We start from the raw sequence: 288,358 nt of genomic DNA on the forward strand, positions 1-288,358 counted from the left end.
TATGCCCAGGTTTCTGAGTAGTCAGAGCACGAACTAATATCCCTGGACTGCTGGCAGACGAATTTTTTTTTTCAGTTAACTGCTAAAACGAGGCATGATACAAGAAAGCTTCCGGTTTATTCACATTCTTTGTTACGGCTCGCCGAGACTAACAACGGATCACTTCGCAAGAGGCCAATAGTGAGCATTGGTCTTGGCAGATAGACAGCAGTCCACCTATTTACACGTCCATGGTCAGAGGCTCTCTGGTTCGGTTCGACATCTGCTAGTGCGTTCGTCGCTGATTTATAGTCGGCTCTGATCAGTAGTTTCCGTAAAATGTAGGGGTATGCTATTTTAAAATACTAAGGTTAAGATGTGACCGGTTGTTAAACATAAAGGTTACCAACGTTCAGTGGGACAGTATAGTCACAATTACCGCTTTATAATAATAATAAACATTGTTTCCGAACATTCCACTATAGTCGTTTATTTTACAAATTTCGCTTCGTTTCGGCCCACCATTGTAACGTACGGTACCCACAGTTAAATATCTCCACTCGATGGTCCCTTAAAAACAAACAAACCTAACCACTCTAAGGTAATGTGAGCCTACACTGTTTTGAGTGGGAGCCAACATGTTCGGTAACTCTTGGCAGAAAACGGAGTTATGGTTCCTAATGGCCGATGGTACTTAGACAAGCTAGACTTTATTTTTCACACAGTCCACATAGGAAGTGACGAGAGCAATGTATCTTTACAAATGGCGTCTGCGAGTGCCTATGTGTGTGGAGGTACAACGAACGACGAGAACACTGCGGGGAAACGAAAACGATCAGGATTCGAATGTGCTGTCAATGATTGTTCTCTTCGTCACTCGGATGGGGTAAAAATGCATGGTTTCCCCAAAGACAGTATCTACAAGAGCCAGTGGGTAAATTTTGTTAGAACATGCAGGGAGAACTTCGTTCCAACCACATATTCAAAAATATGTTCCATGCATTTCACGCCAGACTGCTATCCAGCCACATACGCAATGCAGGAGAGTCTTGGCTTTAAAATAAAATTTAAACAGCTTAAACCTACAGCAGTCCCGACGATTCAGAAGCATGCACTATCAAAACCTGGGAAAAAGTGGAAAAAAGACATGACAAAAGGAACTTCGGACTCTGTAACATTTTCTACACCAGTGCAACTTGCATCTTTTGTCACGACACCTGTTACAGCAACAGCGAAGACATCGTCGACCCAGTTGTGCACTTCAGCTTTGAAAACAACGGACAGCTTAAAAACACCACTAATGTGTGTAATGGAAGCAACCAGGTTAGGTTTGGGCGACCACAATTTAAGAGGACCACGGGCAAAAAGAGAACGTATGAGAGTAAGTAAAATAATATCCTAGCAAAGAAGTCACAATTATAATTCAGCAATCCATGTTTATTACTCGTGTAATAGCTTAACTAACTTTTTTATAGTAGCACATTGGTTCAAAATAATTTTGAAAATCAAAAAAGCACCTGGATTTTTCCATAAAGATAACAGAATATGATAAGAGCAATGGTTTTTACTAATAGTATTGCCTATAAGCACCAGTAGGGAAATTAACAAAATAATATCCATTGACTAAAATAATATGAAATTGCAGTTGAAGCATAAGGTATTTAGAGACAGGCATGTACAATCCCGTCACCAAGAGACAGCCATCAAAAAGGCATCCTTCCCTTAAAAAAACAAGTACTCTAGAAAAGAAATGTTTAGGGTTACCAGTAGAGATTTTCTTAGATTTATTCTCATTTAGTCTAGCTCATATTTCTTGCACAACCAGCCACAGATTAAGAAGAACTTTAATTTCTTCATATATTTTAATCAAAGTTAACTTATTTTAAGGCTTATGCTTAGTGGAGGATAAGAAATTAAAACAAATTCATTTGATATTAACTACAAATGCAGTTCTCTTCAATGTAATTGTCTATACACTATATACTTGCTATATCTAAAGACTATAACATTTTGTAAAGAGCTTATAAAAAAGTTTTTAATTAAAATGTCGTGGCATGTATTATGTTCAAACAAATGCACTGGAAGACTTTACAAAAAAAATAAAAAATAATTTGTATAAGTAACTTTAGAGGGCACTAACATGGTTTGTTTATGTTTAGTACCTATGCATGGAATTGTAAACATATTTGTGGCATAGTGTGTACTGTATTGATATTAATATGTTAGTGTCTCACATAACAATGCCGTAACACATAATCACACATATAAAAAAAGACAGTTTACCTAATTAAAGTTTCATATGAAGTTCACAATTGAAGTTGTAGTCTCTTCATGAGCTGACTGAGTAAATGTTCATAGCATACACATCTTAGTACTGTTTTAATGACTCTATTTTAAGAGATGAATCTTTTCACTATATGCCCAGGTTTTTTAATTTTAATTTCAATAAAAGATGTTAGCAAAGCTAGATATACATTTTAAGCATGCAGAATTTTCTGATAGATATTCCACTTAGTAACCTTTAGGATTTAATATTGTTACACTTAAGTCTTCTCAATATTTTTCAAAACATAATAAATATTATCACATTCCCAATGTATCAAAAAGAAAATTACTTCTGTGCATCAGTACACATCAGATCTATATTTATATGTATTTATGGATTGATTAAAATATTGTAAATCATGTATTGTGTATGTGTATATATCTGTGCATTGTGGCAAGGTGTCATTTCTTTGTGACACTAGCGGTTAATGCCTTGTTTTCATTTAGTTTCCAGGCATTCGTGGGAAGTAAATTCAGACTGCTAAATGCAAGTAGCTTTCACTAATCCTTTAAAAACTGAAATAAAAAAAATAATAAAAAGTTCGATAAAGTATTTAAAAAAACTAGCTGGCATAAACACTCAGCTAGAATAATTTTACATAGACTGTTTCATTCAAAATCTGCTAGCAGAAGGCAGCAAGATTTTAATTGTTATTTAAAATTTTGTTACGAAGTACAAGCACTTCTCTGTTCATTAAACAAGAACCCTAGTCTACTAAAATCCTTAATTAGTATTTTCCAGTTTACTTGATAGCTGATAGGTCTAGGGTCGTTGGGACGATCGTTAATGTATCCAAAAAAAAAAAAGGTGTAAAATTAGATTATTGGCGAAATAATGAAACTCACAAAAGTGCATGGATTTTTTTTTTTTCGGAAACGGTGTCATAGGAAGTGACGAAAGCTTCGATCGTTGTAAATGGCGTCTGCTAGTGCTGACGATTGCGAACGGACAACAAATTATGAAAAAAGTGCGGTCGAGAAGAAACGAAAGCGATCCGGATTCGAATGTGCTGTAGGCGAGTGTTCTCTACGATACGCGGATGGGGTTTCTATGCATAGTTTCCCCAGAGACATCACCTATAATCACCAATGGGTTAATTTTGTCAGAACGTGCAGGGAGAACTTTGTTCCAACAAAATTTTCAAAAATATGTTCCGTACATTTCACTTCTGACTGTTATCCATCCTCGTACGCAGTCCGAGAGAGTCTTGGATTTGAAGTAAAATTTAAACAGCTTCTGCCTACAGCAGTGCCAACAATACAAAAGTATAGACAGTCGAAGTCAACCATTGTTGGCAAGAAGTTAAAAGAAAACAGCATCGATAAGGGAATATCCGACTTATTAATATTCCCCACATCGGTGCAATCCACACCATTTGCCGTGACATCTGTTACTACAACAACGACATCATCGATTCAGTCATGCACCACTGCATCGAAAACAACGGACAGTTTAAAAGCACCACTAATGTGTGTAATGGAAACAGCCAGGGCAGATTTGGGGGGGTCGCATTGTAAGAGACGCATATTCAAAGAGAGAAAATCTGAGAGTAAATAAATTATGAACGTTTCATGGGTGCATAACTATGAATAAACAGTCTATACATCTTTAATTAATTGACAAAAACTTTATTAATTATTTTTGGTTGTCAGTTTTGTGTAATAGTATTTGGAGATCTTGCTTTACTTCCAAGTACTTGTATAAAATATTTGGAAAAATACTGAACTCTGAGTTGTCTTTTTTGTTAGTTCCTCAGTGCAGATTTCAGTGTTAACGCCTTTACTATTATTTGCATCAATGAATTATTGCCTGAAAACAGGGAAGCTATAATAATTCTTCAGGTGTTGCTGCAATCAGCTGCTGAACCATCTGATGCTTACCTAAACCAATAAACATTTAAAGTGGTAGGAAGCTTAACCAGGACTATAATGTGTTTTCTACTAAAGGCTAAAAAGTACAAATTGATGAAAAATTTACAGGTTTTCTTTTTGATTATTACAAGACTGTTTTCAGGTTAAGGATATCAGTTCAGTGTACATGTTGTATGTTTACATAGACATCAGAAATGCATAAGCTTGTAAATAGTACACACTCCACTAAGTGCTACAGGAGGAAAATGAGAAAAGCCTGTGATCAGATCTGCCTAAAAAAAAAAAAAGAAATGTATGTTGCATGATTAAATAAACATTAATTCCATTGTCACATCAGTGCTGTACAAACACCAAAGATTGGGACAGTGAGATGTAACCATTTTTTCCTCAGCTTAGTGTTAGAAAGTTTCCATTTATTTGTTCATTTATCCCATGATTGGTACCAATTGATGACCAGCTATGCTGGTCCATCAGTACTGGTTGTCAAGGAAGGGGTGGTGGGTGACTGGATACATGTAGCGTCAATGTTCACCACTTAGGCCTTTCTTGAGTGGTGGTAAACTGCTTCTGCATTGCATGGCCTTTCCACTCTTTTATGTTAGCCAGCTTAAGTTGTCAAAGACTATAAATTTTTAGTTACTGTGTTTCAAAACAGTGGAACTCTCTTCCCTTCCATATCTGCCATTTACATACCATTGAATCCTTTAAATGTGCACTAAAAATGCCTCTATTCCACAAGCATTACACCAATCAACATAGTTGTGATTATGGTCACCAGTCTTCCTATTCCTCTTCCTCTGCAGATTTATTACATTCTTTTTTTGTTTTCTGATTCCTGATTCTTCTATGTTTGTCTTTTATTACTTGTCTTTATTGTTGTTTCTCCTTCTGTCCTTCATATTCTGTCCATCTCTTAGTTGTCTGCGTTGAGAGCATGCTTCTTCATGAGCATGATTAGGTACTGTATAAATCACACTATTATTATTCCCTGCCATCGTCTCTGGAGTCATGGGTATTCTCACAAACTATTATCGATGAGTCATTCACATACACCCACAAAATAAGAAAGAATATGAAACAAATACATTTTGTGATTATTATGAAAATTTTCAAGTTGGTGCATCCTAAGTATTTTCACTTGGGGATTCTGGATGAAGCATGGTGACTGTTTTCTTCTTTTTACCCGTGGAAGACAATATGAACAGTACTATCCTAAGCCCTTTGAAGATTTTCCATTAGGCAATTTGGGAGAAAAAAAAATATAGAGTTTTAATAATCTAGCCAGAACATTTGGTGCCAAAAACTGGCAGGAAGGGTCCATTGTGACTGATTCTAGGGAGCTCAAGGAAGATGGACTAAATACTACATTAATGTGAGACACAAAAGATAATGATCTTTCTACAGTAAAACACAAAGTTTCTGGATAGTTTGAGAGGTTAACCCCAGAAAAGTAAAGACAGTAGAAGATGGTATGCATTTCAGTTTATTGGAGAGGCTTACATTATTTCCACAAGGTTTTATTCACTCATTCACTAACCATTTGTTCAATGCACTTTAGCAATATAATGAGTAATTTGTTTTAATTCATTTTTCAGATAACTGGAGTTGTGCCTGACCATCTGATCAATGGTCCTTTTTCTATTGATCATGTTCCAAGTTTGAATGTGGATTTTCAAACATCATTCCTGAGAAGTGTAAACAAAATACAATCAGTATGCAGCAATTACTCAGATTCAGAGATACTTGGTTCAACGGAATCCGCACATATAAAAAATGTGCAGGATACAAGTAGTGAAATGACAGTGTGTAAAGTGTTAGGTAAGTACATTGATTAGTTTAAATGTATCGAAAAATAATGCAGTTTTTAAAAGTTGTTGCATAATTTTTGTCAGGATGTGGGAATGCATACGTACATCGGTAAGTATAAAGTGTTACGAGCAATTATTTTTACCACACACAGTTATAAATGATTCTTATATACATGTATACCTATTTTTGTTTTCACTTGAATGAATGCAATCATAGGGATATTGGCTGGCAGAATTTGTAGTTATATAAAAGATAAAGTTACTGCTGATAGCATGTTAAAAATATTTTATATTTTTATAATAGCGTAATTTTATCATAGCTAAGATTGCATGTAGCTACAGTGGAACCTCGGCTAGCGAACGCCTTGAATAGCGAACATTTCGGATGACAACCAAACATTTCGTTAAAAATTTGCACCGGATAGCGAACAAAACATCGGCTACCGAAAAGCCACGTGACCCACACGTGACCGACCAGCATGTCAGACCAAGGAGCATTCGCACTCGAGACACAGTTACGATCGGTCGTTCGATACTTATCTTTGTCTGTGCGCATCCTTCTTAGTGATTTTTGTGCTTTATTTTAATAATTCAGCCCTAAATCATGGGTCCAAAGAAGATTAAGAGCAATAGTAACAAGGTAATGATAAGGAAGCTGCCAACAATAGCGTTTTCTCGAGTTGCTAAAAATAGATTATGACATCACGCAGCTTAGCATCATGGAATTGCTTTGCAGACAAACACTGCACATTGTTCTGTTTACTCTACGCTACGGCGACTGAAAAAAAAAAAAAAAAAACCGACATTTTTTGTTATTAATCTCTGAAACAATGCTGAAAACAGGAGGAAGCAAGCACTGCTGTTGGGGTTTATGCAAATCGGACTCCAGATATTCAGAGCGATTACCGGAGGGGACGTTTTTTATTCCATTTCCAAAGCCTGGTAAGATCAATGACAAAATGACCCAGTGGGAAAGACAACAGGCCAAGTTAAAGACTGAGAAAGCAAAGCGCTGGCAGTTTTTATGTGGCGATCTGATTTCCAAAATGTGGAGAAAATAACCAGGAACACATATATCTGCTCTCTGCATTTTCTTGGTGGAAAAGGCCCAACATCTGAGAACGACGAACCAATATTAGCGACGCGTACAGACGAGGAAACACAAAAGCGACAGGGACGTAAAAGGAAGGCTCCAGCGCAACGTGGCGACCAAACTGCACATTATCAACGTGAACGTGGGAGAAAAAGGCTTCGCAAAGAAAACTCATCATTTCCAGAATCCACAGAACAAAGTGACAACATAACATTTGAAGACGCAGGCGAAGCCGTGGCTGAGAGTGCGTCAGCTGAATGTAAGTTAGACATCTGAATCGTTAGCAAAATTTTTATCACATAGATTCAGTTTATGTTCCTACACTTCAACTCTAATAATGTCCCTATGTTCCCAACAAAAGATATAGTTTAAACATCTTTGCCAAGAGTGTTTAGACAGTGTAAAAATGTCAGATGCTCTGTAGACTGCACAGAATTCTTTTGTCAGACACCCAGGGATTATGGGCAGCAAGTCAATGTGTATTCCTCTTACAAGCACCACACCACAATGAAAGGACTGATTGCAGTCACCCCTAAAGGTGCTGCATGTTTTGTCTCAGATCTGTATGAGGAAAGTGTTAGTGATGTTGATATATTTGAGAAATTTGGAATTCTACAACTTTCGAATAATAGCGAGTCAACAGGGGCTGGGAACCAATTAAATCTATTTCTTTATTTCTTATAGGGAAAATAGTTTTGGATACCGAAACATTTCGGGTACCGACCAACTTTCCAGAATGGATTGTGGTCATTAGCTGAGGTTCTACTGTATTTTTGCAGTTTCAGATAAATTGGCTATTAGTGTTTACCTTTTTTGCAGTTGCAGTTGATTTACCATCAGCTTCAGGGAAAACTGCAAAATATCCACAGATGACCATGCCTTCTGTCATCCTCCAACAAGAGTAATAAAATTTTTTTATGGCACCAACCTTTCTAAAAAGTAAAGTAGGTGCATGTCTGTGTGCAAATTAGCATCTTCTTCGATAGAATAAAGGCATCTGCATTACATTTTCTTTTATCAAGCATGTTTCTTTTTATTTTACTACAAGTATAAATCATAATATTGTCAAAGGTAGAACTCTGTTCTCTTTGGGTGAAATGTTTCCTGTGCATGGAGTATCAGCTGAGAAGTTTGCAAAATAAGATTCTACTTTGAAATTTCTTGATTTTCCCCCAATTTTGTTTGGCTGTATTTCAAAAATACCTTGTTCCACTAGCAAACTATTCTTTTCACTTCTATTTATCCTTCCTATGTTTTTTACCCATTGTGTGTCGTTGCATAAGCTTTCAGTTTTATGTTTCGGTAGTAGTCCTATAAGCAGTAAGGATTGAATTTGCCTCCACATAGGGATATTGGTTTTCTTCATCATCATCACAGGTCATGTTTGTACACAAGTACCTACCTCTAACATATAGTCACACCTTAGTCTTTAGCTGAAACCTATCTGTGTAAAATCCATGTTGACCTCTTTCATTGAGCTTGACCTAATCATTAGATGGAAGAAAAAATGTGCTTCTTAGTTTACTATTGCTCAGTAAGAATATCAAGCAGATGATCCAGGGACATAACCATCATACTTTGCCCTCTGTTAGTGTGCATATTTGAAAAATGTGACAAACATCAAAGTTTAGAAAATTGAAGGAGCACATACATGGGATATTCATTGTTAATATGCAACACTCACCCTTCACAAAGGCTTATTAACATCAATTGATGATAAGCTGACAGTTCATGTTTTTATGCTATGTGCTTACTTCGAGTATATGTTTCCTGTGTGCAAAATATCTCAGCACTTTACCTTTACTAATAATTTAAAACTCTTCATTTTTCTCTTCTGGTTCAAATTATGCCCAGGCCTTTTCTTATTTCATTTTCAGTTAAAGAGAGTAACAGGTTTTAGATGTAATGTGCTTCTGGTGTATTTAGCAATGATTCAAAACTTGATTATCACTAACAACTACAATAGAAAACAAAATTTGCAACTTTTGACTAATTCCATACCACTGTTGTTTTTGAGACTGATACTAATTTTTTAAAGGTGTTTGTGTTTTTTTTCTGTCAGCTCTTAGAAACTAAAGGAAATCATGACAAAAACTTGAAGCCAGCGCGTGAACATAAGAAAAACATGCACCAGTTCCCCCTGAAAGTGAAAGGACCGGTTAAAAGGTCAGAAGTGCTGCTTTCATCCATTGTTTTCTTTAGGTGTGGTTGCAAAGTAGTTAGCCTAAAATATTTTTCGTGGTACATTTCTGGCTGTTAGTGCAGGAAGATGTAGGGGTAGGGGAATCAAATTTGTAACTCTGCACCTCATTCTCCTGCATATACTACTGAACTATTTTTCAGTTCATAAAAATCTGTAGGAACATCAGCCTACATTTTAATGACTAAGTGTGGACTACTTAAATGTTCTTATTTTCTTTTCCATTCAAAAGAGCAATGACTATTTTTAAATGTACAGGCATTTCTAATGAAAACAAAAGAAAATTTAAAAATTGATTAGCAAAGTAAAACAGTAGATAACTTATGATGCTAAACGTTAGGAATGTTTTCTGCTTAATTAAAAATATTTGAACTTCACACTTAAAGTTTTTCAAATAAATGTGTGTGATCTAGCAGGTCATGATCATAATATTTTCTAGGTATTGTGATCATTTTTGTGCATTCATAAATATTTTTTTTTTGAAACAGGGTTCCCATCACTGATGCTGGATCTTCTAAAATTGTCCCAAAACCAATTAAAATGAAAGGCAATTCAGAGACTGGTAAGCAGTAATAAGTATTTGTCACAAAATCATGAAGTCTTTAAGAGTGATTATGTGAAAACTGGGTTGCCAGTCATGGTGGCTGTTATTCACTGGATCTTTTCATGTAGTATCACTTTCAATGAAACGGAAGAAAAATGTGTCTGTACAGTTTCTCTTATCCAAGTTTACAGGGCTGGATGCTTTTCCATCACATAGCCATAATTACTGACAGCGTTGAAAACCAACTCTTTCACACCCCTTCCCCCATCCGCCATAGACAATGCACTATAAGAATCTCTAAAGTTGTCTAAGTAGTGAATACGTTGTCTTTCCCCTTACCATAAAGGTACTAGTCTAACCTCAAAATTGTATGAAGACATTCCACTTGTATAAATCAACTGCATATACCCATGCAAGCTTATTCGGGTCATGACCATTACAAGGTAAAATAATTTGTGATAAAATGATTTTTAGAGAACATTTTCCTTTTTGTTCCATTATTGATGTTTATGAAATCCAATCATGTCAACCTAATTAAACGTAAAAGTTTTCTTAGTCCAGGTGGGTTTTTTTTTGATGAATTATTGATGCCATGCTTAAATATTTTAAGGAAAAAAGCTATTTGTTTATTACAGCAGTTAGTGTACTACCATTTTCAGCTTCATACCATGTCTTTTGGTCTTCTAATTTGAAAACTCTGATCACACTCAATCTAATCAGACACTTTTTTCCTTGCTTTAAATGCAGTAATGTACTTACATTACACTACAGTTTTTAAGAAGCCTGAAGCATAGTGTCCAAGTAAAGATAATTTGTAAACAGCAAAAGTTTTGATATTTGAACATTTTTGTAGTTTAAATATAGTAACTTTTGAAGATATGTAAGATATTGAGTTTTACACATTTCTGATGTGCATTTAAATTATTTTGCAGGTATGACATCTGTGCCCTGCGAGCAATCTTTGATTGCTCCACAGCTATACAGGGTAGTTGTGTTGGATGAGTTGCTAAAATCTTACACATTAATACCTCCTGCTGTTCCCAGCACAAGTTGCTCAGGACCGCTAAGATTGCATGAAAAGGGAAATCATTCAAGTGTTAAAAGACAGCACCAGACCTGGACTGCCACAAGTGACCAGCATGCAGCAGAATTTCTCTGTGATGTTGAGGTGAAGCAGGAGGTTAGCAGTGATCAGGAAGGAAGCCCTGTGCTCAGTTTACCGCTGGAGGATTTGTGCTGTGAAGAAACATGCAGTGGTAGAACAACCATCGCATTGTACTTCACATCAAGGGGAGTGACTATAAACGAAGCATGCAGCCATGAGATAGCATTACTGCAACCAAAGTGTCAACTGCAGAGCACTACGACTCTGAAAAAAGTGTTATCATCATATTTAAGTCGTCGGAACAGTGAAAATCAAGACAAGCATCACATAAGCATGATAAATCCTGCCTTCATTAAAAAGGAGCCCGAAGGATTTTGAGACATTGTGGAATGCTGGAACATTGATGGGTACTCATAATTCTGAAAGTAAAACAGGGACGGAGATTAACATGGCTGTAAGTGAAGAATCACCTAGTGCTTACAAGTTAGATTCTGCTTTTATAAAGAAAGAATCTGAAGATTTTGATTCCTCGTGGAATACTCCAAGTGCGGCACAGACAAACAGCAGTAGCTATGAAAATAAAATGGGGACCGAGATTTATCCAACAGGAGTATACCGCAATGTACACTTTTGCTCACCTCATGACCGGTGATCACCAGTGATGCTACAAAAGACTTTCTCCTGTTGGTAGCTGTCCCAGACCAGGTTGCTGACTCCATTTCTAAATGCAGCTATTGTGAGTGCATGGTGAAGGGTGTCAGACCTTCTGGCCTTATGACATTGTGCCATTAAGTACATAATAAATTGAAAGAGAGTTGTCTCCTGAAAGAAAAAATGGGTTCTTTAAAATAATGCTTATTAGTAGCAAGTGTGAGATTGTCACCTACGTCTGTTACACGTGCATTTTCGTGGAATCGATGTTGCTCATTAAGGAACAATTACTTGTATTCCTATCTGTGCCTATAAAGTTTATTTATAATAAATATTTATTAAAGTGGACTGGTATTGCTAAAGGAATCGGTTTATATATCTGAAAGTAGTTTATTCAACATTTGCTGTTTAACCAGACAAGTTCAAATTGTACTTAAGACAGCTCATGTACACTATCAAGGTGTGGCTGATTATATACCCTGTCACCAGAACAACCACATATTGTCATCGGATTTTTAGTTGCTTTTCTGCAAAACGGTGGAACTGTCTTCTCATTCATATCCGCCCTTTACCAACCATCAAATTCTTTAAATGTACACTAAAAACAAGATCCATGAGGACAACTCTTTTTACCTATTAGCATAGCTGTCAATTGTAATTATAGTCTATTGCCTGCAGACCTTCCTCTTCAGATTTATCACTCTCTCCATTTTTACTGTTTGTTACTTGATTTCTCTTTGTGTCTTCTGTTTGTCTTTTATTTTTTATGTGCATAGTTGTTTCTCCTTCCATCTTGTATTCTCTCCGTGTTTCCTACTCATCTTAAGCGTTGAGAGCATGCATCTTAGTGTGATTGTGTGTGCTGTATAAATCACATTGTTGTTGTCATTATTATTAATAATAATGTCGCTGCTATGTTGAGATGAAACGCGAGCTCTAATGTGATTAGGAAGAACACCCTGAAGTCAGTCCACATCTGCCTTGTGTGGGGAAGAGGCAGGACAAAACATCTGTCACTTCATTGTATTCCACGTTACAAGACAGTGAATAGGATCAAAACATGCCATGAAGTTGCATTATTCCAACCGAAAGGTGAACTGCAAAGGATAAACACACAAGTCCTTTTGTGTCACAATCTTGCTTATGGTAATGTTCAAGTTTTTAGAGTTAGTGGTTGCAATTACCACCTGTGTTTCGCTTAAAGTGGTGTGTGTGTGTTTTGACTAGTGGTAGAGGGTAGTGAGGAATAGGTGGTTGGTTGAATAGGTGTATGTTATGAATTCACACTATTTGTCCATTTCTAACCAAATTTTGTCGAAGCAATCCATTTTTACCAGAAAGTAGTAGCCTTATGCTGAGTTCATTTATATTTGTTCCTGAGTATACTTTATTTATATTTGCTGAGGGCTATAGAGCCGCGGGCTGCAATTAGATCACCCGCATTACAATCAGCGTTACAAACAGTGACATACCTCTAGTTAAAAATAAATTTCAGTTACATTTTTTTATTTAGTAAAGGTTCTTTGTTGGTAGGAATATCAAAATGAGTTAATATATACTTCCTTTGACCTCTGCAGACAGAAGGAAGGAAGTGTCGAAAAAAGTGGGGAACGCTATGAATGAAAAGAACACTACTGCTCAGTCGTTCCAGCTGGCAGCCTTAAGCAGGTTTGTCCAGCTATCATTCGTTTACTGAAACTTTAGTAACGACCAAATTCATCCAGCCATACATCCCACCAGAACCGATCGAAGTCATCTAGTCGCGCAAATGATGGCGAAGATACATTGTATGCATAATCCGGAACCCTCGAGATTTTATGTTTTACACATGACAAATGCTAGGCAAGAAGCAACATCATCAACACTTGCAATGCTGATTGTCGCCATCACCATTAGCAATCATCATCGTCATCGTTGTCTGCTATACACAGAGCCTAGGAAGTCTGGGGACTGTCATTGACAAAAAACAGTTTATCTAGGGGCTGTCCCTGACAAAGTAAGGCGAGAGGTCCACCAGCGTGTGCACCATCTTCAGGCGCCCGAAGGCCGACTGCCAGGCAACTCCGCTGCTGCTCGCCCCCACCTCTTGTAGTCGCTCGTGCAGCAGGCTTCTGATGCTGTCTCGTCTGGACCGGCCCAAGGTCGCCGGCAGGGGGGACAGTTTCTGCAGGGCCGGTTCTCCCAAAGAGTCGTACAGCGGACCGGGGTCATGTCCGGTGCCTCCTCTGCCCACCGCGGACGTCGTGGACTTGGAGCGCGCGGAGATGCGGCGCGATAGCGGCGGCGACTCGAGGTTATGTCTGTCCACGGAGCGACTTTTTATCGCTGTCACGTGCTGAGATAAGGCTAGCATGCTCATTGACTGCCTCCCCCTGCTGTTCTGCACGTGCTCGCTGTTGGTTCCACTGCTGGAAAGCAAGGAATTAATGTCACCGGAAGTGGCGACGTTGTGGGACTCTGTCTTAGAGACCAGCGCCGAAGAAGCTTCGCGTTTCTGTCCGACTTTGCGCCCGCCGCCGTCCACGCTCCAGGTCTTGAGGTTCTCCTCGGGACTCCTCGGGTTCTCGTCCAGCGCGAGAGACCCACGCTCAGTCACTAATGCGGATGACTCTGCACGTTCTACGGGCTCTTCCTCGTCGCGCTGCGAGTAGCCGTACTTGATGAAGTACAAGATGGCTGCCTGCTTCACCATCCCGTCAGACATCAGCGACTGGGCTTGCTCCTGGCCTCGCTGTTTGATCTTTGCGTTGGACCGCGGGTCCATGGAGGAGTACCTCTTCCTCCTGGAGGACGAATCAGTAGTAGGCGGGTCGACGATGCCGTGCTTGGAGGCCAGGCGGTCCACCAGGCTGAACAGCTTTTTGGTGCTGGACGAGTGCGTGTGCTGCAGCTTGATCAGGTCCCCGTACGACACACCTGTCCGACGGGTGGGCTTACCTGGAGACCTCGAAACTGCCATAGCAGGTGAAACGCTCGTATCTTGAGTCAGGTGACTCTTGTGCTCTGCGGTGTCTGATGTGCTGCTGGAATCGTTGTTGCCGGCAGAAGCAAAACTGGATTTTCTTTGGATATTTTTGGTATCGAGTGAGGGAAGTATCACATGATTGTCCGCTGACCTGAGTTTCGTGTCCGTGTTTGGTCTTGTGGAGCTTCCGATGCTTTCCAAGCCTGTAGGATTGCTGATACTACTCGGTTCCATCAGGATTTCGCAAGCCCTGAAGGAAGCGGAAAGACCTACTTCATCACCAGGAGTATTACGGCCATTTTGCTCCTCTTCCTCGGCAATGGACGGCAGGACAGAGTCCTCACCGTTTTCGTCCTTGTCATCACCATCGTCGTTTCCCTCAGTCCGTTCTTCATTATCGCTTGTTTTCTTTCTCTTTGCTGACCTCTCTTTCTTTAACCCTTTATGTGACCTGAAATAAGCATTGGCTTTGTTCCTGGTCAGAATAGGTTTAGACCCATTATTAAACCCTTTCTCACCAAAGCCGTCTCGGTCAGCTTGCGACTGACTCACACTTTCAGTGAGAGCATCAGCACTGTCGTTACTGTCTGGGTGGTCAGTAGAAGTGTGATTAGAATGTGGCTGTTCCTCTTGTTGGGTTTCTTCACTCCCTTTGTCGTGCACAGTACCTTTGTCCGCGTTCCCGTCGTCATCATCAAGGGTCAGAATCTGCGGGAGGAGCAGCCGCCCTTCTTCCGCTAGTCGTCGGGAGCGTTGCTGTTGGGCCTGCAGCTGCAGTTGCCGCTGTTTTCGGTCCTTCCTGCCTTGCCGCAGCTTGTGGTGGTAGCGCCGCATGGAGCGCCGTAGCTGCCTCTGCTCGCGCTGGATCTGGTTGACGTTGTAGCGGAGGTCCTTCTGGTAGGTGTCGATGGTGCGCTGGAACTGCACCTCACTTCCGGCCACGCGGGTCACCGTGACCTTGTTGATCTCGCTCTGCAGGCCAGCCGCCCGCGCGTAGGACCCTGGGATCAGCGCCATTTTGGAACTTCCGAAAAGCTTGATCCTGAATAGTCATAAAAAACGAGATAAGAGTTTCTGATGTCAACATTCACTTCTGCAAAGTCGATCTATGCAAGTGCAAACAGAAGAGCAACAGATAAATATTATGAACACTCTATTCAGACTACCTACAATATGTTTATAGAAACATAACGTAAGCAGTTGCAGAAAGTATTAGGCTTGAACATAGCGGTACAATTAGCGGAGAAGCCACATTGGCCCACATTAGCAATGATGTTGATGTCAGTTCACCTTTAATTATTTAATTACAAATTGTAATAATTAACGTTAATTTTAAAAAGGTATGTCGGTCGATTTCAAACTCTCTTTAATCAAGACCGCACACAATTTGCCGGCAGTTTGACGGGCATAATAAATGTCGCGGCCTTAGCTTTTCTTAACATCTAGACACCAGGTATTACTGATTTTGGAAGCGTGATATATATTTTTTAAAAACCATCATGCATGTAAATAGCAAATTTCATGAAAAAGATCAGTTAAACACGGTACACTTACTGCCATCTACCATAAGAAAAAGAACGTAGTTTTGATACATAATGAAGGAGAGCATCCAAGACACTCCCCACTCCAATAAACCCCTCTGTGTGTGTGGTTTAAGGACTTCCCGCTCTCGTTAATAGGAAGTGGGAGGTTAAGGGTCAAAGTTTCTGTTTTGGTCACCATGAACGACGACGGGCGCGGCGCCGAGACAGATTACGGCATGCTGCGTTCTTGCACGTGCGACGTGGCGGTGACAGTGAGGGATCGTGACAGATAGTGAGCGCACATTTTTCTGTCGGCGGGAAGCAAAGAATCCCCACAGTGAACTAACCTGTTTGAACCCCATGCAGGTCACTCGGGGGCGTGTACACACCGTGAACCCAATGAACGATATGCGCGAGGAGACACCGAGAGGCCGGGGAGAAGTGAAGAGGATCTCTCACCCGAGGAAAGTTTCATAGAGGCTTTTTGATTTTGTCTCGTGGGCTTCTACATTAACAAGTTGCGGAAGATTAATGTAAGGCTGGCGAGACTGGTTATGGCAAGCACTACCATGTGTATTTAGTTGTCAGATCTTTGATCTTGGTATATTTATAATAAATGCACGTTCGTATGTGTGTGTGTGCCTATCTGACAGGGAGATACATAGACTAAGTGTGAGTGCTCAGCCTTGTTTTCGTTTTATTTGCTGCTCTGATCGTCGAACGATAAATCATGACACTAAAAGCTGAGAGCGCACGAAGTTGTCCTCTTTTAACCTTTCGTGTCTATTGATGTTTGGCAGAAGACCAATAAATATTTATCTAGAAGACAAAGATTCAAAAAGAAGAAGAAAAAGAAGAAGAGAGTTTTAAAAAAGGACCAAAAACGCAGAACTATTATATTTTGAGCGCATTCCTTTTCAACAATAATAATAATGGACATTTATACAGCGATTTTCTAATGATTTGCTCAAAGCACTTTAGAGAAATGATATACAGAAGTAACTTAATCACCAACAACCATATTCACATTTCACAGACACACTTCTACATCAGAAGTGAGCAGACTAAACACTTTAGACATGTTCATGGTCAGGACAGGGTCGCAGTAAAGTCTCTGTCTTGAAAAGATAGACTTTAAGGTGGTAAGAGGATCAACCTGTATACAATGATGCTAAAAAATAAGCACACCATTCAATGCAGGTGGACAATATAGGTCTATATATTGGTTAATCAAATCGAAGTTTTTATACAAAGGTTGCCAGAAACGTTTGAGCTTTGCGCTACAACGGCTTCTTTCACGTGACGAGGGCGAAAATATTTCTCATGGCGATTGCGACCTAACACGAGTCTGGTTCTTTGCCTTTGACCCAGTTGCTTTGTGGACAAATTCAAAGCACCTTTACATAGTATTTGCGGGTCTTGTGTAGGAAATGTCGTTATACTGAGCAGAGGTGTCGCTGAATATAGTTTTTGAGTTTTATTACCTCGTATCATTTAAGAATTAATCTTTTTTTAAGGCTCTGCAAACCTCAGCTCTTTAAAAGAACTGTCGTGAGTCTTTTGTTAATCTGGACAATAAAGAAGTACAGAGGAGATATATCCGTTATCCGTAGAAAGCGATTTTGTAAAATCTTTAGACAGGGTTTGACTTAACTGGGAAACCGTATGCCTATTGCACGATTTTTCGAGAAAAGCTTATTCAACAACTTTTCAAAAAAAAAAAAAATTCTCTTAAGTCGTTTAGATGCCTGCACAAGTAGTTCAGCAACTTTAAGTCTTTTCTTATAAATTTAAAACAAGTCGGAAGTGTTTTAAATTCAAGAGGCTCAAGTCTGCAAATCTATTCGCCACTTAAAAATTTTGACGAATAAACTTTTTTAAAAATTTAGTAGTTCTCTGTGTATGAAAAGTTTTTCCTTCGGTGCCTTGATTCATGGGAGCTACAATTTTAATATAATCAACTGAAAACAGAAAAGCCAAAAAGCTGTCAAGTTCAGGCACCTGGCAGGCACCTGGCAGCATCAAAAATATTGTCCCATACATGATCTAGCTTTGTGCCAGACGCCGAAGAAGCCATGCCAGTTTATAAAATAACCTGTTTTGTGTCATTTTATGCTCTCATCTGTGACCAAGCAAGCAATTAAATATCGGAGGTGCCAACTCCTCACGGGGCATTTTTTTTTTTTTTTTTGAAACGTCTTTTCGGTGTCTACTGAAGAAATACTTAGGAAGCAGCTGTCGTCTGGAACATAAGAAAGCATATCCAAGGGATTCGGTTTCAGCTGCATGCTTCATGGCACTCATTATGCCATTTCCCCTCCCCTCCCCCAACCCTGAAGGTTAATGTGGAGAACGAAACTGCCAAGCCCAAAGCTGAAGAAAGAACATGTCCTGTCTTGTTTTATGTGTTTGTATCCCGTTTCGTTCTCTTTTTTTTTAATACTTTACAATATGCATTAGAATAAGCTTCCAATAAAAAACGATGATATACTAAGATTAATTTTGGTTGCTTTGTATAGGTACACTGAGTCGGTCTACTGCCAATAGTTGAAACGATATTGAGAAAAATTATGCTTTGTTGAGAGGACTGACACTCTTGCCGAGAATTGGAAAAAGTCACTTGTAATCGAGAATATTCGGAAAAAGTCACCATCCTCATAGGCTTATTAATTCTGCGAGTGTAACAATTACCTTTCGGTAAAATAAAGTGCTCAAGAAAAATTAAAATAAAAGTAAACGTTACCATAAAATTACCCAATGATAAAGGAGAAGCATAACTTACTTTTTGTTTTTGTTCATTCTCAAAGCAGTTCAAATTATCATTATTATGGTCGCCGAAGACACTGAAAAGATTCAGTAGGTAGAAGAGCTTGGATGTAGCTCAGAACAAGCTTTGAGCAGGAACCTATGCACGTCCGTGCTTTGAGCGATCTTGTGTACTGGCATTTCTTGTGATGCGTCATGGCGGCGACTATCCGCTTTCCACACGGAGCTGTGATTTATGAATTCCTTTCAGTTCAATTATTGGTTTAAGAGTTCTGTCTGAAAAGTCTGGCCTACACCAGGATGTTATAAGGTATGCACGATAATTGAAGTTAGGCCCTTAAGTGATCAAAACTTTGTAAACAGCTTTTCATCGCCCTCGGATGGCGCGTCAAAGATTTCTAATAATAAGATAGGACAAGAAGTTTGAAATCCGAAGCTGACATGTGACAGGCAGTATGTCATATAGCAGTTCTTCTCTTTTCTATTTTCCCCTTCGGAGGATGTGTAAACACCAGGCAAATTAGGGGAAAGTGTTGACAAAGCTGTGAGAGGGTCGGGGACAAGACTGAGCTGATAAGTAATGGACTTAATTCTCGCCAATGGCGGGGCGAACCCTAAGTGGTGTTTCTTAATATCACAGATATTACATCTGCGACTTGATTTAATTTTGTATTTTAAAAATTGAAATTGGTACGAGCCACACAGTTCTTGTATGTTTAAGCTTGTACTATATCTTTATGTGTGTGTGGGGGAGATAAATGTGGCTACGCCAGAATAGATAGATGGACGGATGGTTCGCCAAACCATCTGATTTCTTCGTTCGACAAACTACTGTTACCTACATGCCAGTCACACTGTCAGAAACTTAAGGATGTCATATTTCAAGGAATGACTGAAGGGAGAAGCGGTTTGATGATGTTAGCTGGCGGCACATAAAGACTGCGGCTGTCAAGTCATAGACTTCAGCGGCGTCAGACGGCACTCTTTGATGTGCCCAGCACACACAGGCGTCAGTTCTGCCGCTCTCACATCGCTCTGGTCGTCCATTTACTGCTGCATGCTTATCAGTCTGTCTACGCTGACATGAGGATTAAATGGTTAGTGGCTTCGCAATGGCCAGAAAAATTATCTCTGTGTGTGTTTGAATGGCAAAGCAAGATAGGATTGGTGCGTGCTCGTGTGCTTATGAGAGAGGTTTAAAATTCAGTATTTTAAAAATTTAAAAGTCTGTAACACATTTTCGAGGGTCGAGTATGCGGATAATATGACTATAAAATAAGACAGTGTGACATATGACAATATGATAATGAAGCTTAGGAGTGTGACAGATTAACAGAATAACAATTTGATGGAATATATGATGCAACAGTAGAGTTAATAATAATAATAATTTCTCTAATGCATTTGCCTCATTAGGCTTTCACATAATCGTTAACAAGATCTTTGTCCCACACACGCACAGCCACATCTCTGTTCTCCACATACACCCTCAGGAGTGGAAAAGTTTCAAAAAGTCACCAGGTACTAAAGTATTTCCGGTTATGAAACACTCTTGATTTAAAATTACAATGTTATGAAAACATGTCTTTTATGAACTTAATACTGATTCCGGAAGGTTTCACATACAAATACATATGAAACCGTACAACGAAAGAAACCATACTGGTCTTTGACTCACTTCAGGTAACTCTCAACGAATAGTATATAATCTCTGTATAAATAATTGCGGGTACTCACCCTGAAGCTGTTGCAGTGTCGGGTAGTTACTAAATGTGAAGCGAGTGTCAGGTCATCATTTAGCAGTGTCACGACTCATGCCACAGATCACACCCACACAGGGCTTGCTACATCTGGGAGTGCTACCACCCGCTTCGTTCAAAAGTGATTGTGCCCTGGAGTATCATTGGCGTCTCTGACTTCCATCCAGTCAAGCATGGCCACCGTGGCTTCGCTTTACGATTTATTGCGCAAAGGTTATTTAACTGTTTGCCTATCCTGTGTTTGCCTAGACTACATGTTCTGACGAGCAGACGAAGGCACAAAGGATTTGGTGGCGGAATAAAGAAATGTTTCTTGACCGTGTTAAGAATCTGTGGTGCCCGCCAGGTGGCTGTAACATTATCCTCTCGTTGTATACTGTGATTGTATTCTTCTTTGTCTGGCCGTTCACATGACTGCATGTAAACATTGCACGTGCGTGTGTGTGAGAGAAAGATTCCAGTAGACGTGTGTGTGTGTTTGAGCAAGAAGGTCCATTACATTTTTGCGTTCTTGTATGTGGATGTGTGTGGGTGTGGGAGAGAGAGAGAGTGGCAGGGGAAGTGAGCGTGATTTCGTATAATTTCACTAACAATACTCTCTCCTGACCTTCCAATGTGATTACTGAACCATACAAAGGGTGTCCTCCGAGGAATGGCAAGGTTCCTTTACCAATTTCAAGTCAAGCGTCAGCGGGACTCAAACAGCTTTATCATGTTTTCCTGACACCATGGTTACCTTACAAGAGCAGAGGCTTACGCGGGGACGTCTGGCAGGCTGTGCGGGTCCCAACTCTTCACGAACAGTTTTAATTAAAATATATCATTTGCATCATTAGATCTCTTTCCACCTTGACCTAATGCCCTTGTTTACAGTTGACAGTTCAGCCACAGTTTCTCAAGATTAGACCAGATGTGTTGATCTCCGTTGTTGTGGAAGCATCAAGACAACAGAAGAGTGGTAGTTAACTGGATGCGAGTTTCGCGAACATGCAAGATTCGACTTTCGCAATCCGCATTTGAACACACACACAAAGAGCCCGGATGGTGTGATAAAAGGGCAGAGGTAGTTTGAACATGTAATTGTCACGTGCTGTTTGGAGAAACAATATATCCAAGGTTGATTCAAAAACAGTGCAATTATAAATAAACATGTTTTGCGCCAATATACTCATATACTGTTCTTTATTTTTCAAGAATGCATTCTCCTTTTGGTTTTATTTTTTACAGTTTTGTTCCTTTCTTGGAGCACATAGCAAACAATGCGTTGTGTGTTTATAGTTTGCACCCAGAACAGTCACAACTAACGGCCATAAAAGGGGGAAAGAAATTCTGATTAGATCCTAGAGTAAAGGGATACGATATCACATCCTGATTTGCACTGAGTGGGCCATTGTCTTGTGAAACACTTCTCTTCTTTCATTTGGTACAATAACCATAAAGGGGCTGAATGGTGAACTCAACCAAGAGTATGAGTAATGTATCTATACTCTCTGACTCAACTACGTGGTGGTTACGGATAGGTTAACCCTACTGCGGGTAATCTGTTGTTTTTTTTTTGTTTTTTTTTATATTAGAAAGTCTTCCTTATTTACTTGTAAAAGTCAATTCAAGACACAGCTGCTGCACGTTTGTTCTTAATCCTGCTGAACTCCATTTCTTCTCCTTTTATAAAACCTGAAACAGGTTTGGCGTGTTTGGCTTGTCGAATGTAAAAATTTCTTTTGCTTTATTTTTCATCCACATAAAAATATTGAAACCAAAATATAATGTATTTAAAAGGTCATAGAATACCATCAATAAATTTGTAATGTTATCTTTAAATGGATATTTGTACAATACCGTTTTGTCTCCAGGTAAAGATTGCAGGATTTGGACATCGATCCACTTCAAAGCTTTTTAGTCAGTGATGAGGTGAAGGGTATGTCTATGACTATGACTATGACGAAAGGCAGAGACAAGAATAAATCGGGGTGATATGTGAGGGAGGCGTAGGTGGAGGGGGCAACCATTGCGGGGTATCTGTTCTTTCATACTCTCTGTTGAGTCACCACTTGCTGTTGATACAGTTCATTGACAACATTCATTATACGAAGTGTCCGAATAAGTATTTTCACTGCGTCAACGTTTAATCAACCCTTATCTTCTGAAAGTCTTCTGTCTGTAAATTTCAGTTTTTCGCAGGAAGTGTGAACAAGAGAAGGAAGCTTAAAACTGGGGTTAATGGAAGATTACTAGCTCAACGGGCATGATTGCGTCACCACTCTACCTATGTAACTTCCCCTACACAAAGATTTATCTCTCCTGGACAAACCAAACAGCTCAAACATTTTGCGACATCACGCGCGCAAACACGACCAGACGGGTTTCTCAAAGTGTTTTTAATTCTTAACACCCGCGGCTTTTGTTTGTAATGAGATGAAACATTTCTAGTCGGGTATTCAGGTTAAGTCCAGTGTCATTTATTTTGAATGTTACGCTGGTACAGCAATCAAAGTTTCATTTATTCAGTAACGGAGCTGATTGAACTTAACGTACTGACCGAAATGTAGCACGTGGAACTGTTGAAGTATTACATAACATTAGATGGGCTGCGTGTTTATCTTGTACTAAGGTTTATTATTATTATTTTTTATTATTTTTGGTTATGTACAAAGATCTTCAGATGATGACAAAATATATCTACTCTGTAAATTAAGTAAATTGCAGCCATTTAAGTGGAGCTATTTTACAAAAAATAATTATTCGCTTTCAAAGTACACGTTTTCACCTGTAAGCAACGTGAGGGGCTAATGATGCTGCCACACTGTGACGAAAAACAGTTTTGCAAACCTGTTTGTCAACCACCAGTTTCTCGAAAGCAAGGAAAACAGTTCAGGATCTGTTTCGGAAAGTTTCCCTACTTGCGATGCCACCCGGACAAATTCGTTTCCGAAAAGTAAAAAAAAAAAAAAAAAAACCCCAAAGACTCGCTTTCAACTGTCTGTTGCGATATGTTCTCAGAGGGTCCCACAATTCCTGGTGGCTTTGAAATAGTTAAAGTAAATAGCAGTATTTTCCTCCTTTAAATTTCCAAGCGGGACTGTGGATTTGGCGGCCAGTTTGAAAACCACTTTCCAAAATAGAGCAAGTTCTAAAACCGCAAACACTAGGAAAAATAGTTTCCCATACGGTTTGCCAAACGGTATGCGGAGTATGCCAGACGGCAAACGGGGAAAACGAGGTTGTTTCAGAAACTGTTTCAAGAAAACAGTGTTTGCCAAACCCCGTGTGGCAGCACCTTCAATTCTACTCGAGCACGGGAAGGCGGGGCCACGCCACTCTAATGTCGTCCGCTGTGGTTGTTGTTTGCTAGGCGCCCGATAAGAGTCTGACAATTCCACTTTTCATCCAGCAGAATGAAGTAATGGTTGCAGTGACAAAATAGTCTTTTTAAGAGACTTGAAGCCATTAAACTACAGGCACCAAATATTACTTATACCCACACATATCCACCCACTTACCTCAACTTACAGGAGAGAGAGAGAGAGAGAAACGCAAAGGGGATAAATTGTATTAGTCTCCCCAGCAGATCACAGGGTCAGCACAAGTAGGTTACGTCAGTGCGTTCGTTTGAAGTATGGACTGACCAGTTATAGAAATGGGGGAATAAAATGGGCCAGCTAGAATGTGGCAACCACTTGGATCCCAAAGTCTCGAGTTTGGCTCAGAAACCTTATATAGCGTCTTTCTTACTTCTCCAAAGTCTCCGATGCATTGTGTCGATTGTTTGTGACTGACTTCGGGGTGGTATAGGTACTACAATTACTGTGACACAAAATATACGCATTAGCTGGAGAATAATTAAAGCTGAGGTGGCCTGCTTTCAGTAACTGCCGAACAAATGTTCCATATGCTAGTGCTTTTGCCAGCTAGAGGTTTTCTTAGCTTCGTATGCTAAGCCATGCGTAAAGCGGAGGCGGCTGGTTTGCACACCAATCTGACGTCAGTCCCTATACTTATGGGACCACCTTTGCCTTTAATCTTGTTTCCTCTTTTTTATCTTCATTTTATATATATATATATTCTTCTTCTTCGTCGTCTTCTGTATTTTCCTTTATTATAGGTTTTGCATTCTTATAGATGCTACCATTTATTTAACGTTCTATCGTTTCTCGCTCCACTTATAAAAAGTGTCTTGCTTTTCCCAAATTGTCATACTGTATTTATTTCTCCTGTTGTTCTTCAAGCGTCAAAATGCGCTTTTTTCATTGTATTGTTTTATTACTGAGTAGGCAATGTGACAGAATCCACCTTCGACTCTTTTGCCAAAGTTTGCTAAAAGCATGCAAAAGTACAGAAGGCAATATTTTACAGGGAATCTTATTTTCTTTCTGGTTGTGCGCCGACTGGTACTGGTCTACGGCCAGCACCCCGGACACCCTGCAAGCTCGCCGTGACCGAAGCCTGTACAGAGCGATCTGACCCTCTGACCACCGTGACCCCACCTTCTCGTCGACCCTTTACATCATCGATTGCACCTCTAAGCGCAGCTCGGAAACTGCACTTCGCTTAGTTGCTTAGAGTATGCTCATACATAAATAATACAGTTTGCGGTTGCATCCGGTACAAAGCTTTCAACTTTTTTATATGGTAACTGAAGCGCTACTTTTATTTCGGAGCCAGCGTTTGTTTTTCTGGGACAGCAAGGAGTGGCAGAGCAACAGGGTTTGTGCAGATAAGAAGCTATTTTTTTCTCGTCGTTCAAAAAGATATTAAAATAAGCTGTATTCTAGCTTTACACTGATCATCCATAATGAAGCTCAGACAAGCAGAAGATCTGTAACGTGTTCTGACTCCTAATAATTAAGCTTAGGAGAGTCAACAGGGTGACAGAGTGGAAAAAGATAAAAAATGCCCCTCCCTGCTCTCTCTCTTTCTATACATATATATGTTCTGAGAATTCGGTTTCGTGACTACATATTTCAGTAAGTTAACAAAACGTTTTAAAGAGTAAACTAGGTTATATAAAGAGACAAACGTGTATAAACGAAGACAGATAAATGTTTAATAACAAATATATAAAAAACATTTAATACCAGACATGATGAATAATAATGTAAAACTAAACGTAGATACGTTTATATCATCAGCGTGTATAAATATATAATAATATAAAGGCTGAACTTTTCATGTATTTGCTGCACATGTTGAAAAACGTGTCAACGAACTTTTATGACGTCGTCAGACTAAAGACATCACAACGAACATAACGGATCGAATGTATTTCTGGCATGCAATGATGTACCTGGAGTCCTGAGAGTAGCCAATAGCAGCCATTTAGTCTTGTTTGTCTGTGCGCTTGAGGTAATAAGAATTAATGATAATGCGAAGTGGAGAGATGGAGCAGATGCTGCATGAAAACTTTATACCTCCAGCCTTCCAGCTGTAATGCTTTTGGGCAAACAATTCATCTGTTAGCATCCTGGCTTCTCGGTATCCAGGCAACGCATTTTAGTGCTGTTGACAAGAAAGTGTTGACCCTTTGAACTCGCAGCCAGAGGTCGGGCAGTTGCATGGCCTTACCAAGCTTTCGGTATTGAGTTTACTGCTTATTGGCAGTCAGATCGGAGATATAACCGGCGTGCCTCCCCCCGGACTCCACCTCAACTCTTTCCAAGAAATAATGTCAGCAACAAACATTCTGCATGCAAAAGCGCCTTTAACTATTCATCTGAATGTTAAACACTTTTATGATCCAGCGTCAATGTGCCACCAAAATCTCTGGGAAGACGGTCAAAGTACAGAGTTCTAGCAGAATTTGATTAAAGTGCTTTAAAGCTTTTCACAACGCAAGCGACAAAAGCAGGAATAAAATATCAAACTGTGATGACATTCTTATAGCATCCTGAACAGCTTGGTGTATTTTCCTAACAGCTGGTGCACGCAGGGCCGTTGTTTGAGGCATAGGGTGCGGAAAGAGGGGTAGAGGACAATACACATCGTTGTGCAGCATAGAAAAAATTACTTGCTTTTAATTTCATGTTTCAAAAAATTTTGGTATTCTTTGTTAATATTTCATCTTATAAGCAGTTTAATAAAATATCGTTTAATCCATAAAATCAACATCGTGTGCTTGTTTTGCGTAAAATACTCAATATAAATATATTTTAACTTTTTCGAAAAGAGCTTTTCTTGCTGACTTATTAGAAATTTACTTCAGTGTTCCATATTTAGTTTTTAGTAGCCTTTAGTAATTAGCAGCATTCTTGTAACAAGTACAGAAAAAGACAATTGGAAGAGTTCGTTCACTTGAGCCACCGATCTATCAGTTCATCGGTTGCGTGCTTCATCAGATGACTGAATAAATTTTACAAACCTAATGGCTCAATAAGTTTGTTTTTCCATTGGGACAATGTTAAAAATGGATGAATAAAACTTGTACAAAAACTCAACAGCTTTTATTTAAAAAATGGCGAAAAAGTAAAAACGCAAGAGAATTAGACGAGAGACAGAAAGAGAGAAAGAGAGAGAGAGAGGAGAAACACTTACTTTGTTCGCAGTCGTTCTAGCTCGGATTGGTTAAATACTTCAGATTCCATGGCGAACTCAATAAATTAACAGTAAAGAAATAATTGTTCAGTGAAATAGTCTCCTGTCACTTCCCTGATTTCCAATCACAGACTGATCTCAGACCTCACCAGCTGCATAGGGAGGATAAAAGTTTGTCTTCCGAAGAAATCTCAAAATGGTGATAAGACCGATAAGTTGATATGTCTTACGGCTGAACAGTCTGCAAGTACATCAGCATAGATGTCCATGTTACACAGCCAGCTCATTTAGCATACACGCCAACATTACTCAACTAAACACTTAATCCCCTCGGTATGAAACGTGGCAGTCTGTTGGCATCGTGTGAGAGGTGCAGCATGGCATGGAGGCCAGCTGGAGGTTTCTGGTAAAGCAGGCATTGAGATAAGGGAACAATTAAGAGCTCTTGCATCAGTGCGCGGCTGATAACAAAATATCGATCTCACAGACACTATGTGAGAAGTCCATAAAACTTGCTCAATGCCACCCGATAAAAAGATTCTTTGAACTTGCGCCTTTGAGAATGATCAAAATCTCTTCGATAATGATTTCTTTTGCCAAAAAAAAAAAAAAAAAAAAAAAGGAATAAAAAAAGCTGCAGAAAGACTACCGCTATTAAACTGAAAAAAGAAAAATTCGATTGAGTATTGTTTGAATTGAATTAAACATAGGGATACTCAAGGCAAAATAAAACTGTTTTGAATCTCGTAAAGAGCATGAATATTTTTAATCTCATCTCATTCATTTTTGTACCTAATCTTATAAAAAGAAATCAAGGTTATGCATGGTGTTGTGTTTAAAAGAGAAATTATACCGAACTCTTTCGTTCGCTGTAACGAAATCTCGTTCTGCGTCACGTGGCCTTATGACGTCTGCGGGTGACTTTTCAAAGAGAACTGAGAACGATCCCTAGAAAATGTGCCGCACCCGATTGCTAAGGAAAAGGAGGAAAAGATTCAAAATATTCTTTTCACACATTTCCAAGTGACAGCTTTACGAAAAGAGTGGGCCATACAAATAAAGAGGCTCGATCGCAAACAATAAAAAACAAAACAATAAAAATCGTGTAAGAGACATTATCGAGTTTATCAACAAAGACCTTAACAAATCACATTGAAATTTGTGTTTAGTACAATACAGTGGTTAGAATTTAAATTAACAATTATTACTTACGACGATCAACATGCTACTGACATCTGAAAGTAGTGGAGAGAAGGTCAGCCAGCAGGACGATAAAAGCAGATCATCAGAAGACTGTAACTTGTGGGACATTTTAAAACAAGAACACCAAAGAGTAAGATATTTTGCAAAGTTGCATTTAAGATCCTTATATCACTTTTATATATCAATCTGTTTTATTAGCACAATAACAAACCTGAAGGAACCATTATAAAGTCATTAGGTATTCAGAACATTTCTCTCAAAAGTCTGTAAGCATTTACATATGGTTGGCATCAAAGTGACTAAAGCACCAGTCACTATGACTGTAATTAAGCAATGGGTGTCGTGGATTCAGATCTCCTCCAACATCCTCTTTTTGGATGTCTTTCGCAGGACTAACCACTGATGGCTTACTTCAGGTACTGTTTCTTCTACCTTGTGTGTGCATTCATCTGTGTGTTGTGAAAAAAAAAACCCATGTGCATCGGTCTGAATGATTGTAAGGCATCTGCTTGAAGTGAATGCTGGTATACCTACATATAGGTATGGGTGTTTTGAGCCTACCTTCAGTAGTGGGAAAAGGTAATAATTTGCATGCTTGTAATTACATGATATTTCAGTGGGGAAAAATAGCATCCCCAAAGTAACCAACACAAAAATTAAATAAGGGAAAAAAATCAAATAAGAGTTTTTTACCTGATTTCAACCATGCGACTGTAATGCCTATTTCTGAATAGAAATGGCAACATTTCTTTTCTTCTTTTTGTTGTGGCCACTCCTCACAAATGCACCATGTCTGTAACTCTGATAAACGAACCCATGTACCCACACATTTAAACTGCAAACATAAATTTTAAAAGCACATGCATATAATGGCATAAGCAAACCTCACTGCTGAATTTTCTGCATCGTTGTTATGCACGTCCGATACACACAGTAAGCATTATTCAAACTCTACCGAAAAAAGTAATTTGAAAAAAGCACGATTAAATTATGATCGTATATATATATAGAATATTACGGTCTGGTGTGTAAGGAAATGACTAGCTTGCCAAGTGTAATTTCATACTTTAAACACACTACAATGTAAATTCGTGAACAACGCCCATTGCAAGGAGTTTAGATGTTAGCAGACGAAGTATCCATGCACAAGCGTCAAAACGCAAGTTCGTCTGCTAACATCTCGCTAAGATATCGCGGTGACTCTGCGGATGGTGACAACAGGTTGATTACATTGAAATGTTTCAATTTTCATAAACATCGGCAAATGAGGTAGTACTAATAAGTGCTAATAAAGTGAGAAAAAGAATAATTAATTCCTCATGTATTGCTTTCGTACGTTGAAATCGTAAAAGAATATATTGTTTTCATTGAAAACTTTTTAAATGTTTTGGACCGTCGCCACAGCCTTATCACAAGCCTCGAATGTATCTTTTAAGTCAAAATAAAACCGTGTAGAATATCATAAAGAGTATAATCGCTTTGAATCTCTTTTTACTTTTGTGTGTCTGCTCATATGCCAAGTAATCAAGGTTATGCATGGTTTGTGTCTAATAAGATAAATTATACCGGACTCTTTCGTTTGCGCAACGAAAATCTCGTTCTCCGTCACATGGCCTTATGACGTCTGCGAGTGACTTTTTCAAAGCGAAACAGAACGATGCCAAAAGAATGTGCTGCACCGGATTGCCAAGAAAAAGGAGGAAAAGATTCAAAGTATTCTTTTCACAAATTTCCGAAAGACAGAGCCTTACGAAAAGAGTGGGCCATTCGAATAAAAAGGTTCGATCCCAAAACGAAAAAGCTTTGGGAGCCCAAAGACTCGGACACATTATGCTCAAAACATTTTGTTTACGATTGCTTTACCAGCAGGACCCGAATGAGCAGACAGTTAGGTTTGCCCTTCGCGGCCCGCCTTCTGCCAGATGCAGTTCCAACAATTTTTCAACACAATGAAATTGCTCGAAAAAGAAAGAAGGATCTCTCTGACAGACGATCAGTTTCAGTCGCCAGACTACGGCATAAACAGGTCGATCAGTGTCAGTGCTACTGTTTACAAAATGCACTATTCATTATTGTTAGATAACATTACAATATACATATTTAAAAGACTGTATATACATAACAATAAACGTGTTATGTGGTACTTGTAATAAATTAAAGTGTTTGAATAGGTAAAAATATTTTCAAATGAAATATTTACATATCTCATTGTATTAGCACCCATACAGCTGTCAGCACTGATAAACTGGTAATTTAATTTTGCTTCATTCACTGTGCTGTTAACACATTATGTGCAATAGATATTTTGCTTTGGACTGTATGCTACTGTAAGCTTAAATGACAGATACATTTTTATGACTATGCATATAACTTTCATATTGGTATGTGATGTATGCTATATGCAAAGACTATGTGCAAAAAAATTGTATTTGACTTGACACAATTTCTCTCAGTTTGAAAGAAGTATTTATTATTTAATTTGATATTTTCCTTTTTCCAGAATTCAAGTGAAAGCACTAGTAAATGCATGGAAGCAAACACATGGGTAAATGAGTTTCAAATAATTGCGTTTGCAGCGCACGCCAGTTAAAAACTGTTAAAACTTATTTTATTTCTTGTTCAAACTTAGTAATGCAAGTAACGTTTAATTCATTCTCATGAGAGAATTAAATTTAGACATGATAAAGTCATATTAATCAGAGACTATAATGGAATCAAGACAGCTATGTGCGGGTAGCATTGTGCTGAGTGGTCTCCCTTTATCTGTGAGAAGTTTTAAGCTGGGCCTTAAGCAATTTCTGCTTTCTGTTTATACTATATACTATAAAATTCTATAAAAAAAAATTACTATGACCCCAGGACTCTCGCTACTAACTTTTTTTGTGGACTGTACACAAGTTGTGAAATTCTTCGATTACTATATGCTAGTGACATCGCAGTTAGGTGGATGGAACTATGGAGGCTGGCAATGTTTGGAAGGGTGGAAATAGAGAACAGAAAAACCGGCCGCCCGCCATGTCTGAGTTAAACTATATTAGTCCGCCCTTTGCGGCCCTTGGGAAAATTAATTGCCCACCCCTGCTTTGGATTGCCACTCTCGCTACTATACCATTTTGTGGTAGTAGGGAGATTGACATACTATTCATACTCATGTTGGAAAGTGTTTTGAAAGTGTTTTCTCATATTTAATATATTTTATTGTTATGGAGATGCTTATGTTAGTAAGCTAATCGTCAGGTTTAAGTGTGTTTACATCAATTTGTAGTCATTTCTCTATTTCATCTGCTGAATTTAGTTCAGAGCAAGACAGCTAGAAATACATCCAGATTTTATCCATTCCATAATATGCATTGAATTTATGATGACATTTCAGTGACAAAAAAAAGGGCCAGCAATAAAGACATTTTAATGTAATTTATATGTCGTTGAGGATTTTTTTGTGCTTGCCATTCTAAAAAACTGAAGGAAAAACATAAATTTTCAGCTATCCAAGGAATATACACCAAACAAGCAACCATGCCCTGTGAAGACTAAAAGATCAGCTAAAAGGTTGAAGAAACAAATGCTGCTTTCATCCATGTAAGTCTAATGTTATCTGTAGCTGTGGCTTTAAATTAGTTTGCTTGGATTCTTTTCATGGTACATTTCAGGCTGTTGGCTATGTGTTGGAGAAAACTGTTTTATTAACATGTTAAAGCATATCCCTTTATGTTAAAAGTCTTGCAACTTTGTATGTTATATTACTGAAAAGGATAACACGCAAATGATCAGGTGTGGACTGCTTCAGTATTCATATTTCACCAAATTAAAAAAAAAAGTATAGTCACTGCCCATTTAACTGTGATGCAGCAGAGGAGTGAAACTCCCTTCTCTTTTATCTTTGCCACTTACCTGCCATTGAGTCTTTTATATCAACATTAAACCAGATCTTTTCCATGAGCACTAATCATACTCCCATCTACTTCCTGTGGTCGCTGTTAAATGTCTTGATTATTCTCTCTGGTCGATATACTTTTGTTGATTGCTTTTATTCTTTATCTAAGTCTTTGTTGCAGCTGTTACCTCTGTATCGTCAACATCTTTTGTACTTCATCCTCATCGTTGTCCATTTTTCTGTTTCCTTTATGTACTATACATTGATCTAGATTTTGTGTCAAGTGGTGAGTGAATGATCCAATATGAGCATGACTCTGAACTATATAATTTGCACATTATCGTCATCACCCATCGTCGTTATCTCTTCTTTGTACAAAAGGAGTGACTTGTTAAATACAGGCATATCTAATATCTAAAAAAGAAAAAACAAATTGAAAATTGGTTATCAAAAGGTAACTTTGATGTTTAAACAAGTCTAATATTTACAGCTTAATGTAAACATATCAGCTGCAGATTAAATTCTGAACTTGCATGTTTTCAAATAAACTGATAGATCTAACCGGTCTAGTTCAAAAGATTTTTGGAGTACTGGTATCGTTCTATTTCTCCCATCAGCATAAATTTTAATTTTTTTTTAAAATAGGGCTTCAGGCACTGATACTGGATCAACTAAAATTTTCTTGAAAACAATTAAAATGGAGGACAATCCAGATATTGATGACATTGGTAAGTAGTTTGTGTATGTACATGTAGGAAAATAATGATGCCTGCAATTGTTCCTGGGTTACCTAAGGGTAGTTCGTTGTGCAGTGAGTAAAGTGCCATTCTCAACAGTAGGAGTCAGGTACCGTGGGTTTGAATCTTGGCTCTGACATACCTCTCTCCTCTCTGTAGATGTGACACAGTTTAGAGGGTTGATCATGTGTGTCTTTCTCTGGATACTTTGTTTTCTTTCATTCTGTGTAGAAGAGTGTGTGTGGTATGAATTCATATTTGTGCATTAGGGTACATTTGATGCCCACCATCTTACCCTTAAATTGGTGCATTCATGCATCTTTTTAGATTTTGTATGCATGTGAAGCACTGTGGTTCTTGATTAGTCAGGGTAGGTGCTGTATAAATGTTTCTGTATTATTAGTCTTATTGTTTATAATTATTATAATTTTATTATATTATTATTATTAGTCTTAGTGGTTGTTCATTACTGGTCTTTTCTCTTACAATTCTGATATAGAAATTACAGCGGCTGGAAGTGAGAAATCATCTACTATGAACAAGTTAACTCCTTTTATAAAGAAAGAACTTGAAGACTTAAATTCATCGTGGAGTGCGGTGCGAGCAGATAATGATGGTTTTGAAAATAAAACAGAGATTTTCATGGCTGGAAGTGAAGAATCATCTAGTGTGAACAAGTTAACTTCTTTTATGAAGAAAGAACCAGAAGATTTCAATTCACCATGGGGTATGGTGCAGGCAGATAATGATGGTTTAACTACTTTTATAAAGAAGGAACCTGAAGACTTCAATTCATCATTGAGTATGGTGCTAACTGATAATGATGGTTTTGAAAATAAAATGGAGACCAAGGTTTATCCAACAGGAATATATTGTAACCTACACTTTGCTCATCGACTGGAGAATCGCCTGTGATGCAACAAAAGATATTTCTCACATAGCTACTGGATGCAAATACAAGAAATTTTCATAAGCTTCTTATTGCCATGAGTTTTGTTTTTAAAACAAAAAGTTTTGTGAGAAATGTTCATTGGTATTGATGGTCATTCAGTCACATTTCGACAGTGTAAGTAGCCTTAGTAAGCATTTTTATGTGTGCGAATTCAAGTTGGAACACTCAACTAAGTGCATAAAAATATATTACTAATATTAATTCTAACAATAAATAATATCATAAATAATAAAATTAATATGAATTACAGTAAATAGTGCACGAGTTTACTCTGAAACGAGAATCAACATCGCTTGTCTGAGACGCTACGCTGTAAAGGTACAATACATGCGCAGAACAGTGTGGGTATGGTTTATGAAGAGTAAAAGTATGGGGAGGGTTTATAAAGCCTTAATATAGTGTATAAATACATAAATAAATATACCGTTTCTGTTTCGCGGATTTTCAGTTATCGCAGGTGGTTCTGAGACGCATCTCCCGCGATAATCGAGGGATCACTGTATTCGTATTTTTGTGCATCTCAGAGTTTTTTGGATGTTGACTTTTTCTTTTATTTCTTTAACAGACATGATTAGTAATGTGTTCTCTTTGTCAATTTGCAAGTGTGGAAGATTTTTCAAGATAAAAAGATTAAGGAAATATCAGTTCCCAGTGGATGTAGAGAAACAGTGTCGCGAATTTTATCAAGAACATGATATTTCTCTCGGAAAGCCAACCCTCAATGTCATGGGTCCGAACCACCATATAATCTACCCTGCCTCACATTTAACTGACATTTATATTAACTACTCTCCCGGAGGAGAGTGGGCCGATCCTGGAGGTACTGCAATACCAGGCCGACCCGTGACAGAGGTGGAGCAAGCCCCTAACACTCCGTCATGTTTCAAAAATCAGTTTAATATCGAAGTCCCCTAATAGAGGACGTATCAGATATTAAGCTGATAAGAACAGATACTACACTTTGATCTTAGCCAAAAGGCCGAGAAGCGATACCTAATAGTGGAGACATACATGACAGTATCAACTGGATTTCCGTCACATTCGGGTTTGGCAACAAAGCATGCCATTTAAGTTGCTTTCAATGTAGAAACTCGCCATACTTTTAAGGGTTTGCTTGCTATTCTGACTGCAAATGTTATCTTCAACGTTTTACTGTATTTCTACAGCTACGTTGTTACCAAGAAACAGCGGGGAAAAAAAAATTCAGTGGTTGAAACGGATCCTAGCTTCTCAGAGCGTTCGCAAGGGAAACAACCCGAGTCCCTTAGTAGTTTTCGAACAACTAGATGCAAATGAGGACTCTTGAAATGCGTTTGATGCTCCTGCCGTTGCTTTACCCTCCATTCTTTCGTTTTTACCGAGTTTTTCTCTCTAGCTATAGAATACATTCTATAAGTGTAGAATGAAATGTAGCTATCGAATGCATTCGATATAGGTGTAGAATGAAATGTATAGCTACAGAATGCATTCTGTACTTATGGAATTGTATAAACATAGAATGCATTTTATACGTTTATGCATTGTATTTTCTGTGAGAGAAAATTCCCCTCTTGGAGCCCCAGCCGCTCACTGCAGCCGACAAGTTGCGCGGGTTGATGTCTCCATTGAACTTACGTAATCGTGTAAACATTAAAGAAAGAAGGAAGACATTTTTTTTTTAAATGGTTTGCCTACAACACCCGAAAAATGCTTGGAAATGAAGATGGGGGGCAAGATGTATAAGTTCACGACACTTCACAAGAAAACTATGAAATAAATGAAAGAAAAGCAAAATATTCGACTACAGTCCCACGCAGTCACCCATCAAAGTACTAACCGGGCCCGACGTTGCTTAGCTTTGGTGATCGGACGTAAACCGTTATGTCCAACGTGGTATGGCCGTAAACGAGGATCATTTTATTAGAAAACTTTATAAAAGAACCGCATACTCGCTGACTGAGACTATTAGTGAAGGATCAGACTTCACGTGCGCCAACTACACGAGACAACCCACACGTACAGCTAAGACACTGATCAGGGTTAAGACACCTATACCTACTTTCGCGTTGATAAGGATGGAAAGAAGGATGAATTATCACAGTTGCGCAAACCCGTAGTGGTGCAATTAAAGCACGGACGTGTAAAGTTAAAACAAAAAACAAAAACAAAAAAAAAAAAATTCACAAAGTTCATCATTCCTGATCTAAGAGACACAACTCGCATGCGATGTGGCGAACTAGTGCCAATGTTAGCTCCCTTGCATAAGTTCCCGTAAAAAGCTAACCCAAGCACGGAGAGTCTCACAAAAGTATTACAAAAGCATATCTCCGTAACATTTTAAGACAAAAAGGTGCGGAAATGTTTTTTAAATTACTAAAAAAATCCACTAAAACTTAAATGGAAAATGAGTACTTAATGTACTTTTTTTCCAAGATGGCATCATGTGCAAGTGCTGATTTCGAAGAACCAAATCATTTTGTGTGTGTAAAAGAAAACAGACAGGGACTCAATGTGCTGTTGTTAGATATTCAATTCGACAGTCAAAAGAAGTTAGTCTATACTCATTTCCTAAAAATACTGGTCTTAGACGCCAGTGGATTAACTTCGAGCGTGCCGAGCAAACTTCGTCCCAACGTCGAACCCCAAAATTTGCTCAAAACATTTTACAGCGACTGTCATCCCATCGCTTATAGAGTGCAGGCAAATCTTGGTTTTGCAAAAACAAAAACAAAAACAAAAACCGAAAAAATCTTTTGTCTACAGTAGTGCTAATCATACAAAAACATATAAACTGTCAGCTAAAAGGCTGAAAGAAAGAATTAGGTATGCAATGTCGGTGTAGTCCATCGAATGACAGTCGCCATTCTACATGACATTTGTGGATTTTGAGAGGGCTTTTGACTTCGTAGACATGGAAACCATCTGGAAGTTGATGCAGCACTATGGATTTCCATCAAAGTTCATTACCATCATCCAGCAGCTGTAGGACTCGACATGCCATGCAGGTGATCCACAATGGAAAGCTGACTAACCCCTTCGCAATGAGGACTGGAGTGATGCAAGGTTGTGTGCTTTCGTCAGCAATCTTCCTGATCGCCATAGACTGGATCACGAAAAAGAACAACCTTTAACACCAACACGGGCGTTGATCAGTGGATTCGCCAGGCAACTTGAGAATCTCGACTTTGCGGATGACATCAGTCTGAATTGTCCCACAAGCGACAACATGCACAGACAAAGCTCACTAGGCTCTCAGAAAAAGCAGCGATCTTGACTGGCCTTACCATAAAATCAAGAAGATGGAGGTAAATCGGGTCACTAACAAGCAAGAAGTCCCACGTACTCCAACTGCATGGGGAATGTATTACACGAGTCTGACCGTTTCGATCACCTACCTTGGCAACACAGCAAAGATGGAGGTGTAGAACTGTAGATGAAGATGTAAGAAGTCGAAAAAATAAAGCCAGGCTTGCATTCCACACCCTGCGACCTATCTGGAACTCCCCACACACTGTGTTTAAAAACAACGTAAGCAAGAAAAAAGGGCTTACAAAGCAAAAGGCAATGATTTAATCTTCTACACTACCTCAGGTAAACATTTTTCGGATTTCATCAACAGACGCATTCGTAAATTAACAAACCGAATGCTGGAACATATCGCACTCTAATGACTTCTTTCGTGTTAATAATAATAATTAACTCCTCGAGCACGAAGTCACAAACAGATAAACGGTTTTCGATATATTTAATAACTGCAATCACTCACACGCGGTAGCCGAAATACCGGATGTGACGAAGTGTTGGTACAAGGCCAATCGTCTATTACATGCACCAAACATGGCGGAGCAAACTCAGCAAAGAGTATTTGACTTGTGCCATGCAGAAAATGTCTCACCTGCTAAGCGCAAACGCACAGGAAAGGCCTGCGCTGTTGCCGAATGCATGGGAAAAAATTCTGACGGCATAAGCATTCATAGTTTCCCAACAGACCCGTCCCTGAGAAGACAATGGGTGCAGTTTGTTCGTGTGTGTAGGGCAGACTTCACTTCTCCTACAAGACACTCAGTAGTGTGCGAACGACACTTTGCACCGGAATGTTACCCAGTGACGTATAACCTCATGAGGCAAGAAGGTTTCGAAGTGAAACATAAATATCTTATCCAGGGTTCGGTGCCCACCATACAAAAGCACGCATTTTCTACACCTCAGTTTCAACTGAGAACGCTGACTTCCAGCCTCAGTACTGCTCTTTCCCAATCTGCCACCACAGTCACCTGCACATCCACTACGCTAACAACCACCACTGCTAGTATTCAGAGCCCACTAGCCAGTTTGTACCAGCTACCAGCTGGTGTTATTAAAGCGAGAGGAGCATACGTAAAACGAGAACACCAATTAAGAGTAAGTAAACCATGCACTTACAAATTCAAATGTTAAAATATTCGGGTTGGTTAGATCTAATTTGCTACTAGCACAATGCCAAGAGTCTAAATTGGGGTTTTTTCCCCTGACATTTTATAATCATATTTCTACATGTATTAATGAACTTAAAAGATTTTAAAAAATTTCTTATTAATTTAAGGTGGGCTCCATTATTCACTAGCAAGTGAGGAGAAATCCCCACCTGTTTAAAAGTAGAATCCTCATTTTGATAGCTTTGAATGTCTTGGAGATGTGTGGGGCCACAGCTGCGTAGGACAAAAAGAAAACTCCTCTTTAAAAGTTAATTACAGCCAAAGTAATATGTATAGCAACAAGCCAATGCATGTAATTGTAGGTTTTTTATTTGAGTATTACTACAAAATTTAATTACTGCAGATTTGACCTATCCTGATTTTTTGTTTTCATTGAACACACCATGGTTAAAAAAATTCCACTGGAGAAAACGAAGTTTTTCTAATTTAAGTGTAAATTTGGTGAGGGTAGATGTGAAAAATTTATTCAACAACAAAACATTCTTTCAACAAAAATCCATCTGAATCATATGTGATATATGTCAAAGTATCAAAATCTGTCGTTATTTTAAACTCTACCAGGGCATCCCCCAAATGTAATTTTCTGGTGTCCTCTCATCCCCACTTTGACCACATTTACCTCCAAGACTTTAACAGGATTTGTATTGCGCTTTTCCTCACTGTTAAAGGTGGGCTCAAAACACTAGGCATGACTGCCCACAGTTCATGGCAATGTATGAAGTTACAGAAATGTGGGAGAATAGTCTAGTTGTAACTGCCTGATTAATACAACTTCTTTCTGTATATAAGAATGATTTTTCTGAAAAAATTGATCATGACTTTTCTTACATTCAGAAAGAAAAAGGAACTGTTTGTGACAAGGAATAAACACAAAGTAATTGTCACATTTTTTAAACAAAATTGATTACAATCAAAATATTCATTGTAACCACTTAAAGGCATATTTTGTTAGTTATTTTATATTTGATTATTCTGTGACAAAATGTCATAAAAAAGTCTTAAAAACAAATTATTTTTCCAGAGTATACTTTCACTTTAAATCTGTATAGGATGCTACTCAAGCATAATATGTGGAAAAATTAAATTGAAAAGCATAAACCTACATGACATTCAGTTAAGTGACAGTTTATTAGCATTTTTGTTTTTTGAGGAGAGTTCAAAGTCAGTGAAATATGAAACCTAAAGATTAAGTTACACTAATAACGCAGTCTGAAAAATATACAAAGTGGCTATTGTTTAAAAAAAAATATGAAGTGTTATACAAGCAAGAATGAAAAATAAATACTGTGCACTGTGTATGAGACACACAACTAAATATAAGCATGTTAACAGAATTCCAGTGATTTGTCTTGTTAATTTGCATCCAGCATGCAGTGCCAACACTAGTGTGCACTTCTCTAATGTTTTTTAAAAGAAACACTTAAAAAAGCAATACACCGTCAGTGAGGTAAGGAAAACTGCTCAGAATAATTTATTGCCAGGACCAGCCTTTAGCCATAATTAAGGCCCTCTGTGATGCATTTGATGGTAATCTGGAAATGTCAACACACATTTGCATGTGAAAATCAATCAATCATTTTGATTAAATGTATATTTTAAGTAGCCCATATTCTTAAAACCACTTACCATTATTTTAGTGTATTTTAAATTATTTAGCTTTAGCCGTGTAAATCCCTCAGTGATTTATAGTGGTACAACTTTTTCATCTGTTAACATACTATTACATCATAATATCAAATTTGCATCATACGTAGTGTCCAAAACTTAGACATATAATTTTGTTTGATCATTTTTCAAAAATTTCAAATGTACTAATTGTATATGTGTTATAGTGCTCCACACTGATCGATAGACGACAAGTATGTTTGAAGAATTAGTGTTAACAATTTCACATACAAAATATTCAATAATATCATAATACATATCAGTAGCGCGTATTTACACATGAAAAGACTTGCTGGAATCTTTTTGTCTGTCGGTTAGTGCAACCGACTGCACAGCAGGAACTCACCATTTTCACAAATGATATATATATAAAAAAATAATAATAATGTAGGGCTACTGCTTATATATAAACGCAGTACACTCCGCGCGCGTATTCACAGCTCCCCTAGAGTTGCGGCCGAACTGGGGGAAATCTTCAGTCTAGAAATCATAGAAGTATGTGTGAGAATCCAATTTAATACCAGAAAGAGGCTGGTTGGTTTAAAGCTTCCGCTTTATTCACGGACGTATATTTATTCGTGGATTATCCTACTGTTTAGCGAACGATCTCAATGACTATGTCAACAAAGTCTGCGAGAGTAACAACAATAAAGAAACACCCTAAAGGTGGTTCGTACTGCTGCATGATAGGATGCCACTGTGCTAGTATCAAATCTTTTGGTGTAAGCTTTTCTGTCCTTCCGCGGGCAGGTGTATCGAAAGAGCAAGACGAGTGGCTAGCTGCTCTCATTCATGCTATAGGCCGTTCGGATAAAAGTTTCAATCCATTGAGAGCCAAGATTTGTTCAAGGCACTTTGAAGAAGAGTGCATAAAAAAAGGTACTGATCTTATTGTTTGTTCGCTTATTCGCGTCTTACTCTCCTCTTTCCTGTACATGCTTTTAGTTCGCGACTATAAGGCTTAGAAAATTGTCACATAGCCGAAGATATGCCCAAACAAAAACAAATTTAGTTTTTTACAATCACGTCATTCATTATACATTACTTGGCAAGTGTTCTGATTATTATATTCTTCTTATTGTTTAAAAACTCAACCTATATGAATAGGCCATTATCAACAACAGTGTTTTCAGCTCACACCCTCTTCGCCAACACATAGCTGATTTAAGATGTTTCTTATGCTGTAAACCAGAGTTGTTAATCAAGAATAGAAAATATATAAATTATTGTATCCATGTCCCATTTCTTCTTTGATTTTTTTAAAGTTAATATCAGCTCATACATTTATATATTTGGTTTCACTTTGGCATTCATTTTTAACAGGCCCTACTGGAAGATTCTTAGGACTTGTTCCTGGAGCATACCAACTAGATGGATGCCTGAAAAATCATTTGAAACTCCCAAAACAGTTATACCCAAGCCTGTAAGTGTAATTTTAATTTTAAAAAGTCTTATACTTTAAGAAGATGAGGAGCCCAGGACATAAAAGGACTTTATACATATGGATTAAACTATGAATATCCGTGTCAAGAACTGCTGAAGAACTTTGTAAAGTGAATCCAAGTTTTTCTACTGCACCTGAAGAGTCAAACATTATCTGAAATATTGTCTTTGTGAACAATTTTCATAAATGTGCAGTCTTGGAAAACAAGTAGGAAGGGGAAACCCAATGATTAAGAAAAGTGTAATACTATGAAGATAAATCCAGATTTATTTTATAATAATTAAATGTAATTTAAAGCATGTGGTTGTGTTTATGGATTAGATAAACAGTAGCATATGTTAAAAATTGTCACATATCTCTCAACGGGAGCCCTCAGTCATGCCAGTTAGTGTCGTCTACACCAGCTTCATGGACATGAAAAATGATTTGACTCCAGAGTGAATTATCATGAAAAATTCTGTGCTTGGCTTGTTAAATAAAGCAGAATAAGTATATGTGAAGGTGAGCTTGTCTGCAACCACTGGGTTACAGGCAAATGTGAGTGTGTTTCAAATGCCTGAACATGATTTGCAAAAGACATTGAAATAGGCTTAAAATATTTTTTAAAGAATTGGGTGAAAAGACTCTCTGCACTGCTGTTACTGAAACTGATTTGCAACCATTAACTGAAATTAAAATCACTGATAAAGAAGTATTTCTGACACATTACATATATCTATGAGAAGGGTAAGCTCTGTTCCTATTCATGTGTAAGGCCAACTTCCTGTTCACTGTTGGTGAGTACTGCAGAGGCAACATGCAAAGAGTGTTTATAGGTCAAGAAGACACTCCATGAAAGAAAAAGCAGACAAAGCACATCGCCAAGAAGCAATAAGACCAAAATTTCCCTCTCCAAGGTATCCTTTGTGACAAACCAAAGGACGCAATGATAAGAGTAGGCTGGAAAAGGATGTTGCTCAGTTTCAAGAACATTTAAAACAGGAATACATGGACATAGACCCTGACATTTCTGATAGTCTGAAAGAAATTAATTGCCTGGACTTTAAAGAACCTGCAGCAACTGTTCTGGGAAGAACAGAAGAAAGCATTTGTTGCAGGGGTCATGGTCTCATAAAGCGGTGGTTTGCAATCCTTTTGCACAACAAGCAAATATGCTTATGAAACTCTTAAAAAAACTGGAGTTACCAGGGTCATCAACCTTTAAAGAATATATTCATGTACATAAAGCTTCTACTGGATTTGGTTGCTAAAGAATTGAAAAAGGCTGCAGTAAAACTTGAGCTAAATCAATGCTTTGTTACTCTGCTTCATGATGAAATGTCAATCAAAGTAGATCTTATCTTTTGATAAGAGAACAGAAAGTTGGTTGGGTTTGTAAATAAAAATAAGTGGTAGTTTGACTTCAGCTATATGCCACACGAACTTGCAACTCAGGCATTAGGTTTTTGTCATAGGAATAAATTCTCATTTAAAAAAACAGCATAGGATATTTGGGGACTTGGTCTGCAACTGCTGATGAATATTATCCTCTTTTCTGGCTGTCTGTGGGTGTCGTAGAAGGCTGTGGCCTGAAAGCTATTGTTTCTACTTGTGACAAGGCACCTGCCAAATAGCGTTTTCAACATCTTCACTGTAATTCTGATGAAATATGTTATAAGATGCTAAATGTTTATGCCACTGATCATTACATTTATTTTTTTTGTCTGATCCCCCACACCTTGTGAAGATTGTAAGAAATAATCTGGCAAGCAGTGGTAGCAAGAGGTTCATGCTCATCACTTCCTTTGGAAGCATGTGGCAGAGCTATATTTTGAAGAAGTTAAAAATGGGCTTAGAAGAACAAAATTAACATATGATCAAATAAATTTAAAACCAGATTCAGTGATGAATGTTCGCCTTGCTGCACAGTCCTGAGTTATCAGGTGGGTTTCTGTCATGAGGCAGTATGGATCGCCTGATGTCTTGGAAACTTGGAACGTTTATACTGTTGATGGACAGATTTTTTTGATTGTTTGAATGACCACAACTTACACGAGGCAGAAAGAAAGAAGAAGGCAGATCTTTTGCCACACACATCACATGATGATCCTCGATTCAAATTTTTGGAAGAGTTTGCTGAATACTTTTATAACTGGGAAAGATAGCTCTGGTAAATTTACTTCTTGTGAACGTCAAAAAATTTTTCTGTCACTACAGACCTACAGATGTCTTGTGATGACAATAAAATCTTTTATTGAATCATCCATTATTTGTTGGCTAATGGGGTAGATTTTAGAAATAAGTTATGCCAGAACCCACTGGAAGAGTACATGTACTTCGGAAATCATCGAAGCATAAGATGTACAGGCGATAATCCCACCCGTTTGGTCACCAGGAGATTAACATTTGGCTTCAGAGGACCTTGACACTGACAATTCAGCCATGCTCCAACCAACAAATTAAAAATGTACGTCCGACAATCACAATAAGCCCTTAAAAAAAAAGAGAGAAGGAATTGAGCAGATGTCAAAATATTTTTTATTATTTCACAAGTCATGTCTCTTAACAATTTTTAAAATTTAGTTGTGGATGCCATATTGTGCAAGAAATATGAAATCATAAATTTAAAAAGTCACATTTTTTCCAGCTTTGAAGGTATTTAGCAAACTCTTAAAAATTCCTGCCACCTTGGCTTCTAAATTTCTCCCTATCATCATTATTATATTTATTAGTACTGTATTTGTAAAGTGCTGTGAGCTTGCTTAGAAGGCAAATACTCTATAAACACACTTCATTATTATCAAATTGCCAGATGAAAAATGACTAATATTATCAATTCCAATGGGCTGTTATTTGCAGTGGGCTCAGTTATGGGGGAAAAAAAAAAGAAAAACCCAAACAAGTGCTACCTACAAGCTAAGGATAAGGCAAGAGATACATTGTAGCAAAACAAAAAACCCAACCAACTTTCCACTTGTCTTATTAAAGATGAGATCTTACATCTATAATTGTTCTTATGGCACTACTAGAGCATCACACACCCATGCAAAAAGTCAGGGCAAAGGGTACAAACTTTTTCAAGCGTCTATTCTGCATATAGCATAACATGTGCCTGAGCTCCGTTAAACATTCTTCTCCTAAACCATGTTTAGTTGTGGTTGTACTGTATTGAACACAGAACTAAAATCAGCAAGAAACAGTCCTGCATATGTCTTAGACTTTCCAGATGTTTATACAAAATATTCAGCTTGAGGTGTTTTAATCTGTGACTTGCATATATATAGTTATTTTATTGTTACTTTTATAAATAGATCTTACTTTCTGTCTAAGCAGCTTTTATGAAATTTGAACCTACTTGTTGATATAAATCTATGACTTTTCTATTCTTCCCAATAGTGTTGTACTGCAAAAGTTCTCCGATGTCAGAGCAATTAATTATCTTACGCATACCCACATTTGTGTTTCACCTTAATTTGCTGATCATCATGTGAATAGACTGAATATGTCGTAAACTCTGGGGCAGGAGTCCGTAGATTTGGTAGGAGGTATGATTTCTGTCACCGGTTTAACACACCGTCGATACCCCCACCAACATTTACCGCGTGCTATCACACTAAATTGCCTATATATTAATTAACACTTCTAATTAGCTCGAGCCCCCAAGCACGCATAACCCCAATGGAAAAAAAAAAATCCTCGAGCAATTTAGTATATTAAAAGAACGTTATTAATTATCAAGATCACACAAATTACTGAAAATGAAACAGTTTCAAAGTATGAACATATGGTCGTTATCTAGGTGTCCCGTTACTCTAATTATTCTCCTTACTACTAGTCCAGATATCTAATGAGTCACTGTTCAACTAACTTTAATCTAACTGCACACACAATACACTACTTCGCACAACACACGCTCGCCACTTATCTCGTTACACCAAAAGTCACGTGCACGTGGAGGCCCTCCACTGTTCGAAGTCCCAGAATCTGTTTGGGTCACTCTGTCGATTGCAGCGGCTTCTCGGTCTCCAGCGCAGATACTCTGTCACTGTCTTGTCTACCACAGACTCACTCGTGGCGTTCTTGCTCTGGTCTTGCCGTGTGTCACACCGGCTCCTTTCGTTCCTCTAGGTCGAAGCGTCGACTCCACTGCAGCACTTCTCAGAGACCGACGCTCATTCACCAGATTCAGCTTCGATCTACTGGTTTCATCAAACAGCTGCCTGTACTGGTGCAATATACGCAGCTCTGAAGTCAATTGCTGAAGTCGACACACTTCTCAGGCAGGGTTGCAGTGAAGAACTTGGACAGCTTTGAGCCGACCTCAGACAACTTTACTTGACAAGAGCCACATGCGAAAGACTTGAGATGCTGAAGTCACTCCCCAGAAGTTTTGTAGCGGAAAAAACGCTGTTTGCCGTCAAGATCTTTCTGTCGCAACCCTCCCGTTCCTTTGGCCAGTCACGCCACATGACACACCATAACCAATCATGCCTCACAGACACCACACGCCTAAGCTCCCATCCGCACCCGCTTAAATGACGTCATTTCTAGAGAGAAGTTACGTCATTTCTAGATCAAAAAACAGATGTGCAAACCCATACCAAAGCCCTAACCCCACTCGATCTTTCCTGACAACTGATGCTCCTTCTTTAACATACCCTAGTAATGTGTCCCTGTAAATGCTATCATCCTATATAGAGTGAAGTGACTAATGATGTTATGAATGTGTGTATAAGTTTATATATATATCAGAATCCATATTTGCTACTCGCAGTAAACTCCATTAAAGAATTAAAGCTCTGTCCTCTGGTGTCACGCACTTGTCCTTTGCCGAGGACTGGCAAACATCACCGATGATTTGTAAATTTGTCTGGAATGAGATAAACAGGTTGAATATATTAGGAATTTGTTCAAGAATTACTTTCTGATCGGTCAAATGAACACCTTTATTGAATGGATCGAGCTTGTGACTTATAAAGAAGTCACAACTAAATTATCTTTTACTCGATTTATTTCTTGAGTTGAAGATCTCTATATAATTTTACTATTCAATAATTATATTTCAGCATGCTTAAACTCAGATACTCACATTTGCAATTTGTGATCATTGATGTTCAAAATATACATACATAAATTTGTCATCTAAAATTATTTGTTAAAGATGACTGCAGAACTGGAGTACAATGTCTATGTGCTTAATAATTAAGTTAATCCAGGGCAGTGTCCAATGATAAAATATTGCACGCATTATTAACTCAAAAATATAATTTCAAAAAAAAAAAAATCACCTCAGTCTGCCAGCGTGGTATTGTCCGAAAAGATAACGAGAGGGTCCACTCGTGACCGCAGGGGAAACTCGTCGGTTAGAGTTATCGTTCGTAACGTGATGTTAAGAAACGACATGGCGCTAGCAAGCAAAGGTGATCGTGTGAGGCAAGGTGGACAGTTTTGTTCTGCAATTAACTGTCAGAACGGCAGGTTTAAATTAACCTCAAAAGGAAAACGTTTTCACAATTTCCCAAAGGACGAAGAGAGGTAAGCTACAAATTTATTCTCAAATTACGATTCATAAGTGTGCTGTAGTTGAGAGCAGTCTACTACAACGCGTTTGCTCGATTTCTATGATTATTAAAACGACTTTACTGGTTATACTGTGAAACTGTGTGATGAATTCTCACTTATCTGATTACTAACCTATTTAAATTTGTTATAATATTTTTATTTAAGGCATTCGTCACTGGGGTGAGGTGTTATAAAAAGATTTGTTATTAATATATTGAAAAAATCATTACAACAGGTGCAAAATATGGATGGACTTTACGAGAAGGAAAGATTTTGACCATCTTACACCATCTGATGTGTATGGAAAAGGCTACTGTCTATGTTCTGATCATTTCGAGGAAAGTCAGTACAACTGTCCAACCCAAAAAAAAAGTCTTGTCTGGAATGCTGTACCCACGGTTTTCTCCATTCCAAATCCACCATGCAAGGTTGATAACTTATGATTATTAGATAATAATATAGTCCACTATATATTACTAAGCCGTATTTTACCATCATGGGCCTTTGTTTCTGTGATATTTTATTTTTTTAGTTAACATTTATCATGAGAGATCAGTCTTATTGACACATAAGGCTAATGATGATCATAGCTTGCACTGCAAAAGGTCTGTTTGAATGTGTGTGTGTTTGTACAGATTCTACATATAGATTTATTGGATATTTTGGCTACTGTTAACTACTTTTCATTATGCTAATAGGTGCAAAATCTGTAAATCACATTTCTGTGTACCTGTATTTGTAGGTAACGTCTTCAAGAAAACGACCAATGGACAGAATGTCCAAACCTACCTCTGCAAAGCAGCCCAGGATTTTACAGAAAGCTGTAGTCTTGCATGGTAATTGTTTTTAAATCATATGTCTTCTTGCTATTTTTCATTCATTAAGAAAATATTTATAAGATGAGGGGTGATATTGTCCAGTACATTATAAGCATCTTTTTTATACATCTGTTTGCAGAAGAACAAGCAGATATTGCAGTTGAGCCTGCATGCTCTAGAACTGTGCCAGATTCTCCTACAAAAGCAGAATTAAAGATGGAGATCACAAATCTTAAAGAAAAACTGAGCAGCCTGATGGAAGAACTCAACAAGAAGGAAACAAAAAAGCATAGCAGAAACAGGGGGAGCCAAAAAAAAGCAGAAAAAGCTTCCATTTTAAAACAACTGTCTACCATTCTTCCATCTGAGAGCATGACATTTTTTACATCACAGTTAAGAGAAAATAATAAGAGCAAGAATGGATATAGATGGACAGAGAATGACAAGGTAACAGCTCTTTCTTTGCTTCATACAAGTCTGAAGGCCTATCGTTTGTTGAAGAATATTTTTTTGCTCCCATCTGTATCAACATTAAAGAGGACAATGCAAAAAATCAAGATTTTACCCAGGATTTAGTGAAAAAATATTAGAAGCACTCAAGGTGAATATAGCTGCATCCAAACTCAAATTTGTGTGCTTTACTGATAGATGAAATGACTATTAAAGAAAAAGTTAAATATAATGAAGAAAAAGATGAAGTAGAAGGCTTTGAAGACTTCAGGAGTGACTCAAGAACACACTTCATAGCCAATCATGCTACAGTGTTTATGTTGAGAGGATTGTTTTCTTTAAATTGTCCACCAATGTTCTTACAATAAGGGATATGAATGTATATAAATATATACATTATTATTAATAGTAGTATCATGATTTGTTATTAATTATGATTATTATGATTTGTGTGAGAATTTATTGCTGCATGCTTGTATGTAAACAGAAATCTATGTGTCTCAGTATGTGAGCAAGTCTTCTGAATGTGGCTTGTTTATATTCATGTGTAAGTCTGTTTTTAACGGCTTTTCTCATATTCATAAATTCTCATAAATTAGATTTTTATGGATTTTAAATAAATGCAAATTTGTGCTCATGGATGTGCGGTTTGAATTTATAAAAGTTATCCTTTTTAAATATAGTCAGCTGTCATACGTGTATTAAAACTCTCCCAAACTACCCTCATCTAAGCAATTCCCATGAATAAAAGACACAAAAATCTGTTCTTAGATAAAAGTCATTTCATATCGCAAACACCTAGACATTTACTCCAAAGATAAACACTGCTAGCGACGACTTTGTTTAGTAGTGGTTGATAGTAGCAACTGCGGCGTAGCATCACATTTCGAAGGGATGCAACTCCGTCACTACTTTTCTTAACAAGTAAGGATAAAGAAGGAGTGCACCCTCTCTATATCTAAGCTCTCTGATCCAGTAACATATTCACTGAAGAAGCAAGAGGGTTTTGAGGTGCCTCAAAAGCGTCTTATCCCAGGGTCGGTGCCTACTTTACAAAAGCATGCTTTCTCTCGTTCAGAAAAAGGGCAGTTTGACCCCAAAACTTCCAGTGCATGTAGTACTGTGCTCTTACAGTCTGTTACAATGACAAGTACAATTTCCACAATCACTACCACCACTGGCAGTCTGTACAGACCAGTTGTGAGATTAAATCAGCTGCCAGGCATGGCAAAGCCTCGTGGGACGTATGTAAAACGGGAACACTAAAGAGTAAGACATTTTGCAGGAATGCATTTGAGATCCCTTCCAGTGTGGTCAGAAAACTCTGGATGTTTTCACAAACCCTTACAACATTTTGCACTTTTTCTTGACACCAAAGACATTTTATTTGCTGTTACCATAAGATATCAATATTTAAACTTTTTGTCACTAATATGCATGACAATAATTTCATTCAATCGTTTCTCTCCCTGAAATTGGTTGACATTCACTTTGTTTTATATTTTCAAATAGGCCCTGGATGAAATTTTTTCATCTCATCCTGTCAGCACTAATACATCTGTCAGCACTGATACCCTGGTAATTTAATTTTGCTTCATTCACTATGCTATTAACACATTATGTGCAATAAATATTTTGCTTCGGACTGGATGCTACTTGATTTTGAAATGACTGGTTTAGATATTTATCCCTGTGCATATAACTTTCTTAGTAGTCTGTGATGTATGCTGCATTCAAGGACTATGTGTAAGAAATTATATTTAACTTGACACCGTTTGTCACATGTTTGAAAGAAGTATTTGATTGAAAGTTTGAAAGAAGTATTTGATTTTGATATTTGCTCTTTTCCAGAACTCAAGTGAAAGCATTAGTAAATGCATGGAAGCAAACACATGGGTAAATGAGTTTAAAGTAATTGCTTTTGCAGTGCACGCCAGTTAAAAACTGTTAGATTTAAAACTAATTTCATTTCTTGTTTACTTTGTTGTAGTGCCTGTAATGTTTAATTCGTTGAAGATGTCTTCCATTTCTAAATGTGTATTGAATTTGTGATGACATTTTGAAGAAACCAGTTATATACCAAAAAGGAAAGGGCACAATAAGGATATTTTAATGTAATTTTTACTCCTTTAGCATTGATAAAATCCTTATTACATATATTTATGCTCTTCATTGTTTGATTATTCTTTAAATTTTTCAATACATCTTTAGCATTTATGTCTAATTGTTTGCTTAGTCCTTTTAATGTCCCCTGTTATTTGTCTTCCACAAAATAAGCAAGTATTTCAGTTGGTGATGACTAGTAGTATATCGTGGCCTTTGGGCCAAAAATGGGTAATGAAAATCATGAAAATTATAGCGAAACAGCTGTTTGAAGTCTGTGAAATATGTTTCTAACTAAAAATTTTCTAGAGGAGACAGAATATATACTAACATAGCATCTCTTGTGATATTCTCCTGGAATGCTCTCTGACCAACTTTTGCCCAGTCTCTGAGGTCAGTGTAAGGGGATTCGTTTGAAAGCCAAGCCAACAGTTTGCCAGTTAGTCCCAGTGCCCACAAACCTTCTTATTGAGTGCTTAGATATTTTACTTCCTGCCATCACAACTATTGTAAATATCAGCTTGTCATCAGGTGTTTTCTCATCTTTGTTTAAAAATTCTCTGGTGAGTCACTTCTTCATTTGACGTTAATGTGTTGAACAACTGCTACCCAGTTTCCAGCTTGTCTTTTGTCTTTAAAATCATAGAGAAAGTAGTTTTGTCACAGCTCTGGGCCTACTTACAAGAGCACCATCTTATTCCCCAAGCTCAGTCAGCATATAGACCAGGGGTGGGCAATTAATTCTCCCAAGGGGCTGCATGAGAAATTGGGATGGTTTTAGAGGGCCGGACTAATATAGTTAACTCAGTTTTACCCAATACTGTATATATAGTATAAATACTATCCCTTCGCCAGCGGGCGGGCTGGTCAGAGACAGGAGGCAGGCCGGATTCGGCCCGCGGGCCGTCCCTTGCCCAGGTCTGATATAGACCTTTTCACAGTACCAAAACTACTCTAAAGTGACCACAGACATTATCTGCCTTTGACAGTGGTGATGTTTCTGCCTTAACTCTACTGAATCTGTCTGCTGCATTTGAACACTCTGCTCCTTCATATACTCCGCAGGCTCTTTGGAATTTCTGGACCGGCACCTTCGTGGTTCAATTCCTATCTTACTGAAAGGATGCATGCTGTTTGTTGATGGTAAAAAATCGCACCGTGTTCCATTTTCCAGTGGGGTCACTCAGAGCTCAGTACTTGCCCCTGTTCCATTCATTTTGTACACAAACCACTTAATCATGCATCCAATCTGACCAGTTTTCTCATCAAGCATATGCTGACAACATGCAACTGTACTGCTCCACTCCACCTGTTTAGTCTTATTGTGCTTCTAGTACCACAGAAGCCTATGTAAGTGACATGAATGATTCGATGGTAACAAACTTAAACTCGATGAGGATGAAATGGAAGCCCTCCTATGCTCAAAAAGAAGAAATCAACCCTCGCTCGCTTGTCCACCAAATCACATCAAGGTGGGGGAAACCATGACCCTTGGGTCAACCATCAGGAATCTGGAATTCATTGTCACTGCAGATATGACTCTTGACAAACAAGTTACAGCAGTCAGTCTGCCTATTATGAGCTACAGAAAATCCGTGCCATCCGTCACATTCTACAAACACTAACAACAGTCTGTGCGTTTGTTCTTTCTTGGCTTGATTACTGCAACTCCTTGCTTGTAGGATGCTTTGCATACCTTCTTCATAAACTCCAGAAAGTACAGAAGTCCGCTGCACGTCTGGTGCTTAGAGCTAGGAAGTGGGACCATGTCACTCCTCACCTTTGTTTTGTGTATTGGCTACCCATCTGCTTTCGCATCCAGCACAAACTGTCCGTGCTATGTTTTAATTTCTTTGCTGGCTCCTGGCCAGACTGTTTCTATGAACTTCTCTTCCCTTAGGTTCCAGCTAGACATCTATGCTCTTCATCTGATGACATCATTCCTGTCAAATGGTCACAGCAAAAACAAATGGTCACAGCAAAAACAAATGGTCACAGGATTTTTAGTTACTGTGCAGCAAAACAATGGAACTCTCTCCCTTTCCACATCCGCCACCTACCCACAATTGACTCCTTTAAATGTGCACTGAAAACATGCTTAAACATTACTCCTAACAACTTATCACACCCTTCCCCAACTTCTCTGCTTATCGCTACTTTTCCTTTCCAAAATCATGATACTCTCAGTCCTTGTTACTTAGTTCCTCTTTGCGTTTTCTGTATTTGTCATTATTCCTGTTGTTTATCCTTCCGCCATTCGTATGTTATTTTTTCTTCTTTTCCTCATATGTTGTCCATGTCTCTATGGGCATGAACGCTGTGTGTATCAACAGCCAACATAAAACGGGAAGTGGTCTACTCTTGGTTTGAAGTTAAGGCCACATGCATGCACATTTCTCCAAAATCATCTATATAGGTTATAGTCAGCCGATGAGAATAATATGTCTGTCTCGTCATGTACTCGAATGTCCTGTCTGCCCTGTAATGAACGTTTGTTGCTTATCACTCAAATTTACATTATGATTATTCACTTAATATCAATTTAAGTTGCTATGCAAAAAAGCTCATAGATTTACTGAAATCTGCTATTGGCTGGATTAAATGATGCAGGCCGTATGTTCCCCATCCCGGATTTAGATACTTGGTATGTGAACATGAAACAGTTATTGATAACTTTTGCAGACAGTTGTCAATCACTACTGACAGCTACAACAGAAAGGCAAAATTACAGTTAACTCTAAAAACTTAGTTATTTTAAGACTGATAACCATTTCTTAAAGGTAGTTCTTTATTTGCTTTTCTTTTATACTTGCAGCTCACAAAAACTGAAGGAAATGATGACATAAACTTGCAGCCATTAAGTAAACCTACAGAAAACAAGCACCCATGCCCTGTGAAGAATAAAAGACCAGTTAAAAGGTTAAGGGAACAAATTGTGCTTTCATCTGCTTAAGTCTTATCTCTAGGTGTGGCTTCAAAGAAGCATGGAATTTTTTTAATAGTACATTTCAGGCTGTTGATGATGTGAGAAAAACTGTTTTCTTAACATATTAACAGTATATCACTGTATATTAACATTTTGTACGTTATTCTCCTGCATATGTTACCAAAGCATTTTAAAATATATATTATAAAAAACTATGAACATCAGCCTACATGCAAATATGTTGATATTTTGGCATTTTAGCTATGACGTAGCAGAGGAGTAAAACTCCCTTCCCTTTTATATTTGCCACCTGTCTTTGTGTCTTTTAAATGTGCATTAAAAGTATATCTTTTCCATGAGCACTAATCTGGTAAATATAACAGGTTCAAGTAAAAAAAAAATTCTGAGTACTGGGATCATTTTATTCCTGCCATCAGCTCACATTGTCAATTTTTTTTTTTAAAAACAGGACTTCAAAGACTGGTACTGGGTGTCCTAAAATTGTCTTGAAAACGATTAAAATGGAAGACAATCCAGATATTGGTAACATTGGTAAGTAGTTCTTGTATGTACATGTAGGAAAATAATGAAGCCTACATCAGTGATTATGCTGATTTACCACAACAGGGAGAATCAAATACCATGGGTTCGAATCTTGGTTCTGATATACCTCTCTTTTTGGGTATGACACCAGTTTATAGAGCCGACCATGAGTTTTTCTCTGGGTACTCTGGTTTCCTTCACACTGTGTAGGAGAATGTGCATGCTATGTGCATGCATATTGTGTAAAAGATTACATTTGATGCCTACACTTCTGCCCTAAAATGGTATGTGTTCATGCATCTTTTTGTATTTGTAAATGTAAAGCACTGTGACCCTTGATGGTGCTAGTGCTTTATAAATATGCTGTATTATTATTTTAGTCTTGGTTGCTGTTCCTCACTGGTCTTTTCCCTTACAATAGAGGAACTGGTTTAAGATGAAAGTAGCATGAAAATGATCTGTTTAAGTAATAGTTGTACAGATGTGCTTGCAAGCCTTTTTTTTTTTTAGGTTGTAACATTACAAGGTTATGTATGGAGAGTTTCACTGCAATTCTGCTTTTATTTTGTTTTTATAATTTTCATAAGAAATACTTTTTTTAATAGTTTAAGTTAGTTTTAGAGAACAATTTTTAATATATACTTCTTTTTGTTCCATAGTTAAGAAAATCCAGATATAGCATCATACATGGGCATAGCTTCTTTTGCTGGTGATGAACACCCAGCCTCTCTCTGTCTGGGTGACAAAGCTGGCCCACCCCTCTCTCTTATACTATTTTCTATCATTTACAGGGGGCTCAAAGTAGTCCAGGAAGTAAAATCTTTAAAAACTAATTTTTTTCTAGAGTATTCTGTTGTCTTAAAGAGCGCACTTGAATAATTTTGTATTTTTGGACAAAGATATATGTATTGATTACTCCTAAAAGTTTCAAAATATGCTTGTGGTATTAGTGCGTGGACTGGGTGAATGAAGTTTATTCTGGAAAAAGTCTGTATTTTGTTTTTCTTATAGTTTGGACCATGCTGCTAGGTGTTGGAAATTTTACTGTTGTACATGTTTTAACTACTTGTCCTGGTCTCCAGAGTATCCACCAGCAATTTTTTGCAGCTGGCTTCTTGTTTTTCTTGTTTAGGTCCATCCCATCATCAGCTAGTTTTCATTTTTGAAGATGATAGGGTTTTATCATCAGATTTAACATTTTTATATTGTTAGATTCTGGTTAAAGGTTCTTGTTTGTTGGTGGCATTTTAAGCCACAATACCCCTTTTTGTATATCTTACTATCCTTTTATATTGTATTCTTTATGTTGGCTTTTAGTGTTAAGGATGTCATCATATCACTTGGGGTTTTGTGTTTTCTCAACCTTTTAATGTAACATTATCTACTCATCATGATATAGCCTTAATCACTGGCACATTGTAAAACACAACCAACAGTTGTGGTTTGTGGAATAAAAGCTGATTGATTGATCTCCCTATTAAGACCCCTCATGGTCTAGATCGGAAGTTTCAGATTCTCTAAGTCTAACCCATATTATTTAGCACTGCTATTGTCTAATTTGAAAAACCTGGTTATGCCACATACCTTATTATTAGACAGGGTTTCTTGCTTTATGTTCAGTAATATACCTTAAAACAATTATTGAGAAATGAAGCCTGGGGCATAGTGCTAAAGTATGATTTGTACTCAGCAAGATTTAGAATACTTTTTTCAGATTTATTTTGGGCATCGTAATGGTTAAGGATCGGTCACTTTTGAAAGCAAGTAGGACACCAAGTTATAAAAATTTCTAATATGCAGTAAAATATTTTGCAGGCATGACATCTTCCACTCCCCGTGAACAGTATATGGATGCTTCATGTCTATACAATGTCGGTGCACTGGATCAGTTGCCTTATACCATTGCATGCCCTGTTGACTCAAGTGCCAGCAGTGAGGAAGAATGCCCTGCACTCAGTACACAGCTGGGGGTTTGTGATGTGACGGAAGAGGCAGTGACAGAACGTCTGTCCCCGTCATATTCCACATCAAGGGACAGTAATAACAAAAAAAATATGCAGCCATGAGATAACATTACTGACACCTAAGAGTGAACCACAAAGAACAAGAACTCTTAAAAATGTGAAGTCTTCATATTCACGTTGCCTGAACACTGAAAGTCAGAATGAGGATATAAACCTGATAGATCCTGACTTTATTAAAAAAGAGCCAAAGGATTTTGAGACATGGAATGGTGAAACTATGACACAGATAGGTAGTCACAGTTGTGAGAACACAACGGGGACAGAGATTACAATGCCTGGAAGTGAGGAATCATCTTGTGTGAACAAGTTAACTCATTTTATAAAGAAAGAACCTGAAGACTTCGATTCATCATGGAGTATGGCGCAGACAGATGGTTTTGAAAATAAAATGGAGACCAATGTTTATCCAACAGGAATGTATTGTAATGTACACTTTGCTCATCTGAAGAAAGGGGATCTTCAGTGATGCAGCAAAAGATATTTCTCACATTGCTACTGCGTGCAGATAAAGAGAATTTTCTAAGCTTCTTTTTGCCATGAGTTTTTTCTTTAAAAAGATAAGTGAAAAGTGTTCATTGGTATTGGTTATTCAGTCACATGTTAACAGTGTAAGTAGTCTCTGTGAACATTCTTTTTATTGGGCTCCTGGCCATGCTGGTATCTCAGGCTGCCCAGGCTGCATGTTAGTCTCCTGGCAAATTACACTTGCTGGTAACATCAAACTGTAAATCTATTTTCTCCGCATTTGTTCAGTCCCTATGGCAATGCTATTTTACATTATTGTTTACTGCTTGCGTTGGTTTTTAAAAATATAATGGTTATATTACTTGGGGGGTTTTATCCCTAAACTTTTTAAGGTAAAATTACTTTTTGTCACCATGATATAGCCTTAGTTGCTGGCACAGCGTTAAATACAAACCTCGGTAAATATTTTTAACATGCAGGAGAACTCGAAGCTGGAATACCAATTCAGTAAGTGAAGTATTTTTGTCATCAGATCATGGTATAAATGTTGCAGGGGGACCTGGTAGTGTAGTGGTTAAAACACTCCTGCTGTCATCACTGCAGTAAGAAGCCTGGGTTAAAACACTAGTTTTGTGACAGTGATGCCTGTTTACAGAGCTGGCTCTCGGGGTTTTCTTTGGGCACTCAGTTTCCTCTTCCTTTCACTTCCTAGTGTGAAATCACCTCTGGTGGAAACATGTTTCACCAATCAACCAACCATATAAACCATATTGCATAAATATTTTAGTGAGTATAGCAAGAAGAGATTGATTGCTCTTGTTAAACATTTCTATTGCAGAAAATATTGCCCATAAAATTTTGTAAATTTTGAGTGAGTAATTTTTGCATCTTTATTCAGATTAACTTTTTTATGTCGCTTTCAGTTTTGCATAAGATGGTTGATCTTATCCAGTTTTGAAGAACGTGGAAAAATTCAGTTGACTCATGACTTTTTTTCCTTTATGCGCCTGTTGATTCACTATTCTGTAAGCAGGACATATAACATTTGTTTTGATGAGATATCCTTTCCAATCATCTTTTAGTCAATTAAGCGGTTTACCTCTTTGTGTGATATTTTGACACAGGTACAGCATACACTTTAAAACTTGTGATCTAAAATTCTAGGACTTGTCAGTGAGAGGGGAAAGGCAGATGTACTAGCAGTTACCAACAGACACCTTTCTAGAATACAGCTAGGGCTGAGGTATCTCCAGCAAGTGCTTGCAGTTAAAATGCTGGCAAGGATAGTACGACCCCCTACTATTCGTAGGCATTGAGAAGAAACTGACTCATGGTAGTCAACAAAAGCTCAAGTGCAAAGTTTATCATTTTTTTATTGTTTGAAGTTAAGTTAAATTTTTTATATTTTTCTTTTTGCTACAAATGTGTGTTGTTTGAAGACACAAATCATGAGTGGACTGTAAGATATGTGCATTAGGTGTAACAAGAGATAATAAAAACTACTAATACCTGAGGTCTGATTCAGACCAATAAAACTACAAAAACACCGCCATCGCCCACATACTTTAGTAGTTATCCTGATATTCACATTTATGTCAGCAGAAAATATACAAAACTGTATTTGCTATTCTTTTTCACGATGATTTAAAGATGGTATATAGCCATAATGTGTACATTGTTGTAGATAAAGTTTGTCTTAAGAAAAGTGTTGTTCTTAGTCTTGTGGCTCTATGGATGATTCTTGTGGTTTCTAGAGCTGTGTTCATGAAGCAAATGTAAGTCGTCCTGGACAAATTGAGGGTAAGGATCTTCATCTAAATAGTTACAAAGTGATGTCTAGACCACGAGGACTAGTTTTAAATCGGTGGCAAAGATACCCCGAGGTAAAGAAAAAAAAAAAGGTAGGTCTGGACAGTGGGTCGCAACTACGGAAACGACGTTTTTCCTTGATTTCTCCAATTTGCCCACAGGTAACGACTTACCTTCACTTTATAAATTCGGCTTCGAGTGGTCTTTAACCGATCACCACAGCCATACCAAGTCACCTTGTATTGAATCATGGATCGTGTCTGAAGAAGACAACGGTCCTGTTCTTCGAACTCCAAATGAAAGGTTCACTGTCTTTTAGAGATCGAATGGATGACAGGGAAGTATGATGCTTGTAATCAGCCTTAATACATATTTTGCCTATCTTGATGCCTCCTTTAAAAAAAACTTATATCTGATGATACAACCCTATCCTTTAAAAAAAAAGCTGACAACGGGATGGACCTAAACAAGAAACGTGGGAGAAGAGAAGAGGGCCCGAATTTTGTTTCATCCTCGCATTTGCCATCCATTCTCGCAACAAAGAATTTCTAGTCGCAGCCGCACTCACCTTACATGACCTATAGAGTTCTTCAGTTTGTTTCGTTTCTGATTATGAAGACCCATGAGTATACTGTAGCCAAGACATTGTAAGACGCCATCTTGGTAGCTAACGTTAAGCAGATAGTCTTTCTGTAATGAACTCACCGTCCTAGTATTCATTAGTTTGATTGCTAATGACAAGTAAGCAGGGATTTGGCATTGGCATAAAAAACAACCGTAAACACACTGGACCGGATCTTGTGGAGAGCTGGACTACCAAGATAGAGTCTGAAGTCCTCGCGACATTTGTTTGACAAGTCACGTGGACTCGTGCACTGAGTACCACAGTCTCTGCTAGGGCTCGCCATGTCTCACCAGATGCACAACACGCGAGACTAGAGGCAAGACCCTGCTACCTGGTCGTCAAATGCTGAGTCTTCTTGTGGATTCCGTGAGGGAATGTTCTGAAACAATACAAGGGATGGAAGGCTTGCATAGTTTGTCGTCTGGTTAGTACAGCTGTCAACTTATTAGCCAAACAAACAAACCATCGACCAAGCAATCCAGTCGCTCTAGAAACAAAGCAATGAGTCATCCAATCAGCCAAGAGACTAGACTAATGAGCTCTTGCTTCAGAATTATAGCATCCATAACACGTTGGTCACTCAGTCATCCAGCTTTCATCGCAAATCTCCATGACTACAAGGCAACAAGCGCACCACGGACATCATCGCACACATCGCCACCCCACATAATCATTGCACATTGTCATTATTCCCACGTAAAGGTGTCCTGTCGATAACACACCCACACACAATTTTAAGTGCAAGCTTACGATTGAAAAGACTTTGCAAACCTCGATAGAGGGCGCCTGTCCTGTTGGCAGCCACTTCCACTTTCCCATCTACTGTGACTGTCACTGAGTTGGTTGTCGCGATGATCTCCTCTTTTGATGCTGGCCAATGAAGCTGCATCATCATCATCATCATCATCATCAATCATCAATCATCAATCATAATCATCAATCAATCAATAATCAATCAATCATCATCATCAATCAATCATCGTCGTAGTCGTCGTCGTCGCTTAGTTTCTCGGAAGTCAACGTAAAACTCAGTGACCCCGCTATGTGGGCCATACCAAATAGGCAACTGGATGCTTAACGGAAGTGTGAAGGCTGGTGATGAAGATGATGATGATGTACTGACCTGCACAAAAAAACTGTAGACGAGCCAGGACACGAAACTGCCAACCATGGGTCCCACGATCGGGACCCAGAACCAGTTATAGTTCCGGAAACTGGACAGAGATAAAAACAGTTCATAGTATTGAAACTTTGAAATATTGATACTTTGTGCTAACTGGAGGGCCGGAACTATTGACAGTTTGTGGTAAATAGATTGAAACCGTTAGTATGAAAGGGACGAGACAGGATTGATCAAAATAACGTTTCTATTAAGAATCACCACCCACATCAACAAATGGTGAATGTTTCTTGTTATTTCTTCTTAGGCGATTGATTCACAAAATTTAGTTGATATGTAATGAGAAAAGTCATTAGTCGGTTAATACAGATGTTAGCAGCTACTAGAGGTATCGGTTCATGCCTGGGTGGGAGGTTCTGTTGATAGGAAGACATCTGTAAGCACATTCTTTCTGAAAGGGTTTCAATCCCCAGCCTGGCATTACCACTTGAAAAGTTACAATCCCCAGGCAGATATTCCCACCTGAAGGGCTCCACTCCCCAGCCTGCAATGGCGGTGAAGATGCGAGGCCCGAGGTCTCTCGCGGGGTTGAGGGCGTAGCCGCAGTTGTAGGCCCAGCAGGTCCCAATACCAAAGACAATCGCACCAACCGCCAAAGGCAAGAGGCCTTTGTGGGGCATCATGTTCCTTTTGTCAGTCATTGCTAGGATACAGCCACAGAGGATGAAGGTGCCAAACACCTGCCAAAAATATGAATATTTTTGTATAACTCAAAATACTAAGAAACTACATTTAAAAAATATCATTCTTGTGTGAGTTCATGTTTGTCAGTTTTGGTTGTTTAAAAACGCCATCGTCACGAATTAAGAATATTTTTAACAAAACATTGAAGATAATAAAATAGAAAATAAACTTTTGGTTTTGAATTGGGAACGGCTTGGTAGTTGAAGATCTTGAAACATTTATCCAGAACGACCCTCACATATTGTATTGAAATTCAGGAAAATAAGAAACGTTCTTTTAAGACAGTTGTTGTCTAAAAGAAATGTGTGTTATTTAAGAAAATTGCTTTATTTAAATTCAGACACTGGCTTGTAAAATTAATTAATGAAATTTATCCAATGGCTGTGTAAAATTACTTGGTCAAAAAAGCAATTCAGGGTGGATATTTTGCTGTTGGGGAAGGTAGAGAAAATTGATGCCGTTGCTTTCTCGCCATAAGTTCTTCTTTGTCCCCCGTCGTATGAATTCAGAGCGTCTGAAATAGTGAACAGCGCTCACAGTTCTTTCCGACAAACTACAGTAAACTAGAACTTGCAAGCGAATGAGCATAATTTACCTGCCAGTAGTCCAACGAATCATCTATCTACGATAGATAACGAGGGCAACAGATTTAGGGAGTATACATCACACAAGAGTTACATGAATATATATCACACAAGAGTTACAGGAGAAATTAGAGCAAAGTCTATGTTATCTGCGAAAACTGTAGCAATGAACAGTTCTTCTGAACAGGAGAGTTTGACATCAAAATTTCCTGTATGAGTGTTCACGTGAGTGTGAGAGTGTGTGTATGCGCGCGCGCGTGCTTGCTCGTTGTTAGTAATGGAAAAATCTTTCTTAAGTAGTGTTTCGAAACGAGACGAATGAGTGAAACTATTAAAAGTGACTGTCGGTCCATCATACTACAATGAGACAAATTATCAATTGTGATTCTGCCTGTTCACCATACCATAATGAAACAAATTATAAGATGTGATTCTGTGTGTCCATCATACCATAATAAACACCATACTGCACGGCTGCTGCAGCAAAGGCGCCCGCTAGGTTAGCGAGGGTGTAGAAGGGGAACAGCGGCCACTGCACGGCGCCTTGTAAACACATCACCAGGGTCACTGCAGGGTTCAGAGAACCACCTAAACCACAAAGATCGAATGGTGGGATGGGAACAGACAGACGCAAATATCTTCTGTACACAACACAAACTAATTTAATAATTTATTAAATATTACAGCTACTGAAGTATTATTATTTAATGATTTCAGTGTTATATTTCTGACGAGTATTGGGGATGGGTAGATGTGCTTGAAATGAGGCTAAGTAATGAAGAGGTGTATTGGTGGGTGGGTGCATGAATTTTAATACAGAATCGATAATATTGTACAAACGGTATTTGCATACATCGATCGATAGCGTAGATATACTGCAAGAAATTTGAAAAAAAAAAAACAAAAAAAAAAAAAAAAAAAAAAAAAAGAAGAAAAGCAAACTACAGTTCAAGTTCAGTTTGCCGAAGATAACGCACCTGACACTCCTCCCGCCCAGTATATGCCGAATGTCAGACCCAGGCCACCCGCAAAGTTGACTGTCAGAAACTACTCAGTTCACCTTCACTGAATATGTACTGCATGCCAGAGCCAACGGCGAATGTCTGCAAAGGAAACAAGCAGCCATGGTGTGCAACCGTCATATCAACGTCTGTAGTTGAGATACACAGGTGACAGAAAGAGGCAATAATGTGCAAAGATCAAGAAATCGCCTATACCCTCTACTCCCGGCCCAATGCTTGAGATGTAATTCTTCACAAAGTACAAAAAAGGTGGAGGAACACAGAGAGAAAATAACAAATCTTTATTTACGAGGGTGACAGAACAACCAAAAGTTTTTTTTCTTTTACTTTTAGCCCTTTATCGAAAGAAAGGGGAAAAAATACTACTTTACTACAAAACAAAGGCATTAATCAAAGAAGACAGATCGAGCTGGTTTTATTTAATTATTTTTTTTTGGCCCATTGACTTGCAAACCTTGAATGTGATTAGTATAATTCTAAAGTTTATCTTATTTTGAAAACTACATACTTTCTTGTGATTGTGATAAACGAGTGTGTCATTTTTCAATGAGTTTTGTTTCTTGTTAAAGTGTTGCTTTGTCGTTTAACACTGAAAGCAGAAAATGTTGTGATTCTATTACCGCGTTCGCTCACCTGTCTGCGTGGCTTCACCTACACACCCCTCACCCACAACCTCCCAAGAAAGGCGAACATCTTACAAGTTTAAAGTGAGCCGAATAAATGGAACGAATTCTTGTTGGCTTGGCATTTAGGGCGCTTGCTCAAACCCTCGAAATGAAATTCACTCGGCGACGACAGCTGACGACAGATCAGCAAGAGCAGCGACAACGAGGTCAATGGGCCAAGGCGGTTAGTCGCAAGGCGGCCAGCTAATCTCAAGGACAAGGCAAGTGGCCACACGAGCCTGTTGGCTACACTTTCATGCTCGCTTGATCTTCTTCAGTTTACCAGTACAATTCCTCTGTTGTCAGTTGCCTAACCTAAATGGCTTTCAGCTTCAGGTCAGAAAGGAATGTGGACATGGCGCTGCGGCCATCTTGTGAAACAGGGCAGCACTGTTGGTGCGGTGGTAAACAAAAAAGAGAATAAACAAACATTAAAAATGGCAGCAGGTCACAGAAATATGAAATCACCGATGCAATCTTCTGCTATGTTTTTATTTTTGTGGCTAAACATTTAGTTTGTGCCCGCACCGCATGTTCTCTGCGTAAAGAGCGCTTTTATGGGGAGATAACTTCGTGCGCGGTGATCAACACATCAATCTTTTACATGTTTTCAGCTTTTTCGCCTATGTTACAAGGTGAAGGGAAAAATCTGCCAGCATTTTGCTGAGTCTGTATATTGAAAAGTGTCAAATACATCGAAGAAAAGAAATTTATAAAAATAATCCTGCTAATCAGATTTTAAAACTGACAATCACTTGGTCATTATCCCACGCAGTTGTTGTTTAAAAAAATTCAGTTTATTTATAAGCCACTAGTAATAGGAAATAAGTTTATCTATTTCAAAATTTATTTTGAAAATAATCTATTAAAAGTAGCGTGTTCAAAATTTCATCAAATTTTAGGGGAAAATATGATCGTTGCCTTTTCCAGGACTTTGTTATTCAAGGTATTTAGCCGCTAGTCAGTGACGATCAAGATTAGTTATCAGTATTTCTCTCACCCACCATTCACCTTACACAAATAATGTTGGATGATTAACTTTCGCTGCATGAAACGACACGCAGTTAACTAACGCAGGACCACGACTGTGAGGTTGGTATGGGTAGGGGTAGGGGTAGGCTCCCCCCGGGGGAAGCTAATGTGCTTTGATCGTGATTATGAGAAAAGTGCTTGGTACCATGATTCAGTGACCTTCTGCCAGACAATAATATCCATGGATGCTCTAACTTTGCAGCAGGATATCTTGGCCTGAAGGGGAGTCGGTAAGGTGTAAAAACAAGTCTACTACGATGCAAGCTTTTTTTTTTTTTCTAGTGACGAGGCTAACTCTGTATAAGAGACTATTTCCCTTATTTCACAAGGAGTTGAGAGGGAGTTAGTCACTCAGATCTTAGGAAATTACTATCTTGTCTAGAGCTCAACCAAGTCATTTAAAAATAAACAAAAGTTTACAGTGCAGCAGCCCATTATGCAGGTGTTGTGTTCAAACTTACTGATGCTGTCCCATGAATGAGTTCTAGTTCTAGACTTTGCCTCCACGAAATTAAGTAAGAAATTCAACACCCACCCACCTAACTACCACAGAGGTACACAAACACTATTTTGAGTATTTCGAGCTTGGCGTTAATTGGCGTTAAATAATGCACATCTTCGGGGTATAAACTGACCGGTGAAAAACAGGTGATAAACAAGACAATGTAGGGAAGTATTTTATATTCTCATCACGGATACAATTCTCATGAGGGATAAAATGTAGCGGAGACATCAGAAACACGCAATGTCGATGTTAACGATACATAATCTGTTGGATATTATTTGTTGTGATTCTTGTGCTGCTGACTGGGGTTGACCCAGAGTCATTTACATAAGAGTGATATTCTTCTCGCCATAAATCCAGACATAAACCCTCAATGACGACTAATTACTGCGCCATTTACAGCATCACAAAATTCATAGAACAACTCCAACTTTCGATAGGTAATTTTGTAAAAATAAAAATAAAAAAATAAGTGGCTGTTGACTTAAACCTAAAGAGGAAGCATGTAGGACCTGACGATCTCAGTCCAGCAATTATTCATCTCCGAGAAAATGAAATATAGAGGAAAATAAACACCCTGAACAAGCAAGGTAAATGATTATATTTTCAGATACTTCACATGTCGAAGTGTCTCTCCGTTCAAGAACAAGATTTAGTACAGGCTGGTGGAGAAAGCAAGAGCTCATTCTTTGCTGCAATACTGAAAACAAACAGAATATTTACTTGTCCTGCAATAGGCCCCGCCCATGTTTATGGCATTGTTTGCACGTTCTGTAAACAGGCGAAGTGAAAGCTATCCGATTATCTTTAGTGCGGATTTACAGCAGTTGGGAAGATCACAAATGAAATGTTGACATCAACAATCTGATAAGTACACTCGTGAATTACAGCCTAGATTGTCTACAAGTCCATGGTGGCAGACAAAAGCGTGTCGGTGTTTGGACCGAGGGCTACCATCAAGTACAATAAACTCGACTTTTTCTTCTTGTACTGTGTGCTTTTTTCCTTCTTGACCAGTTTTTAAATTTCTAGTGGTCGAACAATGTGAGTGCAAAGGTCAACTTCTCCGTCCCCTCTCCCCTTTCAGCCCCCACACGTCTTTTGTCATACGGTTCTCAGAGTTTGCTGACTATCAAAAGATAAGTTACCAAAATAATGTATATTTATATATATTTAATTAATATTAATTAATATTTATATTAATAATGTTACCTTACATTTAGGGAAGTCATTACTCTACACACCCGACTTCCACTAATCTTATAAGAAGCGTGGAGTGTCAAGTTTGTTTTCAACATCCGTTTTCAACAATCTCACAGGTGTTTATGCTGCTAAACCTAGTTAATCTTGAGACAAAAATAACGATAGGAATGCCTATAATGATCGACACGTTGCAGATGAGAACAACAGATATTATACAAGGGGATAATAAATGAAAACTTTTTTTATTGGATTGTTGACGCATTTTAAAGTTTCAGTTGACTCTGCTGTAATCTCTGCAAAAATAATTACCACTCCCACACAACAATAGCACAAAGAATCCAATATTCGGCCTGAATGTACAGCAGTCTTCTACAATACTCTGAAATGTCATGTCATGCAGCACCTGTGAAAGATTAAATTATTTACTCTCTAGAGGAATTAAAACGTCCGAGGAACATTCCTAAGAAAAGTAATTTGATTGGACTGCTGGGGATAATCGTACCGAAATACCAGTCAAAGACCCTAAGCAGGATTGTTGACCAACGCTACAGCAGGTGACCAACGGCTACCCTCGTCTGACCAACGCTCGCCACGTCTGACCACCTGACTTACGAGCGACTTACAAGCAGCTTACCACCATGATGAAAGGTACCGATGAACTCCGCGAGGATGGCCCGACCCAGTCGACTGTTCACCTGCAGGTATTTCCGCAGTTTGCCCATCCTGAGGCTTCCGGAGAAACGGATGTGGACTCGATAGGCTGAAGTGGAATAAAACTAATGGAAAAAGACAAATAAAACCAAGTTCAGAAAGGCCATCCTGATCGAGAAGCATAAATAAAACTAAATGATGACGACGACGACGACGATGATGATGATGATATGGCGGGTAATAAAAGTGCAAATAAAAGCAATAAAGAAATTGCAATATATATCAAGAATGTCGACGGTTACGATGACAAACAGCTGTACGCAGTTCTCATGGCGATGACATTTAGATAGCGAGCAAAACTGTAGACAGTATTTTTTATGAGGATGAACATAGGTTGTGGGTTGTGGACATTTTGATGAAGGAGCCCTCTACACGGTGCTGAAGACCAACCTGAATGGTTTGTGTTTTTTGCAGATATCGGTAGATGAAGGCGATCTAAACCTAACCTGTAAATTTCAGCTTCCAAAACCCATCCGTTAATCAATTATCATTTGCAGAAAAATTAGCTTCAAAGTTCATTTTTCGCCGGTATTTATATATAAAACCGAACAGGTGATATGAAAATAAAAAAGGAAAAAAATAAAACACCATCGACTCCGTATTGTCACACAATGTATATGACGAAGTAGAGTATTTTAGAAACGAAATCTTTCTTTTATTTTATTTTACTGAATGCTTTATATTTTTAACGAGCGATGATACAATTGCAAATCCAAAGCGAGAAACATTAAAAAACATTACTTACCTAAACAAAATAAAAAACCTTTCCTGAACAGCAGTGTTTCGGGGTAGATAATAGCAAATTACTTTCTTTTTATGAGCCTAAGATAGACGCTGTAGACAACTTCAGACAAAGAAGATGAGGCCCAGACAAAGGTGTGTCTTTAAACACTAACTGGATGGTGAATGCGATGCAGGAGGGTGAACTGGACAACTTAGCTGACTGCCTCCGGTGTTAGCCCCCAGCTAGCCCTAGTACTGTGCCCCCGGCCCCACACGGCCGTTAGCAGGAGGATGAGCCGCCGTCGATCAAGTGGGGCGTTGGGTTTCCTATTGTATTATTTTTTTGTTACGACTTTCATGTGGCTTTCATTCCTTTATGAATCTTATTTTCAACTAGCTGTCCTATGAGCCTGTCTGAGGCTGCTCAGTTTTGGAAGTCGATTTTAGCTTTTCATTTTGACGTTGATTGATGCCTACTTTCTATGTTAGTCAAAAGTTTCCATATAAAGTATGATTAGCACTCTTGCTTTTATGTGATTCTATGCCATCTAAAACGTTATTGACGACGACGACGATGACAATGATGATAGCTGAATGTTCTTGTACTTATTTTGGGGGTGGGTAGGCAATCTATCGTGCACACGAGGTCTCCAATTTAAACTTCACTCAAGTAGGCTTCTAGAAAATTCTCTATGAAAATTCACCCGATGTTGGGTCCCTAGAGACAGTGAGCCTCTCAGTTCGCACCTGCTGCGACTTCTAATTTACGGGTTCCCAAGGACCTTAGAAGTTTTAAAAAGTTGCTAATGCCCCGGTCTCACTGACAGGAACAACAACAACAACAACAACAACAACAACAACAACAACAACAACAACACGACGACGACGACGACAACGCATATCTTAAAGCTTCATTTAGAAGAGTTGATAAATCCTTAATGTCATTTTGTTATAATAATGATGAGGAAAAGGTAATGTTGGCCGTGACCCCTGGCTCTGTGGAGTCTACATGCGTTTGATTTCTTCAAAAAAAAGATATTTTCAAGAAAGGGTTTTCTTGTTAGTTTGAAAGACGTATTTCTTCTTTTTAAAAGTAGTCTTCGTTAAGTGTGGGAATACTGAAAGGTGTTTAGTATATAATGATATCTATTTGCAATTGTAAAATCCTATAATTTCTTTTTCAATTTTAAAGTCATGTAGCGTCCATGTCTTTTAAAAGAATTATTTGATTTTATGAACTCTTGAATTCACTCTAAAATACTGTCACGACAACAAAAGGTTATATGACCTGGACAATTTTATCTGTGACCAACATTAACGGGATCAGGGTGGGATGTCTCCACAGACCTGAAGAACACTTTGGACGGCGTTTGATATGAAGATAAATGGGTTTACAATCAGGTGAGACAACAAACAGTGCAATCCAGCAGATTTGTCATAAAATATCGCCAAGAATTTTAACAGATTCCGTTCCAGCTCTCACCGACATTTCAAGCGTACGAGGGTCACCAGGGTTAATTGAGTTGAAAAAAGATATTCGAGGTAAGTCTTGACATAAGGTAATAATATATCGTCAACTGATTTTTCACCAAGGACATTGACGGTTTGTCAAAGAAGTCATCAGTCTTGTAACAACATGCTGACAAATCAGTAACAACAGACACCGTTACACCGAGCACCGAAAAACACCAACGTGACGAACAGCACCAGATGGACCAAAATGACGAACAGAAGCAGATAAACCGGAATGATAAACAGCAGCAGATGGACCAGCCTGATAAACAGCAGCCTCGCAAACAGCTGAAAACATTAAGTACAGTGACTCTGCACTCAACACCATAATTATTTTTCTTGCATGTATTTACTTTTATTCATTGACAACAGAGCTCTAATAAAAAGTCTGCTTAATATGAAATTCATTTGCCTGTTAATTTCGATACGAGGCGTTGATGTAAGAAAAGCAAATAAAGCAATTAGTATAAACAGACTTACACTCGGTTAGTTCATCTTCTCACAAAGGATGTTTGTGTGAACAGCTGTGTACAGATACAGTGAAACTCCTCACCTAAGCGCACAGAGCAGACATTTTTTAACCTACCTCGGAGGTGCTGCCACGGGTAACTGCACTGTCTGTGATAAGAGCTGTAACCCGATAGAATCTGTGTGTAACTTAGAAAGTCTGATAAAGTCCCGCTACTCAGTTCACCCACACACAGCCGTTACTGGGATGACGCTGTGCACGACCGTTTGTTGACGTCACTCAGGTCACCACACGCAGCGATGTCTCTGCTGTGGAGGGATGGCACTCGAAAACAATTGGAGTTCTCTCGCCATTTCCCCACTTTTTTTTTGTTTTGTTTTGTTTTTGCTTAGCGTGGTGAGGGAGGTGGTGGAGGTGGTGGATGAGTTGAATGCTCGCTCTCTCGCGGACTTACATCGGCCACACGTACGTGTTCGTACTCACGAGCGCTTAAAGCAAGCATGCACGTGCCCACACACACGCACGCGCGCACTTTTATTTTAATTAATACTGTATATTGCTTATATTGATAACAATATCTATAACCGTGTAGAGACTTATAGCAAACTTCTACTTCATTTCAATTACATTTCTTATGTAAGAAGAGTTTATTATTTCTCAGAGTGAAGAAAGGCCTTTGGTTATACTGTGCACACATAACAGCAAACCCAGATTTATATCTCTATAAATGAAGAACTCGAGTGAAATATTACAAAGTCCATTGATGTTTAAGTCAGTGCTTGATTCTAATAAGAATGAGTTTAATGTAATTATTTCTGTGTTTGAAAAGTATGTGTAGTAATTTTACAACTTCAGGCCAGAACCTCTGGTCAATAGAGTAGAGGATGTCCTCAGGTTTTTTCTCTCTCTTTTACACAGACCTGACATATGGTTAATTAACAGGGTGGAAGAAAGTTTAAGGGAAAGTATTAGTTATTATTATCTTATTAGATATTATGAGATATTATCAGCATCTTCGAACCAGAAAATACTGCATGGAAATTGTTCTAATACATCTTTAGGTTTATTTACTGTGGGATAGTTTTTTTTTTAAAAATTCTGTTTAGTAGACACCACCTATGTCACTACAAAGTCTTGTCTATTTGTAATAACAATATCTTCAATATAAGCAACACTTGTATTTCTAGCTGTCTCTGCATCATTATTACACATGTATTCACACACGTGGTTTCCAGAGATGATTTTTGATAATGATGTTTATATTTACACAATTAAATGATAAATAAAGAAATTATAATCTTTGGAGCTTAGGTACTAAATTTTCTGTAAATGCGATAACGACTGACTGCAAGCTGTCCGGAACAAAGTTGACTTTTGTAGACACATGCGCAGTTTGTTAGAGAAATTGTTTCACTCGTCCCACTGAGCCCCAACTCACGCAAGATCTCTTGTATTCGTCCTAGTTAATGTCCTCCCCCACCACCACATCTTGATCATCCCTTACTCCAGGGGCTGCACTCGGTACCACAAGCAAATGTTCCTTTGCGCGGCTGTTCGCCCACTTATCGCTCACATCTACCTTCATTGTCGTCGCCGCTTATCTCATCGCACAGACCATTGTCGGGTTTCAAAACCATTCGCTGATAGCTTATCTGTTGGCAATGCTGACCTGATCACCCTCCTGTCTTGTGATGCAACCTGATGACCTGCATTACGAGTGGGACACCCCTCATACCCCACTTCCTACGACTGTCGTATTTCCCCAGTTAAAAACTAATTCTAATTTGTTTTTTATATAAACATCTCCGAGCTAAGTTCTCCCGGTTGATTTATTCCACTAACTCTTACAGTTGTGATTTATTGCCAGCTTTTCATCTATCTCTTCATTCCAGCCAAGCCAGAGAGGATAGACAGAAAGATTGCTCTCTCATTATGAAAACAGATAACTTACGACGCGCATGCGCTGTAAGCAATGTACTCGTTTTTTTCCGGTTTTCCTTTACACAGTGCGTTTAACTGCTGCAGTTGTTGTTTTGTTGCTTTGTCAATAGAAAAAAAACCTAGCTGTTCTGCGCACAAAGGTCGACACAGATACAAATTATTTTCGTGCAAATTAGGGTAGCTTTGGGATAATTTCTATTATTTGCAATGTATTTCTTTCCATAAAATTTCTTAGGAGATCATTGCTTATAAAATAATCTGTACAATATGAAGCGGTAAAATATAAAGACTATCCATAAGCAATTTTATTTGCTTATGTGTTTCTCTACGTACGATAGCAGAAGCGCAGAACAGCATCACACAATAGAAAAAGATCAAAAAGAGGTTTATCATCCCTTCTCTCTTCTCTCTTTATCTCCTCCAGATGTGAGTGGGGGTTGGGGGGAAGAAGAGAAAGATAGTGTGTTCCAGCAGCGAACTATTTTCGGTGCCAATATATACCACTCCTCACCACCAGTAAACATACCTGCACAGTTTTTAAAAACAAATTACAGATGCCAAAAATTCAATATAAAGGCTCAGAAATTATTAAAAATATAAAAAATAATCTAATACTGAAGAGAAAAATATGTTTAATAAGCATTTAACTAACACCAGCAAAATTACATTAAAAATCCTAATGGGGCTACCACAGAAATTTATCTCCGTGGGAAATTATGCAGTAAGTACTAAGACAAAGTTTCCAGTAAAGGGAGATAGCAATTGCTCTGGGCCAACCTCCTCGTAAATCTCTCTCTCTCCTTCTTTGTGTCTCATCGCTGTTTCAAATAAAGATGTTATCAGCGTTTGTTCCGAGTAGTTCAGTTACTTCACAATTCCTTCTGCCTTTAGGAACAACTGGTAACATCTACACAAATAGAAATTTCTAGAGCAACGCACACCTGCTCAACTCAGCTCACAATCGAGTCACAATCAAAAGTAATATCCCTGCCAAATGTGGTTGAAATCGAGCAAACGATGTGGACTTACATAGGTTTCCAGCACTGTCGCTCACTAATCACCATACTCTGCTTTATTTATAAGGTGTCATGTTAAAATACCTTTTCAGTTTAAAACCATTTCTCATCATAATATCATCCTCCGTGTAATACCCGTTCTTTCGTGTGTGTGTGTTTAGTTGCTAGCCTTCCCCCGCACGAGCTTTCTAAAAGTTCCCCTGTACTCATAACTGCCCCAGCCCCACCCAACCCTCCCCAAAGCTAAAGTGTAAGAAGTCTTGTCGTAATCCGTGTGTAGGGCGTGGTAGTAACATCCTCCCTCACCTGTACACATACAATGTCTCCGTCATTCAGCAGGAGAGAAGTAGGTTATAAGGCTAGATGATAATTATACTGTATTTTTGTTGTATTACTTTACACTGGGGGAATTATATGGAAGGGGGTGCCTTAGGCTGTAGTCTCCCTCCACCTTTTAACTTAGCCTGTGGAACCTGCTCAGACATTCAGTTCATTAATAGAAAAATACAGTAGTTGTTGAGGTACAAAATTGTGTGACCGAACGAAATATGAACAATCAAATTTTCCTTTTCTTTTAAATTTTACCTTCCATAAAGGAAGAAGAGCCGAACTAAAGGGAAGTAAGCACTATTAGTTTGAAAAAGAAGCGATAAGGAGTAGCGTCCCATGAATGGACTCGAAGCGCATTTGTTTTTTGAACGGAATCAGAGGCAACGCCAACAACAAAAGTGCAACTTGAATTCCAGCTTTATGGGCAAAATGTTTGGTCTGTGAGTTATTTCTTTGAACACTGACAGGGAAAGGCCCTGCATCAAATGCCGTTAAATCCACACAATGGGAATGGAAGTGACTTGTAGAGCCCGAGAACCAAAAGCTAATTCCAGATAAGAGCGATGGCTTTCCCGAACAACACAGCTCCTTCCAGATTGACCTGAAACTAAGCACACCAACAAAAACACTACAAGAGTTTGTGCTGCACCAGTTATCTACCACTGAAATTTATCACTGTGCGAAATAATGCAGTAAGTGCTTAATGTTTAAGAAAGAAGTGATCAGTCGTGATCAGTGTGCCAGCCCTGATGTCTGTTCACATCATCTCCTCCCTCTCTGCAGTTCCTGTCGACAGGTCCGTTGCAAACTCGTCAGCTTTATCGCTGTACGATGATCTCGTGACGACCTCCGCTGCAAGGGTCGAGCGCTCGTCGCCGTCAGTGACGATCAGGTGACCTGGACTTGGATGTCGTCTCGGCCACACCGGGCTCTCCTTGCACATTTAAAATTCTTGCTGCGGTGGCCATGATAAAGCTTTAGGTGTTGCTTGTAACCGATTTTGCTCAGTTTTGATGCGAGTAGCCAGCAGCGGAAGACACACTCGGCCTCAACCGTAAGTAGTAGTAGTGGGCGAGGTTCTGTAACAGTGAAGACCTTCACATTGTACATCCCATAATCTTGGCTGTCGAGTGGCGGGGTTTTATTACTTCGGTTTATTTTTGTTGCGGAAAATACAAAGTTTTCTGCTGTTGTTGAAGATGAAGCTGTTGTAGTACACTGCAAGGGGGAAAAAAAAAGCGAATTCGTTGAGCGGTATATTACCTCCTGAAGGATTTATTTTGGTTAAAAGTGCGACGAGAGCATTTATTCTTGCCGTTATTGAACATTCTCAGGCATTGTTCGAGTTCGTTCTTTATAAGATTTATGGGTACAGAGATGACATTTCAGAAATGTTGTGTTATAGAAATTTGGTGCTTGAATAGAGGTATCGGGTACAAGCCCATTGAACTGAAGGGACTGACGATGAACAGTCGGGAGTGGGATGTGGAGCTGTGTGTCGTTAATGAACTGCCTTTAACGAACCAGATGGTTATGATATTTTATATGTATATTTTTGCATAAATTAAAATTAGGCCCAGTCCATTTACACTCACCTTAGTAAATTTCATGCTCCGCTCAGTCTTGGTGAGACACATTGGTGGAATGGAGTGTTGATTATTGGCCCACCCTCTTCTTCCAAACCAGATTTGTTCCACTAATTTACTCCTCCACATCGAGGAGAGCGTATAACTGCCAGAAGAAGCAGCGCACATGACACAGAGAGAGTACGCAACATGGCGACCTGAACAGTTATCAGTATGACGACAGCGCACAATATGATGACGTGTCCTGCGGTAGTGTTGTGACGTATTCTACAACTGAGCTGCGCCAAGAGTTGTGGAGGTAAGGACGGTTAGACCACGAACTTGTATTACTGGACTACTGACAGATGATTTTTTCTAGTTAACTACTAAAACGAGGCATGCTAATACAAAGCTTCCGGTTTAGTCACATTCTTTGTTTAGGCTCACCGAGACTAACAGCAGAGAACTTCGCAAGATGTTAAGCGTTGGTCTTGGCAGACAGCAATTCACCTAAACACATCCATGGATAGACTAAACTGTCAGAAGCCGTTAGACAGCACATCATAACTTTGTTCTACAGAAATAATCCAGGAGGCTTAGACACTGGTAATGCGGTGTGCGCCAGTAGCTTACTGTAACTTGGTTTGTTGTATCTCGGTGGCTAGGAGGATGACATGAAATGTTTGCACGTGTAACAAAGATTTGTTGCTATTACCAACCATTTTTCTTTCAAGGTCTTCACAATTTATTGTAATCAGGATGCCTTCAGCTTGTTTGACTGTAGTTTACTGTTGTAAAAAATTCTTCTGTCATCGGCTGTCGCCACAGTTGAAGGATGTAAGACATTTTTGTGATTAACTGTCTTTGACTGCAGTTTACAGTTGTAAAGAATATTAAATCAGTATGTTCGATCGCCACCACAACTGCTGTCAACATCATCACCTACTTCTACACCACCGCCACTACTTCTACCAACACCGCCACAACAACTATTTCTACACCACTGCCACCACATCAACCCCCAAATTCGACACCACCACGGCAACCACTACTTCTACCATCACCTCCACAATGAAACTACTTCTACACCACCACCACCACAATTACCGCTGCCGCCGCGACGACGACGACCACCACCACCGTGGCCGACCCTGACGATGTAGACCATTACAAGACTGAATGACACGGATGCTTGGTGGAGGCAAACACATCCATTATTCTCCGCTGTAGCCCGCAGGCCGGCCTTTTCCTGTCCGGCACCGCTGCACGGCCGGAGGGCCGGACTAAAGGAATAACGGAGATTTAACGCAGACCCAGGCCGCTACGTAGTTAAGTGGAAGGGCGTCGCAAGTTTGTCTTTCCCCGGGGAGTGTCGCCTTTCCGAAACACAATATAGACAGCTATAGAGGCGCCGCGCTCGATCAATGCTAAAGGAACTTGTCGACAAGAATTAAATTTACGCCTCCGATTCTAGCCATTCACTGCCGCAGAAAACAAACAAGAAGCAGGCTGGGGCCGGGGCGCAACGACGGCATATGGGTAGGCAGAGATTAGCGATGAGAAACGGGTCCCTGGAAAGCAAACACCAGCGCCACCCTGTGGGATATTCCGCTCGCGCGAGACTCGGCGAGAAAACAAGACTTGGCGTCCTCCTCCCCCCATTGCAGTTCAGTCCGCAAACGACTGTAATCCACCTCGGCCCTTGTTAGACTGTCCCAGGCCCACGAGGACCGCGTAATCTCGCAAACGCTCGTTTAGTCTCGATGCTCTTCATCCCTCCCCTTCTCCACCAAGCTTACACTTAGCCCTGCTCTCACGTCTGCAATCCACCCATCTGTCCCTCCGGAGTGTCCGAAGAGAAATCCAACACCCGTCAGGAAAGCTATAGGTGATTAAACCTTGACAAATGAGGTGATCATAAAGCAGTCAGGTCTTTAGCTTTCAACGGTGTAGTCTTTTTTTTTATAACTGTACGTCACAAGTTATGTGCAGATGAAAAAATGTTTTGAATACAGAGATAAGATAGTAATATAATTATATAAAATACAAAATCTTACGTTTATTTAGTATGCCACTCCCGAATGGACGAGAGATGGGGCGGGGGACGGTTGGCTGGTTGAGTTTGAGAGCTGTGTGTGTGTGTGTGTGGGGGGGGGGGGGGTGACGTATACACGTACATATCATCACCAGATACATGAACAGCACATGCACACCATCTACCAAGAGTGAGCAAGAGGGACAACACCTGATTGTTACTCTTGGGAATGGCATCCTGCTGTATCTCCCTCGAGGCTTGTCGTGGAAAACACCGCCATGCCGGACCCGAGATTACAGACCCCGGGAGGAATGTTTGCACAAGCTGGCGCCAGCACCCTGGCAGTGACTTCACACATCACACGACGGCTCTGTAGCCTTTCTCCGTCACTAACCGTCTCCATGTTAGCGGCCACAACTAGTGGCGGGGGACGCTAGCTGGCAGCACGTGCTGCGTGACCTTTGCCTCGGTGCTCGTGCAGCACGTGACTACAGCGCCACGCGCACGCCGGCAGCAAGACGTTCTCACAGAACCTTTACGAAAGGGAGAGTTGAGTCTGGGTTACAGAGTGTGAAGCAAAGATGCTGGATTTTCTATGTAATCATAAATTCCCACTGGGCCGCGCTACCGTCTGTGAATAATAGCATGCGCAAGCGCTACTTCCGGTGGGATTCATCCTACAAATGCCTGCACAGCGCTGCAGCTGAGGTCAGAAACTCTTGTAGGAAGCTGTCCAATGGTTTCCTGCCATCACGAGTCGTAACCTTGCATTGTTTAAAAGGTTAAAGGTAAATGGTACTAATGGGTATCAAGGCCGTTGAGAAATAAATTTTGGTAATTTTGTGGTTTCTCTGTCTCTCTCTCTCTCACACACACATGAATACCTAACTGAAGCCAGGCAGTCAATCACTCTTTCTTAATAATCCAAATATTTCTTTTCCGAAACGACTTTATTGACAAGAGTAGTTAAATACATCACTGAATTGTGTTCTACATAAAACAAGAAATAAAAAAGTAAAGCTGATAGCATTCAAGATAACGAATTTCTAAAAAAACCAACTGGTATAAGAAGGTATGATTCTCTAAACAGTCGCAGGTCATCCACATCACTATGTACCTGTCGGAAACATCATACAAACGGTAACAACTGCTTGAAAACTTTCTGAACTCAATGTAAGCTTCTGTGGAAATATTTTCTTTACATCCGGAGGTACTTCTTTATACCCGGTCATAATTGTGTTGTATCAAGGATGCTTGATATGTATCCAGGTAAGAACATCGTTAAATGACTGTAGATAATATCCCAAAATGTTTCAACATCACAAATTCTTTGCTGTCTCCGTTTTTCTTCAAATATACATTGTCATGCATGGAGGATGGAAAAAGAGAAAGAAAGAGAGAAAATCTTGATGTTTCCTAAATATTTTCCGTGGAATCCTGGCTACCCACTGGATGTCTTGGTATCAAGCTAAACGAATGCACACTGTGATAATTTACTGAAGCGGTAAAAATGTAGCACAGCCAAAATATCACATACGAAGCGGGGGGAAATGAATCATTAACAAACAAACAAACAAACAAACAAACAAACAAACAAACAAACAAACGCACAGACATACAGACATGCAACCTCCCACACATTTTGTAATTCAAGTCACAGCGAGAAACGAACCCAGGGCACAGCCACTTACACACTTTTCTAACAGGGACAAGATCAGTGAACTGACTGCCCGGACTGTCACCAGGTGTCATTCACCTCTGTCATCTGGGGTCATTCTAAAAGTAAAACAAAACATTAACTGGCGGTTGGCATCTTCACAACGACCTTTCAACTTACGCTTGAAGACGGAGAACAGGTCAGGTGGTCGTAATGCAAAATAAACAAATAAATAAATACGAAGAAGAAATCATACAGAAAGCCCACCATCGGGGATAAATACGAAAGGTGACAATTATTATTATTTTCAAAAGGTTAAAAAAGACTTGTGTAAACCCTTTTTTAATAATCTAGAAATTCTTGCATAAGAACTAACAATGGTTGTCAGACAAATAAATATCTCCGAGGACTGGTGCCGACACACTCCCTTCTCTAGGTCTTTAGGGAGGAGGAGGAAGGAGGGCTTATCACCTCAGGTGGGATAGATGTTGACAACATTCTTGCTTCTATTATGGTCGCCGGTACTGAAAACTGGAGACCATTAATATTTTTGTCTGGAACTGCTACCCGGCACTGCTGTCATGTCAGGGCAACACTGGAGGATTTGGTTGAAAACCTCGCACGTGTGACCGAAGTGACCTGGACGATCTGTTTCAAGGTGTGGACATGATGACCTGCCATAGAATTTAAATATCTTCATGGTTTCAATGAACAAAATATTTCCCACACCATCTTGGCTTTGACTACAAGATGCTGAAATGGTTACCTTGGAAACCGGTGATGGCTCATAAAGCTGTTTTGGGTGCATTCAATGTTAATGAGAGTTTTTCTCTGTTGTGATAAAACATCACAATGTCGGAGGAGACGCACAAACTTTCGCCATGAAAAGTCAGTTAAACGAGATCAGCTTCAGGCAAATAAAAATAAACTCATTATCTATGATGAATTGTTTTAACACAGAGGCAATACTTAACAATAATAGCAACAGGATTTGGAATCGCTTTTCTTTCTGAGAAGACAACTAAAAATTAAAACCCGGATGTAGTTAATAAAACAATTTACCCGAGTCGACCCATTGTAAGTACACATTTATTTTAGTGATGCTGAAAAATATTTAAAATCTGCTTGATATAAACTTTGGAAAACAGCCACTAAACTGTAAAAGTTGTGAAATGGACAAACAGCTTTCTTAGACAATCTCATGCAAAGTGTTTAACGAACGAGTCTTCGTCTGAACATGACATCCCAAAGCCACAACAAAGTGAAATGTAATGAGGTCTGCATCAGTAGCATCTGTATCGCTCACAACAAACCAAACAACAATATCATTTCTAAGTGTTTATCATTAATAATGAGTCGCAAACACCTCAACAACTTGCAGAATGAATGAGCCACAGCGTGGACACAGTGAAGACTACAATCACTAGATACAGACAGAGAGAGATGCAGGAACCAAGAGACTGAATGTAACAAACTGAAACAATATAAAGATGTAATTCATGAATTATTATTATTAGCAATAAATACTGTAATGTGAAAAAACATTTCATGTTTTATTGTCAAAGCGCTATGGAAGTGATAGTCATAGGAAAAAACTTAATAAAACTGTTTTCTTTACTCGAAATGCAGGTGATTGTACATAAAAATAGAAGACATTTGCCACACGTTGAGATGTTTGATTTACTTACAGTGTGTCAAAGGTCAACAATGAACTGTCAACCATGTTTTCACCATTCGCTTCCTACCAACATGTATCGCAGCAAATTAAAATGCACTCGTTCAAGAAATGTTTACATGAAATGAGAACATTATCAGTAAATTTGTGAAGCACCACCAGATTCGTGAAGATGAATATTGTCCCCCTTGTGTGGAATTTCTGGAGCAAAGACCAATCACTGCACGACGACTAGAGAGACAGAACAACCGATCAGAGGTTGAAAGAAAAATCTAGTCGGTGGAACTGTGTTTTAGTTTCTATGTCTAACGAACAGGGCTGAATTCAAAATGCTGGTCTCAAGATACTGATGGAGAACCCGAATGAAAGAGAGATTAATGTCCTCGAGTCAAAAAACGATTCCGCAGTTGTCCCCTCCCCTCTCCTCCATGTCCCCCTACCTACTATGGAGATGTAGGGTATCTGGGGTCCCACAACCCAGCAAGACGACTGATTTGTTTATGTTTACCATCCCAGTACACACCACAGTGATTTTATCCCGGTTTTATGTTCAATGCCCATATTGCAACTTTTTACAGGTGTTTGGAAGTGTTTTGAGTCTCCACACCTACTCAGAAGATTTCTCTCAAGTGTTTTGATTCCACTCCTAGAACAGAGACCTTCCACAACTACTTGATGTCCCATCGAGAAGATGTTGGTTTGCACACAATGCTTCATGTTGCGCCCGGTGACTAATTATCAAACAAGCACATGGCGATGATTTTACAGTTCTGTAGTCATGGCAGCGCAACATCACCCTCCACTGACGGGAAGATGTATTACAGAGGAATAAAGACGAATCACATCTCTCAAACTCGTCACTAGGTGACTGTACGAGCCTGAAACGAGTGAAAGTTCGAGGGCACAGAGTTCGCCCACGTTCTGCAGGGTGACCTCTGACCCCCACGCATCTTTCTGCGTTGGTGGAACGATTCAAAGTACTGCTCCTCAGTGTTGTGGTGTTCAACAGGTTGGAACATGGCATTTGGTAGAAGCTTGGGTACGAGTGTCTAATGCTGATAATAACGAGAACCATTTGGAAGTCGGTTATAGTGACGCGGTGTCAAAAGATGCCGTCTGACAGCGTGACCTTTGCCCTTGGATGCTGGTAGGTCCAACACATTTCAAGAAGATTGATAGAAGATTAAAGCTCATATCACATCATCACACATCACACAGCACTATGAACCCTGACATCTGAGGTTGCAGTTATACCGACACTTGAATATTACACGGTTTTCAGACGGTTTCAGCGGTGTCATGCGCAGTGACACTTGTATCAGCGGTGTCATGCGCAGTGACACCTGTGTCAGCGGTGTCACAAAAACTAACGACTGAGTCTCTCGACTGGAATCTTCTCCGTCCGTACAGTCACAGCAAGACTGTAACCAAGCAACGGACGATATTTGCGACAAAGGTCGCGACTTTCCTCGCCAAGTAACGCGTTGCATGCTGGTCAGCGAAACTTTCCCCCACTTCCGGAACACGTGACTTGAGAATCAGCTGTTCATTGTCTTGTCTCCTCGGACAGTGCAGGACACAGATTCTCACAAGAACACACAGGACAGGATTCTCCGTGAGGTTTCTCCTCTGGAAGTCACAAGTCTCGCCTGACGAGCTCCTAGGTCATGAGAATCACGTGACCAGCTCTTCACGTGGACGTAACACTCAAGCAATCCAACCACTCGCAACTTCCGGTCGCCCAGTCAGAAGCAAAGTGTACTGTTTATCACAAGTTACAAAATAACATCAGATTACCAAGACATCGAGATGCATGATAACAAATGAAAGCTGCTGGTCTACTCGCTACCTCCTTCTCTCATTCACGAAACTCTGATTACATCGCCACAGCTCGGTCACACCCAACATGCAACAAAAACAAAACATACACACATTCATTAACCTTTCCTTAAAATTATCAAATGATTAAATTGTGAGATTTCAAGATGAACAAGAATTCACTAACTGCCAAGTTTCAAACATCAACGAAAAGCCGAATCTCTATTTTTCTCTTATCTTCTTTGACAATTCACAGTTGCACGGGCACGTGGCCTGGAGAATATCATCTAGCAACAATTTTAGAGGCTTACTATTTATATTTTATTAAATACATCGCACGAGCCCTAATATTACAGATGCTATGTAAACGATTGAAGTCTTATGAGCATTATTGTCTTCAACAGTCTGACCACACCGACGACTACCTGACAATGAACGATGAAATAATTTGTTCCTGTCTTCATCCAGAATCAGTTTACAAACACAACAAAAGCAGAAGACCTGTTCTGTACTAATTTTCAACAATGGTTTGACACGAACAACAAGTCTGGAATATTGCCTTCATGACTGAGCCCTGCTCACGTTCGCTGAGAACGATTCTGTTGTGACCTCTGACCCTCGCCTGTTCACTCCGAGCGTCCACCCTCGTCACCATCACACACTTCCAACAGTATTTCACAGGTGAGTTGATGCTGATGTCAGACTCCTGCCACAAGTAGTATTGTCATCAGTGATGTCAAAGCGAGGAAGGGAATATTCAGGAGCTGGGTCTCGCCGGGTGCACCGCTGACGGGGTACTTTGTACCCGGTCTCTGATTCAACCACTCACTGCCTTCGCCTGTGGAGACGAAAATTATCCGTTAATCAACGTTAATCAACCAAAACCGTTCTGACAAGCACAAATATTTTTTTTTTCAAAAAAAAGGACAAGTACACTGAAGACTAAACAGCCACGAGCTCGACACGTGGACCAACAGAATCGCACGTTAGTCATCCCACTCTCTTTCTATCTCTTCATCCTCTTCTCTCTCTCCCTCCCGAACTTTGCACTGACCGTTCTTTCTGGATGTCTGCGAGCTCTCGACCGGTGAGGTCAGCGCCTTCTCCTTGGGGCCCGTCTCTTCATCGTCATCCTCTCGGGTGGGCTGGGTGTCGGGCCTACCCGGATGACGCCACGAGCCCTCGCTTTTGTTTGTGGCTACCCTGTACCACGGGTTGGTGTAGGCTGTCGTGGTTGTTGGCGTGGTGGTCGTTGTAGTTGTCGTGGTCGTTGTTGTGAAGACCTCTACAGCACAAAGTGAGATCATGCGACCTTAGTGTACCGCAGGTGAGAATCTGGGTTTGAATCACTGATTTGGAGAGTTGTAAGTAATTGTAAGTACTTCGGTTGCTAGGGAAACAGTATCGAAAGGTGCATTGGAAGTGCACCATAGTAAATGCTGTGGGCTGGAGGTAAGGGGACGAAATTAGACACACGCATGCGTGCTTTGGCGCACCTCCACCTAGCCCAGAGATGGATGGGAGAGAACGAGAGTCCATTTAATTCTAAATAATTAAATTCTTTTCCTCTCGATTTCAAGATAAAAGCCATGTCTGCACGCTAACACTCTCGAGCGGCTGCCAGAGGCCGGGTACAAACAAGATGGCTAGTGCTAGCAACATGGCCAACAGTCAGGCTAAATGTTGGTAGTCCATGAGCAGGTGGAATCAACACACCTTTAGCTGTATATAGGAATATTGCGTAATATAAACAATCTATCAAAAGAATAATAAACAAATCAACACACCTGTAGCTGTATATAGGAATATTGCGTAATATAAACAATCTATCAAAAGAATAATAAACAAATCAACACACCTGTAGCTGTATATTATTCACATAAACAATCTATCAAAAGAATAATAAACATATCAACACACCTGTAGCTGTATATTATTCACACAAACAATCTATCACAAGAATAATAAACATATCAACATACCAGTCTACAAACAGGATTCCCTCAATGAAGCACACTTACCATACAATGTCATCTCCTCCTGGTCCTCGCCCAGAAAGTTGCTGCCGACACACTGGTACTTGCCGAAGTCTGTCTTCTCCAGGTTCTTGATGCGGAGGCTGAGGGTGACGGAGTTCTCCCACTCGTTGCGATACACTTCGATGTCGTACTTGGAGTCGGACTTGGTCAGCGCTCGGCCATTGCGCCGCCACTCGGTCACCGCCTGCGGGTGAGCATAGATGTTGCAGTCCAGGATCGTCTCCCGGTTCAGAAACTGTCCGATCCGCTTGCTGGGCAACGTCACTTCCGGTGCATCTAAACAAACACAAAGAATCTCAACTACAGACAAATATTAAATGTTTTTTGGTAAAAGACACATTCACTGAAAATGACTAAAATATAAACAAAAAGTGAACTCTGTGAAATAGAAATAGAGAGCCAGGTACTCACAGTTGACGATGACACGGATGGCTTTGCTGACAGCCGGGGGAACACCGTTGTCCACGAAACACTCGTAAACATCGTCGCACATCCGGGACACGTTGTGGATGACCAGGACCTCGCCTTCTGTTCCGATTCCTAAACATGGACAGGAGACATACAAATTGCAAGTAAGCGTTCTTGAGGCAGTTAACAAACAAACAAACAAACAAACAAACAAACAAACAAACAAACAAAACAAACAAACAAACAAACAAACAAACAAAGAGGTGGAAAGAGCTCAGAAGTTCGCAGGGGAGGATGAAAATAAGACATGAAGGGTTTGGAGGCAATGAGGGGACATGGGACATGAACTCACTCTCTTTCTTGCCGTTGGCTTTACGGTTGTTGCGCTTGTACCACGTGACGTTCGGCACGGGGATGCCGGTGACGTTGCAGATGAGGGTGGCCGTCTCGCCCTCCTCCAGCGATACCCGGTCAGACGACGCCTCCGATATTATCATCGGCGGAACTGTTGCCAGGACACGGAGAGGAAATGATAAATAAGCTCGTCGTTTGATAAACGAATGACGATGATGTTGATAATAAATTCGATAATTAATAAATTGTTGCCAGCGTGACACCTACACACGGTTTTGTGGAGAATGAGAGTTTTAAATTTCAAGCGCTGGGAATTTGAAATTATTGTGCTCAGCCCCAAAATAAGACTGAAATGACTCCTAGGATGGTTAATCTGAGTAATGTTAGTTGTCAGTTGATGAGCCCGTTAAACACTCAATGTGTCTTTTAAATTTGCAAGATGGCCGTCCGTCGTGTCGAGTGTAAAGTCACGTGACATTGTATTAAACATTTGCTATGTACAGGATGTGACATTCTTTGTCACTAAAACTAAAAACTGTCAGCTGCCGCTGCTTCAAGCTATGCCTCGGTTAACACGAGCACAACAAAGCCACTGAAATGTATTTTGTAGCTGGGAGGATTTATTGGAGAGGAGACAGGAGGAGCTCTGAGAGTCCTTGCACTGCTTTCGCCCGCGTGAAGTGAGGGACGAACCACTCACTCGGACGCCATTGCGCTCAAGAAAGAGTTCCCAGTCAGCTCGAGGCTGCAACTATTCAAGTACAGTCCTGCACTCACAACTGTACACTACTGTAGTCCAGGCGGCCATGGGTCCGTCCACAAAACAAACTGCATTCGATCCCCAGCGTCCAGCCAGGTAAAACTGTAACGACTACTGGACTTCCCACAGACTCACGCATGCGCATGGCACAGAATGTTTCTACTGACCTTGTACCGTCAACATGACCTTCTTGACCTGCTTGGGTTGCGTGTTGACCCGACATTCATACGTGCCGCTGTCGTTGTAGCGCACCTGGCGGATGAGCAGATTCCAGTCTTTGGTGTAGAAGCGCTCCACGCTGATGCGGTGGTCGTCTATCGTCCGGCGATCCTCCAGACTGATGAGGATTTTTCGAGGGTTGACCCAAATCACCTTTGGACCGACAGAGAAGTGGAGGTAACCACCATTACACACGCCAACCACAAACGCGAAACGTGTATTGGACGTAGAATGCACGTATTTTCACGTAGTTTGATCGTGCAGCGAATACTGATGTTCTTCCTTCTTTAAAATTATGTGTCTTGGAATAATGAGTTTAATAAATATTCTTTGAGCTTACAAGATAAGGAAACGCTCAAAAATCAAACAAAAAGAATTCTGTCAAATATAATTATACTTTCGTATGAAAGCATTGTCATTCCAGAGAGTACTCAAACTTTTCCGAAGCTTCTGGAAATAGCAAAAAATGCAAAACTATGAACAAATGCTTGACCAACTTTAACAAAGTATTTAGATGACAATTTTATATATGAAAAGCTTTGCCAAACTTGATGGAAGGTTTGTCCATATTTGTCCGGCTAAGGAAGGCTTAATTAAAGCGTCCTCTACCCACCTACAGACAGTAAATGACAAACCATTGAGTGCTCCTGTTACTACAAAAAAAAAAAAATAATTAAAAAAAAAAATAAATAAAAAACCCAGTCAGTTTAAAGAAAGAGTTCTGTCCAAATACAGATTTTTATCGAAAATAGAGTGATAGAAATTCATTTCAATTAGAAAGAAAAACAAGATGCCCACAGACCACAAAAAAGAAACTTCTAATGAGCGTCTTAAAACGAACATGACATTCTGCTGAGAAGTTAACTGCACAACAATCAATAGAAAAAAGCCAAGAGGGTGTTTGTGGCCTCATCTGCATCTTCTTACAGCATCCGATGGCATTCAGTCGATTACAGACGATAGGGACTGGGAGGGACCGGGAGGGACCGGGAGACTCAGGTGGGTGGTGGTGCCATGGATTTGTGAAATCGCTGAAGGCCTAAAAGAAAATTTATCAGGCTATGTGCTACATAACGAGCTCCTAAGAAGTCAGAGAAAGTTTCCAGTAATTTACAAGTTGCTTAAGGCTTCTGAAATGCCAATGATCTCAGTTGTTCTCATTGAGAAAGATGCCACCACCAGAGGGCGTGGACTTCACGTGGTCTCAATATTCTAGCAGTTCTATTATTCGCCTGTATACTCACAAACAAAGGCAGGGAGATATTACATGATATCTACTCACCAGCAGGGCTGACTTAAATGTTGGTTTACTTGAGAGGATTTTATTTCAGAAGCTGTGGTTTACAAGAGAAGGGAATGACCTCATGGACAAGTGATTCTAGTGACCGGATAACCAGAAACAACAGAACTAAAACAATAATGAAGATATTGATGACAAAGTGGGATTGGTGGTTGTTTAGGTGTTGATGATGGACGTATCTACGAATTATGAGATTTATGTTCATAAATCCTTCCTGTTGAATAAATAGCAGTTCATGAACAATCATCTTTCGCATTAGACATTAGATAATAAGACGCTGTTCCTCAGGGAATTTTTTTGTACATTTATTTCTTTCTTTCCTTGGATACAAGCCTCTAACACCCAGCCCGCCCCCCTACAAGGTGAGTGATTATGCAACTGCTTCAACAAACATCTGTTTATCTACAGATAAACCACCCTCTTGAGAAAAATCTCAATTCCATCGTCATAACCAAATCGGCCTTTTGGGATTTGAAACATTTTCTTTCAGCAAAAAGTTGCAGACACGCTGACAACCCTAAGGTCCTATCACTCAGTGATCACCAGAAATAATAAATAGGAGGATCATGCAAATGGTCTCACTCGTGAGACAGGAGTCAGCGAACCTTGAGACAGATGTTGTTGCAGGCATGAATTATCTAAATGCTAATTAATGCTAATTAAGCAGACAAAGATTCACACGGTCTCCAGGGAGGAAGGGACAGAGCGACACTTCAAACGGGTTGGATTAAAAGATGACAATGTTGTGGGAGTCAAGAACATCCCTTAGAGACAGGACAGTCTGTATTTAATGGTATTTTTATTCAAGTTATTCATCAATCTCACATTAAGAGGAAGGTGTTTGTCTATAACGGAAATAACATACTGAAGTATTTTGAACATGAACATGTCTTGTGTCTAGTGAAGCTGTTCACACAGTGTGATCCTTTGTAGGTGATAAACAATAATCACTGAAAGTCGGAATCGAGTTTTTAGGATTACAGATAAAGTTTTTCTTTTGCTCCTGTGATGCTTTTTGATTTTCCAGACTTTGATGTTTCTATAAAAACCTTCGCAGTTTCCAAATTGTTTCAAGTCTCCTGTAACATCTTGTAATTTCCCACACTCACTCACGTGCCATGAATACCTTGTACTACATAATCATGCTATTGATATCAATTTTAATTTACCAGACTCGTGCGTGTTCCTGTCATACCTTCTGGTTGCCCAGGTTCTCCACGGAGCATGGCAAGACAGCACGTGTGCCCTCAATCACGGTCACGTGCTCTGCTGTGGTGTTGAACTGCAGCGGCAACTCCGCCGTCGACGTCACTGCGACAAACAAGTAAACATGAATTTAACTACAGCAACAAGTATTGGTGTGTTTACATTTACTGCAGCAAAGAAGTGTACGAGCAGTTACTGCAAATGTGACGAATGTTAGGTAAACCTGTTCATTTCTTTATCCATGTTTTCACCACCACCACCACCAACACCACCACCACCACAACAACAACAGTTGTATGAATCGGAACAACAGTAGAAAAAACAAGAAAATCAACAAGAACAACAAAATAATGAACAGTCACAAGAACAGAACAACAAAGAAAGAAAGAAAGAAAGAAAGAAACAAACAAACAAACAAACAAACAAACAAACAAACAAACAAACAAACAAACAAAAAAAAAGAAAGTAGTCAGTTGTAATATCCTCGGATCATATTTTTAAAAAGACTTTGAAACAAAGTTGCATAAACATCTATATCGCCAACTGATTTCAATACAGTGTACATGTTTAAATTGTTTATTCCCATCGCACTAATAACGGAAAAGGAGACGCCCCAAAGGGAGATAACCGTCTCTCGCTTCCATCACGTGGCGCAAGGGGAGAGAATCAGTGTAGGATGGCGACGGCTCAGGAAGGTCCATATATGTTTGTGCTATCGACCTCAGCTCTTAGTGGGCGCTAGGAGGGATAATAATATCAAATTTAACTAAAATGTTTCCAGTCAACATTCCAGCCCAGTGCCGGCGTATCCGGGTTGTTTCCCTTCTCTACAGCTCGCGTCTGTTGAACAAACGTCGCCTGTGCCGCGAGTAGCGGAGGAAGTTGGGGGCAAGGAAGGCAGACACAAACATAAAACCAATAGAAGGTCTTTGCCAAAAGCTTGCCTACCGCCCCAGGAAGTCTTCACCCTCAAATCACTCCGCGGCCCGCAGGACAATGAAGACAAAGTCCGCGAGGAGAGCCGACAAGGGGGAGGTAACGCGGGCCAAACATGGCATTCAAAGTGACTGCACGGGAAACTCAAAATTACGATTTCGAAAAGCTAACCTGCTGTTCTGGAAAGGTCGATTATAGTGACACGCGGCAGTTTGAGAAAAGAAAGATCCTCCACACATCAGTGAAGACCTCGGAGTCTCGGTCACAGTCGGGTTCGTCTCCCTCTCCTCGCTTATTTTTTTTTGCGGTGTGAAAATAGAGAGCTCAGAAACTACCATTGCACAGGCTACACACACGCACATAAAGTCTGAACTTGTAATAGTTTTTGCGAATCATGTCTGTGCATTTGTGTGCGCGCGTGCGTGAACATATGAATGAGTGTATGTGTCCGTCATGTGTGTTTGTGTGCGTGTGAAATACCAGGGTTGTGTATGTTCACGGCTTTCGGATGAACCTTTTTATGTGGGGGGACAGATGACCTATAAGTGGCAGAATCATTTTGACAATTTTCCATTTTTCTGTTCAGTTATGATTGCGCCACGATTATCCTGAGGAAAATTGTATGAGAACGAAAACACACGAGCATGAACGAGTGATAAAAACACACAAACAACACACGTGAACTCTCACACACACAAACACATGAACATGCAGGAACACACACACACAGATGCTCTTGCTCGCACACTGAGCTCAGCTCACTCAGGGTACAGATGCGGGGGCCGGGGCCCGTTCCGGAGGCGGACGGAGTGAGAAGACGGAGGACAGGACGAAGAGCGGGCAAGATGGCTGGCGCTGTCCGCTCAATACAAAATAATAAAGTGCATCTCAAAGAGCAGGAAATTGCTCGACGTTAGCAGACGCCCCAAACCATCCACAAACTGTACTTACAAACCGGAGAGTTCAGAAATCCCATCCCCTGTCTGCTCACCGCACTTGGGAAGTATTTATATGATAAAGTTCGTCAGACTTTTCTCATTCTATAAACGAAACTCCTCTTCATCCATCATCCCCTTTATCAACAGTTGTCTCCAGACTGCCATATGCTTTTATTTCTATCGCATTCTTTTCTCTTCATGCCTCTGAAGAGAGTAGTTTCATCAGGGAGATGGGGAGAGCAAAAAAAAATAAAATAAATAAAAAATAAAAAATAAAAAAGAAAGAAAATCTCTGTGAAAGCTGGTGAAGGTTTATGATCATGGTAAACATGGTAAACAGATTTTTTCAAAGTCTCTTCTGGTCTCAAGTAAACTGCGGTTGGCGAGACCCCAAGGGTAGGTTCTGTGTTTGTAGCATACACACGAACAATAGCGAATCTACCCGATGTACTATTAGGAAACTATTCGTTTGAAACGAAAGTTCATCGAAAACAATATTAGTTCAAAGATTGTTTACTTCGCATGCGCAGACCCGTTGTGTGCGTCAGCAGTCCGTTACAAATGTAACTGTGGCTACAATAATTACTGTAGCGACAACGGATTGAAAATATCCATCATTTGTCAGGCGTTACACAGCATCCCTCCGAGAAGAAAAAGTCCAGGTCTCACACGGCGCAAGGAGAAGCGATAATCCTTTATCGCCAGATTACTTCCCCCTGTTCCTGCATTCGCTCCCTTGTGTCAGGGGAGCTAATCAAGCGTCCGCAGCAACGGACTGGCGCGGGTAATCATGGGAATGGCCGGCGTTCAGCTCTGGTCGTCTGATACCCTCGTTCAGCCACCCGGGGAAGCGTTTGCAGCGTGCACGTGCACTGAGCTCTGCTACCCGCAGTCTCCCCACACTCGGGTATCCACAGGTAATACCCGACATTGCTTCGTTTGATATTTTTTTGTTGTTAGGTGTGACCTGTTTATCAGTTTTATAAGTGTTCTGGAAAGTCTCAAACACATGTTGAGCATAGCGACTGAAGATAATGAAATCAACTGCTTGATGATAACGAGCTCGATGAAAGACGATGAAATCACTCGACGCAACGGAAGGGTTAGGGTTAGTGAAGAAAAAAAAAATACAATGATGGAAGCGGGAATCTATATAGGGTATAAAGAAAAAAAGTGAGTCTTTAGTTAGAACCACTAATTAACAATTAGAGAAAATTCTTGAAATGTTATGTTGAATGAAACCGTGAATGTTCCACGTGACACGACAAATAAATAACTGATAATTGCTTTTGTTTTTATTTGTTACTCCGTAGTCTTATCCCAGCTATCTCTCGCCTCTGTATCCCCATGGTCAGCATCCAGAGGCTGTTGGCTAAGTGGTGCCAGTTGTCGATGGCGGTGGGAATTCTCACAAACATCTTGACGGCAAGCCTGCTGGGCGGACGGCGCCATGTCTGGTCGTCTGCTGAGCGGCCTCGTCTGATTGGACGGGAGGCGCCGTGCAATTAAAGTTCTCGCACACTTGATTGACTTCTTTCGAACCACGTATGGTCGAGAAGTAACAAGATACACGGCCTTCACCTTCCCCATCCTGCCCGCCTCGGTCTGATGTCAGCGGCCAGAGGTCTTGGGGCTGCAGGAGGCTCACAAATATTTCAACAACTCGCGGCAATGTGTGTCTATGATTGCTTTTATTCTACCCAGAGTCGGCTGGGCCCTCACACACCCAGGGAAGCAGGATGGGGATGGTGGGGTGGAGAAGATAAGACACAGATTCATCTGGATGTTGACACCAGTACATGGACATACACATGTACACTTCTTGTTGTAGTTTGTCACAACAACAAATATGGACAAAATGGAGGGACAGGATACGATAACACCAAACGAGACAGAATTACTAACTTCGTCGTTTAGTAGATTCTGTGAAATAAATAAATATGACATTTCTGTTTTAAAAACTGAATTTGCTTCGGTGCTTGTACGGTTTTGATATAAGGACCATAATAAATTTTGAAATTATTCCATCAGTTTGAAGTAAACAGTCCGCTGAATGCATGCGCCATTTTGTAATGTCATCGCCAGATAACATCAATGATTATAATTTATAGAGTGCAGATAGGAACCATAACACCTGAAATCTTGAAATGTGAAAAAAATAACATAAGATTGAGAACAAAAAGATGAATCCTCGGAATGATGGCCGCTAAAGCGAAGTGTCGAAATGGTGGAGCCTGATGTTGTGAGATTCATTGAACTCATTCTGATACTCTCCTAGTAACACGATTTTTCTGAGATTTTCACCGAATGTATGCTCAACCACACAACTGAAAGTCCACCTGATGTTTCATTAACTCTTATTCATGATGATGATGATGATGTGTGAAGACGACAGAGATGAGGAATATGACCTTTTTTTAAAGCAGGTGCACTTTTTTCGGTAGAAGTGCAAAGGCTATGGATTTTGCGGATGAAGTCCTCAAGCAAAGAAAAAGAAAGTAAAGCCATCGCAGACACCACCACGACCGCCAGCAGCAGCAACATCTCACAGCATCGACCGCTAAAATTAACACACAACAAAGGTCCTGTACAGTTTCTCGCTTTCAAAACACTGACATCAGTCGTACAAATATTGCCCATGAGCTCACTTTCCCGTCCCCAGGCCCCCAGACGCTGCCCTTGCCACAACTCTTCACGTCGCGGTGTTAGCTCCCTTGCACGCGGCCTGGCGTCTACAGACATCGACGCCAGAGCCTCGAGATGACGAGTGACCGAAAACTAATCGGAAGGGGGGTAGCAAGGAAGTGTGTTAGGGGGTGGGGGGATGGAAGGTTGGGAACGGGGTAGGCGGTGGGGTGGGGCGGATCCGGGATGGGGAAGCTAATGAATCTAGGTAAGAGCATGCGAGATCTCGCGTTGCCCTCCCACACGATTTTTCTAGAAGCTTGCACGGTGCGCAGGACAGACCGGATATCGCCAGGCCAGGCCGCGCCTTTCTTCCATCATGACATTCGAGGGACAGAAACGCTTTGAAGATGTGACGCCGACTCTGTGTTTTAATTAGCTCCATCTTCGCGCATGGGCAAGTCCCGTTTGGGCTGGTTTGAGAGCCAAGGAGAGACAGAGACTGAGACAGAGAGAGAGAAGTGGGGGCAGAGAAGAGAGGAATGATTTTTGCGTTTGAGAACGTGATTGGAGGCAAACCCTCTCACGACTACAGTGCATACAGCACAGCTGGACAAAGAAATGTTGAACATGCTTACGCAGCTTTTTAGTTTTGGATGACCTTTGGCCCTACACCAAGCACCCCGGGGTCGATGAGTGAGGAGTGTTCAGGCAGGACTTAGTCCCCGTGAGCTTGTCTCCCTTACAGAAACAAAGATGAGGTGCGCTTTGCAGGACAGGCTGGGGAGTACAAGTCCACCCGACCATCCAAAAATTACGATGAGGTCAGCTGTGGATACCTACCCGCAAACACCCCAATAGATTTGAGTCAGTAAACATAAGGGGCGATGACTCCAAAGAAAAATATTTATCTGTTTAAATTACCTCCAACAACCTTCGAATAAAGTCTTGCAGTCTGTATTTTCTGGACTAAAATAACTCGCATTGTCCAGTTATCGTTAGGTCAAAGTGAGGAAAAAATTACGAGATGAAAATCCATGGCCTTTCATTTATTGAGCTGTTCCATTACTTCAAATCGAATTCCAGAACACTTTGACTGTGTGATGCAAAGAAATAAAAAAAAGACACGGCTCCAGTTCTATTTCTCCAGGCATTTGACTCTTAAGAAATCAGAGACCCACTTCCATGGTGCCAGGAGAACGGGACATGGCAATATCCGGAGTCTTGGTGTCATCCCGCAGGCGCGAGTTCTGTCTTTGGCTTTTTCTTTGCCGCCAGGGGGCAATGCAAGTTTAACTTCCTGTTCGTTTGAGCTTTGCCTCTTTCTATGGGATGCAAGGATAAAGCTGTCAAAATGGGGAAAGTCCAATATGGCAGTGATCAAACGAGAAAAAAATTGCCGTCTGACTTCCAGTAACTTGTTTTTTTTCAGTTTCGATAAAAGCAGGTAAAAAAAATTAGTAAAAATCATCGTGTATCACAGTATTATGGAATAATAAATGTAGGTATATTATTGGTAAAAAAAACCCCAATATGTTTAGTGAACGTTTACCAGCTGTGATCAAGTCAGTCTTTACTCGTTACAGGAGTTCAAGATGGCGGACACTTCGTTGTAGAGATCTTACATGGTTGGTACCTTTGTATTCTCCCGATGAAAAAAATTCTTATTTTTTTAAAGGATTTTTTGCAACGTGCTAAATGACCGAGAGTGAGAAATGTTTAAATAATAATCGTGTGTTTTATATCGTGCATGATCACGCTCACGAAAGAGATGTTCTTGAGACCAGGAGACATGGACAGAAGACGAAGGACAGAAGGAGAACCAATCGTGCAGACAGTAAGTACAAGACGGTCATCAGACGAAGAGTTGTGTTGTCCAGCTGGGTTGTAGGGGAAAAGTTTTTATAGGGTCATCCCCTAATCCCTTAATCAAACCCAAACAAAAATGTATTGACAGTTAACGAATTTTTCCTTAGGTTCTCGCTCCATTCCGAGGAGTTAAACAGAGAGAATGGGTGAGCTCTACTCACTCTTTATTGCTACCTACTTATCTCGGTTTCCGCTGGGAAAGGTCTGCCTACATATCTTATTGTATTTCACAAAATCCAAATGACTTTACTTCTGTAAACTCTGGAATAAAATTAACTTTTGATGGAGAGGTACATTTGCGAAAACTACACCGGGTATCTTGGTGCAGGAAGCTGCGGAAACTACCCGGCTATGAAAAAAACATTGATGTCGCTGTTGTGTCGCAGAAAAGGAATGACTGGTTCTACTCTGACTTCTCGTGAGATACAAGACCCGATATTGAGATCCTTGTAATCGATGGAAAGGGACACGGAAAGGACATAGAAATTAGAGAACAAGAAGAATAGAGGAGAAAATTCAAGTTCCCAGTACATCTTGTCCCTTTATCTCTCTCTCTCTCTCAGACACCCACCAACCCCGACACACATACATTCGTTTGTTTCTATCTTCGTCCATTTTACTCAATTCCTCTCTCTATATCTTATTTCTCCCGTAATCCTATATCTTCTTCTTCTCAATTTCTTCATCCTTTTGTTTTCTTTCTCTGTTTTCTATCTCCCTCTCCATCCTTCTTCGCCTGAGTTCACCGATTGATGGAATGACACGGCCATGGCGACTTCACCCACAAAGTCTGACTGGAAGTGAAGACTGTGTCTGTTTGGTCTTGGGATCCACTTTACCAATCTACTTCTAGACAGTTCTCTAGGATTCTTTCTTTCTCTCTCTCGTAAGTATATTTATTCAATTTATTTATTTCTCTACCAAATACTTTAACATTTCTAGTACGTTTTTCTTTCTTGATGTTATCGTTCAATTTCAAAGACGTTGGACAGAAATTTTTCTCAACAAAATTAATCCGCTTAGAGAAATATTAATCTCAAAACTGATGTAAATACCATGTTATTTACCTTTATTTTATTTATGTACTGACTTTCAAAGAGGAAGTAACCCTATTAAATAAATTTCTCTCCCTCTCTCCTCACTCTGTCTCTACCTTCTCGTTCTCCTTCTTTCCCGAGACTACCGCTGGATGACGCAAAGGGAGTCTCTTAAACAAACCTCGTCCTGGCACTTTCTGTCTATCCACTGGATAAAACACATTACTGAAGGGCGACCTCTAGTGGTGCTTATTGACCAAAGGCTTGATTCTAAGCGACAAGGCCCCGACTGTCATCCCCCATCGTCCGCATCCTCCACAGGACCGCGCGTTCACTTGTGATGGCGATGTCAGAACTTGTCTAAGCTATTAATCTACACTTATCCTTCGAGAACGACTGAAGGAGGGCACGATTCCCCGCATTGCATAAGTGTGCGAGTATAAAGGAGCATGTGCAACAGCGCACGCGCCAATACCCACGTGAGCTTATGTAGGATGCGCGCGCATCACGTGGGCCGCACTTGCTGCAGGTGATGGCGATGCTCGTGTCTCTGTTGCTGGAGATTTTCTGATGATAAAACACAAAGCCGAGGAAATGAGAGCCACGCCGCCGCTGGAATGTCATCAAAGTTTGGACAAAGCCGAGGGCTTGCCAGCTCTTGACAAAAGTGTGTGGCCCTACTTCAATATCTGGCCAGCTGAGGCAGTGAAAACTTCATTTTCTCAAGTGTTTGCCTGTCTACTCTGTTTGCACCTAGTCCAAAAATCGCATCTCCTTTTCAATTCCTTCCCTAAGTAAATTCCCTCTTTCCATTTCTTTGTTGGCAGTCAAAATTTATTGTCTTTAATAATAAAATTTCGTCAACTACTTCTGGATATATTTGGAACCTATCTGTAAACCGAGTACAATACACGAATAAGCTGCAAATACACTAACCAAAAAAATGTTAGAGCTACATAGAAAAAGTATTTTAAAGATTGAAAATAACAAAGGAAAAAATCGTTTCTATAAGTCTCAAAATAGTTTTATTCGTTTGCAAAATTAATGACAATCTACTAGACACAGAAAATCTGACTCCTTAAATATTTTTTACATTTCAATTGGTCAAGATTATGATAATATAAATAAAGTTTTCAGAGTTTTCACGGGGTGAGCTTTTACAGTCGCGATGGTGCAGATGGTGTATAAAATACATTTCTGCTGCGCATTTTCCGAGCATCCACAAGTCCATTTCAAGATGTGTTCATTTTTATTTCGTCTCTCCTCGTCCCCCAAACCTTACCCCAGTCCCCCTCCATCACTCTCACCTACTGAGGGCAAGGGGACAGCACCTGACAGGATCTCTAAGCCAGAAGTCGGCGGTGAAGAGCCGAGGATCCACAAAGCCAGACGACATCGAGTGAAGAGGTTGGTGGCGGAGGGCCCGGAGCAAGAAGTGGGGGACACTAGAGGTGGAGCACATCTCCAGATGAGACTGTGACTGACATCACCTTGACAATTTTTCAGGGTACTCGAAGCAGAAGCGAGGCCAGATCGACCTCTGATTAGAAAGCATATTGACAAACCGTAGCAGGCTGGGGGCAGTGGCAAGCGGCATCGACCCCTGTAGCTGGCGGCTTATTGACAGACGAGAGAGTTATCTGGGCGCCCACCCAGGCCCTTTCCTGATGGCTGGTCACTGATGTTGACGAGTCCCGGCTGCTGTTGACTATTAATTTTGACCAGCAGCGAAACTCTTGATCGGGAAGGTATTACAGGAGGAGCGGCCCTACCTCAAATTGACATTTTTTTTTAAAAAAGAAAATGTCTTCAGATGTCAGTCTGTCTGCCTGACTGTCTTCTTAACATCTCATCCATCTGACAGTTCTCAATTTTTTTGGGGCATCATTCATTGCTTCAGAAGAAATCATTGACAACGATTAAAAAAATGATAACGAACAATGAAGAAATTTTGGGATTAGTTTTGGAAAAAAGGTTGGTGGAGAGCTGGGAGAGACTGTTGCTGTTAGTCGTGAAGTCCTCCGAGCTCTCCAGAATTCACAGGCGACACTAAGAACAAAGATGGCAGCTCTTGCTTCTTGGGGTCTAATGATGGAGGTGGCTGACAGACAGTCGTCTTCTCCTGTTTCTTGGCGACTTTCGCCTGTCCCATTAGTCTAATTCGTTAGTTGGGTTTTAGATTGAAATGTTTCTCTAATTTGTACCATGTCGACAGCAAGCCTTCATCTAAAAAGAGTGCTGCTGATGCTCTTCTGAAATAAAATGTAAAACAAAGCCGAACCAGAAACAATTTATTGGACGTTTCGAAATCCACAATATCCGTCCATCATGTTTCGCTGTCAAAACAATTAACAACTTCTCACCCAACACTCGCACTTTTCTTCTCTCAAAGCAGAAAATTGGTGAGAAATGACTGGCCTCGCGAGGTCCACTTACATGTCCTACACGATTATTCCATATCTGCGTCCCAGTCCTTCTTTCATTTAATTCCTCACTTGCTTTAAATTATTGCCATCGATCCTTTTTTTTTTTTTTTTGCTGGACTGCCTCTTCGTTAGGTGGATGTTCTTTGAACCCTTGTATATTCCAAACATTTTCCGCCGGCTCAACGCAATGTTAGTCCTTTGAGACTCCTGCTACTTGAAGGTGTGTTCACAGAGGTTGCCATGTCAACGTGGTCAGACGTTTGAGTGTTCAGGGTGGAGACAAAAGCACCCTGCTACGACTTGGACGCGAGGACCTCTTTCCATCACCTTTACAACAATTATTTTCTATGAATTCAGGCAAACATTTATGGCAGTCAGCAATCTTTAATGTTATTGTAGTCTACATTTTCTACAGGCATGTAGATATTGTCTGTTGGATAATTTACTTACTTTAGAGAGCGGCTTGTTAGCTTTCTTTCATTGAATTCTTGCTTAGTTGTTAAGATGGTAAGTATCAAACTTGTAGAGAAATTTTTATTTGTTAGACATAGTATTTGAATTGAAAGTTCCAGAGACTAATGTCTGTTTTGAGGCTGTGGTCTGTAGTTGGTCCCCACATGTGGCTAGTGTCAGGCTCAGCCCTTCCTGGATTAATCAGGAATCCATCCTTGCTAAAAGGACAGTCTGTAAGTGTACAGCCCTGTACAGCCAGCTTAAACCAGCAAAGTCCACTGAAAACAACTGAACAGAGTGATGTCCACTCACCTAACTGGCTGGAGGGGGAAGAGCTTGGTGGTATTTTTGTCTTCTCTGATGTCTCTCTCGTGTGTGACTTGTGATTGTGAATGTTTTTGATGGGACTAGCATCCTATGTGTGGAGTGTCTCTCCCGTGTCCTTCTCGACATGCAGACTTCACTAACGGCACAGGTCTGTGGGCTTCATGTCCTCTTGACCTTTGTTATTGTTTGAACAAGTATCTTGTAATACAACAACTGTTTTGCAATCAATCTTTTGGTTTTCGCTTCAAAATAAAGGCGAGACCTTGGACCCAGTCGGACCTTTTGCTTGAGCCACCAAATACTTTACCTTGACGATGTTTCCTAAAGTTCAAGTCTTCTTGCTGCAATGTGCCCAGCGGGGCAATCACTCCTTATTGTCTGCCCAGTATGAGTTATTGTTATGAAGGATGATTCTGCGAACACTTTAGTGCTGTTCTCCCCTTAAATATGAATATGGTCCTTTGACTATGCCAGCGAGGGCTTAGCAATGTCCAAGGACTTCTTGCCCCCCTGGAAGTGAAAGAAGGGTTAGAACCAGGGGCTGGGTTTGTACCTAAAATGACCTTATTGAGATGGCCACAAGCTAGCAGAACCTTTAATTGAAATATTTTCATCACAGCTGAGCACGAGAGAAAAGTAGACGGTAAGACGCCAAGATATACATGTAGTCACTTTTAGCTAGTAAATATCTATTCTCCGATGGTAAATATCGACCCAGAAACTTTGTCATGTAGTCCACCATCGTAGCTGTGTGTCAGTCAGCTTGGGTCGACCTGTAGCTGCCCCAGCTCGCCCACCCTCTCCCCATCACCTCCACCAACCTCCCGCGCGCTGAGAAAACGCAACTCGTTCACACAGAACGCCCCTCCCATCACCATCATTAACAGGGCTGAATAGGTTGACTCCCTTGACTAACGAGCGAGGGCAGAGTTACTGCCCCCTTGCCCGCCTTGCCCGTTCCTTGGCGACTGTTTCGTCAGAGAAGTGCGGGGCCATACGTCTTGAGGCGGCCGCATATTACTCATCTCTCTAACACGATTTCCGTGTTGACTCCTCCGCCTGATCAATGTAACACCGCGCAGCCCCTCACCTCACCACTCACAATCACGTGACCAGGATCCCCCCCCCCCTCACAACATCCCTTCCACCAGCTGGTCATCGTCTGCCTCGCAAGAAAATGGTAGTTCCACCCGCCTTCTCCTCTTCTCCTACCCTCGCGAGACAGCAATGGAAAGAGAAACAGTTTCGAATGTTTAAAGACTAACTTTTCCTTCAAATGATGTCAGGTACATTGGGGTCATTACAACATTTTAATTCTGACACCTTAGCGAGGGTTCCTATCTAGTCGCTTGGCGATAAAAGACTCGCCAGGTGAGGTCACAATGCTTCACTTGGAGCTTCTTTTCTTCAGTGATGTCCAACTATTTTTCTTTTCACTCCCACCCCGCATCGCCCACCCAGAAGAAAGTAACCACAATCCATTTTTGTGACAAACTAATGACAGCGATGTTCTATTAACCTGTCAGCAATTTGCATGCCTGACTAGCATTAACCTTTGAGAAGCTCAATTGAAGTTCTGCACTTCTGAAGGTGGGGTTGTTATAATTGGATAAAAAAATAAATTTGCCGGAAAATAAACAAACAAGCGACGAGATTAAAGGTAATCCCCACATTACGCAAAAGGTGAACACAAGTCAAATAAAAATTAAGCTGAAATGATCCAAACAAATTAACCGAAAAAACTTGTCTCTAAAAATTTTACAAACATGTGTTGTTTTAATAATTAAGATTTAATAGCAGTATCGGTGGATCGATCTGAATTCCAGCTAATGAGGTCAGCCAGTGCAGATGACTCAGTGTCCTATGGGCAGGCCAACGTGTGGGACATCGCTCGACAAGGTTCTGTCTCAAAAAAAAAAAACAACAAAACAAACAAACAAACAAAAGCCGGCAGGAAGTACGAGGCTAAAAAACTCGCATCTTGTAAACAGAAAGCAGTTTTTGTACTTTGTATCTATAAATGAACTAATCGCTTTCATTTTTAAATTAGTTTTTCACACTGGTTTACAGCAGCAGAAGAAAAGCAAAAGACAACCGCCAAAACAGCTAAAAATGAAAACAAAAAAACCTTGGAGAGAGAAAACAATATTTTATGTGTCCGAAAATATAAAATATATATTCCAGTAAAAGAAAATGTCATGTTTACTATTTGGAAATTCCAAAAGAGACCTTGCTGTTGTTATCAACGATAAATAAACGTAGATAAGCCAGTGTAAACGAGTGTTCCCAGTGTAAACCAAAGTTTACAACAGTCGAGTCAGTTACTCAAACCACAAATGGCGGAGAACCAAGAGATTGAAAAAAAACAAAACAAACAAAAAAACAACAAAAAAACAACAAAAAACAACAACCAACCAACAAAAAAAAAAACAAACCAAAAAACCCAAAGCAAAAAACCAAAACAAAACTGGAAAGAAAGTAAAATCCGTTACTGTCCGTGAGCATTCAGAAGCAAGAAAAATTTCTTCCACCGTCTGTAGGTCTATAAAACTCCTGCTGTTTGCGAAAGTGTAAATGGGGCGCGAATGAGTGCACACCCTGATTAAAAGCACAAAAGAAACAACCTGAAGGAAGGAGGAAGGTAGATAAGGAGGACGGGGTGAAGGTACAAAGGTGTCGAGGATTCCAAGCGGAAAGACTCGGTAAGAAATGGCTTCGGAAGCCAAGGAGGAGCTTCTACGAGCGATCACAGTGATAGATAAACAACAACTCATCTTCACCTCCAGGATTTTCTTTTTTGGCATCCAGCGCCACCTTCAGGTCCTTCACCCTCCTGACAGTCTCAACCACCATCTTGCTTGCATGCACGTGCATAAATATATGTGGTGCGCATGTGTGTGAGTGTACAAGTGAACACGAGAAAGAAAAAAGATGACGATTACTAAAAGAAAAAGAAAATTGTTAAAAAAATGGACATTCAATTTTAGGAAGGAAAACTTCAGTCGGACTATCATTTTTATAGCGAACAAATTAAGTAGCATTCAGATGTTTCTTTCCTTCGCTTTCCGTCCATCATACATGTTAAAGACAGGAGTGGAGCACCCCTGAAGGACCCAGAAGCGATGAAGAACTCTTCAAACACACGAGGCATTGCATGTGTTTAATGGGCCGCACGAGCATGGCTACCCAAAGCCGATTTTCTTTCTTCAAAAAACTGTGGCTGTTATTTCTTTCTTTTGTTCCATCAGAAGGTTTTTCCTGTTAAAAATAGCATAAATGAGCTTAATGATAAAGTTCTGTTTTCTTATTCATCTCTTCCTCCCTGAAATTTTATTTTTATGTATCAGGCTTCAATCTGATTGAATTTATATTTTTTATCTGCTTGCGGCAACAGCAGGCAGACAAACAGTTGCACGCAGTGCTGCCATCGGCGGAAACTTGGGTTGTTGAGGAAAAGCAGACGAGGCAGCAACAACATCTGCATCCCACAGCCGAGGGCTGAGACCCGGTAGTAGCTATCACCACCACAGTACATCCCTTTCTACTCTCCCCAAATCTCACCTTCACAGGAAAACAAAGATGGGCAAAGACATTAAATCCAGTTCCACACCTGGCCAGGTAGATGTCTCAACGTCTGTCTTCTGGCAACTGCTGATCATAATTGATTCACTCATCCGAAAATCTGAAGCTCGATCAGAAAATTAAGAGGACTAAAACAGAAGGGAGAAGCAGAAGTGACTTGAAGATGGCGATAGACTGTAGGTTTTCAAGGATGAAAAACAAAACCGTCATCCATGACCAGGTAGAAACACTGCGAACGTTGGCAAGGTGTGAGTGGCAAGTGAGGAGGACAAGGCTGATGACAAGATCGTTGGCAAGGTGTGTGACAAGAGATGATGACAAGGCCGATGACGAGAACGCATGGCAAGACCAACGGCAAGAAAGCGTGGCGAGGTTAATGGCAAGGCTGTGGCAAGGTTGTGGCAAGGCCCACGGCAAAGATAATGTGAAGGAAGCTGGGGTCGGGGTGTCGAGGACGGGGTGCGCGTTCACGTGGCGGGGTGTTGACGCGCAGCTAATAAGACATGAGAAATCTCTTTCTCCAAACGCGGCGGTCGTGCGCGCGAATATCACACACCCGGGGTGAGCGAGGGATGGAGGAGGCCAGGAACTCCACGCTCGCTTTTGTTGGAGGTGAGGGTAGGGGTAGGGTGGGGTGGAATGTTGGCGATTGCGAGAAGTGTATGTGATTTGTGAGTCACTGGTCTCCATGCTGCGGACTCGGACTGCACGCGCAAACCTTGGCCGCGTGGGCTCTGCGTGCTGCGGCATTCGCTGCACCAGTCGATGGCCTGCCATTCGAGATGCAGGAAGCGTGGATGCACAGGGAATGTTACACCAAACACAAATCCCCTCTCGGTCCATTCCCCCTCCCACTACTTTCCAACAGTTGCCATTACACAGAATTCCTGATGAAAGGATGCTTCAAAAACAAACATCAACAACATCAACAACCATTGTACACAACCATAATTGCAACTCAACAACAGACCAGAACCATCTACCTTAAAATGGTCAAAAGATAATATTTTAAAAACTTTCTTATAAAGAAAATCAAATAGTATAAAAGTTAAAAAAAAACAAAAAGAATTAAAAAAATTAACTTCAAAGACATTATGGCTCAACGTGTCAAATGCACCTGATTACATTTGCTTCCTCGTCTGATGGGTTCACATAGTCTTCAGGGGTCACGGGAAAGCTGATGTCACCGCACGAGACTCACATTACTACAAGTCGAACCTCGACCAGTGGACATGAAGACTGTCGGAAGATGGCAACGAGTCGCCATGACAACAACTGTTATAAAGACAAGAACAGCTTGAACAAAATTTACAAATCCAAAAACCAGAAATCGTGCTACGCCAATGTAAGCACGAAGCGCTTCCGAAGGGAACCGAAGAAACAAACAGTAGCGCCCTCTGGTGTCAGTGTAAACAAACAACATTCATCACGGGGCGCCACTCCACTGCAATCAGCAGCAGAAGCGGAAATCAAGTCCGGCGGCCGGTGTCTCCATGGAGGGGCACAGACTGCACGTAAAGGGCTATTTAGGCGATTGATTGCCCGAAAAATTGTTGTTGTACTGCAGCCGATGGCGACTTCAGATCCAGGCAGAAACGAACCGATCAGCCCGGCTTTCTCCTGATTAAGATGGCGCGCAGCGTCCACAAGTGGGCTTCCTCCGGACACGGCCATTGTTGCCACAAGAGCTGTGCAACATAAAATCTGTCTTGGCCGCAGCAAGGAGTTATGCCTCTTTGCTAAACCAAATGTGAAAAAAGAAGGAAATGAAAGGAAAAAAATTGATGGACAGAGAGACGAAAAAAGGAAAATTAAAACAGAAAGAAATAATGATAAAAAGAGACAAAAGAAACAAAGACCATAAGAAGGTCTGACAACTTTCCACACACAAACCTACTCGTAGTACAAGGGATATTGTTTACTCGCAATACAGATGAGTGTTGCTGTACTTACAGAGCTGTGCCAGTCACTTGCAATAAAACAGAATAGTATACAAACTGCTCCAAGTTGTCTACACATGTGACTTGCCATGTAGACTTGTCTACATTGATTACACAGGTAGCTATGTTGATAGCTCATGTTACAGAAAACCTTCCCAAGAGTCTAGAACACACAAAAAAGAACAAAAAACCAAAAAAAACTGACGAGTATGGACAATAGCGAGATCGCTTCTTCATCAAAGAGATGGACAGTGTTGACACGATAGACGCAAGTCCCTAAGGCCAAGACAACCCGAATCATTTGTTGTTGTTGTTGTTGTTGTGTTGTTGTTGTTTTTTCTTGTTGTTCTTGGATGTCGCTTTAATTTACACACGCACACGCACGATGAGTTTCTCACAACACATGCTCCAAGGGCTTTATTGGAGCTGGAGAGACACTGACAGGTGGATTCTTTGAGAAAGACAAGAGGCTGAACTTGTGAACTCATAACAACAACTTCCAGCAAGAGTTTGGTACCTGGCGCACCTTTACACCTGTCACGTGATCTCTGTTCACTCGCGCATCCTCCACTATCAGGACTCCAAGTGGGATGAAGATAGCAGATGATGATAGATAAATGCTGCTTACATTAATCTGTCATCGAGATAGGTCCTCGATAAACTTTTGGACATTTTAATGATGTTTGCTGCGAGGGTGGAAACTATAAACAGTTTGACAAGTGAGTTTCTAAAACTAAGCAACAATTACAGCAGAGTAGAGTCAAGACTAAACAGTTATTAGTAATGTAGACATGTGTTTAGAAAAGTCGGCAGTTTGTCGGGAAAAAAAACTATTAAGCGCGCGCACACACAAACACATACAACAGATCAAATAACAGATGTGGTACGTGCATCCAAACAGCCTGGTGAGAGAAAATGTTTTAACAACTAGGCTTTTTTCATGATGCGGCTAGTCTGGTGTTTTTCTTTCTTCCTACGTAATGGAGGTGTGGGCAATCACACGCGGAAAAAAAAAACCAGTCCAAGACGAGATCTGAACCTCGGACAACAAATCCTGACTATTTTGGTGACCGTTGCGCCACCAGACCCCCCGGCAGAGTGAGAAAAGGCGAATGACACAAAGATGTGAAAGACTCACATATATTAATAATCCTCATCATTCTCATCCTCATCATCATCATCATCATCATGATGAAAAGAAGAAGTCGCTTGTGAAGAACATTTTCTTCCCACTACGAGGGCGTTCAGTGCACTCTAACATGTCCCAGGTTCACAAAGACTCCTCGGTTTAAAGTATTGAATACACTAACAGATAAACATAAACATAAACATAAACATAAAAACACAAGCATGCAGCTTCCAGAGATACCCGATATCTCCAACAAAAATCAGTGGACCGTGGTGCTGCAGGTGGTGAAGATGAATCAGCGCGTGTTATTTAGTAACTGCTCTTGATTGAGGTCTGTCTTGTCATCACACAGCAAGAGTAAGACAAAAATCATCAAGCACTCAAGCACGTGTGAGAGAGAGAGAGAGTGAGAGAAATAAAGTATACACACGTGATGTCTATGGAGTTCAACACACAAAGAATCATTGCAGGAAGCCAAGCAACAACACAAACAAACAAACAAACAAAACATGTTTGACTTCTCTGGCGATCACTCACAACTCCGCGATGGTAAGTAAACCCAACAACCGCAAGAAAAGCTAGTCCTTCACACCGCGCAGTGATTTAGTTGACGAACAGACATCATAACTTCCTCAGCAGTGATCTCCCCTTGTTGTCTCACCGCCAAGTATTTTCTCTCTCGCCTTTTTCTTCTTTGCGCGCAGCTCCAGAAATGACAGGAGGGTGGCAGAAAACAATAAAGAAATTAAACGGAGGCAATACAACAGCCGCGAAAGTTAACAACTTCTCCGCAAGTATCGCCCCTTGAGTCTAGACCACAGTCGTAACTCTGCACACCACGGGAGACAACCCGCATGATGGCGGCGTAGAGAAACCCAGGCTGCCAGGGTGTCCTCACCACATACGCTAAAAACGACCGAATTTACGTGGATGATGGAAGACAACTCCAGATAAGTGATAATTTCAGGAGGAAAGATAATAATGAGGGGTCAGGGAGGGAGGCGAGGGCTAGAATTTTGAGTCTGAGAGCTTTCGCTTGGAACACGCACTGTCTTTTTTTTTTTTGAGAAGCTAGGACACGTGACACGAACAACTTCGCTCTTTTGTTCTGGGAGGTAGAAAAATAACCGAGCAAAACTACTCGTGTTTTTGTTTTTCTTTCAGTCGTAAGTAACCCAGCTTTGGTGCAGGAACCTTCTTGAATCATTCTACCACTTCCTGTGGCCCCTTCAGCAAGTCTGGTGTTGGCGTTTGGAGAGATGGATGTTACAAGCTGTACTCGCACGCCATTCTTTCTAAAGAATTATCCATTGTTCTTGTGTCTGACTGTCGCTGTAAATCTTGTTTGTTGTTTTTCTAGAGAAATGTACACAAAGTTATTACACAAAGGCCTGCCTCACACGCACATTGTTGTTGTTTAATTCGCCGATTGCTTTCGTGTCTCCAGTTCTGAAAGTCTGTCCCCAAAAGAACTTTTCTCCGCAGAAGGGATTAAGCATATTGAGGTTGCCCACCCATCAACATTTCTCATTTTTTTAAAAAACATTTCGTTGACAACTGGCTGACTGGCTGGCTGCCAGGTACCCGCCACGTGCAGGACCATCCCAAGCGATGTTCCTTCTCCCAGACCTCGTGAACTCTTGCCCTGCTTCTGTCACTCTGTAAACCCGCGCGAGAAAGTGTTTGAGGCATCTGGCCTACAGATGTAGATAATACAAATGTTTTAATTTAATCACACGAAACACCTTCAGGCTAAACAATTTTATTACAAAAAAAGCAATAGTTTGAGTTAAGAAATTAGTCATAAAGTTATGAACAGCTTTCATCGCCAGCAAAGTTGTAAAAGGGACAATTTACTTGTGGACAATTTTTGAGAATAATTCTTTTGTTTTTATGTCTTTTTATGTTTGTTGTATTTTTTTTATTGTGTCCACACCGTTGTAGTTCTTGTTACTTTCCATCAGAAGTTTAGTTGTTGCTGTCACTGAGCTATCGACTTCTGTCCATGACTACAGACTTTCACAAAGTGACAACCCTGCTCCTCCTCCATCCATCATACTTTGTCATCTTCAGGACAGATTCGCTTCCTCAGCAAGATAATGTGTTGACTTCTACAGGCCACCGTGGGTCTGACTTTGACCGCCAGGGTCAGGTGATCTTCGGCCACCTACATCTGCCCCAGTCTCTCTCCTCTTCCTTCCTTTATTTGAATTTTTTTAACTCTCTCTCTCACATAGACCAAGATATGGCAGCTCTAGGCGAAGTTATGAATTTTTTTCCAGAAGGTGTTCTGTCTAGCTGGTGATTCATGAGGGTGCGGGCCAGGAACGTGAACTCATTCAGGCGATGTTTGGTGAAAGTCTTGGGGTGGCCAGGGCGAGACAGTGTGAATTACGTCCCCTGTAGTCCACCCCACAGTCGATATCAGGTCCTGAAGTTTGGCTGTGGCGGGGCGCCATAACATCCCTTGACTGCCTGCAGCAAGCTCTGTCAGGAAGCGAAGAAGCGAGGATGTACACGGTTTCAGATTTAATTGATTTATTGATATCCACCGGCGATATTTGGCTAACCACTCTTGTCTCGGGATTATTCACTCGGTCTGCTGGGCAAGAGAAACTTCTCAAGGAGCGGGAGGTTGGAGGGGCTGGAAATGTTCCCGTGTCCTGCATGATATGCTGTATGAGACAAATGGTAGCAGACATAAAAAAGGTTTGAGAGAGAAAGGTTTATAAACATAGATTGCGGGTAAATAAACAAATAAATCAAGACCGTCTCCGTTGATAATACTCGCCGCTAGGCACATCCAGACAAAAGGAATGAAAGAGCGGATGTAGAAATTCGGCAACAGCGCCAACATGCAAAGCTACAGAGGAATCTGAAGGTTTAGGGGACATAATCTCTCTTTGTTGTCTCCCCTTGTCGTACCTGGAATACGATATAGTTTTCGCTGAAGACGTTGTTAATAACACCTCTAAAGATGATGATGATGATGATGATGATGATGATGATGATGATGATGATGATGAGGAGGAGGAGGAGGAGGAGGAGGAGGGAGTAGTGATGGTGGTAAGAGCATGATGGTGTCGGAGGTGATGACTGTCCAATTGTCTGACATCTTTCTCGACAACAGTTATCTTTATCCTCAAAATATTCTGCGCTGTTTTCGCAGTTCATTAGTGGGACACTAGACATTTCCAGACATGTTGAGATCTCCAACCCGAAAATTGACCTTTTGTATCATTATCCTGCACCCTGCCTGCGGAAAATAAACAATTTCTATGTTCACCATCAGCAAGACGACAAACAACAAAAATAATTCCTGTCTATAATCAATACAGAAACACTAAGTCACCAAACATTCACACCCTTCTTATAAAGATAATATGGTTAACGAAATGTCAAAGTTGGCTTCAGTGAGAAGTGAGTGACTGAAGGGTGAGTCAGACTTGTGTGTGAGAGAGAGAAAGACGAGAAGTAAGCCAGCCCGGGCTTCCCACATTTTGCCAGCAGTTCTGGCAGCGGCGGGGCGCCGTACCGTCCCGGGAGGCAGTAACTGTAGGGAGGAAACCTTAACAGCACCTCGCCACCAGACCGTACACCGCCAAGTATGGCTGCCGAGATTGTAGGGGCCGGTCCCGAGAGTGGCAAAGTCCTGTTCTCGTCGCCCCGAGGGCTAATCGCCGTTTGGCTGCAAGACGCGACAACATGGAGGACAAGTGGCGCGGCAGGCGGCTCCGCACATCTTGCCGCGCGCGACGCAGCCAGGGAACAGCAGGTCGGCGGCTGGATGCATGTCGGGACCATGGCGGACAGGATCAAGAGGCTGGGAGTGACAGAATTGTTCTTTCTGCAGTCTCTCGCTCATGTTTCTGCCTCACGTACCAATATAAATACAGGCATACACGCGCGCGAGTACGAACATCATATATATACACAGCTACACACTAGACATCATATACACGCACAAACACACAAACACGCACACATACACACTAGACATCACACAAACACACACAAACACACACGAGCAGCACCTTGGTGTACTCTGTATCTGTAAGACACTGCGTACTTCTGTGTAATCAGATCCACGCATCAGAATTTTTTTTTTATAAAAAAGGATGGAGTGGGATTTATAGCCTAGCAGACATTGGAGCTAAGTGTAAGTGGTTCATCGTGTGTAAATCATGACGTGTGGAAGGTTAAGCCCGACTCTTCCTTTCTGCCGCCAAGATACAGAGTGTGTTCCCCTTTTTGTTCTTGGTGAGACCTTGCTGGCTCTTGGCATGTTGGACCCCATCACGAGAAGGAAGGCATCGAGACTTCAGGAAGAGTGTCACTGAGCGAGGAGTAGTTCAAGAAATAGCAATCAACACTTGAGACCACGTGCATGAACTATACTTTGAGACTTGGATAAACGCGTTTAGTGACAATCTGGATTATATAATACCTAAACTAGTAACAGCTGACTTGAAAAATGAATTTTTTTTTTGTTGCCTATATGTGTGTGTGATAAAGTTCGGGTCAAGTCGCGAAAGGACTCATCACTGGTCACCAAGTCATGAAGATAAAGCACGTCGTCTATAGATACTACAGTCCGTGGGTTATGAGTTCAGATCCCATCTCCCACGTTTCTTCCTGTTTTTTTCCGTAGAAATGACATCTTAGCTGCTGACTCGGTGTAAAATAACAACAACTAACACCTAACCCTCTTCCCAAGTTCAAAGTTCATCAATCGTCAGTGAGGGGAAGATCGTGCACCTCGTGCAGATAGCGACTTGGAACAAAAGGCGCGAGACACGCTTTATCGCAAGAGAAACTTTCACGAGTGTGTTTATTGCCACACTTCATGACGTCCGAGGGTTAAATGATGTTAACCCTGCCCCCGCTGAAAGGGGGAACCGCTCCATCTTCCAGCTGCCTGCCTGATGGATGAGGCAGCGTTCGATGGGTGAGATGAGCCACGTCGCAAAAAGCCTGCGCGTGCATGTTAGCAACGCCTGCGCGTGCAACACAAACATCGTGCCCGCCGCTCACGCTCCTTGGCGGAGAGTGATCAGTCCCTCCCCTCCTCCCCATTCCCTTGCCCCCTACCTCCCCCGTCCCCAAAGAAATCCCGCTTCTCGCCAGAAAGCTTACTTCAACACGTGTAGGAACTGACTGTGTATACAGGGCACGTGAGAAAGTCTCCTGTCAACAACAGCGAGAGCTGGCCGTTGTCCTGACAACATTGTCACAAAGCAAAGTTCTGCCCTTCGGGCAAAATGGGAAAATCTTGTCTGAATAGTTAGGAGGCAGATTTCAGACCCTGCGGGTATTTACTTCGTGTGAGTTAATATGTCAGTGCTTTGTGATTAGAGGGGCGGTGCGGTGATACGACGGTTAGTGATAACGGTTACCGTGAGGGATGGCTGTCCTGGGTTCAGGTCTCGTCTCGGGCAGGGTGTTCTTTCTCTGCATGTGATATCTGTTTACAGGGCTGGCTGCCATGACTTAGCTGCTGGCTCGGCGTAAAGTGAGGAGCCCTGTAGTGTAGGGGTTCAAACACTCGCTTGTCATCACAACAAGGAGAGGCCTTGGGTTCAGATCTCGTCAAGGGAACACTGTGTGTCACACCTGTTTGTAATGCTGGTATTCGGGGGTTTTCTCCAGGTACTCCGGTGTCCCCAACTCTCTTTTTCCTCACAGCAAGAAATGAACTCTAGGTGGAAGTATTCTCAAGCCAAAGCAAGCAACCTACCAAATGACAGTTTGCCCCTGATTTCCCCATGTTGCTTCCGACTGTAGGTCATCATTAGACATTTCGTCCAGCAATGGTGGTCAACATTATACAAGACGCACCCCTGGGGTACAATGTGAAATGTCTACTAGGTGGTTTTTTGTCCTAATGAAAAAAAAAAAACATTGACACATAAAACAGAATGGAGAAAAAGAAAGTACCCGCTAAAGCAAGGAAACTGTGGCGCGGAGGGTCACACACTGAGACAGATTCCTTCCATGACACTGGAAGCCTTTACTACCCGCACCCGGGTATTTGCATGAGGTGTGCTGAGATTAGAATCAGTCAACCTTCAATCCAGTCGTAACGCAGGCAAACTTCCTCGCTGATGGTTCCACCCTTGATAACCAGATCGAGGCTGGTGTGTCATTCTGTCCTCCCACCCCACCCTACCCTCGCCCCCGCTCGGTTTTTGTTGGGGGCAGCCGATGCCCGAAGAGAGAAGCGGTTATGGTCGTTTTACGGAGGAGGGATCGTTTTATTAATAATCTCCTGCTCTACAACTGCTATCAACAGCGGGGTGGTTCGGGTGAGAGTACAGACCCAACCTTGCAGTCATCTGCCAAACGCTCCTGTCAGCGACTATAAAGTCGCGATGATGGACTGCACGGGACTTAAACCTCGGGCTAATGGCGTCTGAAGTCGAGATGAATAAAGCGTTACCAATAATTACACTAATATTCGCGACAGACCGTGACCTTTTTTTTTTTTGCAGGGTGACGCATCCATTTCCTAGATTGCCTGACGTGGGGCACGAACGCCAGACACTGGCGTCAGGCTCAAGCGAACGTTAGCAACTGGCGGCGTGCTTCTTGGCGAAAATCCTTCATGAAAATCCTGAAGACGAAGATTGAATTGGAATTTTTAGAGAAAGAAGCATGAGAGAACTTAACTAACCTCATCCCAATGTCGATGGTTTGTGTTCGCGCCTCGGCAGGCGAAGAAACTCTCTTCTTTGTGTCCCACAGTTCCCAGCGGTAATGTGCTCTGGTAACGGGCAATTGGTCAGAAAAAATAAACAAAAATCTTCACTTCGGTTATCGTATTTTATTATTTATCAAAGTAATTATCATGATGCTGCCTTCATTTCTTTCTTTCAAACCACCTCTCTTTCACTCTTTCTTGTTATCCGTCTTCCTGTCCTCATCGCTTCATCTTTCTTTCCGTCGCATCTCTGGTCTTCTTCCACTGCAATCTTTGCATCTTTTCTACAACCATTTTCTTGATTTTTTCTCAAATTTTCGAACAGTCCCTCCTCACTCCTGCATTCATCAGAGTTCGTTAGTGATGAGGTCAGTGTCAACCTGCTTGTACTGGACAAGGACATGATTCATGGTCATGGCGAGAGGCGAGACACGAACACGAAGCAGGGCGATGGAGTGACAGGAGGACATGATACATTTTGTTCATACATATGTTCATACAGGACGTTGAAAGGATATCATCTTGATAAAGGACGATGACACGTGGCTTGATGATGACAGAAGGACGCAAAGAACTATGGTCTGAGACATGATGGCGGCAGACGACAGGACAAGATTTCATGCCACTGGTCTGGAGGCCAAACGATAACACGAAACAGAACGATACCATCAGACAGGTTGATGGCATGAAACTCCATCGAGGACGTCAGACAGACCAACGGCTTGAGACAAGATGGAGGCAAGAAAGCTGAGCGTGACCCTACAGTCTCCAGTCCAGCAACACAGGCTGAAGCGCGGTTTGGATGCTTAATCATAAATTTCACAAAATTACCTCAGGCGGCCGAGAGCAAAAACAACACGGTCCAGACAGAACCGTCAAATCTGCAATTCTTATTTGCGCGTGAAGGATGGCCGTGATATATGACGCCCTTTCATACGTTGGAAAGGGAGAAACTAAAATGACAGGCATCCTTTCAACGCAGTTCATTGCCTCCCATTGATTTCTATTACTCACCTTCATCCTGTTTCGCCTTATTCAATCTGAATTTGTTTATCTCCTCCTGATTAATTTGGACGGAGGGGTGGAGGGGAGGTTGTGTGTTATTTTTACTTAGTACGACCCTTGCCTTGCTTTTGGGCCTCGGGCCTCGAATTCAACCAACGTCGCTCGTGAACGTGACCAAGGTCGTATTATCTCCCCTGAAGTGGCTAATTTGCCCAGCGCCACCTGGTGACAGTCAGCAAGACGATCACGTGATTTCCCTCGAGATCGCGCGTTGCAATTGGTGCTCGTTTGGTTTAGCTCTCGTGGCAGTGGCTGGGCGGACCCGCGATTAGACAAGTCACTGGCTGGGTGTGAGGATGATACTCGGGGATGGAGATGCTGGCCAAGACATCCTCCCTCACCCACAGACACCCGCCCTCGACAACAGACACCCTCCCTCGACAACAGACACCAGCCCTCGACAACAGACACCCTCCCTCGACAACAGACACCCGCCCTCACCCACAGACACCCGCCCTCGCCAACTCTCCTCTCTTATCTCTCTGAACACACTCCCACCTCCCCCACTCTCTCCTTACCACGCATGAATAAGTGTAAACACACAAATAAACATCCACACGTGCACACACACACACACTTCCATGTTTTTGGCGGCAGTGGACAACACGTGTTGCAATGGCGTGGTTACAAAAAGGTGAAATGATGGATCGGTGTTCGAGAGAAAGAAAAGACAGCCAAAGAAGACAAGGAAAGCTGAAAGAAAGAAAGAAAAAGAAATGGCAGGAGAGGGGAATGAGTGTCTTACGTCACGCTGCTTGTCGCGTGCTTCGCGAAAACATTCTCAAGCAAAACAAACACACCCCTTCACAAAACACAAGCAAACAAACAAGCAAAGCATGCAAAACCAAGCGAGGCAAAGCAAAACAAAGCGAAGCAGCCGCCTTCCCCACAAAAACTCAGAGGAAACAAATTGTTGAAGACAGATTTGCTTTGTTACGAGAGCTTGGTAGGAAGCGGGCTCCGTGAACAATGTACGATGTAGTCACGTGGTGGGAGGGTGTGAGGGAGGACTGGGGATGTTTACAAGTCTACCGGAAGCAGACATTTTACGAGATGGAGTCACGTGCGCATGCATCCTTGTACAGGTAGGTGTAGGAGTGTGACTGGACTCAGCACTTTAACTGAACTGAGTAGGCCTGACTCATCATCATCAAAATACATTAAAATGCCAACACTAGTTGGTTATATAATAAACGAGCGTTACAAAATAACACATTCTTTTGGGAAAGTATTCAGGAATGCCGAAACGAGGCAGGAATAATCATAAATATTATTGGAATATTGCACCTCTTGCAGGTACGATAATATAATCTGGATTACCTTCGACACGGAAGTGCAATAATTTTAAAACTCAGATCCCAGGGGAACTAATATCTGTGGTTTAGACACAGTATACTGAGGTAAAGGAGGGATAAACTTATCTTTGTGTTTCGTTTTCTTTGAGTCCCATGTGTGAAAATCCCATGGTTTGAACTTCTTGAATCTTGCATTCCTTGCAACCAAAATGTTGTCCGAGTCCAAACCAGCCGTGACTCAATTCCACATTTTTTCCCCAATTTGTGCATGAACTCCACTTGACCTCCTCTCCACTCTTGATGTCGACATTTTCTCTTTCAATTAAATGGCGACAGCAGAAAATAGTCAATCACAGCACCGAATAACCGCTGTCCCCTCCCCTCTACCAGCCCTTCTGTAGCTGCAAGCGGGGAAACAGATGGGGAACGGGTCTGAGCTACTTTAAAGTGCACATGCACTGGTCTGGTCCTCGATTGATCTTTGACCTGACCTTTCACCTTCCTGCTGGTCGTCAAGACCTCAGTCCAGACCGGCTCGACACAGAGAAACGTGAAAATTGAAAAACATTTACTGGAGCTTTTTGTCGCACAGTTAATGATCACTAAACATACTTTGCATTTCAACAGCACCTTAACATCAAGGTCGACAACTGCACTTCCGGTCAAGCCCAAAATTGTAGCTCAACCCTAATGACGTCAGATCCTGTCCACAACGCAATGCACCTCGCGACAGTTTATTTATGCGACTGAACAACAAAACAAAGAAAACAATTGTTCTTAATTTTAAATCTTTTTCGTTATAATCCATTTGAAATTAAAATTGTTAACTTTTTCCGCCATAAAGTGACAAATTACCTTTTATGGAGATTTACAGCCTGACTTTAACGCAATAGCGCAAAATTTGGTTTATTTACACAAAAAGCATATCTCTGATATCTCTTTATGTCCTTCATGTCCGTTACAATTGTTTCCATGGATACCACGAAGAATTTTTACCAAATTTTCACGCGTGTCTTACAGCCAAGAAAGATGCGATCCTCGTCCACTAGAAAAACAGCGACAGGCGCTCAAAGGCAGGGCAACAGGAACTATGCTAAGTGAATTTAGCCTCATCATCTTCACTCACCAGAAAATGTTAAAATTGTTTAAAAACCCAGAAAAAACAAAAACAAATACAAACGTGATTCGCACCGAGCATGCTGGCTGCACAAAGACGCCTGCAGCTAATTTGGCTTTCTGCGAGGAAATCAATCACTTAATTTTAAGCGATTCCGCAAGTGGAATCGAAGGTCAGATTCTAAATATTGACTCTTCGATCTCCGAGGCTTGAAAGGCTTCGGCAGCCGCCGCGCGCGCTGCACCCTGGTGGTGGTGGGGGCCGATGTCGCTGTGTTTAAACACTGGCCATGCGGCACAACTCCAGCGATTTGCTGGAAATAATGTTCTTCGCGTCCACCTGGTATCGATAATCTCCCCTAGTACCGCTTAAATTGATTGAATCTGCACGAAGGGTCTCTCGTCCCTCCCGCTTCCTCCAGTTCCCTCCCTCCCCACTGAACACCACGCGCAGCAGACAAGATGGCGCAAACGGGGATGAGGGGCATCTGAGGACAAGGGGAGGATGGTAGGTGGATTGACCATCAGCGACTGGGACTACAACAATCAGTGTATCCCTTCTTTGTTGACACACTTGGTGTTCTCAATAAATCTTTTGTCTTCAGGGTGGCTCCAGATTTTTGGTGTACAAACACTTGCAGCTCATGATGATCTTTAAAATACTCCTTGAAAACCATTCCGGGTGTTTCTTTTATCATGACATGTGCTCACCAACATCAAGCCAGCCTTGAAGACATCGGGAAAATATTTTTGGAAGGTCAAACACCAAGCCGATGATGACCAGGAACAAAGTGTGTCAACGAAGATGGATTGATGATGGTGGTGGGTCAGATGACAACAGGGAGGACAAGCCACTCGTAACTCAAGCCACGTGCAAGTGTTACCCTACTTCAACCCACAATTACAATGTGAATAAGCTTAGTGGAACTTGTTCTCCATCAAACTACATTCATGTTCCACCGCTGCTGTCTGCCATCTTGGTGGTTACAGAAGAAGCCGCAAGAGGGCGCGACTCTGGGGACACGCCCACCATCAGCGGTGAACGAGGGGCGAGCGTGTAACACTTATCGTCTGCTTCTCTTCAACAGCCGTCTTCGCTCTGCCGCCAACTGGAGCGGAAAACGCCTCGTGGGGGCTTGCTAACAGAAAGCTTCACGCATGATTACACTTCAAAGCATGATGGGAATTAAAATCGGCCTCCCTTCGTGTCTGTACGTGGCGGTCTGGCATTGGCCGCCACAGACCGACAGAGCGAGGGCGCAAGATCAAAGGAAGAAACAAGTAAAACCCAGTTGCTGAGCTGAAGTGTCCAATTCGCGAGACCTGATGCTGGACTGAGGCAAAAAAAAAAATAAATAAAAAAACAAACAAAAAGCAACAACATTATTGTCGACGAGTGCTGGTCAGCTCGATAGGCCTTGGGTCAAGCTTCTTGAGATGTTACAAACTCTAATAATGCCGACCTCTGACCCCTAAACATATCGAGCGTTAACTGTAGAAAACTCACACAATGCCGTGAGACTGAGAGACAGAGAGGGAGAGATGGAATGAGAGACAGAGAGAGGGTGACAAGGCAGGTGAACGGAACCTTTACGGCCTGTGCATGACGTCAACGGAGGAAAATAAAGAACAAAGGGAAGACGCAGGTGGGTTGATGCAAACATCAGAAACATGACAGACTCGGAAAAACGAGAGAAAGCCGAGAACCACGAGAACATAAAGCACGTAAATAAAACGGAAGCTTAGCAACAGTCTCCTTTTATCTCCTCTGACTTCTGTGTACATTCTGCTCGCCGAAGTCACTCCACGGAAAATATCCTCGGCCACCGCCACAATTAAATGTAGTCCTCAATATTTTTTTTGTCATTCCTTCTTCCTGCCTGGAGCCATCGTTACTTGTTCCGAGTTTCCTCGGGTACATTAATATTTCAGTTGGAAGAACAAGCTTTCTTTCCACGGACTGACAGACAGCAGACGGAGTGGAACAAATTCACAGATATTATGGAGGCACGCGAGGACTCCCCCATCCCTGACGTCTACTCACGAGGATATAGCAGTAAGTGGGGCCCAGAGGCCTACATTCCAGTTTCAAATGCCTACATTCCAGTTTCACTTACATTCCAATTTCAAATGCCTTCATTCCAGCTTCAAAATGCCTACATTCCAGTTTCGAATGCCTACATTCCAGTTCCAGATCCCCGCATTCTAGTTCCATCGACTCAAATTTTATTTCCAGACGCCTACATTCCAGTTTCGACTGTTTACATTCCAGTTCCAGATGCCCCGCATTCTAAGTTCCAGAGGCTCATATTCCAGTTCCAGAGTCTGTATTCCACTTCCAAACACTCACATTCCATTTCCAGAGACCTACATTCCAGTTCCAGAGGTCTACATTCTAGTTCCTGGGTCAGTGTCTCGAACTCTTCCTGTCTGCCTGTTGTTTTCCTAAGGGTCCCCCTCTCCACTCGTCTGTTCAGTTCTTGTCGTGTCCTCGCTGTACCGGGTACATGCAGCGGGGTGGCTGTGGTAACGATTAATTCTTACGCGCGTTGGCTGCCGGTTAATTTAATTCTGGACGATCGGGCGTCTGCAAGGTGCTCTGCTTAACGACTGTTTACTGGCGTGTGTCAGCGCGTGTGTGCTTGCGTGTGGACGTGAATGTGAAGTACAAATGTAGGTGCGTGTGTGCTTGCGTGTATATTTATACATGTGTTCGTTCATGTAGCAACAAAGGGTCGCGCAAGATCAAATCATATCGTTTCGACATCTAAGTTCATTATAACACTGACTTACAAACCGTTATTGCACATCCGGTATGCACATAAATCCTTCAAACTGACAGCTTCCGGTAGGACACCCAGCCTTCCAGCCGCCATTCATCATACACGAATCTGCTTGTCAAAAGCTGTTGACAGTCAGTTGTACAAAAACTCCCCCTGTCGACAAAAGGGCAAACGTGGCCGCACTTTGCGATGCAGTCAACGCCAGCGATAAGTTGACATTCGCCTCCCGAACCTTCGCGAACGAGCGTGCAAAACAATAGGTCAAAGGTCGAGCATGACGAACTACCCGCCGGAGGGCAGGAATAGAGCCTCACCGTAAATCTCTGATCTTTGGCATCAAAGAGGACGGGTGACAGACACCTGAGATGACTTACCAGTTTGTGTTACAGGGAAATCAATTAATATTACTTTTGTCCTCAGAACGAGGCTGCTATTACTGGATTGCGTTTTGCATTTTAAAGGGACGAGGTGATCCGAGGGTCTCTCTCTCCTGTGCACATACCTTTCTTCGAACATGAAAGGCAAGAAAGGAACAACAGCATTCAAGAGATGGCATACGTATTCAGGGCATGGAGGTAGTCAAGAAATGAAGAAGATATTAGAAATATAAATCGACATTGACTCTGTATCTCAAGTATTTACCAAGTCTGCCAAAGCTAGATAGGAGACAAGACTGCTCAAACAGCTTCTCCACCCCTACAGAGCTGAACTACCCGACATCACAGATCGGCACCGAGAGATAAATACACCAGTCAGGCCCCTTCTCCGAGGGAACCATCAAGATAAATATAAGTGTATTAACAAATAAAAGGGGCTTTAGATAAGAGTAAACAAATAACAGACGTCAGCCACACAAAAGAACTAGACACACTCATAAAATCGCGAAGCCCAGTCTTTGTACCCTGAAGAACACCCGGCGAAGACTGGAATACTTGCAAACAACAGGATGTCATCTCGGAGAAAAACCTGCAGCCAGGAGTCGGTGTGTTTAATCAGTCACAGATCAAACAAACAGAATGTTTTGGCCTCAGTCGTAATTCCTGTTATACCGCGGATGTCCAGTGATGATAAAAGTCAACAACCAGAAGACAGTCTGAAGAAAGGAGAACATTTGGTTGAAAAAAAGAAGAGGACAAGCAGGACAGACCTGTACTTGGCTCCATCTTTGAAACAAGAAACTGTTTTTATGAATGAAAACCTGGCTACTTATGCAAATTTACACAACACACACACACACACACACAGATTGTATAACGAATTCACCATGACAACGACGTTCGACCGAAAGGCTGTCATCACGCGCTAAGGACAGTGTTTATCATAGCTAATAAATAATTAAAGATATAAAAAATAAATAATTTAGCTACAGATTAATTATCATTTTGTGAAGACACTCTCGTGCTTGCTCTTTGACTGTAGCAGCCTCACCACGCTGGTGCTCACCCACAAAACCTCTGAGCGACAACAACAACCCTGTGGCGACAAGAAACACCGGGCAGCATCTCAGTGAGGCAGGCTCCTTAGTGATGCATCCATCAACCATTTAGCCTCAACTCATCACGCTTGGGCAAACACAACGACCATCAAACCGCCAAAATATTGGACACCGAGCGACAGGCCAGCGGAACCCAGCGCAACACCCGACTCGTCGACAGTCAGTTTGTACAGGCGCTGGCAGAATCCTCACTGTGTGTGTGTGTGTGCCTGTATGTGTTTATTAATAATGATGTAATATCTCACCTTCCCTAACTGTTTTAAAGTAGAAATGTACTCATTGGACAGACAGGCCAACAGCGGGGGGAAAAACTCTGCGTCACACGAGTTTCGAACTGACTTCCTTTTGGACGCTAGTGTCGTAACCACTCCGCTAGCCGCTTCCTCTGTGTGTGTGTGTGAATGTACGTCTGTGTCATGCCAGTTACGAGTATAACCAATTTGCTCTGATTGGCTAGCTTAAGATCTCGCAATTTCTGGCTACATTATATTTTTACTTTTCTTTTTATCTTCATTTTTTTTCTCTTATTTCGCTACATTAACTTTTATGTCTCATTCTCACCAATGTTGCGCAAAGGTAATAACCATAACAAGCGTTTGTGGGTGTGGAAAAGGGAAATAAATTCCTAGGTGGCGACAGTGTAAGACGGTTGACATATTAACCGCTGATTAAAGGAGATGGAGAGGCGACACTATTCCACATGTGGCGACTGGGTAATGAGTGAGCCACAAGAAGAGCTCATTATAGTTAATTGTCCATCATAACATTAGGCCTAACAACAACAGCATCATCATAATCATCATCGAATTTAAAATTCTCTTGCTCGTTGAAAGACTATTCACACACACACACACAGACGCACACATACACGCACGCGCATGCGCCACCGTCCAGGAAGCTGAGAGTTGAGGTGAGCACAGTCCTGCAACATCGTGATTAACGTCCAGCATCCCGACGAATACCTGTCGGACATCCGGCAAAGCAGCAGCGGTGCAGCAGCCGCATGTCTGGTGTTGGACTTCAGTCGTTTATCTTGTGGATGCCCTCCTCCCTCCGTTCGCTATCAGCCACAGGCCGAGCCGCCATTACCCTTGTCAGCCGCATGATCAAAGGGCGGCACTTCAAAGGGCGGCACACCTGCCGGTCTGTTGGCTTGTTGACCGGCCACATGTCGGATGCTTCGCCAGGTGAGACGGGATTAATTAACACTGGATTTCGTTGGCCTGTTAAACGCTTGTTTAACTCCGCTACCGGACACATAGCCTGGAGTAAACTAAACAAACTGAGGATGTAATTTTCCATCGCTGGTGTCATCAATCAAGGGAGGCGATGGCAGGGCGGTGTGCGTGGCATGGCAACGCCTAATCATTTTCCTATTCTCTCCCCCTTCACCGCCGTGCTCTCCACTAATGCATGCAAATGGACCACACTCGGGTGCAGGCATGCTTGTAAAAATATTCTTTCTGCGCAAATATTTTGGAAATTTAAAAGTGGGTCTGGTCACATACAATGTAGATTTATTTTAGTTCCCTGCTTCTCTCCCCTTCTATTAAAGCCCCAGTCAGGCATTTCTCTGTCAAACGACTATGTTGCTCCAAAAACGGAAGTAGCAGCCTTCTTCTCTCTTTCATTTTTCGGAGAGAGGTTAATAACATCGCCATGCATGGAAAAGAGCAAACCGTTACACCATGACCTTTGTGGACGGTTCCAGATTGGTTGTCATTGGCTACCAAGACAGTGAGAGTGTGTAAGAGGCGTCCTGTCAGATGTTTTGACACTTTTTTGTTATTTTTTTATTCTTATTGTTTTTGAGATGCTTTATAATATTTGGAAACTGAAATATTTTGTTTTCATGAAAGGTAATATGTATGAGTAACTTACACTTAGGACGAACCGTAGGTATGTATATAATTTTATGTATATAGGTATACTTTGTATAAAATTATATAAAATTAAAAGGCAGCCTGAGGGATGTGTCACAGTCACAACACGAAGACCGCCTGCACGACAGGCAAACACTCGGACCATCTACACTATAAAACATCAAAAAATAATTTATGTTTCATAGAGATCCTGGTGAGTTTCATGTTTAGCTTTTCAAGCTACAGGTGCCACGATTATGTAATTCGTAACACCAGGGTGGCTTCCACATTTCCGCATCTTCCTTTGATGTTGTCTTTTATCTTGATGAGAGGGGACGGGGGCTCGCCTCTGTTTTCGGCGAAGATCAAGGACCAATGCCCTGCCATCCACAAACCAAGAAGAAAAGAAAAGAGTAGTTGCAGATGTAAAGATGCACCACAGGGTTTGTGTTCTGCAAGTTTGAATCCAGCTGTGTGACATAGGAAGGTGAAGAGGGGGAGGGTCAGGGTTTTTTTTATACAAAAGACTTGACTGTCGTTGTCTTCGTCCTCGTAGTTGTCGTCTTCACCGTTGTTGTCAGCCTCTGCGAGTGGGCATGAGCTCCGAAGATTTCAATAAAGTAACATTCCATTTATTTATTTCATATCTTCAAGATTCCTTAATTTAAAATTAAAAAATGAATTAATTAAGAAATAATAATAGTCACAGAGAAAATCTTCTTGCTGTTGGTAACAAGTCTTTGAAATTATTTGGTTTGTAAATTCTTACAGTTTGGTCCTACAGACATATACACGAAGACAGCTACAAATATATATATTCTCTCTCTGTCACACACACACACACACACACACTTGCACACGCACGCGCGAGGGAAGGTCGAGAGAACATGGACTTGTGTAAGAAACTCATTCTAACTACCAACCCAATTGGTCGCCAGCTGTCAAGTTCCACACAAGCACGATCGCCATTGGCGTGAAACCAGTCCAGTCAGGTGTGTCATCTCTACAGTATTATTGCCTGACAGTGAAGAGCTAAAAAAAAGCAACAGTCCAAATTAGGAAGAAAAAAAAAGAGATCTGAAGCAAAGCTCGAGTTTGCTCCTTCTTTTTTCTTTTTGTTTTCGAAAGCGATTCAGTGGAATCATTGGCAAGGGCAAGAAAGAAAACCGCGGGAGACAACTGTGCGGAAGATGGCAACGAGGCGAGAGGGTTCCGCCATTTTTGCGCAGCCATGGCTGCTGGCCGCACTACTTCCGGCACGTCTGTCGCACTTTGAAGCAGTCAATCAAAGAAATTATCACTTCATATTTCATCGATCAGCGGCGACTCTCAGTTCATGATCAGATTTAGCGGGAAGAGTTTGCCGAGATAACCGAATTTCATAATTGATTTTCCCTGTCTCTCCCAGCAAGACTGCCACCGGAGGGGGAGGGGAGGACCCTCCTGGCCTGGGTAGAGGCTGGTCTGAGCTGCTGCACCCTCCACAAGCCAGGCCAGTAATTGGCTCTGTTATTCCTTAACTTTCTCTTAACATATCTTGTCCCTCGCTCTTTCCTCAAGTTTCCGTCGCCATGCTAACGGAAGTCCGTTTATAGTCGGGGAAGACTATGAATACACTCTGTCAGTTACGATCTCGCCCGACGAGAGCTCGCCGATACTTTGGTAGCCAGGAAGTCAGGGAAAGCTGCCATAGTCGAGAACCTGTCACATGAATGCCAGTAATAGGCATCTTACTTAATGTGTGCAACAGTCCTAAAATACAGAGCGAGTCCGGACTTTAGATGACTTATATCACAGAAACTGATCATCTACTGTTTACAATGATGGATATATTTAAATTGGTGAAAGTACTTATGGTCACCACACCTTCAGAGATTTAGACATCACATTGAAGATAACTGCATTTAGGATGGTAATTCAAATTAACAATTTCATCTAAATCTTTTATATCTATCTGAGAGAGAGAGAGAAAAAGAAAAATCGTATTACAGAGTATAAATACAGAAATATACATAAATACAGACAGATGTAGGGTATCGAATATATACACGGGATAGAAATAAATAAAAATAAATATTAGAAAAGGCAAGCAGACGGAAACGCTGAGTTCAAATCACTCACACAAACTCTTTATCTCTTTTTACAGACCGCAAAACGCAAAGAAAAGAGAAGGAGAATAAAATGTCGATTAATCAACCGCAAACTTGTACTTAAACTCCTTCTCAGCCTTTTATTTTTGTTACAAAAGACTAAAAAATGTTTAAGAAGTGGACAACATCACCGCCACAGGGACAGCCCCGGCGTGCACACAGACAAATACACGGACACAGGCTGGACTCAGCCCGAGGCTGATACCGAGTTCATCTTGCGAATTTGTCTCGTGGGACAGTCCCGCGGATACAGGCGAGGCCCAGACGATTAGCTGATCAGCGGGACGTGCCATAAGACTGTCACGGCAGACGCGAAATAAAGCGGAAGTGCGTGTTGCGCATGTGCGAGCGTGTGGGACATGTGTCGCTAGGGGTCCCGCGAGGTGGCGGAGACATTTTGTCCAGAGCTCAGACCCCTAAATAAAAAATGTTGACTGTGATTGGATTTATTAACGCCAGTGAAATCCGATCTTAATCAAATGATGTCCTGATGAATAATTAAATGAGAATTTCGTGTAATTAAATGTAGCAATTATTGTATGGCGGCATGTGTGTGTGTGAATCAGAGATCTCTTCAAGGGTTTTGACTGACAACATTACAAACTGAACGATCTCGAGTCTGTAGGAGTAATAATAATAATTATTATACGGCGAAAGACGTTCTTCACGCTGTGATTCAATGTTACCCTCCATTATATAATTTTCGGAAAGCGATTCAGACAGAAAAAGAAACTCAGATACAATGTAAAAATAGTCCCACGCACACAAAATCCACACCCGACAAACTTCCCTCCGAGACCTTTCTTCCCCCGACCCCCGACCCTCTTGCCTAGTAAACTTCTTGAAGTCGACGGTTGAACCCTCCGGCCCAGCAGCCATTTTAATCAGCACCGGTGTCGCCTCGTGCCCACAGGAATGCAAATGGCCGGCCCGAGGGTCGCTTTAGCTTCTGCACCCTCCCAGGGTGCCGCCCGCCCTGTCATTCACAGCCTCCCCGGATGAGACCGAGGTGTCCAGGGATGACCGTCAGGGGGATGCCCGCCCTCCAGCTGCAAGGAGATAACCTGTCTCCCTGACGATTTCGTCCTTCTTTGATTCTCTCTTTGTAAGACGAAGATGTCCGCCCTGACGAGCGAGACAGGGTCGTGTTGGACAAAGAGAACCTATGTCTTGACGTGGTGCGTGGGTTCAACTTCCTGCGCGGGACTATTTTTGTACTGTCTCGCTCTGGAAGTTTGCCCCGATGACAGATGGAATCATGGAAGGATAGACAGTGATTAGATGAATAGTAGGTTTGTTGGATAGAGAGACACGTTCAGGTTTAGCTAAATGAAAGTTTAAGTGGACGAATAGTTCCTGATGGAGGGATAAATAGGATAGAGAGGTTCCGATGGATAAGGTTTAGGTGAGCATCTTTCGTTACCTCGGTCCTGGTCTGTTTTACCGAGGATCGCATCTCTCCTCTTCAAATCCACCTCATGCAGACGACACTATTTTTAGAAACACTTCCCTTTCCTCTCTTTCCTTTTTTTTTGACAAATCTATGTGTGATTAAGAGAAAAAGATTAATATAATATTGATCATGCCTCTTCGTCATAAAATTCCAGTCGAATATGTTTCTGTGACACTTTATGCTCTACTTCCAACCATTTTTCCGCTGAGCGCTCGTGTTGACCTTTAAAATCCTGATATCGGAAAAGAACAATTCTACTTTAACAGAGATATACCTAAATAGATGTAGACAAATTATACTTGAATAATATTTAATATTACCTTATCAAGACCTGAGCATGCCATTTTTTTCTATTTAATTTTCATCTCACATTCAAGAAGAAGTAAGTCAGACTTTTTACAAAAAAACAAAAAAAAAAAGGTATTAAATGAGCATGTTGACTCTTCAGACTCAGGACGGAGGGTGAGGAAGAGGTTGGGGAGCATGTGCCCGGCCCTGGAGGGAGATTTCGGCGTGTGCGTGATTACCTCCCCGCTAAACGCAAGAAATAAAAGTTTAAAAAGACAAAATGGCGACCAGCCGTAAAGTCGCGCCTTGAGACCAGCATTTACACGCCACGTGCCAATCGCCGGAGCTTCACGCCTGCGCCACACTTTATGGGGCTGCAGTTGCTCCATCGCAACAGTAGACAGAAGCAGTCTGGTGCAATTCCAGGGGTGGGTAGGGAACGAAAAAGGGTTTAAAGAAAATGTGAATAAAAAACTGAAGTTGCACTCCTTCGAACAACTGTCTTCATCACAGTTTTGTTTTTACACAATCATATTTTGCATTATTTTTGAGTCTGCTCCTTTGAATGCTTTAGCAGACCGAACTCCTATTTTTTGTGTTGTAACGGACTGCATGACAGTATAACACACATACTTTACCAAAATTTTATACTGAAGAAAAGAAAAAAACAGACGGATACCATTTAAATGAAATTAAACAAAGATTTTAAATCGTTGTCTGTCCACAGCTCTGAAGAAATCTTTGTCTTAATTTAATTCTTTTTTTTATTCCTTCCTTGCATCAGCTTTTTTAGGCAAACACAAGTGTTACAGAACATTCGTCCAGAAATTCTCAGTGGAGGAGCATCTGGTGGTGAATAAGAATCGATGCACCAAATAATGTAACTTTTTTTAAAAAAAAAAAAAAAACTGGGATGTGAACTATGTTGGAACATATTCAAGAAGGGAGGGTGACATGGAAAACGTGAGTCACTCGATAGTCAACGGCTGTCTGGTCACGTGACGTCAGACACTTTAGCCCTCAGCAAATTGCTGACGCAGCATGAAAATTTTAGCAGGCGGCGCTGCGCGCGGAGTCGATTGTAAGACAGACGACACCTCAGCTCGAGTCCAAGACGGACTACGGTTACGAGGACGGACCGTTGAGATTTGTCTGAAATTGGATTTGTCAGTGAGATCTGAGAACAGGAGGCAAATACACAATTAACTAATGCACAGTAAACACAGCTTTGCAGCAACATTCCAAAACGAGGCTCAGTCAAAACAAGAAAAACTAGAGCAGTATAGTTTAGCTCTGTTGTCTAGTCTACAGAGGGTAACAGTACATCTGTGACAATGTAACAGTTTAGTCCAGCCTGCTGCTTTAAATTAACACTTGTGTTTGTTTATGTTTAAGGCTAGGCACCTGCCAAAAAAAAAACTTTTACGTTTCACGCGATAGCGCGGATTTTTTTGTATCAGCTATTTAGCCCTTGACTGAAGGTTCAAAAAATAGTTTTACTGCACTTGTCACACCATCGGTTGCCATGGAAACAAACCAAAATGGCGCCCAAACAAACATTTTGAAAAATACAAAACTTCGTCAATTTTGTGAGTAGACTCGAACTTTTTATTGAAATAGTTACTTAAAAGACAGATCTACATTTCTATGAAAAGAGATTTTGCAAAATCGGCTTAGGTTTTTTTTATGAATTTTTTTGTAAAACACTGTGTTAAATTTCAAGAAATTTTGATTAAAAACAGTATAACTACCAAACTACTAAATATTTCTTTAAAAAATCGTTCATAGAAATGTTTATATATGTATGAAGAATTACTCAACCAAATTGCACGACTATATCTCTTGTCGATAAAAAGTTTTGTCCTTTGAAGTAAACAGTCTGTACCCAAAACAAGAAACTGAGAAAACGAGGAAAGAAAAACTGAAAGTTTAGTAACTACTAAACTACTAAATATTTTTTAAAAGTGCCCTCATTTAAATGTTGACATGTATATAAAGAAACTCTCAACCGAATTTCATGACTATATCACATGTCAATATTAATTTACAAACTTTTGAACTAACCAAGCTTACCAAAACAAGAAACTGAAAAGGCAAGGGAAAACAAACTAAAAGCTTAGTAACTATTAAACCAATAATTAGTTTTTTTAAAAGCTCTCATGGATATGTTTAGATATGTATAAAGAAACCTTCAACCAAATTTTAAGCCTGTAGCACATGTTAATATAAAGTTATAGGGTTTATAAGTAAACAAACTGTAACATAAACAAGGAACGGAAAAAGCGAGAACAGAAAGTTCAAGCTTAGTAACTTTGTTTTATCTAAGCCTTTCATGTAATTTACCTGTTGAATAAAAACTATAACCATCTTTCAATGTGTTACTACACATAACTTTAACATTACTAATAAAATTAATTATTTTATTCACTTTTAGAAAAGTCAACATGGTTGTGTTGTGTACCCAACTGCTGACTAGGCTTCAGAGAAGTACACAGTAATAAAAACAATGGTGTTTGCAAACATTGAGCAACACAGTTATAGGTTTAGTTAGTTATATAGAAGTTCAGTGTCCACTAGCTTCATGGTTTTATGCTATTTATAGTCCTTTGCTATCTAACATTTAGTGATGCTGTCTCGCATATTGCTTTAAATTTTTGTGAGCATCTACTGAAGTAGCAGCTTTAGTAGGAAACACTCTCATCTTTCTTAGCCTTCAGTTGCAGAGTGATGGGATGAACATCAACATATAATTCTTTCATTAAAGAAATTATTTCAAAAGCTTATAGTGGAGTAAACCAATTCTTGCAGCCCTATGCTCCACTGGGGGCGAATAGGAATAAGAATAACCTATTCATGAAATCTAGAGATACATCACTGGTGCACCAGAATTTGGGCAGCTGCTCATGTTCTGTTCCTCTGTATGCTAGGATTATTTTATGAATTATACATCTGTAGTCACATGGATTAAAGATGTTTGATTTTTGTGGCTAGGGGGTTCTTTTTTTCTGTCAAAAATTTATGGGAAAAGCACCAGCTGTCTGGCCTTTTAGGGGGGCTGACAATGATGTGCTCTCTAGACACTGAATGGCTTCAAACTTGACTAGATAGCAGTTTTCATTGTTTGTTAGGAATGCTATACATAATTGTCTTCACAAATTCTGTTTGTTACATTTGGTTTGAGTAAGACAATCCAACCCCCACCCAACCTTTGTTTTCTATGCAAATGATGTAAGCTCTGTTTCCCTACATTCCAGACAAAGTACATAAATAACTAGCATTGCAAGTTGACTCAAATGTGTAAATGTTCGCATCTAGTCCTGATTACTACCGAGATTTGCAGCAGAAATGAAAACTTCGCTTTATTTTCAGCTCGCTTACCACATCACTGACGGTGATTTCGACAGCCGAATTCAGTTCACTAAGTTACATTTTTTTAGCTGCTACGACGGTCTAAGAATGTCCACGTGGTTTTTATTTTTTCGCACGTGGTATTGTGAGAAGAAATGAGCGTCTGACAGGCACAATGAACATTTAATATAAAGCGTTAATGTCTTAGAACGAAAATATCCCAGAAAAAGCTTTGAATTAGTGTCGACATTGTTTACATCCGGAGGCCATGACAGTTGCCTTGTGGGATACCCGAGCACTGCCGAAGTGTGTTCGTGTGACCTATGACCACGTGAAGGTCGGCGTTAGTGAATTCTGATTGGCTATATGCTAAGTATGTTACACATGCGTCCATATAAGGAAGTTTCCGACTCTTTGTGTCGTCTACAAAAGAGCTTGTATCATAGCGTGGGGCCTTCTATGGGTTTTGACACAGCGTTTGTTTGAAAGTACACGCAGTGACCTTTCGTTCGGTATGCGATGTGACGATGTTTCGCACGTGGGCGAGTGTGTTGCTATGTCCCAAACATTCTCTATTCTCGCTAATTCTGAGCTCGGGAAAAGTAAATAGGATAGAAGTAGATGTTTTTATTGACGAAATAGACATATTTCTAGATTGTTCTATGAAAAATCACTTGGTGAGTGAATAGAACAGACTTTGAACTTTCACAACATGAAGTAATCTCAAAATGGCTAAATCTTAAAATTTTCGACAATTTTAACCCAGGTGCTTGGCCTTAAATATTTACTTCCGTTTCAACAGCCATTGCTAGGAAACTATTTTTATTGAAAAAAGTGTTTGAAAATGTTTTAATTAATCTTGGTTCAAAGTTCAGGTGGGCTAGTTGTATTTATTGTTACAGTTTGGCCAAATGTGATAAGAAAATGTTGGATTTATAGTCCAAGAGAATCGTCGAGAAAGTTTTGTGGTTGCGCGGACGGTTATGTGGAAACCCTCGCGAGCGGCTCCCACAAGGGCGCCATCTGGCGGCAGGAGGCTGGACGCCACTGCTTCCTCTCCCACCTGTACACTGTGCAGCTGGCACGGACAGTCCACGTGACCCCCCGGAAGCCAGCACAAACAACTACGGCGGCCCGCGAAAGCGACCTGACCTGATGACGTAGCCCTCGCTGACGTGTGCGGGCCGGTGACGTCACGCAGGCGGACCCCCATGACGCGAGTGGCGCGAGGATCTACAACAGTGGGAAAAGACCAGACGACATGAGCAAACAGGTCACAGGTCAGCAGTCGACGTCACTGTCACAAACATAGCCTAGTAAACAATACTCGCACTTCCACCCGAGATGTCAATTTGTTTATCTTCGTACTTTGGGCCAATCACGTGGTCTGGCTGTTGACACAGAGGGGTTAATGCAGCGTTTCTCAACCTGTGGGGCGCGACCCCCTGGGGGGTCGCGACGTGCCTACAAGGGGGTCGCGAAGGTGGTCATTTTTTTTAAAAGTTTCTTATACATGTACTGGTATTAGTGAAATTAGTTTACATTGTGTAACCGAGTGGTGAGGGCGATCAAACTCCAAATCTCTTCTCCCTATTCAAGTACACTGTCTCGGCAATGCAGTGACTTCTCACTTCCAAAACTCAAAACACAATCCCCCTCTCAACAATTAAGCCTCCAATCTCCCTCCTCTCGCATTTTGCCCTCTCTCTCCCCCAATCTCTCATCGCGGACTCCCCTCTCCCTCTCCAGCAATGAAAGTTCTTCTGCCATTTTCAACTTCGTATATGTGTGAGCAAGGATTTTCAGCATTGGCAGCACTGAAGTCTAAATACAGAAATCGTGTGGACGCAGAGGCTGAGCTGCGAATAGCAGTGGGTACGAACATCGCACACAGGTTCACTTCTCTATGCAACAGCAAGCAGGCTCAACCTTCTCATTAATCAAAGTGAGTGTCCAATAAAACTAATAAAATAATATTTATTAGCACCGCAGAATTTGCTTTAGTAAAATTTCATTAACAGTTATACTTCTTGCAGATACGAACTTTGTTCTTCCGTTGTTGATTTCCTCACGCGGCGTTCGAGGTTAGCTAAGGCCCCCCCCCTCTTCCACCGACCTAGCTGGCTAAGGGGGGTCGCGGACGTACCGGTGTTCGTCAGGGGGGGCGTCACAAGTAAAAGGTTGAGAACCGCTGGGTTAATGCTTCTGCGAAACGGTCTTCCTGATTGGTCAGGAGAAAAACAGCCTGACTGACTGTTTGTTTGTTTTACTCATTGCTTGACTGATTAGTGGATCCGATGGAAGAAAATGAAGACGAGTTGGGTGATGTATAATAACTTTGTAATCTAAGGAAAATAATATATATATATATGTACACACGCGGACCCGCGCGCACACACACACACACACACACAAGCCAAAGGCTAAAATATAAAAACACATCAGTATGTTAACAAGCTGCTCAGTATCAGAGATCTTCAGTTGTAGAAAAATATGTTTCTTGCCTCGGAGGTACATCAAAGAATAACGAGCACTAGAGACTGGAAAGCTGGTCACGTGATCCAACTAGTCCCAACGTTGATGCGAGGTTCAAGAACTTCCGCTGTTTGTGTGCACGTGCGCGAGAGCGGATATACACAACGTCGTCAACAATATCCTAGATGTAAATAATATTTATATTTTATAATCTTTTTAACAAAAGAGTTATGCTGAAAATGACACTGGATGAGACTTGTTACCTCGTGTCCTGGAGAGGCTACATCAGGGTGGATTGTTGTGGTTGCTCGAGCTGTCGATAAGTCGAGGCAAAAACAAAAATAAAAAAGGCAAGGAGGGGACAGAACTCGCTTTCCAGTCCCCTCTCCATTTTTTGTGGCAGCCAGTGACTAGCACCGATGCCCATCAGAATGGTGACCAGTGAAGCAGAACGGGTGGAGGCAGTGTTGTGCGTCACGCATTGTCAGTCGACCGTGCGCATGACTGCAGGCAGGACAGGGGAGGTAAGCCAGATCGCCGGCACGCCACGTCTCGTGGCAGCACGAGTTTCGCCGAGATGTTCGTCCATGTTGCTGATCTTCCGCAGCACGTGACTAGCCTGTCAGTCACGCTAACGACCTCTGACCCACCACTACTCTTTGTTTGTGTTTGTGTCCTCGTCATTTCTGTTATTCCACGACTTTGCCACTCACATTGCTCTTATTCCTTCCCTCTCTCTCTCATACACACCCTCCCCTCACACACATACACAAAGAAAGAATATGCATCGATGAACACGCTTACAAACACTCGCATTGCTCCAACTTGATGGTATGCTTGTCTAGAGAGAGACAGAGATGACCCACTCGTCACGTGGGACAATCTGAAGTTCAAGACCATCCAAACTCCATCACCTCCCCCAGTCCCCTCATCTCTCTCTCTCGCCCTGCTTGGGAAACACGCAGCGGGACTCCACGGAGTGCCATAAATACTGCGATTAAAAATAGCATTTTTACGAATGTCTCCCAACAGCGTGTGGCCGAGAATAGAACCCCGGACCTTCCAGTCCTCGTGTGAAGACGTCTGCCGCAATCTAACTGCTGTCTAAACAAGGCATCCTTCACCCTCCCCGCCGTATTTATTAACGGTCTCAACAGTTCTTTGTCACCGAAGAATAATGAGTTGTTTGCTAGCACAGGGTGGATGGCTGTCTGACCGGGTGCCGACCGTTAGCCTTGTAATCTCCACATTGTCATCCCAGCGGGATAAGGATTATAAACCGTTTTAAACGAAGAACACAAAATGTCCCGGGGTGGTAAGGTCGGGGAGGGTAGCTGGTAGGGATGTAGCACTAACCTTATTATTTTTATTTACATCAGTTGCACGCAAAAGGAAAGTCCGGCGACTGCAAGAAGAGGACAGATGACACGAGTACAGAAAGAGATAAAATTATCCGATGTAGAATGGGAAAAAGTAGTCCGCCGGCAACGTTCTGTTTCTTCTCTGATTATTTTGTCACCTGCTTTTTGTATTACTTGTTCTTGATATGGAAACAGATTATGCAAGAGCAAATTTTCAATTTTCAAATGTAATAAGCGGACACACAAAAAATAAATCTGCGGTTTGAAGGCTAACGGCCTCGTCACCATCGATCCCACAATGCCGCGCGTGCAATGGAGTGTGCGTGTGAACTGTTTGCACGCAATGAGTTACCCTGACAGATTGTTGTCTTCTTGTGTTTATCCTACTTGTATCTATATTCAAATAACACATTTTGCTTTTTTTCTACTCATTTAAGAGTCATTCTGTGAGAGTCGCTCATTAATACTTGGTGAGCTGTCATTGGAAGACGTTGGTCATCTACACTTGCTAGGGTAGTTGTTTACAAACACTTATTAAAGATAAGTTCGTGTAACTTAAAAAATTGCTTATAGAGTTACAAAGCCTTCAAAAAGTAAAAAGACAAAAAAAAAACCCCAAAAACTAACAAAGAAAAAGAAAAACCAACAAAAAATCAAAATAAACAAAACCAAAACAAAACAAAACACAAAAAAAAAAAATAAAAAAAAATATCTAAACAAGCAAACAAGAAGACTTAACATTGAAATCCACACACCCATATACCATGAAATAGGTGCATGAATACAACTAAATGTTGTTGGTAGTGTTAGTCAACCGACCGCTTGTCAACAAGTGCTCCCTCCCTTGTCATTATCAACATCGATAATAGATGTCGCCATCAGTTCTATGAGCTCGATGCTCGCTAAGTGGCTGACAACTCTTTAAACCAAAGATTAAAAAATATTTGTTTGAGCAGAAGAAGTTCGCACACAAACGAGACTAGGATTAAGCTCAGTGAATCACTGGGTTCACAGCTTCCGGTATCTCGCGCATGTTTTGCACACGTCACACTCTTGCTGCGCGCGACTTTTTGTTGTTTCTCTGTCTTCCTCCTGGGCCCGTGGTTATGAGACAAGGTTTAGGAACATTTCTCTTTATGTGGAAGTGTCAGCTGGTTCTTTTAAGCACTACGAGCCTGGGTTTTCAGTAACAACAACAACAACAACAACAACAAAACATATCAGCAATGAAGGACTCACAGAGGTCCTACATTTAGTTACATTTACCAAACATTCATCTGCGACACAACGCACCTTAAAATACTCACACAGCCCACAACTCACACGCACACGTACACGTATCCAAACACATGTGTATAAACACACACACGCACACACACACAAATCAAGTAGTAAGATGGTCGCCTGTTGTTGTCTATTGAGGGTGTGCTCGACGAGAACATCACCTGGCTGATGTAGACACTGCACTGTGCTCAGCTTCCTCCAATGAGGAGCGAGGAGACTGACGTCATCGCCTTGACCAACGGTTTGATGAATAACGGTTAGATCGCTCTTGTCGTGCATCGCGTGCACAGAGACATGCAAACACAGCGCCGTCTATGACAGCCAGGCCAGATGCTGAAGATTTAAGCCTTTAATTTCAATCATCAAAAATTCCTCTATTTTCTCTCTTCCTGTATTTTCCTCTTTTCTTTTCTTTTTTTTTTTTTTTCATTTTCCCTTCCCCTTTCTTAGATTCTTTTTTTCCATCTTGTTATTCTTGAATTTTTTTAAGACAACATGGCGAAGCATTGGCTGTAGGTCAAGCCTGGCATTTGGGTTGTTTTTAAGAACTTTTTTCTCTCTTTCTGTCTCTCTCACACACACACCTCCTCCACAGTGTAACACAATTCTCCGAGCTGTTGCGCCCTCACCACGAGGGGGTGGCTAGGTAAAACGCAGTCCATCACTGTCCAGCAGCAAACCTCCCCTCAGGCTCGTTCACAGGGCTAATGACAAGTTCCAGCGACAGATAACGCGGTTTAGCAAATGCTGCGGCATTCCCACTTGGCTTCTTTATTTTTCGGAGATCATAACTGGGCTCGATGGCGGGCTCGGCGAGGATGCAAGATGGAGAGCCTCTATTAGCCCGCGAGACAGCCTCCACACGCAAAAACGCGCGAGAAAACATCTGCCCGGCGGGGAGGATACACCAGGAGGATGCGGCAAACCGATATGGTTACAATGATAACATACCTTCCCTTGTTCGCCGTGTGTACGAGAACCTGCGCCCACCATCCGTCAACAAGCTAACGAGGTCAAGCGTGGCTGAGAACGAGGCTGAGCGCGAGGGAGCATGGGACGCCCCCGACGGTATGAAACAATGCCCGGATGGAAACACGGATCCGCTTTCAGACTGCAGTTATCGCCGGCATTATTACCCGTCAATCTATTGTTGACCTGCCTTATCCTCGGCGACTTTGTTTACTTTTGTCCTGCTGGGAGTTGATATTAAATTATTGTTGTTGTCTTTGTTTACTCCCTAAACGCGTTTAGTAGAAGTGGAGTGGGGTGGGATATCAGGTGTTTAGTCTGTGTGAAAGACATGATAACACAATATGTTTCGAGGATACCGAAGTATACTTTGAAAAGCTTAAATTTTTTTTTTTGGTAGATTATTTCATTTTTTTGCAGTTCTTCTGTAATCACTCGCAGTCTTTGATGTTCATGTGTAATCTGTAATATTCTTTGAAATTATTTCACAGATATTCTTGTAGTTTTTCATGGATAATTTGCAGTCTTTTGTGTTCATCTGTCATTGTGTTTTTCAGGGTTTTTTTTTTTTTTTTTTTTTACTGTTGGTGATGGTCTTCTGGACTTTTTGTTCCGGCCTCAACTAACTCGCGGCTAAACGTTTTCTCTCTGACACTCGCCTTGCTGTTCAGTCCATCACACATCAGTGCCGCCCCCTGTTTTTCTCAGCCTAATGCCACATCCCTGACTCCTGGCAAAAAGTGGGCCACACAATTACCTCCCCGTATTGTCACCCGTATAAAAACTCATGATCGATGCACCCACGGTCCTCCTAATACAATGGTTGAGGGTGCGCTGGGTAGGCAGGGACCTGGCGGCCCGCCATCAGACTTCGTGTCAGGATGGTGTGCAAGGAACTTGGTGGCCGTACGGGCCCAGAGGCTGAAGAAGAAGAGAAAGAAGAAGATGAGAAGAAAGAAGAAGAAGAAAAAAAAGAAAGTAACTTTTACTGCATTCTACTGCACCCATCTTCCACTCACTACACGCAGCTAGTGTAACAAGAGAAATGCGTCTGTAGACATCATGTCTGCGGTTTTTTGTTTTTGTTTTTTGTTGTTTTAATTTTTTCTGGGGGTGGGAAGCAACTGTTTGCCTCCCTGATGCTTCTCATTCTGTACGCGCTGAGCTTCCACACTTCTCTTTCTATCTTTCTATCTTTATCTGTAGGAGAAACGGGTGTGTCTGTCTGTATACGGGTGCATATGCTCATTTCTCTGTGCTCTCGCAAGCTTGTATATCTCCGTATGATTTTTTGTGATGAATGTTGTGGAGGAGATGACATGAACAATGTTAAAGACGTGGATATCACGACCCCGCGCGAGTATCACGTGACCTAAACTTAACCACGTGATTAGCTCTTACTATGTCTTTTCTCCAAACACGAATACACCCGGTCATGACAGCCACAACCGCCATCGAAATCCTTTGTGCCGAGAATTTAATAGTGCATCCCTAGCTGGGCCCACGGCAGTTCTGATTAAGGTCCAGAACATTCTTTGCCATCTGTCACTTCCTGTTTACATTATCGCTCCTGCTTGCCACTTCTGCGATTGCCAGTGTGTGATTGTTCAACACAAGCCAACGTTTTTGCTGTTGCCATCGAGGAGGGCCAGCCACTCACAGTGAGTAGAACTTGCTCTTATTGCGGGCAACAAATCTCCAGACCTCGTTCAGTACCCACAAAAAGTTTCAGACGCCATATTAAGCTTCCATCACTCCGAATATTTGACGAATGTCGGGTTTTCAATGCCAGGGTGGTTCATTAACAAACGACCCAACACTTGTGTAGCAGTTTGTGATGGACCAACGATGAAGTTCTCTTGCTGTTGGTATTTGTCACGCATGCGCACACACCGCGTTTCCTGTTGCTGCATCTTCTTGCCTTACTGCAGGAGAGCGGGAGAGCAGGGGATGGGGATGTGAGGAAGCCAACTTGCCATTTCGTATCCCGCTAATGATAAAAAACCTGAGCTTAATAGAAGAGGTGGCGTTTCCAGCAACCAGTCAAAGTTATCTGCTTCAAAACTTTGAATGAATGGCTTTTTTCTTTTTCTCTCCCCTCCAAGGTGTCACAAGGGCTGATTGTCGAACAGCTGCTGTTCCCATTGACCTGGCCACGCATTCCTTACGGAGATTAACAGACTGTCTTAGCCAGACTTTGAACGCTGGCTATCTCTGACAGGTGAATAATAGTCCTCCTTGTTTATCTCTGTGCTGTGTCGTTAATTATGCTCTCGTCAGGAAGCAGCAAACAAAACTGCAAAACGCGAAACATGAGACAGGGATGCTTCAAAACGTTACGACAGAAACACGTCGAGACTTGATGAGGGCCACGGAGTGCACGTGCCGCGTGTTCTCTCACGTGCATCCTCCCTTCAACACAAATCTGTCCACAGTAATTTCTCTCACACCTTGTTTACAGCCAACCAGAGTGCAACATTATTTCGATTGAGAGAGTTTAATTAATGAAAAGATTTGAATTACAGATGTTTGAGCAAAGGTTTGTTTCGTTCATGAATTTCATGGCTTGTAGTGGGGCAAAGTTCAGTTGAGATTTGAAAAGAGGTCAATACCTCATTGAAGAGACGAGATAAATTTCTGTTCACTGATCAAGTAATGTCAATCATTCATTCGTTCCTTGACCAGTTCCGGTTGTTGGGAAGGACAGACACAGCAGTTGACACGACTGACCACTCACTCCTACTTTGGAGTTCTCTAATAAACAGAATTTGTGACCCACAATCCCACAATGCTTAACATCAGTTTTACAATAGAGAATCCGCGCGTCTAGAACAGATAAGTCTTTATTTCTTCCCCCTTCACTCTCTCCGTGTCTCTCTCTCACTATTTACCTCTTCTCTCTCCTCTCTCTCCCACTAGACGATAGAATTCCGACGCAAAGGTGATATTTGCACGACAAAGCCCGCCTGTCACCAGCAGTCGCACGCGCCATATTTCGGGTGCCAGTCCTGCAGCTGCCCACTTCATCATCTTTCTCACACAAAGGGAGGAATTCCGCGCGAGACCTCAGTTATCACAAGTCTGTCTGGGGCTGACTCGTGTCCAGACACCGCTCGCAGACTATACAGCAACGGTTATTGTGAGAAGTATCTCAATAGTTACAGAAGAGATAAAGAAATGTCCGATCTGTTAAAACTTATTTATTTATTTACTTTCCCTTCTTTTTGCTTTTTTTTCTTACAAAAACAGATCACGGAATAATATTGATGAAGTCGCTGCCATCAAAAGCATTTAAAGATGACAAAAGTAACTTCAGAGAAACGACAGATGCTGAAGTTTATGTTTTTGCCCAGGAAAAGTATACCTTCAATGAATGATTTTAAAAAATCTTGATTAAAGATTTGTTTTTGGAGTAATTGGAGAGAGAAGAAGCACTTGTGTCCGCGTCTAGCCTCATCAGTGTCGTTGTCAGCCAATACACAGCTTCTTCCCATCGTGTCTTCAGAAGAAGTCACCTCAAGAAGGTCAGACAGGAAGAAAGGAGAGACAAAAGCCAGGTCGACCTGTACTGCTGACATTCTTACCGTCAGAAAGGTTAGACTGATGGCAGGTCACACACACACACACACAGAGGGCATGGACACAACCAGAACACACTTGCAGGTCCAGTTGTCGAGGGCAGCCCACCCTACGGAACTCGTCCACACCACGTCCGCCACTGGCAGACTTGTAGCAGAAGAATTTCGCCAATATGTCACACGACATAAAAACAACAAGAAAACCGCAATAAAAATGTCACCTGAATGCCATCACAATAGTACAAAAAGAAGACCATTAGGAGACCACAAGAGGAATATAATCACAACACCAAGAAGAATATCAGAGCAATCACAAAGGAAATGCTACCAAGAGAAATATCAAAATCTCATAAAAAGAATACCACCAGATCACTGCAAGATGGACACCAGCAGGAAAACACCAGGAGGGAAATACCAGGAGGGGAACACCACGAGAACGAGGCAAGAGGAATGCTATCAGAATACCCAGAAGGCGTTCGCAGTGAGTGACGTGGACTTGAACTGCGCGTCTTGAGAGACGGCGCCTGCCCTTTGACCCTCTCAGACTTGCAACACCCTGCCGTAGAGCGGCCCCGTGTCTCCGACACTGCAAGTGGCGCCACCTTTGAGACAGGTAGTTCTGTCGCTCATGCCAGACGAGCCGCCAGCTGGCTGTTTGACTTTTATCTTCTTCCGGTGCCCCTTTCTTTCCATCCTTTCGCCCACTCCTGTGTTTCCTCCCTGACTCGTGTTCCCTGGCTACTGTGTGTAGGAGGGGAGAGCAGTCCAGGGGGACCTTTAAAAATTCATTCCGCACCTGCCCCTGAAGTTAGGTTTGGTGTAGCCAGACCGACATCTGACACATCACAAAGTTTGCTGTCACGAGATACGAACCTGATACTCCACAAAGTTTGGTGCAAGGGGACAGGAGTTCGGTAGTCTACACACACGTGGACATAAGACATGATGTACCTGTATGACAACATCCACAGCCAAAGACCTTGTGGAAAATATTGAATGTTCCACGCTCCCCTGGGCAGACTGGAATCAGTCAGCTCGGACACAAAGTCACCAAGTTCAACTCGCGGTCATCCTTTGTCCCCCTCGGGGTCAAGTCTGGCGACACTTGAAACTAAGTTTCGTTGACTGACCGGTTGAAATGAATAATTAGTCTGCTGCCGATCTAATTCTTTCATTTAGCTGCCGCCCTCGATCTTTCTTGCATCTTCATAGAGCCCTCAAAGCCTTCGGTGATGTTGCGCGCGCACTTCTGAACACAAATACAGACACGTGGACAAATAGCCGCATAGAATGAACAGACAGGAGGACACGCAGGTTGCTACCGTGTGCTCTACAGACAGTACCCACGAGGGCTGTGAAAGTCGACTCTTTAGACAATAAAACCAAGAAGGTTGTGAACAGTCGAGGCGGGGATGCAGGTGCCTGACATTCCGCAGGACATTCTAGCACGCGCCTTCCCCGCAACGTCTGGTAACTCTCTGCCACACAAGCATGCGTGCTCTCCCTTGTGCAAATACGGGTGGGTACCAGTCCAACCAGCCCCGAGCACGGCTGTTGTATCGCATACCTCGGGGGGATTTCACAGGATACCCACGAGGTCCCTGCCATCTGCTCTTCATTCTACCCTTCAAGTCGCAACTGCTCTGACGGAAGAAGAAGCCGGAATTTTTTTTTCTTTTTTCCCTTCAGCCAACTGGAGCTGTTTGAGCTAAACTCTGCTCACTTCCTATAAATGTAGATCGTTGCATGTAGCTGTTTGAGTCTGTCTCCAGTACCCGGTTCTTTGGCAATCCGAGGACTGCGACACCTGATCTATAAATAAGCCGTCAGAGGTTTTTCTTCTTACTCTCAAAGTGCGGAAGACAACATCTTTGACATGTTGACTTGCCAGTGTAGCTGGAGGTGGCACAGCACGGTGAAAAGCAGGCAGAAATAAAGTATGAAAGTGTTCCTTCAATTGTTTTAGATTGTCTGCCGCTGATGTTGCTGGGTGATCTCCCCTGTTGTATTGGTGATGCATTTGAACATCGCTTTTCTGTTTGCCGCCCACCCCGACACGCTTTTTAGCCAGCAGGCGAACATGCACATGTGCATCCACACGCAACGGGTCCACCCGCTCCCACCCTCATCCCACCCCACATCCCCCTCACACCAAACTGAAATTAACTCTGGCTCATCTCCTTTCATCATCCGCATCAACACATCTAACAGCAGCCCCTCGTTACAAGACCAGCTCGCGCCAACAGCATTTTACAAACTGAAACCACCGACATGTCAAGTCTTTCTCTTTTTTTTTCTGGATTTTCAAGAGAATCCTGGAGTCTTAGAACAACAGAAGTGACTGACACCAAGTGGGGAAAGGTGAAGAGCGGGACAAAGAAATGAAAGCCGTCCTGACAACTTTGACCTCAGATATTTTCATAATTTAAAATGAATATTAATTACATCCAGAAAAGTTATGACTGGACAACGGAATTAATGGAATGTTGTTTGAAGCAGTTTTTACATCAACACGAAAAGTTGGAAATTTTGTCTGATGCTGTAGCGCTGTGATTGAATAAAATCTTTAATAACATTTGAACTAACTTTTTCGGGATATTCCTAGCGAGACAGATTGGCTTTGTTTGTTTATTTCTTGTTGCAACAATTGTAGATAAAATTATACTAACAACAGCGACAGCAGTATTACAGTAAACATCATTAAATACAAAGTGTAAACAGCTACCCGTATGAAGGATCGAAGCAGCTCAACCTTCCGATACTGAGAACAAAGGGATTTCTCACCCAATGCCTGACCTCACACCCACAGGCCTGCAAGATGGAGTTCAAAGGTCATTCTCACACCCAGGACGGAGTGACCGCAGTGACGCTCTCACTTCACGTGACTTCACGCGCGGGCGCCTCACGCGCGTCACGCTCCATTAGACACAGTGCGGCGGCGTGCAGCACGGGACCTGCCGGCCTGGTGCTGTGCAGCAGCTGCGTGACAAAGGTCACAAGGTTTGGGGGGGGGGAGTAGGTTGGGGGGGGAGTAGGTTGGGGGGGGGGGCGATCGGTGACGAACGCGACCTCCGCCCTAAATTTTCCGTGAAATTTCCAGATTTTCCTCCTCAGGCTTCGGAGAAGAGACAAAACAACAAAAAGTCCCTTTGCCAGCCAGGACCCTCAACCTCACGCGCAGTCGTGTGCACGCGAGACAATGTCATGATTGTTACTTGCACGTGTTTGAGTGTGGTAAATAAATGATAAAATTCAAAATTTTAAAATATGCAAAAAGCTTTAGTGTACTTCAACGCCGGGAATACGTTTCAGCCAACTTTTAAGCCAGTCACGTGGTGTAGCCAGAAGCTTCCAGAAGAAATCAGTGAGTGTGGTGGCTTGCCATGCTGGTGAGACTAATGTAGAATCGTTTTAATTATTTCATTATGCATAGGACATCAGCAGGGTGGTGTGGTGGACTAGAGAGTAAAGTTTCCATTGATGTCTGCACAGTCTCTAAAAAGAAACTAGACCAACCACAAGTCTTGTTTCTATCGTGGTTCTGTTTGTCTATCTGCTTTCCTACTTTCTTTTCTTCTTTATCTTTTCCGCATCTTCGTTATTTCATTCTAATTTTTCATCGTGCTGCGTGGCACATTTATTTGAACAAGTGCATGTCTATTAACTGGACGTGGCCTATAAGAAAATTCCGATGACGGGATTTTAAAAATTCTTTTCACCTTGTTTCAACCCTTTGTCCGCTGCTGTCACGTTTTATAAACTAATTGAGAAAAAGCTCATCAGTGTGTGACCCTGTCTTTCTTATCGTCTGTCCTGTAATGGCGCCATGTCGACGACAAAAAGGTCACCGTTTGTCCTTTTGCATCACGTGACCTTTCTTTAGGACAAAATCTCTGTCACGAAGATAACCCGGGTTGACGAACAATGGCACAACGAACACAAGGCGAGAACTGGATAGAATATTCACTGCCATGACAACCGCTTCAGAAAGAAAATTCTCTGAGCACAAATCTCATTTGCATGCAAATTAAATTATACATAGGTCGATGGTACTTAACGATATTAAACCGCCATGGTCTTCCTGCTCAAGTGATAATCAAATGAACTGTTTATGCTCCAGAGATCGTTTGTCATATCGTTTGTAAGATGCCTGAAATTGAATTACCTTGGGAACGGTATCGACTTCACTATTTAACTTCGGCAGACGAGAGTCACCGATGTATGAGGCAATGAAAGTGACTGGCGGAGTATGTTTTAGTTAATGTCCGCCATCATCGGAACTGTAAACTTCCAGATGAAGCGTGCGTTCATACAAAAATGGAGACTGCTCCTAATTGCCATCAAGGTTGTCGCCGAGAAGAAGAATGTCCACGTTAAAAGAGACAGACACTCGGGCATTACTGCGATGTCCAAGACTTGCATCAGGGGCAGGCAATGTAGGTGTTGGTGGTCCGCTGAGAGTTATCTGAGCATGACGTCACGTCTGTCACGTGGTGTCTCTCGTGACACTGTCCTCTCTCTCTCGCCGACACTCTCGTCTGACACGAGTTTAAATATCCAGTCCATATAACCATCAGGCAGTCCGGTGAACAACAATTAGCGCCCGTCACCAATAAAGTTGACTGTCCTGGGTTCAGTTCTCGTCTCAGGCACGCTGCTCTTTCTCGTCATGTGGGATCTGATTACAAGACTGGCTGCTTTGGGAACAGAGATGAACATTTATAAACATTTCTTAGTAACATTCGTGTACTAATGTATCTCCAAAGTGGACTCTCTTCCATGGAGAATATGGAAGAACAACAATGTAAGTTAAAAGTTCTCTCTGCACGCGCGTGTGCATCAGCCTGTTCGTCCTCCCACAAGCAATCACACATCACCTCTTCTTTCTTTCCTTCTCTCTTCAGCACAAACAACTAGTGAGTGAAAAAGTAATTTGTATTGGAGTTTGGAAAGAAAACTCAAATGGACAACTTCTCCGTCAAAGAAGCATCTCAGCCAATGTTGCTGTTGCCCGGATGTACAGGCCCCAGAACTAATACCTTACCTACAACACAAGATGCCCACTGAGGCTTGAAATGGATGTGTGAAATCAAGCAGAACAATTTCATTACTTGTGTAAAAGCTCTGGCATGCAGCACACGCCATTGATTCCCTCCCTCCGACATTTGCTGAAATCCGATAAAAGAAATGTTGTTGCACTATTTGAAGATCAGCGGAAGTCCGCCGTCCGATCTTGGTTGCAATAACATGTTGGAAACTAATAAATAAACATTATAAGACTTGTAGAGCTGCAGGCAAATAACTGCGCTGCTTGCTTGATTTCCTGGTGATGATTCTGGTCTTCAGGGAAGAGAGTGGAGGGTAAGGAGTTCTTACTGGCGAGAGGCCGACTGTTTTCTTAATAAAGGACAGGGAGCTGTAAGGATTCTTTCCATTTTGTCTATCTCTTTCTTTAGCTTCATCTCTCTGTTTTTTCAGGTCACATTTCTCTTTATCTGTTTTTTGTTCATCTGCTTTATTCTGCTCCATTCACAAAAATGAAACTGAAATAGAAAGACGAACTTTGACGAGGGTGGGGATGTTTAAGAAAGGTTGAAAGGGCAACTTTGTCAATAAACAAAATAAAACTTAAGAAATTTGTTGTAATCTTACAGAATTTTCATGAGCTCGAGACCAAAGTCTAGAGAGGATTTAAAGTGTGTGTAGAGTATGTACAAACACTACATCAGGAATTTGAGCATACGAACACATTTTTCTGAGAGTGCGATGCTTATTATTTAAAAAAAAACACATCGATAACAAAAATAATAATTTTCTCACACATCGTTTTCTGGAAAATCTAAAGGAAAATATGACCAGGCGTAAAATTGTCATGATAATTTGCTTTTCGATAACAAAATATAGTCGTTGTGCAGTTTTCTGTCCGAGCCAAGGAATGTTTTGCTAAAATTGAGATTTTCGATGGCGAGCAAAGCTGAACGGAAATGAAGGTCCTGACAGTGTCCTTGACATTGTTTCCAGGCAAAGAGGTCAAGTCCAATTTGTCATGAATGTGATAAAAAGCATAATTGCATGTTGCTGAGTGGATTTCTTTTAATTCTCTTCTACAGTGGAGATGATTTAGTCAGTAACTGAATGACAGAACTACATTGAGTACTGTTGATGAAAGTTTGTGTCTGGGGCACAGAGCACGTGTCTGATAAAACCAAAAAATTATAAACATCTTTTATGATATGTGCCTCAAATATTTGACAGAAATAACCTAAGTCCGCCTTTTATTTTACAGAATGTGACAAGACATGGTCAGTGAGAACTTCTATGATGATGATGATGATGAAACAGGTGAGTCACATCCAGATGATCCCAAAGCAGAAATCGCAGGACAATGTTGGAACCTTGGAAGACTTGTACAATGACAAAACTGAGGATTAACGGCGATGAGAGAGATGATGTCAGCAGAGGAATAAATAAACAACCACAGGCAGAACAACAAATCCAAGAAGACAACAAAAGTGCGAAGAGCTGCCCCCTGTAGCCTGTTATTTATGGTGGGACATTCTACTTGACATCTGCGTCTGAGCCGCCATTTGTGTCCGGCCACAACACTTCTCTTGCGAAACCAGATGCAAGTTTAGTAGAGACTCAGTTTTTAAAACCTCTTTTAACACGAAAACCACAAAAACAAAGCCCGGCATGACAGGAGACTTGGTACTCTGTTAAAGGTCGACAGACTGGAACTAAAAAAATAAAATAAGAACCTTTAACACCGAGCCTCCAAGACTGTCATTTGGAGATTTTTGTGTTTCTAAAAATGATGTAAATTTTTACTTTAGAAAAAGCTCGCTTGGATTGTCCCAGACTCTATGACAATGTCAAGAGACAGGTGGTGTCATTGAAGCCTACCACCACTACAACTTCAAGCATGTGCTAATATTGTATTGTGTGTATCAACGATTATTTGTAAAATCTACTTGAGAACTGCGATGTGGAAAAAAATTATTTACAAGCAAAACAAAGTTTTTGACCATTTATTTCTTGTAATGAGTTAAAGCCACTAATTTTAACATAACTTTACAATCGATTTCTTTTAACCGATCGTCTGCTGCTTTTTAACATTTGTTTAGAAACAAATTGGAAGCAATACCACCGGGGCACAAGCAAATGAGTTTGAAACTGATGCAATTAGCCCGATATCAAGTGTCACACAAAGTTATGCCGATATATTTCTGTCATCTCCCAGACAGTGGATGACTTTTATGGACTTTGTAGAACTTGGCGAACGGAACTTAACGACTGTCCAAACACCATGTGATGTGTGGGAGGAGCTTGAAAGCCAGTGGAGGGGAGTGTATCAAGTGTCAGCTCTGTCTCTTGGATGAAACATCACAGTGTCAGACATTTCACGAACACACATTACCTTTAGTTTGAGAAACACGAGAAAGGTCAACAGAGGCAATTAATTGTTGCCAACTAAATTTAACCAATCTACAGTTTCTAGTTTTTTCCAAACCTAAACATTTTATCCGATTATTTTAAAATGTTAAGATGTGCTGTAGACAGGATTTAGTTCCCAGACCGTCTGGAGGTAAGTGAAGGCTGAGAGCATCGTGTCCACTGATGGCGGGTACAGCACGGCACTGGACATGATGAGCAGGACAGATGCCAGGTCCTCGTGGCGGCTGGCATGGATTGGAAAACATCAGTTGTAAACATGGTCGTGCGTGAGCTCAACCAGTGTATTATTCTTATTATTTCATGACTATGATCATAAATTTTGTTGTTTTTGTTGTTGTTGTTGTTGATGATGATGATGATGATGTATGTCCTTTAATTATACAATTCTGGAAGACTAAGTGTCCAGGTAACACGACTCATCTCGAAGAACAAAAATGGAAATGATCCATGAACTCTTGGACTTGGAATATGAGTCTGAGGTTGTTCGTTATTTTTCATTATCCCATGCTATGATGGAACAATCGGGAACAAACTTCTCGTTATCCCTCGTTATCGTGGAATACCTGGAAATAAAAGGAATCGCAAAACACAGAAATCGTTAGTAAACTCAGAGTAAGATGGGCAGGACACTCATTTCTCTTGTGTGTGCATGAAATCAAACTTATCAGTTAAGATATGCACTTGGGTGTAGATATATCTACGTGTGTATATGTGTGTGTGTGGGGGGGGGTGGGGGGTGTGGGGAGAGAGAAAGCGCAAACGAAAGAGTCCCTCCATCATGCTTACACCAAAGTTGCCAAACCCTGCGATATTCATGTCTAGAAGAATGACAAGATTTCTTTTTGATATCTTCCTTAGACAAAGAGTGAATAATAAAAATGTTTCTCCTCACTGAAACAGAGACACATACAGTGTTCGTGTGTAGAAATGTTCTTACATCAGTCAGCTGGCAGCTACAGACAAGAAACTGCTTCAACAAAGTGAATGACATGCACGCGCATCACCTGTGATGTGACATGGACTTATCCATGCCACTCTCTGATTTCAGGTGTGTCAATCTTCACCTGTCCTACACTCCATGGAGACATTCTTCATGTCAGGTGTTTCATCCAACGAAGCAGACGATTCTGGTAACACGCGAAGAATGACTACACCGCAAGTTATGTAATATCAACATTAAAACTAATTAAAAATAACTTTCAAGGGAAAAAATTTAAACCCTATGCATTCTCAACCCATTATTGTGTTTTAATACAACTATCTGTCTTCCCACCGCCACACAATCAGCTGTAGCTGCAGACCCACCAGGAACAAAGGACAGGAAGACACGGCAATAAAATGGAGGCCTGAACATAACAGGTTCACATGGCAAGCTTGATTAGGTTCTATGACTTCTGGAAGAAAGCTTACCCTCCCTACAAACAGCCTTCACAGTGCTGAGCTCACTTGTTCCCAAGAACACAGGAGAAACACTGTCCTTCCTGCCGCCGCAATGTTTGCTGGGAAGAGCAGAGGACAAGATGTCTTCGTGGCCAACAATGGCTCGGGTTAAGGAAATGAAGCGGGTGACGGAGGAGCGGGGAAGTGGTTTTGTCGTAAAACTCTTGTCTGTGTGAAAACAACGGTCGCTGCTTCAGAACCTTCCAGCCCCCGCGGACCGTGGATGTCATTAGACCCCCCACACCATGGTCTCCCCTCCCTCCATCATCCCCACCCCCACCCCCAGCCTTAATGGGTTGCCGGTGCTTAACTTCAGATGATTTCATTCGTCCTGGCTATTTGCCACTCCTGCCTTTACGAGGCAAGTTTTTGCAGCTTGGATGCACGCCACCCTGCTTGCACTCGTCTTTCTTTGTCTCCAAGCACCTCTTGATTTCTTCTTCTGTCTCTCCTCACCGCCTGAGTTTGTGTGTGTTTGTGTGTGTGTTTGCTGAGAGAAGTTCACGTGCGTTGTGTATGGATGTATGTTAATGTGTTTCTTGGTATGTGTGTTTGTGTGTTTGTACTTTTGTATATGTGTGTTCATGTAAGTATTTGTAGATATGTGATTATGCTTGTTTTTTGTTTTTATGTGAGTTTGTGTGAATATATCTTTCTGTGCATGTGTTTATGTATATGTATATGTATTTATATGTCCACAAGCTCTCTCCCAGCAGTTTCTTCAAACCAGTAAGTTACACATCTGCTTCAGCTCGCCACCATCTGTCCGACACCCATGATGGACAAAAAGCGAGGGTGGTGACATAAAGAGGATTTACAATCCTTTGAGGGAGATCACTGTTGTCATAAAATGTGGGACAGACGGGGTAGGCGCTGTATTTCTTCAGCATTCAGTCCATCCTCGTCTCAAACACACAGCGCCACTACCCCACAGTACACCGCCCCTACCCCACCCGCAGCAGCTCCTCTACTAAAAAATAATTTTCCGTTTTCTTTGATATAAACATTTATAAACGACTAAGTATGTGCAGTTCACACAAGCACACACCAACAAACGCATTCTCTCTCTCTATCTCACGCACACACACACACACGAACGCGCACATAAAAATCTGAGATCGTTGAAGTCTTCTGTCAAACTCTGAGTTCAATGTAAGATGACAAACATTTTTAGGGGCGTTCAGCCAGGACTCTGGAGGAAAAAATAATATCAGAGAGAGAGAGAGAGAGCAGACACATCATTTCGCCGTTCACAAAGGATTTCAAATATTTAAATTGCCTTTAGGTAGAAAAATTTTACGCGCGTGCGTGCATGCGTTTGTGTGTGTGTGTGTGTGAGAATGAGAGATTATTACAAACTGCATTATTTCATTATTTTTGGTGCAAGTGTCAAGATGATCCACAGCAAAGGAGGTAAAAAGTACAAACCGGCGTCCGCCCAGCCCGCAGTGACGGTTGGCTCCATATTCATGAAGGACCAATCAAATCAGCGCGTGAGATTTGCTGCGTCGTGTGAAACAGATCTTAGTGTAGGGCGACCTGTGTGACAACAGGAGACGGAGTAACGCCTTCACAATTCAATTTATGTTGGACGCCTCGAGAAAAGCCCAAACTAGACCAGGGGTGCGAAGTCAAGGAGTCCGAACATTGATTTTTATTTTTAATCCGCGGTATGAATGGGCCGCCATGACAGCACCCAGCAAGGGGAGAGCATGCAGGGAGGCTGGCAAAGCTCGTGCTGACGCCCTGCTAAGTTCTATTTGCTTTCTCATCAGTTTGAAACACCTCCCTGCAAGGTTTTCAAGATGTCGGCCGTGGAACTCGGCGTAGCACGTGCATGGGAGTATCACGAGCCCCACGATGTCAGGGAAAGAAAGAAACAGACCGCGAGAAAAATGGCGGCTATGACTACTTCCGATGAAGAAACGATATGACATGCGCATGCGTGGACGTTATAAGAGGGTGTATCAGTCAATTGTCACGTGGCCACAGGGTGAAAGGAGGCTAGGGTGTGTTGACCGAACTACGAATTTTTCCGGAAGTCATTAAGACGCTGGAGGTAATGTGTATCGGATAAAAAAAGGGAGAAGTATTTCAATGTGTGAAACGCAGCCATTATTAGTGTCTTTGTATGTTCGTCTGTTGGCATGTTTTTTAATTTCACGCCGATGTCAGCAGCATGGTATTGCGGAGAACTAAGATGCCTGCATGCACACCGAATGATCATAGGAGACAGATGACACGGAGAAGACGAACGCCTTGATAAGATCCACACCCAGCTATCGGAAAGCGTTAAAATCGTTGTCATGATAACGGTCGTGCCAAAGAAGCCTGGATGTTGCGGAAACAAGCAGACGAAGAAAGAATAATGATAAGGATGGGCTTAACGAAGTCTTTCTAACACCCACTCACTAAACAGCCAAGACACCAAAGCAACATTACTCTTCTCCTAACAGCCATGGAGAAATATCCGAGCTGGAACTTCGGACTTTTCAGAATATTACTCGAGAAATAAAGTGAATTCCGCACGCAATCACTCAATCTCATGTATATTCGTGCCAGTCATAAACCCGGGAAAACAAATGCACGTGTACAGACAGAATGCGACTTCCAGAACAGAGAGAGGACAGCACACGAACGTGGAAATAACGGATGAGATACTGAGAACCAGGGTGGCAGGAGGCTGGACAAAGTAGATAAGAGTCCTGCAGGTCTGTTTCTATGGTATAACCCTCTACTAAGTCTCGTAGACAAACTATTTTAAAAAATAAATTTCTGTCATTTTATTTTTTGTTGATTATCTTATATAGTTTCATTGTAAAGATTTTTTTTAAAAATATCTTTATGTTGGTTGCCTTTTATTGTGCATCTATTTTCCGTCCATCTTTGACCAAGACCATTGCTCATTCCTCGTCTTGTTCCTTTGTTAGCGTTCACGTTCCTTGACTTCTTGTTCTTCGTCTTCGTCTACTGACGACTCCCCCTTCTGTCCTGCCATCTCGGTTTTTGATCATTGTACCCTTCTTGGTCCATTGCGTCAGGCCTGGAGACCCACCCAGAAAAGCCGATTCACCAGCAACAGCGACCGTTTCCTGCCATCCAGATGAGGCCATGCGCCGGATATCGCATTTCCACCAAAACGATCGGCGCGTTATGGGGGGTCAAACGACGTCATGCCCCGAGTGCATGATGGGTGCACTCTACTGGCCTCAGATGGCCTTTCATCGTCGTGACAAAGAAGAAGAAAAAGAGGGAAAAGAAGATGGAAAATAAGCGTGCTAAATTCTCCTGAGGGATTTCCTCGTCGTATTAACCACTTAGAAATGGAGGAGCTCAGTGTTACCAAACGGCTGTGATTTTTCCCTCCAGAGACACGTGACAACCGGAAGAGGTGCTGAGACTCACAGTAGACACGGGTATTTTGCCACCCAGTTATCATCTCTTGTAAAGTGCTCATTAAAAGTGACCTTATGATACTGAAATTCGTCAAGAGACTCCAACTCACCCTCTGTCCACTCCAGGCTTCCTCATCTCATCACGAAGACGTTAAGCTGAGGTCTAGAAATACACACGACGATGTGACATCTTCGATGACACGAGGCTTTTTGTGATGACAACGAGGAGGTACTCGTGTCTGTGTTGTATAAGTGACAACAGCTTTTAGTGACAGCTCTTGACATCAAACAACGCCGACTCCCCGAAGCCGTGACGAGTGTTCACTGTGCGTTGATCAAGGAAGGAAGGAAGGCAAGTGAAGGCGAGGCTAGAAGCGGGGAGGTGAGGTGAGGGGAGGGTAATGTGCTAACGGAAGCCCCTAAAAAAACATTTGCTTCAGTTTTTGGGACGCTGCTCGTTGATGCACTCACTTCCATCACTCTAGCAACCATCGACGCTGTTATGCCTTGGCATACATTTCCTGAATGTTACAGTTTTTTGTGACGGGTGGGGATGTTAAAGTTTTGAAGACAGGTAACTCAGTCTGGCGTGACGGCTGCCAGTTTTCACTTATCAGGTGTTACTGTTCCACCTGTCTGCCGATTCTCCTGTCTGTCGTGTCCTTCGTGTGCACGTGAGTGTGTGAGTGCGTTACGGCGCTGTCTGTGTGACGTGTACACTAAAGTGAACGCTCACAACTCTCGGCCAACTCTCTGTTCTCTACACTGCTCTCCACGTCCCTCTGCATCTGCAGTTATGAGTTCATCCTGACAGACCTCATGGAACATACACCTAAGAACTCAAGGAACTCACTGAATAGAACATCAACAGAGTAGAAAAACATGAGGTAGATAAACGTAGGGTAGATAAATGTCAGGTAGAGAAACAAAGGGTAGTGAAACTGGAGTTATCCCCGGGAAGTCATTAAGTTCACGTGTGGAAATGAGGCTTTGGCCAGTAGAAGCTGGTGGGTGAGGAGAGGAGGAGGCCGAGGCCGATCTACCTCACGACCACCGGAATCAGACATCATTTGTGTGAGTGGTCCATCGGAAAGGCCATCCGAGGATTGGATGGGAGAAGACAGCCGTCTGTAATGCGCCGGACGTCTTGCACTGTTGACAATAATCCGCGGCGGAGCAGCGAGGTCAGAGTTCGACAGAAGGTCGCCGGACCCTCCCAGGCGCAGTGGCTAATGAAAGTCCAGTGCCACGACAGCAAAGTTGTTTGCACAAGTGACCACCCTACCCAGCAGTCATTTGGCCCAAATTAAGACGGGATTACACGTCATCAACAGGACGGCCTGTCAACTTCCGGCGGAAGTGCCATGCTGCAAAAGCCTGTAATAGAAAGGTTTTACGACTTTACAGAAACACTCCTCCATAACGAAATAAAGCGACTTTAATAGAAATAGAATCCTATTCTATCTTTTCTGTTAATTTAAAAGTTTTCTTCATTTCAGAATTAGGTGAATAGACTAAAATAGACTTTAAAAACAAGACTTCTCTGGAAACATTTAAAAAACGCAGTTTCCAATGTCAACACAAAAGCACTGGCTGAAAATATGGTCGGCTGGACACCAAAAAGCAAACATTATATCCATGGCAACGACCAACCCTCAAACGGTCCCAGAGGCCCACCCCGTTAGTCACAAAAAAGGTCTGGGAATACCAATGTGTCATGTCGGAGACAGGGGAGGCTACTCTAAAGGAATAGCGTGGTGCGCAGACGTAGTGGAGTGCCGTCTGCAAAGACTCCATAAGCTAAGCTATTACCCAAAGTCACGTGACCGGGCGACAGTAAAGTGCGCAGTAACTGCCAGGACCCCGACATTACTGGGCTGGCAGCTCGCGCCGTCCCACGGACACCCGGCGTCAGCAGACGTGGCTGCTGGACTGATTTCTCACAGTGTTTGACGCCTCACAATCACTGCTCATGAGCTCAAATCACTGCTCACGTGCTCATACATATGGCCGCCATCTTAGTGCACGGTCAGTCTAGAAAATTGCTGATAAACGCACAGGACCGGGTACTTACAAACAGATTGATAGCAAGACGCCAAACCCAACAGGACAACGCCATCCAAGTCCACCCCTCGTCCAAAATAAAAACCTATCCATATAGAAGATAGTCTTCTGATATAAATCATTTACAGGTTAAAGTAGAGAGGGTTGTTAGTTGGAGGGGAGAGGGTGCGAAGGAGGTAGAGGATTTTTTTTGTTTTGTACACCTCAGAAAATGTAAACTGAAACAAACTTCCCTCCATCCTCAAAGAATAATGCTGATAATAAAAGACCGGGTCAAGTCAGAAAGATGAGCACAGACGAGCTTTACTGAGACTCCAAATCTTTCGGAACTGGGATGATGAATCGCAGATTTTCCGCCATCTTGGCAGGTCGCTGGAGTCTCGTCTTGGTGTCCATGGCAACGCGTGCGGCGGGAGTGGCGGTGTGTATGGGCCCTCCATTGCGTGACCGTCCGGCGCAGGAAACTTACCATTACTGTCAGTTCTACGCTGCCCTTTAACCTTTAACGCTAATATCCCCCGGCTCGGTCACGTGACGGCGACGGGGGTCTGACGCGCTGATTGTTGTTATGGCACACGTCGGTCACGTGAGGCTGGCGCAAGGTTTTGCGTGATGCGAGTGGAGTGAGTGCAGTTTCTGCGAGGCATTGGAATCATGGCTACTTGGGGGACTTGAGGTGGGTGGATGTGGTTGCTGTGGAGTCTCCAAGTCCCTATACTTCAGTGACGTCAGCACAGTTCACCCTCGGGCATCGCCAGATGTCGGACAAATAAAGTTTCTGCTTGAAAGTTATTGAAAGGATGGGTCACGTGACGCTACCCTACCCCGACATCCAGCAACAAAAAGTCTTTCACCTGTAGTCGACGTTCACTGCAATCCCATAAAAACTTGCAGACAATTTATTTTAAGCCCATCTGCTCTTTAATTTGACTTGTGAGCAGCATCACCTCAAGTGACACTCTTAAGCAAGTCTCAAGAAATAATTGATGAAACAGATGGCTGTCGGCAGGTCGTGTAACCCCTGTAACACTGTAATGCACACCCCGGGTCTCATTTACATGGCGACCAGACTGCTGGCTGTAAGCAGACGAGTTCATCAACGTCGCCAGTCATGTCGCGTGAGGAGAAAGAAAGAAACAGAGAAAACATTTATATCTGTAATCAAGTGGTTTTGTCCTCTGGCTGCTTCCTGAACTTTCGTCAACAGTCTGCTTCCTGGGTACTTGCGACTAACAACTTGCAAGTGTCGGACAGGATACTCACCTGTTGTAAGCTTATATACTTATCGCTTCTTAACCTCTCAATCCTGACCTCAAGATCTTTGGCCTTTGACTGATTGTCTTGATGACACTTCTCACAGCAGGTAAGTAGTTAGGGTCAAGTATTACGAAGTTTTACACAGAAACAAGAAAGGAAGATATTTTTTAAATCGCGAAGCTATCAAAAATCTTCCAAAAATACAGAGTTTTATGATAATTTAATTATTTAATTATATATATATATGAATCTCTGAATGAGAGAAAAACATTAAGAATAACATTTGTCGGGTATAAAAGTATAAATGTTTTTGGTACCCTTCACAACTGTCCCCTTGCTCATACTCAGTCACACTATAAAAATCTCAAATTTCTTGTCAAATAATCAAGAAACGTGTAGTACATCCACTCACATCTCCTTTAGATGTTTTCTCAATGTAAACAACGAGGTCTGAGATCGTGAGCAGAGGAAGAAACGAACCTCACCCAGTCGACTTTCTGTTGTTTCCCAGGATGCACAGCGCCACCATGTCGCTCAGCACTGGTTCTGTGGCACTTTATTCCAGTCTGTCCACTCCTGTAATTGTGTGTTAGCTGACAAGTGCCACAGTTATTGTCAACGGACTCGGAGGTGAGCAGTTCAACATGTTTCATGTGTTTCCAGCCTTCTTCGCCATTTTCTCCTAATGGAGCCTTTCATCGTGCTGTCTGGCACCATCATCACCCCCACTACCCACAGCTTGTGTGTAGGTAAAAACTGGCATTTTACTTGCCAGAAGATAAAATAAAATAAGAATGAATGGATAAGTTATTGATATAGTTTTTGCGATACCATGCAATCTTTCGACTAAAATAAAAGTATTTCTCAGTTTGCTTGTCCACACCCGATGTCATCCTGACAACGAGGCACCTTGAGGTATTGAAAACGTGCCAGCTGACCTCGGAAGCCTTTTTCTGAGAACTCTTTCCCCCCTCGCCTTTTATCGCCTTGTTTATGTCAGGTCTTCTGCCACAAATGGTGTGTTTTCACTATCAGCGCACGAAACTCCTTTGGAGGGTCCAGGGAAAGCCTGCATTCAATAGCGCGCATGCGCAGTCCCCCCCAACCTCCACCACCACTATCCCAACCCCCACCTCCATCAACCCAACCTCCACCACTACCCCTACCTCCACCTCCACTACACCAACCCCCATCACCACTCCCCGACCTTTGACCCCCACTCTGCTCCTCCAGGAAGGTGAACATGAACCGAGACTACGTGGAGGGCTCGATGCTTTGGTCATGTGATGCCAACCCAGCTCCAGTCATCTCCCACACAGAATCAGCCTCGTGTTGATAGGAACAGTGTTGTTACATAAATTTGTGAGAAGAAAAAACAGAGACAACAGCATGCAACTGATGTAACATTATTGAATTTACTGAGAGAAGTAAAACTGACGAAAGCAGTAAAATTATTTATAATGAAGTGTGTACTAACAGAGACTAAAAAACTATTAAATTTATTGAAATGATCTAAAACCTATTAGATTTATTGAAATGAAGTAAACTACTGAATTTTTTAAATGCTGTTAAGAGAATTTATTGAAATGTGTTTTAAAATCTTGAAAGATTACGAAGGGTGAAAACGAATGTTTTTGTCACAATGTGTCCAGACACGTGGTGTGTGAGGTTGGAACTCCTTTCACTGGTTGAATAAATCAATCAGTAGAAACTACAGGAAATTTTTGTCTACTCCAAAATGAAGTGGCTGCCATCTTTAATTTAAAGACAACGCCTCTCTGTCTTATTTTGAGGAGAATTAAATCTTGTACTCATCACATCTGTCCAAGTACATAGTTCTACAAGATTAGTGTATGTGGATGAGCGACAGACAGACAATCGCACAGACAGGCAACAGACAGGCGACTGAAACTAATCTTTAATCAATCAACCATAATTACTCAAGATCTCTGTCTTTCCACTCCCTCTCTCAATCTCTCTCTCTACCACCCCACCCTTCACTGCTATCATTCCTTGAAAAGTCCTCTCCACCATTATTGTACCCAGGCTGCCCTGCTCTCGCTTTTCTTCAATTTTAACTTTCTGAACATTGAGTTTCTCTAACCCGACCCCTTGCTCATCTGTGTTATTGCTTGTCACTCACAAAACTGTTTATACGGAAACAGCATTTCTTCTGTCTTCCTCCTGTCTGTGAAAACAGTTTTTCTCAGGCCTCAAAGAAGTGTTCCAGATTTTCTTCATACCTCGCTGCGATTTTATAACTAAAGAAAAACTTTGTAACGAAAGAAAGTCACGATTTTTTACAAAAAATGGACACTCTCCTCGTCTTTCTCTCTCTCTCTGTGGTCCACTCAGGACGAACACGGGTATCTCCGACCAGTCGAAACTTGGATTTGTCTTAATCAGGAACGGAGGGGTGGTGTCAACAGGTCGGAACAGCCTCTCAGGCTGTGCTGCTCTCAGAACAAATTAACAATCCGTCGGGTTCCCCCCGTTTTCTTAATCGACCCACCCTCCTGCTCAGAGCCGGGGAGCGATTGGGAAGAAACCGCCAAGCGACATAAAAAGTGGACACTGAGCAAACATCGGCGACTGCGGCCTGATGGGAAGGCTCGCTCCTAATTGATAAACTTTCTCTTAACTTCATGATGCATTCATTGCCAGCGATGGTCACATGTCCTTGTTCGCACCTCGTCCACCCTGGCAACAAATTCTGTTGACGTCTGCGGCATTGAAATCCGCTCACCCAACGGCAACTTTTTAAATACTTTTTTTGTTAAAAATGTGGGGATGGAGACATTGAAGAGACGGATGGTGAAGGCTGACCTGGACAGCCATGTTGTTTCTCCAGTCATGCGCACTCACGCACGGGTATGGATTGCTGGGTGGTGGTCATCCCCATCACCACCATCATCACCACCACCACCACCCTTGTCGTGCAAATCATTTTATAGACTCCCAGTGGCTGCCGGAACCGTTTGCCGTCAAATCTCCATTAATATCGCCGCTACCCTCCCACCCGCTTCTCCCGATAATAAGGTTTCACTCACCTCCACTTTCTAGTGGTAAGAGTTGTCTCCCTCAAGACTGCCAAAAGAGTGATCTCCCTGTTCTCGGAGTAGACGGCGCTAGTCTTCTTCAAACAGCGCGATCGTCTGCTACGTTTTGGGGGCTTCACCTCGCGCGCCCCTCCAGCATGTCAGGCTGTGCGCCGGCATGATAAGAGCCGCGGTTATCTCCGCTTAGCTGCAGCCTCTCCGCCGTTAAAGTCACGAAAATTGTATTGATTGCGGGACTTGAAGACTCTCCTGGGCCTGTCTGCGGCAATACATATGACAGGCTGATGTGTTTGTTTATGATGATGAACAGCCTTCAAACGATCTACAATTAAAAGCCTCGGGTGAGGACGAGGGGGGAGGATCGGGTAGAATCTGCTTCTTGCTTGATTGCAGCTTCATTGCTGTTGTTTCCTGACATGTCACTGCATTATTGCGATGGGAAGAAGATGATCTGCGTTATCAAACTTGGAAGAAAAAAAAAAAGAAAAAAAAAGAATAAACCAATAATTTTACTCTACAGCAGCTAAACCATCAATGTGGCGACCTCTTGGGTTTGACGGTGTGTATATTGTAAACCGTAAACAGATATACACTTGCTTATTCACGTAATGTTGTGAAGTTCATTATCATCATCATCATCATTAGTACAGCATCGTCAGTGTCGTCGTCATTATCTCTACCCCTTAACCTTTGACCGTGGGAAGCACACACCGACGTTGTTGTCAACCAAGTTTAAATAAAAGCACAGAAAAGCACCAGTCTACCTCTTCATCTACCAAGCTATACAATATATACATATTTCTGCATAAAGTGTAGAAATCAAAATATTTTAAATAACTATGTACAAATAAATGACTGTACGAATAAACACTTTTCAGAGAAAGGGAGAGCAAGATGGCCACCAAAGGCATGTTAGCCAGATCGGTATACAGCGCTCGGCTAATTTGTGCCGCCTCTCTGTTTACTGGTCGTACAGAGGTCACAAACCCTGGTGACCCTGCATGTCTCAGGATTACTCGGGTTTCCCGTAAAGAGAATTCAGTCACGTGCGGGATGCTGTACCCAAACACATGCAGCGGGACACGAGCGCACGCGCCGGGATTACGAGGGAAGTAAGTGACGAAATGGACTGCTTGCTGCTGCGGCTGCTGCTGCTGTTGATGCTGTTGCTGCTGCCAGGCGGGAAAAAAAAAAACCCACCGCCCCCAGTTGCATCTTGGTCGCAAAGCTTGGCTGATCACACGGCGTGCAGATTAGCAAGAATGCCTGCTTGTTAATTCTGATTAGTTTCTGGAGAATTTTGGGATTGGAAAAAATCTCTTGATTTCCTTTTAGAATTAAAATACGGATTTACATACAGCGACTGGATCACTGACAGGTCTGAACATCTACCCGAGGTGACATGCACTTCCGTTATCTTCTGTGAACTCGAACTGACTGATTGGCATAGCGAAGCGAATTCTGCCTGTAAAAATAATGAAATTCGTTTCTAGAAAATTCGTTTCAAGAAAAATATGTGGAAAAGGTAGTGTACATTTACTTCTCAAACTCAGATAAGGTTGAGCCCCTGAAAATAGTAGAAAGCTGATAGGGTACAGACTTTGGTAGCATGCTACCCGTTTAAAATATCCCCGTGTTACATCAAGCCACGTGGTTGCTGTTTATTTACACTAACACACTAGCAAATTTAATATTATCAGATACAGCATTCCAATGTTTGACAACTGGAAGGCAGAGTAGTAAAGAACAAACAAACCAAACAAACCATCAAACAAACCATCAAACAAACAATCAAACAAACAATCAAACAAACAAACCATCAAACAAACCAAACCATCAAACAAACAACAAACAAACAAACAAACAAACAAACAAACAAAACGAAAGTCACAAACTTCTCAACTGGATTCCGCAGATTTGCAGGTCTAGTAAAACAAAAAACATTTTTATCAATGCCGTCAACACCTTTGTAAATTTTATACCAGCAGGCAACATTACATTTCAGGTGAGTGGTGGAGGAAATAACGAAAGCAATGGTGAAGAGATTTGTTTAGTCAATCTCTGTGTCAACACACTCACACACACACTATTCACGCTCAAAGAAACAAATTAATCGCTCGGTCCTCGTGTGTACTCGTGTGTGTAACCAAAAGATATCCTTGATCTTTGCAAATTAATTTAACCCGCAGAAAAGGCACCTGCGCTTAGCGTAAATTCTGATAAAGCGAGTTGAGAAGAAAAGGTTGTTTTGGTTTTGCCCCGGGGCCTGGAGCTAACATGGCGCTGGACAACCCGACCACGCTGTGTACACAGCAAACAAGTCCGAGCAAAAGACTGCTTCATCCTCCCTGCCAGCCCTCCCAGCTTCCCTGCTTCCTGGAGATGTGTTTAATCAGCCTCCGACATAACAGTGTTATTCAACAATTTTCACAACTCTTTATGTTTCCAGGTAAACACAGTGTCCTGAGTGAAGAACGTTCTGTCTGATTGATGTTGAATCAAACCCACGTGTGCGGATTGTACAAAAGAAACACGGATCAAGACGAAGACAGAAAGTGGAGAGAGGAAGAGAGAAGGAGAAGAACTTCGTAAATGTCTAATACCATGGAAAATGGAGAATTACAGAAAAGAACTATTTCAAGCCCTGTTCTTGACTCTTTTGGACTTAATCGTTCTTGTATCTCGTTTGAAAGAAATGTTTGGTATCGTGTAGAAAAAATTTCTTGCGGAAAAGATATCCTTCGGAGTTGTCTGCAGGACAGAAATATATTGTAGAAAAGATATACCACAGACTGCACTGAACATGGTCACGTGACACAATCTTTCCACGAAACTAAAAAAAAAAAAAAAAAAAAAAGAAAAAAGAAAGCTAATATCTCTTCGGCATCACTGGAGAAGCTCGCATCATGTTCGTGTCTTCCCTCAAACTTTTAATCGTCCATAAATTTCACAAGATGAAGGAGGCGTGCGGCCACTTTTCTGTCCAGGGAGACAAACACGGCCGCTGATGCTAGGGGGCGCTGCTCACACCGGCTGTGACGTGCCCAGGCTTAAGAGTGGTGGAGATTGTTGCCGTTAGATAAGAACTGCCACCCGGGGTCTGGCCACAGGACCGTCGGCGATGCTAATCCCTTTAATGCTCGTTAAATCAAAGAGCGATTGGTGTCGTGCGAACTTGACACCCAGCCTCGTGACCACAGCCGGCGCATGCGCACAAACCTGGCTGATGTACTCCTACATTTCCGCTTTTTTTTTAGAGGATAACTGGCATTTAAAATGGCTGCCGTTGACCTGTAATCTGAGTGCGTAATATCCTCATCCTGTGAATAAGTCAGTTTTACACCGATACAGGATCAACAGCAATTATCTCAACATATGGTGATTAAAAAAACAAACTTTGTGGCGTCGCTGTCCTTTTAAACTGTTTCTTTCGTTAAAGGCCTGGTGGGGTGCAAACTTGTTTTCTGAATAACTGGGTGACGCTCAGTGCGAGATAATATTTTTCCAAATCAGGATACATATCCCCTTTTCCGTTCTTGAGAGACAATCCTATAAACAATCATCACCATTCAGAGGACCATGAGGTCACTTTTGTACCACAGATGCACGCAGTTGATATACGGTCCAGCTCTCTCATTGGTTGAGGCTTTGACAACGTAGAACGTGTACGTATACAATCCTGACGTATGCGTTGGTGACCTTTAGCCCCCAAGTAATCAATCACTCTGCTGAAAATCAGTTACACGTCATCGCTCAGTCTTGTGGTCAACAGTCAAACTCAAACTGAGGTTGTCCAAGTACAACTTATGCTCGAGGTCTGGCCACTGATTTCTGTACCACGACTAAGATGGTTTGCGACGGCCGACTTTGATGGCCGAAGACGATAAGGCTGATAATAATCTATACAACATCGACACACAAGGGAGTCGCCAAAATGTTAATAAAACAAGAAATTCTTCCTGATAGGTAAACAACAACATATACGCAGAAATATCTGAGTTTTTTCCTCCGATGACATTTGGGAATTTCATATATATGTACGCCCCTCGCTACCCTACAAGATTTATTGTTCCTTGTTTTCATGTGCACGCACTGTTGTTATGGAAACGTGCAAAAAGAGTTTTGTTTTCCTTTTACAATGTCTAGCATGGCGCGCACGCACAGACAAACAAATTTATTGTCATGCTTACTTTTGTATGCACCCGCTTCTCCATCCCCTCCTCTCTTTCTCTGCATCATAAACTAGTGCGTTATAGATAATGTAGGTGTGTGAACTATTTGGAAAATGTGTGTAGCTTGGCGTAGACATCAAGGGAGACGTGCACTGAGCTTGGCAATCACACAAAATTAGAGAATTTATGAGACAGAGACATGCATGTAGCTTGGCGGAAAATGGACGTACAAATACTTATCATGACACAGACAAGAGAAAGAGAAATGTATCCTGAGAGAGACACAAGAATGGAGGCAATGTATGATGACACAGACAGAAAGAGAAATGTATGAGGACATAGACACGAGAGGTGGTTCAACAGCACTCCACCATTTCTCACAAGAAGAAAAAAAAACAAGTAGGGGGGAAAACTCATGTAGCAGTTTAAAAAAAATTACGAAGATAGCTATGTCATGCACACGCAGCCACGCACCTCACACCACACACACACAGAGATAAAAGAAACTGTTAGTGGAGAACCTCAGTCATCCACAAGGGACAGCTGCATTACAACCATCAGTCTATCTCCAGACCTCCTGCAGAGAAGAAAACACAAACATGGCCGAGCATCAACAATTGATTCGCCCATCTGGCCACGTCAGTACAAAGGGCCGCAGCCGCGGAAAATTTTTGGAGTAAGACGCTGAGGAGGACAATCATCTGTCAGAGCCCTTACCTTGGGACAGCAGCGCCGCCAAGACCACCAGCACGCTGGACGTCCTACGGAGATCCGACACGTACTCCCTCATCCTCGCTTGGCTTTTGTCTTGTCTCTCTGTCTCGCCGTCCACACACACAGACACACTGTTGTAGTCCCTACGTGGAGAGGACGTCCCGTTGCCCACCTGCCTGTGATTAGCGAGAACTTGGCACGCGCCGCGCACGGGACACCAGTCTCCCCTCAAATGTCATTTCCACTCGGACTTGAGCTCCTCCGAGCCTAACTTTCCTGTAAAACTTGAAGTCGGATATAGCAGGCCTTGATCATCGCAATTTTGCGAGGATTAGTTCAAAGATCTTTCAAAATCCTTCGCGAACACCATCGGGGTGGAGGTGGGATGAGTCCTTCCCTAGGCGCTGCCAACTCGGTTAGAATTCCGGAATTTCCGAAGTTCCACTTGTTGCTCCAGTGTTTTTTTTAAACCTGAAACATCACCTGTTTGATATTGTATTCCTAGTTATTGCTTAATATAAATAAGATTTTGTTTCTCCGCTTATTTTAGAGATGAAATATTTGTACCGAACGCTGAGATTGGAATCTCGTTGTAAAAATAATTTCGAGACCATTCCTTTTCGCGAGATGCGCTCGTCCTCGTTTTTTGTCATCAAAATCCCGGCAACTTGTTTCCACACAGAAACCGAGATTGACTCATTAAGGCCGGCGAAACAATGACAAGCACGATCTTTAAAACCTTGCAACCTCGCCGACGATCAAAGGATTGGTTGCGAGTCGCGCCTCCGCTGTTTCCCGAGCGGATGTGACTTGTCCACCCAGCCGCTCACACAGAAGCGCGCGCCTTCCGTTCTTGGAAACTGTGTCCGAGTTGCTTTTCTTCTTGTCTTCAACAACCACGTGATTGAGGAATCCGCCGCCAACTCACAGCTTTGTTAAAGGTCCATCGATTTGCATCGCATCTTGCGACATGTTGCATGCACATGCGCGAAGCAGATAAAAGATGAGGTCGTGGGAAAACACTTCGTCAACAATATCCTCGACGATTTTAGAAGAATGTCAGAAGAGGAAAAATCTGTTGTTTTTTTTTTATTTAATCAATCCAGGTGGTCAAGCTTGTTGACATAGGAGTGACAGAAGGTATGCACTACCTTGGTCTCAGGTACAGGTCCACTCGGCGTGGTGACCCTTGTAGTTAGTCAAGGTAAACACAAGAGGTCGAGTCCTCGCAGGTGAGTAAACATGAGTTAAACAGAAAATACACTAACACCTGTTAGTGTATCCAATGTTAAAAAAAATTCATTGTCGTCGATGATGGAGTACGGCGCTCGCCCCTTTCACAACCCGACAAAACTTCTGTCCAGATGAGAGAGCGAGGTGGGGAGAGAGAAGGAGCGAACGTAAGAACGAGAGAGCGTGTGTGCGCGTGCGCGACTGGCGGCCGGCCGGTCGGTCGGTCGGTCGGTCGGTCAGGCAGTGGCTGTCCAGACGTGTGTGCAGCTGGACGCACGCAGCAGCCGCGCGGCTAAACGATGGACTGGCGACGAGCAGCGTCTTCTGACGGCCGGCAGCGGGCCGGGGCTGGAAATTAATGAACTCTGCTGTTGGATTAGACGCTAGGCTGGCTTTCCGCCGTTAGACGGGAGGGGGAGGGAGCTGGGGATGTTTGGGTGAAGTTGGGGGGACACACGGAGGAGGTGGGAGGATTCGTCGGAGTCTCCACGTTGTGCGTTTGTGCCGTCCGACACTGGCACAGCACGCGCTCAAAAAAAAAAGTTCTTTTCAACTCGTTCAGGATCAACCAAGTTCGCAGTTCTTTTCTTTTTTGCTAGAAATTGCTGTTTTGATAATGCCGCGGGTTTTTCTTTCTTTCCTCTGACTCTTTAGGAGTTGAATTAATTTTCCTTTTGTGATATTCTAGACATCACTGTTCGGAACAAAAAGGTCTGTAGTTCCGCAAAATATCTGTCAGGAAACCAATGTATCTGTAAATACCACCGAGGTATCTATCAATAGATCAACGTCACGTGTTTATAAAAAGTTTTTTTTTTTATCCTGTCCGACACGTCGACCATCTTTACATCAGGTTCGACAATCCTAGCATGCGGTTCCTCGGTTATCTGTTCTTCTAACGACACGTCACTTCCGGCGCAGGAAGGTGGACCCTGGCGTTCAGGAGGTTGACGCTCGGGGATAAAGCAGACGACAGGCGAGGTCGTCACACTCGGCTGACCGCTGCACGCGCTGTGTCAACGCCCAGGAAGTGAGTCTCGGCCTGCCAGACTTCCGGTGTGGCGCTGCCTGTCCACGCTGTCTGTCTCCTGGTGTCAGGGCGCGCGGGGTCGAGACTGCCGACGATTCGTACGCAGCGAGACGAAGAGGAGAAGCAAACGTCGAGAGTCCAGACGAGCGACTACGACGACCACGGTCGGTCCTCCTTTTAGAAGATGTCTTCAGGGACCCGCGGATGGTAGTTCTCCTCCCGGTGGAACCGTAAAGTCTTGGTGTCGGTGCTCAGCGGCCTTTTTGCGATATTTTGAAACACAAGAACGGATGTCAAGTCCTGCCAAGGTGGTAAATGTTAGTAGAGCGAAAATGTCAGAATCCTGTGTGACTCAAGTTGATGTCTCTGTTTAGTCCTGACTGTTCCTCCACAAACGAAGAGTAGACTCAAGAGAGAGCAAATGAAGAGGCAGAGTGCGCACATGAATGAACAATGAGGGGAGGTAATCCACTCAACGGCAGTCCACGTTTTAGTTGTCTTCCCCAACCTGACTGCACTTCAGGGACTTTTTTGGTCTCTAGAACTTGCTTACTACCTGGTGAGTGATGCACCCACCCGACAACAGTAAGTCAAGTTCAGAAACTTTTCTCCATCTTCGTTTTTAAGAAAAAAAAAAAAAATGAAAACACTGTGCAATAACTTTTGCACGAAGCTTACCCAGGGTTCGAACAAACACCCCGCATGGAGTCCTTTCTTCCCGAAATCGCCAGACTGGAAAGTTTTGCTCTCTCTTCCTCTTCAGTGATCTAGAAGGTGCGTCCGGTCTGGTGGTGGTGGTGGTGGCGATGGTGGTGGGGAGGAAAAGATGGACGAGCGGCGAATTATTGCCGTGGCCAAAACGCCGCAATCAACTCCTGTGCGAATAAAACGGTAATGGACAAGTGGCGATAATCCCGGTGCCGCTACATTGTGGAAGCTCCCCGCGTTAATGAAACATAAACATGCCCTCAGCCCACGCAGCGCCGCGCACCGGCAGCGCGAGACAGAGACCGGTGCAGGCGCGAGCGAGAGACAGAGAGACGAGGGGCATGAAGCCAAGGGGTGGGCCGGCTCTCTCTCCCATCGATGATCCAATGCACGGCGTTGCCCTCCACCCAGCGACTTGCCGCAGCAGCCTCGCGCCGACGAGTGGAGCGATGGAGACTTATCCCTCGCCAACACAGATTCGCCGATGCTGCCAGGCCTCTCATCATTTCCTGCTGTATCCTCGGGGTCGATCGCAGCTCCCCCTGTCGACGATTTTCTCCTTCCCCCACCACTACATCCACCCTTCTCTTATTCATCCCCCCCTCCATCATTTTTTTTTTTTTGTCGTGGGTATAATCCTGTTGACGACCGATTAACGATGAAAGTGTGATTTCGTCTGATTTCTAATTAGTAATGTTCGAGTTTGTGGAGAATTTCCCCTTTGTAGTGCGTTGGCGGGTGGGTGGAGTGGGGTGGAGGAGACACGGGGGGAGACGGGGTGGTGAGAGCGCGTGGTCGAGGTAAACTGTGACGCGCGTGCGGGTAGATGCTTCACGTGCCGTAAAGATGGGGGCGGGCTGCAGATGATCCGTGCACGCCACACAGCACCGCCCAGCCGCATCGACTCGGGGCGGGGCGAGACACGAAAGAGAGAGAGAGAGAGCGAGAGACAGAGAGAAGTAGAAAGAGAAAACGAGAGATGCTACAAACTAGTCAAGCTTTTTATTTTCAAACAGTCTAACTGATGATCGCATTGATAACAAATCTGACGATGACTGTGAGGTCAAAAGTCATCATTAAAAGTCGGAACTTCTTGCTGAGTTATCTTGTGGGAGGATAAGGTGGGGGACACAATGTCAGCCTCACCCACAACGACATGCGAAGATGATTTGAATGTTTGAATGGCAGCAGGCAGGATCGACCGAGGAGGACGATAAGCTCGGACAGAATCAAAACAAAACAACAACAACAAAAAAGAAGAACAGAAAAGATAAAAAAAAGTTAGGTTGACAAAATAAGCTCCACTGTCATCATCCTGGTGTCAGGGGTCATGACACGGGTCACTGAGCGGGTGTCACGGGTAGTCGAGTGTTACACGAGAGGACGGGAGTGAGTAGTGTTGAGCGATCCGTGGTGCTCGCCGTGCTGTAGGTAGCACAGGGCCCGACGCCGTGCTGTGCTGCGACTGCTGCAACTGCTGTGCTGCTGCCAGCCACAGGTCGGCGAGTGTTGCATTGTCGCCCCTTTCACAGGTAGCAAGCGTGGCGCTGCGGTACGACAGGGAAGACAAGAGTAGTGAAGTCAGGTATGGATCTGCTCTAGTTTGGGTGGAGTAGGAAGTATGCGGCAGAGAAACGTGCTGTATGCGGCAGAGAAACGTGCAGTACGCAGCAGAGAAACGTGCAGTACGCAGCAGAGAAACGTGCAGTATGCGGAGAGAAGTGTGAAGCATGTAGAGTAGAGGCAACAAGATGTGAGATAACAACTGCGAAATGACATCAGCGATGCCACAACGAACATTCATCGAGGGCGATATCCAACAGGTCTTCACCTTGTCGCGAGTAACAGACTAATTTGCATGCTACGAATTTCTTCTTAATATTCTTCGATCTTTTTTTTTTCTTTCGAAAGTTGTACATGTTTAGAGAAGGATGGAGTTAGACCCAAAGAACACATCACAGTAAGAGGACAGGGGAGACAAAAGGGCAACGAGACACTTTGATTCCAAACCCGAGACCACATTTCACGTGCTACCGATTTGTACTCATGTCCGTTCAGTTCACAGTTAAATTGTTACATCATTCTTTGTGAAGTGGTATTCATTCCTGAAGTCTCACTATGGTCGCCTAACACACAACAATCTGACTGAGCTAGAAAGTTCCTGGGACAAGAACGGAAACCGTTCTTTGTTTGGATGCCGCAAGTGTATCCCCCGCAAGCGTCCAGTGACATCAAAAAGACGAATACAAAAGCTTAACAGCTAGAGGAGGAAATCACTACAATTATTTCTTCTTATTTAGTGAAGATAAAGCCCGCAGTAAAGACAGAAAAAAAGAGAAATAAATAAAAACTAAACAAATCCACAACAAGTACGTCGATGCACTCAATGAAGAAAAGAGAAAATTGTTCCTTTATGTCCTCTCTCGGTTCTTCTTCTTCCAGCCCTTCCAAGCAGCAGTTGAAGAATGTCAAGATATGTGGTGGTAAAACTGAATTCTGCTGCAACAAAAGCAAAGTCCATGAGGTCACGTGATCCAGTGAGTTTCCGATGTTGACGAGTAAGTTGTGGAGGGCGAGGTTACACCGGGATGACCCCATCCTACCTTTTGAACTGATGTGTTTTGTCGGTCAGCTCAACAGTTGGATGCTTTCCTCACGAGCTACGCGGACCTGCCGGTACGTTTCTCTGCATTTTTCCCCGAGGTTTAAAAGCGGGATAACCACTGCCTTTACTTCCGGCCTGCTGCATAAAGCCGGAACATGTCGACTAGATGGAGGGCAACCCACTCCCACGCATGCGCAGAAACGCCTTTATGTAGAGATGGGGAAACGACAATGGGAGAGAGAGAGAGACAGCAACTGTTTGACAAAGTTTGATCAATGCTGTGGCAGCCCGTCCATGACTGATGATAAACAATAAAAATACCGTTGGCTGTTTTTTCAGGGATACTAAACTCTCTCTCCAACCCTCCTTGCCCAGTGGTTACGGAAATATAATGCCGGGGATACGATATCATGCACATGATAAATTTTGATTTACTCACATGTTTGTGTCCTGGAAAAAGTCTCTTCACTAATGAAAAGATGTTGTAAATGATGAAGAATTACTCTCATAAGCTATTTGCTGCTTTGTGGCACGTGATTAAGCAAGTTCAGGTCAGATCTGTAATATTGAATTCATCCAGAAATGAGTTGCTGGGAGACAACGTGTATGCGACTTTTTACAGAACAAAGGTTCAGGTTGGTCTTTAAAGCCCTCGTTATGATCGCTGACTCTTCGTCGGTCTTTAGTGACAAAGTGCTTTTGTTTTGTTTGTTTGTTTGTTTGTTTGTTTGTTTGTTTTTGTTTTTATATCTTCACTTTCTGTAGGAGCGGTCAGACTAACTTTTTTTTTCACCTGTACCGTGACAATCCGTCATTCTTAGGTTCAGATCTCGTCTCGGGACCGCTGAGCTTTCTCCGCATGTAGTGGTGCAACGGTTAGCGCTTGTCACCAAGACTGAGGGTTGGCTGTCCTGGGTTCAGCTCTCGTCTCAGGCACGTTGTTCTTTCTCTGCATGTGGCAAATCTGTTTACAGGACTGGCTGCCTTGCCGTGAGACCCTGAAATAAAAAAAAAAAACAAAACTTCGCTTGCAGTGAGTACGATGTGTCCGTTCTCTCTCCTCCCTCCCCTCCCCAGTCATGACCTTAAACACGACTCCAAAGCTGCACATGGCGCTGAGATCGTCTGTGAACGCCGAGTACTAGTCCAGGAGCCGTATTCATAAAACGAGGATAAGTCGTTACCGGTGGGGAAAATGGGGGAAATCAAGGGAAACAAAGAAAAACCTCCTTGTCTCCACAGTTACGACCCCCTGTCCAGACCTCGCACATATTGCTTTATGTTATTTCACCCCAGAGCATCTTTGCCACTGATTTACAGCTGTAGTCCATGAGGAAGATAAGCATACGCTTTATACCTACTGTGACCTTTGCCCCTTGATTATCCGGAGACGACGACTTACTTTCGCTTCGTGAATACGGCCCCGGATGTGGCCAGGACGAGAGTGGGTGAACGATCTCAAGTACAGCGAACTATTTCCTCTCAAAAACATCCGCCATGTTGTCAGTGTGTTTAGGAGAGGTTGCTGTGACCTCAGTGTCCAGCAAGAGCCAACTGCCGTCCAACAAGTGGACAACGTCCAGCAATGGCGCCCACTACAGACCCACCAGTGGACCACCCACTAGGCAGAACTCGCCCGCCTTTTAAAATCTCTAAGAATGCGATCCACTACACAAAAATATGGTGTATGGTCACAGTAAGAGGAAAATAAGTTTGAAAACTTGAGAGTGAAATGCTTTCGTCCACAGTTTTGCTGTCGCGAACGACCTGCGTGACCCCGCATGACCCTGCCTGACCTGTGTTGTGCGGCTGTCTTCCTGATGACGACGGTGACCACCCTCGAACCTTCACTCGTGCTGCTTGCCGACTGTGCCGAGCTCTAACCCTAGACCCCACCTTGTCCCTCCTAGTCTCCAACCTCTGTTTATTTATTTCGTTATCGGCCATCCGGAACTTTCCGTCGACGAAGCATGCGTGTACATCGCTTTCCCGTAAAACTGCCAACATCGATAAGACGCCATCAACATCAACAACACCAGCCATCACTACAACTATAATAATAATGACAGCTCTTTCAACTGTTCATGACTTTATAATTGTGTCATCGGTGACAAAAATAACCTAACCGCTGTGAGAGTCCGTAATGGCGTTCCGTGACCTGCAGGTGACTGGCTGCAGATGGCGCTGTTACCAGCGGCGCTATCATTATCTGTCATTTAATTTTGTTCATTGCATGTTAATCACCTTCATTACTCCTGGCTTCTGTCCAGTCCCCGAGTGAGTTGACTTCACCGCAGTGGGCCCTGGGTGGAGTGTAGTTGTCGTACAAACTTCGCTCAGTCCCCGCACCAGGCAAGTAAGTCGTCAGTGAACAAAGTCGGAAGTAGATGTTGGTAGAGATGAGCAAACGATGTGGCCAGACCTCCATAATGTATAAGAGTTAGGTCAGGAATATGTTTCTGTCTTAGCTGCACAGGTTGCACTGTTCCTTCATGACACAGGTTCACCTGTCCGGGACATCGCTAGCAACATCATTTGATTTTTTTTAAGCCCCCTCCCTCCTATCCCTCCCCCTCCTCCCAGTTCCGTCGGTCAAACAGAATCTTCGGAGACTTGAAGCTTGCACAGTGTCAGCGACAGACAAGTGGTCAACACATGTCGACCCTTGACCCCGACCGCTGTGGGATGATGGGAAATTGTTCCCAGCTCTCGCGGGTCTCACGCCGCGCCCGGGACACGTGACCACGCGTTAATGTGCGCGACTGCCATCACGTGACTGGCAAACACCGCCTTCAGATTTTTCCCGCAGCTTTCTGGAAGTGGGGCGATCCCAGGTTTTGTCCTCAAGATTCTCCGCACATACGCACGCGCACACACATACACACGCACGCGTACACACACACACACACGAGAAAAAAAAAACTAAATGAAACACATGCTTAGTAGCTTTTTTTTCGGATGGGAGATGTGGTGGAATGGAAGGTGGGGTGGGGGACGTGACGAGGACGTAAGCAGTCCTTTGACCTCGTTGTGACACGGCATTCCCAGACCCTAATCAGCTGTTTCCGACCAGTCATCTTCCTCCATCTGGCTGTGGGAGAGTTCGAGAAGCCGGACGAGTCCTGACCCAATCGATGGCAACAGTTTCGTGCATGATTAGCTGTGGCACCTCAGGGAGTGCAGAGAGAGGGGGAGAGACAGAGAGGAGGGGGAGAGAAGGAAGAGAGTAAAGAAGGGGGAGAGTAGAAAAAGAACGAACGAACGAATTCTTTATTGAATAAACCATTTGGTTTGTTTCACGGAGGTGAGATAATTTAAGAAAAAAAACAACAAGCAAACAAAAAACATCATCTTACATGAGACTGTAGCGCTCATGTAAGTAAATTCTCAGTGTCCATACACTTGATATAGGTTTCTACTGTTTCTGTGATTCTATTCTCAGTGTCAGTATAAGGTTGCGTAAAAATAAATACTGGTGATTATTTAATTTTTTTTTTCATATCTACTTTCAGTTAGAAAACAAAATTGATGCTATATCCTTTATGTCTCTTGATTTCGCACACCAGAAAAAAGAAATAAGAACTCAGAACAGAGCGGCCAAGGGACTTGAAGTGTGTAAGTCCTCGGCGATTCTTCAATGTCTGAGAGTATGTCTGTATGTTCTATGCACGTACGTATGTAGGTATGTTTCGGCTTGATATAAATTCAGACATTCCATCATTTGGCAGCTTCTCAACGATAAATTTCGCGAGGTAAGAGCACACTGAGATATCCTGAGATATCCTGCACACAAGACACTCGACAACGTCAGATGAATGGAATGATCGAGACCTCCAGCCCTCGCGGTGGTGGAGAAAGAAAAGCCATGGAGCGGAGATGAAGGCTGTGAAGTCACTGCATCAGATAAGACAGTAGACCAACTGTATCCACTGCCGTCACTGAACCTTCACCAAAGTGTTTTTAATGGTTCATCATCCAGCCAGCAAAACAAAAGGCAGCAAAGCTTCCAGACATCCATCCACCGGCCCTCCGCTCGTCACGCGGCGTTTTCTCAGCAAACAGATCGGCCGGAATCGAGGCTACTTCACCTTCGACCTCCCCGTGAGGGCAAAAGTCAACAAGATTTACTGAGAGTGTAGTTGAGGGCGTAAACTGAGACGACGGTTCGTATGGTGTGTACTTACCGAGACCATAGAGAAGGCAGTAGCCGAGACTTCCGGCGACGCCATGATGATGGATGGCGCGGACTCGTGCAGTCTGTGATACAATCGCCGTCCTTAGCATCCTTACCTTCGTTTCTCACGACTTTAGGGTTTTGGTGGGGTTAAATTGCATATTTTATAGAAAAGAATCATTGTGAACAGCTGTGTTACATCGTTCATTAAATCCAGGAGCAAGATAAATTTTTTTAATTTTACAAAAAATGAATGTCTAGACTTATGCGCGTGCACACGTATACAGCAGGCTCACACGCACGCAATGAATCGCCTTGTTGTCGTGTTATCAGCCAGCTGACATTGCAGAAAAAACATCCGTGTCTGGAGGAAACGACAGAGTTAAAGAGGTTGTGCTAATCGAGTAATTGCAATATCCGCAAGCATTAGTCTCTCGGCGAAGACGAAACACTTTGGTGAAAGCGAGGGGATGAGCAACACTCACGAGAGCACACACCCGACATCGGGTGAGCAAACACTTTCTTCTGCGTCGCTCGTCGTTCCAGAAGCAGAAAAATAACATCATCCGCGTTTTATCGAAGGGGGGCATTCCAGCAGGTACTACAACCTTTCCTTTCTGTAGGTGTGGGGCGTTTTTCACCGTTTCTCACAGCCAGTTATCTGCCCTTTTTATCTGGAGGGCACGGTACAATCGTGGGACGGGAGGCAGGTAGAAGATGGGGGATGGGTAGCCCGAAGTTCTCGGTGCCAGTTGTGATCTCACAGAGGAGAAAAAACATGGCCGAAGGGTCGGAGTAAGACAGTTGGCGATGAAGTGAAGCGGTGAGCGGATTGAGTCCAAGGGTACGATACTCGGGTTGTATCGTGCCCCGGTGTCAAGTGGAGCTCTTCTGGCTTGGCTCTTTGGCTCTTTCTTCCTAAAATCTGGCACCTGACGTGGCTTCTGGTCTGACACTCGGCCCAAAACGGTTTTTTTTATGCAAAGAGATTTTTTTTTTCATTAGTTCCTAACACTTGTTTTACATGTCTGGAAAAGCACACAGGCTGTTTGGTGTTATTTATTTTGGTTGGTTGGTTGGTTGGTTGGTTGGTTGGTTGGTTGGTTGGTTGGTTGGTTGGTTGGTTTGGTTGGTTGGTTGGTTTGGTTGGTTGGGTTTGGTTGGTTGGTTTAGTTGGTTGGTTTGGTTGGTTGGTTGGTTGGTTTGTTGGGTTTGGTTGGGTTGGTTGGTTTGGTTTTTTATGTGAGATGTTCTTCATCATCGTCGTCGTCGTCGTCGTCGTCGTCATCATCACCATCATCATCATCATCATCATCAATTACTTGTTCCTGGGCTGACATTCATTCTTGCTTCAATCTGGACACATTCTGGAACTAGAGGACTCCTCCTGTCTGAAGGAAGCATGCACGACAGACCGTAGACTTCACGAGACTGAAGAGCTGTACGCCATTTGTATCTGAGCCATGGCAACAGCAAGAACCGCACACTCTTCCTCCCTGCCTCAACCCTCACAAAGTCAGGAATCCACTCTCTACCTGGGAGAAGCATGTCCCACACGGGTATCGAACCGGGTTTTCAGGTTGGGACTCTATTGCTTAAACCCTCGGCTACCCGCTCAGCATGTATGGAAGTAGGGTCGGGTAGGGTCACTGACATGTTAGTCTTCAAATCTTGGCATCGTTGACTAGAGCTCAGGCATAGCTGGACCAAGACACCGAACTTCAACAATCCACCTGAAAGGTTATCTTAAATCTCTGAAGATAATATCAAATGTTGTACTACATTAATCCACAAAACAATTGCATTGTAACTATAAATTTAAAAATAAAGTCAACAGATGGAAAACTGAAAAATTATGTTACCAAATGGAACCAGCCTATGAAAACATTTTGGTTGCTGTTCTGCTGAGTGCCTGCTGGTTCCAGTGAACCACTCGTTCCGCAATGTCTATAATCTCTTAAAGAGTCAACCTTGTCACACAGGTCCCCCATGCAACATTTGTTTCATTTCCCCAAGTGCAGAGACACATGACAGGCGCAGAATTACTAACCCTGGTCTGACATTAACAATTCAAGTAAACAAAGCTATGACCCACACAAACATCAGTCAATATTTACCCACAACAACTGACGTCGGTTATAAAAGAGGAGAAGAGTAGAAACACTTGTCGCAGTCTTGACACCATTCCCTCTGACTTTGATGACACACGAGATGACAAGCGCGAAGTCGGCAACACACCCGCGGAGCTTTTATCGGAAAACAATATTCCTCCCCTCTGTCCGTCTGTCTCTCAGGAATTGCGGGCAGACAAGTCATCTTGTGTAAACACTGATAGTGCGCTTGTCGGATTATTACCCGCCATTGTCATTACTCCCATCTACACTGAAGATCAGACATGTTCCCTTTTATCTTTCAGTTTTATCTTCTATTCGCATTCTCTCCCCAAAATCCAAGTTTTATTTTTCTTGATTATCTTCTTTCCACTGACCGCCATTGCAGCTGGAATGTCGTTGTGCAATCTTGGTGTGGATCTCACTACTGCGTGAATAGAAGTCGAGCGAACTAAATCATATAAAGAGTGAACACAACATACAAAAGACATTAGTTTCAATGTTCTTCTTGTCACTCCATGAACACTCAGACAATATGTCTGTGAAATGGAACCAGTGACGGACAGAGGGCGCGTGGAGTGGGTGGGGAATATTCCCTCCACCCTCGGGTCATCATCAGCTCGATCATTTATCGAGTTTGTAAAAATTCCAATCAAGGATAGACAGTAGGTTGTGGTGACATGAAAGATGATAATAAAAAAATATTAAAGAATACAAATCTGTTTCAAAAACAAACAAACTCAACTAAACCCATAATCTTTGAAAAACTGTGAGTGTAAACAATCTAAAGACAAGAAGAAAGAACAAACCAAAACCAAAAAAGTCAAGACGACCTGGGGAGGACCCAGCCACCAAAGTAAAAATAAAGGCCACCGTGAGAGAAGTAGTCTGGAAGCCGAGAATGTTAACGTCCACATTCCAGCGGGTCTCCACAACCGATGAATAGATAAGGTGACAGTGACGTCACCGGCTGACGTGAGCGCTATTAGCAGACGACAGTATAGGGGGAGGAGGAGGAGGAGGGGGAGGAAGGGTTTGTGGATTAAAGAGCGTCCAGCCGACTGAAGAGGCTGCCGCTGATTAACTTTCCCATGATCACTCGCGCCGAGCAGGGCTGGAAGCTTAATTTGGGCTTGCCGCTCTCGAGAACACTGATTTCTCTTAAAAGCCGCCATGAAACGCATTGCCTGGGCATAAACTGCCTTCAATTGACCTTTAACCTTTTTAACTTGCTAAACTTCTACGTGACATGAAATTGTGCAATATTTATTGTCCGAGGACTCAAGCACCTTTGTCAGCGGTGATGGTTTCTGGAGGAAGAGACTGTAGAGTGATTATAGAGGACATGGTGGGGTGGGGTAGGGTAGGGTGGTGGTCATCGACGTGTAGTACGACTAAGCACTGAACTTTTCTGGTCTACTTGAAAGACAATATCCTTCAAGACTTTGTTTGCCTCGGCCTCGTACCGATGACCGGCACATGACATCTCAATGGTTCAGATGATCTGACTTCTTTTGTTTTGTTATCTACAGAACTGTTTGTAGTTATTTGTGTTTGTGTGTGTGTGTGTGAGAGAGAGAGAGAAAGATATTTTGTTTGTGCATCTATATATGTTTTTATATCGTTTATGTTCATGGTTTAGTGTACGTGAGTGCCAGCTGAGCTGCTTTCTGAGAATCCACCCTTGTTTTGCTCCATACCTCCATACACTCGCAGAAACACAAAAACACACTCGTCTAAACGCTCCAGACGAGTTGCACGCCAGAGAGCGAGCGCTAAACTTCTCGAGACAATCGCCAAAGCAGGTGTCGATAATCATCAAGGGGCGATAATCATCAGGTCACACTGCGCATGCGCTGCACCAGCACCGTAAAGATGGCGATAAGGCGCTTGCAAATGGCGGCGGTAGCGAGGTGCGAAGCAACCTGCAAAGCAACACGCAAAGCTTTTATCACTTTCCTGCCCGCAAATCTCTTTTTATTATTTTTAAATGCACCCCGGGTACGTTGGCACCTCAGTTTCCCTCGGCTGGGTGGGGCGCAGACAACTCCAGGACTCAACTCTTTCAAGTGGGGAGCCGACAATCCATTATTCTATCGGAAAGACGACTCATCTATAAACCTTGTTATACACTTTTCACAACATTCATTTATCAGGATTTTTCACGAAGCGGAAATGTACCAGAGTGACGTCACTGTTAACAGCGCCAATCAGCAAAAGGCACGTAGAGTTATCAATCATCAAAATGTAGTTTCCCGTGAACTGTCACAACAATTTAAGTCAAAAAAGACACGAAAGCATTTCAAGAGAATCTGAAAATCTCACACTTCTGCGAACAAGCCGAGCCACATACATAACTCGAGCTGCGGACCTCCACGAAGGCGCCATCTGTTTCCGCTTTAGCAGATACAGCCTACCAAGATGTCTGCTTGTTAATGACAGACTGGCAGCTTTTCTTACCTGCTTACAGACATTCCGGGACTGCTAAAAGATAGTCTCAGAGCATGCGAGCTTTTGACTGCAGGGTCTTCACACTGCCAACACAAGTCTCGTTGGCGAGAAGAGAGGTCAAGGCCAGCGAGAAGCCATGAAGTATGACGTCAGCATTGTTCAGAAGCTGAGCTGTCTTCACCACCAGTACAGACGGTTTGATAGCTCCACCCACCCCACCTCACCCCAAGCCATTTCGCTTGTCTCCAGTCATGAATACTTTAGTTTCAGGATCGTGTTTCAGCCTTTATCTCTGTGATCCTCTGATGGAGCATAAGTTTTTGTGTCAGAAGCCATAAATTTGTCTGTTATGGTTTATTTGAAACGCTGTTGTGTTATTTCTGACCTGTTCTTTAAACCAACTTTATTATTGTTGTCATCAAGGTGGTTTAGAACCACTCACGGGCGTAGAGTGAATAAAAACTTATTTTGAGCTCGCCATCTGTACAGGACCCTAGAGAGAGAGGACACATTCAAAACTTTTATTTATACTTTCTTCTTAATCATTATTAACATATTTGTTCATTTTTGTTAAAATTTCTAAGCTTACGTGTCAATGGTACCACCTGCACACGATTTAATGAAAATAGTTCAATTCTTTTACAACGACACCAGCCGTGGACAAAGGAATTTGTATCATTGTTGTAAATAGTCCTCGTTGTTATCATTCCGTTCTTTTTCTCGTCTTTGTTCTATTAATTTTTTTTCCTCGAACAGAATTGTTGCACCTTTCACGAATCTCGAGCTTTCTAGTGCGGAGTTCTCACCTCGACTTTTATTTTTGCCAGCAGAATGAAAGCTCCCTCGTCAACACGCTCCTGACAGCAGCGAGAAAGACGACCCCAGACACAAGACACATAAAGAGGGCGCACAAACAATCCTTGCAGGAAAGCCCAGGGAAAAAGTGGCATCGAGGTGGTTTTTTTGTTGTTCAGCTCAGCGCCTTTCAGGCCAGAGAGAGAGAGAAGAATGTGTGTGGTACAGATACAGGTTACAACAGCTGCTTCAATAATTAGAAAAAAACCTGACATCGCTGATGATGGTGTTCCAGTGTATGACTTCCTCTTACCTCTAGCTTCCACTGTGCATGTCTCCATCACTGCCGGCTTATGTAATGGCGATGATGATGATGATGATGATGATGATGATGATGATGATGATGATGATGATGATGATGATGATGATGAGGAGGAGGAGTAGGAGGAGGAGGAGGTCAAACCTTCTATTTCTTTAATTGTGTTTGTTGAATGAGAATGGAATGTGTGGGAGATAAGTGAGTGTGGGGGTGAGCATCTCATGGCGACTGCTTTTTTTTTTTTTTTGAGGTAATGGCCTCATTGAGGGACTCCACTCTTATAAATGTTAAAGATGTCAGGGATGTAAGCAAGTTTTGTTGCCTGGTGTGCATGTCCTTATCTTTTTTCTCCATGTTTAAGTCCTGACCAGACTGATAGAAGGTGTACATGAAGTGAGGCAAGTCTTGGTTTTAATTTTTTAAAATTTGTGTAGGTAAGTTTTGGATGAAAATAGCAATATAATGTCTTTAAATGATTGTCAGATTTAGAGCATTTTCTTTCCAGGTTTTTTTGTTTGTTTTTTGTTTTCCTGCTATTCTATTTCCTGAAACAGCGTGGGCTGGCACTCTGAACTAGCTTCAAGAGAATCGGCGAAAGACTGGATCGTATTCCTGAACGAGGAAGCTGCAGAAGCAGACTTGTCATGGGGAGAGGGGGGATTACTGTTGTGTGTTTTCAGTTTAAGTTACAGTAAACCTTATGGCTGTTGATTATTTGTTCATACTAGCATATTTATTTTTTAACTCATATCTTTGTTGGAGTTTTTTTTTTTTTTTTTGATCGTGTGAATAGCGACAGAGCCGGATGTGACAATGATGAAGTCAAAGAAAAACATGGTTGTATGGTTTAGTTTAAGAGCAGCTGAGTTTTATTGGAAAGAATTGAGCCCGAGAATGAAAAAGATAAAAAGAGAAGATTGAAAATTGAGAAAAACACAAAAAATGAAATATCAGTTGGAATGGCCACCTGATATCTTATCATGGCCTGGCTCACTCCCCTCTCCTCCACATCAGAGCTGCTCTGTGGTGTTCGCAAAGAACAGTTAAAAAACTGCCAGACAATTAACTGTTTAGATTAACTTAAGAAACTGCTAAATGTCAGTCGGGTCAGAGATAAATACAACAGCTACGAACTTGTACTACCTGCAACCTACCAGAAGCCTCTGGTTAGTAATAATTATGTCCCTTGTATGAGCCCTAAGGACTACCGCAAGGGGCGCTCGCCACATCTCGGTCCTCGCTTTTTGTCTCGTGGCGCATCTTGGGCTCAACCCAATACTTTCCACACAAACTGCGCATCCCCAGACCTTTAAACCCGCGACACATGGAAACGAGAATTGTCTCAACACACTTGACATCCACACAATCTGCTTGTCAGCACAGTTATCAGTAATGCCAAGACTATCATCGATAACAACGGGCCTCGACAACGGTCTGGAGACGCAATTAGCGGATAAAACACTGAACTCAGCTCACAAATAATCTGTTAATAATCTGTTAGTGAAATATTCTACGATGTGTCTGTGTATCAGTCTCCAATGTGATGGAACCAATCAGACATTCTTCCCCAGTCTAGTAATTTAGACTCGCGCTCCTGTGTGTTTACTCGTGCAAAACACTTTCTCATAAACATGTCTCCACGCGAGCACGTGCAAAATGAGACTTGTACACAAACAAACACACTCGACAACAAGAAAGGTTGTTTCCTAATAGTCGCCTTTTATGGTCGGTCGTCTTAATACCTAGCATTAACCTACCTGTCGTGCTGCGCCATTAGCACGCTCACCTGAAGAGCAGCGCCCCCTGTGATCAGGTGTGCGTGTAACGGGCCTCACTCCACGCTCGGCACTAAACTTCACCTGAGCAGGAGAGAATAAACACACCATAAAGTATAAAGCTAGGTGTTGTCAGTGAAGAGGATCGATGCATGTTATTGTCTGCCGGTGAACAATGCGCTGTTCAGATGTTTGACGACCTGCCAGAGGACAGCGATCATCAAACCCGTTATTTGGCGACATTTTGTTGATGGGACATTATAGACACTAGACACTTCTTTCGTTTACACCTCGCAGTAATTTCTGGCAAGTAGCAAGAAATGATTATCAATGGTCTTTATAGCCGGGAGATTTTTCTGAAGTGAGTGTCAACAGTTTTCAGTTGTTGACGAAGCTTCAAACCCACCGACAAGAGAGTTTACAAAAATCAGATTTTTGTTTTGGAGACATAAGCACCCTTGGCGATTTTACAAGTCCCCAACCGCCTTTTTTGTTTCTTTTTCTTTTTCTTTTCTTTTTTTTTTATAAGTTTTGTTCTTAAATAATCTAAATGTTGGGGGCTCATTTCCCAGACGACATTTTGTCACTCGAGGGTGTGGAGAACTGTCGGGAGGGCAACTGTTGACTCGCCGTTGCTCTCTTGTGGCTTTGGTGATGGTGAAAGCTGCTGATGGTGTTGTCGGGTCTTTCATCTGGCACGGACTTGTCTTCAAAACACGGGATGCTGGAGGTGTTTGCACCCATGATTATAAGAAGTTCGCTGTGCTTGTATGAGCCGCTGATTAGAGTTCCACTTGTTGGCGGGGTGTTTAAGACAGTTTTAGACAAGGGTTTTAATTACCCTGATCACTAATGATTCCCTGCCCCTCCACGTGCAAAGGATGTAAGAAGAAATATGCTCACGACCACACATTTCGTTTCATTCATTTTCATTTGTTCCTCTCAGATGATGACAAGCTGCTTGGGTGGCCGTTGGTTCTTCAGTCCGGACATAATCTACCGAGTAAGTATATCTGCAAGGGCGCGTGCATCCGTGTGTGTGCGTGCGTGCGTATGTGTGTGTGTGTGTGTGTTATCTGCATCATTTCGCTGCGGACGGTCTAGTCACCGGAGACTGCGATCACAGTTGGAGTCGTCGTTGGTGGTGGTTTCTCCTTATCAGTTCATTCCATGACCAGCGGGGTCTGAGCAAAGGCGGGGCTCGTCTCCGACTGATGGCGGTTTTTCTGCTGCCGGTGGCTGACAATGAGATTACGTAACGTGCACCCGGGGTTCTGGACTGACAGACCTTATGAATTCTCTGCATGGAAGCAGCTGGAAACTTAACTGTTCTTTCACTTCACCCTTCACTCCCCTTCCTACTCTTTCCCAAAAAAAGAAGAGTAAGTTTGGAACTGTGGCATTATTTTTCGAAGAGAACTTTCTTGGAACCGAAATTGCGAATAAGCATTGACTAGCTGGCGTGGAATAACAGGAAAGACGGGAAAGGTTTCTGGGTTGTGATTTCGGTCAGAGGCATTCATTTGCCTTGACAAGATAAACAACATCTTTGTTTACCTTCTGAGTGCATCTCGCAGTCAACTGAACTCAACAGTCGCTCGTCAGGTCTGATAAAAAGTTTGTGGACCATCTCCCCCTCCCAAAGTCATCTTCCCACTCAAAGGAATGAAGCTTCGTTATAGCTGCAACTCTCCGAATACAGAAATTTCCTGTTTTATCATGTTAATGTCATGTTTTCTGCTATATTATATTACATCATTAAATGTCTCTGTATATTACTTTTCTCATTAAATATCACTACGTATCATGCTATTAAACATCGATGCAATGCTATATCATTAATTATCGCTGTATATTTTGTTATATAACTAAATATAGACCTATATTATTGAATATCGCTGTACATCACACTATATTATTAAATCATCAAATCATTCTACCTGTATTGTTGCTACATTGTGGGAGAACTTGTTATTCTTTCATTTCATTTAGCTACGCCATGTCATGTTTTTAGCTGCCCTAGCACTGTATTTAGATAATGCAGACAGTATTTAACACACACACACACACACACACGCGCGCACGCACACACATATTATCTTTATTTAGCTGCACTATATCATGATCTTAGAATTATCTGTACAAACACCCTTCCTCTGTACTTAGATATGTAGACAGTATTTTGTGTAAGCGCCAGGGCGCCGCAGACAAAGAATCGATCACACACAGTCACGGCTCCCTCACCGACTGGCAGGGGCCAGGCGCGACAACTCGCGCGCTGTAAGATTTTAAGGGAGGCAATCGCAGTCATAACGCCTTCATATCCTCCACTAACCAGAACAAACGGGCCATGCCAGACTTGAAAACTAATGACAAGGCTAAGACGGAGAAGAAGGCAGGTGTCTGTGACCATGCACTCTGATGTCTGGAGTAAAGGAAGGCAAGAGAATTCTACCCAGAAACTGTCTGACCACCCGATTTCTGTGTTACATGCGACCTTTGATAAAGTGTTTTCATGTTTCCTTTACCTTCCTTTTGTATTGCGCTTAACATCTAATCTACTCATCTACATTAAATTTACTTTAGTCACATACCAAAATCTTTCGATTTCTAGTTTCACACAAATATCCGAACAGCACAAATGCGTTTACTGCGCGCCTTCGTGATGTACCTCAACTTGTCGTTTTGCGAGTGTGTACAAGTCTCCTAGACAACCCCCTGTGTGCCCATCACAGTAAAGAACACTTATGTCAGCGGCAAAATGTTCTTAGACAAAAGTGCTGGTGAGACTTACAGCTCCATCTTGTCCATACGTCAGCAGCGGAATCGGATTTTGGAGCTCGGACAAACTGAATGTAATTAAGCGGCAGCTAAACAGGTCCAACTGTTCACACCGGTCTGGGCGTCGGCAGAATCCTCCACGGCGCCACAAATCAATGATTGTTCACTCCAGCCCAGTAAGGTTTGCTGTAACTCAATCACTGTGGCCAAAACAAAGGGGAAAAATTAACGTCTCCGCTGTGTTTGCCTCCCCCTGTTTTACGGTCTCGCGCCGTAGAAGAAGGACGAACAAATGCCAACAATCTCCCAAAGAAAAAAAAATTTGCTTCACTCATTCATTCTCCTCCCTTTCTTCTCGCGACCTCCCCTTCTCCATTCGTTCTCGGCTTCGGAAAATAGCATGCACATTGAAAAAAAGAAAAAGCAAACTTGCAGATTGCTTGCCCAATGTGGCAAGAAGGTGCTTTAGGAATGCATCGTATTTAATGAGATGAATTTCCTGCCTTTACGATCGACGGGAAGTTGGCAGGGCTAAAGACGTACAGAACCAACAGAAAATATTCCTCAAGTTTTGTGACTGCCAACCGCATCCATCCGGTCCGATGACCATCTGCGTGCGGTTGGACGAGCTGCGAGAAAAGGCGGTTAATCTTCCGCGACACTGCTGCACAATGAGACGAGAGTCTCGGGTGACTGGGCACTGGCAAGCCACTGGGCAGTTGATAGAAAGAAGGATGTCTGTTGAAGTAACTTTACTTCCAGGTTGTGTGCTTCATTTGGCGAAATACTCGCAGGACATATTTTTCTACGCAGTAAAGAAAACCCAGTGTCATGTGAGTGAAGGCTAGTGAAAGGTGTATTCATACTCGCAGACTCCGTAGAACAGGAACAGTGTCTTAATGAACCGCTGAACCTTGGTTTGTGAGGGGTTTTTTTCATTCAGATTTATGTCTATAATCATGTGATTATCTGTCGGTAAATTCACACATTGAAATTGTGGATGGTTTTTGAGCTGAACGACTAGATTAGGCAGGTAACACACACACACCACTACAAATACACACACACTTGATATTTTTGGCTTACAAGAAGGAATTCGAAAAAGGCAACATATCTGAATTTTGTCAGCGCCAACACACTGCGCGCTTGGCCAAAAGCGATCGGAATCTTCAGTGCAAAGCTATTGGCACTAAGCCAAAGACAAAAAGAATCCTAAAGAATAAAGGTATACTAAGTAAACAAGGAAAGAAAGAAATATAAAAAAGTTGAGCGACACGTGGAAATGTAGTGCAGGTGCCACGTGACCAGCAAACAACGCAGCCTCTGTAGGACACGGACATCCGGGGAAAAGTCTGCATCATCTGCCACCTGAGGAACAAAGCCAGTCCACAGCCAAAGACTCCAGAGCCACCTGATACCCGATGCCCAGAGGGACTCCATCCAATAAGAGCCGCAGTGTAACCACACGACATGCCCTGCAGTCTGCATCCTACACTCCTGTCTGCCACAGCAGCTGAGCATAGGATGTGTGAGCGATTACATATTGTCAGATGACATCAGCTGAGTATAGCAGTGTGTGAGAGATTACATATTGTCACATGACATCAGCTGAGCATAGTATGTGTGAGAGATTACATATTGTCACATGACATCAGCTGAGTATAGTATGTGTGAGAGATTACATATTGTCAGATGACATCAGCTGAGTGTAGCAGTATGTGTGTGAGATTACATATTGTCAGATGACATCAGCTGAGTATAGTATGTGTGAGAGATTACATATTGTCACATGACATCAGCTGAGTATAGTATGTGTGAGAGATTACATATTGTCAGATGACATCAGCTGAGTATAGCAGTATGTGTGAGAGACTATAAAATTCCAGACGATCAGCTTAGTTGAACAGTTACATGTGAGACGTTCTAGAATGGTGGACGACATGAGCTAAAACACCAAAGAATGCCATGATTCATGGTCATGGTGGACGTTTTCAAGAAATAACTCGACCTTCACAAAAAATCAAACAAAAAGCAAGCAAACACAAAAATAAATAAATAAAACAACAAAAACAAAACAAAACAAAACAACAAAAAATAAAAAAATAAAAAACAACACAAATGAAACTGTATTTTATATCATTTCCTCGAAATTTCAAGAGCGTAACCCATCCCCACCTTGCTTACAGTCACCACATAAAAACAAAACACAGACACCATGTCGCCGTCCCACGATTGACAGAGCGTCTCTGAACATCTAATAAAACATTACATGCAAATGCTTCAACGCTCACAGCAATGACTGGCTCCTCCTTCTATTGTGCTTGGCTCGGCTTTCCAAAATAAGTTTCACACATATACGTACAAAACCTTACAAGAAAAAGACTTCGGGTTAGCTTCAAATGGTGAAGATCGTCTGTAACATTTTGTTTCTAATATCGAGATACAGGGGTCAAGGTTTAGGCTTTTTTTATTACTTATTAATATGTAATTGTAATATATTTTTCAGTTTTCAGTATCTGAACTATAAAGTAGGGATTCACTGTCAGTAGTTTTTTTCCTGTAATTTTCCATGTTGACACTGAAGTCTGCTCAGCGCTTTATCCAATGTCCGTTCAAATCTCTGTCCTCTTTCTAGAGATTTAAAAAAAGAAAGACATAAGGGCTTACACAATGAAAAAAAAGCAGGAAGAATTAAGACCGATCATTATGTCATTAGAAAGCTACTGGGCCCTGTCTGTGAAACATTTACGAGCAACAAGACTTTCAGCGACAAAAACAAGACAACGATCTTGTAATGGCTCTCCGGAGACAATTGTGGCGCCACCTGTATCTGTTGCACGGGACGGACAGGACGACAGGGATAACTGCTGCATCGCGTGCTGGCTCTTATGGAGAAGGGAAAGTTCTTCTTGTCTGGCGGCGACATCTGTCGCGCGGCAAAATCTGGGACGAAGTGTGTGAGCGCGGCGAGGACCTGTTCTTAATCGGACAAAGAGCAGAGGGTCAAATCTTCAAGTGCACCAAACTCAAACATACATTTATCTGGCAACTGTTCTGAAAATGTCTTAATAAATAAATGTGAACTTGGATCAGTATGCTGACCAAAGTTCCAGTATGTCCAACGTTCCTCTTCTCTTCAACCACAATTTGGCAAAAATTGGTAGGAGAAGCTGCGCATGCGCGTGTGTGTACATGTGTATTTATGTATAAATGTTTTTATATAACTATTTGTGTAGTTGTCAGTAAATGACTCAACTACTTTCAAGACATTGTAGCTAAACTTTTCAAGCAAAAAAAAAAAAAAGAAAAAAGAAAAAGAGAAAAAAAAGCCTAGATAGTGAGTTCACCCTATAAAATTTATGAACACTTTAGTGCGGGAAAAAAACATAAACGATAGTGTAACCCAGCTCTGGAATAAAAGTCTACCCGACAAGAAGTGTAACACTTCCATTTCATGCCGTGTTGCTGCTTTACCATCACAAGGTTGACTGGCTTGCCTCGGGAGGTGCGACCCTCCCATCCAAACGCTTCACCGCCTCTCGCAATAATTCCCAAGTGTGTTTATCTCCATATCGCACGAGTCCAATCCTCACTCGGCTTGCCCATCCCCACTTGGTACAAACCAAGCGGAAGGTGGCAAGTGGCAATTTCCACTCATCAAACATTCATGACTCCACCCTGACGAATGCTTTCAATCATGAGTAGGATACAGTGGTCAAAATCAGAAGGCTTTAAAAGTAATCGAATCAACTGTGCGCGCTGGTGGCGGGGCTGGCACCGTGGAAGACAACAGAACGTCGTCAGGCCCTGCGTAACAAGGTTTCGGATTCGTCTGCACTTTTGTATTTCGCCATTATCGCTGCGTCACGCTGCTATGGCGGCCTCGGGAAGTGCCGCCTAGAGGACACCAAAAGTTCCCCCGAGTCTGCCAGCTAAGTGGGACTAATTAATCCATATCTCCCATTTATTTAAGATTAAGCGTCACGTGTCGATCTTTCTCAGCTCTCAGCCTCACTCAATCCTATAACTTTCTGTTTTCTTCTTCCGCCGACATCTTTAAGTTTTGTTTAGGATCTGTACGTCCTGCAGTCTTATGTAAGGCCACATTGGGGATTAAATCAATGACGTCAAGTCATGACGTTGAAGCGTACATTAATGACGTGAAGTGAATCAATGACGTCAAGTAAGGACCCTTTGGTTACATAAATGACGTGAAGTGTATTAATGACGTCAACAAGTTACGTAATAGCATTTTTTTTCTCTGTCCTAAATGTTATAAAGTAGGGCAATCTCGTTGTGAGCGGTCTCTCGCGTGTTTGTCCTCAGTTATCTCGGTTTTTGTGACTTAGTGAGCGCGGTGTCTTACCTTATCCATCTCTTTTAGGGAATCATGAACTCACTCCAAAGCTGGTTCATCTAGTTCAGCTGTGGAAAGTGTGTTCCGTCATACGGGTGTCAAACTAGATGTCGTGAACGCCTCTGGGCTCAGACGCCTTTGCTATAACCATCCAGCCAACCGTACCCGCTCCCCAACTTTGGACTAAATGGAGAAGATTGATTTTAGACCACCGACCCCCCAAACAAAAAAACGGGAACACGTTGAGTAGTCTGAAGTTAAAGTAACAAACATAATTCAAAGATAATATTTTGGTATTTAGTATCGCCAGTCAAACTACTCCAACACCCTGGGTCAGCTCCCTCCCAACTTTCCACCCTGACCACTCATGCAGCAGTGCTGCTGGGGCTCCTGTCCTTCGCGCATGCGCAGGACCAAAAAGAACATGCAGCGTTACCGAAGGAGCCGACCTCTGCGAGGTTTCAGAAAAGCACTGTGTGCGGAGATCAATATGTCCAATTAGGCGAGAAGGAATCGAATCATCCCCAATATCGACTGGCACTTATTTCCACGCATTTTCTGATTAAAACAAGGAATGCAGCCGATCCTGGCTTTTCTTGCAGGATGCAGCCGCCTTGAGCTCAGGCCTTGGGTTGCTGCGTGGCGGTGAAATCCTCCTTGTTAGGACTTCAGGCACCATTAGCTGAATGGATGTTCGCTTTTACATTCAGGTTGTAATTTATTACAAAACCAGCTACACTATTAATTAGCAATGCTTTTTGCATGTTTGCAGTTTGACCGCCACTCCTTAAGAGAATGCCGGTAATTTGACCATTTTAATATTTTCAAAACTTGTCATCACTCCCCATTTCCTAGTCGATGAGATATCACCCTTTTGGCATACTCAGCTTTTTTCAGATGATGTCTCAGTTTGCTGAAATGCATTTTAATACACATTTAAACCGATTCTAATAACAGTGTTTATTGTCTTACTTCTTCTCCTTGTAGCTGCTTCACTTGAATTCAGAGGCAGGTTTAATTTAATTTCTGTCACCGAGAAAAAGTTATCTATCTCCTAATTGCAATGTTCTTCAAGGACATTGCTTTAGACGTCAAAGATTCTTCATTCAAGATTCTCTTTTCTTTTCCTCTCTAAAGGGTATTGAGGTATTCAGTATATATATATATCACATTTACTGTTATACAATCGTTTATAATCTATTCACACTATTAATTCACCTTTGTCTTAACACGATTCATTGGTCGGAATCATTGCAGAGCCAGACATACGTCCTTCACCCAAGCTTATGTCATGCTTAAGCTTAATCTTCTAATCACGATGTGCACGATATAGTGATAAAGCCTGTTTGCAGGTACGTAGATATGGTTTATGCATGTATATTTACACGAAGAGAGGTCCAAAAGTTTAAGGAATGTTAACGAAAGATATCCATTTTTATTTTGACTGAGCCTGAGCATTTTCTTTACTAACACTTAAAATACCAAACAGAAAAAAAAACTTCTCGGATGGAATTAAGGTCCAAAACAAGAACAACGTTTGGACCCTCCTCACAATATTATGCAAATCCAGCTCCTCTACTCTCCCTTTCTCTCTGTCTGGTCCCTCTCCTTGTAAACCCTCCCCTTCCCCAACATTCTCCCCACCCCAGTAGTCTCGTGGCGAGCTTCTATTAAAAGTTGATGTGGACGTTTATCGACATTTTTTGACTTTGTTTTGTTAATGCTTACGCCATCCAAGACGTGTCTACCATTGTCTTTTGTAGATCAAAAGTAAAATAGAAAGCAAAAGGAAGCGAAAAAAAAATGAATAGATAAAAACAAACGAGCTCTGCCGCTGCTGAAGGCTGTTTGGTCGTTTGGCCAGCTCAAATGTATCAGTAGTATCTTCTTTGATCCGATTGTCTTCCCTTGTTGACGGAGAAAATGCCGGCTTCAAAGAGGAAGTGCATTAAATCAATCTTGCTCTGTGTCGCTTTTTTTGTCTCCACTCTTTTTGGGTCTGCCTTGTTCTTGAAAGAGCATTTACTGTGGATGATCTCTAAATTGGTCGGCTGCATTATTTTTTGTGATCGCTGTCTGTCGCATTTTTCTGGACACTTTAACAAGAAAATTCCTGGAATTGGATGTGTGTGCGGACATTAAATGTGATCGGTGTTTTTACACAGTGTTAAGCGGGAATAAGCAAAAACGACTTCACACCTAATAACACAGGCTGACGTCATCTGTCGTCAATCATGTTGCTGTCGTTGCCAGCAGACGATCAAACCACCTTCCACAACGCAGTCTGATCCTACGACAGTCTTAGTCTGAACAGATCAAAGGTCAAAGTCTGACCCCAAAAGGTCTAAATGAGATCACGTGGTTTTTGTGTTTTGTTTGTTTGATTGATTACTTTGTTTTATACTTGTCCAAGTTCTACAAGCTTATCATAGTTTTTGTCGTTATTTCCGATCGTGCCCAGAAACAAGTGTTCCTAACCAGCTTCGAAAATGTTCCGCTTGGACAGCATACAAACATCAAGAGGAATGTAGATCGCCTTTCTTTTAAAACTAGCATTGGCATTATCCATACACATGTTGCTCTCAACTCCCTGGTGTATTTCGAGCTTTGAAATCTGCTGAAATACTCACAAGACACAGCTGACGTGAAAGGAATCGTTCCAGCTTTCTCCAGCGGACACAAAAGTAAACTGTGAGAGTGAAGTTCGAACCTCTCCACCAGCGTGACTTGAAATGCAAAAAGAGTCATAAAGCAGCGACGTACTCGTGTTTGCTTTGCTGTCTAATTGCACGACGGCAAACGTACGACTGAAATTCCCATCCCCATGCCAGCGTGCCCGGCACGTGCCCAACTGACCGTTTTAAACTGACCTCGGGGTCAGCGTGGTCAGTGGTAGCTGTGTCACCAAACACAGGACTGCGGGCCATCCACAGCAGAAATCGACGAGGGTTCAATACCTGGTCAGGAACTGTCAAAGCAACCAAACTTGTTTAGTGTCACGTTCTGAACGGCAACACGATCTGTAGTAGGCGGTACTGAGGCTGGCGAGATGTAAAAATATTAAGTTATGAAGAAGAGAAAAGAAGGAACACAGTAAACATTGATCACGTTCTCATGCTTTTGAGCCAAAGACAATAACGAAGACAATAAGACTGGAAAGCGTGATTATTGCTACAAGCGAAGAAAATATGTCCACAGAAATAAAGGTTTTGCTTATCTGTACAGGGGAACGGATAGTATAGCGGTTAGTGGAACCGACCCCCAAAACTGACCAAAGGTTTTGCACACCTAACCTGTTCGATAACCGCCGATTACCTCCCCCTGTTGACCCAGCTGTGGAGTAGGTTCCTGGCTATTTTTTTATACTTTAGGGTCATGGTTTTGTAGAGTGTTTGGAAAGAAAGGCAGTGAGGATATGGTCCCCACTGGTCCCGCTACAAGCGAGATCTCAAACACCTCCCACCCCTACGACTGTAAGATCCTTGATTTTTTTCCACCAAGATCTTTCCTTCATCATTGTTATGAACTCTCCCAGAGCAAGATGGCGATTTCCAAACCTGCAATTTCACAAATAAAAGGCTGCAAACAAAACCTGCTGTTAAAATAAAATTGGACGAGAAAGTGGAGTGAGGGATTCCAGGTACACAATTGTAGAAAAAAACAACTCACTACAAAGCTTAAAAAAAGAAAAAAATACCCCACTCCCTACAAAAAAACTTGAACCAAAAAGAAAATACAGTAGGAAGGTCAGGCGTGCGCCTTATCAACCATTTCTAATCATGTGACCTTGTCAGAACGCTTCTATTGCCCTCGATGGTGAATAACAGTCTGATAATCGACGAAAAAACCACATACAAATGAACAGGTAGCGTGAAGGTAACAATAAAACACAGAAAACAACTCAAGTCCAGTCCACACAAGACATTTCACTCAAGAACCAGCAGCCTGCCCATGTCCTTCGAGAGTGTCCGCGCTCACCTCCAATGTCCTCGGCGAACTGCCGCACGATGGCGACCAGAGGACCAGCAACTCCACGCCGTGTGTTTGCAGACGTACCTGCGCTAATACTAGGCTTGCTAGCCTTATATTCCGGGTTTTCCTTGAGTATCATATATAGCTGTCACTCAGTAGCCTCGGGTAAAAAGTGAGTTAGCAGTGTTCTGTTATTTATTTCTATTTAGTGTAAACTGGACACGGTCCCCCCCACCAATAAGGTCATGTTGGAAACTGCTAAAAGCTGTACATAAGAATGTATTCATGGTATTAATGTTCCTGTAGAGTTTGGCCGCTATCTGTTTGACAGTATGCATGTGCTTGTATGACGGGAGGGAAATCTCAAATGGGAATACAAACATGTAAAGCTGTGGAAGATTTCTTTGGCATACTCATCAAGAGAGAGAGAGAGAGGGGAGGGGATGAGCGTTCGTTGAACGCTACCAGTATTTATTACAGTTTATTTATTACGATTGTTCATATTATTTCAGTATGTTTTTATTACAGTATTTTATTCATTACAGCATTTTATTTACTACAATATCTTTATCGCAGTATATTTATTTATTACGGTGTATTTATTACACAAGGTTCCTTTCCTTTTTTTTTTTAAAGGGTTAATGGATAGACGGGTTGCGTTCTCCTAATTAACTGTTGCTACGAGTCCTTCTTTTCTCGTTGACAGCCATTTATTGACATCAGCAAATGATGCGGTGCATGTGCTGTCTTACGCTTGTGTATTAGCGGCCATCTGGCTCGCCATTTTCCAGATAGCGCCCTCTGCGTCCTCACTCTGCGATTACACTGCATCCTGCGAGGGGGTAAAAAAAAAACCCAGATAAAAAGCCAATTTTTTTCCTCGACATCTTCTTTCTCTGAATTTTGATCGGTCGTATTTCCAAAGTGCACAGCTCGATTATGTTGCTGCAATTTAGTCTCTGCGTCACGCGCTGCTGCAACAGAATGGCGCAGGTCGCTGTATACATTGTGACAAGCTCGCGACCAAGATGTGTGTGCGTGCATCTCACATTATCATCCAGGCTGCCTTCCTCTCTGGCGCCGACTTGAGCGCTACCTGGCAAGGATAGCCATTACCGATGATGAACATCAACTTAATACCACACCGCCGGACGGGGGATTTTCCTCTTTGTGCGTCCACAGAGCGATCTGTCAAGTCAAGGACCCTTCGTCTTCCAGTTGGTTCTTCCGATCAAAGCGCCATGTTTGCCTCTGTGCTTAGTGGGGCCAGTTTGTTGCGCTGGTTTTGTAATCTGTTGCGCTGTGGTCCACTAATTGTCGATACGATTATTGACACCCCCCTACACACACACACAAAGCCAGTCTGTGGCTCGGCAGGTAACAAAGGACACAACTGTTTTCACTTATTTTGTCTACGCAGAAAACGGTTTACCTGTGTGGATGACGTCTAATACATGCTTACACTAAACTGGAATATTGGAAATAATAAAATAGCTTAAAGTAGGAAGAGAAGCAATGGCTGTTGTTGTTGTTGTTGTTATTATTATTATTAGTGTTTGTAAAACGAAAAACCCAAAACAAGAGTATGTGGATGGTCGTATACCAACACAATTTGAAGTCGAAGACTATCACAGTTGTACAGTACGCTAATTATCGCTACGATAGCTGCTGTTTAAAATGCTTTGTTAACAACTAATTGCTATTTTTTTTTTTCTGAAGTGCTTGAACTGCCAGGAACAGTTGCGAAATCGCAAAATGCGAGTGCATACTGCTTCAGTGATTCGGCACACTGAAGATTTGTCGATTTGTCCCAATCAGTTTAATAAGTAGCATCATTCGTGACCGTAAAGATTTTTTTAAAAATTGTTGATAATTATTTCCCTGAAATAACGCGGCCGTACAAATTCTCTGAGGCCATTATAAGACAATAATAATGGACTGCTTCAGCGTCGCTACACGAACTTGCTTTTACATATCTACGCATCATAAAAAGTAATGTCTGTCATTTATGGCCGTGACAATGATAATTCGCGCAAAGCCTTCATACACTGTCGATACACTCACATTACGATGCATTATCTAGTTTTTGTTACTGGTTTAGGAGCATGCAGCGCGCCGTGAGGTGGTTGTCGCGCGTTACGCAACTTCCGGTTGTGATCTTCCTGCAGATCTTGAGAGATGTTTGCGATGTTGTTACGATAGCTGAAGGACCATTCTCTGATCACCGTGACACACAAGCGAAATACTTTCTTACAAAGCTTTTGTCTTCCTTGTGGGAAGTCTGTGTGTGTGAGGGGAATCTAAGGCGAAGTTCGGGTTCTAAATAGGAAATGTTAATGCGCACGACAAAGTAGGCCATTCAACGGCTGGACACAAAAGTTACAGTGTAAATTATAATTAAAGAGTAAAGATCGTGGTTAATTATCATGCCTGTTATAAAGAATTTACTTTCAATCATAAGCCGTTTTATGGTGTTTGCTGTCGGGGACAACAATGCCGCTGGCGACAGTAGCGCGAGGTTGTATCACGTGACCGCGAGGTGCTTTGACCAGAAGCGGATTATAAACCAGCCAGCGCCGTGTTGTGACCTCTGCTGACCCTTTCCCTGCACAGTAAAAAGGCGGCATCTTAACTGCAAGGAAGACAAGTGATCCCTTTCACGAGGGAAGATCTACACATGATGTCAGGATTTATCAACGTTGATGTTCCAGGCATTAAAGTTGCGATTGCCACTCTCCCACAAAAAAGAAAAAGAAAGAAAGAAAGAAAAAACAAACAAGAGGAATAAACAGCCTTGACCTTTGGCTGTATTCTGGAACGCTTGTGGAGAGGATGAGGCTGGCAGAGAGTGTCCGACAATAGCGGCGTAAAATAAGCAGCATTAATCGCTTCACTTCACAAGCCAAGAGTTTTCTTTGGTCAAACTCTTCGCTGAAAGAAACTGAAATGGAAGAATATTGTCAGATTTAAGCAAAGATAACGGGGAAACTGATGACATGGACAATAAACCATTTCCTAGTTGGGAGGCGGCTGTAATTCTGGCGGCACGACATCGATCAGTGCGCTGACCCACTCGGTCATCCTTCGCATGTGCACTTCCACAATTTTAACATCAGGGACAAGTTGTGTGAGGTGGCAGGCGATAACACTGTGGTTCCCACAAAGAACTCACACGAAAGGTAAAGATTATGTAAGAGATGGAAAGGGGGCGGGGTTAAAAACCTTTAAATGTTTCCTTTGCTCTTAGCACACTGGATTCTGGCTAATTTACTGTGGAATTCTGACCGATGTATGGTTAACGGACAGTGTCTAATGGTTGCCTGAGTCAAGTGTGTTAAAGGAAGAAAAATGTGAGGGAAACGCATGAAGAATACATTTAAAGTAAATATTTTTTAAGCAAAAATGTTTTATTTTTAAATCCGAGGAAAACATATAACAAAGAAGTGCACACGCAGAGCATGACGATTTAAAGATCATGCGAACAGAGCCCAATTCTGACAATGATGGCAACCTTCGGAAAAAAAAAGAAAAGAAAAAAGCTGATCACACAGAGTAAAATGAGTTGGCGCCTTCCCTTCCGTAGCTTTAACATGCATAAAAAACAAGACTTACACGGTGACTAGAAGCGATAAGTGCCTACCATTGTAGTCTCGTGTTTTCCAGCCACCGCTTTTTTGCAGTCAGTTCGAGATGTGATTTGATGATAAAGAACAGAATGGATGCAAACACACGGAGATTGATGGGACACCGCTATATTTACGGACTTTGCCTCATTACTTCAGATTGTTTAAACATCAGCGGATCGACTAACTTTTTCCCCGGCTAACAAGTGGCAAGCGAGCGACCAAGCAAATGCACAAAGCGATGTAAGAAATAAGTATTGCAAAAAAAAAAAGAAAAAAATGCTTAATGAAGATGCTCAAGTATATTACCACTTGCAAGAGTCATGCGCTTCTGGTCCTCGCCACACACATGCGCAGACGTATCTTCTTTTGTCCACGATGCTTCATTTTCCAGTCTGGAATTTTTAGGCCTCTCACTACGCCTTCTCCTCGAGAGCACAACTTTCCCCCTTCGTTAAACTAGATAAGATTTCCATTAATTTTACCCCTTTTTAGGGCCTCAATTAGATTATCGAACTGTTTGCCCTTGGAACAAACCTACGACGGCGAAGAAGAAAGTCGAATTCAATTGCAGAAAGACGATAAAGATGTAGGGAAGAAAAAAATTACCCCGTCGTCCGTACGCGAGCTGAATTTTGTTAACATTGCAAGTTCACAGACGGATATTTTGTAGACAATTGAAAGTTTCCAGATGCCGGACAGGTCATTCTATTTAAGATCTTCGCTTCTCGCCACACGTGACATTTCCTTCAGATGTTGGTCAGTTGACCACAGCTCTGTCGGCGTTCCCCAAATGGGATTCGCTCAGTAGCGATGGGAGGGAGGCAAGACTGATACAGTGACCATGTTCGGCACTGCTCACCTATACACCTCACACGGAGAGGAGAATCGAGGCATTCCAGAACAAGTGCCTGAGGAGGCTGCTCCAGATGTTGCACGAAGCATGGTCACCACATTCGTAGGACACCAGGAATGTCAACTTGTAAGTCAAGCGGCGCAAGCTGGTCTTGTTTGGCCATGTGACCTGATACCCTTTGTCGAAAATTTGATGTACCTTGGAGGACGGACACCGCCGCGATGGCCAAGAGGAAGAAGTGGCTTGCGAAGATGAAGGAGTGACAAACCTACTTGACATTTCGAAAGGCTGGAGATGAGAACATCTTTAGCTTCTTACGAAAGGTTTGCGCACTCACACTGTAAGACGCGAGACGAAGGCAGGTCCTGCACTGTTATTTAATCACATTTTGAGGTTAACATACAAGCACAATTATATCAAAACTTTCCACACAGAGTTGCAGTATGTACAACTATGACTTTTTCTGACGCTGTTGCTAGCATATATACATGCATGTACCCCTGCTCAAATCATCTGAATTGAAACAAACAGCACTTCATCGATAATTTAATGGAAAGCCACAAGCATACGTGGAACACATCTGGGACGTGGACGTGTGGGGCAGACTTATAACCTGGCATAAACATAATAAGAAGCAATCCAACTGCAATAAAATATTGAGGATTTTCATCAGCGTGGCATCACAGGATCAATATTTTTCTTCTGCCCCAACCCTTTCGTTCTCATGAACATTACCACCATTCTGCCACTGGTTTCTAAGATAAGCTTCTTTCATAGTGGTGTAAGCTTTTCCCCTTCATAAAACAAAGCAACATAAACCTACCCCATGTCAAACTGGCAACAGGAAGAATAAGAAAATCTCTACATTCACTTCCTATCAAAATCCTCAACTATACTTGTTGGACTGGCCCACTTCAATTAAATGAATGACATGCAAACTGTTTTCTTTTAGAATAAATAAATGGTTCGTGATGGCGAAATTTGAGCTGCTAAAGCAGCATAGCACACTAGAAAGACTTTTATGTCAGCTTATGATAAGTTTTTTTTTTCATCATTCTGCATTAGACAAGGATGAAGAAATGCATGCCTCTTTATCATCCCTATACTAACACATTATCATAAATTAGAATTAAAGATAATACTAAAATACCAGACACTAAATATAAATGTAGTGAAATAATCGCTTATGCTTTAAAAGCCCATAGCTGACTCAATATATTAATTTCTTTTAAACATAATTAGACTGATAAAAAAACATCAAGTCCTTTGCTTAAATTTCTAAATACAAATTATTTTTGTTGCCAATGCACTTACTTTGCATTTTAAAAAAAAACTACTAGCAAAAAGTATTTCAAAATATTTTTCTTTAAGTGTTTTTATTTAAATGTTTCCCATACATATCACCTGTGTGATACCTGAACTGATTTGTTCACCAAAATAACTAAAGATTAAGAAAAACATGGACGTAAAATGTAACAGAATATTATTTTTTTTTATTATTTACAAGATAAAATCAGAGCCCTCGAAAGCTGAGCTTGTTCTGTCCTGGAAAACTGATTGCTAGCTATCCATCCAGAAATTGCAGCCTTTAATAGTTTAAAATAGCCACTTAACATTCTTTGCCCCAGACAAGCAAACCAACACATAATGTTACACAGTCAGAGAAAAAAATCAGGCATTGCTATAACCAAAATGAACATGTGAAGCACCTTTAGTCTACCATAACGGACACTCCTTACAGTTCAATGTGCATATCTGTAAGCCATGTTCACATACACAGCACCTTTCTTGCTTACACACAATCGCTCAATGTCAACAAACATTGCTACATCTCTCTTGAGGTTGTGATACTGGCTGATATGACTTCATGGTGATGTTGCTGGATGGAGAGACAGAAGAACAGGACACAGCACACACACACACCAGCAGGCAACTAAAACATTCAGAAAGAAAGGACTGACCCGACAAGTGATTCTTCCTGACTGGAACAATGTCAATGCCATCAAGGGGCTATTTCTGTGTGCATCAAGAAATAGCTCCTTACACAGGTGTCCCAAGGAAAAATATTTCTAGGATTGAGATAAGGTTGATAGTCTAGACTCTAGAATGAATGACAATGACAGCAGAACGCTGGAGAACAGCTTGTAAAATGGAAAACTTTCTTAGGGAAGGGTAACAATCTGTGGAGGTTAGGGGAAGCAGAAGAAAAAAAAAAAAACAAAAAAAAAAAACACCCTCTTACGCATTTTACAGTCTTTTCTTCCATACTTCTCTGAGGTATATCCAACTGAAAGACTTTGTTAATATGAATAAGAAACACAGCCTAGCTTTTAACTTGCTTTTGTGTTTAAAGAAAACCTGTAATACCTGAACACATTAAAGTGCTATAATCACCTTTTTTGATTAAAGCCACAAAATAATCTCTTTTAATCACTAATAAACCACCTGAAAGTAACAAAATTACAGGTTTATACTGTTAGTTGCATGTTTGAAAAATTCTAAGCCATTGTTCTGCCTTAAGCTAGCCCCATCTCCGACCTTTATGAACTACCATTAGAAATAAGTCTTCACCCAATGTTTGCCATTGTTTATAAAAAAAATATTCTTTCTGAAGTAGTGATGGTTTTTAAATATGTTTCAACATCTTTATTTGCATATGGCCATGACTTTTTTCCCTTCCATTACTAGTCCCAAATTTATTAGACCCTAAACTATAAGCACACAGAACCACTATACCATGTCTGTGAAACAGACATACACTTTAATGATTAAACAAGCAACCTTCACTATGGCATTCCAAGTCACCTGACTAAAATCTCAGAACTAGTTACAGACGACTTTCAGCCACATTTTAAACTACATCTATAAAATGCAAATTTTTAAATGTTATAGCTTATTAGGAATGATCAAGTGACCCTGGTCATAGTCAATGTTATAATTAAAAAAAAACAACAACCCACCAGTAGACTGATTAATCTTCATGTGTAGTGTTTCCTTAGGAAGACTATGCAATGTAGGCAATGTCATGATATAGCATGCAAAGGCAAAAACAAATGAAACAAACATTTTTGTATAAAATCTTCAAGCTCAGAATCACAATTGAAAAGGAAAAAAAGTAAAGAGATAACTACAAAAGTTATCACTTAATTTTGGTACATATAAGTCAAGATATCAAAGTGTTTTAAATTAAGCACTAACATTCCAACATGCTTCAACCTGACTAGGAATGGAAGGGGGTGATGGGTAAAAATCTACAGAAAAAACTTTTGACACAAACCAATTGCTTCACTTTCAAACACAGGTCTCTACTTTCAAACAAAAAAGATGCTGTCTTGATGCTGAGACAGTTGCAGTCACTAGTAACAAGAGTCTTTTATTAATAATCGTTTAATCTTCTTTACTTCCATTACTTGCAGAATATGTGTCTGCAATTGGCGGTAATTATGCACATGCTTTGATTTCAAACTAAAATTAAAAACGTTTGCATAGCCTCTGAGGCTGTATTAAAGTGATTTTTAAAGAAACAATGTTTTTTTCTCTTCATTGTCTTTCAGGGCATGGAAAATTGTGACTCAATATAAATGGATATATTTGAAGTCAAGCATACATCTAAGAGAGATCAGAAAAAGTATGAAGTAATGGCTGTCAAGTCTCACTCACGCAAAAAAAAAAGAAACCCTACTTTTTCAAACATTCAGGTCACTGAAAAATTAAGCAAAAATATTTTACCAGTCTTAAGATATCAGCAATATACGGAAAGACAGAACTCAAACAAAAAAGGCAAAAAGAGAGATGGGGAGAGTCTTTAGAAGATGAGAAAGAAACTTCAGTTTATTTCAAATTAAAAAAAAAAAAAAAAAATTGTGGGAAGGAAGAAGAGCTGGGGTAGGGCAATAACATGCCTTTGGATTTAAATTTCTTCGTCAAGTCTTTTGTGAATTTGCTAGAACACTGAGCATAATTATTCATATCTCTGATCTGTATCAATACCACATTGCATTTCTGTCCTGTTATATGCATAATCACCACGAACCTAATCGCAGTTAATAAAATAGCCATGCCCAATATTTAGCGAAAGACGATACACACATGGCAAACATCTTTCCAAAAAGTTCCCTGGGTGACTCAAAATATATAGCTTCAAGATGGACGTATGCACATTGAACTGAATGGATGTTTCAGACCTTCCCCTTGGTGACCTATTCACAAGCACAAAATGGGCCATGTCAAGTATGAAGATCTGGATGAGCTAGGCGTATTGTAGTAACCTGCATATGGCACGGAGTGGACAGGAAATGGCGCTGCAGGTCACTGGATAATATCAGAGGCCAAGCTTACAGTGGACTTGAAGCCACCAGAAAGCAACTACCTGACATGACAAAGGGGAGGCAACTAAAGGAATACATGGTGTGCGGGGGGACTGGGGAAATGAAGGTGGTGGTGGTGGAAACAAGGAAGAAAAAGGAATTTGAGCAAGAAGGGAAGCAACTAGAGATATTCCTGATATTCCCACTGCTCTTTCTCATAGCCTTCATGCACATGATCCAGCAACACTTTACGCCGACTTTCACAGTACCTGAAAAAGTAAATTTATTTTTAAATTAAAAAATGTCCAAAACATTGGTTTACATGAATTTCAGATACAATCTGATGCAAAACCCAATCTTTCTTACAATCGTGTAATAGTTATTATTCAATAAAGCAAGAATGAAAAGGAAAAGTGTGGAACCGATCGCCAAAAACAATAAATGAATGCACAACGTCCTTACCTATACTTGTCCTGCACTTTCTGCTTAATGTCCTGCAGCATGTCAGAAGAGATGTCACGTTCCAAGTATTCTGATAGTTGTTCAGTAGCATTTTCTAGATCTTTTTGGTTGTCCTGCATCAACATATGACATTATAATAGAGTAAACAAACAAACAAACAAAATCATGCAATTTCTCAGTGTTACTGAATGAAATGCAATAGCAACTTTTTTCAAGAAAATTAATATGTATTAACCCAATGCAAAGAACCTAATTGTTTATATAACATAGTCACACTTCAAATCTCAGGTAATAACCATGTGTAAATAACAAATTGTTTTAGAAACCTGTAACAAGTAAAAAGACTTAACAATGACTGAATGAAGACTCTTCAGGTGAATCTTCAAACCATTTTGCACATTTAATGCACTTTCAAAAATGTCAAGTAAAACACACCTCAAATATGATAGACTGGTTGTTTTTGCGTAGATAGAATGCAAAGACATATGTATACATAAGTGTCTGTCTGCACATGCATAAGACATCCACAGCCTTCTTGAGGAACTGTACTTCAATCCATGACATGTTGTGTTGTTGCATCTCCTCCATTTTGCTTCGAACTGCCGTGTAAAGCTGCAACATGTTCAGTACAACACCATATGAGTCTCAATGGTTTAGAGCTTGATGTGCTTGTGAAGGAGGGGGGAAAGAGGAAGAAATTACACGAAAGACACATCAGGATTTAGCAGTGAGAACAAGAGACAGACAACAACCAAAATTTATTTCTGTTTTGCTCACACGTTTTTAACAATGCAGGAGATGAACATGGCTCATACAGTTTCAACAGATCAAACGGCTTTGACACGATGAAACAAGATACAAAGGAGTCATTAACGCACCATTCAGTTTATTTATAATAAACAATGACAATAAGTAAACACTTGTGGCAAGGCTTGTGCAAGTACATAAAACTGTGGGGGTGGGGATCCGGGTGCAGGACAGAAAGCATACAATCTGTACTCCTGTTTCCTTACCATTTAAACACTTCACTGGAAAGTGTTATGAAACTTACAAGTACTTCATTTACCTTATGTTCAAATTTAAGGCTCTGCATATGGTTCATGTAACGGTTGCAGTAGAACAGGTAACGCTGCAATGCAGCTCTTGATTTCTGTAAATTAACAGTCTTGGGTTAACAATTAATAACCTGTCTTCATTTTCCCTGTATAAAGCTACCTAATGCTACGGAACAAAAAAGCAAAATCAGCACACATAGTCTCTAAACAATTGGCCAGTAAATACAGTCTTTTATCTCCTTACTTTGTCAAAGACTTAATTAACAGCATCCTCAAAAAACCAGAACACATTGTCAAATCCTTCATAGTTTTCAACTTTTGCAGGTAAAAACTCCTTCTCTGGCAGATCAAAAGCTACTTTGTTACTTACCTCTTGGTTGTCTCTTGCCTTCTTTGCATCATCCTCATTATATCGATTACAGTTATACCTGGAAAGACATAAAATGAAGTTTTTCAAAGCTATCTTCCTTTACCTGGAAAAAACTATCACAAATGTTGAAATATTGTTTCAAAAATGAAATCCAACATCCTATTTGTTTTATTTCTACAAAACTGAGCACCGAGGTATATAGTCTTGAAGCATGTGGTGGGTTTAATGGATCTGGCAACTGATGGGAGAGAAGTCGCTTTGTGACAAATGACACCTACTGCTTGGAACAGACCATTTGTATTGTTGCCCCAGTCTAGACCACATCTTCATTTTCTGTCTCCAAAGTAGAATTGTTCACAAAGGAAGAAAGATGGCATATAATACAGCAGGATCAGCAAAACAAGACAACTTCAGCTGAGTGTAAAACGGAGACACAAAAGTAGTGATAGGTCACTACTGAGCCTGCACACTTAAGTTAAACTGTGAATTTTAAGCAAGCAAATTATGATGGGGTGATGTCTTTTGCCTAACTGGCTAAAAGAAGCTGCACTGTGTAGTACTTTTGTCTAACATGACCTATTTTTTTATGCTGCACTTGGTGCTTGTGCTATCACGTGTTTGGAATGGGCCCCTTCCATGTTGGTGGTCTTGGTTCCTCTTCGATGTGAAGACTTTATAATCGGTGCTGTTCTGTGGACTTCAATTCTGTTTGACCATTAATGATAGTGATATTTTGCATGTGTTGGGGTTCATTCATCGTTCCAGTGCAACTTGTACCGTCCACTGGATGTGGTGCTTAGAACAATTGCTACGGATGTGTCTTCCTGCTTGTATGATATGTTTAATATCTGAGCTGCGGAATATGGTTCATGCTGTATGTAGGCACTATCCTTTGACATGGAGTACACAGTCTGCTACACACCTACGTCATTTTGTTATGTCATCAGCTTATTTTGACTTCACACCACCTGCTGTCATTTGGCCCATATGGTAGGGATATGGCACTATACAAGCAAACTTTTATTATTATTATATTATTTCATTTATTATTTCATGTTTAAATTTTTTTAAAAGTTTGTTAATTATCCGTCTTACAAGCAAAGTGTTTTGTTTATTATAGCAGGTCGATTGACTCCAAGCCTCTACCATCAGACTGTACTGTGTGAGTTAAGACTCATTTTGTGATGACAGATCACATATACGTATCTTTCATTTTTGCAGCTGTACTCACCAGGATGACCCATGGGGCTCCCACGGTCCTAGACACACCCAACAAAAGTCCGCCTTGCAATTCTGATTCTTGCACACCATGTGGTTGCACCCACCATCCTTCTCTATTGTTACATGGCACTTGGGACATTCCTGGTCAACGAAAGCAATACAATGCAAAAGTTTTTCATATCCACTTGAAATAGAAAAGTGCTGATATCTAGAATATGGCACACTGGGGCCTGCATGAGAAAATAATTATCATGTAGCATTTAGTCACTGCATATTAGCACAACAGCAGTCAGAATTACACAGTCAACCATGAGTGAATTTAAGGTCTCTCTCAACTTCACATTTGCTTTTACATAAGAATATAACACATGAATGCACTATAGTCAAGCATTATTAAGTTATAAAAGTATCTGTCACAATTTATTTGTGTATTCCAGAGTTAAGTGATGGAAAAATATAACTAAAATGCAGAATACTGAACTAGAAGTAAAACACCACACTAATCATAAAGAGAATTCAGCCATACAATACAATACAACTTTATTAATCCACAAGGGCAATTAGAGGTATGATGACACGCCAGCACACTAGAGGGAAGATTATGTAAGAGATTAAAGGGAATAGATTCTGGCGACATACACACACACATGTGCACACACACCCACTCGTATAGTAACACAGCAACAGGAGGTTCAGTGGGCACCCCGCACAAGGTCACCTCCTAATTTTAATAATTAGCCATAATTTTAATAAAGAATACTGACTTTTGTGTTGGCAGCAATCCAATTGGACGTCTCACTGTCATCATCACATTTTTTAATCCATTTCTTGAGCCATATACACTTGACTGGGTCATGCCAGTTTTCTCCACATGCAAAGCTGCAGATAGCAATAGCACACCATTACTGCAATGCTAACGTTTTATTTAGTGATTTTATCCTCTAACCCAACTCTGTTATGGGAAAAAAAGACAGCAGCAGTACCACTGAATAAGGGACTTCTCTAAATCTTTATGCTGATATGAACAAAAAACCCACCAACAACTGTTGGCATGACAAGCACACAAAAAAGACCAATAAACAGACTTCACTGTACAGTGGTACATCAAAATATAAGCAACTTGGCAAACAAGTGCATCATCATCAGGTGGTCAGATTGGAATTTGACAGTGTGGCCTGTGTCTATCAGCTATATACAGGATTAGACAAAGGTCACAAAGATACAGCCACAGTGCATCTAGCTCAGCACTCGACAAACAGGACTACAGGTGGCTGTTAAACAGATTAACCAAAAAACTTATATTGCGAGTTCTCTTATGTACAGAAAGAAGTTGTATTAACCAAGCAGCTACAACATGAGACTGTGGACAGTCATGCTTGTTATGGATTATGGTTCTTGCATGCTACAATAAATTATTTTATCTGATAAAATCCAATATGTCAAAGCTGAGCTACCAGCCAATAATAATAAATGGATTTCAAAAATGCATTTCTCTGCTGGTAACAAGTTCAATGCACTTCAACATAGACAATCCTTTCTGACACTTACATGTACACAAACAGCGAACACTCATGCACAAAAAGGTATCCACACAAAAAGCAGAAATGCATGCATGCGGGAGTGGAAGGTATGAAAAAAGAGAAAGCCACTAGCTACTTAAAGTGCTCAGGGTTCACACAGTTCTGGCCACAATTAAAATGAGGATCTCCTAAGGACATGGAAACCTATTCTAAAGATCATTCAAGGATATTTTCATAACATACAGAACTACAGGTCATCTATAAATTATTTTATTTCATTCATTACAGATTTTTAGATTAAAGGAAGATATAACACGGGGCAAAATTTTATTAGCAATTTTTTAAAATTAGGGCTGAAGAAGTAAGTTTCAGCTCTATAGCGTTTCTTATTCTTCCCATATTTTTCTGCTTTCATGTGTGCTTTTAAGCTAGCTTTGTTCACGGAAGAAATATTCAAAGCATGCAGGCAAATATAACTTATTCCTTATGCATGGGTGGGAACTAAAATGTTTCTGTGGACTAAAGTAGGTCAAAGCCAGACACCACACCGCTTTATTTATGATATCTGAAATAATTTTATGACCTAAAACTCGTTTATATTTATACTTTAGACAATCAAACTCAATTTAGTTTCAGTTCTGTAAGCAGTATCCTGCATTACCTACTAGGTAGCTATCTTTGCCCTGGGCAGTTTCTTTATTTTTGAGGAAATTGTTACGATTGAACAGTATTGCATGGTTATTTTTTCACCTATCAAAAAAGCTATTTTTACCATTGTCAAAACATTATCCAGCTACACATTTGCAGGTATGCCCACATCATTACTTACTTCATCAAGTTTTATCTTTTCCTAACATGACCTGTTCCAATCTGTTACATGATGAATCTGCTTTTTTAAAAAATGGTTTTGCCTTCTGAAGGTCTTTTATGCTCTCTCTTCCTTCAGTGTGTGTGCTGAACAAGCCCTTCTCAAAGGAAATTTTTCTTTAAATATTAGTTTATGCTTATCTTATGCAAGATCTTGGCTGTGAAGCTTTCATTGCTTTTCCACCAAATGATTTCAATTTTAAAAAAATATCAATATTCACGTTCTTAGGAACAGCAACACTTTGAAAAAATTTCCTCACATGTAAAAACCTATATAAAGATAAAGAGGAAATTTTTTAATTATTATTCTCAGTAACAGAAGTCTTGAAAGAAACTGCTCCTATCCTAATGAGCACGTCACATTTTAAAGCTGGCTAGAGGGAACAAAAACACGGTTTTAAAATAACTAAATCGAAATGCCTTGCTAATCATTTCAGTCTGGCTTGTCTAGTTTCGTCACCTCTCTCACCCGAGTTGGACTCAATCTTTTTTGAACAGTGGGGCGCGAGAAGAATAATGTGAACACACTTTACACAAAATAACGATTAAGCATCTCTCCTTTTTTTTTTAAATAAGGACCTGACAGCAATTTATAAGGACCTATTCCCTAAAAACAAGCACTTTAAGGCCTTATTTTACCCACCCTCATATCTACAAATTTATAAGCACCTATAAGTGTACCTAGAAAAATTGGATCTTAAGGTCAGACTTGAAGGGATCAAAGGTGGTATGTGTGTAAAGTGATGGTGGCAAAGAATTCCAGACACTGGAACCAGAGAAAGAATGAGTGAGATAGTCAAACTTATCCTGCCTGATTTGAGAAGGTCGGAGTGACCCGGCTAATAACTCTGACAGCTAATCACTGACAAGTAGCAGTGCTGTTTTCTGTATAATGTTAAGCAGATTGAAATGGTTCTAGTAGCAACTGGTCCGCAAAATGGTGGTGCAGCTGATAAAGCACAGAATTCTTCGATATTCTGGACAGGAACGGAAGGTTTGAGACAGGGCAATAATTTCTGAGGTCGTCAGAATCAAGAATGACTTTTAGCAGTGGGATGACTATAGCATGTTTACAAGAAGAGGGTACAGTGGCAGCTGACAATAGGCTAGTCTCAGTATTGTCTTTAGGTTTGTCTCTAGTCTCGGTCTTGTCTTTGGGTCTGTCTCTAATGAGCTGTTTTTCTCTTCGCACAAAATTCTCAAAGGTCAGCCCTTGAGATTTTGCTCTGAGAAGAAGTAGAAGATTAACTATGCAACTGTCTCATTCATGAAAACTTCAAAGTTCTTTGTTCCTCCACATTTTATAATGCATTCATCTACTGGTTAATTCAATTCCATAGATTAGCACATCTGTTGAAAAGCAGCACTTATTCACGCATGATTTCGCCATTCTCAGTTAAGTGCTACAGTATTTTCTTAGTTCCATGTGTTTCTGTCATTATGCAAAATATACTCTCACAATTTAGACCATTTAAGGCAGACTACAAAAAAAGATTTTAAATTCAAGCTTTAAAGTATATGACAACTTTCTCTGCTAGGACTCTGTTTTGCCATAGCTGGTCACTAGCATGCAGCCAGCTGCAGTCTTCTTAACTAGGTCTAAGCTCAATTTCCACTCTTGATGCTTATATCTAGAAACTAAGGTATTTCTTTGAGATCATGAGGCTCCAGTAAATAGAACTGTAGCGTTTTCCAAAAGGCTGCTTACCAGAATGAGTGGCCACATACACATGTGACTGGCTTTGAGTCATAGTAAGTCACCTTCACAGCATGGCCACAGTCTGGTGCAGGGCACCAGCGTAACAACCGGTTGCACTAAGGAGGTAATAAAAAGTGAAATCGGTTTTCAAGTAAAAAATGGCATGAGACATATTTGATTTTTACCTCTTCATACTTAAAAGCCATTGAATCTACTCAAAATTCTCTTTTAAGGGTATACTATACATTTTTATCTAATGATTGCATAAAGCTCAATGGAGGATAGTATTTCCTCAAATGTAAGTGAATACACCCCTTCTGTTCTTGAGACACACACATAAAACATCACCAAGCAAGGGGGAAAGTCAACAACACAGACATTAAAATTTACATGTATAAGTTAACTTTGCTAAGGCCTCAGCCCATGAGAGACCTCAGACCATATGTTAATTAGGTGTATCGGTGTACAATAATGATGTCCTGAATTAACCTCCTTCTGTGCAATGTGATGTTAAAAGCGTACGTTTTGAACATGAGATTGGGATTTTAAATTCAAATTTTGGGAAATAGCATTTTGCACTAAGGTTTTCCCATCAGAAAATGAAACATTAGCTTTGTAACAAAAATCTGAACTGTATTTGCTCTTTAATTGTATTCATGGAGATGCAGAGGCCTAGTATTTTTTAAACATCAATAGCCTGATGGAATATCGTCCAAGTTTATTTCTATGTCAAATATTTACACAGAAGTCTACTTCTTACAAGCCAATCACTGGCAGAGAAAACAGCCAAAATGTTATTAATTTTTTAAAATGAGCAACATATTTAAAACAAACAAAACTTACTTCAACAAAACTGTTGGTTATAATTTGCTGATACTTCAATTTCACCTTGGGTTCACAAAGAAGTTTCCTGAAAATATATATTGTTTTAAAATGTAATCAATACTTATATTACAAATGTAAAAAAAATGGCAACCTAGCACTGTGTGGAAATAAAATTTTACATCAGACAGCAATAAAAAATTGTTAACAATACTTACATGACAGTTGCATCATCAACGAGGATATCACAACCAAAAGCAGCACAAGATATCGTCTGCCCCATGCCCTCATCTATTATCTTTGAGGTGAGGTACTCTGCCCAGCATTTTGCACAAAACTTGTGCCCACATTCCAGTCCTGTCATTTCCTGCACACACACACACACACAGCCAGTCGTTACATAGCTAATTGAGGTTTGCCTTAAAAAAAATGCAATTTACATAAGTATCCAAGCTTTGTGCAGTATGACGATTATAACATGGTTCCCAAACTCTACAACATGCTACAGAGAAATCACTGTTGGTATTTGGCATCCAAACTCAAGACTGCCATAACTTAACACTACATTACACACCTTAAAAATTTAAGTTATAGTTTTCAATGACTGGTAGGAAAATATATAAATTATATACTATTTTGTTTTTATTTCTGCAGAAAAGTGCCTGCACTTCCACAATGAATGAATTCTGTATGTAGGATGTTGTTTATTTTAAATTCAGACTTTTTTCTCTTTTTTTTTAATAGGATATATGCTCACAAAGCAGGTGCATGCTCAAACTAATTCTCCATAATTGCCTACTTTTTCTTCTCTACGGTCTTAGATATAAGCAGCAATTATGTTTTCTTAATTAAGTTGGTAATTATTTACAAACTGATAGTTGTAGTTTTTCTTCTTCTTAACATGAAGCTTAAATTACAGACCTCAATTTTGTCCCATTTATTGGTTACTAAATGTTTGTGATCACCATCTGCAAGCTTACAGTGTTTGGAACAGGGTAGCAGCAGATCTCACACTCCACTCGTTCATCAGGTGGTGCTGACCTTGTAGATCGCTTAAAAAAGTAATAAACTGTATATAAAGTATTTTTCATATCAAACCAATATTTCTTTATCATAATTGGTGGAAAGAGATTTTAACTGTAAATAAAATGTGTATTTTAATTTGCATGTCACATTGTCCCTCTTAAAAATGTCATATAAAAGCACCGAATGACTTTTTATTTACAGTGTCACTTGACTTAAGGTTACACTGTTAACAGCTTCTTGGGTAGAAAGTATTGTTGACCACCCAATCTTTAAAAAAATTGTTTTCTTGGTACATCGAATCTGAACTTATGACCCATAAATTGTTCTTGATCTTTTTAATAACACACAAGTATTTTTTCTCAATTTATGAAACAAAAATGTGCTGTTCCAGAATTAGTGTAGTAAATTTTTCAGCACTATTAAAGTATGTCGCACCAATTTAAAAAACTAAAATAGTTATAATTTGTTTATTTAGATACATATCTCACTAAACTCTTAAAGCGACTTATTGCTAACTTACTCTAGGTTTTAAATCCCTACGATGAGGACTGATGACATGAGCCTCTGAAAACAATCTTTCCTGATCCCCATCGTAGTACCTGGAATTGAAAATGACAGTACCTTACATGCTCTTGCTCATAAAAAAATTACATTCTAACATAAAATGACAGTGCAAAAAGTTTAGAGCATGAGCATAGCATCCACAGCATGCAAAATAGCAAATAACTAAGTAAAAAAGTAGCTTGCATAGTTTTTTAATCCCCAAAATAAAACTCAAATTCACTGCCTTCGTCTCATAAAATTAAAAACAAAAAAACAAAAGAAATTGTCAGCATGTTGTGCTATCTTAAACCATTATCTGCAAAATACTTTGATAGTCTATTGATTTACTTGGACAAACTTAGAGATGGATATAACCACTCCCAGCACTTCCTTCTGGATATGATCACAGCTTTATAGCTGGAAAGTGCTATTATTTGTTAGACTGATTACCCCTTAAAAGACTATTAACAATCAAAATGTCCTGAATGAGTGATTACTAAACAAGTAAACATGTAACAGATGCATGTAAGTGCCAAAATTACACTCTCCCTAGCCTCTTCACTATTCTAACCTTAAATTTGCTAATAATCTCTTTGAATTAGGAGGAGAATTCAATGACTTCTTCTACTTCATATGTAAATGGCAATAATCTTACTATACATATTCTTCACTCAATGCAAACATTTTATAAATCCCTACTCATACAAGTTATAGAATAAAAGAGAGGTTGAGCCAACAGGTGTTGCAGTGTAATTCTGATGAACACATTGCCAATGCTAGTTATTTCTGTCAACTCATTTTTATTTAACCAAGAAATGAAGGAAATACATGTACACCCAAAAAATCTTATCCAATTGGTTTTATCTCCTTTCCCCCACCCACAAAAAAACAAGGCTTCATTTTAGAAGCTTCTTTTAGATAAAGATAAGTGACAGCACATCCCACAAAGGAGTATAAGAATGATGGACAAGGACATAAAAGATTCCCAAATGTTTCCTTTTGAATGAATTCATATAACTATTAAGCACTTGTTTTCATTTACAAAAGTTACAAGGGTTCATTTTTCTACGGCTTCTTGACCTTCAGTATTTCTCACCAAGGAAGAGGGGGTGAGGTGAATTGGTGTTTTATGCCAAGCCAGCGACTAAGGCTATATCATGGCAAGCCAGACAGCACTGTAAACAGATGCCACATGCAGAGAAAGAACAGTGTGCTCAAGTAGAGAGCTGAACCCAGGACAGCCAACCTTCACTGTATTAGTGAGAGGAGCTAACCATTGCGCCACCAGGCTGCCCTCACCAAGGAAGATGCAACTAACTTACATCTCTTCAGCATCAATGCATCTGATATAGTGCTATACTGCACTGATGCTTTCAAACTAAAGGCACTGAAATCCATGTTACAGACACAAACAATAAAACACTTATTTTACTAGTGCTGCTCATTTTAAATTATATGATTTATACTTAGATTTATATTTAGGAGGTAAACATCACAACTGATTTCCTAGTCTTCACTAAGTTCACAATAGTAAGATAGATATTAGAAACAATTAACATGAGTGCATGTTAATTTTGGGAGCTGTAATAAGTAAGCTGTAACACTTTATTTGTTGCTCTGGTTCAATGAACATTATGTACTAGAAGCATGATCTTAAGAATTCCTAACAACTTTAAGGGACAAAACCATAGATCATGATTTCAAACTGACTTTCACAAGAACAAATAATTTTTCTTTAAAGATACTGCCTACAATAACAAGATCAGGTACTAGAAAGAGTTAGTTGTTTCCTTGTACCAAACTAGTTAAAAAATAAAGTGAAACAAAGCAAGATGCATGGTGCAAAAATCAGAGGAATGTGATGTCTTCCCAGCAGCCTGACACGTTTATATTATGTGCTATTTGTAGACAGAAAACGTTATGGCATTTACTTTATTATCTTAACTTTAAAATAAGAAATAAAGTACAGGGAGGACACCAAGCAATGGTTTCTTTCACCTTACCTCTCCATAAGTTTCTCTTTATCCCATTTAAAATGATTTAATAAAATCCGAGTAATAGTTGTTGGAATCTGAAACACAAAACACGAAAATGATCATTAAAAAAAAGAATACAATTTCTAGTCTGGTAGCAACAAAAAAAAATTTAATGAAGACTGAGTCTATTCAGCATTCTCTTGAGAAAGTTATTCATTTTCAATAGAACTCACAAAACTACTTAGTATAAGGATATACATTTGCAAGATCCCCGAAAGTTTTCTAGTTTGTCCTTATACTGCATTTTGTATTTTTTTTTTCTATTGTATTCACTGGGGCATTCCAACAATATATTTGATCATCAAGCATCAAAAGAGCAAAGTGTTTGATCAGATATCTGAGAAACACAATGAGTGCCAAAATCCCTTCTGCAAGCAACAGGCATTTGGCATCAACTACTAGCTTTTAAAAATCTTTTCATTTTTACAAAAAGTACCACCTTGAGTATTTCAATATACCCAGACAAATAATGTGACTATATCATATCATATATCAAGTATGCCTTCATAAAGAGAAAAACTAGGTTGTGCCTTAACTGTATATGTCAAAACTTCTTTCTTTTAACCTTGCTGTCAAAATAACTTACTCATAGAATAAATAAAACACCTAGGTGGAAGTCAAATTTGTAAAGATGGTGCTTTGGTGTTGCCAAATTTAAGATAAGAGTAATCATTTTAATTATTTCTTTGCTGTATAAACACAATGAAAAAATTTAAATAACAATGCATCACTTAATAATCAAAAGAAGTGTGTGGAGACTGTGGGGTTCTAATGCTGTTGAATTCCATTAAACAAAAGATCTACTTAAGTTGTCATTTCTATAAGAACACAAGATTTCCTAAAGTCTTCAACTTCTAAATTAATAAAAGTATAAAAGGAAATAGCAATGTCTTTGAATTCTTGATTTTCTTTCTCCCAGTTTTAAATTATAAATTCTGAGACTAAAACACAAATCATAAGGGTAGGTACATTTAGCTCAGAATACACTTGGCATTGAACCTTTTTCTGGATTTAAAACAAATTCTATTTGGTGACTACTAGCATTAACTAAAGATCAATCTCTTTATGACAACACAAAAATACCACAATGTTTAGAAATCTAATGAACAATGGATTTTTATTATGCTTTCAAATACATTACTAGATAACGTCATTGGATGTCATAGTTTGTAAAGAATTAATTGTGTTACTCTTCTGATGGTTATGTGGCACAGATCTTATATTTGTCAGCATGATTATCAAAAAAACGTTCATTCTTAGTCTTTAAATTAAAGGTCAGGATCCCAAGATGGTGGTTTTGATGGCATGCCGGACAAACAACACTAGTTTCTTTCTTTACGCACCTGAACTACAGCATTAACTTCTTTTATAGAATCAACCATAAACTGGACGATCTGGTCAGCTGAAAGAACTTCGTAGTGGAAGTCTTCATCATCGCGCCGCTCATGTGTTGACGAAGATTCAGCAGGTTCCATTTCCATTGGAAGTTCTTCTTCAGAAATGTCATCTGATTCTGCTTCATCAATCACCATTTCCCCGTCACTATCCATTTTGAAGGCACAGGTGATGCGGAGAACTCCACATACGATTGTTCTGTGCCCTACTGAGCCGTGTTTTCTCCTAAGTCAGAACTGCTTTATCCTACCTTTCTAACCAAAAATCCAACCATCAACACAGGCTCGAAGTCGCTCGTTTACGTTAGTGACGTCATCTTCGGAAACCTTATTTCAAGATTCAATACCCTTAAATTTACACAACCATCTCTCTGTTGTCACCTGAAATATAATAATTAATCTCTCATTAAGGGTACTGCCACCTTATTAGTGACCAAACACTGATATCTGAAGCTTGACAAACTGTTCTCTTTACGAAGATGATGTCACCTTCGCTTCGGCTAGTGCTAGGGTCAATCATTGACGTCTCTACCTTGTATTTTCGCACAGAAGAGTGAAACAAGGGCAACTAAGTGCGTACTAGCGATGTTTTCCCTTCGTGCCCCACATATTGTGATGTATGACAATGACAGCATATGAGATCAGTGGCTCACCAAGCCCGGAGATTCTAAACCACTTTGCAGAAAATGTAAACAATTAAAAAAAGTGCTTAATACTTATGATAATTCAACACTTTTTCTTTATTGTTAACCCGTTTTGAAATGCCAGCATTACATAAGCGAGTTTTCTTGTCATCACAGAACTGTTTCATAGGTTACTTGGATGTAAGTTAGTGCTTTTAGTAGCGTTGTGCTATGTGAGGGATATTTTCTGTACACGTTTTGATTTCACACTGTTGCTTTTGTCGGCCCTTCCCTCACCCATCCACACAAATTTGGCAACTTTTGTTTTCCACCAATACGTTCAACACATATATTTTACACTCACAGTGAAACTCTCTTCCCTTCCATATCCGCCATCTACTTGTCTACATAGTTGTTTCTCCTTCCATCCTTCATATTCTGTCCATGTCTTAAGCGCTGAGAGCATATGCTCCTTCGTGAGTGTGATTATGTGCTATATAAATCACACTATTATTATGAAAAGGGTGTCAGAGATGCAAGCACTGCCACTTCTTGAAGCCATGATGCTACTTTTTTTAGTTTCCAATAAAAAGTGTTTTGTCTTTATTGTGTTTATAAAAGATATTTCTCAGAGCATCACTGAAGTAGTACCTATATATATAAAATAATAATTTCACTCATCAGAAAATGTTTTTTCTAATTACATTTAGAAAACATTTCTGCTAAAGTTTCAACAAAAACCACTTGTCAAATTCAAGCTTAATGCACTGGACCAGGATTATTTACAACATGGCTTAACAAGTGCAAAGAATCTAAAATATTCTGCTGAAAGTATACTTAAAAAATATTTAATACCTTTGTTAATGCTGAATCTATTATTCTGAGTGCATAGTAATTCTGAGCACTACTGCTGACAGAGTGTGACCAAAGATTGTATGATGATAAACAAGTCTCTAACTTGCAGATAACATACATCTTTCTTTCAGCAAATCACTTTACTGAATCATTACAACAATATAAAACAGTCAAATATTGTAGGTGCAAGATAAATAAACATACCCTTAAAATCTGATCTGTTAAGATATATTTAGAATAATTTGGAATTATCAAATTTCGTGCCAAGTAAGAATCGTTAATTTCCTCAATGTGTACATGGTCTTCATGTAGTAGTGCACACTGCTACATGAATAAGCTTATTAATATAACTGTGTCAACAGTTAAATTAATATAACCAATAAAAGGCAGTAAATGGGTCATTCTTGTCCACACTACAGACAATGTATTAAAATAGACTGTTCAACAGAAAACACCCTTGGACATCAGGATATTACATATCTGGTGATCTCTGCATACACAGTAACTAATTATCATAAACAAAATTCAACAAATCAAAAGAATGTCTGGAATCAAGTAAACAAGTTTTAAAACAATAACAATTTGAAATTATTAACAACTTAACAGCTTTAAATGTCACTGACTGCATCTAAAAACACTGATTATTTGTAGCAGCGGCAAGTTGAAAGTAAATATTGAGCAGCCATAAGCCTTTCAACATCTTGCAGCTAAAGTAGCTCAAGTGCTTCTCTTTTCAGTTCATTATATAACGTGTAATTGCTTTGTCTTCATCAAGTAAACTTACAACAACAATAATTCTCAGCGCATCTTAAGTCATCACAAGAGCCTCTGTAAGCATACAATAGTGCCATCCACAATCGAATGATGAAATAATCTTGCAGTTTTTCTAACTATAATTTGATGATTGTTCATAAAGATTTTGTTTTTTAAAGTATCATCTCAATAAACTTGTAAGAATCTGATTGAGAACATAAAAGACAGTGTTCTTTACAGAGAACATTTCAGAGCTTGGCTTGTACAGCATTTAGTATTTCTCCCAGCTTTTGTGCCAACATGATGTTTCCTGAGAGCTTTAGCTTTCCACTGAGGAATGCCTGTAAGAAAAGTAAAACAAAAATACTAAATTTTCAACAAGTGCCAGTTGCTATATTCATAACTAATTTTTACAAGAAAAAAAAAATTAGTCACCTTTTGGCAGGCCCATGTTTATTTTTAATATCAGACTGCTTCTTCACCGAAATTTGCAGCCACCAGCAAGAACCCTTATAGATCTAGCATACCACTATTTATGATAACATACATACATGTGCACGTATGCCCACATATACAGATGCTTGTTACCATGCACACACTTTGTTTACTCAGCTGAATGCTGAACTTTTATACAAAACAAAACTTTCAGCTTATCCCTTTAAATTTTATAGTTCTGAGTAATGAACCAAAATATAAGGGACACCATACAAACAGAAACAAAATCTTCACCTGCTGAGGAGCAAGCTTGCCGGTCACCAATGACATAAAATTTTCATCTGCAATGGTTATTGTGCAGTCTGCTTTGCCTGTTCGGGGCTGTCCCTGATACACTTCTCCAGCCTTAGGTGACTTCATGTCAATTGCTGTAAGACAAATAATAAAAAGCACCATAAACTCTGAGGTGAAACTGCTGCAAGACTGCATCTGGTATTTAGGACACAGTCATTAGAAAACAGTAGATCTCTAATAATGTCCTTAACTGCTCTAGTTATAGTTAGTTTATTCATCCACCGAAGGCTGATACCCAGCTAGCAAAACTAGTGGGGTAGTAGTGGGCTCCACTACAGATTGCCCACCTGTAGGTGGGCTGTGGGCTTTCCCATCATTTGCTACACTATGCGCCTGCCAGTTTTCCCACCAGTTTGCGCTAAACGCAGTTTAGTGACTGACTTCACAAAAAAAGTTTAAGGGTTTTGAGCCAGAGGTGATGGGCGAATGAGGTCAATCCAGGCCCATGGGGAGCATATGTGAGATGGTAGGATGTTGGAAGGGGTGGACATTCTGGCCTTATGTTCTATAAATTTATGTTTTGTCTGGCTTCAGTTGCATGAGCTCCCTAGGTAAAGGTGCTATGCCTTTAGCTGCCTGTGTGCAGGTTTGTGACTTCAGTTTGAGTGTATCCACACTTGCTGGTTTGCCACTTCCATTGTGCCACAGGGTCTGGAGGTTATACTTGGGTGAAGTCACAGCTTAGGCTGGACTTAAGTGAGAGAAAAATGTACATCAGCCTCACTCTCCCTGCCTTGTGGGTTCAATGGCAAGACAAAGTCTAGACAGCTGGAGACAGGTCAGGATGCAGTTGATGGCCAGGGTGTCCTATGTGCCTCACTGTACCCTTGGTACACTTCACAATGCACTGCTGTGGTCGCTTCCTGTGCTGGGCCAGTGGCTTTTATGCAGTCTCCTGGCTCCAGTCTTTTGCATAATAGGGTAAACAGCCCCTGGATTTGTTCCCTGGAGGTTTGGGACCTGCCAGCTTCTCATCAGGTTTGGTCCACATCGAAATGGAGTACCAGTGTATCCACTGTTGAATGAAATAGCTTCTTGGAAAGAGCTGGATGGGAGATGGGACCAAAGACAAGTGAGCTGCCCTAAGAAGGACATGACAGGCTCCCACACCTACCCCTATCTGCCCTCCTTATAAACCCCTCTAATTATAAAATAAACATACTCAATTCTTTCTAAGAAGTTATTCATGATAGTAATCTAAGTTTTTTATCTTTGTATCTATCTAAGTATGCAAGTAAACAAATAGAACACACATATGCTTAGACAGCACACAAAACAGAAACATGACAAATTATAAAAGTTGCCTAAAACTGAACTCACTCCAAGTGTTGGCCACTTTTCCATTTTTTGTAATGTTCCAGAAAAAAATGGCACTGATTTTGGCAGTAAGGTCAGATCGACTCTTTATCTGTCTTGCCATCTCTTCAAAAATGGCATCACTCTGGAGACTATCATTGTTCCCCTTAGTGACCTGAAACATTGTGTTCTTTCTCCTTGCAATTATGAAAATTTTAAAATACAAAGTTACAAAAACTGCTTATGACAGTGTCTACGCCTTGTATTTAAAAAAATTAAAATATGCTACTTGCATAAATACTTACCAGGCTAACTTTGACTACAAAGGTCCACATGAAACAATGCTTCTAAATAGTATTATTTGGGGGAAGTTGTTTCCTAAGATTTTCAAGCCTTTTATCTGATATGAAGCCTATCAAAAATTCAGCAACTGCTGCCAAAATATTAATTTATGAAGTAGTTGAATGTGTGCACAAATCTGTGTGAATCATTTCCCTAGGGTTTTTTTCAGCTTATTAGAACACATACCAGAACAATTATGAGTTAGTAAATGATGGATGAAGGAGAAAAGCAGAAACAAGCTCTAACCAGCTAACAAAAACAATATCAATATTACAGTAACTTTGCTTCTGATGCTCATTAAAGAAGTTTATAATTAACTTAATAGTTTGGAATCCTGAAATTAAGAATCAATAATATAAACGTTACTCATGATAAATGTGTTTTTACCTGAGCTAAGACTGTGCTGAAATGTAAAAAGAAAAACTTACTGTTTTTTGGCTAGTATTACTTCCTTCTTTTAGATCAACATATGCTCCTGAAATGCACACATTTCCATTCTCAACAACCTGAAATAAATGAGGCACAAGAGGAAAATATGTAAGAGCGATCTTTATAACAACAAACACACAAAAATAAATAACAATTTTTCCCCGCAGAAAATGTGCAGTAAATTAAAAAAGAAATTAAAACCTACAAAATATGCACACTTGTGTTCACCTTTGTTCTGAAAAATATACGATTTGCCTCTTTCCACATCTCAGTTTGCAAAGTCTGGCCTGGTAGTACAGGTTTTGAGAACCGCACCTAGAAACAAAATAGAATGTCCTTGGTCAAGATGTCATTAATCTAACAAAATTGAATGTCATTTGGCAAATTAACACTGATAGAGCTGCGGCACTTAAAGGACATGTCTAAAAGGAGCAAAGGCAATGAGAGGGATCTGTTGATGAAGCACTCTGTTGTCTTAAAATTGTAATAATTAAGAGGATGTAATCTGTTAAAAATTAGTATATTCCACCTCCCCAGTGGAAGATAATTTCAGACAAAAGTATTAAATGATTCACTAATAAAACTGATATGTACGACAGAGTTATATAAAAGCAAATCACATTAAAAAAAACATATCTTAAAATCGTAGAAATAAAACAATTAGCTTTATCAAGCAGGCATTATACATCTATGTATACATCCAGAGTACAGAAAATGTAGTTGTCATTAAATCTCCATTCATTATTCATTCTAACCTTCACAGCCTTGAATTTCGTCATGTCATTGTCAGCAAATGTCTTCATTACATGACGCACAGCAAAGCCAAAGGAACACAAGCCATGTAAAATGGGCTGTGCAAATCCTTGTGAAAAATGTATGGTAAACAAATTAACTAGATGAAAAGAACAATTCACAAATTATTTTCTTGCGAGAATAAATAACAGTAAACATTTTTTTTTTGCCTTTTCTGAACAGCACATTTTAATTATTTACATTAGGAGTACTCTGCTATGCTCTTTCACATTATGAAGAGAATAAGCGAGCTTCATGATACAGAACAATTGATAATTATACATCTGCACCACAAAAATCTTCTACTGATCTAAGCAAAACAGAGTAAATTGAAATAGAGCTGATGAAGTTTATTTCCCCTTCCCTGGCAATGACAATCTAATTCTAACAAAGATTATACTAACCTCCCATGGCAGCAAAGCTAGGGTCTATGTGAAGAGGATTTCTGTCGCCTGAGAGTCTGTACAAAGCAGCCTGTATCAATAGCAGAAAGAACTGTTACTACAATTACTTTTCAGATTTGACTAAAAAAACATCATACAATTACTATTTCAGCAACCTCAATATTACCCATTTCAGATGCAAAGTTCCCAATAGTTTTTTTGTAAAAAAAATATTTGTTCTATATAGTTTTCATGGCCTTTGTTTATGCACTTTCAATCAATATATGGATGAATGACTTACAGTCTGCAAGTTTTGTATCTTAATGTCTTGTAATGTTCCTCCCTTTGACAGGATGATGGCGGAACACCTATCAAATTTCCTGAATGTTGTCAATTCTCTTAGCACACAATGCTACTATCCATCAAATGTTTTGCTTGGTTGAAGAAATTTTTATGTCTTCTCAATTCAATCAATAACTATCACTTTTTTGAAGATCACTATATCAATAATGAAGACCAACAACCTAAAGTTCTGAATGAGTTCAAGAAGACTAGATTTTGTGTGTGTGTGTGTGTGTGTGAGAGAGAGAGAAAGAAAATTAAAAGCAGCTAAGTAAAACTGAAGTCTATTCATACCTGATCCACAGAGGTCTTCTCAGACATAGTTGCATCTGGAGGCCTTGATGGAGGATCTGCTGTTAGTCTTGCCTCGGGTGACGATTTAGGCCCACCAAAATTGCCAGCCTTGGTTACAAAGGTACCAAACTGGTTGAAAGCAACGGGCTCATTTTTTTCATCTACTGTCTGTACTGCAAAATTTGAAGAAAAATAAGTTGGAAAATGAGATTTTTTTCTTTGTTTCATACAGATATCTTTCTGATAGGCATTTTATTATTTTATGATCTCATGATTTATTTTAAGACTTACCTAAAGTTTCTTAAAGAAGCATATATGGGATCTGTTAAAAGTTTAAAAGAAATGCTTTTTTTTACGCTGGAAAGAATTAGAATACACAGGTTTGGATGATGACAAAAAATTTCAAAGGACAAGATTCATTTTCTTTTTTCTGATCTCAAAAGATAATTTATAATAGGTCACTTGCCCTCTATCTCTCCTCTCTTCACACCCCAGCCCTCTCTCTCTTAAACCGTAATATAGCCTCAGTTGCTGACACGGCGTAAAACACCAAATCCCCCCCTCTCTCTCTTAAACTCACAGAAACACATCATACAAATATACAAGCAAATGCAAGCAAGTATGTTTGCACAATATGAAAGTTACTGAAATGAATAAAGATTCCAACCATTGTAAAGGATCAAAGCTCCAGAACCCTTGTCAAGAATATCTACTACTCGCAATGTAGACTTCAATGCTCCAGATTTTGGAAAGGGCTTGTACAGCTCAAGATATTGTTCTCCATGAAGGATCTGCCAAAAATTAAAGTCGTCATCATGGACAACCCTTTTTTTAAAGCACAGAATAATGCTGCAAAAAAAGTTTGCAGAAATAATTAAAGTTGTTTTAATAAAGATGAAGATAATCAAGACATACATGTCTAAAATGCCATAACATAAAACTGGAAACAACTGAAGAATATTCGTTGTACATTATACTATTTGAAGGGCATAATTTCTCTCTCCTTTGCTTATTGACATGGATGTTGAATTAAAGATTCTGGTCAAAAATGGTGCTGAATTAATTTTAACAAATGAATCTTTCACAAAATATATACCCTGGTTGGATCAATTGGAAATCCAGGTATGCCACTGTGCAGAGAGTTCATCATTGTGTCAAAGGCTGGGATAACACCGAATGTGGGAAGTACAGAGAAATCCTCAGACAGCTCAAAAAGAAACTTCAAATAATCAGGTTGCTGTGTGGAAACTCCAACTTGAAATAAACAAAGAATGCAACATCTTCAATATTAATTATAATGATATTTTTCAAATAGAAAATGGCACACATTGCGATAATAATAGGTCTCTAAAGAACCTATAGTTATCAAAAATGTCTTATTTTAAATTTTAAGTCATTACCTAAAATTATTATTTCCCATAAACATTTCTTGCTCTCCACAGTTAGACTAAAATATGCTTGTATGAACTTCAGAATTTAGACTGCAATGGCCAAAGCTACAATCTGGCCTCATATGGTGGAAACCACAACTGGACTATATCATCATAGCACCTGAAAATTTTGATGCAGGGGCTCTTGTTGCTGTATTGTATGATAGCTGGATATTGAGGGCCACTTTATCTGAATTTTCATGTGCTATCGTGACAATAGTCCAATCAAGACTTCCTGCATGCGGGCCTGGACTTTACTCCAGCTGCTTTAAGCTTTAATCCTTCTACTGATTATCTCAATAAAGGATTATCTGCATATAATTTTCAAATTTTAAGTAGTTTAAGTAATACAACTTTGTACCAAGAAACAGCTCCCTCTCTTTCCTCACATCTCACTTTGTCTCACAGAACAGTAATTTTTAATAGGTATACACAGAGATCTCACAGACTACCAAATCCAAGCACAAATTCCATCTCTCTACCAGATATATATATATACCATAGAACTTGAAAGTCAACACATTATAAAGTTAAGAGCTCACCACCCAAGGCATACAGAATGGCCTCTCTCTCAGTATATTTGAAGGTTACTGGAGGAGGCTGGAAACTCTGGATATTTTCCTGTGACACATCAAAACCTGTATGTATCTACTTTTATGTGCTTATCCAAGTTATGTAGACACTATGACATGAAGAGATGTTTTAGTGAGTATCCAAATGTAGCGCACGTGACAGCAAACAATCCAGGCTACTTATGCAGCTCAAATTTCTTAAGTCCTCTTAGAATATGACATACCAAAGTAAACATACTCCAAGATTTTCTGGATGGCTCAAACATATTATGAACTGACAAAATAAAAAAGTTTAGTTTTTGGTACATATCAAAGTTTGAAGGACTTATCTTGTAAATGGAAAAGGATTATTTACTCCAAGATATTTTAAGTATCTTGTAATGAGCCAAACATATTTACTTGAGAACATATTTCACTTTTTGTGGATCTTAAAAAAGACTTTTGCAGCAGGAAACAACAAGATTTAAGATACCTTCAAACTTCTCTTCTCTGTTTGTTTAGGTGCCTCCTCTTTTGAAGAGCTCAACAGTGTAGCTAGGAATTCTGTATTGCCTAAAAATATCCAGCATTTATTGATGTACAGTTCATGTACATTCTATTTCTGTAAATTCATCTCTTTTTCTTTTTTGCCTAGCCTTGTTATACTTTAAATTAAATCACGAGAAATAGACTTCATATGTTCCATCTCTAGAAACAGTGATATTGTGAAATCTCAAGACACCAAAATGTCTATTGGTAAGGTCTACATCCAGCTGAAACATAAGTGACATAAATGACAATTAAGGAGACAATTCCAATTCTTACCAGTTGTAGGTTTATCACTGTTTGTAAAATCTGTTATTTTCTCCCAGTTGTCTCTCACTGAATTAAAGAAAAAGAGAGAAGGCAGTGGGTTTAGTATACCTTCATCATCAAAACAGCAAAGTTAGTAGCAAATCTAATTATTGGCATGCAGGTAGATGCTTTGCCCTCTCTATAAAAGCTTCTCAGGGTAACTATTATCTCATCTGATACAGCTGGTGCCTGAGCATATACTTCTATCAAAGGGGGTGTTACACCTGTTAAGGTGATTAAATTATTTTACTCATTAAACTATCGATAAATGCTAAAGATTAATTCTTTCCATGGGAAAAGGGAAGATGCAATTAATCTTATAGACTACTTTCCCACTGATGGGATGCATCTTTTAACCTATGTTCTTAACAGCAAATGCTGGGCTTCCCATAAATGTATATAATGGTATTTGGTAAAGGCTACCTTCTTCTGGTTTTACGAAGTCATTTCCTTCTCTAAGCAGAGCACCTTTTGCTCGCTCAAAACGAGCTGTAACAAACATTTCTTTATAAACCACATTCTTTGCTGCGGAAAAGCAAACTATTATTGTTCTTATTAGTATATTACATTATTGTATCAGGGCTTCTGGTTACGCAAAAAATTGCATACAGTACGCATTAAAAGTTCGGAGGACCCCTTCAATTTTCATCAATGGGGTCCCCTTCAAATTTGGGCGAAGAACAGGGACCCCTTAAAAATCTTAAGAAGGGGTCCCTGGGACCCCAAAGAATTTAGCCTTAGCAGAAGCCCTGTTGTATTATGTTGTTGTTTTCAAACTGCTATTGTAAATAACACTGGTCATGTACAGATTATAAGAACAAGCTAGTTTATCCACAAACAATATAATTATGGGATACTTTTGTCAATAAATTTGTTTAATACATTGGGTAATTTTACATATCTGGATAGTCAGTTTGAGCACTCCTACTGTATTGCCATATGTTTTCTTTGCATGCATAAATATAAAAAAAACAACACTTATGCATGCATACAAAATACACAGGATCCCCCAAAATAGAAAACAAAACAAAACAGGGGCAACAGCAGAGCTTCTATGCTGCAATAAAATACACCTGAGGGTCATCATCCTAGAAGGTTAACACAATGTCTACACAAAATATGATTTTAATGTTATAATTAGTATACCCTCTTCTTTGAAATTACTTTTGACAGAACAGATCGAGATGTTGCCCAGAAAACATGAAACATTCTGCTGCATAATTTAACATACATGAAAGAACAAATTAAAGCCACTAACTCTGTGAAAACCATCCAGCACCCAGCTCAAAGAGCTTTCCTGACACTGGGCAAGACTCATGACAGAGGTACACAACCAAAGGAGCCACGTACTCTGGTTTTAATGCATCCACCAATTCTACAGCAACAGAAAAAAATTATTTCAGACAAAATATTTATTTTGCACGGTTATATTTAAAAAAGAGATATCAGAAAATATTCTGAAAGATTGACCTGCAGACTGTAAACTAGCTTCTCATTTAAGCCTATGCATTAGTTCTTAAGTTAAAAAAATAAATACTCCACCTTTCCTACAAAAAGCAAGTCTTTCTATTTGTAAGGTGAGATATCTCAACAAAGTTAATGCGTGATAAAATAAAAATTATGAACTGTATATTTACATTATGAAAAAACAAGTTAATGCATGGTAATAGCAAGCTTAAACTGTACCTTGGGGCATGACAGTCTGTGTGAGGCGTGAACCAGCAACAGGGGCGATTGTATTGCATATGATGTTATTTTTTTCACCTTCTTTAGACAGCGTATTGCTCAACCCTAGCAAGCCCATTTTGGCTGCTGCATAATTAGCCTGGCCAAAGTTGCCATAAAGGCCTGAGGTTGAAGACGTCATTATGATTCTATAACACAAAACAAAAGCATGACAAATGAAAACATAATGTTTCCAACCAACATCCCGTCTAAAGAGAAAAAAAAAGATAAAAATAAATACTAAGACGCCATGCATATTGCACACTTAAGTACTGGAAGCTGGTATGAATAAAATATCTTAATATGTAGTCTGTATATGATTTTTTGGTTATGAAAATGAATTATCTTGAAATTATTCATGTCTAAATGTGTATGCATATATGTGACTGCATGTAAGCTCAAGTAAATGAGAATGTGCTTCATAGAATTTTTTTTTAAAACTTACCTGCCATAATTCTGTTTTCTCAAGTGCGGCCAGGCAGCTCTTGTAACTAAGAATGACCCCCTCAAGTGTACCCTTTGGATAATGTCTGAGACAAGAAAATTTGCTTAATTTGCTAAGCTCTTTTATTTCATCATGAATTAATTATGACTTGGCTGTCAAATGTATGCTAATGATTTTCCATTAGATTTTACTTTTGTTTGGAATAAAGTACATAAATCACATAGCCAGAATGGCAAGCATTAACAATGCCCATCATTGCACACAGTTTATGAACCTTCAAACATTGGCATGTAAAAAGCAAAGATGACATCCATGATCTAATGGTCTTATATATATATATTTTGACATCATGAATGTTACAGCTGGCACTGTGTACTAATCAAGAATGTCCATGTTAAAACATTTATTTAGGCACCAGAGATCAGATCATTGTTTGAAGGCTTATGTCTCACAAATGGAAGAGGTATCTTGTGTGTAATGAGCAATAAATAATAATAAGTCCAATCACTTAAAATAATAAAGTAAAAATTGCTTCAATGATTCTTCAAGTTAAGTTTCTACTCACCCCAGTCATCATCACTGATCCTTGGAAAAGACTTGTCTCTGAGAATTCCAGCATTATTGATAACAATATCTGTGAACATAGTTTAAAAAGTTATACAATATTAAGACATGCACTTCTTAATAAAAACAATGGCACACTTTCTGTGAACACTTTCCTTGCCAACCAACAAGAAGTGCACTGGAGCCAGGGCCTTCAAAAATGAGGCACCTAAGCTGTGGAATGCTCTGCCATCGTCACTCTCCACCATCACCTCACCAACCACGTTCCGCAAAAAACTGAAAACCCATCTGTTTCTTTCAAGCCAGTCTTAAACTACCAAGAAACACTTCTGTCCATTTTTTTTTACTTTTCCTGGTGTTTTATATATTTGTTCACTTTTTTGTTCTTCATTTGTTCTTTTTTCTGCGCAATGAGCATTCTTCAGAATGGATACCTGCGCATTACAAATCGACATCATCATCATCATCATCATCAATCTCTGTATTGGCCTTGATAACCTCTTAGCCTGCTGCCTAAAAGTTTCATTTATTTTGATAATCTTTAATATATTTTAGTTTTTATAATATCTATTTTCCTTTCCTACAGCTTGTTTTTAATATCAGTTAATAGTACTAAACATCAATAACATACAAACAATGTAATCAATACCATCTTAATTACAGTTGTGATTAGATAGAGCACAGTGAGTCAAAGCAAGCTCTTATTTACCAATCCTTCCAAAGTTTTCAAGCGCTGTCTGTACAAGCTTCTCTCCCTCTTCCACAGAATCTGAAACAAAAGTGAAAAAAAAATGTAATTAAAATTACATCACTTCATTATCTCTCATGTTGTAAGCTAGATTACAAAGCAGTATAAGGATTTGTTAGGGTTAGTCAATGTAGACTATAATCAAGCCCAAACTGCCATATAAACTCAATTACCATAGTTTGCAACTGCTTTTCCACCTTTGGATCGGATTTCAGATACAACGGTATCAGCTGCCTTTGAGCTTTTGCCTCCACCTTTGATATCACCTCCCAGGTCATTAACTGAAATGGTCAGCAAACATAATAATTTGTAGGAAAATGAGAATACACTAAATGTAGTTCACCTTTCACCTAAAGCAACTCCAAATAAATTTGTAATAGCAAATAAATGATAATATTATATTCATTAAAACCTAAACATACACATATTATGTTAATGTCATAAGTACGAGAGCAAATTGTGTAAGAGATTATTATCTAGTAAATATATCTTCATTTAAATCTACCAATATACATTTTAAAAAGTAACAAAAGTATATGCAAAAAATAAAGTGCAGTCGAAGTGTTGATGAAAAGTAAGAAAATGCAATATTCCTCAAATAATTGAGTGTTATACTGTTTATAAGAGATGGACCATCAACAAACAAGATAACATTTTTTATCAGACTTACCTACAACAGCAGCTCCTCTTTCTGCTAATGCTAGTGCATAGGCCTTGCCAAGCCCTATTCCAGAGAAAGATGAATGAAGTACAATCACCAATAACCTTACACCAATAACACCTTACATCATTGAGTGTTGTTGCTGTACAAAATGCACTTTAATAATTTGGCCTTTAAAAATTACAAAATTTCATGTTTTATGTTACCGGTGAAGATGAATATCTTTACTGAAATAGCCATTAATGTAAATTTTTGGACAAAACTACCATTTACTTTTCTTGCTTCTTAGGATAATTGAAATTTTGCTCAAGAAGACAACTGACTCTATGTCATAGTCAAGCTGGACACTCAACAAAAAAATATAAACTTTATTTCACTTCAAAAATTGATTGGAAAAATGTAGTTTTTTTAGGATCAAGTACATATATATGTTGAAATATTAATTGTGCACAAAGATGCTGGTTCTTTCTCATTTTAACTCAAGACTTTTCCTGTAGAACATCTGACTATTTCATAACCCCATGCATAATGTTTTTAATCTTATGGGATAAAAATTGCTTTTGGGATTTAAATGAACTTAGCTCATGCGATCTTATGTGAACAAGGACAGAATAAATTAATATACACATACAAGCACACCCACACCCAGTTATACTGCCACTTATTTACAAGACATGGTACTACAGAACATATAAGTTTGTAGTATTGATATCAACCTTCAATATAAACAGAAGTTGTTAGTTATATACTTTTGTATACATTTAATACATGCATACTTTTAGGGGTATTTGTTGACATCAAATTAGTTCTATTACACTTTGATCTTTGGACTCTTCATCCTTAAACGTCTGAAGATCCAGCCTTTAATTAAATCAGCGGTACTTATTAATCATCAAAATTAACCACTTGACGAAAGTATAAGTTGTTGAGAGCAACAAGTTAATAGATCATATTGTGTGTACACGATATGCCTACCATTTCCAGCACCGGTGACCAGAGCTACTCTTCCGTCAAACCTCAGCTGTCCTGCCATAGCTGTCGAATTTTCACCTTTGACCTGGCAGCATTGACCCTGAATAATATCCTTGACATTGACCTACCAACTCGGCCTACGATTGGCTGGTTCTTGACACTTGGGAGAGTTTCATAGGACCACATGCGTTTCCGGCAAAGCCGTCTGCTCGAGAAACGCTTTGCCCACGATGAACACCGAAGTCTCACTTGTGTTATTAGTTGTGTTTTTCGTGTTTTGCCAGTCACAAGACAGTGTACAAGATGTATTTAATGTTCAACCTGGCGGACAGACTATGGTATTTGAGAAAGACTGGGTTAGTACATTAAAACTGAAGAACCGAAAGAATGAAGGCAGCTCAACCATAGCCCTTGAATGAAGGCTTGATTAAGGGCTAAGTTATGTGTGTGAAAATACTCCTACAAGCCATGTAAGATTGTTGTTAACTTGCTAAATTCATAAGCAGTCTGAAGACTTAAGAAAAGCTTTAAAATATATATATAGAGTGAGATGCTTGAATGATCGAAGTAAAAACTGGTGGGCTTGTCAAGTACTATTCCAAAAGCATTGAGTGGAATTTAAATTGAAAACCTTGCAGCAGAATCGAAAAAAAATCAAAAAGATTTTTTTAAAAGATCAAAGAGAATCTTGTTATAAATTATTAATAAAATATGTAAAAAAAAACCACCTGTTCATCTGCAGGAAGGATATAAATGCTCCTTTACATATCAAGCACAAGGGGGCACAAATGAGGTATGATTTCATTAATCTTGGCATTATCAGTAATCATAATACAGTTAATTAAACTTGGAAATGGGGTATTTCTTTTCTGAACTGCAAACTGACAGCCTAAGCTCATAAGGCAGAGTTTGAATCATTTTCAAGACACTTTGATGTCAGTCAAGCACACAGGAAATTCCTTTGTTTTGACTTTTTTTTTTGGTCTTATTATATGAATGTATTTAAATAAAATAATCCTTACCTTCAGTTGTGTGGTTGACATCATGATGCTGCAGTACTATCCCAAGGTCAACAAGACTTTTTAAAAATTCATAATATGTTGGTTTAAACATTTTTGCAGCAGTGGCAGGTTATTGTGGAATATGTGAACGACAGAAAAGGCATCCAGTGCACAGTCGCTCGGGGCCAGGTGTCTTACCTTTTTTTCCAGAAATTTTCACTGAGCATTTCTGGGCCTGGTGTCAAGATCATTCAGGAAAGCTGTGAAGCCATTGTAAGTTAAATACTTAGGAAAAGGAATGAAATTAAAAAGAAACAGTAAAAAAACTTTTTTCTTTTTATCTTATATATAACATTAATTGGTATATGGGGCCAGCAGTGAACATTGCATTCAATGTGTCACTCCAACAAAACTATCGAGTTTTAGTAATATATATGATTTTACAAGCCCCCAGGCCTAATTTTAGCTGATGCCATAAGATCCCTAAATTTATTTATTTATACATTCCTAGGGTAAGATTCATCAGGTGTATAATATCTATTACTTTAATTTATGCAACATGTGATCAACAAACTTTTAACAGGATACTGGTGACAGACCTTTGTCAAACAAGGAATACAGTGTGAATCTTGGATCCAATTCATGTAAGATAATTTTGCTACTCTGTACATTACAGAAAACATTTTGGCTGTCCTTTATTTTTCTTTATGGTTTCATTTTAAGTAAGTTTTATGGAGTATAACTTCGCAGAGCATTTTTGTTTTCCACATTATCTTGTAAAACCTTTTGCCTATCCCACATGATCAATAATAGAGGGCTCATAATTTTTACATTGAAGATTAGAAGATCACTTTGCTTTTAAATTCTTGAAGGTGGCAGTGAGAACTCGTCAAGAATGATTCAAATCTTTTGAAACATATAATGCATCTTTGTATAAATTTTGATAATGTCCAAAATGGCAATACTAGAACTTTGTTTATTTTTAATATTGTACTATATTATAACATCTTACTGTTACAGTGTCAAGTGTGGATGGAGCATTCAAGAATCATCTTGAGAGAGTGACAATACAAGCTGAAGTCAAACAGAAGAGAGAGTTATAATTTTTGTTTATTTTTTTGGGGGGTGGGGGGTGGTGGTGATCATTTTTCACTAAGAAAAGTATAGTCGTTAATTAAGAAGGGGCTTGCTGGAGGAAAAATCAAGTTGCAGTAGCAAAACAGGGTTATTGCTAAATTGTGTTAAATCACTTTTTTTGAAAGAAATATACTAGATTAGGCAAGAATCAATTACTTGATTTAGCTCACTTGAGTGGAAATCCAAGAATTGTCAAAAGTTCATATTTTAACATTGTATCTCTCATCTCTTAATTCTGAAAAATGAACCATATAGTGCCTCAGCTGAGTTTTGTTTCTTAACCTTGACTCAAAGTCCTTTTCACAGACTTAAATCAGGTATTTAATTGTACCACACCTCTGTATGCTCCATTGGCTGTCTGTTAAAGTCTGTGTTAATGATAGACTGATGGGAATATGTTCAAGCTTCATTTGCCTCCTCCTTTGCCTCCTTATCTAATATGCTTGCCATCTACTCTCCATCAAGGCATCTTAGATTTTTGGCAGACCACAGCATCCTACAACATAATTTTAAACTGGAAAGCTTGGCAAGTGATCCTTCTCTTGTGCAGGACCCATAATAAGGAACTTTGCTGTGATTCTTAGTTTAAACCATTCAGCCTATTCCAAATTTCTTGTCATTAAAGACGCCTTGTTTGGGAAATACATCTTTCAGTAATTTTATTCAAACTGCAGTCTTGTATTGTCCATGGTTAATAGCTCTGTGCTTTGTGTGTGTGTGAGAGAGAGAGAGAGCACGCGGTAAGGTGGAGTGAAGAGAGCCTGACCACATGCTGAGATTTTGTGCCATACAAGCATCCTTATTATTATTATGATTACAAATCCTATGGCTGTGAATTTTGGTTTCTCATTCATCTGCATTTAACTAGAGAGATGCTAAAGGAGAAATTTGTTTAGCTTAGATCAACTGAAGGCTTAAATTTTCACAGATAAAGATGATAATCTTACATTTTGGGGAAACTGTTTTGTATTGTTCTCGTGGGATTTTTTTCTGTTTGGTAAATGGAAATAAAATGTGAAATATTCGTGTGGGCATTTTTTATTTTTTTTTTTCACTGTAGCTCTTTGTTCTCCATAGACAGTTATTGTGTCAAAAATAAAATTGATCACAAATGTAGATTGGAGCAATCTGCATTTTTATCTTCCATGAGTTTCACAGATCAGCTACATCCCACCTTTTCTGTCGGTTTCAGCCACCAAAAACCAATGTCTACAATTTTGTTGTGGCTTGATTACTGCAACTCACTCCACCATGGGCTATGCTAGCTGCCAATTTGTTCTACAAGATCACTACACTGTGCTATCAATATCTTCAGGTGTCCCTTTCTATGTCTATGATAATGTGTACTTGTAACAGCATCACAACCAAGATAGACTGCACTCTCTGCGCAGACCATTCATGAACATTAGATAACAGTAGACGGTGAGATAGGCAATATAAGACTTATGTGCACAGTTAATTGAGCTTACCTCCAATGGGCAAATATGTTCTACAAATTCAATAATTAATTTTGCTATTTAGATGTAGAGATAAAACATTCAGATTTTAGTGCAGTGACATGCATATGCATGCACACATGTACAAAGACCCACTGTATATAAATGAGAAAATGTAATTTTGAAAACCTTTATTCTGTAAATTGGAATGTTTTCAAGCATCAGTACTCTAACATCAAAACAATGCATTTGTTGAATTGGTATTAACAAATTATTCTATCATGAAAAGCCTTTTAAAGGACAACCCATGCAACATTTTTTCTTTATGATCATTTTAAAACAATTCCCCAAATGTGAGTACATAATTATGCCTAATTTTCAAGATATACCCCATTCACACCTGCCACTAAGAATATAATAATAAATAGCGTAAACTGTTCAAGATACAATTTTTTACCTTGAAAATGAAACAGCTGATTTTGGAATACAGCCCAACAGATTTGAAAAAGAATTGAAAAGTCAAAACCTAATTCATTCAACAGACTGGTAAATCTTCTCCACATCAAAATTTATTTTTTCCTCATTCAGCTCCATGCTATAAATTTGCTAATACTTACTTGCCCATTCCCATTAAAGCTCCTAATGTTTGTTACTCTTCTTTTTCTGTTTCGAACACACACACACCAATCCCAATCTGCAAAAGTTCATAGGGCCCCAACTCAACCCTACTTCGGCTTAAAATGGGCCCTACATCGGCTCATGGTGGGTTTGTAAGTGGCGGCCACATGGGCCTGAAGTGATTATCCCACTAGAATAGCACCCTCTCCACCACTTTAGTACCACCACCATTACTAGCCAACTAGCTTTGCAGGCTGGGATGGTGCTCTCACACTGTCAGTTTTTAGCATTTTGCTAGACAATGTTATGGCTGATAATGTGTTTGTGACTCTGTCACAACATTATTTGTAGATCAGAGCAGTGTAGAAAGCATCGATGTTGCACATCTGGTGCTTGATCTTTGTTTAAGCTTTTTACCAGCAATTGTTGTTGGTTTTAGCAGCTCAGCTTTTTATAGTTGGCACTGCTGTGGGAAGAGGATCTCTTCATTTTACTGAAAGTCCAAGACTTGCTTGGACTGTACTTGGACTGTACTTGACTGGATAACAATCAATTTTGTTTTGAGCAGATTCTTCAGTTCAGTGTGGGGACAAAGTTTGCATGACAGGTTTGAACAAAGAATTTCCTAAATGAGTACAATCTAACTCTATCTGAGGTTCAAAGAGAACATTCGGCAGCAGCATATTGTGTCCTGCTCTGTCTTCTTTTACTGAGCATTGCATCTTTCCTCTTCAAATTCAGCGCATGCAGATGATGCTATTTTTTGAGATGCTACCCTTTCATCACTTCCTGCTATATCGACAAATCCAGGTGTGATTAAGAGAAAAACATTAATATACTTCTTGTGCTTCTTTGTCATAAAATACCACTGGAATATTTTTCTGTGGTACTTTATGCTCTATTTCCAGCAATTTTTGCTGACCACTCATGTTGTCTTTTAAGATCGCTACTTGAGCATAACAAGCATTTCAAGTTGAGGTAAAAATTTAACCTCAGTACTAAAAGCAAGACAAAAATGCTGTGTTCATCCTTTTCTGTGCTTCTGCAAATATTAATAATAAAAAAGCAATGTTCAACTGATTTACCATGAAAATTAACAGATTTGTATAGCTAGCTATACATTTAAATTCATGACTTAAAAAAAAACCAGAGACAGTCTCTCCAAGACTACAACTACGATATTTTACAAAAGTAAGGTATAAAAAATGTGCTGGAATGTATTAAATGCAATGGAATGAAGGTATGGCATGTCACAAGTATGCTTTAATCTGACTGTCCTAGAGAGAGCTTCCAGACTGCAGAGTCTGCCAAGAAAGTTTACATTCCGATTTCTTAAAGTTACCCTGAACGAGCATTTCTGTTGTAACAAAGGGTATTCTTTAAAGTTTCCCAGCTTGAAAGTGGAGAGATTTCCTCATATCTAGTTGGCCTGTAACACATTTTTGCAATCATATAGTAGACAAAAATAGCAGCTTGCATGTAAACACCTTACTTGAACTATCAAAGTCATCTTTTAAACAGGTTTACACCATGACATAAATCTTGTCTTACATCAAGCCTCTTCCATAACTAAAATATAAAGCTCATTGATGTTGGCTTCAATAGAATAATTTTGGTCAACTGGATCAAAATATCAATTATCTGGTGACCATAAAACCATGCCTACATTTTCAGTACGGAAGATGGAAGGCATTACTAATAGCTGACTAAAAGAGGTTAGGGGCACAAAGCAAAATTGTCAAACATTCCTGTCCATGCGAAATGTTTCTTGTCCAGAGACCTGATTTTTAAAAAAATGGATACATAATATAAATGTACCAGAGATAGAGGTAAAACAGAAGGTTTATGCATGATTAAGAAACTACACAATTTGGACTAGTCCATTACAGGTTCTGTTGTGAGCATCCACATCATCTTCGTTAATCAATAAGGCTGAGCAGTTTGAACAGTGTATTGCAAGGACGACACCTGGAGATTCTGGCCTGGTTTCTTCACCAAGTGACACTTGAGTTCCATCCACCAGGGATAAAGCTGGCATGTCCACAGAAGGAGCTGTTGCATCGGACAGGCTGACATCCATGTGAAGGGGTCCACTGCTTTCACCACACATGCTGCTGGCAAAAGACACCAGGTCAGACATGGAATTTGAACGAGTGATGTTGATTCCAGAAAAAGTCAAGAGATCAGACTGTGAGCTAGAACGCATGCTGGAGGTCATTCCAGAGAATGTGAAGAGATCTGGGATAGAGCTGGAGCGAGTGATGCTAACAGCATTGCTTGGCAATGGTGGCGGTGGCACCAAATCACTGAAGTGAAAACTGAGCTTCATGGGGTCAACAGATGCACTAACATCAGCATCTTCGGGTATTCCATCTGAAATGTTTGTTGGTAGCTGCATACCTGAACAGTCACTTTCCACAGCAGCAACATCATTAACAGGACCATTGTCAATGCAGAGGTAGTCCGCAACATTAATTTTCACTGGCTCTTGAAGCACCAGCACATTCATATCATTTCTTCCATGTTGTCTCTGCATGTGCTTCTTAGCCCTAGTGGTGGAGTTAAACTGCTCTTGACAAACAGGGCAGGCATACAAGTTTGCCGCAGAACCCATGTGACCAAGTAAATGTTTAACAATGCTGTTGGCATAAGACGTACGAAAGCTGCATTTATCACAGGCAAATCGTTTTTGCTGGAAATGTTTGCTTCGAATGTGACGTAGTACCTCATACCTGGTATCATTGAATAAGGAAAAACAAAATGTAATTTTTACAAGAATGAATGCAACATGGGTAGGTAAAACTCAAGATGACTGGGAGTTTCTGCTATCAGTATTATTGACTACAGGAATGTCAGTAATAACATTATAAACGTTCATTCAACTGACAAATTCAATATTTTTAAGTAAATCATTACATATCTTATGAAACTGGCATTCAAATGGTGAATTTTATTTTTGACAGTGAAGTTCTTAAAGCTATCAAAGACACTTACCTGGTGATTCCAGTAAATGAACAGCTGCTACATTTAAATGGACGCGATTTTTCATGTGTTTTGAGGTGTCTAGTGAGACAGTAAGACTCTGGAGTTTGATAGTTGCACAAGTTACAGGTAAATGTCTTATCTGCTGTGTGGCGTCGTTGATGCACACGTAGAGCTCTCTGATATGGGGTTTGATAATTACAGCCAGTGAAATTGCAAGACAGCATGTCTCCTGAAAAAAAATACATCCCATAATCATGCACATAATTTTTTTTATATACACAGTTACTATATAAGAAAAACATCAAACAATTTGGAGTCTTTTTGCTGAAAATTAATGTTGCACTCAGTACACACCAATAAAAGCTTTAAAAACCTGCAAAATCATTAACTCTCGGAGATAAATCTATAAATTTACACATTGTACAAAATTTGAAACCTTCAATTACAATGAGATAATCTGTTGGTTTTTCAGTACCCTGATCAACACCTAATGCTATATCACATAGAGCAAGACCAGCCATATAAACAGATATCATATCCAGAGAGGAAATGCACATGACTAACACGAGATCTGAATCAACAGCCCTTGTCATTAAAATAGATGTTTGTAATGGCGAATGAATGTTAACTAAAAATTATTATATACTGCACAAAACAATGGAACTACAGTCAACATAGCAGCAGATATAGGCGGCATTATTTGATTAATGTCACTTTAAAACATTTTCATCACCTGTATGTTTTCGCAAGTGTTCTGTCAGACCGCTGGAATGAGGGGCTACAAAATCACATAAGTGACATTTAAGCACAGAGTTATCTGAAACAGATAATTTACCATAAATACATACTTCCCAATCACATCATAATTATACATATACTACTGACGAATGTCAATGTATAAGGAATATGTTTTATACAACTATTGGAATTGAACATTGTTTAAAGTGATCATAAAAAAAAAAAAGATAAGAAGTAAGGTGAGACAAAAATAAAAAGTAATATATTGGTGTGAGTATACAATTTATATTAAACATGAAGGATAAAATTTGATGTACCAGTATGCTTGCACATTACATGTCTGTTTAGAGATGACATGTCCACAAAAGTAGCTGTACACTGATGGCAGAGAAGTTTCTGCGAGTGGCGTGCTTGGTGCTGAGTCATTTTACTCCGTCTGTTGCATCGGTAGTTGCACTGATCACACTGAAATTCACCTCCATTGTTGTGTGTTTGCTGGCAGATAGTAAGAGTAACTACTAGACTGGTCAATGCAAGTACACAAATATACAGTAGTGGGCTTTGGTTATACAAAACGATATTGCTATACATAAATAATGAAATGATAACATTAAAATTAAATTTTAATTTCATGTAATATGATTTTATTAATACTATAAGCGACTAACAAAGACAACATGCAAAATGGTCATAAAAACAGATAAAAAGCAATGAGCAGGCAGTTACACAAGTTTCTCACTTCAAATAACTACCACCGATAGCTGCTTTATTCCACACTTTACTGAGCTCCAGTTTGTAGGTAATAATATACAAGCTCATACAAGATAACATTAAATATATGCATAAAATTTGTCTACTTGCTTTTAACTTTTAATCTTTACGAAATGTGTAACATTTAAATCAGCCAATCTATTGCTTGTCTTTTTTCTCATGGCTTTTCACATGTGGCTGATAACTTTTATTTCAGGATTAATGTGAGATGCATAAAACAAGCAACTACCTGCAGATGTCTATGCATTACTGCAACATGCACTGAAGTATGGCCACAAAGATTACATCTGAACTTGGTTTCTAACTGTAAATCTGTATCCACGGGAATCAAAGTGCAAAGGGGCAAAATCTCTTGTTTCATAGCCTCCAGCTTTGCCTTGTTCCCTGCTGAGGCAGTCTTTTTTTGACGAGACACTGGCCTGCCTTCACTATTCATGTTGCAAGCAACAGACTGATGGATATCAACTAGTTTTTCTGTCCTTGAGTTAAGATGTTTCTGTTTTGTGGAGTTTTCCCTCTTCTGGGACTCACCAAGCTCAGCAATGCAGCTCTGTTGTTGTTTCATTCCCGAAGCAGCAGCAATGCTTTGAAGCAAAGCATAAGCACTCTGCGATGTAACATGACAAATTTCTTTGCTCTGAAGTGTTTCATCATTGGTGACCTGCGTATTCGCAGTTTCATCAAGTGATTCTTTGCTTGTGGATCTGGGTTTCTGTACTAAACTTGAACAACTGTTTAAAAATATGCAAGAATCTGATGTAATCTGAGTACTTCTTAAATCAGATGTATTTAAAATGCTTAATAATGTGGACGTTGAATTATCCATATTGGAAACTGAGTCTTTTAGCTGCGAATTCTCCACGCTGTTGAGTCCATCATTCACAGATTTTTCTGAGGAGAACTGAATATATTCCGAATCAGATGAATTGCACAAATCTAAGGAACAAGTGTTTTGGACTTGTTCGTCAACACAGTTAAAACTCTGAGTTTCACAGTGCATGCTGTTTTCCAATACAAGTCCCTCAGATTCACTCCCACTTTTGAATTCTTCAAATTCTTCCACTGAAACATCTTTTCCTCCATGCTTTGCTTCTAAGCAAACATCTTCACTGCTATTTAAAAAACAAAGATTATCCGATACTAACTTGCTTAATTCTGGTAAATCAGAACCTTTATTCGCATGTTGGCTAGCAGACGACTTCGTTTGCCAACATTCGTTTGCTGCCAAGCGTATCGTTTCAAATTCTTCAGAAGGTAAAATAGAAGAAGCAACCAAAGCCAGGAAACGGTCCCTTTCACAAGCAAATAGCTGTGCAGGAGACTTAAAGGCGTCACCGTCACATTCACGGATGTGTTCTGCAAGGCATAGATCATCTTCAAACAATCCATTGCAACACCGACACAAACACATCGTTACCAACATTTTGCTGTTACTGCGGCACGAGTGGTCTCTCTTGACAAAAAGTAAAAAGTCTACTCGGGACCAATATGAATTGCTAGCATTAAGAATTTATTTTTATATTACTCATTACGAACTTTTTACAATTTTTCTTTTTCCCCTCTTTCTCTCACTTTCTCTCTCTAAACTATATATATATTGTTTTCTGTGTGGAGAGCTAATTCCTGTTTTTAATATAACCGGAAGACGTACTTTACGCAGTTCCTTTTCCTTCCTGACCACAACAGTGAGTGGACTACATGCTTTAGTACCATCTAAATCTATTTCATCTGGCAAAATATACGCATTATTAATTCACAAAAAATACTTGCTTAAAGTTTGTAATAATTTTGCCACGTTAAATTCTACTCTTGGCTCCCATAATTTTTATTTTATCACAGTTAAAGAGATATATGTTCGATGTTGTGCTAGATTACTAATCGGCTACGCATGATTTACTGTCACAGTATAACTACAAAAAAGTTATAATGGCATTTGTGTTTTTCTTAGATGGTTCGTTATCAGCTGGCAGTAGGACTTCAGAAGGGTCACAAAGTGACTCGATTAGCCAACGGCCGTAAAGATCGTCCAACCCGTAGAAAGGGGGTAAGTGAAAATAGAGGAAGAAAAAATCAGTATTTCTTGATGCATATGAAATGCTGTAATAACAAAAACTGAACTAAAAGGGGCTTGTGTATGTTCATTTAACTATCACGTTCTGTGACTTCATCTGTTCAGATGTTGCCGCTTTTTGTCTAGAGCAATAAGTTCATATATTGTATACTATGCTATGCAATCCGAAATAGTCTCAGTAGAGAAATTTCCGCTTCGAATGCATTTTTTAAAACAAGTAATAAATTTAAAGTACGCAGTTTCTCACCCAATTTTTGGTTGTTTTCCATGCATCATGCTTTCAGCATAGCCAGCCTAAAATTCATCCCATCAAGAATATCTAGGTAATGTGTATGTATCAATTCAACTGTAATATTTATAATGCCAATAATATAATCTATCACTCATAGGCTACCATGGTAGTTGCATAAGATCAGCGTAAGACGGACTGGGCAGATAAGTTGTGAAGAATGTGTGTGTGTTAAGAATTAGTTCTAATTTCATTTTACATTGCTTGAATTTCTTCATTGAGACCTCTTTTTATGTGCAGACAATATCAAAGCATGCACGCTTTGTGCGAGACCTGGTACGTGAGATTGCTGGATTTGCTCCATATGAACGACGATGCCAGGAATTGTTAAGGATTTCAAAAGATAAACGTGCCCTTAAATTCTGCAAAAAACGGGTATGTGTTCACCATTACTATTTCTCCTAGGTTCATAATTATCAGAAGCAGTCCCTTGGTGCACCAAAAAAGTGCTCCCCCAGTAATCTTGGGCATTCCAGTTTTTTCCCAAGGCATGTGGCACCTATTTAAGGGGATTGTTTTGCTGTAAGGTTTTCATGCTTTTGCGTTTGCATTCTCACATATTAGTATCAAACACCCTTTCGGGTAAAATCACATGCTGAATCTCAGTTTTACTAAGTAAATCACAAAAGGGTCAGTAAGCAAGTGTTGGTTAAATTCTTGTACCCTGGTGTTAGGTGTTTCTAATGCATAGTAAGGGTGGTCTTGGTATCATTTAATAGAAGGGGCAATCAAGTCACCAGTTTAATTTGTTGCTCCATTTATGCAGTTGGGCTCTCACATTCGTGCCAAGAGAAAGAGAGAAGAAATGGCATTGGTCCTCCAGAAACAGAGGAAGGCACAGCAGGCAGCCAAGTAAACAGTGTTTTTGGACTTTTGTCATGCCATTAAAATCTGGAAAGACAGTTGCAGTCGTGTCATTTTTGACAGTTGTGCCATGTTGTCTTTCAAAAAAGTATAGAAGCAATGGTTCTTTATTAATAGGAGTATTTATACCTATCTGGAATGCAATTCATGGAAATTCTCTGCACTGAGCATGAAGGACATTTTGTTAAATATGACAGAAGCATGCTGGCTTACCTAACCTAGGATGCTATGTTGCAGCCAGCCAGCATACAGGAAAACTGTTAAGCATTAAAAAAAAAATTACTTAATCTGTTCTTCACTGATTCCTTTCCTCAATTTTATATCGAGTAGAATTTCTGGTAAATCTTTTATGTGAGTGCTTCTAATGTAATAAGCCCTCCCACACAGCAATGTTTTGTGCAGTAGAGTCATCATTTACACTAGAATCTTGTAATTGTACACGTTCCTCCTTACTTGTGTTCCCTCTAGAATGACTTCAATTAAGTTTTCACTGTGGCATCAAAGTGTGATGGTACAGAAAAAACTGAAACTTGACAAATGGAAACCCTCTTATGCTCGAGAACAACAAATCATTCTCAGTCCACTTGAATGTCAGGTTGTCCAAAAGCAACATCATGGATTTATCGCTACTGCTGACATAACCCATGTTAAGCCTATTATGAGTACTCTGTGGGTGTTTTTTACCTGGACCTTACTCCTTGCACCTGCTGTATTTGTAAATTGTAGAAGGTACAGACCTCTGCTGCTCTTCCGGTGCCTAAAGCTAGGACAACCATGTCTCTCCATTGTCTACACTACCCATCTGTACTCATTTAGTAGAAGCTGCTTGTGCTGTATTTATCTCTGCAGGCAACTGCCTGCATTTTCTCTGAACATCTACATCCCATTATTTCCTTTTTGATGTAAAATACCATTCTGTCTTACAAGATAATTATCACAAGACCAGCTGCTCATCTTACAAATACACTTTTCTTTTAAATCCCTCACGTGCACGCTGTCTCACCACCTTTATTTGTTGAGCAAATTGAATGCAAGCTTATTTCACTCATAGCATGTATTGTAAGAGAATTATTGACTTTAGCAAGTTTTCCAGAATACCTTTTTGTTCAAAGGCTTTTCTGTCAGAAGCCAACAGATTGAAAAACCAACTTCAACCTAAGTTTATGTTTATTAGTCATTTGTTTTACCACAAAAGTGCAGGACACCTATATTTGTATACACAAGGTCTGCATATAAACTTACCTGTGGTTGAAGTTCTCATAACCTTTGACGTTTTGTGTCTGTTGCAACAACTTGAAACTGATAGCAAGCTGAATATAATTAGTCTAAAAGCCACAAACTTTGTGGCAAAGCAAGAAACCCAGAACTGTAAAAAGTAAAGACTGTTTTTAGTTTTCTTTATTATGTTGGTTGAACCAGCTTCAAATTTCACAACCATAATTAACCCTCTTAGCACGGCATAAAAATATAATTATATAATAAAATAATGGCGCATAGCTTGAGATGTTGAAGACGTCAGAGGGAGATGGTTGTTATTGTACTCTACTGCTCTCAGGTAAAACATTAGATTAAGAAACATACATTTTGAAAAGAAAAACAGCCTCATCTTTTGCTATAAAAGTAATGAAAATTGATGACTTCAGTCTAAGGCAGCAATAACCCAAGAAAATAAACAGTTTAATATTCTTGGGTCACAAGAGCAGAGCTACTATCGTGCTAAGAGGGTTAAAGAAAAAAAATATTCAAGTGCTGAAGAAGAGTTCCTGGTCAGATTAATGCACTCAATGTGTGTCACTATGATTTTAGCTTGAAGTTATAGGGTTGAAAACTTCAAATCATGGGATATAATGATGTATGCCTGCCACACATAAAAAGCCTTGCCGTTTTCTCATTTAATTTTTTTTTTTAAACATTACTACTTCATGAGAAAGAATATTATTTTGACATTTGTAGCATCTAAGATGTAGAACTGGAAGAAAACAAACAGCACTCGGCTAACATCCCATTGCAAAAATCTTTCCTATTTTAAAATCAGGACACCTCAACTATCTAAAATTTGCAATAGGAATGAAAAGTGATATGAAGAACTTTACGTCTTATTGTAAAAGATTCAATAGTTGTTTATTGACGGTTATTAAAAGTGCAATGTAAAGAAAACTGTATTGTGCTGGACAAAAACACCATTTCCCATCCACACATTCATTTGAACATTCTTATGGCAGTAGAATTAATATAAAAACAGGCCAGTCAAGACATCTGAAAACAATGAGATAAAAATGATATGAACTGTAAAGTCACTACATTAATTTCAATATATTGCATGAATTATTTGAGCAAACGAATGTTGTGCCTGTCAAAATGTGATCATTTATATCCATGTACAGCATTATGGTTATGTCCTTTGCTGCAGTTACTTTCACAGCATCATTATAAAGCATGACAGTTCTTGCAGGCAGCCTTTGGACATCCGAGTTAAAGAGTCAAAGCTCAATTCAGCACCCTCATTTTTACAGTCCTTTCACAATCACATTGGCTTGTTTAACTCTTTGACGATGGAAGCTCACCCACTCAAGATCATCACAGGGGTATAGTCCTACTTCTTTTAAAAGCTGTAATGGGGACTATTTGACAAAGAACACATTAACTGAGATTCTTGAGCTCCAAATGAGAACAGCATACAATCCTTATTTATTTTTTTAACATTTAATTTTAGCTTTGATCTCATCTACAAGCACCAACGTGAAGACAAGTTTGAACACATACTGTTGTCCGATAACTAACAATATTCACACTACGTAGCTCTTAAAATCCACTTTGAGTTCTCTTGTCATACAACTGTGAGTAATGTACATTTTCTGGTAAGTTATTACCCATCCACTCTGTTAAAAAAAAAAAAATTCAAAAGGAGACTGTACAGTTAGCATTTGAGATGTGTAAAACTTTTCTCATGGGAGCAAAGAGTGAAAAGTTCATTTTCATTCAACCTGATCTGTGTGAGATATTCTAGTGCAATGAAATTCATACTATTTATTCTTGTATCACCACCTACAAACACAACCATGATTGTGCTCACATGTTCACATGCTGTCGTGATTTTTTTTTTCTTGGGGGAGGACGACTATCGACATTTTAATTAAAAAAATTGTAATAATGTAAGGAATGTGAGAATTTATTTTAAATGGGTATTAAAACTTTTAATGGATATAAGGATAAGCAGCTTGGTGGAATGAAATCTTGCCTAAAAAACATTCACCATCATCATGAAAGGATTATGTGACCCTTAGCCACCTTCACAATAGTTAGGTCTAGCTTCTGTTCAATCTATACACTAAACCCCTTTTCACATAACATCAGGTCGAGTGCCGTCATGCTAAGAGTCCCTCAGACCATCAAAAGCCATAGAGGCATCCCATTGTTTCCAGCACTCCTACCATCTGAAATTGTTTATGTCCACATTAGGCAAGTAAACCTGTGGCAATCACTGAGGATGTGCACCTCTGAATCTGAATAAGTTAATTTAGGAAATCCTCGTCTACTGTATCACCCATAAATGCAGAACTGTACAGTAACAGTACCTTGTCTGAATAGGCCAGTCAATGTAAGCTTACTACAAATCAGAAGAAAGTCCTGTCCATAAAACAAGGCCACACAGGAAATTTCTTGGCATATCTGAAATGAGTTGTCACCGGTCCACTGTAGCCTTACAAAAGTCATGTAAAATAACAACAATTCTAATCTGCAGAGAGAATCCTTAGAGAAGAAAATGGCTACATTGTTATCTATTTTAAAAAAAAACCGCCTTGTTGCACCCACTCTTCACAGTTATTGGTTTATGATAAATTTTCACTCAGTGAAGACTTGCATTTCATACACACATAATGTGATCACTAAAAATAGTGATAACAGTTCATCCCTCCTTAAAAAAAAATCCATAAGAATTACATCTTGCTATAACTTCAACATGAAGACTTCAGTGGAATTTTAGATCAGAAAATTCCAAAAGTGACATCAATCAATCCCTGCTTTTGTCACTTCAGCATCACACAACATAGCTGGTGCCATGCTTGTGTGGAATGGGCCTATTGCACACATGCCTAGATACCATGGCACATAGCAAACTGAGGTCAAGAGTTTTGAGTAGCAGCAAATTGCATGGCATTTATTTCCAACTTTCATCTTGCTGTGGGGAGGGATAGGTCCATCCTTGACTGTCACAACAAGATGGTAAGAATGAGCAATAAAAAGCCAAAAAGGATGCCAAGGCACTTTGAGCGAGAGGAGCCTGAGTTCAGCTTAATGGAGCTGCTGATGCTAAGAAATAATTTAAGTCTTCATCTTCCTAGGTCAAGAGCGTTTCTTTTTGGTGCCTGGGCTGACTGTTTCATCAGGTCGAAACTCTCGGTACTGGACCTGGAAAATAAGAAACATGTAGAATGTAAGCAACAACTTTATGAAATAAACTGAGTAGTGGTGATTAAGAGAAGTCTATACATTTCATTCAGTTATCATTTATGTTTGTTTTGTTCTTCGCCAAATAGTTCTGACATTCTTGCAAAGATGGTATTCGCCACTGTCAAGAACTCACCAACTGACTGTCACATGGCACTCTAGAGAGAAAGTCCAGAAGCTCGTTGTTGTTTATTGCATTGGGACTGCGCAGCTTTTTGGTAAACTTGTTTATTCCTATGGATTATAAAACATGTAAATTCTTGTTATTTGGTTCCTCTTTGTGTTTTCTTTATTTGATTTTATTCTTTGTTTAGTACATTTGTTTATTATTTTATAGTTCACCAGGGCTTCCGCTTACGCAAAAAATTGCGTACAGTACGCATTAAAAGTTCGGAGGACCCCTTCAATTTTCGTCGATGGGGTCCCATTCAAATTTGGGCGAAGAACAGGGACCCCTTAAAAATCTGAAGAAGGGGTCCCTGGGACCCCAAAGAATTTAGCCTTAGCAGAAGCCCTGGTTCACATGCTATTTGTTTTCCTGTCCCTCGTATGCTGTCTATGTTTCGTTCTTGTTCTTAAGTGCTAAGAGCATGCTCCTAAGGAGTGTGAGTGTGGGCTGTACAAATTTTGCATTTATTTTCATTATAAAATGAGTTTCTTCACACCAGTAAAACGTTACTTGAATGCAACCATACATAAATTTACATTATCAGCTGTGAAATGATAAAAGAGTGTATTTCTGTTAAATCATGAGTTGCTTGGCCTGTAATACCAATCAATCACATAAGAACTAATGCTACTAGCAATCTGCTAATTAATGATCATTTTTTAATAAATTAGAAATTTTCTTTACCCCACAGTAATATAAGAATCCTGATGGGAATGAAGTACAAGACAACAACAGCCACTGACAGTGCCACCATAGCAAGTGCTGACAACCATGGCACACTCCAGTTAAAGGTACTGGAAAACAGACATAAAAATGTTTATAGTATAAACAATGTCATTGTAAAAGTAAAGAAAGAACTCAGAATTCAAAAACTTCTTGGGGTAAAGGAAAACCAGTATAAGAGTTTAAAAAATAGTTATTTTGCTAATACAAATCATTTAAAAGTGGTGTTTCTTTAGTGCCAATTTCATTTTCACCACCTCAGCCACATATACTAGATCAAACAGTTCTGTCTTTATCCTTTTGTTTAAATTTAAGACAAAACAGACATACAAACTTCTCTGTGGGCATGTGTCTGCTTTAGTGTTGTCCAAGGTGGATTAATACAATTCTCTGCTTGTCCCTCTCCCAAACCAGTGAGGTCGGAATAATGCTGTTTGTATTGTCTTCTGTAGGTGACAAGCAGCTCATGCTTGTACAAGGTCCAGTGGCCACTATTTTAAGCTCATACTGATTACAAGATAGTGGTCACACTGTGCTCTAAAGATGTTTTTTATTGTATCTCTGTCATCTTTCTTTGATCTTTATGGAAAAACAAATGTAGGGGTAAAAGCTCACTTTTTGATGCGTTCACCAAGGCAAGCAACCATGTCCATGGTCTCCTGCACTTTTAGGCAGACATCTTGAATGGACTGAAGCTTCTCCTTGAATGTCTTTTTCTCTTCCTTCAGAAATACAGTAAATATGACAACTTACTAATGGTTTGTTGACTTGCAACAGTAAGAGATCTCACCCTCAATGATCTTTACAATATTTGATAGTATTTTCTGATAAGTATTTTTGATGGATTCAGAAAACCTTTTGGACATTACATGCAACTTCAACTTTTTTTTCTGTTCTGTATGTAAAAATGAATTTTCATTTTAAATGACCACCCTTAAATATACTATAATTAAATTATACATGAACTCTAATATTTGTACTTTTCTGAAACTGCTCCACTCATTTGCTATGACATTTAATTTATGCCATGACAATGCTCACATATTTCAATCTAAATATCTCATAAATCACACCAACACAGATAAATTAATTTAGTCATCTTCATTTTGATAATGATTCCCTCTGAACAGCTTTGTCCAACACTTTTGCCTCTTACAGTAGCACTCATCAGTGTATCAAACAAAGTGGGACAAGACTGCCTTATAGCAGACTTGACGAGAGGTGGGGACAGGTTTGTCTGGTGTAAAAGGGCCCGCGGCTGTAAAGGGGGCCTGGACTTTATCAGCAGATTATTTTCCCTTCTTCTTTTCCTTTTCTTTTTTCTTTTAAAGAAAGGTTGATGTAACATTCCTCACTCTTAAGGTTTTTTCTATGGAGTGGGGCACTACAACTTTAATCCTTTAATGTCATTTTTGCTTATTTAAAAACCACTCAGGTGTCAACGACTATTTTTAAGTAGTGATGTACATCCTAGTGCATTTGTCCTAATTTTTGCAGTCTATATTATGTTACTGAATGAAATGTAGATATTGACAATCGAATTGTAAGCATATTATATACTGGGAAAATAATTTACAATTACAAATGCGTCTACCCCGGGGCCCAGAGAGATCGTCTACCCTGGGGCCAGTGTTGCCTCTCGGTGGCCCTGTCCTATAGTGACCATACTGAAGAGTGTGCAAACTTTTAATATTTTTATCTACATCAAAGACATCTTTCCATTTTTCCTGCACAAGCTTTCTGTTTAGTCTTTCAAAAAAGATGGGTGTTATTTTCATTCCTATTTTGTGAAACAGTATCTAAAGTTCAATATCCTCATTTATTCACTGACCTGGACTGGCTGACCTAACTTATCTGACACCAATTTTAATTCAGAATACTTTCATTAAAACTAACATCCCCCTAAAAAGGATAAAACATTCTCCAGATTTACCCTAAAATTCCGAAAAGATTTTTAAAAATAGGATTCCTGCTGTCTACTGTTTAAGCAGCAGCTGAAGCTGCACTTATTGTGCTTTTGACTGATAGTATGTGGTTGCTGGTTAAATAATGCAGAACCTTGTTATGCTGTTATTATTATCACAATGTGTGCTATTTTTTTTTTAAAAGCACTGTAAGCGATTAGGGAACAGCACTCAATAAGTAATCTTTATTACATTGCTAGCAGTCACCATCATAAAAATCTGTTTTCACATGTGATGTTTTTCACAGATTATTTCATTTTTAAAAAATCAACAGTTATTTGGTAACAATGAAAACATTTACCCACCGACACCAACCCCATCTTCCTTTATTTTTAGTATGGACTAGAAACAGCAGGTGAGCAACAAAATGTTTTTTTTAGGAATTTTAATAACATTTCTAAAAAATCTATTCTCCACCTATACTTAAATAACTCTATACAACTCAGCCCTGGTTGTGATATTCAACAGTTGTAATGATTTGTTAAAGGCATGCATATCTTTTAAAAAATAAATTTCATATCATGCAAAGTTAGAACAGTAATGTTTAAATTCTTATTAACATGCCAAAAATTTAAAGATTTCTGCTTCCATGATGAAGAGTAGCCTCCTACTGATCAGGTACCGATGATGTCCTTGTTTACTATTGGGCTTAAAAAAAAAAAAGGTAAAGGTAAAGATCCTCCCCTGACCTATTCTGGTCGTTGGGGAGTGTTAGAGACCTCACTTTTCTTGGGGCCAGCTTTACATGAGAGCAGTGCCCATCTCCTCTCCCTTGCTGCCTTATCTTCCCCAACCCTCCAATGAGTCATGTACCCATTCCCTTCAGCTGGGTCAACTGGAAGAAGTTTGCGAGCTAATAGGGAATTGAGCCAGCGCATTCTAATTTGGATGCCAGTCATCTAGCAACTTGGCTATCAGCTTTCCCTTTGGGCTAACCTAGTGTTGGACTCAATAAAGATTCAAATAAACCCTTATTATATAAATCTATATAAATTTTGGGGGTTTTATGGTCAGTGTCTACCCAAAATAAGAAACCACTGAGCTTGCCTCCATATGCACTCTACAAATTCTATTATTATAATCAAACATGCAGATTATTAAACAGCTCACACTCTGTTGTGTTAATACAAGGTGAATAAAAACTGTGAACACATTAGTAAGGATCTGTGGTGTAAAATATTTCACGCATACAGCTCTATCTTTATGCTGATATCCAAAGGAAAAGGCACTATTTGTTCACCATGTCTTACCTCCAGATCATCAGACTGAAAAATCAGTTTATACCATCTTAAAAGAACAGTTTACACATATCTGCACTAAATCTCTGTTGATCTATGTATTCAAAGTTATTGCAATAGTAAAGTAACTATCCTTGCTCTGGTAAGCTGTACCCACATACTCTGACACTTCCTAAGACATATTTTATCCATTTACAATTCATTTAACTAAAATTTTCCCTAGTTAAAAAACAACAAACAAAAGAAACCTAGAACAGAGCTGTAGTGCTAAGCTCTCTAGTGTAAGTTAATGGCTGGATGAGGTTATTCCTATAAATATATCAATCAACGCAACAATAATAATTATAAACATAAACATCTAAATTGCTGTGAAGATGTTTTCATGTTAAGAAAAAATGTTATTTTTAATTTCATACTTTGAGAAAAAATATGTATATCTACAGAGCTTATCCCACTCCCTTATCTAATTAAAAACATCCTCTCCAAACTAAATGTAGTAATTGTGAATGCAGGATGTTTAAGGCAATAGTTCAAAGAAACAGATTTAAAAAAAGAAAACAAAATAAAGCAAACCAAGTCTAAGAAGCTGGCTGCCACAATCTTCATGAATATTTTAAACACATCTGCAAAAATTAACTAAGCTATCTTCTTTCATTTTATCTAACTCTGTGGCAACCAACTTCTTTAAAGAGAACAATGTGAACAAGTTCTTGGCTTATGCTGACAAGCAAACATCCTCACTATATCTGGAACCAAGTGCTTGTAGATATTAGGCTGTGCATAAGCAAAAAAGTAGAATTTTATAAAATGTGAATGTGCCATTATAAATTTAATGCAACACAGTTAACATCTTACAGCTGGTGCATGTGTTTGTGAGAATGAGAAAGAAAATCTGTTGTCTGTTTGAGATCATATCAAGAATCTGGAAGTGTGAATAAACAGGAGCACAGGAAATTGTTCTGTTTATTTTTGCTTCTATGGTCTGGCAAATGTTATAATAATCTTCTGTTTAGAAATCACTCTAAGAAGAAAAAGATAGGATAGATGTGCTGAAAGCAATTAAAACATATCATCATGTGACTTATGATCAAGCAGACAATCAAAATTTTGACCACAATGTACAATTAGGAAATCTTTACTAAAACTTCATGAAATTAAATAATTTGAATGTTGTTGCTTTCTATTTTATTTTACCCTGAAGACAACCATCTTATTTTTCAAAAACGTTACTATAAAACCAAAAACCATTTAAGCATAGATTATGTGCAATAGCAAAGCTGATAATTTTTCATATAAAATCAAAATATACAATAATGTGTAAATGTAGTACCTAGCATATATGAGGACAAGATACCAGTTAGCAATACTCTGCATAATTAAGCATAATAGACAAGGCAATGGTCTCTGTTGAAAGGGTGGAGGCGGCAGATGAGGATATGACAGGATTTGCAACCCTGAACAGATGCATAATTTATCTGCAGCTCTATTGTCATTTTTTTTTAAAATTCCTAGCTGCAAGTTAAAAGCTATCTGAAAAACAGATGGCAGAGTGAAGGTATAATGAGTTAATCTACTTGAAGCTCAGGGAGAAGTGGAGTACACCACCTTTTTCAGGCTGGAGTGAAAAAAATTACCTTTGGTTTGGCATTCTAAAAGAAGACAATACAAAAACAATAAAATAATACATTGGAAACAATATTAAATATTATAAACCCCTGAAGAATAGATGCTAAAATATTTCTGTGGGTTATGAACAGCCATTACATTTTCCAGTTTTATTTCTGATGTTATTTAGATAATATGTTTGACACATTTTGTGACCAGTCCTGTCAATTTCCTTTTAAGAATTCTTTAATTATGCCTCTCTAGAATTACATATTATTTGCTTTATGTAATCATTATCTTAATGATGCAAGCTTTTTTTTTATTTACTTCCCTCATCAGAACCAAACTCCCCTTTGCAGATTACACCAAGGTTGACTAAAGTTATATGGAGAAAATGTTCCCTGTAAAGGAAGCTTAAAGATCTGGTGGGGTTGCACACTTTTTCCCACCATACTCAACCCTTTAAGAAGAAAAAAAAATGCACTTCACTAGACCTTTAAAAATGTCCTGTATTTTGCAAACATGCATAATGTGAGGAGCTAAGGCAGAGAGAGGCCAAACAGCACAGTTTCCAGAAATGGAGTTGACACATCCACAAACATATGTCACTACACAAATTTGCCTCAATACAGGGAGACCAAACAGAGGAAGATATTGCAAAAATACTACAATAATAATATTAATGAAGCCAGCATTGGCAGTTTCTTGAAGAAAGGAATGATAGAAGTCTACCTTGTCTTTGTCCTCTTCTTCTTCATCATCGTCATCATCGTTGGTATCCTGTCAGAAGAAAGGTACAATACAAGTTAAATTTAACAAGAATATATTATGATCACTGACAGAATCCTGTCAGTGATGGGAATGTAGGAAAGGTCAGATAAAAATCATGGTTATTTTAAGCATATCAGTGAAATACTATGTAACAGTAAATATTTGGCCTTCAAAGCACACAGAAGAAACAGATACATTTATTCTTAAGTTCCTATAAAAACAACATCCGTCAACCTTGCACTCTAAAACAATGTCATCCTGTGAGAGCTACGCATGTACTAAATTTTTTTTGTTGATCAATCTGTTTATTCAATATACATATACAACTGCCTACTGTACAACGATGCTAATAAATGCGACAGTTTACTTATATTTTCAAACAAGAATTCTTATGATTCATGTTGGTTTGGGGTTGTTCTGTGTAGATTTAGGCAGAGAAATGGATTATGGAAATAGTAGAGCTTCCTTTTAAACACACATTTACTGATAACTGAGGCATCTGAGAGTGCAGTTTAAATGTATATCTTTCACTCCTGACTGTAAATTCTGATAAATGACCATCATGACAATTTGCTGATCATGTGACTATTTTTGGGCTTATATCCTCATACTTACTTCCTCAACAGGCTCTCGCTTTAAGGCACCTACCACCTGAGCAACCAGCATATTCTTCAAAAAAATCAGAAGAAGGCTGATGGGTAGCATATACAGCTCAAAGTTCCAGACGATCACCAAAAATGCCTAAAAATAAATTTAAAAAAATCACAGACTACTAAGCATGAAACTGTCCCAGGCAAGTACTAAAAACTTCTACAAACCAAGGAACATGCAGACAGCAGTACACATATTCAAATTCAACTGGTTTTTTGGGAAAAAAAAGCTCTAAAGTCACATCAGGTTTACCACAAAGTATACTCTGTAAAAATCCCTTGTAGTACTGATCCTGCTCTATGGATGTGAAATGTTGAGTCTGCTTGGCAATGCACAGAGGAAAATCCAGGCATTTGAAAGTGCTTGAGGAGGCTGCTCCAGATCTCATACATAAAACATAAAACCAAGGACTTTGTGTGATCTAGTTTGGCCAGGCATGACACTTAGTTGAAGATGGTCCTTCAAGGTACCTTTGGAGGGTGGTTGATGCCATGGTGGCCAGAGGAGGAACTGGCTTACAAATATCAAATACTGGACTGGTTGTCTTGTGCAGGACCTGACCCCTATTGCCCAAAACAGGCATGTGGCAGGCCTTGTCCACTACCGCATCTATCCATGTGCTCCCCTCAAGAACAGGTACCAGTCAAGGAATGACTGACTAGTTCTAAGAGTAGTATTTGCTAATCAAACAAATTTCTAATCAGGTTGCATAAATATTTCTAAAAATATTGGTTGGTCAAATAATAGCTATCTTTTACAACAACAACAACAAATAAACCAGTGTCATTAGTAACTTCAATAGTAAAATAGTTTTTAACACTGCTAATACACTTTAATTGAGGACACTTTAAACTCACAATGAAGGCAGTAGCACTGCGTGATGTGGACTCCCAGCTGAAGCAACTCTGCAGGAATCGACCTCCATCTAACAGAACACCTATTAGCTGTGAGACGCGATCAACATTGCGCTTCATGGTGTTAATCCTAAACTTGGGTTCAATTTGCATGAACTTCTCTTCAGCTGGATTCACAGTGCGTATGGCAGCTTTTACCTGGGTCAAGAACGAGAACAGATAAGCCATAAGGAACAGACCCTTAGATCTATTATGCTGTGAAAATTTATTTGCAAACAACATTGTAATAAACTGCAATCTACATTATTTTCTGATACAAAAATATCTCTTGCAATTTTTTTTTTAGTATCCTAATTAGAATTTTCTCAACAAGATCACTAGCTTTCCACAAAGACAAGTAGGTGATCTATAAATCGGGCTTTGAGGGTAAAAACTGTTTACATCATCAAAGACCCCTCTTACCCACTACATCACTATATTTCCTAATGCTACTCTCTGGATAAGGATTAAAACAACTGGTTTCCAAGAAGAGTGCATTACTGTCCTTCTTATCATCTGCTACTGTAGAACAGAACTAACATACACATCTAGTTTTGTGTGTGTGCAGGTGTGCCTCTGACAATCATCACTGGAGTTGTGGGGTAGGGGGAAAGTGTTAAGTGTGAGTGTAACTGTATGAGTTAAGTGTGTGTAACTGTATGAGTGTGTGAGGTGTGACCATATTTTGTTTAGTTTATTGCTTAAGGGAACTCCAAACAAAGGAAAATTTGTGTCTCTGTTGTGGACAATAAAGATTAACTATACTGTACAGTTTTTGAACTGAAAATCTAATTTGTAAAAATTGTATTCTTTCTTTGTTTATGTATTCTTTTATTTGATTCCATGCTCCCCCAACCTCCCTTCCCCCAAGACTTTATTAAGTGGAATAGTGGATTGATGTCTCATCTCACATGATTGAAAACGAAGTCTATCTTCAGCTGTATGGATCCCTTCTCCCGGTGCATCAGTTTCTTATCCTTCAGTGCATACCATTGCACCTCCCCTGATCTGACCTAAACAAACAGAAATTTTAAGCATTAATAATAAAATTTTGATAATTGTTGCAAATTATTTTAAGAAGTTACAAAATAAAACAAATCTTTTATTACCTATATTCATAACTGTTTAATCTATAACCTAAGTAGTATTATAACTACTTCCTGTTGTGACATTTCTTTATCTAACCAAGACTAGCCATTTCTACTTCATTGGCATTATGCAATATACATACCCTTAAAAGTGGTATTGCAACTTTACCCAGGAATTCAACTTTCTTATCTCGATCTTCATCATAGACTGTTACTTCAAGTACTGAATGGATATCACGAACTTTGCTGCAACAATGAAATATTAACTAGATGATCATGAAAAAGAATGGCATTAACTTGAGAATGGAAGAAGTGTGGATATTTTAAAAAATAAGTCTTAACAATTAACAAGAACTTTTTCCTTCTAAAATCCAAAGAAAATATTTTACTGTTTCCTTAGCACTTTGAATACAAGTGTAATATCAAAAGTCCTCAAAAGATATACCCACAATGTAAAGACTTTGCTCCACTCTGGGTTCAAAGTTTTGTACTCAGTGTGAGTCTGCACACGGGCATTGACCAGCTCCAGCACGCAGAATGGATCACTCTGGCCCCCGAAGTCAGCAGATTTGAGTCCTACAGCTCGATACACTGTGAATAAGCAGTGATGATAAAAATAATAGAAAACACAAGATTTGTATAGCACAAACTCACAGTCGTAAAGAGCATGCTCATAGCACTAAAGAACAAGAACGAGACATGGATAACACAGGAAGAACAGAAACAAACAAATAATATATAAGCAACAGTAAAGACAAATATATAAAATGCATAGAGGAACAAAGTAACAAGGACTGAGAGTATGATTTTGCAAAGGAAGATGAGTAGGGAAGTAGTAATTAATAAGTGGAAAAGGGTGTGACAAAGGGCTAGCATTGTGTGGACTGTTCTTAGGAGTAATGGCTTAAGGAAGAGGTGCATTTTCAGTGCAGATTAAAAGGATTCTAGTGGTTGGTGAATATGGAAAGGGAGAGAGTGACCATAACTTTTTTTTCTGGTGACAGGAATAGTTAGGGGATAGTCATCAAACGAAAGGCATACAGAAATACAGGACACACGTTGATACACTATGAATGATTAAATACAGGACACATCTTGGTTAATGTGTTTCAATGGAACAGTATGAAAAATTCTGGATATTGTCATAATACATGTATGAAAGATTTTATTTACATGAAAAATAGAGGATCAAGACTTTTTTAAGGGTTTTAATACTGCTAAATGTCTGTATAAAATAACACATTTGATAAACATTACTGGCTCTACTTTATTTCTGCAAATAAAATTGTTTGCTTTGCTCGATTATTAAATATGTGAATTGTCTAATTGTTTTCTGAAGAATAAATTAAATGGTTATGTGTAATCAAATTCTTTCTTTAATGACTGCATGTCAGTCATGAACAAAGTGTACAAGAACACACTAACCTATGACCTGCAGGTATCCAACATCACTCATGTTTTTGAAAGATCTTAATAAACTCTGAAATATTAAAACACATTGTAAACAAGGAGTAATGGAAACAGTAATAAAAACTGTTTAAAATCTTATTATAGGAAAAAAACTTAAATAATTGTAATAATTGTTGATTAATAAAAGAACCTGTGAGCATGCAGTTTAATTACAAATGTTCTAGTTTATTGCTTTTTAAAAGAAAAAGCGAACACTAATTCAACTAAGCCCTTGATTTCATTTGAATTATTGATCCACAAGCAGTAAATAATAATTCCTATTCATATACTATCAAATGTGCCTATTTATATCACATTACAAAAAAAAAACCCCAAAAAACTGGTAATACTTTCAAGAAGTAAAAAAAAACAACAAAAAAACAGCTGCATTTAAACAGTTGAAACTAATAATGTTGCAAAGAACAGCCACAGACACTTATTAGTGTTCTATTAGAAATGCTTGTAATATTATCTAACTTTATCTCAAACTATCTTTTCAAAACAAATAAAAATTCTAACAAAACAAGTTTCCATTCCTAAGAAGTGTGAGACTAAGCGAGGATTCTTACATATTTACGGCAGATGTCATCAAGGTCTCGAGATATAGGTGTGAAGTTACAGAGGTCTGAAGAAGCATCACCTCTGCTTGTTCCACTCATAGTTAGAAGCAGCCGCACCATGCCACCACCATCTTCCAGCTCTTGCTCAATAGTGTGTGTCACTTCTGGCTCCAGCTGACTAAGGTCTATTGTTGCCCTATGGAACATACCTGGTCAAATGGCATTCTTAGACCAATGCTGAATAATATATATTTGCTGTAGGCCAGAATGGTCTTCTCTCAACTGGTCATAGCAGGTTAATTTTTATTGTGTTTGCTTACTAAAATAATGGAGTAAACTGTAGCCAAGATAGCATGAGATGCAATGTGAGTAATTGACAAAGATGAATAGCTAACTATCCCATACTTCCTAATACACTGTTTTTTAATGACTCAATGCAGTAGGTTTGGCTTATGCCTAAGATAACGACCGTAAGAACATTTGATCAGTTGATTTATCATGTGGCATTTTATTGAAGAATTGGACTGTCCAGATAGTGTCTGATAATATTTATGCAAAATAAATACACGATGCATACTATTGTCTTGTCTCCTTTGTTCTGCACAATCTACATTCGCCTAATACTGCAATGTACGTTTTATCTCATCTATTCAAAGCAATCTTTTTATATTCAATTTTGCAGCAGTAATCTACACATCACTGTTCTCAGCCAATGGTTAACACCAGTGACTGCTGCCTGGTGAACATTACACTAAAATTCCTGTCGTATATGAAGCAGCTAGAATCCTAGGATTAAAAATCCCATAAGCTTACCTGCCCATGAAGTCATCTTTGCCAGTGACATCATGGTCATAAACACTAATCTCCAGCTGCATGCTCTGGTCATCAAAGAGACGGAGATCAAACTGCTCCAGCCAGCGAGGATTGAGTGTTTTGCTTTTGTGCTATGTAAAAATAAAATAAATTCCCCACTTCTTGAACAATGCTGAAATATACACTGAAAGAAATAATTTCTGTAGTAAAAAATCTGCTGTTTTAATGTCTGTGATGGTTATATGATATTCAACATTCTAAAGAAACTAGAGATAGTTTCAAAGAAATTTTAAATTATATATTTTACAAAATGAATTTAAAAATGAACAAATATCATTAAAACTTGGAAAAACCACAGGAATAGAGTAACAACATGAAAATGCAAGCAATGAAAAATAGCAACATTAATAAAACAGTTTTCATTTGTCCCTCTTTATTAAAATTTGGGGATAAAGAGAAAAGAACTACATGTTCTTACTCTGCTGCGATATTTTTCATTGCCCAGTTTGAACTTCACGTAGGGATCACTGAGGCCATTGTCATCCATTGATAACAGATTCCAGCCATCTACCAAGGTAACGGTCAACACTCCTGACCACGACTGCAGTTTCAGCTTTTTTGAGGACTCCATGCTTCTGACACTTCTTCTCAAAAACTGCTGGATCAAATGCAACAAACAGCGACATTTTAGAAGTCAACAAAGGAAACAGATAGGACACTACAGTTGTGTTCAATTTCTGTCTGAACATTCAATTTCAGATCAAAGGTCACTGACCTCTGAGCTGTTAGCAGCCACAGGTGTCACGACTTTGAGAGGGGGCATGTTTCGCTCATCTTAGGATCCAGCAAAGGATCAAAGGAAAGAGGTCGCTAAATATCATCTTGCTCATGACATACACCCTAAAAGTGATGAGGTGGCGCTGCTTCTTTATGGTCATGTACGTGTCTCTCAGTAAATGAAATTAAACTTTATTGCAACATTGACTGCTGGAAGAGCAGACAGTGCAAACTCTTTGTGTTGATAAATATGCAAAATTTCACGCTTTATGGTCTGCTGGGTTCAAGGCTTATCGGTTCTAAGCAAGTCAGGGGTGGATGGTTGACGACTTTTACCACCAAGAAAAAGCAAAGCAACTAAAAATAAAATTGATGTTAATGTTGACATTAACGAAGTCAACACTGTCCTTCCTCAACTTTGCTGTGGTTCCTATGGCGGCTTTCAAAGAGCTGGTCAAGACCGGCAGCTTACCACAGATACAAAGATCAGATTTATTGTTACTAAGAAGCAAGAAGTGATGGCAAGACAAAGGTGATAGAAGAAAAACAGACGCCAGATATTTCCACACAACATTAATTTCTATAACCCGTTTGAGATGTGCTGAAGTACGAAAGCCTATGCATGGCTCGTGCAGCACGTTCTAAAAACCTTGAGCGCGAGGAGATCGAGGCAATGAAGAAGGGATCGAGAGTCGTGCGCGTGCATTCGTGCGTGCATGAAAGCGCAGTTAAAAGTGAAACTGTCAAGAGGCATCGTCAGAAGACTGGCACGAAGTCACCTCTCGATCTTTCATTGCATGTACCACACGCACACACAATGAGAGGGGAGGGGAGGGGAGGGGAGGGAAGGAAAGGAAGCACCAAACAGGATTGGATGGGTTTTACAAATGAAAAGCTAACGATCTTACATTTTCTTCGTACTCAACAAAAAAGTCCCCATTCAAGCTCATTATTAGTCATGCTTCATACGATGCACATTTACATAGGTCACGCTGCGCTCTTTTTGATGTTTATATTTAGCCTATTTTTTTTATTCCGGCTTTCTTTCCTTTCAGCAAAACATTAAGCAGAAAATTAAACAGAAAGAGGGAAATAAATGAAAATGGCAGCCTTACTCAAAAATGCCGGTGCTGCAAGCACTAATGAGATCATCTTTTGGAGTGATGTCGATCAGATAGCTTTCGTCTCTAATGACGCAAAACTTCCTCTAATTTTTGCTTCCTTTCTGATACAGCATGCAGGCAGAGTTCGATCAGCTAAACAGTCGCTGCCTGATGTGAGAACCTCATTCAGTTCTTCTATTTTAGCATACTGTACACAGGTTATACAAAGACATTGGCGGGTAGGGGGAGGGGCTGTACAACTTGCCTGCAGTGTTGGCTTATAGTATAGAGAACCTAGGTACGTGTATTGAATTGGGGCCTGGCCTACCAGAGACTATAATTTCACCTTGTTTGTTCCTTAGATCGATATTGGGACGCGGAACCGAATAGGTGAAGGCAAAAGCCAAAGGTCAGACTGTATTTCTACTAGCGAGGTGTATAAAACAACTGACCGTTTACACCCTTATAACAAACAAACACATATTAATATTCATATAGACACGAGCAGAAGAAAGTGAAAAGGAAAAGCTGTAAAGGTGATCAGAAAATATCAAAGGGGCGACCCTGCGCTAAGACTGGTGACCACGATGGACGGCCCTGTTAATTGCCTCCCATGGCCTCTTATTAAACTAACTAGCTAATTATTCCTGCCGATAAATCAGGAGACAGGGAGGAGGGAGCAGGCAGCCAGACAGACAAATTTCTAGCTTTCGATTTTGCCGGCTTGATGTACAGCCATCACGACGGCTGAACGAGTGCACAAGAGCTTCTGCATGACCACTCAGCGGCTGTAGTGCGTAGGAACTGAAGGTGACTGTGGCGGGCCGTGCTACCAGACATCATCACCAGCTCTGCCAAAGTCCCAACTAAATTGAAGCTGTGTTTGGTGCAGATGCTGTTCTCACCTTATGTCATCCATCTTACCGACGTGTAAGCGACAGATGTTGTCCTCATTACAAATCAAAGCTGACATGTGTGTAAGGAAGCCATCCTCCCCCTCCCAAACTTTTTATCGGAAGAGATATTCGATACTCGTCAGGAAATAGACATAACAGGATTTGTGTGAAGCAAGCAGACTTTACTGTCACGCAGCTTACTCTGATTCATTTAAGTCTCTCTTTCCACCTCGATCTCAGACGGTGGAAGTGGTGTGGGAAGGAAAGTACCCGCGGTAGATGTCAAAAGCCTCTGAAGGACGGCAGCAACAAACGTCGCGTGCGTTTGGGTACAACAATCCGATCATTATCTACATTCTTCGCCCAGCAGTAAATAGTTTCACTGGTTACAATCAGCACTGTTAATTTTCCACACAAACATCAAAGAACACGTACGTTTATGTTTTCCGGCCACCATAATCACAAAATCGATGACTGTTGCAAAATTGGCTGTAGGTGGTCCTAGCTGTAGGAAGGAAGTCGCCTTATTATTTGTGTTGTATGGGTGGTTCGATAGAGTAATTATGAAATACCCGTTTGTCACTATTGTAGAAAGAATCGTAGGGTCCAGTGTTCACATCTCCTCCGGGTGTTCACGTACTCTTTTCTGCAAGTTATTTCGATTCACCGGACCGACCGCGAACTTAAGTTTCCTTCGTATTCCATCTCCTACCACTACCACCTACCACAAGAGAATGCAAAATCCCCATTAGGTAGATGCACTGCAGTATCTTATAAACCGAACGCCATTAACACGTCTGGTCGTGGTTTTGTTATATTGTTATAGACATTAGCTATGTCGCAAAAGAACAAGACATTTATTATCAATTTCAGGAGTGTGTCGGGTGGGCGGGGGTAAGACTGGATGATGGGACTTTGCTAGCATGTTGCAGAATATAAAAGTAATCACGACAACTATCAGCTCCACCTGTAACCATGGCTTGAGATATTTTGTTTTCCGCTGAGAACTCTTGAAAAGGACAGCGGTGTCTCTGACAGCTTTGCTAGAGGCTTTAAATAGGAACTTCACGGCAATGAGGACTGCCATCCCCTCCTCCCCACACAAAGTACGCTAAAAGTATTTCGGCACACGAAAAAACCACGACTTTACAGCTGAAACAAACCATATTCTGAAAGGGTTTGAACAAACTAAAAATAATATAAAAACAGCAGCTCGTTTACTTCAGTATTCGAATCTTTTGAGACTGTGAGTTTCAAACATTTTTACCACATTATTTAGGCCACAAGAAAGTCCAAAAGCCCATTAAGACTGACCCATGCATTGTGACAAATCCACAGAACCACGTGACCAAAACCTCTACGTGATCTTAACCTCGGGATGAAATCTTGTTGCCGACCTGTCAGATTAGTTTAGCCCTTTCATTTAACTAAGTGTGAAAAGGAAACTCCAGTCTCTCCACAACGCCGAAGACAAATAGCGAGCATCATTGGGTTAGAAACAGTCGGTGGAAGCCTGTCTCCTGTGGCACACACCAGGAAATGAAAATGGCAGTCATACTCCGCAGGGAAAAGACTGTTTAAGAATTACTGGAATGCAGTCACACAGCCAGCCAGCAAACGCAGAGATCATCAAGCGCTTATGTCTGGTCTTATTTGTCCTTTCAGTCACAGGCCATTGTACTTTTCTCACACCTTATCTCTCGCTGGACTTTTGTTATCCTTCCTTCACCCCGAGGACATGAAGAGCGCGTGCCCAGAACTCCAGAATAAATCAGGAATTTGCGCGGGTTCTATCTCTGACAGCTTACGATTTCTCCAGAGAAGTAAGTCTTCGTTTGATTCATGCACACAATATTCCCAGCTGCTAAGTACGATATAAATATTTCTCGTTCAAACAAAACTGTTGTCTCAGTATGTTTTATTCAAGAAGAAACCGGAGGCACCCTTTTCCACTCTTTCTTGTCTCTCCCACGACTCCAGAGGCCAAAGGTCTAGGAAGCCAGGGATTATGAAAGAAAAGGGTTGCATGATCTCCAAACCAACTAGTTTTAATAATTAACTTAACACTTGTCTGAATCTGGTCTTCTAATTCTGCCGCGTGAACAGTTTTTACTCATTATTGCACTTTAAAAAAGTGATTGTCGCTCCCACAATCCTACGAAGGTTAAAATAAGCAGAAATAAAAGAAAGAATCATTGTTCTTTAGGACTCAAGACTAAGAAGTAAATATTACTAAACAAAAGAAGTCTGAATGAAACATGGATGGCCAACGTATAGCAGTCAGCAAAATTTATTATAAAATCTTAGAAATTAGCTGCCTACAAGGCGTTATAGCCATTCAGCAATCGGTTGTGCATCTGGCCTCTAGTCATCTCCAGCAACCGTCTGGACTGGAGCCACAAATGCAAAGCACGCTGACCGACATATTGGATCAGCCTCCCACTCGCAGAAAAAGATGGCGCTGCCTGCTTGCCGAGATTAAAGCACGAAAATCATTAGGTATTGATCTCTAGCGGTGTGAATGAGGCACTTCTTATCAACTTTCAAGGTTTCAGTTGCTTCCCCTTTCCGACTCTTCTTCCCGCTGTTATCGCCCTGTTAAAGGTCAGAGTCGACCGAGGTATTTAAGTGTTGAGTCAGATGTAAGAAAAAGTCTTTCTTTAAAAAAAAAAAAAGTCAGGCTTGAAGCATCTTACAAAGGTATTACTAAATTCTCAACATTGCCTTAATGGTTTGCAAAACCATTCCCAATAGCCCATTAGTCTGTCTCCAAAGTTCAACATTGACAGTCCCAGCCTAGGATTACTCACTGTCTAGTGTATGTGGTGTAAAACAGGGGGAGTAATCACTCACTGTTTAGTGTATGTGGTGTAAACAGGGGGAGTAATCACACTGTTTAGTGTATGTGGTGTAAACAGGGGGAGTAATCACACTGTTTAGTGTATGTGGTGTAAACAGGGGGAGTAATCACTGTTAAGTGTACGTGGTCTAAATAGGGGAAGTGATCACTCACTGTCTAGTGTATGTGAGGTAGATAGGGCAGGTGATCCCTCACTGTCTAATATATGTAGGTTAGATGGGGAGGCGATCATTCACTGTATATGGTAGATGGGTATATGGTTTACTGTATGTGGGTGTAAGGTAGATGAGAGATGAAAAATGCAACCGTGCGAACCTCTGAATCCTTTCACCAGATATAATGTCACGACTTCGCACGGACGTTCTCCGTTATAAAGCAGGAAAACAAAAGATCAACAGCTGCAGTAGCCAGCCTGTCTCCATCGCCTTCATCAAGAATTCATCAAGCATGGACCTTAGGGGACATGTTGTCGAGAAGCGTAACTGTGACAAATTCTGTCAATAGACATTTTAAAAAAAACCCACACACATTCGACAATTGTGGTGGCGGTGTGTGTGTGAGAGAGAGAAGGAGAATATACGACTTTCTCTGTGTGTGTCTCTCATCCCTAGTGGCAGGTACGTCTATCCTTTTTTACCCTCACATACTTCATAGATGGATGCCCTCTAGATCACACCCAATTACAATTATCAAATGATGTTGCTTTAATGTATAACGATAATGTTGTTGTAGTATATTTTACATAATGTATCAATTTGACATTTTAGTTTATAATCAGAATGTTTGCTGCTGTTGTTGATCACTTCTCCCCTTGAAATGGGCCTAGCCCTAATCAATAAAAAGTTCGAGTTCTCTCTCTCTCACACACACACACACACGCATCTATCCCACACACGTCGTATGGCTGTCATGACAGGTTCAAAGTGTAGTTGATGAAGAACGAGACAAGCACGCTGCCCTCTGGCTTCATGCTGTGAGAAGTGACCCAGAAATAGGCAAGCCTCGGGACTGTAGCCGTGGTAAGGCTCGACTAACGAATCAGCAGAAAGCGAAGGAAATGATGTTGGTGCGCTTGCATCCTGCAAAGTTCGCATGCACTGAGAACTCGTCGGAAAACCGGGAAGCCGAGCTGAGGGAGGGGAGGGTGTGTGCCAGGACTGCGGTCCTGATGGGGAAAAAAATGTTAAATACTTTCTGGGTGATGTATTTTCGCACATTCCACCCCTCAATACAAGTGAGGGGAAAGGGAAAAACACGACGAGGTTAAAATAACTGCAGCAGCCAAGCTGATGGGAGACTTCGCACGGTAGTCATCTTCAGCAGCGTGTTTCGCCCTCGTCTACTTCTCAAACTCTACTCTCACATTTCCTGCTTCTGGTTTCCCAATACATTGTGTTCATCCTCGGCGGGAGGTCCCACACTTTCACAGGAAAAGAGCTGTGGGCACAGGTACCCTTCCTCTCCTAGTCTAGTTTTGTTTTTTTAAACCAATGTTTACAAACTATGTGAACCACAAAACTGGAAGTTTATAAGGAGACAATGTGGAAAAAAGATGAAAGGAGGTGTAGCACTGAAAGATTTCTAACAGACTGCCTTCCCCACCTAGCTCTTTCTGTCTTGCTAGCCCAGCGGTTACAACAGTAGTCTGTCTCTACCATGATAACATTCTCAAGTATCTCACTGAAGATGAAGTATTCTGTACAACAGCTTATATCAGTTGACCCCGATATTACCGGCTGGCATTTTAAAAACCGAAGTTTTAAAAAAGCTTTCTTGGTGAACTGACATTTGAGGTGGCTTGGGTTTGCGGTCTCTCTCCTTGTTTTTTGTTTTTGGTTTGTTTTTGTGTGTTTCTTTAAGCCCTCGCCAGGCCCTAAAATCGTCTTTTTCTAAGTGAGCATCCGAGTTTACATTTTAAAAGAGTAAAGTGATAGTAACCGTTATGATGAAGTCTGAAGAATCATATAGATATATATGACAGATGCCGAAACAGAGAGGGCTTTAATAAAGAGCGAAACTAACAAAACATAGAGAATCGCTTTGGGCATAGTGACTTCAATGTGAAGAAATGGAGAAGAATTACAAAAAATCAAAGTAAGAAAAACAAGAAGACAATAAAACAAAAGGCTAAAAAAGAAATCAGAAATAAATCTCGATATTTCACAAAAGTATTTTGGCAAAGCATTCTTCACGTGTTGGCATATAGCCAACACACGCTCGATAGAGTCTCTACAACGGTTAAAAAAACACAAAACAAAAACATCCTCGCATGACATGGAGGTCGGCTCGACTGCTCTGTGCGATTGAAGTACAAGCTGCATGTCAGAGAAAGCCCTCTGCTGTTTCCACGCCTTCCTAAGTAGAGGTCTAGCAAAACTACTCTCGCAATAAACTGAATCCCCAGGAAACCGAGGCCTTGTTCTTTGTCACAAAAATCTATCGATCCACAAACCACTGCGGCACACCCACCAACGCCACGACACTGCATAAGGCGCTGCAGCGCGTGCAAACCACCGCCGCACGTGTGTACTACAGTGCGCGTGCTTGCTGCGATGCTCGTCAAGGGATTTGAAAGGCTGGCAGTAAACTAAACACGCAATCGAGGGCAATGTCTAAAATAAACAAAGAGAAAAGGGTTTTGATAGTGATGATCCTTATCGTAGCTGCCAATGGTTTTAAACCACTAAACAGTGTATGTGCACTGAAAAAATATGTGTATGGCGGGGGGAGGGGACAAGCATTGATCATGAGGCTTACAGGAGAGTCTGTTAGGTTCTATGGGTAACCGTGCAGACAAAAAGGTTACGAACGAATATCATCTGTTATTTTGGTGAATAAAAGACAGAAGTTCAGACTTACCTGATCTTTGTCTTCTTGAGTTTTAGGAGTAAGAGTACATGTGAGAACCAGGTAGCCCATATAATCAGACTTGCCGCGATCGGATAGCATCAGCTTCAGCTCGCTGGGTCTGCACAGACAAGGGCTACAGTGACTTCCGCTGCTTAGCTGTTGTCATGGTAACCACTTTAAGATCTTCTCTTTGCGTCATTGTACTTAGAGAACCCTGGGGCAACGGGAGATTGTCGTTCTATATTTCTATAGTTCTTTCCTAATTGTTTGGTCACGAATCGAAGCCGATGACACATATACATTTTTTTCTTTTACGGTTTTCACCGTTTGTTTTCTCTCCTTTATCATTTTCCGTTTTAAAATGTCCCCATTAAAAAGCACTCATTACAAAACAAATATAATGTCAAAAACCAGTGCATACAAGAAACTAAATGGTTTATAGATTTTACAGACACATAATCAACATTACAAGCATACAATCCATAGCATAAACATCTAAGACGAAACGATACGGAAAAGAGATGACTAAGATAGCAGTGAAGAAGATGATGAATACGAAGATTCGAATGTAAAAGCGGCTTCTACTCACTTGCGAGATTTACCTATAGTTTCATGTAGTTCTTTAACTGTCTACTACCTAGTTCCACAATTTTCAGTCAGATAATTCTTAATCAAATAAAGTAAGTCTGGTATAGGCGAGCATCTTAAATCACAGACGTCCAGGCGCTTACTGATGATCTTCAGCAGCTTTTCAAAGACCACCATGCTGATGTTTTCCCAGACCAAAACTACCCTGACATCAGAGTAGCATCCAAGCGAAATACTGCGGATGGCAGACACCAGCATCTGCTCGTTAACATCTTCAGTCAAATAAATCGACGAAAATTATGTAAAACTTTGGCGATGAGACAAATTTGTTCCACCTATAACACCCCAAGCGTAGGAAGCTGACATGAAGAAGAACAGAAGAGTGTGGTAGGGTGGCGTCCAGAAAGGCAGCTGGCTAATGATTGAAAAGAGTGGGCGCTAAAACGTGCTCATGCAGAAAGGTCAAAGGTCCAACGGAAAAAGTCTGTCAGTGAATCTGTATAGGATGAACAATTAAGCAGCGGTAACCACGCAACATTTTGTCACGAAGGTCCCTTTCACAACTCACCCTGTGAGGCTTTTTCAGTCAACATCAGCATGATGTTAAGGCTGTGATCGAAGACACAGTTCAACACACAGCTACCTCATTTAAATAAATCTTTTGCGAGAGATATGTATGCCTCTTCCTCACATTTGTTCAACTATTCGAAGATGGTATATTAAGAGACAAAATTGCCTAACAATTAACAAGACAACAATCAATGTTTTACTGGCATATCGATTGATTGTTCGTGATCGATGGACGTGTAAGGGCTTGTGGCACAGTGCAAGCTGGCTGCTCACATGCAGATTACAGATCCTAATCGATTCTGGCAATAAGTCTTGCACCACAGCTTTATCTGCGAATCACGAGCTGCAGTGCATGCAAAAGGCGCCCCGCTACAAGACAGGGGCTAACTCAGCTCACACACACACTGGATGACCAGGTGACCGTGGCTGCTTGGGGTGAACCAACTAATTATATTATGTCTCTGCTCTTGCCAAAAAAAATCCATTTCTCTACCTCAGTAATATGGCCAGTGTTGCTTCCGAGAGACAAGGATGAAGAGTCTTGAGGACACGTTGATTGATTCCGTCTTCCCACCACAGCCTCGATCAATAGGAAAATGTGATGAGTGAGGATAAGGATCTAGACTTTTCTCAATTTTCTCACGTCTGACAACCAAAGAACAGTGACCGGCATGAGGATTTTCCATTAGAACTTCTCTAATGGCTTTTTTTTCTTTAAGTTCTTCAAACAAACGACAGCTGAACGCAAGACCCTTTTATGGGGAGAAAAGTCGGACGATCGAAATCCCTTCTTCTCGGAAGACAGACTAATGCACTTTACACGCAATCCATCCTCCTTCGGGGACTGCACCGCGACCAAGAGGAGATTGCGCGTGGGCGTGCGGGTGTGTTTGTTTGTTCTCAAAAACATTTTAATTCAAGGATGCTATGGACAACATTTCTAGTAATAAATAGTGCTTCTCCATATCTATTGAGTTTCTGCCACTGTTTTATTTGTCACGATAGCAAAGACAGCCTTTGGACTGAGCGTCCATAAATGTCGTCTGCAGTAGAATCTAATAACAGTGTAACATTAGCCACACCGAGTACACTAAGATTTCAAACAGGACAGGTAAATCCTTCGGGTAGAACTGTCTCCAGGGATACCAACTTTGATGAGGATTCCAGACCCATCCAAGATTCTAGAAGACTACATGAGGATTTGTGAGAGCTTGGGACGGAGCGGTTTGTCGTTGTCACGTATGATATTGCTTAAGCCAGGCACAGCGCAGTAGACGAGGTCTCAAAGCCTTGTTGCCTGTGAGAAAACCCATGCCCAGACTTTTTATTTTAAAAAAACTCGCGTGACCCTGAAACGTGCCTGAGTTCCACGGGCATCCGAACAATTTTTCGGAAAGTGCGAGGCAGATGTTTTAGGACACGAAGCAGGGTTGCTTTAACTGATAATCGAAATTTTGAACACCTCGTAAGAATCGAGCTCTCAAAGGAAAACGGAGGTGATTTTTTTTTTCTTAGCTTCCTTTTTGGGGGTTCACTGTCAAAGATCCTCCTTCTTGGCGAAGCACAAAATTCTTTGAGCAAGGAGCATATGAAAAAAACGCAGACGACATGTTTCCAGCAAGGAGGACATTTAGCAAGACCCTCAGAACCAGCTCGCGTGTGCCAGAACTTTCCATGACTGATCCGGTCGCAAAGCACTCTAGGGACCATGTCATTACCATCATAGTCCTCACTGCTTGCAGTGGAATCTTTCAGATAGAGGGAAAGGGTGGGGGAGGGAGAAGGTATATGACTATCTCTATGTGTATGTATAACAGATGCACAATTTAATGATTACCTTTCAATATATTATTTAACTTATCTATAAACACCGGCGCTTTCAGTATGGAGAACAATGAACTACCTTTAGATATATCTTTAAATCGAGCAGTTTCCATTTATTTTGTTTAGTTTAGCATACGTCTGATGCTAAAAGTTACTGTTGTGTCACGAACAAAACTGTGTTTCCGACTCGGCACTCCATCATTTCGATGCCTGTGTCTCGCACGCAAAGCCCTATCTAGTCTTAGCAGCAACACAAGGAATAACAATGTAAAGCTTGTCAAGCCCTCGGCAAGTCGCATTCATCTACTGCTGATCCTGACTGTATGAACAGATGAAGATGGGACATTATGGGGTTTTGTTGTCAAGAGTGTGGTATCTATATTTATTTCTTTGTCACAGTCTAGGGTAGGGACAGCAGGCAGTTTTGTTTTCAGGTATGTGATTTATATATACAGGACTCGAGCAGGTCACAATTCAACGACAAATAATGTGAAATATAATTCAAAATATGTAGATTGTAGCTCATTGACTGCATCGGTTCTAAAACAAGAATGGAAAATATTCCTCTACAATCTAAGGATCACGCGCACAGACGTGCTTTGCAGACGACGGTTTCAACCAACACGCATACAAAGAACTTGACAGAGCACAGTGTCGCGTGTCACGATTTCGGCCCTTCTGTCAGCGCCTGGGGACGATCCTGTTCAGTAAGGCAGCTCACAGCAGACGACGGTTGGCGGCTATTTTTTGTACGGTGTGTAGGGGAAAGGTCAAGGCCTTCTCCCTCTGACCGTAGCCGTGTCTTACGTCACGCTCTTGTTACGACACGTGACGTCGGCTTGAGTGCTGTGTGCTGCCGGTGGGAGCTCTGGGGGTGCACTGGTCGGGCCCCTCCCTTCCCTGTCCAAGGTTTTGGCGTGAAAAGCGTTCACGCGCCTTGGCATGGGCTGGGTGTCGTGGGCGCTGACGATTGGTCACAGCCCCTGGGCGACAGGAAGTGACCCCCAGAGAGCAGCGTCCCTCGTGGCAGTTCTGACCTGGGCTCGGTGGAGAGAGGAGCTTGTTGTGTCTGAAAGGACGGCGGGAGGCCAGGCCATTTGGGCAGTGTAGGCTGCGCCGTGTTACCCAGGTCGTTGAGTTTCCCTTGGAAAGTGTCCGCGGATTTCCACGGGAGAGTTTCTGCCGTTCCCGTTGTGGAGGGCAGCTGACCGTCGGGTACCATCACAAGCCGATTTGGGTTAGTAGAGTATATTTTCTTTGAGTTCTACACGTTTCCAGTCTATGGGGCCCTTAGTTGGGGATTGGAGTGTGAATGGGTTGATCTTTATATGTTATATCTTTATATGTTAATGACTATATTCACGATTGTTTTTTATTTTTTGTTTTTGGAATGTAAGACTTGTGTCCGGTTAGAATGGCTTTTGTATTGGCCGGGTCGCAGCGCATGTGGCGCGCACCCGTGTTTTATTAAATGGATTTGTATGCTTTAGGACCGGCGCTGTAACGGTCACATGCTTATACGTGTGCTAGAATATGTGTTTAGAAACTGTGCAGTTGTGGAAGAGCTGCCTGTTTATTGGAGGAACTGTTTTTTTTTCTACAGGCTTTTTTCTGTTCTACATGTTCGCCATATTTTGCAACGTCTTCGTATTTCGCATCTTCCTCGTGTTCGACAGACTCTATGTGTTCTTCGTCGTTGACGTCTCATCCGCCATTGTGTCAACCAGCCACCCTGTACCCACGTCATCTCATCGGCGTGTGAACACGTGACCTCGCTGCGCGGGTGTGTGGTCAGCTTTAGGTGGAGCAGCCAGGGTTAGGACCGGCGAGCAGGGGTTCACGTGACCAACGGCCTACCCACCTCTCGTACCTGGACACGAGGAGGGAGGGGGGCCAGCTGGAGTAGAAGAAGACTGGTGTTTCCGCTGATTCTTTGAACACTTGAGCAGACATTGACTGTGCTGTGTCGCAGTGCTCTTTGTATTTTTTCTGCTGTATTTATGTTTTATTTGTAACCTCTTGGCGGGGAGGTAGTCCCCTGTTGTTTTTGTATTTATTTGACGGGTGCTCGTGGGGGTATTTTTTGATCCGTTTTTTCTGTGTGTGTGTGTGTGGGTGTATGTGTATGCGTGTTTATACTTGTCAGTAAACAGCGTGCTTGTATCGTTTTTCCCGTCTTTGTCGTGGTTTGTGCCGTGCACGGGTTTCGAGAGGTAGTCGTAGACTGCCTCCGGCCGAGTGTCTGTGCGTGTCTGGCCGGCTGTGTGAGCGGCTGTGCGCGTGCTTCTGGCGAGGCTGGGGGGTGGAACGCGACACACAGCACAGTCCTTGAGCTGGATTTCTCAATCAGATTACTGTCAATAATCTGCTTAAATGCCACAGTGACCAGAAAATGTACTTTCTCTACACATCCAAAGCCTAAATTAAAGGTCCTTTATTCAACCAAAAAGAGTTAAAGCACTCAGTATCGTGAAAATACAAAACTAATTTTGTGTCTCTCATGAGGCATTCGGAGACTTACTTTCAACTTCAGTTTTTCTAAGCTCGAGAAATCTGTGGCACGAGAATCAAATTTGTAATCAGCCTGAAATTGTGGTTTCTCTACTTGACGGAAGTGGAGCATGCATGGAGTGATACTGCAGCCGGAATAAATTTTTAATTCCAAATACATTCTCAGAATTATCTGTTTCCTTGAAAGTAAATTCACTGGAAACTCAGACTTAAAGGGCAGAATAGTTTTTCAGTATTATATCTGCAATTACCGTCAAGCATCACAACATGCCTGTGACACTGGGAGTGTCAGGGTGCCTGGGCATGGCAATTATTCCATTCACCAAGACTGAGGAAGAGAAGAGAAGAGACAGTGAAAACATGCAGATAAAACAGAAGCCGGGGATAAATAAGAAAAACGACGACGTGGTGCAGCTTCCTGAGTTGTTAAAGAGTAATCTATAGAGCGGCAATGCAAATGCCACTAGAATTTCCTATTATTTAAAACCAGCCAGGGTATCCAGCTTCGCCCGAGTTTATTTTTGCGGCTGGCCAGCTGTCGTCTTATTCTCAACGTTTGATCCATCGCTTCATTGGAGTCGAGCTTACTCATGCACGCGCCAGTGTAGTGAAACAGAAAATATTTGTACTTGATGTCCCATTCCTCTAACTTGACATCTCGTGTTCAGCAACGGGAGCACGACCTACCATGTGAACACGCCAGGCGAACCTTTCCTCGCTTGTTTTTGTTCCTCCCTGTCTCTCTCTCTCTTTCTTTTTTTTTTTTTTAATATATCGGTACCGTCTCAGATTATGATGTAAATATACCACACACACGAAGAGGTCAAAATCGTGGCATCACGCTTGAACACAAATATGCTTAATCAAATTAATACAGTCTCCCTCCCCACACTTTCTCTGAGGCATTCGCAAGGTAACCGAATCCACGCACAATCCTGTGATGCTAGAATTATTTTGGGAACCGAATAAAGGAACAAAGCCAGCGAGAGCAACCAGATTTTGAGATATGATATAAGTACAACCTCGCCAGCTGCTTTCTTTCCTGGTACATCGATCGTAACTGGAATGCTATGCACAGCGGTGGTCCTTCCTCTGCAGCAATACCTTCTATTTTTTTTTTTTTTTTACAAGTTGTTTGGAGTTTTTGTTGAACTATGTGGGTGAGGGAGGTGGGAAAGAAAGAGATAATGCGAAAAGGGTGCGAATACAGGAATTATTTCATAAATTATATTTTGTAATGCGGATCCATCACAGGACAGCAAAACTACGCATCTCTTTTTAGTAATTACAGATAATTTTTCTCACTGCTGTGATGTCAGGAAAGGTTTCTTACCATGCGCTTCACAAGCAGACCAAATGAGCTGCTGCGAAGCCAGACATATGCGATAGGACGGGTTTAGAAAATCACATGCATTTATCACCGCAGTAATCAATCTCTCTCTCGCTTTCTCTTTGCCATTCTATAATTAGATAAACACGACAAGCCAAAACTCGTGAAACAAACCTAAAATCACACTAGAATAATTTATGAAAAGTGGATAACATTTACAAACAAAAATTTGCAAGCGCCTCACTTTTCCAGCTCCAGCTGTGACAAGTCAATGTCCGCCGAGCCCATGGGGTCGTCATAGAGGGCACGGTCATGGTCAAAGACTTTCACGTTGACGGGCTTCTGGACGTCGTCCACGGGGATGGTGAAGGTCTCGTCCCACCTGGGGTTGAGGTTCTTGTAGACGATTCGACTCTTGTAAACCTGCTTTCCTCCCACTTTGAACTTGACGTACGGGTCACTGGTACCTGGCAACACATGGCAACAGCCGCACTGTCACTCACACACATGCCGAGTCGCCGTTGGTTCAGCGCAGTACACGAACTGAACAGTGGCTGCAGCTACAATGTCTACGGCATTGCGCAATGGCACCTGATCCCCTTTCCCCATCCCGACAGAAGACAAAAATACGCGCGTTTTTTTTTTTATTTGGGTAAATAGCCTTTGTAGCCGAAGAAGTATTTTTAATGAATTAACGATTTCTGTGCAATTACTTTCAGAAGCTACCTTTTTTTATGAAAGTTTTTTAATGGAAGAAAAAAACTAACACACTCTAAAATTAATTTAGAGGATACGACATTTGAATACTTTCATAAGACCAGCTCCTTGACGGTTAGTGTCAGCTAATAACTGCATACCACCATTTGCACAACTGTCACAGCAGGAAGAAACTGGTTTAACGGATCTATGAAGACAACGACTCTAACGAGGGACAACACCAAGGCAATAAAAGTCTTGCACTTAAATTACATCAGTGTTACACCGTGTAGCCATCCCCACTGCACATGCTATCAACATTAATGACACAAGTTATTATCGTCAGGGCAATTAGAGTGGTCTTGTGTCTCTCGGGACTTTTAAAAATTAATATTATTTTCGCCCTAATATAAAATAATAGCGCTTTTTGGAACTCTGATCGATATTTGTTACTGGGTGGTATGGACTATAAAACCTATTGAACAACAGACATGAGAGTTTCTGAAAGACCTGAGTACGCAGCTGCAACAGATGCAAATAAACAGACGCGCGCTCACATCCACGCACAAGACCAGCAACGGTTCCTGCTTCGTGGGTCCCTGGCGCCTGGACACAATTTAGCACTAGTTCGCTTTTTCATCCATGGCACTTACATCAGTCACTATGAAAGAAGATCTTTTCTTCGATATGAAAAGTGACTGCTTTGTGCGCCGCTGTCTCATGGGAGAATCTAGTGTCTACTCATGGAATAAGCAGGAGCGTCTTAACCGATTTGTCTCATATGCAACATTTGAAAATGCAGAGTGAGGGTCAAAATAATAACATGAGCGATGTCACCTTTGATAATATCCTTGGTCCCTTGGAGAACACATTACATCTCCTCGGGATTTCTGTTGATAACTAATGCCAACAGAACTATCATTGCAATCTTTGGTCTGGTCAAGACATAACTTATGAGTTTTCTTCCCCTTAGTTCCTTTCTTATTTTTGGAAAATGTATTTCATTCGACGGTTGAAACATGAAAAGTTAACGGTGGATATAGAAGTTATTTTTTGTGACAAAATTAAATTCTTAGTCTTAAGAGGAAATAATGAAAAATAACTCACACTGAACACAAATCGTAATGCTTTTTATGCTGAAACAAAATCCTAAAAAAAAAAATAGTGAGTAGTTTGTTTGACACTGACGTTGTAATCAGTTGAAAAGATGATCCATATCAACAGCTATCTTTAGAAGTAAGTGACAGAGTATTAAAGGTGACTGTCAGGCCAGACGCACACACAGATGACTTGTCACGAACGGCGTTTGATAAGACGATTGGATTTCAAGGCAACTTCATACATATCAGAAATTTTATTTATATTTGCACTAATCATCTTGTTAACTCCAAACCTCTCCACCCTTACTCTCTTTTTTTCTCCCTCAGAGATTAACATTTACAAAACTTTAAAATGTCGTGTTTCAAATAATCTCTCTGATTCTAGACTTGCTCTGAGCAGAAGCAAACTATCCTACTTTCTGGAGAATCATGTCGGTTTGACCTCTTGCTGCTGTCGACTTCGCTGTGTGTGCAGTGTCTTTGTCATGTCTGTGTTTACTACGAAAAAATTGTCACAGAAATGTTAGTTAATGTTTAATGTACTAACCTTGTTTCTCGTGACTTCTGTTTTAAACAAAGCAAACGAAAATGAGACTAATGTGACTTGTGTAATTTTCAGAAGACGACGGCGCCTCTAGTTTTAACGAAGCGAGGTCTTTGTTGGCATCAACACTGCTTTTCACTTTCAGAGATGTTGATGAACAAAATGTCAAAATGCAGACAGACTCTTGATCATTTTATTTTTGATGATTTAGATGGATAAAACTGTTTTGCATTCTTGAAGGTATGTCCAGACCTGACGAAAACGAAAATGGCGGGATTTTGGCAATATTGTGTTGGCTGAATTACCGACTAGTGCTGTTTGTAGGAAGCATTTTAAACCTTGATTTCAGTCCAAGCAGTATTTTTTTTTTTTTTCAGTAGTGCATCTTTTTCTGTCATATTTGCTACAGTTTGTGACACATTATGCCTATTGTTTGACGAGTGTTCGCTTCAATCTCGGTACATATTTGCTGGCACTCCAGCAAATTTGCAAAGCAGCGGAAGATGTCTTTAAATAAAGTTTGAATTATTGATGCGCACAGAACGAATTGACAAAATGCGCCATTTTTTCCAAAATAATTGGCACCAAAATAAAAACCAAGTTTCGAGCAAAATTAAATTCATTCCTTCAAAAATTCATATCCTCATTCTATAACACAACATATTCATGTTGTAGTAATCCAAAAAATGAACCTAAAACAATTATTTAACTCATTTTTGGGTGAGATACAATAAAGATAAGAACATGCACATCTTTATCGAATATAAAATTAATAATAATAATAATAATAATAATAATAATAATAATAATAATAATAATAATAATAATAATAATAATAATAATAATAATGGGGATTGATATATTGCATTGCCCGACTTACCAGATGGCTCAATGCGCTTTACAAGACAAGGCTAATAAATGTGCAAGGCACACATATGGACATAGTCCAATATATGTCAGCAAATAAACAACGAAAAACAAAATCACACAAAGAAAAGACTAAACTCCAGCTGTGCCATTTTAAGCTGTACTGCAATCAGTATGCATCAACCTGCAGAAGAAGGGTGTACCGTGTGTGCCTCAGCCATGCTGACCGTAAAGACTACAAAAAACCGGAAATGCATTAAGCACAAAGCCTTCACGCACTTCCTTAGCGCATCTAATTCCGATAAGATTCATACTCACCACAGCTGTCTCGTACCACCAAGTCCTTGCCCTCGCGAAGTCGAACCTCCAGAAGAAAGAAGGGATGGTCCATGAGAGCGTTTGACCGCGGCTTTAAGGACGGATCCTGCAACAGCAGAGCAGGTCACATGTGATAGTCCTCGTGGGTGCGTGCAAGCACAATGAAGCTGAGTTCCTCTCAGAATGGACAGATATAGGGGAGGATGGTTGCTGCTGGTTTATTGCCTCCCACAATGTGCGCTTTGCGCGCTGATGCATAACTAACCACAACGAAACCTAACCGGCCAATAAAAACATCCCAGTTTGTGTCTCAATGGAAATTTTCACGACAACTGGTTTTTTCCCCCGATGAATATTTAAATGCAAACCTCATCGTGCGGGGGAAACATACACACAAAAAATAGAAACGCAAAATAAACTATGAAAACAAACAAAACCAAACGTGTAACCCGAGACAACACCATGCTAGACTCTTCCTTATTTGCTGTGCACGTACTGCCACACACCTAATGAACGACCAAGCTTGACAGATTCCACAAAATGGTCAAAGAAGAACGGACCTTCTAGAACTATTTCTTTTGTCACTTTCCAGTTTGAACATCACCTCCCAAGAAACTTAGTCACTTAAAAAGAAGGCTGCGGCCAATGTTTGCCAAACACTTGTAAACGACAACACGATCTGAAGGAACTGCACTACAAGGAATGTAACAATGAAGCTGCTTTTAGTAATCTGTTTCCAAGAATGAAATTACTGTGTACTGTGTGACAGGATGAAGAGTGACAAATTAGCCACTGACACTGACTCTATAGTCTGTGGACTGCAAACAAAACGAATAAAGACAAACTTTGTGGACTGTGCAACAAACGAAGAGAGAGAGAGAAATTAGTGTGTCCACTGACCCTACATCTTATTGCCCAGAAAATCCATCGGCTGATTTTGGAATACATCCCTACATGTAGGATTTGAACTTTATTTAGAAGCTTCGATTGAAGTTTAAAAAAATAAATAAAAAGGTCCAAACCGAATTTCTTCTCCAGACCAAAATGTAATGGCTAACAAACGGTCACTGCAGTCTACTTTGTATTATTATTGATCCTCCGTTACTAAATAGGCGTATTTGAGTTAATTGTTCCATCTATATTAGTGTTGATACAATATAAATATCTTTCAAATGTGCGTTTGTCTAAGCTAAACTTCTGAAATCTTTATTTGATAGATGGTTAAATTCCAGCATTGCATTTTTATTTTATAGTTACAACTGACAGCTGATAAAGACTTTTTAACATTAAAAATATAACAAAACAATTTAATACATATTTGTCGATTTAACAACTTATTTCTTCTTCATTTTCTGCATGCAAAATTTACTATTTACTTAATTGCACGTGTTCCCTGATACGTTTGTCATCGTCAATCATTTTAAAACTGTTTCAGTATGTATATCAATGATGCCTTCACACTTGTCAGTTGATGTCAGCTTTGTGCTGGATAAGAATGCGACTGATGATGTGTTTGTGACTGTGTCACGATGTTATTTGTAGAAACTGTCGATGGTGCCTATATGGAATTTGATCTTTGTTTAAGCATTTTATCAGAAGTTGTAGCTAGTTTCAACAGCTCGTACTTTCGTGTAGCTGAACTGCCGTAGTATTGGTTCACAGAGCAAAAGTACAGTTCGTAACAGGTTGACTGCACAAGGCTGTAGGAGGTTACTGCTACCCGATGCTGACTACAAAATAATTACTCAGCGCCACACTACAAAGGTACAATATTCCTATTTCTACATTCTACTACCTCAAACAGTTTCAGTATATTAAAAAATCGGTTCCTGGATAAAAACAAATAGACCATTATATAAATACTTGCCACAAATGCATACGGAAAAATATAAAGTGTGTGCGCGTGCGTGCGGGGCGGGTGGCCGCAACATGAGCTTGCTTTAAACGTTTTTTTAAAAAATACTATACAAAAGAACATATGCTCTACAACACTCACAAAGTAACTTCTCTGTACAAGGCTGGAGCAACCAAACATAGAAGCAGACAAATAAAGAACAAACCAAAGAAAAAATGGTTTGGTAGGACTGGGACAGAAGCTAACAGCCTGTAAAAAAAAAAAAAAAAAATTAAAATCGATGTTACGCCGGTTTCCAGTGATGACCAGCATGAAGCATGACGAGATATCTTGGTCTCAGTTTCCCTCCTAAGCCAATATTTCACAAAGCTCAGATGGTAATGCCGGTCTGTTTTGTCAGCCTGATCCCGACAAATCACGCGTGAAGCTGCAACAAAGCTGTGGGGCAAGTAAATGTAGCAGAGAACTACTACAGCACCTACTCGTGTCAAGCATGGTGTCACAAAGTCTCGGCTCACTGCACACCTCAGCCTCAATTCAAATCATACTTTAATCGATCTGCTGCACTGTGTGCAACTGATTTGCCTTGCTGCAACCACAGGAAATGTGCCATGTCACGCTGTCACAAATATCTGGCTAGATGGATGCTGAAGCAGTATTCTTCTCTCATCTTGTGCCCTCTAGTATTTCATTCATTAATTCCCTAAAAATGTAAACATAAAAAATTGACCTATAAATAACCGATCACTAAGAATTCTAGTGTTACTGCTATTGTTTGTTTTGTAAAATAAAATAAAAATGTTCCAGCAACAGTTATTGTTTAAAGCCCCTCTCACTCTTAAATGAGCAACATTGTCGTTAAATAGAAAGTCTTCTGGGATATCACTATCTGTAGAGCTATCAGAAACTTCAGGGTTCTTTTTTATATCCCATTTTTGATAGATATTTTCGAACTATAAGCAAAAAAGCCTCGCCACTGACCATTAACCTAAAAGTTTTAAAGTAAACATATCGATCAAGATGTTGGCAAGGTTGGCTCCTGTAGATGGGGCCGAAAGGTTGGTCGATAACAGACAACACCAGACTGGTGGTAGATGACTTCACGTGCTCTGCTGGGATCCTGGCAATACAAATCTTCTGGTGCAAGCGAAGAATGAGAGTAGGCGGTCACTTGTCATTCTAGCCAACTAAAATAATTGGTCAGCTCTTCTGGTCACGCACCAAAAGAAGTCAGCCAGCCAGAAGACCTAAGCCCACAAGCCTCCATTATCCTCTGTTTTTATTTCTGGTTGACGAGCAGTAAAAGGTTGCGCAGTTTTACGAACCCAAGGCTTAAATTAAAAAAAAATTAGAGAGTTTACTATGGAAAAAATCCGTGATTACCGGCGGCCCTGATTACCCTACACGTATCAGGCTCAAGTGCAGTCCTCTCATTTTTCCCTTCATCAAAACATCCGTTCCTTATTTTGTCCAGGACATTGATGGATCATTCACCAACCGCTCGTGCTCTTGGTCAGACTCGCACGAATTCTAGCTACAGTTACGAGTCTCATCTACTCATGATTCGTGCATTCACAATTCCACATCACAAGAAGCTAGAAGTGTCTGTTGGGGATGGAGCGTGCATGAGGCAAATAGTGGAAAAAGTAATTTTTGTGATCATTCTGTAAAATTGCAATGTAAGGTTTCTGGGAAAATGTAGACATTATAGTTATATTTGAAAAATGAAGGGTTTACTATGTATGATTCTAATGTTAAACATTATTCCAACAAGTGTTAGTCTGTTGTCTGTCTACTCTGGGGATGATACATAGAATAAAATTATTTCCGCTGCGGTGAGTTAAACGAGGCACAGCAGTGGATGGTCTCGGCTGCCTGACAACATCATGCTTCATTTTCAGTTTTGTCAGTTTTTGTGGAAGCTAAACCCACTAGATTCCTGCTGTGGCTCAGCGGCTCAATCATATCTCTCAGCTGCCACAGGAGACGCCTTGTCCAACTCAGACTTGAGAAAATACTGGATTTTCAACGCAGTTCTTCTGAAAAGTTTCCTTCTAAAACTGCCTACATGAAGGAGCTTTTCTCGGAAATTACTAACACGAGGACTTGCAATCAATGACAGTTTGTGCTGCTTTGACTTCTGACAGGATGTCTCTGAACGTACAGATTACAATAAGAAACTGGTATTTAAAATTTATCCTGTATTATCCGATACTGAATATTTTTTGACACTATCAGCGAATGTAAAATCATGTAACTATGGCTACAAAATGTTTCCTGGGATTAAATAATTTACAACAGAAAACGGTGCACAATGAAACAATGGCAGGGCCCGAGAAAGCATCTTGGTGCAGGAAATCAGAAAAACAATAAAAAGAAGGAAAAGGAAAGTGTTTGTCCCGCGCTGGAGCACACACCTCGTTTAAACAGTAATATTTCCATCACTAAACTCAGGAATTTTCTGTGGCATCAGAAGGTGTAATAGTTCGATCATATTGTCATAACGAGTTTATTTGTAATTAGTGCTAATTAGTAACAGGTAAACTTTAAGCAAGGGCAGATGAATGGTATAAATATGAGAAATTTAACTTTTTAGGAAAACATTTTTCAAAGAGAAAATAATAGAATATTTATTAATTTTTAAGTTTAAAGATATGTGTAAAATGAAATATTTAGGACATTTATGCTTCTGATCATTAGCAACAAGTTATAAGCATTACAAAGTTACAATGCTCCGTTTTTGTTTTTAAAAAATGTCGCTGCATTCATAACACCCGCAAAACCACACCAAATCCAACACAAAATACGAAGGTATTTTCTTTAAATGAATGAATACGTGAAAAGCTCCAGCAACAGGAAAACACTTGCTTGTAGCTGGTGTAGTTGTACAGTAAACAACATGTCAACGGAACGGCCATAAAAGCAAGAAAGGGTGATGGGGAAGTATTTCGGTTAACCGTCTAGTATGGGAAGGAAGATGGTTAGTCGTTCTCACGATGACTGACATTCACGGGCAGAGGTGTGTGCGTTGGGGGAAGGATGTGTCAAGTATCACCAGACTAGCACCAGTCAGCTGTCACTAGACAAGGGACATGGTATAGTGACTACTACAGCACGACTTGCCAAGAGGTGTGCAGCCCACTCTAAAGACAGTGTTCAGTAACTAGTACCATACCAGCTACCGTTCTGCTGTGGAAGCACGAATATGTGGCGACAAGTTTCTCTAGCTTCTCTTCGAACAATAATCTCAGGCCTAGTGGTGACAGGAAGGGACACTGCTGTGGACTGTCCACGTGAGCAGACGCCTCAACACCACACAGTGCACGTCTCGGGTCTCGGTGCGAGGGAGAAGCCATCGACAAGCAACAAAGATCAACGGTCCGTGCACCACCCACTCTTCTCTGAAGCATTGAGAGGGCCATCCGTGCAGTAAAGGACAATTCTGTGTCATATCTAAGTGGCGTAGGAATGCGTAAACAGATGTAAAGTGCAAATGTGTGTCAGTTGAGACTGGTTAGTGTTGTTTCGTGGTGTTAATGGGATTCGTGGCAGGAAGGATATAAACTGGACGCCTTTGACCAAGATATAATTAATTCATGAAACAACAAACTGCATGGTTTCCCTTCAAAGTAATCCACTAGAGTCTAATGCACTTTTCATCCTCTGCCATGGCTCTATACACTGGTGGAAGAACTCATCTGGGATGCTCCTCAGCTCCGTCGTTACGGCCTCTTGATGGCCTCCACTCTGCACCTGAGCATCTAGCAGTTCCCGGCCAAGAAAATCACCATGCTGGAACAACCTCCCCATTAATCTGATTTTGCTCCATGTGACCTTTTCTTTTCCCCAGGCTCAAGGGGATCATTAAGAGGACCCGCTTTGAAGGCAAGGCGGCCATCAAGAGGGCCGTACCGACGGAGCTGAGGGGCATCCCAGAAGAATCCTTCCAGCAGGACATACAACATGGCAGAGTAGGATGGAAAAGGCCATTAAACTCGAGAGAGAGATGACTGAAGGGGAAACCATTTAGTTGTTTGGAATTTAAATAAATCGTGACATCAGCCCCGCTACATTTCAGATATACCTCTTATGTGTATGCACACACACAACCTTTCTTTAATTTTTGAGGCACATCACTTGCGTGAAAATGTCTAAGCTCTTGATTGTATGAATAGTTATCTCTTTAATACACTAAACTACGTTGTGTTGTTATTGGAGAAGTACGCTGGGGACTCGTAGCTAAGTAATAATAATCTCATGTCTGTATTATATTGTAAGTCTATTGCGCACGTGTACATGTGGATGGCGGAGTAGTCGAGAGTGTAGTTAGCGAGAATTGGTGTGTTTAATTAAGATCCTCCCCTCCATCTCACCTCCTGCTTCCCAAGACTCGCGACAGCCTACCCTTACAGTGTCCTGCCCCCTACACTCAATGTCATCGTCGTTTATCACTTTCTATACTGTGTTTCTACAAGGTTCATCGTGCGCATGCTTCCTGCTTCACACTAATATAACTCATGAATTATTTTCTTGAACTCTGAGAAATACGGAGAGATTGGTGTGGTCTACAACAATATATAGATGTCCCTCCCGTCCTGTAATTTAACAGCACTCACTCATTTTCACGTTGACACTCACCTACATAAACTTCCACACTCTCTCGTGGTAAGTAGCCCCGTGAAATGGAAACATCCAAAATCATGTCTTGGCCCTCACAGGATTGTACGATATTTAACGCACTGGCCAGGAAGCAACCTAAGGTCTAAGATTTACATTTCCCAGTCCATGCATCCTTTTGCCCGGGCACAGACTACATCGACGAAGGGTGATGGTGTCGCAAAAACTGTGCCTTCTCCTATCTCATAACTGCGGACAGCAACGAATCCCATGTAATTCCAAGCACTCTTCCCGACAACAAAAGCCCATGAAATTCAATGAGCTTTTCTGAAGGATGCGAAAAACAACAAACGGCAACGCAATCCTCACCCTTTCGGTTGGTTAGTTGGTTTATCTGTTCTCATTTCGACTTTACTACCAGTCTTTTTCGCTGTCGTTGTTTCGTACGCAAATAAGCTTTCCACCTGATAGTGTAAAGTATCCATACAACACTTTCAACTCGTTCTAATTATATTTCAGCTACACACCTATAAGACGGTATCACATATCAAATCGGCTAATGACAGCCGGCAGAATGTAAGCTCCTCACTCCACTTCAACACAAGTAGAGTAAGCCCTACATAACATATACTTCCATAAAAAGCTTCTTGATGGTCCAACTTCTTTTCAGCATAACCGACATAGCGAAAATGTCTTCTGTCATGCCAAACCTGCTTTGCTTCCTCGCACACAGCATGATTTCAAAACTGTCAATCAGCCTTTTCCTTTCGCGTATCTCCTTGGTAACCTGATATCCCGACACGTCAGCCGTTCACAAATCCCGACTGGCACCCACTCCGACAGGAACTTATCATCAGACGCATAGATAGACGTGGGAAGGTTAGAGTTATCATGTTATCTGCACTCATCCTTCCCGTCTGTAATCCAGATATAATTAATTCATGAACAAGACATGTATATAAATGTAGATTGCCATACTGCGTGCTCCTATCCCATTATGATACTTTTAACTGATGTCATACTTATGTTTTATCTTCCTATTATGAGTGGCAATAAAAATGTCTACGGAAATGTTAATACTTGTAAGAGAGACTATGAGTGTCAGCGTAGATGATTATAAATGGAGAACTAAAATTGGATGTAGACTTTTTGTTGTTGTTGTTGTTGTTCTTTTAAGACCCGTGTTGATGTTTTACGTACAGTGGTGTACCAGTCTTACAGTGGGCAGACACAAAAATATCATGAATATGATGAATAAAGATGTTTTATATTGTAGCCAGGGTTTTAACTTTACTTCTTCTTGCGCCGGTGCACTCTCGTGTAACTGTCTACATAAGCAAATAGCTTTGGCAGCTTCTACAATGCAGAATAGTTTACCCTCGGGCTGTTTCGGCACGCGCCACAAAGTAAATTCAGAAGGGATCATCGTCGTACTTGAACTGCCTTTTTGAAAAGTTTTCGCGGCGGATACCTCACAGAACTGGCTGCCGTGTGACAAGCGAGAAATAAGCCATCGACAGCCGACATCATTATAACAGGCAGCGAGGTGTGTGGCGACCTATGACTAAAGTAACAAAAGGAAGAAAAGCAATAGCGGGACTTAATCTACTACTGTGGTGAATTCTATTATAATTGTATGAACAATCTGCTGCACGACACACACTGCAGAGAATACAGTAACATTTGAAATTATTGAGGGGAAAAAAAAATCAAAGCAGGTACCTCGTTAGCCAGTTGGTCTGTAGTCCGTGTTAAGGTGTCCATGGAACCAGATATCAGCCGCTCGCGGTTCTTGGCACGCGCAGCGGAGAATCTGAGATCGTCATCTGAGTCGGTCTCCCTGTCACTGGTCAAACTCGCCGACTGCCCCAAAGTAGCCAGCAGGGAGTGACGCAGCAACTGAAACGTCTCCCTGCTGTCTGTTGAGTCCGAGTTGCGGACCCTGGAAGTGCGCAGCGGAGACGCCTCCAAGCTGCGCGACAGTCCCGCATCGCTTCTGTTATCGTCATTGTCGTCTTCATCGTCAGAGAAGTCTTCCACGGACAGGTCACAGGAGTATCGGCGGTCCATACTAGACAGGTCCTGGTCGGAAAAGTGTGAAGCGGGGGCTTCCGGGCGGCGTGGTTTGTGGCCAGAAGATTCCGAGCTCCCGGAATCGACGGACAGTTTGGCTTCGGACGGCAAAGGGACGCTGGACGCCACCATCAGGAGAGAGTCCATGGACTTGCTGACGGCGTCGTGGTATTTCCGTACTCCCCAGGGGCCTTCGACTTTCACCACTTCCGTGTGACCTGTTTTAACACGTGACCCCTTCTTATAGTGTCGCTTCAAGAAAGCCTGCATAGTGGATATAGCGAAAGCGCAGTGTCTGTGGCTGCACACTTTGTTAAGTGAGCACAGGAGTGCGAGAATAAAGAGCAGACTCCATCACCCGCAGCTGTGGTTTACTACTGCGCATATCCCAGTGTCCTGACGTGGAAAGAAAAATCAGACACTGAATGGAAGTGTCCGTTTAGAAACACGTGTACCACCTTAACTGTTGACCTTTGATAACAAGTCTTCTATACTTCTGTGACTCGCCTCGTTGACCTATCCATCTAAAAAAATCTCGCCAGAACTATAAGCGGCTACGTACACTTTAAGCCGAAAGATGACAGCTTAACGAGGGATCAAAGGAGGTTATCAGCGATCTTCAGGCGGAAGACACGAGACCCATATAACATATCCGACACTCTACACAAAACATGGACTGGCTCGGTCTAATTCTACACTTGCTCGCAGTCTTGAGTAAGAATTTCCTTGGGTTTATCGCCAACGTAGCGCAGAAGCACGTGCGAGAGTTCCCAGCAGCTCCAGTCAAAACACTCCACTATCTTCTCAAATCACTATTGGCATGCTTCAAGAAGACGAGCGGCCTGCGTGCTGTGTGCTCTGTCCGTCTCTCCGCCTGCCCAGCTAAAGACTGCCGTGCATTTCGCAACTTGATTCATGTCCTGGACGAGACGAGGGCTGTGCCTCGTTGTGAATGGCCGGAGATTTAAACTACGGACGGCCGACAACCAGGAGAAATGCAAAGCGCTGCGCACTTCCCGACGATTCAGCTCCTCGCTTGTTTAACATAATGTTACCCGCCCGTGGCCACCTGATGAGACGCGGGGAACGTGCCCTGCCGGGCGTGTCGGAGGCGAAGAAAACTTGTTGCGAGTCGCCCGAAACTAGAGGCTGAGCGAGTACTGCATGTAAACAGTCGCCGGGCCCTCGACTGGCGCTAGAGGCTCAATGCCGCTGCTTTGTTGCACCAGCGCGAATTCCGTGTAAAATCTTTTCTCAACAGACACCTTGGTATGTACATGTACACCCTCTGCGGCGACTGGGTGGAGTGCGAATAGAAGGGGCTTCCTTTATCTTCCCTATATAGCTGACCTACGAACTAACGGTCTTTGCTGTGCGTACGTAGCCTTATACATGCCCCCTCGTCTTCCGACTATTTCCGCTGTCCTGCGAAACTGCACAAACGCCTCTCGCGCTGTCACAGTCCGCCGCAATCGATTTGCTCAATCTGGGGAGCTACATCCCTCCTGCTCTAACCACCCATCGTGTGGTCACGTTAATCGTTAGTTTCTTCATCTTCGTTCTCCTTATTCGTTTCCGTCGTGCACACACAGGAGTCTCCTCAAGTGCAGCTTACTTATATCTGCGACGCCAAATAACACTGACGGGGCGTTCACACAAGTACAGGCGGAACACTGTCACACCAGGGGCCGAGTTAATAGCTAATATCTTAGCATTTTGACACAGTGTTACACTTTGGCATGCAGCTAACACGAGTGTGCTTCCGGTCCCTTACCTCAAACCAAAGTAGGTCAGAATGAAACCTACGTGTACAAAATGTACTCAATCTCAGGTCTCCATAACTTAGTGTTCGGTACACTGTATTAGCTAGTTCCCAATCTTAAAAACACCTTTTTCGCCAGAACAGAGGAGTCGTGTCGCTAGAACAGCAGCTGCTTTGTGCACCTGGCGCCAAGTGTAAATGAGATGGAGAGTCCCAGGCCCCGAGCATACGCAGCTGTCCTCAACAAATATTCCGTCTGTCTCGCTCTGCTCAGCGTTATCACGTGCACTCGTCTGCAGATAACGTGTTCAATACCAAAAACAAAACCAAAACCAAAAACCAACAACAACTGTACAGAAACTTGAGATTTGCATAATGAACCAGCAAAGGATTGTTTCTGGGGGGAAGAGGGATGGGCAGTGAAGCGTACGTAAGCAAAAAAACAAGGGGAAGCGATCACATTTCAGGACTCGATATGCAGAATTGCGTTGTCTCCCGTGGAGATCGCGGCAACATCATCTCACTAATGCTTGACTGTTGAGCTAGCTAGATTTTTGTTTTTTCTTTTTGCAATGAATAGAGTGGATAAAAACTGCCAACACAATTTACGGAATAGGATATATCACAGCATGGCTGATGTAACATTCAATTAACAGGAAGGAAGTAGCAAACAGGGAAACTGTTACTCAATATTTGGGATTTCCACGTGTTCTACATACACATTCACACATACATAGCAATAAACCGAAAAAAAACCCTGTGGTCATGAATAGTGATTCTTTTCCCATGACCTCCTACTCTCTTACCCCAGCTGTTGCAGATTGTGACCAGGCGCACACACAGGTCAGTGTTCAGCCTGACACGGTGAACTGTCCAGGTTCACAAAACAATTGATAACCAGATTTACACTTCTGCTTTTTCACAATGTTTGTTTTATTATTGCACAGTCACGTGGCTTTCTTAAAAGAATAGAAAGATCTTCCTTGATTTTTCCACGGATGTATTTTGTCGTTTTGGGGGAAGGGATGCGCACGCAACGTGCACCGGGCTATAAAGAACTACACCCCATACCTATATTTTACCGAGCGATGAAGAGCAGCATGCTATGTTATGTAAAGTGCCAACATGCTATGTTATGAGGCCTCCATGATTACTGGAAAAACAAGGCTTAAAAATTAGTGCTGTTAGGGTTTATCAAGAGATACCTTTCAAGAGATACCTTTCATACAGACGAGCAATGACATTAATGTGAGATGGAAAACATGGCAGTAGCCTCGCAGGAGGAAAGTTCGGCGGCTTAAACAGAAGAGTGAACATACATGGAAAATGAAAATAAATTAACCACTAAACTCTCATGGGAGGTGAGGGCAGGTGAAGTGTTCACAACCCCCCTCGTCTTTAGTACCACGCCCAGTCAGCATGTGAATATCACATGTGAATATCACTATATGAGCTGGTTGAACAGAAATATGAACTGCTGTGCCTTCCATCATCTGCTGTTGAGCCGACTAGAAGGCAAGCAAAGGCGAGGAAAGAAAGAGAGGGAGAGCAGATGGCCAACCAACTTACAAAAAATATTACCCCGAAAACAGAAGTTTATTATTATTATTTCAACGAACTTCTATGAGACTTTCTATCTTTAAATAATTTCTATTTTGTTTTATATGAAGCTTTAGTAAAATCTGGCATATCTGAAATCTTTACGTCCTCTGATATGATCTAAAAATCCTTTCAAACTAGTTAGGGTCTGATTGAAATCTTAATCTCCTCGATAAGTTTCAGGTGTGGTGGTTGTTTCAGCGTGAAAATGATAAATATTTTGTCTACGCGCAAGAGGGAAACTACGGATTTACATGAGGGATACGTGATACGTGATACGTGATTACAGCTCGGTCGCTTTTCGCCTATGCTGGACAGTCTTACAACCCCCACTGAGGCAAAGTTCAACAGGACTGTACCTTGTTACTCGCAAGTCATGGTCTGAGATACAGCTAATAATAGTAGGGTTAATGGACTGAGGGCGTGCACTTTGACCTCATTAATACCGTCAAATCTTGTAACTGCGCAGCTCGGCCAAGGCAATAATTATGGGCACTCTCTCACACATGCAGGCACATACTCTTTTTCACTCGCGAGATTATAAACCAGTCTGGTCATAGTTGTCTGCTCTCTGGCCCAACAAGCTATCTGCAAGGGACAAGCGAATAATTTTTAAGAAACACACAATCAAAAAAAAAACAAACCAACTGTTGTATTGTGATCGAGTGTGTCAAAACAAACGTCTATATTTATGAAACAGATATTTAGGTAAGAATGTAACAGGCATAAAGAAAGGACAGTGAACTATGCATTCGATTTAGAATGCTGCTCTCCTCGTACACCACAGAAGCCAGAAAGGTAAGAAAGATCGCACAGCTTAATCTGAATAAACAAACTATCAATTATGTAAACATAGGCCTCCCAGTGCTAAAAGAATAAGCTCTATCGATTTCAACGGCTACATTTTCATTCATCAATCACCTGCGGTCTCGTGCACCTCTCTAACCTCTCTGGGGGCATAATTATGGGAAGATTAGGCAAATCGTCTAAGTAAGCAGGCACTACTTTTGGCATGGAAGCGGTGAGGCAGTAAGCAGGACTAACAGAGAGCTTAACAAGCGCGCCATTGAGCTCTGACCTGCTTCTAAAATGTAAGAATGTGAGTATTAAAGAATATGTAAAGGGGCCATGCTGAAGACAACGAAAGATGGTGTAAAATACACACACACAAGGCAGTAGTCCCGTGACCATTCGGTCAATGGAGAGTGAGGTGTTACAGACTTAATTTATTTCGGGGTAATATTTTTTGTAAGTGGGTTGGCCATCTGCTCTCTCTTTCTCTCCTCGCTACCTTGCTTTCTAGTCGGCTCAACAGCAGATGATGGATTTTCAAGTCCACGTCGGTTTGTGGCACAGTGAAGCAATGTTAGAATGTGACTACTCAACCGACTACTAGTTGACTAAAGCAGACCCTACAGTCATCACAGAATTCCTCGTGACACTCAATGTGATTGTAATTAGAAAGAATCGGAGATCTAGGCCAGACATGGAATGTACAGCAGTTCATATTTCTGTTCAATGAGATCATATAGTTCAGACGATACACAGACATGAACGCTAATAATTATGAAAAAGGAGACAGGATTATATACGCAAACTAGCCCTTAATCCTAGAGTTAATATAAAATGAAAACAAATTAAGGTAAACCTGGTGGCAATAAACTGCCAGCGGTGCACCATATCTTGCATACGGCTTGGGGAATTTACAGCCACACATGTCCTTTCGCAGTTAACCTTCCATGAAACATTTTATATCTACACACTGCTGGGAGGAGAGAACTGGCGTTGTTGTCGAGAGAGCCTGGGCCGACAATTTTTTGCTTCAAATTTTTAATTTCAATTTTTTGCACGTACAACAAGGATAGGGAATCTCTGTTAAACTGACATAAGATGATGTTACAGAGACTGCAATCATCAGTTTACAGATTACATCGGAAATTAATTTATTGAATAGCTCAGAAATCACCACAATAAAAGTCAATAGTCCTCTTTTATGCAAACGTAATACTCGATTTCATCCAAAACAAACAGCAGCAGCCAAAATGATGCATTGCTTTTCTGGGTTTGCCATGAGCAATATCAAACCATAATTGACGACGGATACTGAAAGTCAAGTCGCCATCATAGTTATTTCTCACTCTTCCTCTAAGGCTGCATAAAGGGAATCGCTGTATTTTATTCACAATTTCACGCGAATGCCTGTAACCATAACTGCCATCCCGTGATCGAAAACAAGCATTCACTCGAGATCGACAATCGCCGCTGGCTCTCAAACACAAATTGTTTGAAACATGTGCAGTAATGCGAGGTTATCAACCTGAAAGATGGCGAAATCGTTTTCGTCTTTATGAAATAGTGCCATAAAATAATGTTAGGACGAGGGCCTGAGGGTGTGTTCTAACAACACGTAAACGTCAACAGAGTAGACCGTTATGATGCTGTTTTCTCACTTCTGCAAATCTGTTTCCAATCTTCCTCTAGCAAATACATGTCTCTTGTGTAGTCATATAATTCCAACAGATGTTGTTATTCTATAACAAACTTTATCATCAGCCCAAAATACACTAAGGAGAGACTGGTGTTCAAAGAATCCTTTCATCCACGAATATTTGATGTCTTTCTCCAGAATGCACTGCTGCAAGCCACAAGTGGTTATGTATGAGCGGCAGCAACAGTAGTTCCATGTATCACAAAGAGTGCTAAACTCTGTTTTATTTAGCTGAGAGGTCTAACTGCAAAGCCCTCAGAGCTCCTCAAATGCTGTGTAATGATTAATGACAATTTACCTTTTGGGTTGTTAAGGTTACTAATATCCATGTGATACATTCAAATTAACCTTCACTTTTCCCTTGGCATCAACGATCATGTATCTAGATATTCAAGTAAAGAATATGTTCTGTTCCATTTGAGATTAAAGCAAGAAAAATACATCATTATAATATAAATCAATGTCAACAAGAAAACAAGCT

The 288,358-nt window shown here is 40.7% G+C and overlaps 12 protein-coding genes, 1 long non-coding RNA gene and 1 other non-coding gene across 33 annotated transcripts in view; 5 read left to right on the plus strand and 9 right to left on the minus strand.

The window, feature by feature from the left end:
• Positions 1 to 568: 568 nt before the first annotated feature.
• LOC112553795 lies at positions 569 to 11,761 on the plus strand. 3 transcript variants are annotated; one of them, XM_025221244.1, is made up of 6 exons: positions 569 to 1,360; positions 5,772 to 5,994; positions 7,897 to 8,016; positions 9,140 to 9,243; positions 9,766 to 9,839; positions 10,754 to 11,761. In XM_025221244.1, exons 1-3 carry the CDS (start codon positions 650 to 652, stop codon positions 7,980 to 7,982), a joined length of 1,020 nt encoding a protein of 339 aa, XP_025077029.1. In that variant the 5' UTR covers positions 569 to 649; the 3' UTR covers positions 7,983 to 8,016; positions 9,140 to 9,243; positions 9,766 to 9,839; positions 10,754 to 11,761. The 3 variants fall into 3 exon arrangements, with proteins under 3 accessions (XP_025077029.1, XP_025077028.1, XP_025077030.1); XM_025221243.1 differs by having other exon boundaries at positions 576 to 1,360; positions 7,897 to 7,978; XM_025221245.1 differs by lacking the exons at positions 569 to 1,360; positions 5,772 to 5,994 and adding an exon at positions 6,981 to 7,336 and having other exon boundaries at positions 7,897 to 7,978.
• A 327-nt stretch (positions 11,762 to 12,088) lies between these two features.
• Positions 12,089 to 21,537, minus strand: LOC112553793. Of its 3 annotated transcripts, none has more exons than XM_025221241.1 (2): positions 20,569 to 21,537; positions 12,089 to 15,584 (listed from the first exon to the last, which is right to left on the minus strand). In XM_025221241.1, the coding sequence occupies exon 2, from the start codon at positions 15,557 to 15,559 to the stop codon at positions 13,553 to 13,555; it is 2,007 nt and encodes a 668-aa protein (XP_025077026.1). In that variant the 5' UTR covers positions 15,560 to 15,584; positions 20,569 to 21,537; the 3' UTR covers positions 12,089 to 13,552. The 3 variants fall into 3 exon arrangements, with proteins under 3 accessions (XP_025077026.1, XP_025077025.1, XP_025077027.1); XM_025221240.1 differs by lacking the exon at positions 20,569 to 21,537 and adding an exon at positions 18,848 to 20,173; XM_025221242.1 differs by lacking the exon at positions 20,569 to 21,537 and adding an exon at positions 16,097 to 16,823.
• Positions 21,538 to 29,530: 7,993 nt separating this feature from the next.
• Positions 29,531 to 33,914, plus strand: LOC112554666 (THAP domain-containing protein 5-like). 2 transcript variants are annotated; one of them, XM_025222604.1, is made up of 5 exons: positions 29,531 to 30,348; positions 30,823 to 30,867; positions 31,807 to 31,901; positions 32,842 to 32,924; positions 33,433 to 33,914. In XM_025222604.1, exons 1-5 carry the CDS (start codon positions 29,980 to 29,982, stop codon positions 33,846 to 33,848), a joined length of 1,008 nt encoding a protein of 335 aa, XP_025078389.1. In that variant the 5' UTR covers positions 29,531 to 29,979; the 3' UTR covers positions 33,849 to 33,914. The 2 variants fall into 2 exon arrangements, with proteins under 2 accessions (XP_025078389.1, XP_025078390.1); XM_025222605.1 differs by having other exon boundaries at positions 31,807 to 31,871.
• Positions 33,915 to 34,683: 769 nt separating this feature from the next.
• LOC112554742 lies at positions 34,684 to 34,876 on the minus strand. Its single transcript, XR_003097307.1, has one exon. It is a non-coding gene; the product is annotated as a U2 spliceosomal RNA (small nuclear RNA).
• A 4,572-nt stretch (positions 34,877 to 39,448) lies between these two features.
• Positions 39,449 to 40,882, minus strand: LOC112554288. The gene is made up of 2 exons (XR_003097228.1): positions 40,282 to 40,882; positions 39,449 to 39,871 (listed from the first exon to the last, which is right to left on the minus strand). It is a non-coding gene; the product is annotated as an uncharacterized LOC112554288 (long non-coding RNA).
• Positions 40,883 to 46,546: 5,664 nt separating this feature from the next.
• On the plus strand, positions 46,547 to 58,218 carry LOC112554286. Its single transcript, XM_025222001.1, has 9 exons — positions 46,547 to 46,962; positions 47,225 to 47,417; positions 47,732 to 47,825; positions 47,947 to 48,254; positions 49,770 to 49,835; positions 50,109 to 50,153; positions 53,176 to 53,279; positions 53,756 to 53,838; positions 55,645 to 58,218. Exons 1-9 carry the CDS (start codon positions 46,814 to 46,816, stop codon positions 55,893 to 55,895), a joined length of 1,293 nt encoding a protein of 430 aa, XP_025077786.1. The 5' UTR covers positions 46,547 to 46,813; the 3' UTR covers positions 55,896 to 58,218.
• Positions 56,491 to 69,419, minus strand: LOC112554287 (aquaporin-9-like). Of its 5 annotated transcripts, none has more exons than XM_025222003.1 (9): positions 69,160 to 69,419; positions 66,262 to 66,403; positions 62,178 to 62,303; positions 61,651 to 61,788; positions 61,012 to 61,130; positions 60,395 to 60,612; positions 59,876 to 59,966; positions 59,524 to 59,635; positions 56,491 to 59,131 (listed from the first exon to the last, which is right to left on the minus strand). In XM_025222003.1, exons 4-9 carry the CDS (start codon positions 61,754 to 61,756, stop codon positions 59,091 to 59,093), a joined length of 687 nt encoding a protein of 228 aa, XP_025077788.1. In that variant the 5' UTR covers positions 61,757 to 61,788; positions 62,178 to 62,303; positions 66,262 to 66,403; positions 69,160 to 69,419; the 3' UTR covers positions 56,491 to 59,090. The 5 variants fall into 5 exon arrangements, with proteins under 5 accessions (XP_025077788.1, XP_025077787.1, XP_025077791.1 ...); XM_025222002.1 differs by having other exon boundaries at positions 69,054 to 69,419; XM_025222006.1 differs by lacking the exons at positions 66,262 to 66,403; positions 69,160 to 69,419 and adding an exon at positions 62,921 to 63,489.
• A 7,441-nt stretch (positions 69,420 to 76,860) lies between these two features.
• On the minus strand, positions 76,861 to 164,204 carry LOC112554224 (protein CEPU-1-like). Of its 2 annotated transcripts, XM_025221902.1 has the most exons (9): positions 161,409 to 164,204; positions 129,335 to 129,415; positions 87,355 to 87,470; positions 84,808 to 85,012; positions 83,879 to 84,031; positions 83,530 to 83,658; positions 83,101 to 83,394; positions 82,134 to 82,364; positions 76,861 to 81,917 (listed from the first exon to the last, which is right to left on the minus strand). In XM_025221902.1, the coding sequence occupies exons 1-9, from the start codon at positions 161,479 to 161,481 to the stop codon at positions 81,778 to 81,780; spliced, it is 1,422 nt and encodes a 473-aa protein (XP_025077687.1). In that variant the 5' UTR covers positions 161,482 to 164,204; the 3' UTR covers positions 76,861 to 81,777. The 2 variants fall into 2 exon arrangements, with proteins under 2 accessions (XP_025077687.1, XP_025077688.1); XM_025221903.1 differs by lacking the exon at positions 129,335 to 129,415.
• A 30,349-nt stretch (positions 164,205 to 194,553) lies between these two features.
• Positions 194,554 to 212,037, minus strand: LOC112554066 (E3 ubiquitin-protein ligase arih1-like). Its single transcript, XM_025221651.1, has 14 exons — positions 211,467 to 212,037; positions 210,091 to 210,158; positions 208,065 to 208,143; positions 207,499 to 207,570; positions 206,737 to 206,885; positions 206,540 to 206,606; positions 205,706 to 205,812; positions 202,375 to 202,489; positions 201,621 to 201,751; positions 200,390 to 200,447; positions 200,031 to 200,114; positions 199,400 to 199,576; positions 198,965 to 199,077; positions 194,554 to 198,771 (listed from the first exon to the last, which is right to left on the minus strand). Exons 1-14 carry the CDS (start codon positions 211,671 to 211,673, stop codon positions 198,684 to 198,686), a joined length of 1,515 nt encoding a protein of 504 aa, XP_025077436.1. The 5' UTR covers positions 211,674 to 212,037; the 3' UTR covers positions 194,554 to 198,683.
• Positions 212,038 to 213,120: 1,083 nt separating this feature from the next.
• LOC112553906 (peroxisomal multifunctional enzyme type 2-like) lies at positions 213,121 to 226,513 on the minus strand. The gene is made up of 22 exons (XM_025221390.1): positions 226,370 to 226,513; positions 225,404 to 225,457; positions 224,907 to 225,014; positions 224,695 to 224,754; positions 223,987 to 224,055; positions 223,422 to 223,506; positions 222,938 to 223,125; positions 222,510 to 222,626; positions 221,675 to 221,740; positions 221,222 to 221,278; positions 220,890 to 220,969; positions 220,388 to 220,466; positions 219,512 to 219,669; positions 219,083 to 219,206; positions 218,416 to 218,588; positions 217,801 to 217,870; positions 217,360 to 217,466; positions 216,833 to 216,919; positions 216,604 to 216,681; positions 215,858 to 216,008; positions 214,478 to 214,611; positions 213,121 to 214,089 (listed from the first exon to the last, which is right to left on the minus strand). Exons 1-22 carry the CDS (start codon positions 226,425 to 226,427, stop codon positions 213,997 to 213,999), a joined length of 2,196 nt encoding a protein of 731 aa, XP_025077175.1. The 5' UTR covers positions 226,428 to 226,513; the 3' UTR covers positions 213,121 to 213,996.
• Positions 226,514 to 226,541: 28 nt separating this feature from the next.
• Positions 226,542 to 229,527, plus strand: LOC112553907 (myeloid-derived growth factor-like). Its single transcript, XM_025221391.1, has 5 exons — positions 226,542 to 226,722; positions 227,109 to 227,159; positions 227,488 to 227,640; positions 227,951 to 228,011; positions 228,388 to 229,527. The coding sequence occupies exons 1-5, from the start codon at positions 226,597 to 226,599 to the stop codon at positions 228,468 to 228,470; spliced, it is 474 nt and encodes a 157-aa protein (XP_025077176.1). The 5' UTR covers positions 226,542 to 226,596; the 3' UTR covers positions 228,471 to 229,527.
• A 589-nt stretch (positions 229,528 to 230,116) lies between these two features.
• On the minus strand, positions 230,117 to 236,495 carry LOC112553905 (zinc finger protein 236-like). Its single transcript, XM_025221389.1, has 5 exons — positions 235,282 to 236,495; positions 234,599 to 234,776; positions 234,277 to 234,360; positions 233,553 to 233,772; positions 230,117 to 233,290 (listed from the first exon to the last, which is right to left on the minus strand). The coding sequence occupies exons 1-5, from the start codon at positions 236,473 to 236,475 to the stop codon at positions 232,420 to 232,422; spliced, it is 2,547 nt and encodes an 848-aa protein (XP_025077174.1). The 5' UTR covers positions 236,476 to 236,495; the 3' UTR covers positions 230,117 to 232,419.
• Positions 236,496 to 236,686: 191 nt separating this feature from the next.
• On the plus strand, positions 236,687 to 238,314 carry LOC112553562 (60S ribosomal protein L36-like). Its single transcript, XM_025220864.1, has 4 exons — positions 236,687 to 236,737; positions 237,001 to 237,096; positions 237,653 to 237,787; positions 238,179 to 238,314. Exons 2-4 carry the CDS (start codon positions 237,001 to 237,003, stop codon positions 238,266 to 238,268), a joined length of 321 nt encoding a protein of 106 aa, XP_025076649.1. The 5' UTR covers positions 236,687 to 236,737; the 3' UTR covers positions 238,269 to 238,314.
• Positions 238,315 to 239,657: 1,343 nt separating this feature from the next.
• LOC112553559 (multiple C2 and transmembrane domain-containing protein 1-like) overlaps positions 239,658 to 288,358 on the minus strand; it is a 73,874-nt gene continuing 25,173 nt past the window's right edge. For 4 of the 10 annotated variants that reach the window (XM_025220853.1, XM_025220858.1, XM_025220861.1 and 1 more), the window contains 18 exons: positions 273,484 to 273,589; positions 270,203 to 270,425; positions 263,145 to 263,253; positions 255,128 to 255,307; positions 254,650 to 254,780; positions 253,846 to 254,032; positions 253,253 to 253,307; positions 252,277 to 252,418; positions 251,971 to 252,073; positions 251,651 to 251,752; positions 250,704 to 250,898; positions 249,811 to 249,936; positions 249,157 to 249,204; positions 247,561 to 247,593; positions 244,233 to 244,339; positions 243,579 to 243,688; positions 242,862 to 242,959; positions 239,658 to 242,686 (listed from right to left, as the gene is read on the minus strand). In XM_025220853.1, coding sequence (XP_025076638.1) covers positions 242,621 to 242,686; positions 242,862 to 242,959; positions 243,579 to 243,688; positions 244,233 to 244,339; positions 247,561 to 247,593; positions 249,157 to 249,204; positions 249,811 to 249,936; positions 250,704 to 250,898; positions 251,651 to 251,752; positions 251,971 to 252,073; positions 252,277 to 252,418; positions 253,253 to 253,307; positions 253,846 to 254,032; positions 254,650 to 254,780; positions 255,128 to 255,307; positions 263,145 to 263,253; positions 270,203 to 270,425; positions 273,484 to 273,589 — 2,121 coding nt within the window. In that variant the 3' untranslated portion in view covers positions 239,658 to 242,620. Of the gene's footprint in view, positions 242,687 to 242,861; positions 242,960 to 243,578; positions 243,689 to 244,232; positions 244,340 to 246,831; positions 246,847 to 247,560; positions 247,594 to 248,453; positions 248,469 to 249,156; positions 249,205 to 249,810; positions 249,937 to 250,703; positions 250,899 to 251,650; positions 251,753 to 251,970; positions 252,074 to 252,276; positions 252,419 to 253,252; positions 253,308 to 253,845; positions 254,033 to 254,649; positions 254,781 to 255,127; positions 255,308 to 263,144; positions 263,254 to 270,202; positions 270,426 to 273,483; positions 273,590 to 279,976; positions 280,258 to 281,677; positions 284,016 to 288,358 lie in introns of those variants that run through there. The other 6 variants (XM_025220859.1, XM_025220862.1, XM_025220856.1 and 3 more) reach the window with 6 other exon arrangements.

The sequence above is a fragment of the Pomacea canaliculata genome, linkage group LG13, assembly GCF_003073045.1.
Source record: "Pomacea canaliculata isolate SZHN2017 linkage group LG13, ASM307304v1, whole genome shotgun sequence".
In the NCBI taxonomy this organism is placed as follows: domain Eukaryota; kingdom Metazoa; phylum Mollusca; class Gastropoda; order Architaenioglossa; family Ampullariidae; genus Pomacea; species Pomacea canaliculata.

Excerpts from the sequence above, each read along its gene's own strand:
- LOC112554286 (XM_025222001.1), top strand. The coding sequence starts at position 46,814 with ATGTTAAGAAACGACATGGCGCTAGCAAGCAAAGGTGATCGTGTGAGG. Across the intron at positions 46,963-47,224 it reads TTCCCAAAGGACGAAGAGAG|GTGCAAAATATGGATGGACT; the intron begins GTAAGCTACAAA and ends TCATTACAACAG. Across the intron at positions 47,826-47,946 it reads GAAAGCTGTAGTCTTGCATG|AAGAACAAGCAGATATTGCA; the intron begins GTAATTGTTTTT and ends ATCTGTTTGCAG.
- LOC112553905 (XM_025221389.1), bottom strand. The coding sequence starts at position 236,475 with ATGTTGGTAACGATGTGTTTGTGTCGGTGTTGCAATGGATTGTTTGAA. Across the intron at positions 234,777-235,281 it reads TAATGCATAGACATCTGCAG|CAAACACACAACAATGGAGG; the intron begins GTAGTTGCTTGT and ends ACTATCTGCCAG. Across the intron at positions 234,361-234,598 it reads TGTAATGTGCAAGCATACTG|ATAACTCTGTGCTTAAATGT; the intron begins GTACATCAAATT and ends TATCTGTTTCAG.
- LOC112553907 (XM_025221391.1), top strand. The coding sequence starts at position 226,597 with ATGAACACCGAAGTCTCACTTGTGTTATTAGTTGTGTTTTTCGTGTTT. Across the intron at positions 226,723-227,108 it reads TGGTATTTGAGAAAGACTGG|GAAGGATATAAATGCTCCTT; the intron begins GTTAGTACATTA and ends GTTCATCTGCAG. Across the intron at positions 227,641-227,950 it reads AGGAAAGCTGTGAAGCCATT|GATACTGGTGACAGACCTTT; the intron begins GTAAGTTAAATA and ends AACTTTTAACAG.
- LOC112554666 (XM_025222604.1), top strand. The coding sequence starts at position 29,980 with ATGCCAAAAGAATGTGCTGCACCGGATTGCCAAGAAAAAGGAGGAAAA. Across the intron at positions 30,868-31,806 it reads GCATGGAAGCAAACACATGG|CTATCCAAGGAATATACACC; the intron begins GTAAATGAGTTT and ends ATAAATTTTCAG. Across the intron at positions 32,925-33,432 it reads TCCAGATATTGATGACATTG|AAATTACAGCGGCTGGAAGT; the intron begins GTAAGTAGTTTG and ends ATTCTGATATAG.
- LOC112554224 (XM_025221902.1), bottom strand. The coding sequence starts at position 161,481 with ATGAGGGAGTACGTGTCGGATCTCCGTAGGACGTCCAGCGTGCTGGTG. Across the intron at positions 84,032-84,807 it reads GGTCATGTTGACGGTACAAG|TTCCGCCGATGATAATATCG; the intron begins GTCAGTAGAAAC and ends TCCTGGCAACAG. Across the intron at positions 81,918-82,133 it reads GCAGACATCCAGAAAGAACG|GCGAAGGCAGTGAGTGGTTG; the intron begins GTCAGTGCAAAG and ends TCGTCTCCACAG.
- LOC112553562 (XM_025220864.1), top strand. The coding sequence starts at position 237,001 with ATGGTTCGTTATCAGCTGGCAGTAGGACTTCAGAAGGGTCACAAAGTG. Across the intron at positions 237,097-237,652 it reads GTCCAACCCGTAGAAAGGGG|ACAATATCAAAGCATGCACG; the intron begins GTAAGTGAAAAT and ends TTTTATGTGCAG. Across the intron at positions 237,788-238,178 it reads TTAAATTCTGCAAAAAACGG|TTGGGCTCTCACATTCGTGC; the intron begins GTATGTGTTCAC and ends CCATTTATGCAG.
- LOC112554287 (XM_025222003.1), bottom strand. The coding sequence starts at position 61,756 with ATGTGTTTACAAGGCGCCGTGCAGTGGCCGCTGTTCCCCTTCTACACC. Across the intron at positions 60,613-61,011 it reads TGAATTGCTTTTTTGACCAA|GTGTTTGGCACCTTCATCCT; the intron begins GTAATTTTACAC and ends TATTTTTGGCAG. Across the intron at positions 59,967-60,394 it reads TGGGGAGTGGAGCCCTTCAG|TTTCCGGAACTATAACTGGT; the intron begins GTGGGAATATCT and ends ATCTCTGTCCAG.
- LOC112553795 (XM_025221243.1), top strand. The coding sequence starts at position 650 with ATGGTTCCTAATGGCCGATGGTACTTAGACAAGCTAGACTTTATTTTT. Across the intron at positions 1,361-5,771 it reads CAAAAAGAGAACGTATGAGA|ATAACTGGAGTTGTGCCTGA; the intron begins GTAAGTAAAATA and ends TTCATTTTTCAG. Across the intron at positions 5,995-7,896 it reads GACAGTGTGTAAAGTGTTAG|TTGCAGTTGATTTACCATCA; the intron begins GTAAGTACATTG and ends CCTTTTTTGCAG.
- LOC112553906 (XM_025221390.1), bottom strand. The coding sequence starts at position 226,427 with ATGGCAGGACAGCTGAGGTTTGACGGAAGAGTAGCTCTGGTCACCGGT. Across the intron at positions 221,741-222,509 it reads TGCTGGATGGTTTTCACAGA|CTCGTTTTGAGCGAGCAAAA; the intron begins GTTAGTGGCTTT and ends TGTTTGTTACAG. Across the intron at positions 219,670-220,387 it reads CATTCTGTATGCCTTGGGTG|TTGGAGTTTCCACACAGCAA; the intron begins GTGAGCTCTTAA and ends GTTTATTTCAAG.
- LOC112554066 (XM_025221651.1), bottom strand. The coding sequence starts at position 211,673 with ATGGATAGTGACGGGGAAATGGTGATTGATGAAGCAGAATCAGATGAC. Across the intron at positions 205,813-206,539 it reads TAACCAACAGTTTTGTTGAA|TGCAACCGGTTGTTACGCTG; the intron begins GTAAGTTTTGTT and ends TTACCTCCTTAG. Across the intron at positions 199,078-199,399 it reads ACCAGTCTATCATATTTGAG|GACAACCAAAAAGATCTAGA; the intron begins GTGTGTTTTACT and ends ATGTTGATGCAG.